Below are 288,358 nucleotides of genomic sequence, written 5' to 3' on the forward strand. Positions count from 1 at the left end.
CTTGACCTTCTGACTCAGGATATGCTAGCATGGGTGCCTGTGCTCAAGGTCTTTCTGTTGGGGCCCTCTTCCAAGATGAGGTGGTGGAGGGTGGGCCCCACCTTAGTCATCTTCAACTTGCTCCAGACACTTGAAATTGTTCTCTTGCAGGAGTTGTTTGAGCTCAGCCCCTCAGACCAGAATCCATTCCTGGTTAGGAGGGTCACTGGTGAGGTTATGCAGCCTCTGGGGTGGAATGTAGAGGGTCTGCTGGGGCTTGTGGGTTGGGCTGGGAGGACAGGTGTTGGTTATAGCTGGAACTGGGAACCCAAGCAGGACTAGACCCAGGCCAGAGCAGAAGAGACTGGTGTCCACGTCCATTCCTGGAAGTTTGGTTTCTTACCTTCTCTCTATCAGGCATTTGGAACCTGTCTCTAGGCAAAGGGCCATAGAGCGTCCTCACTGAAGTGGTCACCTTGAGGCAGTGTATTAAAGAGGGACAGGATCTCCTGGGCAGGAGGGGATGGAGAGGGCCAGCAGTATCTGAGAGGGAGGGGAAAGGCAGCTGTTCAAAGAGGCTGCAGTGGGCAGGGCTCCAGGCAGGCTCCTGTGGACAGAGCCCTGCTGAGGGGCTGAGCTCTGAGGAGGGTCTGTCAGGGCTGGTGAGCTCCTGAGAGGGGATCTCTGGCAAGCACACTAGCTGGGGCTTGTGGGGTGGGGTCTGGAAGCAGGTGGGTATCACTTCTCAGGGGAGGGGCAGAGAGGACCACTATGGAGGTGAGAGTCACACACAACCTCCAAGGAAACAGAAAAGGGGTGTGATGGGTCCAGGGAGCATCCTCATGTGTCCCTCAGCCCCATTCCCATCAGCTGCCCTGGCTCCCTGACCTCCACCACCCTTGCCCTGGGTGGCCTCTGGAGCTGGAACAAGGGCAGCACAGGGTTATCTGGACCTGCTTAAGCTCCACAGTCCCCACCTCATGGTTCTTCCCAGGTCCCCGGGGTCATAGGTATCTACTTGGATAATTTGCAAGTGTAGAATTATTGTAATCCTTTTTTTTAATGAGGCCTCTTTCAAATTGTTTAAGCCTTGATCCACCTCTGCCCAAGGGAGGTGGCAGTGATACTGTGGGGCTGTGGCCTCAGGCAGGATCCTGAGGTGCTGCTGCCCCCAGCATACTCTACCCACCCCAGGGAGGCTGGCCTTGGCTCTGAGCCCTCCCAACCTCTCTCAGGACTGGGAGAAGGCTTCAGCTTTGTATGGCACAGGCTGTGAAGGCTCATGGACTGGTAAACACTAATTAGGCTCCACCACACCCAGGGCTCTGAGGGATAAGGGAGTCAGTATGGGGAAGGCAGTCTCTGACTCCTGTTCTAGGCCTGGACCAAGGAGCAGGAAGGTGGAAGATCTTCTCATCTCAACACCTGGCCAGTGGGAGTCACATCCTTCAGCCCTCTGTCTCCAAGGAGACTTATTCCCCAACCACTCCTTAGCCCACTCCACTGGTTGGCCAGGACTCAATGCCCAGGGGTACTTCCTTAGCACAGTGGTGATGACATGGAGGAAACAGGTATTTACTGAGAGCTTGTGAAAAACCAGCCTCTACCTCAGAGCAAAGCCTGTCCAAGAAAGGGACATGACCTTTGTCCTTGGAAAAACCCACAGAGCACTCATAGGCACATTCCCACCCTGCTAAGTTGTTTATCTACAAATAACTCAGTCAGGCTAGGTGGGGACCCATAGCAACCCCCTAGCAGTCACCAATCAGCATGAGACAGGGAAATACCTGGGATGCTAGAAGACCCTCCCAGTAGTTTATGGTGGTTGATAACATTGGGAAACCATGTAGTTCAGCACGTACACCCCTCTTGGCTCAAACCAATCAGTTCAAACCAATACCCCTTTTGTTCTGACCAATCACCCCTACCCAACTTGTTCCCGCCAGTGAATGTGCTAATCATGTTTTAGAGTTGTTATTTGATTTTCCCGTGGTGTGTGATGATTTGCTATGATGTATGTGAAGTCCCTGCCCTTTCCAAAAAAATGTATAAAAATGCTGCAAACCCTGGGCTCGGGGCCTCTCAGCGTCACCAGTTGCTGTGTGTGTGAGCGTGGAGGACCGAGCTAGCTCGCAATAAACACCTCTTTGCTGCTTGCATCGATCTTGGGTCTCTGGTGGTCTTTGGGGGTCCTGAATTCGAGCATAACACTTGCATACTTTGTCCCACTGTTTATCAGTGCCACAGCCAGGAAGGCATAGTTGTTCCCATTTTATAGATGAGGAAACTGATGCTTGGGCTAGTGATTAAGGGAGGCAACATGTAGCATGTGGCTTGAGGCATCTCTATTCTGAGTAACCAAGGAGGAATCTGGCCCTGTTCCATGTGTGACGTGTAAAGGGCCAGTAAAGCTGCTTTCTGTGGAATTCTACCTAGGGCCAGAGAACCTCCTTGGACCTAGAAGATCTTCTGGCTGATCTCTCAGATCCTCCCCTACAGACTGAACTCCAAAATGAATTGAGGTCAGGATTCCTCCACATGCTGGCTGCCCCAGTACTGGGACACTCAGGAGCACAAGTGAATGATAATCAACTGACTGGAAATTCAGGGTGTCTACCTGGCTCAAGGCTGTGACCTCCTCTGTTTGGAGAGCCAAGGTCCTTAAGAATGGGAAGGGGGGTGGTGCCCACTACTTTTTTTTGTTTTTAATATTTTTTTACCTGTTGATGGTATGTGGTGCTGAGAATCATACTCAGTGCCTCACACATGCTAGGCTAGTGCTGTACCACTGAGCTACAAGCACAGCCCACCACCACTGCTGTGTGCTTGACCTCAGGGGATAACTGAGTCCCCATATCCCTAGAACCTCCAAAATCCTGTCTAGGCCACACTGGGAACTTTGATTAGCAGACGGGGAATCCTGGGCATTTTCACCAGGTGCATACCAGGGTCTGAGCTGGTAGGACGGTTGTCTCTGAGTACTGTCCTCCCCTAGAGCACCCAGGCCCCTGTCCCAACTGACTTCTCTTTCCCAGCTTCAGAACTGTTCCCTGTCCTTCTCCTGCACAGGGTTCCTAAGACATGGGTGGGGGCACTGTGGGGTGTCTCACTGTAAGAGGGGCAGTGCCCTGCACTGGCATGCCCCACCCAGCCTCTTCCTCTTGCTGCCATCTCCAGTGACTCATCTGCCCAGCTTCCTACAGGTCAGGTGAGGGTTTGGTGCTTAGTGAGACATCAGAGTCATCTATAAAAGCACACTGGTTTATTCCCCAGCATCCTGTCTGTCACTGTCTGCTGTTGCACGATGCTGGGAGGCCTGGGGAAGCTGGCGGCTGAGGGCCTGGCCCATCGCACAGAGAAGGCCACTGAGGGAGCTGGTAAGGACCTAGGTGTTCTTTCCCCCTGTGTGGGGTCAGGGCAGGCTTGACTGGGCCTGTCCCAAGCTGATCCCAGGAATAAGGCCAGGCCTTGAGGCATACTGAGGGCCCATTGGGAACCCTGGCCTATCACGCCCACCAGGAGAGATGGAGCTATGGGGTGCAGATGCTGGGAGGCCAGTTTAGGGTGGAGCCCCCAGAGCCTCACTGCCCCAAGCAGCCCTCTCTACTTGTGGAGCCTAATCTAGGATCCTTGGTAGAAGAGAGGACAGGCCAGATGAGGCTCCTGGGGACAGGTGAGGAACACAGGTGCTGGGTGAGCAGCTGGCAATTTGGATCCTTTCTTCTGAAAACTTGGGTGCCCTTCTGTGTCAAAACTGCCTGTTCTCACAGCCTGTGCTGAAAAAGGATGGTGGATTTTAATTTTCATCATAATTTTAAAGCTTCAAGAATTCCCAAGTTATGAAACAAATGAATCGGATTCAAAGTCCATGAGGACATTTTCCCATTTTTTCCAAGAATTCAGCAACTAGTTTTGTGGGCAAAGGTCTGCAGCTACTGGCGGAAGCTCATCCAGGTCCCACCTGTGAGACATGATGGTGAAAAGGTTGTGCTCAGGCCTGCTCTTTGTCACAGGTGCAGAGCTGTCTGCATTTCACTTTTAACTCCACAGCTGGTGTGGACCACCCACTTTAGTCTTTCCCTCAGACTTGTGAGTTGTGTATGATTTCCACTGGCTGATGATGAAAGGATATGGCAGAGGAAGCAGAGGAAGTTGGAGTTAGATTTTAGAATCAGTTTTGACTCCAAAATGTTTTGGTTCTAGGTTGTTACCACCCAAACTGCAAAACCCCCTAAGGTAAACAGGGAATGCCCTCTTCCTGAGGGCACTCCTTTGAGGGACGTGGTTTCCCCGGAGGAGGCTTAGGGATTCTGTCAAGGCAGGACAGCCAGATCAACCTGAGAGGTGTGGTGACTTGGCCAACAAGGTAGGCCTTGGCTTCTGGTCCCCAGCTGGCAAGAGGCCTGATCCCAGGACTTCATGCCCTACCAGACTGAGGAGCACGGAGGGCCCTGTGTCCTCATCGGGCTTCCTCAGCTCCCTTTCAGCAGCCAGGCCCTTCTGTGCCAGCCTGAATTAGCTGGGGGTGGCATCCTGGAGATCCACCCTGGGTGTCCAGAGGTGCTGGGAAGGGAAGCAGGCTTGCATGGTGAATTTGTCTTTGAAATTGTCTGAATTTGTCTCCTTTTTTTAGTTCATGCTGTGGAGGAAGTGGTGAAGGATGTGGTGGAGCATGCTAAGCAGGCTGGAGAGAAAGGTAATGAGGGCTGGGGTTGGAGTGAAGTGGGGCAGAGGCAAAGAGGGAAGGAGAGAAGGAAGAAATGGAAGGAAAGAGAAAAGGAGAGTGAAAAGGTGGAGAGGAGAGAAGGTTAGAAGAAAGGGCTGGGGAATGGAGCTCAGTGGTAGAGAGCTTGCCTTAGTATGCATGAGGTCTGGCATGCAATTTTCAGCATCAGCAAGGAACCAAAAAAAAAAGAACAAGTCCAGCATATAGTGGCATATGCCTACAATCCCAGCCACTGAGACCGAAGCAAGAAGATTGTCAATTTGAGGCTAGTATAGGCAACTTAGGGAGATGCTGTCTCAAAATAAACAGTAAAAAGGGTTGAAGATGTAGCTCAGCAGTAGAACACTCCGGGTTCAATTCCTATTTCAACAACAACAACAAACCAGAAGTTGAAGAGATGGAGGACAGGATGAAGAAAGGAAAGCTAGGTGGGGCCAACCCCTTCTTTACCCAACAAAGTCAAAGGTCAGCCCCCCTCACAGCCCCAGTGTTGCATCCTTTCCATTGGTATGCAATTGTCTGTGAATGCAATTATCAGTTCATACCAAACTTTGTGTTTAGGTTCCATCCAGGTAGTCCTCTCTGTGCAATATCAATGCAAGGTGTCAAAAGAGGATGTGGCAGACACTGGAACAAAACATTTAAAATATAAAATAATAAGCCAGTGGTGGTGGTGCTCATCTGTATTCCCAGCTACTTGGGAAGCTGAGGCAGCAGGATTGTAAATTCAAGGCCAGCCTGGGAAACTTAGTGAGACTGTGTCAAAATAAAATAAACAGGGCTGGAGTGTAGTTCAGTGGTAGGGTACTTGCCTAGCATGCAGTAATTCCTGGGTGCAACCATAGTACCACATACACACAAAAGACACAGGCTGAGGCAAAATATGTATAATAGAAATCATAATCTGATCTAACAACCCAATATAAAAAAGAGCAAAAGATATGAACATAAAAATGAAGAATAAGTAGCCAGTGAACCCATGAGCAGATACTCAGTCTCATTCAAACTGAAGAAAGGCAAGTTGTTGGGGATATAAAACCAAATTTTTTTTGCGGTACTGAGGACTGAATCCAGGGCCTTGTGCATGCTGAGTAAGCATTCTACCCCTGAGCTTCAACCCCAGCCCCATGAGAACCAGGTCTGAATTTATTCTGCCTCTGCCCCATGGGATGTGTCCAGGGTTGCTCCTGTCAGACTGCCACAGCCCCCTGCCTCTCCAGGTGACATGAAGAGCATAGGGAGGTGTTCACCCTGACATTTGCTGTTTTTCTTCCTGATAGCCCTTGCTGAAGCCTTAAAGAATGCCCAAGAGTCGGGAGAGAAAGTGGTGAAAGAAGTCACCGAGAGAGTGACCAACACTGTCACAGATGCTGTCACCCATGCGGCAGAGGGCTTGGGCAAACTGGGACAGTGAGCTGCTGGAGACTACAGCGGACCCTCTCTATATTGAATAAAAAACTGAGGAATGTGTACACTGAGTCCTTGACTTATTCCTCTTTCAAGGGAAACACTAGGCAAAGTTTTTGTTTGGGTGCTGGGGACTGAACTCAGGGCCTCACACTTGCTGAGCATGCACACTACCACTGAAGGGCACCTTCAGTCCCTGAGAAGGTATTTTTAGGCTCAGTTGTACCTCAACTGGAGAACACACCAGCATGGCAAGCACCTGCCAGTGGGTCAGGTCGTTTTCTATGATGAGTCAGATGATGCATCAGATGCTTCTGTGGTTTCTCCTGTCAGTAGGCAGCTTCCCTGCCCCTTAACCTGTTACTGGGGATTGAACCCAGTGAAGCTTTGCCACTGAGCCACATCCCAACCCTTTACATCTTTTATTTTGAGAAAGGTTCTTAATTGCCAGGTTGGACTTGGACTTTGGATCCCCCTCTTTGAGGAGCCTTAGGAGTAGGTGGAATGACAAACATGTGTCACCTCTGTGCCTGAGCAGCAAACTATTGCATTGTTATCTGCTGCTCTCTCCCTCCTTTCTTCTTACTGCATCCACCTCACTCTTGCTAATCTTGTGTTCTACCACGAGCTACCCTTCCATCCTGGGCTCTGTGAAAAGACTGTTTCCCCAGAAAATACGATTTTCAGACACCTTGATGCTTCAATGACACCTAGAGGGAGAACCCAAATTTTTCTTGCATGTTCTAAGGGTCTTCCCTGAAATGCTCTTGTAGGACTCAAGGAAGGTAACAGACCAATCCGATTAGAAGTTTGGCAGGGCAGGCTCCCACTAAACTGCTTCACGTTCTGCAAGAGGCTCTGACAACATTTCTGCAGTATAGTTGTGGAACTGGGTCAAAGAGGCCCTGAGTCCACTGCTGAGTGGCCCTAGAAGCTGCTGTTGAATCTCCATTGGGTCCTTGTGTCAGGTCCATTTGTTGATAGCAAGTCAGTACTGCACAGGTTACACATGTGTAAGCAGCATTGAGCTTAAAAGTTTTGGAATACAAAAGAGGAAATGATGTGTAACAATAGAGCTGGGAGCTGTTTTCTTAGGAATTAGAAGAAAGGTGCTATGATTAAAGAATGAATTAGTTGCTTACTATATTTGGGGGAAAACTTATGGGAAACTTATGTTTGTTTAAGAGAAAACCAATAACTTTTTTTTTTTTTTTTGATGATGCTGGAGATAAAATTCAGAGTTTAGCTCTATTACTGGGCTACATCCTAGCCTTTTTTTTCATTTTGCAATAGGGTGTTGTTAAATTTGGCCTCAAACTTGGGATCCTCCCATTTCAGCCTCCTGAGTAACTGGGATTACAGGAGTACATCACCACACCCAGATAATAGATTTTTTTTTTTCTCCCCAAAGATGTGGTTGTAGAGGACTGTATTACTTTATTCAGGATTGTTTTCTAAAGAAATGCTACTCAAAATTTGCTGTTTTGCAAACTCCATTACTACTTGGTAACAAGTAGCTGAGATTGGAAACTTACAGTAATTTGACCATTGCCTGGATCTTCAGGGATGATCAATGGACGATTCTTGCTGAACAGGATGTAGAACAGTTTGGGTTGTTGAACTTGCCTGGCAAGTTGCATATACACTAGTCACTGTGCAATAAGACCACATACCATCAGTTAAACAGATTGTTCATTCTCAGAGAGTTGGAGAAACACTGCTCACAATTCCCTAACTTTGTAGGTTGTTGTTCTAGAGTAAGCACTTCCACTCTCATTTTCTTTTTGCTGCCTGTGCTCTGCAATGAGGGGCATGAAATCAACTTCTATCAAACTATGCATGTTATAAATAGCAATATAAAAAGCGAGAGTTATGTCAGCAAAAATGGTGGAGTAAGGACCGCTATAATTTTTCTCCATTAGGAAAGCAATGAGAAAATTGCTCTGTATGCAGAGGTCAGCAGAAACCAATGTCCAGACCAGACTGGAGCCCAGGACCCCAACATTCCTGACTTCTTGAAGAGTCTGCCTAACTATAGCCTTCCATCTCTTTGAAAAACCTGAGAAAATCTTATACTCTTGCAGTTGACTCTCCAAACAAATTGAAAGGGGTGTGGGGAGGTGGGGATAAGGCTCAGTGCTAGAGCATTTTCCAGGCATGTGTGAGGCCCTGGGTTTGATCCCCAGTACAACAAAAATAAAATACCAACAAGGAAAAAAAACAACCCGCTGGCATTATGAGAATGGGAGGTGGTCACTTGATATGGTCACCTCTCCTTGCTCCTACTTTGGAAATTATGGATTGAACCCTTTGACCATCTGTCTATATTATAAACACCTGATATTCAAAGGTGGAAGTCTCATAAACACTGTAGCTACCTGTGGGTAAAGTTTTAGTATATTACCTTCCAGAGGCCTTCATCTTCCTATTTGTTATCATGGTTTGATATCATGTTCTCTATCAGAAAAATTTTAGAATTAATCAGTATTTATTGTTCTTATGATAATACAGCAAGGTGGGACTCTGAGCTAGTTTTCTGTCACCATACTCAAAACACCTGAGATAATGAACTTACATAAGGAGGGAAATGTTGCTCTGACTCATGATTTCAGTTCATGGTAACTTGCCCCAGTGCCTTTGGGCCTGTGGTGAGGCAGGACATCATGGTGAGAGCAGGCAGTGGGGGAACTGTCACTGCAATGCAGTCTGGAGGGAAAGAGCAAAGGGCTGGGGGCCAGTGCTCCCCAGTGACCTACCTTCCTTCCACTAGGCCCCATTGCCTAAATGTCCCACCACGTCCCAAGAGTGCCATAGGCTGTGGGCCAAGCCTTCACCCTATAGGCCTCTGGGGACATTCATCATCCTAAATATAGCACACTCTCAAGTTCAGATTCAGCTCAGTAGAGCTCTAAAGTGCTTACTTCATCTGTCCGTGAAGCTTTGTTAATGTTGTTTTATTGTGGTGGATTATATATTTCTCCAAGGCTCACTTCTGAACCTGTGAAAACTCAACAGAAAAAAAAAAATTAAGGGATGGGGATATAGCTCAGTTGGTAGAGTGCTTGCCTCACATGCACAAATCCCTGGGTTCAACCCCCAGCATGCTCCCCCTACCCCAGCCTGCCAAAAAAAAAAAAAAAGTTTGGGCTGGGGTTGTGGCTCAGAGGTAGAGTGCTGATCTAGTATGAAGCACTGGGTTTGATCCTCAGCAGCACATAAAATAAAATAAATGTATTGTGTCCACCTATAACTAAAAAGTAATTATTTTAAAAAAAGTTAGCCAAATAAAAAGAATTCCTGAGAACTGACCTTCTCTATGGGAAATAATTAATAGCCTTTCAGGCTGAAATATAAGGATAGTAGTTAATAACTCAAATCTACAGTGAAAAAGGGGGAACATCAGATATAATTGAACAGGTAAATATACGACAGTAAAAATGTACTTCTGAGTATTTATATTTTTTTTGGGGGGGAGGATACTGGGAATTTAGGCCAGAGGTGTTTAACCACTGAGCCATATCCCCAGTCCTTTTTATCTTTTGAGACAGGGTCTCTCAAGCTGCTTAGAGCCTTGCTAAGTTGCTGAGGTTGATCTTAAAACTTGAGCTCCTCCTTCTTCAGTCTCTCAAGCTGCTGGAATTACAGACATGTGCTATAATGCCTGGCTCAAATGTACCTTTTTCTCCTTTAATTTAAAAGATAACTGTATAAAGCAATAATTTAGATCTTTATTGATTGGCATGATATACAGATATAATTTATATGACAATAACAGCAGAAAGGGAGCAAAGGGAACAGAGCTATATGAGTAAAATTTTTGTATGCCTTTAAGTTATTATTATTTTTTTTTATGGAACTGGGGATTGAACCCAGGGCTTAATGATGCTAGGCAACAGTCTGCCACTGAGCAGCCCTTTGTATTTTTTTGAGATAGGGTTTTGCTAAGATGCCTGGACTGGCCTCAAACTTGCAATTTTCCATCTTTAGCATTCTAGTTAGCTGGAATTATAGGTGTGTGCCACCATCCCTAACATAGGTTGTTATTAATTATTAAGTTGTAAATCAAGATGTTATAATCCTAAGGGCAACCACTGAGAAAATAACTCAAAGGCTTAGACACTGAGCCACATGCTGCTCAAAGAGCGACTTTAGGATTCAGCATCATAGCAAGAGACACCAAGAACAAAATCAAGCCAGGCATGGTGGTGCATACCTGTAATGCTGCCAGACTGTGGAGGCTGAGGCAGGAGGATCACGAGTTCAAAGCCAGCCTCAGAAACTTAATGAGGTCCTAAGCAACTCAGTAAGATCCTGACTCACACATACACACACACATAAAGGGCTGGGCATGTAGCTCAGTGGTTAAGCGTCCCTGGGTTCAATTTCTAGAACCAAAAAAAAAAAAAAAAAAAAAAAAAAAGACACAAATCAAGAACTAAGAACTGTAAGACTGTCTCTTTTGATAGCTGGAATCAGATCAGAAACTGCTGTCAGATTATCTTAACTTCCATCTCTGTGAGAAGGCAATGACTGCAAATGGGAGTGATGTCTGTGTGTGTATGTGGTACTGGTACGAATGTGTGTAAGTCCCTCTGCTCTATATCCTGCATCTCAACTAAGGATGAACACGCGGCAGAAGGCATATTTCCTGGGAAGATTTAAACTGGTTCTACATGGCTCTCCTGTCCTTCTCCCAGGATGGTAAAGGAGGACTTGGGTACATGGTAGTTCCTACCTTGGGACCCTGGATCATTAAGTGATTAAAAACTCACTGGTAAAGTTAAAAAAAAAAGTGTACAGTAAAAAAAAAAAAGTTGTCAAGGGAATGAAAATGGTCATAATTATTATCTTGTGATAGACAAGTCTCCTCAATTATGAAATTTTTTTCTTTTGTAAAAATTGTGGGGAGATAGTATGAGACTAGCTGTCTCCCCACTGAACATTTTTTAGTATCAGTGGAAATTTTCTATTATTCCTTGCATGTTTAATTGGCATACCCCTCTATGGGTTAATTTCCTATTTTCTGCATTAATTCACTTATTTAGTAATGGTAGCATAGAGTCATAAATTTCTTTTGAATCAGGAGTTCTTTACTCAATAAATAATTATGAATAAATAAGGAAATTTCAGTTAGAGAGTTATTTCAGTTGAAGAATAACTGACCAGATTTTAACTCAAAACTTGAGGAATCAACTAGTGCTGGGTCATCTTTATAGACTCCATTTCTGAGACAATACAGTTTAATATCAACAATTAGTACCTTTTAACATTTTAATTTTTAAAAAAACTCCAATATCAGAGCCAGGTATGGTGGTGCACACCTATAATCCCAGAGACTGGAGAGGCTGAGGTAGGAGGATTGCAAATTCAAGGCCAGCCTCAGCAATTTAGTGAGGCCCTAAACAACTTTGTGAAATCAAAAACCCCTGTAATACCATCAGGGGTCAGGGGCTGTAGCTCAGTGGTACAGCACTTGCTTGGCTTACAGGCGGCCTTGGGCTCAATCTCTATAACTGCAAAAAACCAAACAAACTGAAGTCATCACTATTGGTATTTCTGATGTTTAGTCAAACGCCATGACTAAGATTTATCTTACTTTCACATGATCTGAATGTACTGACCTACCCAACATCATTCCAAACATTCTAGAATTTATTTTCACATCCTTCTCTCCATCCTGAGATACTTCAGTACTACACTTAGGTGCTGCAGAAGGGCTCACTGTGTCCTCATGCCACTGGGCTTGTCCATCTGATGATTTCATAATCAGAAGCAATGAGGCAGAGCCATGAAAGACAGATAAAGAGAGCAAATGAAACTTAGGCCCCAAATCTGGCAGCTAAGTAATTGGTGCAATCTGATCTAGAATCCAGTTCTGCTGATTGCAATTAGTATTGTTTTAAACAGCACTTACATTCTGTAGCTAAATTATTCCAAACAAAACCTCCCCTCATTTAAAAAGGCACTAAAAATCACTTTAGTTATCAGTTTTAATCATTAAATCTCCTCCCCAAGAACAGCTATTAGTATTACTTAATAAAATTAAAATGCAAAAGAATTCAGGAATAAAATTTGGGCAGCTCAGGACACAACAGAAGGAAATGATACATAGGCAGCTGTTACAAAATTCTTGAAATCCAGATGTAGTTTTATCCTACTAAGAGAGAGACTATTAAATATAAAAACACAGAAAAGAAACAAATTTTGGAAAATGTAGACTTTTAATAACTGCCTTTATCACCAGGTTAAGTCATGCAGTTACAAAGTAGTTAGAAATCTGTGAAAGGGCATTATTGTTAAAAAAAAAAAAAAAAAAAAAAGAAGAAAAAAAAAGCGCTCATTCTTACATAAATACCTAGAACTTCATTGGGACACTGCTCAAAAGGCCAAAAGGCCCTGGCCAAAAACCTCCATAAACACTAGAACCTATGTTGTTTTCAGCCTGCTGTTAATGAAGCTGGGTGCAGAATGCAAAGCCTCCAGAAGGGGAGGGCGCACAGGTTGAGTCAGTGCTCAGAGCCAGCTGGACTCCAAACAGGGAGCCCAGTGGTTTTTCTTGGGACACTCTACTTGAATTATGGTTTAGTCAACACAATAATCTTCAAAAGGGAAGAACAATTAATTAACATGATACGGAGATTACTACATTCTTTGGACTATGTGTCATAATGGCAGTTAGCAAATTCTGATAGTTTTAACAAAAATAGCCTCCAGTGTTTCCAGGTATGAAGACAGATCTCCATCAGGCTTTTTATTTCTGCTGGACAATATATGACTGATAAGCTATAAATGATATTACTTTATGTTATAAAAATACTAGCTTTTTTCATTTACTATGTTTATAGGCATTCACTGCTTGAGTCAAGGTTAGGCTTATTAAGTGATTCAAGGCAATTTTATTACAGCAGCATGTACTTATTTTATTCTATGAGAATAAAATGTATACGAGACAGCTTTTATTTTATTTTTTTTGCAACTTATAAAATTGAGTTATTATGCAGATGTAAAATACCAATAACTCATTTGAGGACCATGCCACCTTTCAAAAACCATATATCTAATTCTCACATGTATCAAAGTTACAGCATGTCCCAGACCTGCCAGAGCAAAACTGAGTAACTGTTCTTGACTGCTTTCCTTGGCAACAACCCTTTTTTTTTTTTTAAATTTTTGGGAAGAGCCCTGGAGCAAGGCAGCATAGTCAGGTGGAAGATACTTTTAATTTAAAAGCAAAATGCCTAAGTGGCTTTCTGGAATAGGTAATTTCTATTTTCACACTCACCAGATTGTATACGATCCCCTAAACTTAATTTCTTTCTTCTTAAGGGGCTGAATCAAATTGACTTGTTTAGAACAGTGTCCATTGTTTAATGAGTCATGAGAGAAAGATTTCTGCAGTTACATGTAAACTTGTGATAGGTCAGCAGAAGTTACAGAGGGTGGTGAGGAAGTTAACCATGATCCATTTATGTGAAGGTCACGCCAGCTTCATTGTATACTTTGAAGACTTTCTCAATGGCATTGACATAGGCAGCTGTTCTCAGGTCCAAGCCCAGGTTATATTTCATGGCTGTACGCATAATTTGCTGAAATGAAGGAGAAAAGGCAGTGAAAACCACCTGAGTCAAGCAGTTGGGCCATGAACACAAAAGACATGTGACAGCCCCACAGTGGGATCTGGGCAGCCAAAGACAAACTATGCCATCAATACAACAACCTCTAGGCAGGAAGGACTAATTCTCTGGAATTATTATCAATGATTACTTTTTATTACAGTAATAAAAAGCCATTCTCAGAATTGTAGATGTAAAAGCCTCTCTGCCCATAAGGCACTGTTAAGTTGTGTATATCATATACTTTTTAATTGTTTCAAAAAACCTAAATGAGGTGATGAAAATGTTTTAGAATTTCATAGTAGTAATGGCAACACAACTATGTGAATATCCTGCTGAACTATATACTTTAAACAGATGAATTTATAGCATTTTAGCTATATCACAACAAAAACAATTCCAAGAGCACCACCTTCTTTATCAGTATGTTTTTTTTTTTTTTGGGGGGGGGGAGGAGGGAACGGGGGTGGTGTGGTACCAGGGATTGAACTCAGGGGCATTTGGCCACTGAGCCCACATCCCCAGCCCTTTTTTATATTTTATTTAGAGACAGGGTCTCACTGAGTTGCTTAGCATCTCACTTTTGCTGAGTCTGGCTTTGAACTCTCAATCCTCCTGCCTCAGCCACCACACCTAGCTTCATCAGTATGTTTTTATGCTGTTTCAACTTGGAAATTCAAGTGAATAGAATCTGAGCTTAAGAAGAAATTAGGAAAACGGATTCAAACTGTGTTTAAGGCCTTGCTTGAAACAAGGATCAAGTAGTCAAAAAAACTCTTAAACCAAATTTTATAGAAAGGTAGCTTCCTACAGCTGAAATATAGTGAAACCTGAGCTGTATTCCAGTTTGGCCCCACTACTCAACATTTAGCTAATTACTGCCAATCACTCCCTCCTATCTCTCAGTATTATTATTTTCAGAGTTTGGTAAACACTGAAGATTGACAACACTACTCATTGTTTGAGAGGAAAAAAAAAAAGGCATTTTTTTTTTTTGCTGCACACAAATGAGGACAGACTCCTATTTTCTATCATTACATATATAATTTGGCCACTGAGATGATATGGTTGAGCTATGTATGATTCCTGTCACTAACAGAAAGTCAGATAGCATCAATTCACGTACCCTGGCTGAACGCTCCATGGTGTAGGCTAAGCCAGAATGCACAATGTCTTTCTCTGATGCACCCTGTAGGAAAAAAAGAACACAAATTTAACAAAATCACATGAAGAAGTATTTTGTGACTCCAGAAAAGTACAAAGGATTCTTAAGTTAATGTACAGACAGAACTGTTTTGTTTTTCAGCAAAGATACATGTAATTTCTGTACACTATCAAGGAACAGTATACTTTTGTTTTTCCTTTGGTTTGTGGTACTGGGGATGAAACCCAATGCCTGACACGTTAGGAAAGGATCTATCACTAAGTAACATCTGTAACCCAAGGTACAGTATCTTTTTTTGGAGTGGTGCTGGGGACTGAACTCAGGGGTGCTTTACCATTGATCTACATTCCAAACTTTTAATTTTGACAGGATCTTGCAATAAGTTGCCAAGGCTGGCCTGGAACTTGTGATCCTCCTGCCTTACTCTCCAAAATTGCTGTGATTATAGGTATGTGCCACCACACCTAGCAAAAGATAAAGTATCTTGATACTGAGGCAGTTGCATTTTAACCAGAAGAAAATCTGGTTAAAGCCAACAGCAGCTCTGGAGTAGAACCCTGCTTGTGTATTCAGTAATGCCATCAACTTTAAGGCTGGATGATCTTAGCAGCTCTTTAATTTTACTTAGGAGGAAATCCAGGACCAAAGGTTGGGCAAGGTTATCAATAGCTATTTTAAGACTGGGAATGACCCAGGGCTTCCCATTATCAAGTCAGCTTATCTCTGTCCTTTGTCAGTTATCTATCACTATTCTTCCTCATGTACCATATATAGTCATAGAATATACATTCATGACCTGTCAGAAAGAAAACAAAGTGCATTAATAAGAAAAGTTATCTTTGCCCGACACCATCCAATTCATACTGTATTCATTTAAGAAAGTATATTTCTAAAACATATGTATTAATAAGGAAAGATATGGCTGGGCACAGTGGTACACACCTGTAATCCCAGCAACTCAGGAGGCTGAGGCAGAACTGCAAGTTTAAAGCCAGTCACAGAAACTTAGTAAAGCCCTAAGACATTTAGTATCTCACTAAAATATAAAAAAAGCTGGAGAAGTGACTCTGTGTTTAAACACTGCTGGGTTCAATCCACACTATCAAAAACAAATGGACACAGTAGAGAACAAAACAATCAAAATTCTCTGTTCTCATGGAGTTTATATCTTAGTGGGGGTGGTGGTAAAATGCATGTGTGGACTTGAAATCATGAGGCCAAACAGGTGCCCACTGTTTTAAATTTAGGTTTAGAAGTGGTTCAGGGGCTGAGGGCATCTAGTATTAAAAGGGTGGAGAGAGGAAGAGTACCAGCAAAAAGCAATGAAAAGGAATGGCTAGTGAGGTAGAAAGAAAACAGTCTCAGGCAGCAGCCTTAACAGTGAGAAGAATGGCTGATAAGTCAAGATGAGGACTGAAAAGTGACCACTGGACTGGGCATTGCTATGTCACTGGTTCTCTTGAAAAGAACAGTTTTGGTAGAGTAGGTTCAAGTACAGAAGAACTGAAGATGCAGTATATATCTCTTTTAAGGAGGCTTTGTGTATGGGAAATAAAATTGGCAATAACTGAAGAAGTAGGATTAAGATGTACCTTTTTCAAGCAGTACTTGGTATACTGAGAATGACAGTAGAGGGAAAACTGATGATGCAGGAGAGAGGACAAGACTTGTTAAGTGTAGTATATCTAAGAGGCTGTGGGACAAGCCATGCAATATTCTGTACAAGAGCTGGGTGTAAATGGAAGCATACAGAGTTAATCTACCACCTTAGGGAAAATGGCACAGGAAAGGGTAGACACCAAAAGCTGACTGGGTGTGCAAGTTCTCTGACTGCTTCAACTTTCTTTGATTAGATACCAGCTTAAGAGTTGTAATGTAGGTAAGAAGAGGAGAAAATGATACACGATTCAGGGGAGGAAGAGAATGAATGAAATAGGGAAAAGTAATGAGACTGGTTAGTCAACAGAGTCTCCAGCTACATGGACACAAGCATGGAAAAAGGAGAGCTGGGATTTTATCAGGGGTTGTTTAATTGTTCACAAGAAATGAATATGATAAAGCAAAACAAGACCAAGGAGTACTACTGTAATGATGGATTGTGGGCCTTTCATTAGATAGAAGAGAAAATTAGGGGGTGTGGATGAGGGACAGTGAAAAGATGGCAGGGTTAATAGCTATTTTAAGCCTGGAAGGGCTAAAGGGCTGGGGAGGGGGAATACAATGGACAGAGTTGGGGAAAACCGGGTTTTCAACTGTACTTATTATAAGACTTCCTGGAACAACAAACTCAGCGAAGAGTGAGAAATAACAAAGTTAAACTTAGCAGCACTAAAACCATTTAAAAAGTACGAAGCCAGGTGTGGTGGTTGGTACTGCATGCCTATAATCCCAGTGATTTGGGAGCTGAGGCAGGAGGGCCACAAGTTCAAGGCCGGCCTTAGAAATTTAGAGACCTTGTCTCAAAATAAAAAATAAAAAAAGCTGGAGGTATGGTTAAGTAGCTCTAGGCTCAAGCCACAGTACCTGTCCCCCCTAAAAAAAAATCCCAAAAATTGTGTTAAAAAGGTCACTCACAACCAGATAATTGTTCTCTTTCTGTGCCCCTCCTGAGGCACAATCTGAGTGATCACCATGTGCCAGGCATGTATCAGACACATGCCAGGTAAGGGGATTAATTGGAGAAGTGAGCCCTTCAAGAGGCCCTCCAATGTGCTGCAAGTCACTCTGACAGAAAGAGTAACAAACAAAATGAGACGCTGTTTTTTTAATAGTGAGGTCAAACTTTTATTTAGGTGTACATGCAGGGATAATCTTTTTTGGGTCATTAATGAGTATTTGGTCAATTTTGGTGAGTCTCTTCTTACCAAGTTCCCAGACTGGACCAATAGGCAGTTTATGCTGTTTTTGTTAATAGTGAGGGTTAAACTTTTATTTAAGTGTACGTACAGGACTTTGTTGTATATTTGCTGTTATGTAGTGGTAAAGAAATTCTCTTTGCAGTATGTTACACTATTAAGTCAACATCTGGTTAATACAAAATACCTTTTTTAATCTGTTTTATCTCTTATGTCCACTTAGCTATTTCAAATTTTCATATAGCCCAGTCTAATGTTTATTTTTAAATTCTGTTTCTTTGAAGCTTAGAAAAATTAAAATAGATATCAATCATTCATGATTATGTTGAATCACTGTAAAGTCACTTCTACTGCAAAAAGTAACAAAAGCAGAAGCGCAATTCATTATTTAAGGTTGATATTAGTAACAAGGATTCTTCATTTTTATAATAGAATGAAAGAAGATACAAAACACACAAAAAGTGTACAATTACTATCATGTTGACCACCACCTGTCAACTCCAGTCAACTTGCTGTATGGAGATCAGGATAGGGAACATATATGCTACTTTGGTGCTACCACACTCACCGATATCCTGTCTTGGAACTCTGCGGTGGGTACAATAGGAATTGTTCCGCCATGCTTTCCAAATTTTCTTTCTAAGCTCTCTTGAACAGACACTATAAAAAAGCAAGAGATCAAAATAAAATATTGCTAGTAGGGCAGAAAAACAAACAACAACAAAACCCTCAAAACCTCCATAAATAGCCCCAAACTATATCTATAGTTCTTCAAAACAGTTTTAGAAATCGTCAATACTAAAGAGATATAAAAGAGTTAATCTCTAAAAACTCAGTCAAAAAGGAATAGAAATCTTTGCCAAATTCCTATGTAAATGTGAATTTGGGTCACTGCTCTGTTTCCATAACACCCATTACCAGGGTTTTTCGTTGGCTCTATTAAAAAGAAAATGCTGAGCAAAAAAGAAAAGGAAATAGAAGAACACTTCACCCAGATTCTCAGAGTGGTTGCTCAGTTGGAGGTCTTGGTCTCATTTCAGCCTGATGAGAAATTCTACTCTTAACTGTGTAGCTTACTCTCATCAGAACAAGTATTCTCATCAGAACACTCAAAAAAATTCTCGACACTAGATAGGCCTTTACTAAGAGCAACCAGAGACAGAAATGGATGAGTATCAAACAATGGAGCTCATATAATTTAAGATACTACTTTTTATAACATTGTTAACTTGTGGATTATGTTCTGGAAATATAAAATCATAGTATAAAAATTTGAGGGCTGGGGATGTGGCTCAAGTGGTAGCGCGCTCGCCTAGCATGCGTGAGACACTGGGTTCGAGTCTCAGCACCACATAAAAATAATGATATCGTGTCCACCTAAAAATTAAAAACTAAATATTAAAAAAATTTTAAATATAAATACATTTAAGAGTCAATTCATTGACTGCCCAAAGAAATCGGTATTTTGGTCTAATCCTTAAGAGAGAAATAAATAAGAGTTTTCTACTCTGAGATGGAAGTCTCTAAGATTACCAAAGGGAAAAGACCTCCTGAGTGTATGTGTGCTTTCTCCAGCCTTTTGGCTGGTCAAAAGGGTTAGTTTTTTGAAGAATGATATTATAGGGACTCACTGAGCAAGTGGTAGTTAGAATCCCTTTCATATTTGAAGGTTAATCGGCCATAGCTGACATGATTCAGATTCTTCAGCCACTCAAAGTAAGATACTGTCACTCCGCCAGCATTTAAGTAGAGATCCTATACATAAAATGTTACAGGAAGACACCAAAGAAATTAAAAGATGATGACTTTAGCAAAAGCTTAAAATGAACATAAGAACTCAATTTTAATACCAAGGTGGACTAAGGTTTAAACTTCCCAATTATATTTTCGATAGTATCGGCAATTTCATAATTTAACAAACTCCCCTTCACAATTCAACTAGGATTTTTTTCATTTAGGAAAATCTTTTTTGGGTCATTAATGAATATTTGGTCAATTTTGGTGAGACTAGACCAACAGGCAGTTTACCAGGAGATTAGCATTCCTACTACCTAAAAGCAGCCCATTTTAGTTAAATGTTTTCAGCAAAGAGGGCTCTTTAAAATATACCCCAAGACCTGAGCATATGTTCCTCATAAGAGCTTTCTAAATTAAGCAAGAAGGAACACTTGAAATGTATTAAGTTAGGAATTATATAGAAGATCTTAAGGGTTTAAATTGAAATAATATATCATATACAATATAAAATTAGTTATGCCGCTGCCTCCATTTTCTTAAAAGCAACATAAAGACAAAAAATTCATCAGCTGAGGAGACGAGTAAGTCTTCTCTTTTCCCCTAATTCTTAGCAAAAAGCAACTGTAATTCCTAGTATGCATAAATCTGGATGAACACAGATGACTTACTGGAATAACCATGATGTTCCTCTCCAGGAAAATCTTATCAGCTTCTGGAGTGGTTGGTCCATTGGCACCTTCAGCAATGATCTGCAAGAGAGTCAGGAACACATATATGGCTAGGGATCATAGATATGCACATACGGATAAGAGAACTGAATGGAAGATTATAATTTTTTTGGTACCTGCAACTGAACCCAGGGGAGCTTAACTATTGGACCATACACCCTCAGCCTGTTTTTTTTTTTTTTTTTTTTTTTTGTGTATTTTATTTAGAGACAGGGTCTCACTGAGTTGCTAAGTGCCTTGTCAAGTTGCTGAGGCTGGCTCTGAACTCACAATCCTCCTGCCTCAGCCTCCTGAGTACTGACTGGGATTACGGGATGAGCCACTGAGCATAGAAGATTATAATTTTAGTTAAATTATCAACTGGTATGTGCCGGAGGTACATGACTGTAATCCCAGTTACTCAAAGGCTAGGGCAGGAGGATCACAAGTTTGAGGCCAGCATTGGCAACCAAGTGAGACACTGTTTCAAAATAAAAATAAATAAAAAGATATTGTGTCCATCTACAACTAAAAAATATTAAACAAAACAAAACAAAAACAACAACAACAACAACAACAAAAAAACGGGCTGTGAAGTAGCTTAGTAATATAGTGCTTGCTTAGAATGGCATGAGGCCCTGGGTTCAATCCCTAATACTGTAAAAATAAATAAATGTATTCATTTATTTTATTTATTCAGGTTATTTTGCTGAATAAATTTATTCAGGTTATTTTGCTCTACAAAGTGCATCTTTGTAGAGCATGAGGAAGGTATCTTTCATTTCATCTTTTCTATCTCCATAGTTTTTTAAAACTACACTTGGGTGATGGTTACATAATTCTGTAAATATGCTAAAAAGATATTAAATTATATCCTTTAAATGTGAAATTTATGAGACATAAATTATATGCAATAAAGTTAAAGAGTGGGGGAAACCAATAATAATCTGACAAAATTTTTTATGACCTCGTTAATATCATCTCACATTTATAAAGCTAATTCTGATTTCTATAATGCTTTTACCTTGGCTTTCACTCTGGGTGCATTGGATTTGGTCAACTGCTTCTCACTAGCAGCAGGGATCAGTATGTCACAGTCAGCCTCCAAGATGCTTCCTTCATAGACCTTTGCTTTGGGGAAGCCCAGAATTGATCCATGTTGCTGTAATTGATTGAAAATCAGAATGAATAGCTGCATCATAGTTTAAATGTTTATATTGAGTGCCTCACAAACATGAAAATTTAAGGACTTTGAACTACATTAAAAAAAAATCAATATATTTAAATAATATTTATTTTAACTTTACAGGGTTCAAAGTAGTAAAACTGTTCAGATTACCAGTTTGAAATCTTCCAGTTCCTTTGGGTCAATACCATCTGGATTCCATATACTCCCATCAGATTCACCAACACCAACACATTTAGCACCAAAACGATGTAAATACCTCATAGAGTGCAGGCCCACGTTACCAAAACCCTATGGAGAACAATCACACACAACCCCAAAATTAAAGTCTTGGTACAGATAGGAGGAGTCTTAATCCATGTATATTTATATTCTCTCTGTGCTAGGTGAGCACACTACTGCTGAGCCATAACCCCCTAACCCACATATAGGAAAAGTTTCAAAATCCTTTTGCCAGAAAAACCAACATACTAAATGACTTCTCTTAAACAATAAATCTCCATGTTTAAGAATTTGGGTCAATATCATCTTATGGTGGAACCCAACCCTTTATTGTCGGTGAGAGTGAGTCCTGAAGAGGTTTAGTTAGGTGCAAGATTCTTGGCTTATAAAGAAATGGTAACAATGCCAACCACACCAGTGTGGCCAGACCTGAATGACCCAAGGTCCTATGGTCATATTAATGTATGTCATTAGTGTAGAGGAATATGAACTCTAAAGTAATGTTCAACATAATTTAGATTTACCTAGATAAAATACATGTTACTATATCATACAAGTTTGGGGCAATGTGCAAACATATTTAGAAAATTATGAGACATTTTCCTTTTTTGGATACAATTTAGGGTTCAAATAAGGTCCAAAAGAAGTTGATTATTGTCTTAGATATTAAATCAGTTCTAGTCACATGAATCAACATTTAAAAGAGGATGTATTACTTTTCTGAAAGCAACACTCTAAAACCCAACAGATTCAAAAATAAAAATTTAAAGTTGTAAATCTACAAACATTAAAAATGTATTGTAGGGCTGGGGCTGTGGCACTTGCTTATCATGTGAGAGGTACTGGGTTTGATCCTCAGCACCACACAAGAAGATAAAGATATTGTGTCCAAAAACAAAACAAAGCCAAACCCTCACCACATATTGTTCATCAGTTATAAAGAAAATTAATTTTTTTTAAAAACCTGAACCACAAATGTTTTATCTCCAAATCCTGGTGTCATTCCTAAAATGCTCATGTAAGAAGCTTCATTGATGAAGTTTTCAATTCCATGGAAAACACCACGGCCAGTAGCAGAAATGCGTCCATGGATGCCTCCTTGACTGATGGGTTTACCAGTAACACAGGCATGTGCATTAATATCCTGAAAAAGGAGACAAAATAATGAAACAATGTATCCTAATTTCTATGATGAATCAATATAATGAATATAAGTCAAAGCACATTCTCATCTAACTAAAAATATTCTCATTAGAAGTGTGTGTGCCGGGGCTGGGGATGTGGCTCAAGCAGTAGCGCGCTCGCCTGGCATGCGTGCGGCCCGGGTTCGATCCCCAGCACCACATACCAACAAAGATGTTGTGTCCGCTGAGAACTAAAAAATAAATATTAAAAATTCTCTCTCTCTCTCTCCTTTCTCACTCTCTCTTTAAAAAAAAAAAAAGAAAAAAAGAAGTGTGTGTGCCAAGCATGTGTGTATTGAGAGTGAATGTATTTAAGGTATACTGTGACCAATAGGAAAAAACCTCACTTTTACTTTCTGTTGCTAGAAAATGTAATAAATTATATTTCCCACTGGGAGAAACAGTTCAGAAATTTAGCATCAGTCTCTATATTTATGAGACTGTTCAGCTTAAAGCTATTATTCCTTTAAACCCTAAGTCAGAGTATGCATCCTGTCTACCACAATCTACCACAAGACTTGCATATGTCACCAAAACAGTCTGATACAGAAAGAGACACTATAATTTTCTTGCTGGGAAGACTCAATTTTTAAAATAGGAATATGGAGGCAAGATACAATGGTGCATGCCCAGAATACCCCACCCCTTTTTAAGTAGTACTGGGGATCCTAGGGGTGTTTTATCACTAGGCTACATCATCATTTTTATTTACTTATTTTGTACTGGGAATTGAACCCAAGGGTGTTTTACCACTGAGCCACATCCCCACCCAGTACTTTTTACTTTTATTATAACTTACTGAGCTAGAGTGAATTTGTAAACCTCCAGAGTTGCTGGGATTACAGATGTGTACCACAGTTCCTGGCTTGCAGAGCACCTTTGGTAGCAGTGCTAGCTCTTTAAGTATAGAGGGGATTAATGACTTTTATCACCCCACTTTCTTCCCTTCTTCTTCTTTTGGTACTGGGTATCTAACTAGGGGCACTTTACCACTGAGCTACATCCCCAGCCCTTTTTTTTGAGATAGGGTCTCACTAAATTGTTATGGCTGTCCTCAAACTTTCGATCCTCCTGTCTCAGTCTCCCGAGTCACTAGGATTATAGGTATATGCGACCATGCTTGGCTTTCTCCCCTCTTTGAATTGAGGATGTATATGTATTTTTGTTGAGAAACAAGCATAACTAGAAAAAAGGGGTTTGGAAGGGCTTCCCCCCAAGGTATCAGATATACTACTATGAAATGACAACCACAACACTGTGGAACAGATACACTGATCAGAGAAACAGGAGAAATGAGATGCACTCTGATTATATACAGGAAAGAAACAAAAAATGAAGGGAGAACTTTAAATCAAAGGCCAAAGCATGACTTGCTAAGGCAATTTGCCACCATGTGAACAAGATGAGATGCTTTAATTCATTTCATATTCCTATCCCCAATACTGTGTTGTAGCTGAGTTAAAAATTGATCTGTTTTTTATCCATATTGTTTAAATATTTTCACAGAGAGAACTCAGAATTCATTTCTTGTATAATTATCAACAACAAAAAGCAAGTTAAAAAAAAAGCAGTCTAATAAAGCACTACAGAATTAGTAGTTTTCCCACAGTTTTCTTTCATGAATAATTAACATTATGAAAACAGAACTGCAAATCTGGTGCCAAACAGCTTCTAAACAGTGAAAATGCAAATGCTGAAACTGAAGGAAATACTGTCTGAGGTCAGGCCTAGTGCCAACTGCCAGGCTCCCCAGCATACCTAATGGTCCTGCAGCCCAGCGCAAAGAATATGGGGAATGTTCTCCCCCAACATGGCACTGCCAGATGGGGCCAGACAGAAGATTCCCTGTTCACATCTGGAAACAAGTTAACAAAAACTATGGCTTCCTTACCTAGCCTGGGTTTTGGAACACAACATTTACCAGTATAGTCCAAGGCTTAGCTGGCAATGCCTCATAAAATTTGCTTTTGCTGCCACTTTCTATGGAAAGAGCTATGAATAATGGTATCCTGCTTACTAGTTTGTGCTATTCAGTGGAGTGTCCTGCTCAAAACAAGAGATCATACTCACAGCTTATTAACAGGTGACATAGGGAAAAGTGTCCCTTTTGGGAATGGCAGTCCAAACCAAAAGTATCTAATCTGCTTCTGTTTATTTTCAGAGATGTATATATAATTAATATGATGTAATACTTACTTTTATGCCCAGTAAGAGCTGAGGACTGTTCTAAGTACATTAACTCTACAGTCCTTTTCTCCAAGGCCTGTTTTACTTCTATGGTCCTTGAATGACACTCTCTCCGCTGCCTTTATTCCCTTGCTCTATCTATTATTATGGGTTTATTTTGCATGGTTTGTATCTTGCACCAATGAATGTCTATAACCAATGAACACAGACAACAACATAAACCCTTTTATTAGTCACTAGTCACTTTTCATGCTGTCTTCTCTAGTGCCATTTTTCTTAGGTGGAGGCCATATGTCATGCCCTACTTCCCTCTCTTCACAATCCCGTGGGATCTAGGCCCTTTCTATTAGTTTCCTGTCCTTAACTATCCCATCTCCTCTGCATATTGAGATAGGCTTCAGTGTACCCTCAGCTGTGCCATAAACTTGTTCATAATTAGATCTTCATTACTTCCCTGTTTTCAGGACAAAGACCAAAGTCCTTATAGTTTAATATTAGGCAGTAACCTGGCCCAATCTCCTCTATTGGCCTTTTGTATCCCCTTCTTCCCTTTCTCAACTCTGGTTACAACAGCTGCCCACAGCCTCTCAAGTTCCCTTCTCCACTTCATTCATATGCTGACTTCTGCCCCAAGCACTTGCCCCACCCCTTTCCCTAGATGCATAGGCAAGAAGGCTTCATCTCCAAGGATGCCTTTACTGACCTTACCTCCAAAGGCTTGGTCTGTCCCCTTTATTTCCACAGCTTTGAAAGGTGATAAACACACCTGACCTGCATTTAGCTGTGCTTGCAGGATAGAATGTTTTTTTGAAAATCTATTTTTCTTCCTGATCCTTATGTGTCAGTTTTTCAAGGTTCCAGGGCCCTCAGGGACAGGAGTTGTCCTTTCCTCTTCTTTCTATTCAGTGGCTCTCTTTCTTTCAGTCCCCACAGTTGTATCTCCTTGATATCAACTCAAACTCATCCCCTTCCCTGATCCCACATATACAGTCTAGGCTCACTGAGTCTTTCTCTGTGGTATCCATTATGTGCCTAGACCAATGGCTCCTAGACTATGATGACAGGTGCTGGTACCATGTAGGAAGTTATTCTTCCTTAAGAGGGTTACAGCAAAGTCTTACCACTGAATATTAAGTAAAACCAACAATGGACTTGGTATTTTTGTTGTAGTTCACTTACCTCTTTACTTGTATATTCTACTACCTTTGGCCTTATTTCAATTTCCCCAAATCTCCAGATGTTCACATTAAACACACTTTCAAGTCTGGTCCAGATATCTCTTCCAGAAAGCCTATTTTGAGAAATCATAATTCTTTTCCCTATATTACACTATTTCCATACTTTATCTGATTATGTGTCTTAGCTCCTCTTTAAATGAAAGCTCTTCAACACAGAATGCTTCTTTATGTACCTTCTAGTCTCAGCAAAATGTGCTGACCTGGTTGGAGAGGGTCCTGCCCACTGTGTAGTACAGTGCAGCATGTAAGTAAAAGCTCAATCCTCGTTCACTACATTTATAGTTCAAGAATAGAGAAAAAGAAGCAAAATAACATGCATATCAAGTTTATGGTTTAAAGAGAGTAGAAAACCCCCGTGAGTCTCAATTTCTCCTTATAATTAGCTGAATTGTTTCTTCTTGTGAAGAGCAAATACAGGAAGCCTTAGGGCTTCTGGGGAATACTCACATAGTGCCCTATGGTGCTGGCATAGGTGTCAGCGATCCAGGACATCTCTCGCTCACCCGTGCTCATGTCTGGGGCAGGCACATCAATACCAGGACCTGAGAGCACAGGGAAAGGGCAGTGCACCAGTTTTTAAGATAATTCTCTAAAGATAACAGCACCATCTTGCCTGACATAAAACAGAATTATTATGGTTAGGGAATAGATGTGTATGAAATACTTAGCAACATGCTACTTACTGGTTTAGGTCTTTTTATCAGGTAGAAAAAGATGGAAAAAAGTCATATGGCTGAAGCAACTGTGTTTAAGACTGTAGTACTTTTACTTATGGAAGAATGCTGCTTTTACCTGCTGTTCAATGCTTAGTGAACATAAAGTTTTAGGTTTTGACTTATTTTTGATATTGTTGTTGCAGTGCTGGGGACTGAATCCAGAGGTGCTCCACCAGAGCTACATTCCCAGCCTTTTACTTCTTGCAAGCATTAAGCTAAGTTGCTGAGGTTGGCCTCAAACTTGCAATCCTCTTTCCTTAGCCTCCCAAGCTGTTGAGATTATAGGTATGTGTGACTGCACCTGGCGAGGCCTTTACATTTATTTCCTCAGATCACAGCACATTAAAAGTTTGAGAATAACAAGATCTTGGCTCACAGGTAACACTGAAGGCTCTAACACTGATGGCCAGTGAGCTCACTGTAAAACTTCTTCAATGATGCTGGCTCCTATCTCTAAAGGTAGAAATATTCTTCTTAAAAACAGTAAAAATAGGGGTTGGGGTTGTGGCCCAGTTCTAGAGTGCTTACCTAGCATGTGAGAGGCACTGGGTTCAATCCTCAGCACCCCATTAAAAAAAAAAAAGTTCTCGGGCTGGGGATGTGGCTCAACTGGTAACGCGCTCGCCTGGAGTGCGTGCGGCCTGGGTTCGATCCTCAGCACCACATACCAACAAAGATGTTGTGTCCGCCGAGAACTAAAAAATAAATATTAAAAATAAAATTCTCTTCTTTCTCTCTCTCTCTCTCTCTAAAAAAAAAAAAAGTTCTTAAAAAAAACAAAATAGTAAAAATAAATACAGGACTGGCACAAGACAATTTGGAATATTCAAGGTGTGCTTTTCACATCCCCACCCTGTCACTCTATGTCCTAGTCCTCCTTCCTTTCCTTAGGTACTTTCTTATGAAGTCTAATTTCCCTAAACTACTCTCCCTCCACATAGCACCCCCACTTGAAGGATTAATGCCATGTTGTAGTTTCATATTCATGGATCAAAGGACATTAACTGCTTCTCTTCACTCACGTTCCATTTCTTGGGAGTGATATATATTAGCTACAGGTTAGTACAAAATTTGTTTAACCACATTCCTTTTCTAAGGTACAAATGACAAATTGCTATTGAATCCTTATAGACGTATTTACAAGTATTATACTTGTTTAGCAACATTAAGAATTAAATAATAATCTTTGTTGTCTTGAATAACAATTCCAACTGGCAAGTCTGAGGTAGTTTGTAAATCAGAAATGTGTATTGATAAACTACCTTAGTCTTGACGTGCTAAGATGAAACAGTTTCTCCCAACTAAAAACACAAGTACAAAGTACTGCGAGATTTATGAGTTTTCTACTTTATGGAAAAATCAACATATACGCATGTACAGATTGCAAGTAACATCTGAATTACATATAAATTCTCAAATATTTAAGGGAACAGGTCAGAAGTCTAGTCTTTTTTTTTTTTTTTTGGTACCAGGGATTGAACTCAGTCAGGGGCACTCAATCATTGAGCCACATCCCCAGTCCTATTTTGTGTTTTATTTATAGACAGGGTCTCAATGAGTTGTTGGTGCCTTGCTGTTGCTGAGGCTAGCTTTGAACTTGAGATCCTCCTGCATCAGCCTCCTGAGCTGCTGGGATTACAGGCATGTGCTACCATGCCTGGTGAAGCCTTGTCTTTTTGACAAAGCAATTGCTCTAACAGAACATGAGCAAAGAGTAAAAGCTAAGATAGTTAATTTTGGCATATGGAGATATATAGGGAGATGAGAAAGATGGAAATATCAGGGATCTTCTGGGGAATTAAATAGCTTACACAGGTGTTACCTGAACTCACAAAAAATTAATATTGACCTTTCACAAGCTTTTGCAAAAATTAGAAGGAGGGAACATTTCCTAACTCATTCTATGAGGTGGGTATAACCTTGATTATAAGTTTGAATAAAGACATCACAAGAAAATTACAGACCAATCTCTCTTACAATAGCATCAGAAGAAATAAAAAAGTTAAGAATCCTACATGGAAATCTATAATGTCATTGAAAGAAATTAGAGATGAAAACATGGAAAGACATTCCATGCTTATGGATTAGAGGACTTAATATAGTTAAGAAGGCAATGTTCCATGAATTGAGTTGCAGATGAAATAAAATCGCTATCAAAATTCCAGCTGCCTTTTTTGCAGAATTTGTCAAACAATTCTAAACTCACAAAATGTAACAGGGTCAGGATGCAGACTCAGTCTGAGTCACAATATGAAATGCGACAGAAAGGAAGACATAAAATAACAGATTTGGAGGTGTGCCCAGGAGTGAGGAAAAAAACAAAACAAAACTTCCTTTTGTCTATTTACAAACCTTTCTGGATCCAAATGTTAGTTTAGTTATATCATGGATTAATGAGATTTTTGCACAAAAGCAAAGAAACCAGATAACATGAGGTTTTTGCACAAAAGCAAAGAAATCAGATAACTAGTATTGTGGGGCTTTGCTTCCTTTCAGTGTCCCAGTAAACTTTTAGACCCATAAGATACTTGTCAAGATCCATAAAACTAGATTGAAAACACTAGATATAGGTAATGAATATGACTGAATAAAATATAAAACCATACAAGTTTATATTAAAATACATGTAAGATTTAGGCTAAGAAGTAATATGATATAAAAATGTGATGGCTATCATCGGGCTGAACATGATTTTATTTATACTTCACGTAAGTGTGAAAGAGGTAACTAACTTCTGTTAGCATGCTTCTATAAATAATGTACAAATTCATAGCAGTACTGGTATGAGGTATGTCAAAATCCCAATTGCCCTTAAAATTATGAAATTTGTGCCAAATCTTATAAAGTTCTAGCATTACCTATGTATTTTATTTCTATATTAGTTTCTTTATTTCATGTATTTTTCCCTAAAAATGGGATAATTAAAAAAATATTGATAGTTTAATTTCATAGAAACTTATCAGTGGTTAGGGGAACACAGGAAAAAAAAAACTCAAAGGAAGGAATGCAGAAAAAAAGTAGGATTCTCTCCGTTTTAGTCAGTCTTATTTTGTTTATGCTAACAGGGCAAAGATTCTTTTTAGCAATTTTGTTCATTTTATTCCAAAAAACTAGAAGCCTTTTAGACTAAAAGAAACATGAAGACTTAAATTGCTTAAAACATCGAAGAGTAAATGATAAATATTTATACGTTACAAACAAAAATATTTCACACAAAAGAACATAAGCACACGTAATAGTAAGATAAACAAACATCAAGCAAACAAAAATTAGTATCCTCAGAGATACTGATGGTGACTGGCTATTCCCACTGCTTTAAAGGGGACTGGTAGGCCTGTTTAAAAGCCCCAGCTCCAAAAGGCATTAATTAGATTTGTCATTGCTTTAGGAACAAAAGGATGACCATTTTAAAAACTGTTGTTTTTTATACTTAAAAATATTTCAATATTATTCAGTGTCTCAAAGTAGGGCCATTTTGAATGTCTCAATAGAGAAGATATAATATCACTATACTGAACTAACTCTTATTATGATATCTGGAAACATAAGAACTCTCTCCTTGTTGTCCATACTGCACACTGAGTACAAGAATGTTTCCATCAAAGATGTATCATAAACAGGCTGAGGTATGTCCAGGAGATCTACCATAAAACCTGGTTTCTAAAGGAAAGAGAATTATGATATACTATATTTAGCCATGTGTAAAGATAAGAAATGTCAGTTATTATGAATTCCATTTCATACAGAAACTTACATGGAAATACATACCAATAAAACCTTTTTTTGCGAGCTCCATAGTGAACCTTCTTGTGATCTTTTCCAATTCATTATCCTATAAAGAAAAAAAAAAGACAACCAACAAAATATAGTAATAAAAAGTATTTTTGACATAAAATCAGCTGGGATGCATATCATGTTTTGTATATGAGAGAAATTTTCATATATCTTCTCCTGTAATTGTCAGTATAATCCATAAAGTAGGCATTTCCATTTTAAAGAATGAAAATTAGGTTATAGTGGCTAGGGATGAAGCTCAGTGTTTGAGTATGTGCTTAGTATGCGCAATGCCCTGGATTCAATCCCTAGTGTGTGCACAAAACACACTCACATACATGCAGATAAAGATAATAGACTAGGGCTCCTCAAATCCCAGTTTCCTTTTTTATTAATTCCTCATTTCTTTTTTTTTTTTTTTTAAGAGAGAGTGAGAGAGGAGAGAGAGTGAGAGAGAGAGAGAATTTTTAATATTTATTTTTTAGTTCTCGGCAGACACAACATCTTTGTTGGTATGTGGTGCTGAGGATCGAACCCGGGCCGCACGCATGCCAGGTGAGTGCGCTACCGCTTGAGCCACATCCCCAGCCCCTCCTCATTTCTTTCTTTAAAAAATTTTTAGCTGTCGATGGACATAATACTTTTATTTACTTACGTGGTGCTAAGTATCGAACCCAGTGCCCCATGCATGTGAGGCAAGTGCTCTACCACTGAACCACAACCCTAGCTCCAAAATAACTAAATATTAATTAAGACTAATTGAAAAATGATATAATTGTATTAATATGAACCCTATAGGCCATGTCCTTGTATATTTTCATTTATATGGTGAACTTATAGGTGTGTGCCACCATGCCCAGCTTAAATGGTGAACTTCAAAGAGAACAGAATCATATGTATTTATTATGTTTGTATAGATATCATTAATTTAGTACTATGTAGGGCACTGTAACTAGTTTTAATTAACTTGATACTGATAGGAGGATTACTTAAGGTATTGTCACTAGAAAGAGATACCTACATTAAAGCTTGATAATAGTAATTTTTAAAAGTGAATGTAAGTGTCTAACAATATCAAGTATTAATTGCTTCTAAATCAACTAAGAAAATGAAAAGACATCGATGTTACACAGATGATCTTTAATATGGCAACATGCTCAATGAGGCAATTATTTACTTATTTCCCTATTTTTCTGAAAAGCAGCGAAGACCATTAATCTCATTAATGAGGGATATACAGAAGCCTAAAAATTTCAAGTGCTTTGGTAAATGCATTGTGCTTACAAATATCACTTTGATACTTACTGTATAGTTCTTGGGATTGATCTTAACACCTGCTTTAGCACCCCCAAATGGCACATCTGAAAGGAAAGACTGAGAGTTGTTACTTCATATAAAAATTTAAAAATAAACACACAGAAAGCACTATCCAAAAGAGGTTGGATATTTTTTACCTGAATACTTTTTTCATAAATATATATTTTTTAAAGGTAAAGCATTCTTTTTTTTTTTAAACTTTATTTTATTTATTTACTTTTATGTGGTGCTGAGGATCGAATCCAGTGCCTCACATGTGCTAGGCAAGTAGTGTACCACTGAGCCACAACTCCAGCCACTTAATTTTGTACAGTATTTTCAGTGTGTCTGCATTTTGACCTAGACCTGTCTCATGAGGTCAGGTATGGAATTTATTACTGATGGCTCCATGTTCATATTTAGAAAGTTTCAGATTTTGAAGGATTCCAGATGTCAGATTTTTTAATTGGGGATGTTCAACTTGCATTAAAAATGTATAATGCTTTACCATTTTAATTTTGGAACATTGTAGAAATAAAACCATGTTGATCGCTTCTAAAAAGATTATACTTTAAATAACACTTTATTAAACAGAAATTATAAGGCTAGCCAAGTTATAATGTAATCAGTATTCTCTACTATTGCTAAAAGAACACTGTATAGTTAATTTTGGAACATTGTAGAAATAAAACCATGTTGATCGCTTCTAAAAAGATTATACTTTAACACTTTATTAAACAAATTATAAGGCTAGCCAAGTTATATTCTCTACTATTGCTAAAAGAACACTGTATTTACTTTCCTTTTACTATGACTTGGTCTTATTTATAGACGGTGGACAGGTATTTAAAACAAAGATCTATATTTTGAGAAAGTCCAACTAGTTCCTATAAAAAAATCCCCACTTAAGCCTTAAGGAGTTTAACTTAAAAGAAAAAGTTCTGATAAGGTGTACTTCTATAGTATCTTAAAATTAACACTCTATGTAGACCTATTTCCTCAGTTATTAGGTAGCAACAGGGGTTATCACTTACCAACCACTGCACACTTATAAGTCATCAGAGAAGCCAATGCTTTTACTTCATCTACACTCACATCAGTGCTGTAACGGATACCTGGTGGTATTTAAAAAAATAAAAAAATAAATAAAATAAAAATAAAAGTGGGGGATGATGTATTTCAACAAATTTCTGGTAAGTTTCAAAATAAACAAACAAAAAGGGCTATAAATTAAAAACAATCACACTATTTACATTTTATGCTCAGGCTATTTCCAAGAATGTTTGAAGTGTCTATGTGTCAGAACACCATAAGAAGTGAAAAGAAAAAACTAAGAAAGAGCTATAGAATTAACCCTGAATTTGGTTTTAAATATACTGATAACAAAGAGAGGTGATGGTTCTGAAGCTCAGTTTTCACTTTCTGGTATGAGTAAGACAAAAAAGAGCAAGAGTTCTTGGGAATTTAAAGATGGGGAACACAGTCCCTGTTCTTAAGGAAGTTATAACCCAGTGGGAAAAATAACTGATCACATAAGGCAAAAAAATGCTCTCCAAAGCAATGTTTTTTACACTTTCCAGAAGGCCACTAAAATATTTGTCATACACATTAAACAATTTCCCATGAACATCCTTACTTATCATGGAAGAACTAAAACCATACTACAGAGTTAAAGAACAAGGTCCTAAAAAAATCCAAAATAAAATTTGTCAGTAATATTAGTATGAAATGTTTGTATCTTTAAAACAAAGCAATTTATCAAAACACAAAAGGGTCTAAAGTGACAGGGAACTGAATAAACAGCTTTATAAACTTTGATTTCATTACTTCAAGATAAATTCATAGCGGGTGGTAAAATAAATAAGTTTTTAATAATTAGTTTATTTCCTCTTACACACAGATTACTTTTTTCATTGCTCTTTAAAAGCCTATGGAAGTAGCCATACTAATTTATTTATTGATTGAATTATACACCTAGCCCTGCCAAAGCTGGCCTCAAAATTGCCATTCTTCTGCCTCAGCCTCTTAAGCAGCTGGGATTGCAGGTGCCCAAGATTGTGCTTGCCCTCACACAATTATTTGAATTTAAGTTTATGAAGAAAAAGTTACTTTCCTTTAACTAGAAACCTAAAAGTTTAAAAGGTACTTAAGAAGTACCTGTAGGGCTGGGGATGTGGCTCAAGCGGTAGCGCGCTCGCCTGGCATGCGTGCGGCCCGGGTTCGATCCTCAGCACCACATACCAACAAAGATGTTGTGTCCACTGAGAACTAAAAAATAAATATTAAAAATTCTCTCTCTCTCTCTCCTCTTTCTCTCACTCTCTCTTAAAAAAAAAAAAAGAAGTACCTGTAATGTAATGCAGTTATAGTGAAGAATTAAAAGCTGATTTAACTATAATCTTCATAAATCAAATAGCAGAAGCATCCAAAAGGCAAGTCTAATATTCCAGACAAAGATACTAATAAGAAACCAGAACCCTCCTTTTACCAAAGTGGAAAAGAATTGTCGTTTTTATTACAAAAGTCTGGAATGATGAGTCATAAACTCTATAACAAAACAGTTTCCCTGGATGGAACCCAGGAATTCATGTGTGAAATAAAATTTTCTTTCTCATCTATAGAATTTTCTGTCACACCACAGGCATATTTTCTGCAGGCTATGAATTAATGAGAATTTTTACTGTTATTGAGACAAGGGAGGAGCTATAAAGGAAGTAGCAGAAGCTTAGTGGAATAAGCCCTAAAGGATAAAGGTGGGGGAGCTGGGGCTGTAGCTCTCAGTGGCAGAGCGCTTGCCTAGCATGTGTGAGGCGCTGGGCTCAATCCTCAGTATCACATAAAAATAAACAAATAAAGGCATTCTGTCTATTTACAACTATAATAAATAAGTAAATAAAATGAAATTAAAAAAAAAAAGAGATAAAGGTGTGTCATGAAGGGGACAGAAGGTGATATTGCCTGGGCTAAAGAAATAGTTTCTTTAACATTCTAATTAATCAATAATACATTAATGTTTTCACTTCTAGAAATTAGCAGGTATATTAGTATAGGGTTACTTAAAGTGTCGATATGAAAAAAACAAAAATTCTCAAAGAGTACCCATAAATAAAATACTCTGTAGTAATACTTGAGATAAACTACAGTAAAACAAGGTATTTACAAAAAAGTTAGTTATGTTTCCCCTTCTGCAATTGGAAACCAAAGATAATTACTAAAAATATACTACTGCCTGAAAACTCTTTACCATATTTTTATGGACATTAAGAGATTTGAACAACAACCTGATAAAAAGAAGGTACTTTCTGTTTATAAATTTAGCAGATTGGGAGCAATTAGCACAATTGGGTTATGTGAAGGATAAAATGATGTGACATTAAAATTCTTAAAAAAGGAGAAATCCAGAATTTCTGAATGGCAACCATATCTCAAGAATTCTAATTTGAAAATAAATTTGTTCAAGAAGGTAAAAAATAGATAATATGCACATACATATTTTCAAAAACCCTGAAAACTTTAAACAAGCAAAAGGAAGAACATCCTTTTGATTTGATTAGAACTTTAAATAAACAAAAGGAAAAACATTTGCAGTTTGAACATTCTGACATGTAACATGCCTGTAATTCCAGCGGTTTGGGAGGCTGAGGCCCTAAGCAACTCAGTGAGACCCTGTCTCTAACTAAAATACAAAATAGGGCTGGGATGTGACTCAGTGGTTGAGTGCCCCTGAGTTCAATCCTGGTTGTGCCTCCCCCCACCCCCCAAAAAAAGTATGGACCACAGAATGGATGTCTTTAGAAATGAGATCTAAAATTAAGGACCACATTCTACTTAATGACAAAATAATCTGTGTCTCAGTCCACTAGTGAAAATTAGAGAAACACTGCCATGAAAATGATTCATCAATCTCAGTCAAGTTGGAGGAGGGGCAGGGGACAGAAAACCGAAGTACTTAACAGTGCAAACTTTGAAATCATCCTTTTTACTCTTAAGAGAAACTGATTAGTTATTTTGGGTTAATGCTATCTGGATGTTTCAAAAGAACACAAATGAATACAGACATCTGCAAACTACATGAAAGCACAAAGCACTGTCTGCCTTTTAACAGACATACCTTAATATGTTCAATAGTCTAATGATTGGTGCACACTAAGTTTCTCTAGGACAAATAACTAGCTGGAGTTGCCATAGTGATGGACAAAACAAACAGTTCATTACTTTAAAAAGATTCAGTGAAAACCACAACTGACTAGCTTGAAATTTTCCTTTTCCTAGATGACTCAAAACCAAATATACACATACAACCCCCTAGCTACCATTATTTTATGATGAATCATTAACTAAACATTTATGAAAATTCAAATGGTTTTTAAAGTTACTTGAACTGGATCTCTTAAAGGGTATGATTTATTCATCATAAATCCAATTTCTAACAGTACTCTAAATTATTTATTAAATAAACAAGAATTCTACATCAAACACAGAATTCCAAGAAAAGCAAAAAAGCTTTAGGATAACTCTCAAAATTAATGCATCAAGACTCTCTCCATGAATTCACCATAATCTATTTTCTCAGTTAATATTGATATACTTTCTAATTCACAATGGAATAGCAACAATATTAAAAATGAAGTGCAGGAGGGAAAGAGGCAGTAAAGAACTAATTGCCCATCAGCAAGTAACAAATACCTGGAATCCCAGAAGCATCAGATACAAACTCAAATATTCACTGGGAAGAAACATTTTGCATAGGAACAAAGAAAAACCATATATTTAAAAAAATTTTTTTTGAGGGGGTGGGTACTAGAGATTGAATCCAGGGGTGCTTAACCACTGAGCCATATCACATCCCAGGCCCTTTTTATTTTTTATTTTGGGATAGAGTCTCACTAAGTTGTTTAGGGCCTTGCTTAGTTGCTGAGACTGGCCTCAAATTTGTGATCATCCTGCCTCAGCCTTCTGAGCCACTGGGATTACAGATATGTATCACCATGCCTTGCAAAACTATATACTTTTGTTTCACCATAGCTAAGTACTGTAAGAAGTCAGGGAAACATGCACTTTGTCCTAATATCAAAGTCTTTTATTAGTTTAACCATTTTGAAGAGATAAAGTTTCCTGGGAAGCAAAAGTTTAGCTGCTAATGAAAATATATTTCTTTTTACTAAAAATTTTAAATTATATAATAATATGCTTATGTTTTCATTTAAATTTGAATCTCTCTTGACTACCACTCGTGCCTAAAGTCTTCTCCTTAGGAGTGACCATTCTTAGTGATATAAAATGTATATACTTTGAAATCATTTCCCTGCATATCTTAAACATATAGCTTTGTTTTATGTTTAACTTACTGCCTTGTTGTTGAAGATTAGGCATTAGGAGGCTCTTGCTAAATTTTTTATTTTTAATTTTGTACTGGCGATAGAACCTAGGCCTCTATTCATGCTAAACAAACACTATACTACTAAGCTAAGCCCTAATCCCCTGATTTTTTCTTTATATTACAGGTCCTTTATTCTGACAATAACAATTTAGCCACAGACCTTTATCCAAACAGGTTGGAAATGATGCTACACTACTGAGCATAAAGTTGGATAATGTTTAGCAAAAGATAATAGTAACCTGTAATAAAAAGGTTCAAAAAGGTAAAGACATGGAACTTCAGATATCATTTCATATAAATTATTTACAAGTCAAGGTGATATTTAAGATGGGTCTTCAGAGAGGAAGAATCATTGGCATAAGGGAGGCAAGGCATGGATGGGCACTGAAGGCATGCCTGTATTTCTTTTTTCTTTTTTAGTACGTGGGATTGAGCACAGGGCTTCGGGCATGCTAGCTAAGTACTCTACAACTGAGTCTCACTAATTGTCCAGGATGGCTTTGAACTTGAGGTCCTCCTCCTTTAGCCTCCTGCATAGCTGGGATTATAGGTGTGTACTACCATGCCTGATATACAGGCCTCTATTTCCAAAGATCATTTCGTATCAGATTTCCTTAATTTTCAAAATTCCTTCCTTTTTTCCTTAGTCCCTCTTATCTGCAAGAGATTCTTTCTAAGACTCTCAGTGGATGACTGAAGGTATGGATAATACTGCATCCTTTATATACTATGTTTTATTCCTATTCATCCCTATGATCAACTTTCACTTTTTACTTAAAGGAAGCACTTTATGGCTTCTCTTTGGCATATCTGAATTGCTAGCATCATTTTTTTGTGTGTGTGCTTTGAAGCCATTAATAAATAAAATAAGAATCACTTGACATAAGCACTACCATTACCAAGACAGCTACTGACTGACTAATGGGGCAGGTAGCAAACACAGCATGGATACGCTAGGCAAAGTGATGATTTGTGCCAGGGAAGGATGGTATGGGATTTCATCCCACCACTCAGAATAGTGCACAAATTAAAACCATTAATTATTTCTGGAATTTTCCATTTAATATTTTCAGACTGTGGCTGATTGTAGGTAATTGAAACCACAGAAAGTAAAAACAGAAAATGGGGGTAGGGGGAGGCAACTACAACCCTTTTCTATCCTTGGTACCATCATTTTTTATCAGTCTTTTGGAGTACAAGTTTTGTACTTATCTTTGACTCTTTCAAATCAATACCCATCCAACAAACTTAAAAGGAAAACTTTTCTACCCACACACTTCTGACACCAAACATGGGTTTTCTAAACTGCTGCAGACACCAACTTGATATTTTACAATTCTGACACTAACCACCCAGCATTAGTGCAGACCTATAGGTTAAGGACAATTTCCTCACTCCAGACACTAGTTGCACACTTCAGTCCAACTTGGCTATAAGTCAGGGATTCCCACGACCCCCTCCACAGGCTCAATAATTTGCTATCACACCTTACAGATCTCAGGGTACCGACTGCAGTTTCCATTCCCAAAGAACTAGAGGTACGCTACCCTCCTGAGAGCTGGGTGCATTTACCAAATTGGAAGCTCTCTGAACCTCCCATCATCATTTAGGATCTCCCGACCCTGAGATTCTATTACATAGGCATGATTGTTTATATCATTAGCTATGGGTGATTAGATTTAAAATACCAAGGGTTTTAAGGGCTCTATATCAGGCACCAAATATATTTATTATGCAATAAATTCTACTCCTTACTATTTAAAAACAGACAGTTCCACTTGGGTAAATAATGAAAAAAAAATTCAGCCTTGTATTTAAAAAAATTTCTTTCTTTCTTTCTTTTTTTTTTTTTTTTTTATACCAGGGATTAAACCTAGAGGTGTTCAACCCCTGAGCCACATCCTCAGCCCATTTTTAATTTATCTTGATACAGGGTCTCACTAAATTGCTTGGGTTGGTTGTGAACTGATTCATGAGTTCAAAGCAACTTAGTGCTCAGGAGGCTGAGACAGGAGAATCATGAGTTCAAAGCAACTTAGTGAGACCCTGTCTCAAAATAAAAAAATAAAAAGGCCTTGGGATGTACTTCAGCGGTTAGGTGCCCCTGGGTTCAATCATGGTAACAAAAACCAAACCAAACCCACAAAACTATAGATCCTTTTGTTGCAGCGCTCCCTAGCTTGAACCCAGGTAAGCAATGGATCACACATCTTAATGAATGGTCCTTATTCATTAAACCCCTAATATGGGTACCATCACCCTTGGTTATTCCTATACATACTTATGATAATATCAAACAACAACAATAACAAAAACAGGACTGGGCTGGGATTGAGTGGTAGAGCACTTGCCTCACACATGTGACATACTGCATTTGATCTTCAGCACCATATAAAAACAAAATAAAGGTATTGTGTCCATTTACAACAACAGCAACAAAAATATTAAAAAATAGGACTTTATAGGATATATTGCTGACTATGATAAATAACAAAAGGGACTACCAAAGCATTATACAGATTTAATGTAATTCCTATTAAAATCCCAATGACATTCTTCATAGAAACAGCAAAAGCAATCAGAAATTTATTTGGAAAAATAAGAGACCCAGAATAGCTAAAGCAAGCCTTAGCAAGAAAAGTGAAGCAGGAGGCATCACAATACCAGACCTTAAACTATACCACAGAGCTATAGTAACAAAAACAGCATGGTATTGGCACCAAAACTGACTTGTAGATCAATGGTAGAGAATAGAGGACACAGAGACAAACCCACATAAATACAGTTATCTCATACTAGACAAGGGTGCCAAAACACTCACTAGAGAAAAGATAGCCTATTCAACAAATGGTGCTGGCAAAGCTGGAAATCCACATGTACCAAAATACCTCTCTCTCTCACCCTAAACAAAAATCAACTCAGAGTGGATCAAAGACTTAGGCATCAGAACAGAGACCCTGCACCTAATAGAAGAAAAAATAGGCCCAAATCTTCACCATGTCTAGGATCTGACTCCCTTAACAAGACTCCTAAAATGCAAGAAGTAAAATCAAGAATCAATAAGTGAGATGGATTTAAATTAAAAAGCTTCTTCTCAGCAAAGGAAACAATAACTGAGGAGAGAGCCTACAGATTGGGCTAAGGTACTGAACAGACACTTCACAGAAAAAGAAATACAATTGATCAAATATATGAAAAAGTGTTCAACATCTCTAGCAATTAGTGAAATGCAAATTAAAACTACACAGAGATTTCATCTCACTGCAGTCAGAATAGTGATTATCAAGAACACAAATAACAATATGTGTTGGCAAGGATGTGTGGGGGGGGAAGGTACACTCATATATTGCTGGTGGGACTGCAAATTGGTGCAACCACTATGGAAAGCAGTATGGAGATTCCTTAGAAAATAGGGAATGGAACCACCATTTGACCCAGCTATCCCACTCCTTGGTTTATACCCAAAGGACTTAAAATCAGCAGACTATAGTGATGCAGCCACATCAATGTTTACAGCAACTCAATTCACAATAGCTAGACTATGGAACCAACCTAGTGTCCCTCAATAGATGAATGGATAAAGAAAATGTGGTATATATACTCAGTGGAATATTACTCAGCTTTAAAGAAGAGTAAAATTATGGCATTTGCCAGTTAATGGTTGGAGTTAGAGAATATCATGCTAAGAGAAACAAGCCAATCCCACAAAACCAAAGGCGGAATGTCTTCTCTAATATGTGGATGCTAATTCACAATAAAGTGGGGGGCTCTAGGGAAGAATAGCGTTACCTTAGATTAGGTAGAGGAAAGTGATGGGAGGGGTGGGGTGGGGATGTGGGTATAGGAAAGATAGTAGAATGGAACAAACATTATTACTGTATGTATATATGACTACATAACCAATATGATTCTGCAACATATACACTCAGAAAAATGAGAAATTATATCCCATCTATGTATATCGAAGTGCATAAATGCATTCTATCGTGTATAACTAATTAAAACATATAAAAAAATTTAAAAATGGTAAAAGGAACCACAGTACTGATAACCTTTACAATTTTCATTTGTATTGTCTTTCACATTTTCCTTTAACCCAGAAGCAATGCAGAAAAGTTTGGTTTGGAAAACTATGACTCATGATAAACAGAATTTTCTTAGTTTTTAATGAAGACATGTAAGAGAAACTCACTTTAAAATGATTCAAGTGAAATTCCTTAAAGATAAATAATAAATTAGTTGTTCTAATACAGTAATCTGTTAAATTGCAAAGATTTTTGAACCTCTTCCATGGAAAACTCTTTTTAAAAATGTTATTTCACTGCCTTAGCAATTAAAATACATGGATCACTAAAGATATAATTTTTGATGAGGTTCATGTGCAAACTTGAACATACATTATTTCCTAGGAAGAAGATTAGTATAACAGATATTAAATTTCAAAGGTAGGCATTATCTAAAGTTATTAGGAACCACTGTGTCATAGAATAATATAGTTCTCAATCAGTGCTTACCACAAGATACAATTTGTAACTTTTTACATGAACAAGTCCCAAATAATAATGATTAAGAAGGTGGGTAGCCTCCAACTTGTGATGCTCTAATTCTTACAAAATGTATTTTGCATCAGTGAGCAGTGTTTGTCTTCCTGCACATGGGATTTTTTCTGACCACAGCAAACTTGCTAAATGGATTCACACAAAGTCTGAGCTCTAATTCTACTATGTACTACCTGTGTCACCTTGCCAAAGGACAGACACATCACTCTTTAGTTTTAGCAGCATTTAGAAATCAGGATGACTGTTTATTTCATTAAGTATAAAAGCAACAATGCATGAAAAATTCTTAGCTTTCACTGTTAGCTATTATTATTATCCCCTGCTTTGCCAATTGGTCTCTGTGAAGACAGAATGCCTGTGGCTTCAAAATTACCCAGGTACAGTCTCTTTTTAATAAAATTACTCAAAAAGGTCTTAAGAGACCTTTTTAGTTTGTCTTTTTGCCCTTCACAAACGCTTTCCTCCTGCCTTTATCAGTAGTTTTTCCACATATGAATACTTCCATTTGGTTAGTGAGTACTTCAATTTGCATTAATTTCTGTTTCTGGAAGGGGGAAATATTGATTTATCTGACTGGTTAGATTAGGTTTAGAGAAGAGTTTTGGATTTAAGAGCCTTCAATGCTTATCTTGCAGGATACAGGAATTATGGGCCATTTATGAATTGATGTGATTTATTAGAGCAATACCAGAGAATTTTCTCCTCACCTGTATTATAAAAACCATTCTGCAAAATAAACAGAAAAGCAAAACAAGAAGATGCATGTCAAACTAGTGCCTAGATTTTTTTCAACACTAACATATTAGTGTTTTAGTCTTTATTGTTTCCAGGCAGAATCCTCAATATCTTTAACATTAGGGGATTAAAAACTAATTTTCCTAGCTGGGCACACCTAGTGGCATATTCCTATAATCCCAGCAACCCAGAGGCTGAGTAAGAGGATCACAAGTTTGAGGTCAGCCTTAGCAATTTAGCAAGATAAAAAAATAAAAAAGAGTTAGGAATGGCTCTGTGGTAGAGCGCCCCCAGGTTCAATCTCCCAGTGCCACAGAGAACTAAACCTGGTTTTCCTAAGCAATTTAAGTCATTACCAACTATAGTAAATCCAATTTCTTCCCACTATAAGTGAAAGAGCTCATTTTTTAATTTCTTGGACTCAAAAGTTAAATACTATCAGTTTTATTAGAGTTTAATAGTCCTGGTGCTTAGCTTCCAATTTGTGATGCCCCAATTCTTACAAAGTGTATTTTTGCATGAGTGAGCAGTGTTTGTCTTCTTGCACGTGAGATTTTTTTCCTGCTAGAGCAAACTTGTTAAATGGATTCACATTTACAAATGGTGGGAAGACTAAGTGACAATATTATGAACACATCTCCTCTGGAATCATAGGTCTTTATGCCTGAGAGGAAAAGTAGCATGTAACTTCCATGAAATAAAAAGGCTTTTATAATGGCAACACTTTAGTTTTTTGTACTAGAAAGTACTAAAAACCAACACAATCTCAGGGCTAAAATGTTTGATAGTTTAAATTCTATTATCTTGTGGCAGCAAGATATAAGCAGTCACACTTCCAAAATATTAGAAAGTGTGTCAAATACCCAAATTTCAATGGTTGTCAATTGAGCATAGGAAACAGGAGTCCAATGTTTTTCTCCCCAGTGAAGACAGGGTATCTCATTGTAAAACAGTATTAGTATGTAAATGCAGTCTTCCCCAAGGTACTGCCATTCAACACACAATGAGAGGAATTACAGCCTTACAAGGCCTCCAACCTTCCCTGGCATCCAAGGACTATCTATCTCCAACTGCTGCTTCTTGCATTTTGGTTTTTAACACAAGTCCCGGGGTTAACACAGAGCATACTTTTTAATTTATAATTAAATAAAAGATTTATTTTTATCAGAATTCCATTTATAGTCCATTAATTTTATTAAAATTGTTTTAGAAAGTTCTAAGACAGGAGGAATCATTATGGAAGAATTTTGACTTAGTAGTTTTAAAATCAAGACAATGAGGGGCAGGCTTAAAAACTGACTCCTACATCAATGGATTGCTATTATTAATTTGTACTCTTTTCCAAAGCTGACTTTTTTTGGGGGAGGGGCAGGGGTGCATTATCACTGAGCTCAGGCCCTTTTGACTTTTTATTTCAAGACAGGGTCTCACTAAATTGCTGAAGTCCTTGCTAGATGGCAGAGGCTAGCCTTGAAATTTGGTTATCCTCTTCCTGGCTTAGCCTCCAGCATTGCTGGGATTAAGTCACCCTGCCTGACCCAGAATAAATGATAAACTTTCCATTAAAAAGGTAGATTGGTCTCAGGTAGAACCATGGTAAATTAAATATAGAACTTACTCAGAGAAAGTGAATAGAAACAATTTTCAAACATCAGAAACTTTGAATGAGACTTCTTAAATCAATCTCTCATTCTCACAATACTGATCTTTGCTGAATTTTTTTTTTTTTTTTGGTACTGGGGATTACACTCTGGGCCTCATATATACTAGGCAAGTGCTATGAATCTGAGCTACATATCCAGCCCTTTTTGGTTTTGAGACAGGGTCTTGCTGTTAAGTTGCTCAGGCTGGCTTTGAATTTGTGATTCTCCTGTTTCAACCTGCTGAGTAGGAGTAGCCACCATTCTTGGTGCTCAAAGTATTTTTAAGGCCTTACGTAGAGCTTCCCTTCATAGCCAACAGCACATCTTTCTTCAAATCCTTAACAGAGACAAATCTAATGGCCTCGGTCCTCAGTTAAATATGGTATTTGGGAAGAGAACAAAAACAATGTACTATTAAATGTATACTTTGAATAAAGTATTCACTAGCTACTGGAAGGTATTCAAACCACCTCTTTGCTTTACAGATATAACAAGTTTGTTGTTTTGATTCAAGCTTTAAGGATTCTATTTTAGGAAACTCAGGTACAACTGCTATGGAAGAAAGATTAGATACAGAAAGTTTAGGGTTGGGAAAAGGATGATGACCAGATGAGGTTCTCCTTTTGCAAAGGCTACTGGAAGAGAAAGACAGCTAGTAGGGTGGGGGTTGTGGGGGTAGGGAGTGTGGCTAAAATGTTTAAGAGGGAAAGATTTACTGAAGTTCAGAGATTATCAAAGGCACTTATCTCAATCATCTAACATATTCTGTATTTTTAGGACCCTAATGGGACCAAGAAAATTAACAACTTTTTTTTTTTTTTTTAAATTTAAAGATAGGGTCATCTGTAGTCCTTTTTATATTTTATTTTGAGGCAGGGTATCTCTAACTTGCTGAGGCTGACCTTCAACTTGTGATCTCCTGCCTTAGTCTCCTCAGTTGCTGGGATTATTGCCTTTGTGCCCAGCTTGATGTCCATTTTAAAGCAATATTGCAATTTATTATTTGCTGTATGTTGCCTCTTCTTCCAATATCCTTGTTTGCTTTTATGGGTGTCTGAACTTGAGTTCCTGGTTTGGAGAAAAAGGGAGTGGTAGGAAGAGGGAAAGCAGTGTAGAATGACAGTATGCCCCTTTATATAATTTTGGAGCTGAAAGGGAAACTAGAGGTCAAAGTGACACCAACAGCTTTTAGCAGAGGAAACTACATGGTTAAAGGACAATTAGGCTTCAAAGGTAGAAGTAGGTGCGGTATATGCAAATTTAGTAAATCATTAAACCCTGGGTAGCAACCTTTGTTCTCCTGCTGAGAACAGGGTCACAGCTAAAGTTTTTCTGGTAGAGAAGGGATTTCTAAAAAATCACCCTCAGAATCAAGCTGCCAGTACAAGAGCAGAGGATAGGGTTGAGGCAGACAAAAGATCTAGCCCAACCTCCTTCATGCTTATTAGCCAATCCACCTCTAGCAAGACTTCGCCTCTCTGGATCCTTTATTTTACCTAATTTTTTTTTTTTTGGAACAACAACAAAAAAAGGTGGTTTTGTCCCTTTCATTTTAGGACACTTTAAAACACATACTGTGCAATGTATTGAAAGTGGGGGCGGGAAAGAAAGCTTTCATTTATTTGAAAAAAAAAAAAAAATCAACCTGACTACAGAAACCAAATCTACACACATCCAAAAATTGAAACTACAGAATACTTCGAGGATTACTAAACTGTAACGGACTCATCTCTCTTCTTCACCTAGTTATCTTTTCCTTCAGCTCAAATCTGGTACTAGCCAGGACCAGTACACACCCCTGGAGCTGTTTCATTCCATTGGCTGGCAGGCCTTCTGCAGTCTACACCCTTTAATGTCAGGACACCCAGTGTTTATTTGTCAGAGACATTATACGGACCTATTTTTTTGAGGGGCGGGCGGTACAAAACAAAGCGTAAAAATAACTTCACAAGCGCTTAGTAATATCCTTTGGTTAATAAAACTGTCTAGATTTCGAACCTTAAAGACTAGTCATTTTCTATTTTCCTTTTTCATCTGTCACTGCTGCAAAAAAAAAAAAAAATCAGAAAATAATTCTATAGTTTGCATTCCGGGGAAAAGTCAGAAGCCTACAAAAACTCTCACAGCACCATCGGATGGGCTAGGGGCCAGTCACTGCCTTCTCCAGAAGTGGAATTTGCAGCAATTGGACTAAAAGACCAGTGCAGTGTCTACTCTGATACAGCATTGGCATAGAGAGGCCAGCGGTGATGGCTCGCGGGGGAAGGACGCGGGCTGACTACACTGTGGTTTCAGGGCGGAAAAATCACTTATCTTCCAAAACTGCCACACCCGAGACCGGCTGGCCCGGGCGGAGAGCTTGGGAGGGGAACACCGCCCGCCCGAGCGCTGAGCAGTTGCTCCTCGCAGGAGGGCGGGTAAGACGGGGCTCAGCGAGCGCTCACCTCCCTTGCAGGGCGTGCGGTGCTGGCTGTGCTGGGCCCGGTAGCCCTCGATGACCTCCCAGGAACCGTCGTCGCGCCGAATGGGGAAGGAGAGGCTCAGCACATGGTTACAGGGCTTGATGATTCTCAGGATGCCTCGCACCCGGTTCCGCTTCTGTTCCTCACTCTCCCGGGTCTTCAGGTCCTCCACCAGCTTATCCTCCACGATGCTGGCACCACGGTCGAAGAAGCCCTCCACCATCTTGAAGAAGTTGGGGTCGTCTTCACGGTCGGCAGCCGCCTCGCTGTAGTGGCGCCGGGAGGGCGGCGTGAATCCCGGCTGCGGGGAGGCGGCGGGTTGTCCGCGGGCCCAGCCCAGCAGCGCAGCCGAGTCGGCGGCCGCAGAGGCCAGCGCAGCGGGTCCGGCGCGCGACAACTGCAGCGCTTCGCCCAGGCGGCAGTACATGGCGGAAAGTAGAGGCGAGAGGCGAGCGGCCCGCAGAAGAGGTGCCCTCGGAGGCCTGGGACTGAGGGAGGAAGAACTTGGCGCTGGCAGTCCTTTTAAGCCGCAGCTTCCTGCCTGCCTGGCTGTCCCCTCCCCTCGACCGCTCGTCGTCTAACGGGAGGAAGGACTTCGGGGGCCTCGCGCCGCCCAGGGCGCTCGGCCTCCGCCTCCGCTGCGGCCTCGCCCGGCCTCCCAGGCGGCGGCGCGTGCCGGCCTGGTGTCGGGGGCGCGCAGGCGCGGGCGGTTGGTGCGCATGCTCACCGGCGGGTGGAGGGGTGGGGCGGGCGCTCGGGCTGCAGGATCTCTTGGGAGGGCGCCCCTAGCCTTCTGGGGGCTCTCAGGTGTGTGCGCGCTGCTGGGGGAGGGGACCGAGTGAGGGAGAGGATCCTAGTCTCTCGGGGGCGCTGCGGGGCGTAGTTGCGGGGTCTGGGCGGGACCGAAGCCTGGAGGTCTGGCCGCGGGCCCGGGGCGTCTTAGTCATGTTTCCGTCCGCCTGCTAAGGGGCGCCCTGGGGCCGGAACCAGTGGTGCGGGGCTCAGGCGCTTGAGGCCGGAAAGCGATGCGGAGCAGAGGGTGTTGAGGTCTGGCTCAGGGCTGGGCCTCCACCCGGGGTGAGGAAAGTTTTCATCACTAGTGGAACTGAGAGGAACTATAAAGGAGAAGGTCGCGGGGCTGGGGAATCCCTGACCAACTGGCTTTTACTACCCACGTTTTTAATTTGTCCCGTTCTACTAGAAGACATCGAGATAAAAGTTACGCAAAGCACTGTTGTCTTCCTCGATTCGTTGACTGTACTTCCTATTTTCCAGAATTATGGTCATGAAATAGTCTAAAACAAGGCAATGTGGAAATGCGATTATGCTCAGGAATAAATAAATAAATAGGAAATGCTAAATCTAATGCACTTCTTTAAATAAGATGTTTGAAAGAGCCTAATGACTCAGTCATTAAGGAAAGCTACCAAATGCCATATGACCATCTGTAGTAGTCCCATAATACTTTGGCGGTTTTTAAATGTCATCTTTTTGTATTTCCTGAAATTCATCTATTAGATAACTTCATTCATCTATTAGAATATGAAAGAAAAATAAGTCTCACAAGATTCTGTAAAGTATATTCTTATGTTTTTCAGCAGAAAAGAGACCAGTATCCTGAATTTATTTTGATGGTCAAAAAGTTAAAGGTACCAAATTTTGTTTTCACCTGATAGTATTATTTTACCGTTTATTTTTTTTTTTTTGTCGTTGTTGTAGATGGACAGAATGCCTTTGTTTCTCTCTATGTGGTGCTAAGGATTGAACTCTTGCCTCACACATGCTAAGCAAGCGCTCTGCCACTGAGCTACAGCCCCAGCCCCTTATTTTACTATTTTACCTTGCAGAAAGCAAACACCCCAAAATCTGGAGTTTCAGAATAATAACACCCCCAAACCTGAAGTTTCAGCACTACCTATCAGCATTAGTAAGCTAATGGAAATGTTTTTCTTTTCAGGCTAATTCTCTGGTATGTTTTGAGGAAAGTGGTTTAAGAGATTAGTTTTATCTCTTTCTTGATAACTGCAACCTTCAGAAAATAAATGTTTAACTTTGCTTCTTCTGTGGCTTGTTCACCTGAATTCAAGAAGATGGAATTTAAGAAGCTTTGGAAGGAGTAAGGAATAGAGCTCTGGAAATTCTTTTTTATTGAGTATCTCCTGTGTAGAGTTGTCTTATAAAATGGCTATATGAGAAATCTATAAAAGGAAGTTTTTTTTAAAATTTTAAAAACATTCATTGTTTTAAAATTATATACAAATTGTAAAAAATTCAAATTTTACAGGTAAGTTTTTTTTTTTTAAAGAAAGTGTAATTATCCAACCCTGCCCTTCTTCCCCCATTTAGTGCATAGTTGGAGTTATTCCTTTTTCACCTTAAGTAAGGTATTATGATCACTTATTTAACAGAAGAGGGAACTGAGGCTCAGAGACAAAGTAAATTGTTGATGATCACCTGGATGATAAATAGGTTAAGATTCAAACCCATGTATCTGATCCCAAAGTTTCATTATTTCTGCTATTCCAAAAAGTATCTTAAGCATTTGTTCCATTTAGTTTAAAATTACTGTGACATAAAGTCTCTAAGTTTCAGCTTTAGATTTATGACTTCTTTTGTAAAATGTACAAATAGTTTGCAAATTAAAGTTTAATTATTTGTAGTAATTTCTGGTTCAAAGGGGATCAAAATTTAACTTGAAGGGAATTTTGGTCATTCACCAAAGACAAATTGGTTTTCTGCCTTTGAAATTTATGAGTTTTTCTTAGCTGTTTTAAAATTCCAGGTTCTCCTTGATCAGTAGTGTGCTTTTGTACTTTCAAATGCTTCAAAAAACATTTTAGAAGAAGACTGTCAGAATTTAGAAATGAAAAGCATGTAAATACATGAACAACAATCATTTGAAAAAATAATTTAGTTGGAAAAGGTATATATTCTGTCTCTCTAGATATGTATATGTTGTAAAAAAAAAAAAAAAGATCCAATTTTATTCTTTCCATACGGCAATCTATTTGTGTTAGCACTAATTTGTTTAAAAGACTATTTCTTTCCCATTGAATGGTATTCACATACTCTTTGGAAAATAAATGGGCCTACATGTGAGATATTTATACATATCTATTCCACTTATCCATGTGTTTATCCTAATGCCCGTACCACACATTTAATTTCTATAGCTTTTTAAAAAAAGTTATTTATTTTTTGTCTGTCAATGGGCCTTTTTTTATTTATTTATATGTGGTGCCGAGAATTGAACCCAGTGCCTCATACATGGTAGGCTAGTGCTCTGCCACTGAGCCACAACCCCAGCCTTAATTACTTTAGTTTCGTAGTAAATTTTGAAGCTGATAAGCACAGGTCTTCCAGTTTTGTTCTTTCAAGATCATTTGGTTATTCTATGTCACTTGGAATTTCCATATGAATTTTAGACCACGTGTCAATTTATGCAAAGAAGTCAGCTAGAATCTTTATAGGGTTTATGTTGACTCTATAGATCAGTTTGGGTATTAGTACCATTTTAACATTTAACATTTTAACAGTATTACATCTTTCAGTTGGTAAACATGGATGACTTTCCATTTATTTAATACTTTAGAAATTTCTCTCAGCAGTGTTTTGTTATTTTAAAATGGAGGTTAAATTTTATACTTCTTAAGATTACAGCAAACTGAGACATCATTTCCCAAGAATTGTATGAGAAAGTAACCCTTCAAATTTTGTAAAATAACAAAATTGTTGTGTGAGTGGTGAGCATATGCCAAGCCCAGAACAATTTAGAATCAAGGATAGAATTCAAGAGAATCAAGGCTGCAGCAGTAATATTTTAGATTTATAAACTGTATGTACATCTTAAGTGTTTTAGGAAAAATTAAGCTTTAAAATTTAAGGGATCAATCTGTGATCCTGAAATAAAATATGTAATAAACTAATAAAAAGTAAAATTTGTTTTTCTTTAGTCAAATTTATTATTATTCTTTTTTAAAAAATATTTATTTTTTAGTTGTAGTTGGACACAATAGCTTTATTCTCTGTATTTATTTATTTATTTTTTATGTGGTGCTGAGGATTGAACCCAGGGCCTCACAGGTCTGTTAGGTGAGCGTTCTCCCTGAGCCAGAACCCCAGCCCAGTATTTTATTCTTTTCATGCTATTATAAGTGGAATTGTTTTCTTCATTTTCAGATTGCTCATTGCAAGTGTGTAGAAATTCAATTGTTTATTGTATACTGACTTTTTTATACTTCAACCTTACTGAACTTTTTATTGTTAGTTTAGTGGATTCCTTAGGATTTTCTATATACAGGATTCTATCTTATGCAAATAGAGAGTTTTACTTCTTCCTTTTCAATCTGATGCTCCCCTTTTTAATTCTTTTTTTTTTCTTTCTTTGCTATTTTTCCCCCCCTCGTGGTACAGGGGCACCAAGGGTGCTTTGCCACTGAGCTACGTTTCCAGCCCTTTTATTTTTTATTTTGGGACAGGCCTCACTAAGTTGCCTAGGCTGGCCTGGAACTGGTGATACTACTGTCTTACTTTCTTGAGTCTCTGGAATTATAGGTGTGTACCAATATACTTGACATAGTAATTTTATTTTGTGCATACACAGGTAAGTATCAGTTTTAGATTTAAGGATTTCAGTTTTCTGTCACATGCCACAGTAAATACACTCTGCATGGATGCAGTTTTATTTTGTTTCTCAGCTGTTAAAAATGATGTTTAATAATAGGCACAGCTCAGCAAAAGAGGCAAACATTGCCTACAAATAATCATTCAACAAAATTATAAAAAACTTTAGAGCCTATTGGAGTGACTTTTCATGAGAAATGGTAATCATGATAATAATAGTATTAGTAATAGGTACACTCTATTGCACTTTACTATATTTTGGCAGTCTGATGACATTTTATTCCATTTTCTTGCTTAACATTACTCATTCTTCTTTGCTATTTCATACTATTTCATTGTCTGGATGCATCATAATTATTTTTCCCATCTCTCATTGAATGACATATACATTGCTTCCAATATCTTGAAGTTGTAACAATGCTATAATAAATAACCTATTACATATTACAGCAGTTCTTTTTTTCATCTCTTTACCTTCTTGTGTATGTTATGACTTAATCTTAGGAAGAATTTAATAAACATCTAAATTTTGTTTTCCTGTAAAGTTGCTTAGTTCATATTTGACCTTAATTATTATCCTATCTAGTATTTCAAAAGTGATGTCATAAAGCCAAATTATATCACAAATCAAATATTTAACCTTTTAAACATAGACTTTTAAAATAAGCAATTAAAATTTAATTTAAAAATTAATTAATTTAATTTAAAAATCTTAAAATTTTTATCAGGCCCCCTATTCCATATTTTTATGGATTTTAGTTCACATCAATCATTAATTTGCTAAAGAAAGTGGGAATAGGAGTGGAGCCTTTGCTAAAGAAGCAGCATTTTCAGAGTTTGCAGATAAATGAGATCATAGATTGCAAATTTAGGGTAGCATACATTTGGTTAAAAACAATTTGATCAATGCAGTAATTTGGCTTAAACAACAGTTGGGTTGAAAATGAATATTCTCTAGTTATGATTTTTTTAGGTATTGGTAATTGTGGTGTGAATCATGGTTGTTTTTCAAACTTTTGTGTTGAAACTTTCAGAAAACCTTTTTCTAGTTTGTCTTTGTATTTCTAATTGATTTTTCTAAAAGTTTTTAATTGTGACTTTTTTCCTTCTTAGTGAACAAGCTTTTGTAATAAGCCAAATAACAAGAAAAGGAGTTGTATCAAAGAAAAGGATCTGAAGTTTTCAAGGTTTGTAGTCTTTCCTCTAAAACCATATTTTTCTAATAAATCAAATGTTAGTTATGTCTGTTTGACTGGTTTAGTTTTCATGTTGCTGAATTTCTGAGTAACTTTGAACAAAAGTTTTATCAACTCCTGCTTAAGGAGCCTTTCTTTATTATAAGCAAACATGGAAATTCATAGTATGATCTGTGAAGTCTCTTTAAAAATTAACTGTGCTGAGGTTGAATTCTGATTTCACCTGCAGTTATTCACTTTGTCTTTTTCATTGTTTTTAAATTTGGGTTAAATTTTTTATTATGTAAAAAGGATAACAGACTCAGTTACTCATCATTTAGCTGTATTTATTAATGTTCATGGTGACTCTATAAAAGCAAAACCTTATCCTGTATTTAGCATTTTATTTTTAAAAATTTTAGATCAATTGTGATTTCAATATGTGACTGGACTTTGGATAGTAAGAGAGAAAATATAAGCTAAAAATTGGGGCACATTTGTAAAGCTGTTAAAAGCAGACATAACTGAAAAGTATATTAGAGAAGCAAAAAGTACCTTCCATTTCATCATCAGAGAAAAATTGTGGAAGAAAGACTTTATGTGAAATAGATGTGAATATAATTACATTAAGCTTGGTCCTTACAGCAATTAGAATTTTATTTATTTATTTTTTATTTTTTTATTTTTTTTTATTGGTTGTTCACAACATTACAAAGCTCTTGACATATCATATTTCATACATTAGATTGAAGTGGGTTATGAACCCCCAATTTTACCCCAAATGCAGATTGCAGAATCATGTCGGTTACACATCCAGAATTTTACATAATGCCCTATTAGTAATTGTTGTATTCTGCTACCTTTCCTATCCCCTAAGCAATTAGAATTTTAAAAAGGAAGAGAAGATACATGGCAGTGAAGCACTAGGGATCAAGGTAGAGAGGATTGTAGTGTTGAGTCCACTAAATAGCAGAGACCTAACTTCCTGATCTGAGAGTGTGAAGTGAACAGTTATTTGCTAGCTAGATTAGTTAGTGTGTTTTGGCTTTCAGGTACCAACAATATCCAAATAAAATGGCTTAAGCTTAAGCCATAAACTAAGATAATTGTTACCTATCAAGAAGGTAGAGGCAGGACTTTTCCACTGTTAGAATTAAGGGTCTGTGAAACTATAAGATGCTCAAGTACTATTCTCTGTGTTATATTAATCACATTAGTGATATTTGTCCTAATGGTTTTAAGATGGGTTTAGCAGCTGGTGGTGGTGGTAGGGGGAGGTTAGGTTCACATGGAGGTACAATCAAATGCTATAGAGAAAGAGCAGTTTCCTCCTGTGTATACCCCTTTATTGTTGAAGGTAACCTCCTCCAAAGACTTGCTATCCAGCTTCAGCTCTCTTAGGCCCCAGAGTTAGGATTGGGTTACATCCTACCTCTGACCTGATTGTAAGGGAGGTGAGAAGGAGGACTTTTTATAGAGGAGGCACTTTTAACCCCTGAAGTATAAGCAGGATCTGTGAGCAGGGAGGAAGGGTGGAAGGAGTGATTGTTAGATAGGCAATCAACAGTGTTTGCCATATTTGCCATAGAAAATCACTAAGCTGCACTTTGCTATCTTATTGTGATAATGTAATTCCTTAGAATACAAGTGAAATTTAAGGGTGGGGGGTAATTCTTAAATATGACACTAGGAATTATGATACAGTTTTCTTTTCTCTGCATTGGGAAGTCTGCAAACTCTAGTTCTTTTTTTGATCTTACATAATGATGATTATCTTTAGATTATGCCTCCTAAATTGAACATTGGCAGCTTATAAAGCAATAGTTTCACACTATGGTGTTTATTCTGTTGCTAGAATGAAGGACAGAACTGAAACCTATACTTAGCTTTTAGGGTTTATGATGAAATAGCAAGTGCTTAAATGATTCAGCAGACTTTTTGATGAAGTTTCCATGAGGGACTTGTTACTGTCATTGGTGTATGTAGGCAAGTGGCTTAAAATAATAAGGGCTCATCTGGCCTTTATGTTGAAATTAGAAATTCTTCTTGCCTTTCTTTGTCATAAGGGCAGAAATGATAGACTTAATTCTCTGTTATAATAATATAGTAATAGAAGCATAGCTTGGGATTAGACAACTTTGAAGATACATGAAGTAGATATTCACAGTGGCTTTTACATAGTTATTGTTTTTCACAGTCTTCCCATTAAATGTGGAATCTTTATGATTGCATTCTAAGAGAGCCATTGAAAACTACATCTTGATTCTAGAAATTGACATCTGTCAGCCATCCACAATGAAAGTTCAGACCACCTATTCAAAAAGAAAAAGCAGGAATGAGTATTCAGTGAAAACATATATCAGTGGGAAGGTACTGAAATAGAGAAATAACAGGATCCTCAAGAATAAGAGAAGTTTGTGATGAGAGGCTCAAGTTAAAGTGTATATCCCCTATCATTGTGTTTTTTTTTTTCTAAGTCAGGTATTAATAGTCTGTAGTCAAAAAAGAAATAATTTTGAATAATACTCTTTTTGGTATATTCTTATAAGTTGGCTCTAATGAATTGTAGACTTTGGCTAATCTTAATTTCATATTCTTTTTTTTTTTATGATGTATGACACACCAAAAAAATGTGAACCAATTCACATTAGAGGAAGAATCACAGTTGGCTTTAAATTAAGTAGAACGAACTAAAAAACCTAAGTGTTGAGAAATTTTATTTCCTTGCCTTCTATGGTTTTCATTTATTTTAATACTTTCTTGGGTAAAAGTTTAAAAGATATAAAAGTGAAAATAACAGAAAGGTTATCCCATAATCCACGATAACTGCATTTTCATCTACAGATTTTCTGCAGTGACACAACTCTAGATGTCTGAATTAAGAAGCAGAATAGATGGATCAGCAAGGAATACTTACTATTTTATTCCTAATCTATTTACGTAAATTCATAAAATTTCTAATCTATATCACTCTATTTTCATATTTTTTCACAGTCAACTGCTATGTTCTCATGGAACATTTAAGTTTTTCTTTTTTAAAAAAATATTTATATTTTAATTGTAGTTGGACACAACACCTTTATTTCACTTATTTATTTTTTTATGTGGTGCTGAGGCTCGAACCAGGGTCTCCCACGTGCAAGATGAGTGCGCTACTGCTGAGCCTCAACCCCAGCCCTACATTTAAGTTTTTCTAATTTTTCTTTGTGGTTATTACTCTAAAGTAATAGAAACTGGCAAAAAAATGAATTAGAATTTAAAAAGTAGGATAAAACTCAAAACATTCTGAAAAATGAAATAGAGATGCTTAAAAATTGCTTTAAAAATAATCAAAAGTTACTGTCTGATATAATTAAGTTACTAATAAGTGAAAAAATAATGACTGGGTGTATTCAGTTTTTCTACTTTCTGAAATTGATGTTTTGTTTTAGAGTAATTTTATTCATGATAAATTGTTTTGTAGTAATTGTTTTATTAGAATTAATTTTAGATTTATAAAAGAGTTACAAAGATACTACAGAGTTCCCATAAACTCTTCACCAAGCTTTCTCTAAGGATCTTTTAATTTTTAAATCTTTTTAATTTTTCCTAGTGGTACTAAGGATTGAACACAATGCCACTTTACCACTTCCTTTATATTTATTTTTGTATTTGGAGACAGGCTATTACAAAGTTGCCCAGGCTGGCCTGGAACTTGTCATCCTCCTGCCTTAGCCTCCACTTCTCTGGAATTACAGGCATGCACCACCACATCCAGCTTCTAATGATAACATCTTATATAGCCATGGTACCAAAACTAAGAAATTAATTTTAGTATAGGTATATTTATTTTTAGTTGTAGATGGACACAATACCATTATTTATGTTTATGTGGTACTGAGGATCAAACTTAGTGCCTCACGTGTGCTAGATGAGTACTGTACCACTGAGCCACGACCACAGCCCTGGTATATCCATTTTTGGTGGTTGTTTGAGCCAAAATTTCCTGTTGACCAACATGCCCTTTTAGGTGAACATGTTTAGTACCCTGTGATCTGATTTTTCCATTCTTAGGCTACAGGTGACTGATTGTCTTTTGGGCAGATATCCCACCTTGTTCAATCTGAATGCTGGCCAGAAATCTGTGATGTGACTTTATCAATAAAGTGGTTTTCCTGTTGTAATTTCATTTTTAATCTATATGTATCTTTATAATATCATTGTTTCCCTTTATAAAGGAATCCAAGTGTCTATTTTTTTTAACCCAAGCATAAATGGTACATATTAGGCAACAGCATCATAGTTCACTGTATGTGAACTATGAGTATGTGTATGTATGTTTTTGAGGAAGGGGAGGGGTCCTATGGGAGAAAAAATGGTGAGAGATCAAGAGGCATTTACCAGATTATGTCTCTACATAGGGCCAATTTATTGGCTTTCCAAATAACCCTCTATTGTATGCTTGTTCTTTGTGGTGTTTGAATCTGTTGATGAGGACCTTTCATGGGTTCTAGAATATTTTCATCTGCTACCCCCCTCAAATACTATCTGTACCCTCTTCTGTTCTCTTTATCTTCTGTGTCTCAGTCTACTCTTGTAAAATACTAAAAGTATTTTCCAACTTTTAATTTTTTTGTGATTTATTCTATAAGTACCTTTGGAGAGGTGGAGTGCCTCCTTAATCCAAGGTTTACAATTCCCTGAACCATGAAACTATGCAAACCTTTGTTATAAGACTGCAGGGACTGGCTTACTTTTAGATGACTGTTACTTTGAGAATGTTGCCCTTTGGCGCCTCAGGTCACTGTGGGGAAGTTACCTTTTTAAACTCATTTTTTTAGGGAGTTTTGTGCTTTAAATGATGTTCCTCTTAATCCATAAGACCCTCAAACAAAAATATTTTTCCTGATGACCAGACACCCTCAGGTCAAAAGCAGCTCCAATGTTAATTTTCCCTAGATTCCCTAGTTTTCCTTTATAGTTTTGGCTGAGTAACTCCTTACTCTTCACTTGTGACTTTTAAGAATTTGTTTTTCATACTTCACCCAGTATTTTTTGTTGTTTTAATGGGAAGAATTGATTGAAATCTATCTTACCATTTTGGAAAACTGGAACTTATTTATATGTTTCTGGTATTGATCATGATTAAATTAAAAAAAAAACCACATTCTACTTGATGTTGCCTTATATCTATAGACTCATAAGGGGAGCCTTGACATATTATTGTTTAAAAAGAGTGTGGAGCATCTTTTATTATATTCATTGTCTGTTTTCTTCAGTAAAGGTTTTAAGGACCGGATTTTATTCCTTTGCAGTTTGTATTCATATACTTTTTAAAATTAATTAATTGTTTTGTGACTTGGGGATTGAATCTAGGGCCTAATGTGTACTAAGCATGCACTCTACCATTGAGATATATCCCCAGTCCAAATTTTAATTTTAAAGAAACTTGTCTTGATGATTTGTTTTTATTTCATGTTTCCATTTTAAATGGCTTTAACATGAAGAAGGTACCCTATGATTTTAGGTATCATATTTATAGGCTTATAAATTGCATTCTTTAAAAAACAAAAATAGAAACTTATTTTTGGTCTTCTGTTTGACTTTAATATTCAAATTAAAAAATAGTGGTTGTCTGCTTTTAACTTGTATGTGTGTGCGGTGCTGGGGCTTGAATATAGGATCTAGTACATACTAGGCAAGTTCTGAGCTCTGCCCCAGTATCCACTAATTAATTTTAACTTTTTCGTGTTTGAATTTATGAGAAAATTTTGGGTTTATTTTATGTATCACACTTTTTTAAAATTCATTCATGTAGGAACCATTTGTTAAGACTTATTATCAACCAGACATTGGGGTATGTGGTAAACAAGACAGATATCTCTTCTAACGTGGAACTTTCATCCCAGTGTAGAGGCTACTGATTGCAAGAATGTTAGCTAGAAAATAATAGCGTATTGCATTACAGGATAATAGGTAATACTTAACATTATATAAGGTGCTCAGAGGCAGCCTCTTTATGAAAGAAGCATTTAAACAGAAACTACAGGGTTGAATTGGAACAACCTAAATAAAGAGCTATGGGAAAAGCATTCCAGGTAAAGGAAACAGCATGTGAAAAAATTGTGGTAAAGGAAAGACCTTGAATCTTTTAGGAATGGACAGAAACCCAAGTCTGAGTGGAGAATGGAATTTTTTTTTTTTTTTTTTTTTTTGAGCAGCAGATAAGGGTCAGATTATGAAGGTAAGAGCTTTATATTTTACTTTTTGTACAGCAGGAAATCTAATTGGAAGTATAGCAGGCATAAACTTTGTAGACTACAAATTTAAATGTAAAAAAGACAATACTGTCTTTATTTCTCTGTAATTAAAATTTTCTTAGCTATAGAGCTTCTTATTTCTACTGAGTAGAAGAAAATGATCCTCGGGGCTGGGGATGTGGCTCAAGCAGTAGCGCGCTCATCTGGCATGCGTGCGGCCCGGGTTCGATCCTCAGCACCACATACAAACAACAATGTTGTGTCCTCCGATAACTAAAAAATAAATATTAAAAATTCTCTCTCTCTCTCTCCCTCTATCACTCTCTCTTAAAAAAAAAAAAAAAAAAGAAAATGATCCTGCTGAATTATCTTGCCAATTTAGGATAAAGTCAGTAGCTTCGAGTTTAGCTAAGTTAATTCCAGATTAATTCAAATCCTTGGGTAAATACTTGGTCCTTTGGGTAAATGTTCAGTTTTTCCACATAGTTCCCTTGCCCCAACAGAAGATATTAGTAAAGAAGTCTGTTTCCTGGTAGTGAGCGGGAGGCATACCATCTTTGTGTCATCCTCTGTCCTTCTAGGACATTGCTAATGACTGGCTTGATCTTGAATGGTGCTCTCTGCCCCTGCCACATCTGAGGCTGATTTCATTGCTGCTTTCTTGGCATCTGGTCATTATATCTATACATGCTGGGTTCTCCTGAATCTCAGGCTGTTTTGAGCTCACTGGCTCAAAGGAAATTCCTTAGTGGTTTTCTGCATCATGCTGGTCTGTATAGGACTCTTGAGTGGCTTTTTAAGAATATGGTTTATACATGTCACTGGCTATTGCATTGCTGCCAACTGTGATCTAGTGTTAGATGCAAGGTTTTGCCAAATGTAGTTTCCTGTACCATAACATACATATAAAATTCTATTCTGGTCCTTCCCCACTGACATATTAGATATTTTTGTTACCCTTCCTCATAGTAATACTTACCTCCAGATGGGGCAGGAGGTAAAATCTGAACTTATATCTAATCTAACTTTGCTCTCTTGTTTCTCTCTGAACTCTTTTTTATGTTGTCTTGATCATTTTGGGGGAACTATAGTTGTTAATACCTGCCACTTCCTCTAGCTGTAGTTTACATTATGAACTATGTCATCAAAATGTTTCTGCTTTGGGGCTGGGGTTGTGGCTCAGTGGAAGAGCACTCGCCTAGCATGTGCCAGGCATGGGTTTGATCCTCAGTACCACATATAAATAAATAAATAAATAAAGGTATTGGGTCCAACTACAACTAAATTTTTTAAAAAATGTTCCTGCTTTGATTAGTGATATTTAAAGCCATATTTGTAGTATTTTAAAAAGCTCTCTTAAGTTTTTAGATCTTAAAATTGACATCCTTATTAGCTTTCAGTAATTACAATTAATGGATCAAAGACCTAAATATAAGAGCTAAGTGTAAGAAAAACTATAACTCTAAAAGAAAATGTAGGTGTTAATCTTTATGACTTTGGATTAGGCAACATCTTCTCAAATATGAAACCAAAAGTGCAAGCATCTGGACTAGAGATGTAGCTCAGTGGTAGAGTGCTTGACTAGTATATGTGAGGCCCAGGATTTGATCTCTAGCACTTTAAAGGAAAAAAGAAGAAGAAGAAGAAAAAAAAAGATAAATTGGACTTTTAAAAAATTAAACATTTGTGCTTCAAAGAAAAGCAAGCAAAAAGAAAATAAAAAGAAGCTGGGTGTGGAGGTATATACCTGTAGTCCCAGTAATTTGGGAGGATGAGACAAGAGGATTGCAAGTTTGAGGCCATCCTGGGCAACTTAGTGAGAGTGTCTCAAAATAAACAGGGCTGGGGATGTAGTTCAGTGGTAGAGCTCTCCTGGGTTTAATCCCCATCCCTTCAAAAAAATCTTTTGTTTTGAAATAATATTAGGCTTCTATAGAATAGCTTTAATAAGATTTTCAAGGTAAAGATAAATGTTAGATTGCTCATAGAGTAAGTGGGAATACTTAGTGAAAGAGAGCAGACAATTCTTTTAAAAATCCTTTGCAATGGCTAGATAGGGTAGTGCAGGCCTGTAATCCCAGTAGCTCAGGAGGCTGAAACAGGAGGATCACAAGTTCAAAGTCCACGTTGGCAACTTAGTAAGGCCCTATGCAACTTAGTGAGCCTCTGTCTCAAAATAAAGTAAAAAAAAAAAAAAAAATAATAATACTATGGGCTGGGACTATGTCTCAGTGGTTAAGCCCCTCTGGATTTAATACCTGGTACCAAGAAAATTAAATCAAAAATAAAAAAAAAATTTTGCTAGGAAAAATGGTAGGGATACAGGATAGTAGATAGAGGAGCATGTTGAATCTAGGTAAGACTCCAGCATATTTATATGGTATATGGAAAAGGTCATTAGAATTTGAAGATTAAGTAAAAAGGAAATGAGTGTTATTGGACATTGTCCTTAAGATTAGCAGGAATGGAGTGAAGATACTGGGTTCTAGGAAGAATGAGAATATAGTTTCTGCTGAAGTAGGAATAAGGAAGAAGGGATATTACAGATGGGGAAGTGTATGGATGGTAGGTGAGGAATTTGGGGAATCAACATTTGATGTATTTTTTTTTCAGTGAGGTAAGAAAAAAACCTGCTGAGATTGATTATAGGGGAGCAAGATGGTGATTTCAGGGGAGACATTGAGAAGAAAAGGAGTGTTTCGAGAAGGCTATTAAGGAAATAAGAAGGTGAACTGAATTAGAGTACTTAGAAGTACTTCATTGTTCTGGTATATATAGTTATGTGAAAGATTTTTTTCCCCTTTTCTCAGGATTTAGCAACCTAAGTGAGCAGACAAATTAAACAACTGGGTCAGTCTAGTTTGAATTTTATGGGCTAATCTGACACAATGGTTAAGGAGACAGGAGGTTAAATCATGAGAATGAAGTGATGGACCTTTGAGTCTAGGCTGAATCGGGAATAAATGAAATCAGAAGGTAGCCGCTGGCATATTAAGTGGTTGGTAGTAGAGATTGGATAGTGGAATTTAAAAACAGGAGGACCAGTTGCTAGTTATGACAGGATACAGATCTTACTATGGAGTGGGTTTTCAAAGTATAGACAAAGTGAAGATTATTGGATTGAGATAAGGGGACTCTAAAGCTAGATTGTTAGAGGAATTAGCAATACGGACAGTGAGTTGCTCAGAAAAGTAGCAGATCAAGGGGTGGGAAGGTTCTGAACCAAGTTGCAAAGTCATAGTGAACATAAGAGTGGCCAGGTCAGTAAATAACAGAAACAAGGAGAGAGAGGTTAAGAGATGACATAAACTGAGGAGTATTTGGGGAGTGGTAGTTCATGCCTGTAATTTCAGTGACTCCAGAGTCTGAGACAGGATGATCGTAAGTTTGAGGCCAACCTCAGCAACTTAGTGACACCATGTCTCAAAACAGAAGAAAACAAAAACCATAAACTGGGGATGTAGCTCATTGGTAAAGTGCCCCTAGGGTCAACACCCATTACAGAGAGTCAGAGTGGGGAGGGGGAGAACATAAGCCTCAGTAGAAATACTTTTATGTGAGGGTATCAAATTGTGATGATAAATAAATGACTTCTCAACTGTGATGGTAAACAAATAATGACTTCTACAGGTTGCATTTGTTGAGTGAAAGAGTAGTTGTCACTGAGGTTTTAGTTTAGATAAAAAGATTTCCAGAGTGTTGATGAAATTAATTCAGGATTTAGGGTATTTGTTTACAGTGGAACAGTTTAAAGGGCTATCAGTGACTATTGTTACTGGGGATATGTGAGGGTAGAGGAGAAGGAGAACAACACATACAGAGCAAGAATGAGATGAGAGTGCAATGAGAAAGGGGAATTACTTGTAAGGACTTAAATTTTGGGTGATTGCGGCAATGATGAAAAATATGGTGATCTTAGCTGATCTCAAAATTTTGATTAATTTTGTGGGAAACTGTGTTTATGCTAATGGATTGAGATGATGGATTATGTACAAAGCTAGATAGCTTCATTGTTTTTAGGTCTACTTAGTAAGATTTAGCATTTTGTAGCCTTTGCTCAGTGTACCATAAAATACCCTAGCAAAAAAACTGTTTTATTTTTTGACAAAGCTCAGTCCTGGATGAAAAGGAAGACCTGGATGGAAGCAATTGTTGCTTGTTGGATTTTTTTTTTTTAAAGAGGTGGGTGAGAGTACAGATAACCCTAACTTCAAATTACGGTGATAAATACTAGGTCTTAAAGCCTTTGCAAAGTTTGATGCCAGGTTAAGAGAGAATACAAAAAAGTTGTATAGTAATAATCCCAATAATAATAACAGCATGATTGACTAATGATCTGTTTTAAGACATGTAGAATTAATGATAAATTCTGAAGTATAACCTGAAATGCTACATATTAAACATGCATTTTTCAGAATTAGAAAATGTATCATTTCATAAAGTTTTAAAATTGTATTCTGAAAGTTTTGCCTTTCCTGAAATGCCTATCTTAAAATACTGCATTAATCTTTGGCATGTTTAAAATATGCTTTGGACTTACTCAGGTCCTGTAATACTTAAAATCTAGAAGCATGTCTTATTTCAGAGCACTAAGAAATATTGATGTGTATAATTCTGCTGTTTAAACCAAGAATAATTTTGCCAGCAGGAAATATGACTTCATTACATGTTTAACTGTCTCTGTGTTTCACAAAACATATGAATTGAAAATATTAGAAAGAAATAATATTTTACAATATTCACTGACATATGAGTAGAAAATATTAGAAAGAAATAATATTTCACAATTTTTCTATTTTTTCAACCAGTGGGCCAACTTGCCTCATGTTTGTTTGCTTCTTTTTTTTTTTTTTTTTTGGTACCAGGGAATGAACTTAGGGGCACTATTCAACCACTGAGCCATATCCCCACCCCTTTTTCATATTTCGTTTAGAGACTGGGTCTCTCTGAGTTGCTTAGTGCCTCCCTTTTGCTGAGGCTGGCTTTGTGATCCTCCTTCCTCAGCCTCCTGAGCTGCTAGGATTACAGGTGTGCGTCTCCGTGCTGGCTGCCTCATGTTTCTTTTGTCATTTGTTAGAACTTTATTTCAAAGACAGGAGGTAGCAGATAAGTTAAGGAAAATTTGGGAGGTAAAAATTCTGTCTACATTTTAAAAAGACATTTTAGCATTGGCATTGTATATTGTCTTCTTAGAGTTTCTTCGTTTCTTATTCTTTTTAAAGCAACCAGGTTTATTGAGGGCTGTTCTGTAAAGAAGTAGGTTCTATCATCAAATAATTTTGAGAAACTGAGCACCATGTCCCCTCCCTGCTTGGTGATTCACAGAGAATATCAATTTATATCACATTGATAAAGGCTCCAGGAAATGGTATTACTATTAATAATGTAACATTTATCAAGCACAGTCTAGGGCTCTCTTCTAAGACTTGCACATGCATTAATCTTTTTAATTTTTTTTTTTTTTTGTACCTTGAATTAAACTCAGGGCACTTAACCACTGAACCACATCCATATTCTTTTTTTTTTTTTTTTTAAGAGAGAGAGAATTTTCTTAATATTTATTTTTTAGTTTTCGGTGGACACAACATCTTTATTTTTATGTGGTGCTGAGGATTGAACCCATTGCCCCGCGCATGCCAGGCGAGCGCACTACTACTTGAGCCACATCCCCAGCCCCCATATTCTTTTTTATGTTTTAATTTTTAGATAGAGTCTTGCTAGATTGCTTAGGGCTTAACTAAGTTCCTGAGGCTGGCTTTGAACTTGTGATCCTCCTGCCTCAGCCTAACAAGTTTTGGGGATTACTGTCATGGGCCACTGCATCCAGCAATCTTTCTAATCTTTACAACAACTTTATCTACTATAAATCACATGGCTGAGCTGAAATGGAAGAGCTGGGATTCAAATCCAGGAAGACTCTAGAGCTGGGTTTATGGCTCAGTGGTAGAGTGCTTGCCTAGCCTAGCATATGTGAGGCACTGGGTTTGATCCTTAGCACCATATAAAAATAATAAATAAAGTAAAGATATTGTGTCCATTAAAAAAAAAAAAAAAAGAATGACTCCATAGGTCTCAAATCCAATATACTACTTGCAGCCAGTAAGGAAACAGGACTAATGTTAAATCCAGCATTTCTCAAACTTGTTTGACTCTAGAACCTCATGATTTTTCAATATTTATTCATGGATTAGTTGTTCATGGATTCGACCCTAGGTGACGTTGCCTGAGCTGGCTTACACTGGTGATTGCAGACTTTTTAAAACATATTTTTTAGTTACACATGGATGCAGTATCTTTATTTTGTTTATTTACTTTTATGTGGTGCTGAGGATCGAACCCAGTGCCTCACACATAGGAGGCAAGTCCTCTACTACTGAGCGATACCCCAGCTGCCTAATTGCAGACTTTTACATGGCATTGTTTTAAGATGGAACTAGTTTATTCTAACTAGGTTCTCTATAGATAATACTAAATGTTATATTTATATGTGAAGTTTTCTACCTGAAACTGTTTTGTATTCTGTTTCATAGTGACCTTCCCAGGAATTTTTAAAAAGAGCTATAATTTTTTTTAATCCAAGTTGTTGTTTGCACTCTGCTTTTCCTGCCCCAAGATTATATTCTCATAAAATTTTTAATGTTTAAGGATCTTAGAGATGATCCAGTTCATCTCCTTTATTACTTATTATTTTTTGCAGGTTAAGAAAGTGACAGCCATGTAGTGCTGTGCAACATTGTAATAATTTACATCTGAATTTGAACATGATGCTTTTTATTAGTTATGTGGCCTTAGAAAAGTTACTTTGATTCTTAAAAGTTCTGTCTCTTCAGGGAGGAAGAGCAGAAGGATAAGATTAACATAAATCAGAGACATGAGGTGGGAGGGAAAGGGAGAGAAAAGGGAAATCGCATGGAAATGGAAGGAGACCCTCATTGTTATACAAAATTACATATAAGAGGTTGTGAGGGGAATGGGAAAATAAACAAGGAGAGAAATGAATTACAGTAGATGGGGTAGACAGAGGAGATGGGAGGGGAGGGAAGGGGGGATAGTTGAGGATAGGAAAGATAGCAGAATACAACAGTCACTAATATGGCATTATGTAAAAATGTGGATGTGTAACCGATGTGATTCTGCAATCTGTATTTGGGGTAAAAATGGGAGTTCATAACCCACTTGAATCTAATGTATGAAATATGATATGTCAAGAGCTCTGTAATGTTTTGAACAACCAATAATAAAAAAAAAAAAACATAAAAAAGTTCTGTCTCTTCATCTGATAGACCATGATAATATCTTGCAAGATGGCTATGAGAATTAAATAAGAAAATTCATGTAGTATCTGGCATATAAAATGTTCTGTGTTAATTTTCCCCTTTTTTTTCCCTTAAGGAGATGGTCTATAAAGTCTGAACATGAATGAATTATGAAAGTGCTTGGAAAGGAAGAAACAGTTTTTTAATGTGAACTGTCCAGTTTTATGCTGGCATCAGCTTATTTGTGGTAAAGTGATGTTGTCATGATACAGGTTATATGGGAGTTAAAACCAGTTTCCTTCTGGTTTTCCAAATGACATAATAAGCAGTACCTGATGGGGTAAACATAGACCTGTTTATTAGCTCACTTATTATTAATGTTAAACTAGCTTTGTGCTGACTTCTTCTGTTCTTTTTGAAATTTTACTGTTGCCATTTAAAATCTCATACAACTTCAGCCTTCATAGAATGTTTAATGATTTAAATCATCCTCCAAAACATGTAAAGTGTCTTTTCTAATGTGGCATCATCTGGTAGTATTGTTAAAAATCTGCATGTAGGACAGAATTTACTACTGGATGCCTGTTTGGTTTTCATGGCACTCTATGTTTGGGGTTTATGGATATTACCAATGTGTATAACCTAAACATTTAAACAGTCATTTAAAAATAGAACTATTCAAAGAGATATCTATGGGGATTTTTCAGTTTTACAACTTCCTGAACAAAAAGAAAATGTGTTTGAGAGCCAGGTATTTAAAAAAAATTTTTTTTTTATTGGTTGTTCAAAACATTACATAGCTCTTGACATATCATATTTCATACATTAGATTCAAGTGGATTATGAACTCCCATTTTTACCCCATATACAGATTGCAGAATCACATCGGTTACACATCCACATTTTTACATAATGCCATTTTAGTAACTGTTGTATTCTGCTATCTTTCCTATCCTCTACTATAGCCCCTCCCCTCCCCTCCCATCTTCTCTCTCTACCCCATCTACTGAAATTCATTTCTCTCCTTGTTTATTTTTCCATTCCCCTCACAAACTCTTATATGTAATTTTGTATAACAATGAGGGTCTCCTTCCATTTCCATGCAATTTCCCTTTTCTCTCCCTTTCCCTCCCACCTCATGTCTCTGTTTATTGTTAATCTTTTCCTCCTGCTCTTCCTCCCTGCTCTGTTCTTAGTTGCTCTCATTATATCAAAGAAGACATTTGGCATTTGTTTTTTAGGGATTGGCTAGCTTCACTTAGCATAATCTGCTCTAATGCCATCCATTTCCCTGCAAATTCCATGATTTTGTCATTTTTTAGTGCTGCGTAATACTCCATTGTGTATAAATGCCACATTTTTTTTTTATCCGTTCATCTATTGAAGGGCATCTGGGTTGGTTCTACAGTCTAGCTATTGTGAATTGTGCTGCTATGAACATGTGAGAGCCAGGTATTTTGGCATGCACATGTAGTTTCAGCTAATAAGGAGTCTGAAGCAGGAGGATCACTTGAGCCCAGGAGTTTAGGCTACAGCCTGGGCCTTAAAAAAGAGGAAAGAAAGAAAGAAAGGAAAGGGGTTTTAGTTTGAGTTCTGTGATGGGGTATTTCTAATATTCTGTTTTAAATCTCTTTTACAGCCCTAGTACATAGTAGGCAATCAGTAAATATTTAACGATGAACTAAATTTAGTTTCCAATCCTGACTCCATCTCTTGCAACTTCTATGACTTTGACAGGTTTCTCTATACTTCAGTTTCCTCATATATAAAAATCCCTATGTTCCAGGGGTTTTGCAATAATTAAACATTTAGGCATATAAGAGCCCCACAGCATATGGCACATAGTAGGTACATAATATGTTGAATGTATCTCCCAGACATTTACCTGCTTTCTTCAGCAATGTTTTTTTTTTAAATTTTTTTTGGTTGTCAATTGACCTTTATAATTTACTTATATGCAATACTGAGAATGCTAGGCAAGTGCTCTACCACTGAGCTATAACGTTGCCCCAGCCCCACCAATGTTCTTTTTAAGCATATTTTTCTCTTCTCATTCCCTGATCATTTAGAAACTATGTTCAAGAGAGAATATGATTGACAATTAAACTGGAAATATGTTCCTTTGCAAACCATCCTTAGAATGTCTTAGTAGAAATGATTTTATGTCTGATAGACCTTGGTTTGAATCCTTGCTTTGTAATATACTGGTGTTGTGCCCTTATGTAAGCCTATTATATGTAAAGTTATTGTTAGACTAAAATAAGTAATAATATGCAAAAGGCATATAGTTCATTTTCTGGTTTGGATGGGACCCAAATAAAAGTTATTACTTTTTTAAAAAAATATTTTTTTAGTTGTAGATGGACACAATACCTTTATTTTATTTGTTTACTTTTATGTGGTGTGGGGAATCAACCCAGTACCTCACACATGCTAGGCAAGTGCTCTACCACTGAGACACAGCCCTGTCCCAAAAGTTATTACTTTTAATTGAAACTTTTTTTTTTTTTTGTACTGGGGATTTAGCCCAGGGGCACTCTACCACTAAGCTACACCCCCAGCCCTATTCTGTTTTTTTTTTTTTTTTGCAGGGGGCGGGCAGGGTCTCACTAAACTTCTGAGGCTGAACTTGAACTTGTGATCCTCCTGCATCAGCCTCCCAAACTGCTGGGATTATAGGAATGTGTCGCCTGTCTGATTTGAAACTATTATTAATCTGGTAGATTCCATGGTTAATTCATGGACATAGCCTCCTTTATTCAAATCACATTAAGAGCAGATAGAACACTATTAGTGACTAGTGGGCATATTTTTATATAAGTAGCTCAATTTGGCCTTGCCTAGAATTAGGTTTCACAAAAGTGGTATTTCTTGTTGTACTTGGGTAAAAAGAAATTGTTTGGCTCTGCATTTGGCATGACTTTAAAATGTTGCCTTTTTTGTTGAATATCAAACTATCAGAGAAGTTTATGAGTAGTACAGTATTAAATTGTTTGCTATTTAAAATGCTTTTCTTCTTTTGCTGATCTCATTTATTAGAAATAAACATGTTTCCCTCCTGTACTAACGTTTAACACAGTATTAGCAAGCCAAATTTAATAAAATATTATGTCCAATTTAAAATTCACTTGAATTGTTTAGACAAATATGAAATTGATTCCTACACTGGTAGACTAAGCATTGCAAAGTAGGAAATAATGAGAATTCCTAATAAATATAAAAGCTTAAGTAGGGATATTGTAGAAAAAAAGGTTTAATTTTGAAATTTTATAATATACTTATAAAATTAAGAACAGAGTTTTAAATGGGTACCAAAGCAATCAACATTTATTTCAGAAGTTGACTTTCTCTGATGAGAAGGCAGCATCAATTTTCTTTTATGTAGGGTTTCTTTTGTTAATTAAGATATGTAGTTATATGACATAGATGTATTAGTGGCATTAAGTACGTTCCAGTTGTTTTGCAGCCATCACCATTATCTAGTTCCAGAACTTTTCATCATCCCAAAAGGAAACTGCAATTCACTGGCTTTCCATTCCTGCCTTCTCCCAGCTCCTGACAGCCACTTATATGCTTTATGTCTCTGATTTGCTTACTCTGTTTCATATAAATGGAATCACACAACATGTTGCCTTCTGTGTCTGACTTCTTTCACTTAGCTTAATGATTTTAAGGTTTATTCTCATTGTAGCATATATCAGTACTTCATTCCTTTTTTATCTGAGTGATATTTTATTGTGTACCCATACCATATTAATTTTACCTGTTTGTCAGTTTATGGATGTTTGAGTTGTTTCTGTTTTGGGATATTATGAATAGTACTGTTATAAATGCTCATGTATAAAGTTCTGTTGGAACATGGTTTTTACTTCTCCTTAGTATGTATCTAGGATGGAATTACTGGGTCATATGCTAACACTATGTCTAACTTTTTGAAGAAGTACCAAAACTTTTTCAAAGCACCTGCATTCTTATTTTTTATTTTTGAAGTGCAGTGGATAGAACTTAGGGCTTTCTGTGTGCTAAGGAAGTATTCTACCATTGTGCTAGACCTCCAGACCTGTTATATTAATTTTAATGCTCTTATACTTTGGAAGAAATGAAGAAAAATGGCTAGTAAAATGTTGATTTGAGACTATTCATACTCAAGACAGCCAGCCCTTCTGCAAGCCAGATGGATTATAAGAATTAAGTCTCAATTTGCTTCATTTGCTTTATAGAATGAAAACTTTAAAATATAAGCATAACACTATAGAAATAGTGTCAAATTTTTGTGCTGCACTGTTACTCCACCCACCTACTTCTGGAAGTTTAGAGTATGCTTGGAATTGATGGTATTTACTTTCATATGAGGATAGTTATCTAAAAGTGACATATTAGATTTCCTGGCTTTCTTTTTCTTTTTTTTTTCTGGCTTTCTTTGTTTTCATTTTTTGTTGCATAGTTTACTAAAGCAGGAAATTTTCTACAGAAAAAAATATATTAAAAAAATTTTTTTTAGTTGTAGATGGACACATATCTTTATTTATTCAGTTATTTTTATGTGGTGCTGAGGATTGCTGAACTTCAGCCCTAGCCATATAGAAAATATTTTTGAATCAAAATTTAACTATAAATTTGTAGTTTATCAGGGGTGTAATCTTAAAATATGAATCTTGGATCTGAAAATGGACTTTTAAGCAAGCAAAAATTATTCTGTTGGTTATAATGTCTAAGATAATACTTGAAAATTTTTTATGAATAAAAAAATTGATGAAAAGTTGAAGAAACTGGGAGTAGACCTAATTAATTGTAATTAAATTTTCTTGAATGTAAAATAAAAATTTTCAATCATCGTATAAAGACATCACTTATCACTTAAATCTTTATGTGAGGGCAGGGAGTAAAGCTCAGTGGCTGATTGTGTTTATCATGTAAAATACACATACACACACAATCATGTTTCTGTGAAAGATATTGTGTTAATGTGTTAATGTCTTAGGTGATTAAGAGACATTTCTGTCTCCACTGATGCCGTTGTCTCTCTCTGTTGCTGTCCTTCACTGTCATTGTCATTTTCATTGTCTCTTTCATTTTTAATCAACAAATGCTTATACAGCTTTTACTAATTAGCATAAAATGAAGTCATTGTAGAGAGGTAAAATAAAATGGTTTCATTGGAAGTATAAGATATTAAAGCAGAGCCACAGGTGGTGGTGCATACCTGTAATCCCAGAGACTCAGGTGTCAGAGGTAAAAGGGTCTTAAGTTCAAGTTCAGCCTTAGCAACTCAGAGAGATCTTCAGGAACTTTGTGAGAACTTGTCTAAAATAATTAATAATAATAATAATAATAATAATAATAATAATAAGCAAAGGACTGGAGTTGTAGTTCAGTCGTAAAGTGCCCCTGGGTTCAATTACCAATATTCCCCACAGCACTCCCAAAAGGATTTTTAAAGCAGAAAATGCACTCTAGAGAAATAACTTTTATGGAGTAATTTTGAATGCTGGATTAGGTGGCTTTATGCCTTATCTTATTTCAGGTGTTAATCCATGTGAATTTTATATTTGGAAGAAAAAAATGTGATTATCATTCATTCCATAAAGTTTGAAGGGAACTTTGTGTATCTGGATAAATCATCCTATTCTTTTGCAGATATATTACAGATATCGAATTGTTTCCTTTCTTAGGTAAATTTTTTTCAGGTTTTAAAATATGAAGGTCAGTAATCACTTTGGACATTGAATAGGTTATCTACTAAATTCTGTAATTTTAACTTACAATCTTCAGTAATTTTTGCAATTATTTTGATGACTAAAATAATTTGTTATTGTCACTGAATAACTTTGTGTTGTATACCTTTGTCTACCTCATTTTGGGAATGTTGAAGTATAGATAGTTGCACTTGCATTATAGAAATATTGTGTTTACTCAGATTTTTATTTGGATATTGACTCTTGTAATTACTTTTTTTGTATTGTTTTTGGCCATTGTATTAAGTTTATGATAGATAACCTTCTTTACTAACTATAATTATAGTTAATATAGAAAGAGAAACTGCAAATAATTGATTCAGATAAAATATTGGTGGCTATTTTTATTTAAAATATTGGTAAGGAGAAAGAAGCTAGGGAAATTTTGGAGGGCAAGTTTTATATTATGAAATCCCAATTTAATTATTTATACATTTAGAAACAGTATGAGTGACCAAAATGTGATTTCCAGGAAATTTCTGGGAGTACCTGCATACACTCCATAATTCTTGGTGTTCAACTTTTATCTTGCTGCCAAGATTAAGGAAAATATTCATTTAGTTGGAAATCATAATGCATTTCCTTATAGAAGCAGGATGGTTGAATAGTAGTCTGAATTCTTATTCATTATTCATTAAATGAATATTTTAAAGACAGAAGGCAAGTACTTTATTATATACTCTTTGTGTTTACCAAGGTGTTGTGCAATTCCTATCTCAGAAAAATCCACCCCGACCCCGCAGCCTTTTGCTAGTTGTGGGGAGCACAAAGGAAAAGAAGTGGTTGAAAGTTACCTAGCAATTATGCTTATTCCTTTCCATTTCTGTGGTTCTTAGGTACTTTATGGGTTAAATTGACCTCTGTTTATTGTCCAGTATCTAAACTTAATTTCATAATTTTTTCTGTTTGGAAAAAATGTTTTTTAAGTTTTAATAACAAAACATAACAACATGGAGAACACACAATCAGTGTATAAGTTGGAGAACTTACCTCTTGTGAGTTTGAACAGTATTTACCTCAGCATTACTGAATTAGTTTGTACAAAGTTTTTCATTTTAATTGATAACTTGCTTAGAGTGAATGATTGACACAAAAGTGTAAGATAAAGTATGAGTAATTTTTAAGACACACTTCGTTCTTCAGTGTAACAAGAATTTTTTTTTTTTTTTTGTGGTGTTATGGGGATTGAACTCAGGGGCACTCTGCCACTGAATTATATCCCCAACCCTGTTTTTTTAGAGGCGGGATCTTGCTAAATTGCCAAAGCTGGCCAGGAATTTATGACGCTCCTGCCTCAGTCTCCCTGCCCCTGGGTAGCAAGTAACTGGGATTATAGGAATGTGCCACCATGCCTAGCTAGTTTCAGTGATATAAAAAATACATGTGGTGCATATACACAATGCAATATTACTCAGCCACAAAGAATTACGAATTTATGGCATTTTCCAGTAAATGGATGGAACTGGAGGCTATCATGCTAAGTGAAATAAGTCAGTCCCCCCAAATCAAAAGCCAAGTGTTGTCTTTGATGCTAACATACAATAAGAGAGAGGGGAGAATAGAAGTTCATTGGATTAGACAAAAGGGAATGAAGGGAATGGAGTGGGATGGGAATAAGAAAGACAACAGAATGAATCAGAGAACTTTCCTATGTTTATTTATACATGACCAGTGTAACTCTACATCATTTACAACTACAAGAATGGGAAATTATACTCCATGTATGTATGATAGGCAAAAATACATTCTACTGTCATATATAACTAAAAGGAACAAATAAAACAAAAAGATAAAAAGTGATAAAGTACTAACCATATTAATAATATTTATAGCCAACATTGCAAGCAATGAATAATGTTTGCTTTTCATTGAGAGATTTTGTAATTCTCTTATGCTATTATGAAGAGTATCTATAATAAGTACTTTATAAAGTACAATAATAATTTTATATTTAATTAGTTTCAAGGCAAGCTAAAATTATTTATAATTTATGAGCAATCATATTTTCTCCTGTGGATATACTGACAAATAAGAAAAACAAAATTCATGTCATTATGGAACCTAACTTCTAGTAGAGGAGACAACTAAAGAAGTGAGACAAGTGCATTTCAGAGAGATGAGGGCAAGGAAGAAAAGTAAAAGTAGGGTATGGGGATGAAAGGTGACTGGTATCTGTGAGACTTTTTAAATGGAGTCATGGAGTGTCTTTGAAAAGGTGATATTTGAGTACAGACACTTTAGTATACCAGGCGGGAACCATCCAAAATGGGGCAAGAAGTCTCCTTGCTTTTCAGATGTACAAAGTTGCATGATATTATCGTTCTTTCCCTGAAAACCCTTAGAAGCCAAATTAGAATTGAAAATTTTACAAACCTACCAGAGAATCAAGGATGCATGGAATCCTAAATGAACCAAACGAATGATTCGGAAAACAATTCAACCTTCATAATAAAGAAGAAACCCATGGCTGCTCTGAGATAAAACAGCCTAAGGAATAGGAATCTGCCTTAGATGGGATGAAAGGAATCAGCAAATTTTCTTTCTTTTTTCCTCCTCTTCTCTTTCTCTTTCTTTCTGTTTATCATCTTCTTCCTACTCCTTCTCCCTACCTTTTTTCCCTGGTTCTGGGTATTTAACCTAGAACCTAGAACATGCTGAGTAAGCACTCTACTACTAAGCTACATCTGCATGTGAACTGATGCAACAGGTTAGAATCCTGTGGAACATCAGCTGAGGAACATCAGCTCTTGTACCAAAGAACCTACCTCTTTTTTTTTTTTTTTAGGCTAAATAATTTATTCAAGTATAAACTCAGATTCTAGTCCTAGGGCATTAAGAGCCTCACATTAGTCATAAAGTGAAACTTGGAATTGGTACTAGAACTTTGTCGGTTTCTTGACTTTCAGTATATTTTCATTTTTTTAAATTTTTATTGTTGGTTGTTCAAAACATTACATAGTTCTTGATATATCATATTTCACACTTTGATTCAAGTGGGTTATGAACTCCCATTTTTACCCCATATACAGATTGCAGAATCACATCAGTTACACTTCCATTGATTTACATCTTGCCATACTAGTGTCTGTTGTATTCTGCTGCCTTTCCTATCCTCTACTATCCCCCCTCCCCTCCCCTCCCCTCCCCTCTTCTCTCTCTACCCCCTCTACTGTAATTCATTTCTCCCCCTTGTATTATTTTTCCCTTACCCCTCACTTCCTCTTGTAAGTAATTTTGTATAGCCCTGAGGGTCTCCTTCCATTTCCATGCAATTTCCCTCTCTCTCCCTTTCCCTCCCACCTCTCATCCCTGTTTAATGTTAATCTTCTTCTCATGCTCTTCGTCCCTACTTTGTTCTTAGTTACTCTCCTTATATCAAACAAGACATTTGGCATTTGTTTTTTAGGGATTGGCTAGCTTCACTTAGCATAATCTGCTCTAATGCCATCCATTTCCCTCCAAATTCTATGATTTTGTCATTTTTTAATGCAGAGTAATACTCCATTGTGTATAAATGCCACATTTTTTTTATCCATTCGTCTGTTGAAGGGCATCTAGGTTGGTTCCACAGTCTTGCTATTGTGAATTGTGCTGCTATGAACATCGATGTAGCAGTGTCCCTGTAGCATGCTCTTTTTAGGTCTTTAGGGAATAGACCAAGAAGGGGAATAGCTGGGTCAAATGGTGGTTCCATTCCCAGCTTTCCAAGAAATCTCCAAACTGCTTTCCAAATTGGCTGCACCAATTTGCAGTCAAGAACCTACCTCTTGCTCTTATCTTAATCATAGGTCTTCACTGAATGCTTCACAGAATGACAGAACTCCTATTTGAGTCATATGGAACCTCTCCTAAGGTTAAGGCAGCACTGAGAGAAACTAACACATGCTTTTCAGATTTTCAGTTCTAGAAGGCTGAAGACAGGCAAAGATCTGGGGTTGAGACCCCTACCTTGTACACTGGAACTCCCTGTATTCAACCAGTAATGACTGAGGAAAGGGCTGGAGAGGTGAGAGAAATTAAGATACCACCCAGTGTAGGAAAGCTGACCTCCAAAAGAAGGTGGGGACTGGGGATGTGGCTCAGTGGTAGAGCACTTGCTTGCCTGCCTGGTATGTGTGAGGCCCTGGGTTCCACCTCCAGCACTGCAAACAAACAAAAAAAGGAAGGACAATGAGAAGGAACAGGGCTGAAAGAGAGCACCTGAACTGCAGAAAACAAGGTCTAGTACCCAGAGATCTAAGAGAACACTCTAGCAAACCAAAAGCCTGGCAGTTGTGTTTTAAAAAGAAGAGTTTCCAGAGGGTGCATTGGCACATACCTATAATCCCAGCAACTAGGGAGGTTGAGGCAGAAGGATCGCAAGTTCAAAGCCAGGCTCAGCAATTTAGCAAGACCCTAGGAAACTTAGTGAGACCCTGTCTCAAAAAAAAAAAAAAAAAAAAAAAGGACTGGGGATGTGGTTCAGTGGTTAAGGGCCCCTAGGTTTAATCCCAGGCAGCAAAAAAATAAATAAAAAAGAGAGCTCCCAGCAGGGTGACACATGCTTGTAATCCCAGTTGCTGGGCAGCCTGAGACAGGAAGATAGAGAGTTTGGGGTTAGGTGTGGCAATTTAGCAAAACTCTGCAACAAAATTTTAAAAGGAGCTAGGCATGCCAGGCGTGGTGGCACATGCCTATAATCCCAGCAGTGGAGGTGGAGGCAGGGGGATTGAGAGTTTAAAGCTAGCCTCAGGAACAAGTTGCTAAGCAACTCAGTGAGACCCTATCTCTAAATAAAATACAAAATAGGGCTGGGGTTGTGGCTCAGTGGTTAAGTGCTCCTGGATTCAATCTCCAGTACCTGAAGAAAAAAGAGGGAAAAAAAAAAAAAAAAGGAGCTGGACATGGTGGTTCACACCTGTACACCTGTAATCCCAGTGGCTCAGGAGGCTGAGGCAGGAGGCTCTCAAGTTCAAAGCCAGCCTCAGGAACAGCAAGTTGCTAAGAAACTCAGTGAGACCCTGTCTCTAAATAAAATACAAAATAGGGCTGGGAATGTGGCTCAGTGGTTGAGGAACCCTGAGTTAAATTCCCAGTACCCTCCCCCCCCCAATTTTTTTTTAAAAAAGGACTAGGGGTGTAATTTAGAGAGAGCTTGCCTATCATGCATGAGGTCCTGGGTTCAACCCCAAGTGCCAAAACAAAACACCAGAAAATTCCCATAGTTTTTTTTTTAAAAATAATTTTATATTTATCAAAAAATTTCACAGATGCCTATCTGTCCTGTATCCTTTTCTCCCAATTATTAATTAACAGCTGACATTAGAAAGGTATGTTTGTTAAAATTAATGAGCTAGGTCTGGGGATGTAGCTCAGTGGTTGTGTGTTTGCCTTGCACGTATGAGACCCTGGGTTCAATCCTTAGTACAGCAAAAGAAAGAAAAAAAAACACGCTATAATTACTGAGGTAATGTTGATATGTTATTATCTAAGTCCTTTTTTAAATCTAATGTCCTTTTTCAGCTTCAGAATCCCATCCTATGTACCACATTATGTTTAGTTGTCATGTCTCCTTAAGCTTTTCTTAGCTATGACAATTTCTCTGACTTCTTGTTTGTAATGCCCATGATGTGCTGGGGATCAAACCCTAGACTTCATACATCCTTCATACATCCAGGACTTCATACAGTCAAGCTCTCTAACATTGAGCCACACCCATAGCCTGCTTTTGAAAGTTTTGAGTATTATTACTCAGGTAGTTGTAGAACATCTCCTTATTTTGGTATTTGTCTGGAGTTTTTCACATGATTAGAATGGTGTTTGTGGTTTGGGGTTTTGGGGAAGGCCTAGGTCTAAGTACCCTTTTCATTATACTGTATGAAACAAACATATTGTCAACATGACTTGTTTTTGTTTTTGATACTGAGGATTGAATCCAGGGGTACTTAATCACTGATCCATATTCCCATCTCTTTTTATTTTTTATTTCAAGACAGAGTCTGGCTGAATTGCTTAGGGTCTCACTAAGTTCCTTAGGGCCAAAGTGAGTTGCTCAAGATGGCTTTGAACTTGCAACCCTCCTTCCTTAGCCTCCCAAGCCTCTGTGATCACAGGCATGTGCCATTGTGCTCTGCTTAATATGACTTATTGATCATGTTGACCCTGATCATCTGGCTGAGGTAGTGTGTGTCAGTTTTCTGTACTGTAAAGTTACCCTATTTTCCCTCTTTTTGCATTTGTACTTTTGGAAAGTATTGATATAGGCATAGTCCTCACTTAAGGAGTGGGAATCTTTCTGTCTCTCTTTCTGCTTTTGTGATAGGAACCTCATGGATTTCTCTTGTGTTCTTTTCCACCATGTGAGATCACAAAGAAGTCTGTAACCAGGGTGTTAGCACCCTGTCTCAAACTTGTAGACTCTGGAATTGTGAGAAATAAATTTCCATTTTTGTAAGCCACCCAGTCCATGGTATTTTGTTATAGCAGCCCTAACTAATTAAGACAATAAGATTTTGGGTTGGGGGTGAGCTCAGTGGCAGAGCACTTGCCCAACATGTGCAAGGCCCTGAGTTTGATTGATGCCCAGCACCTCGCCCCACCACAGACAATAAGATTGATTATAATCTATGCAAGCTAGAAGACATTGGAACATACTTTTCAAAGTACCAAAAGACAAATAAATACTCTCCATCTAGACTTCCATAATCAGTGAAAAATATCTTTAAAAAATATATTTTTTCAGACTAACAAAGGTATGAGGATTTATTGCCAGCACATCTGAGTTATAAAAATGTTAAAAAACTTAGCAGAGCGCGATGGCACACACCTGTAATCCTAGTGGCTCCAGAGGCAGAGGCAGGAGGATTGAGAGTTCAAAGCCAGCCTCAGCAAAAGCAAGTCAATAAGCAACTCAGTGAGACCCTGTCTCTAAATAAAATACAAAATAGGGCTGGGGATGTGGCTCAGTGATTGAGGGCCCCTGAGTTCAATCTCCAGTCCCCTCCCCCACACAAAGTTTAAAACTTTTTAGACAGAAACAAAATGATACTGGAAAGGAAATTGAATGTATAGATAGAACCAGAAATGGTAATAATGTGGTTTTCTAATTCTTAATCTCTAAAGGATAATTGTTTATATAAAGGAAGAATAATTGGTACCATATTTGGGGGTTTATGATATTTCATGTATTTGTCATACACTGATGGTCCCTGACATATGATTTTTTGACTTCATGATGGTGGGAAAGCAATAAGCATTTAGTAGAACCCGTACTTTGAATTTTGAATAGGATCCTTTCCTAGGCTAGTGATATATAGTAGGATCCTCTGGTGATGCTGGGCAGCAACAGCTCCTAATCAGCCACGTGATCATGAAGACAAACAACTGATCTTCTACAGTGTACTGTGTTGCTAAGCTAGAATGTTCAGTAGGTTGTCTGATGAATTCATTTTTTTATATGTAACAAAATATTCCTTAGTGTTATCTAAGTCTATGTTAAATTTGTCCTGTTTCTCAAAAATACCTTTTTTACTGATTCAGATGTGTTCTAAACATGACATTTGGTTATCTCTTAGCTCTCCTTTAAAGCATCTTCCTGTTTTGGTTCTTTGCCACTTATTTATTGATGAAACCCTGCCATTTGTCTTATAGAAAGTCCCACATTCTCATTTTGCTTCTATGTGGTATTGTTCTTTTATTTCCCATATTTTCTGTAAACTGATTTGATGAGATTTGCTTTTATTTTAAAATAAACACATATCCCAAATCAGTGGTAGTTTTGGAGTTACCATATAAGTAAGAATGTGATTTAGGTTGCACCTTTTCTATTAGTTAATGGACAATTTCTTTTTGACTGTCATTGTTAGCTATTTTCTATTTTTAAAAGAGATTACAGTTAATTTTCTAAGCACACAGTAATTCTTCCTGAATATTCAGGGGTTATTTTTTGTGTAATAATCCTTTACTAATTGTAATCAAACTTGTATTTCAAGAGACTTGAAAGCAACCAATTTATAAGTTCCTTATCTCCCAAAGTCCTGAACATAAATAAATGCCCTGCAAAATAGTTTGCTCAGGCTGCTATAACAAAGTACCACAGAGCGAGTGGCTTCCAGAGATATATTGTTTCACAATTCTAGGGGCAAGAAATCTGAAATGACGGTGTTGGCAGGGTTGGTTTATTCTAAAGGTAGTGAGAAAAAGATCTATTCCAGTATAAGTCCTTTTTTGTTTTTTAGTACTAGGAATTGAATCCAGGGAACCACTGATTCACATCCCCAGCCCTTTTATGTTTTTTTTTTTAATTTTTTTTTAGTTGTAGATGAACCCGATGTATTTATTTTATTTATTTATTTTTTAATGTGGTGCTGAGGATCGAACCCAGTGCCTCACACATGTGAGACAAGTGCTCAACCACTGAGCTACAACTCCAGCCCCTATGTTTTTTTTTTTTTTAACCTTTTGAGATAGGGTCTTGATAAGTTGCTTAGGCCTCTTTAAGTTGCCAAGACTGGCTTTAAATCTGCAATCCTTCTGCCCTAGCCTCCCAAGTTATTGATATTACAGGCATGTGTCACTACATGTGGCTTAAATCCATTTTTAACATGATATTTTTAACTTAGGATCAGTTTATCAGGATATAACCTATCGTAAGTCAAGGACTATCTGTATCATAAGTATACCATGTACATAGCACATATAATACATTTTATATAAAATTTTATATTATATAAAATATTATGATAAAATAGCATAAAAAATCATAGGAAAAAAATGGATGAATGCAATTATAATATTCTTACACTAGGTTAAGTGGTATAGTGTTATTTGAAGATTTAATTGTTAAATTTGAAATTCTACAGTAGTGGCTAAAAACAGTACAATGTCAAAATGATAGAATTAATAATGTAGTAAAAGTATTGTTTAGAGGGAAACATTGTATATATTAGAAAAGAAGAAAGGTGATAAATCAATATAAAAATAAGGGATCAATGATCTTTGGTCTGTAGGCCAAATTCAGCACATAATCTGTTCTTAATGTGGCTAGTGACTTAAAGATACTTCTTACATATTAAAATGGTTCAACAAAAATCAAAGGAAACTTTATGACGTGTGAAAATAATAGGAAATTCAAATTTCAGTGGCTGTAAGTAAAGTATTATTGGAATATAACTATGCTTATTTGTTTAAATATTGTCTCTGTTTGCTGTCCCACTGTATCAGTAGCATAGAATAGTTGGAACATACTGTATTGACTTAAAAGCCTAAAATATTTACTATCTGACCCTTTACAGAAAATAGTTGTCAACCATAGGTAGGGACACTATTGTATTAAAATAATATGGTTATATTTTCTCTTTTACCACTTCTATTTGGCATTTAACTAGTGGACCTAGACAGTATAAGAGGCCAAAAGAAAGAAATAAAGTAAGGCATGAAAAACTAAAAGGAAGTAAAACTTATTTACATATGACATGATTGTATACATAGAAAACTCTTTGAAACTTACACAAACCAATTCTAGTAAGTGAATTTAGCAAAGTCAATCCATAGAAATCATTTGTAGTTCTCTGTAATAGCAATGAACAATTTGTAAACTGAAAAATTGTTTACAATGACATTAAAAAAAAACAAGTACCTATGAATAAATCTAAGAATATGCTCTCAACCTGGAAATGTGAAATACTGCTAAGTAAGTTAAACAATAGAGGGTTGGGGGAGAGGGAAAGAAATGGTGACATAGTCATGAACTGAAAGACTGCATTGTTAAAATGGAATTTTTTCCAAGTGATCTACAGATTTAAATACAGTTTTCATTAACATCTTGGTGGTCTTTGAAGAAATAAACAAGATGATTCAATAAATTTACCGAAATGCAAAAGACTAAAGATAGTCAGAATAATTTTGAAAAAATACAGAGCGCTTGCCTAGCATGCGTGAGGCACTGGGTTCCATCCTTAGCACCACATACATACAAATAAACAAGTAAAAAAATAAAGGCATTCATCCATCTACAAGTACAAAAAAAAAAAAAAAAGACAAAGTCAGAGGCCTTTTATTTCCTGATACCAGGATTTCCTTTGAAGCTACAGTAAACAAAGCAGTGTGATCTTGGTGTAATGATGTACATATCAATAGAACACAATGGAGAACTCAGAAATACAGACACTTATTCCCACCCAAGTGTCAAGTCAGTCCAGCAGGAAAAAAAAAATGTCATTCTACCTTCATATTTATATGGGAAACAATGAACTAGTATTCCTACTTACTCCATACACAGAAACTAATGGAATTGCATTTCATCATATACCTAAAATCTGAGTATAAAAACTATAAAAAAATTTCTGTATCATCTCTTTCTATATAACAAATTTCCCAATATTTAGTGGCTTAAAGCAACAGATATTTATTATTTTGCAGTTATTCTGTGTCGAAAACACAGGAGGACCTTAGCTAGGTAATTCTGGCTTAGGTCTCTTATAAGGTTTCAGTCAAGATGGTAACAAGTATAGTTATATCTGAAGGCTGGATTGGAGTTGGAGAATCGCTCACTCAAGTGCCCTTAGGACCTGGTAGCTGTCTTCCCTCAGAGTGAGTGATACAAGAGAGAGAGCAAGGAGGAAGCTGAGTGCCTTTTATGACAAGTCTTGAAAGTCACACACTGTCACTTTACTGTATTCTATTCATTACTCCAGCCTATATTCAAGGTTAGAGGAATTAAGCTTACATAATTTTTTTTTCTTTCCTTTTAGAAATGGGGTCTGTTTGTTGTCCAAGCTGGCCTGTAACTCCTGAGCTCAAGTGATCCTCTTGCCTTAGATTCTTGAGTATCTGGGACTACAGGTATGTGCCACTGCACTTGGCAATAGCACTCTAGCATGGTAACTCTTGAATCTTAACTGAAATTATGGATGTCATGCTACTCACTGCTGATCTGGAGACAAGTTAGTTAGAGGAAATGGGTTTATTTAGCTAGTCCTAGGAAAGAAAGAATAGACTTTTTTGCTTCTCAGATCTCCATCTTTGTGGGTTTCAGTATGCAAAGAGTTTTTATAGTAGAAAAGGGTGTACAGTGAAACAATAGGCAGGGAGTCCTTGTATTGGTCAAGGTCTTTGGCATCCAGATGTGTGTTTTCTCTTGAGTAACATCATTATGACCTGCAGCTAGTTAACTAAAGCCTTAGGAAGGACTTTTGTTCAGCCAAACTGATTTAGTGAGGGGTGGAAGACAAAGAGGAGAGGAGAGAGCAAGGGATAATATTAAATGAACCCCTGTTACAGGAGGAGTATCAAAGAATTTGTGGACTTTTTTTTTTTTTTTTTTGTAATGGGTATTGAACCTGGGCCCTTCACCACTGAGCTACATCCCCAGTTATTTTTTTTTCTTTTAAATTTTGATACAGGGTCTCCCTAAATTGCTCAGGCTGGCCTTAAACCTGAGGTCCTCTGCTTCAGCCTCTGAGTCTTTAGGCATTGTGCCTTACTTGTTAATATCTTTTTAAACTGCCATACCTTCTAGGAATTTCAAAAGGAAAATAACCTTATGACCCTGGAATATTTCTTGGATAACAAGCTAAGATAAAAAAGATTGGAATAAGAAAAAATATTGATTAATTAGAATTTACTTAAGTTAAAATTGCATTCTTTAAAATATGTCATTAAGAAAGTGGATGGGGGCTGGGACTGTAGCTCAGTGGTAAAGCGTTTACCTTGCATGTGTGAGGCACTGGGTTTGATCCTTGGCACCACATAAAAATAAATAAAGATACTATGTGTTCATCTATATATATATATGAAAGTGCATATATATATAAGAAAGTGCATAGGGCTAGGTATGAAGCTCGGTGGTAAAGTGCCCCTCTACCACTGTGTGTCAACCTATTTGTAAGGTGGGGAGCAAAAAGCTAGATTAAGGTTCACTTGCCGTTTAAATCCTTGGACTTTATTGGAAGAAGGCAAGTGCCCTGTAAAGGAAAGTGAGAGGGAGAAAGTCCCATTTGTATTGCAAGCAGGGATAAGAGGCTCACTTGCACTGTACTAACCTTAGGTGGTGATAAGAGGTGATGATAAAAATATGATTATAGATGTTTTATATGAATACCAAAGACAACTACAAAGGAAATCAGTACTTACGAAAGAAAATTTAAGAAATTAATTATCCAGGGGCTGAGGTTGTGGCTGGCTCATTGGTAGAGCATTCACCTAACACCTGTGAGGCACTGGATTTGATCCTCAGCACCACATAAATAAATAAAGTTACTATGTCCATCTACAACATTTTTTAAAAAAGAAATTGTCTGCTCAGGTTTGTTTTAGTAGCTTTTACTTCAGATACAGGAATGAGTAATAGCTTTAAACTTTAATTGCTTTTCTTTTTGAGATACAAATAACATGTATGGGTATCTTATAACCTTTCACAATTAATATATAATGTGGAAAATCTGATACTAGTGTCTAGTAACTATTAGTAATTCTTAAGAATAGAGTTCAGCATAAATGTATATAGTATATGAATTACTAGTATTCACAGTTATTTGTTAGTACAAATGAATTAAGACAACAAATTGGATTGGTTAAATGAGGTTAAATAATACAAAAACTCAGCTGGGCTAGTGGAGCACACCTGTAATCCCAGTGGTTTGGGAGGCTGAGACAGAAGGCATGTGAGTTCAAAGCCAGCCTCAGTAAAAGTGAGGTGCTAAGCAACTCAGTGAGACCCTGTCTCTAAATAAAATACAAAATAGGAGACTGGGGTTGTAGCTCAGCAGTAGAGCATTCTCCTAGCACATTCGAGGCCCTGGACTAGATCCTCGGCACCATATTAAAAAATAAACAAATAAAATAATAGTGTCCAACTACAACTAAAAAAAATAAATATTTAAAAAAAATACAAAATAGGGCTGGGGATGTGGCTCAGTGGTTGCGTGCCCCTGAGTTTAATCCCCAAAACAAAACAAAACAAAACAAAACTCTTTCTCTTTTTGTTTTTGTTTTTGGTACTAGGAATGGAAACCAGGGGCACTTTATCACTAAGCTACATCCTCTGCTCTTTAAAAAATTTTTATGTGCCACCATGTATGGCAAGAACTGTTTCTTTTTTTTCTTTTTTACCACCACTTATATCAGTCATCACAAAGAACACATAAGTATTTTAACCTCAGTGTAAATATTAGTAAAATGGACGTTGATATTTTTCAAATATATATGTAAAATGAAATTTTCTGTATCTAATTTTTTATAGTTTCCTTGTTTTACCTATCACTGTATTGAGAACAAATTTTTATATGACTATATTCTCCATTATTGTAAATGGTTGTATTGTCTGCTTTTGTTTGGATCTGCCATAATTTGTATAACCAGACCTCAACTGATGGATATATTCCTAACATTATAAAGAACAGTGCTACGAAAATCCTGTAGGTGAATTTGTGAGAATGTTTATAATGTATTTCTTTTTGTTAAATTCCTAGAAATATAATTGTGAGACCAAAGGGAGATAGAATTTTCAGACCTTTGACGTAGATTGCCATATTGCCCTCCAGAAATGTTTTACTAGTTTAAACTCCTACCGGTATAAACCATTGCCCTGTACCCTGTACTCTTTTAATGAATCTTTGCTAGTTTGATAGGTAGAAAATGTTTTCTCATTAATTTATAAAATTTTCTTGCACTTTATGAAGAGGATAGGTGTCATCCGTGTTTCAAACCATGTACATTTTTCCCCTGTGATATATGCTTCCTAACCTATTTTTTTTTTTGAGAGAGAGAGACAGAGAGAGAGAGAATTTTTAAAAATATTTATTTATTTTTTTTGGTTTTCGGCTGACACAACATCTTTATGTGGTGCTGAGGATCGAACCCAGCGCCCTGCGCTTGCCAGGCAAGCACCCTACTGCTTGAGCCACATCCCCAGCCCCCCTAACCTATTTTTGTTGCTTTGTGTATCTTTGTGTACACATGCTTGCATATTCCTCGTGTATTAAAAGTATTAATCCATGTATAATTTAAGATTCACTCTTTTTAATTTTGCAAATAACTAGAGAAATGCAAATAAAACAATAGTAAAGTACCTCAATATCCTTACTATCAAGATTACTTTTTTTTTTTTTTTTTTTTTTTGGTACTGGGAATTGAATCCAGGGGCACTTTACCTAGTCCTTTTTATGTTTTGAGACAGGGTCTTACCAAGTTGCTGAGGTATCAGTAAATTACTGAGGCTGGCCTTGAACTTGCAATCCTCCTGCCTCAGCTTGCTGAGTTGCTGGGATTACAGGTATGTGCCACCATGCCTGGCTACACAAAATTACTTTTTAAGATTCTAACAATATTGTGGTAAGACTGGTATCCTCAGGTATTGTTGGTGGCATTATAAGCCATCCAGTTCTTTAGCAAACAGCAATATAATAAATATTAATAGTCATAAAATGTACATAAAATGAATCTAGTAATCCCATACCTAGGAGTTTATCAAAATAAAATATTTGAAAAGTGATCTAAATGAGCTAAATAATTTATGGTAGCATTATTTTTCATAATGATAAATTGAAAACAAGTTAATATACATTACAGTGACTGAAGTTAATATATAGTTGAAAATTGCTAAGGGTAGATTTTAAGTTTCATACAAATACAAGATAAGTAGAAGATAAATAGTAAGGTAATCCATATGCTAATTTGCTTGATTTATGAATTTCACAATGTATGCATATATCAAAACATGATGTGTTCTACCATAAAGATATTCTATTTTTCCTTGTCAATTAAAATGCAAATTAAAAAAAGAAACAAGTTAATAAATTAGAAATAATGGTTAACTAAATGAGACTCATCTTTAAGATACCAAGCAAGTATTAAAGATTATTAAGAAGATTATAAGTTGACATAGAAGGGTAGGCATGTATTGGTTGAAGCAGAATACAAATTATTTCAATTTTATCATTACCACTGTGTAAAAATACACATTAAAGACAAACACATGAAAGAAATACAGGGGATTTTGTCAAGTATGTATGTATAGAGTTTCCTAGGTATAAGACTATAAAAAGCTAATTATTTATTGAGTAATTACTGTATACCATCTCATTATAGCACTCTATGGAAGTGACTGATGTTATTTTCAATTAACAAACTTATTCTCCTTTGACAGAAAAATTTGATCCATTATTATGGATTTGTGAAATATATATAGATCTATAAAGGACAGTATAATGAACTCCATGTAATGATCACCTGACTTCAGGGCTTTCTATTTTGCAGTTTTGGTAAGTTGGAAAGCAGGGATTTGAACTCACATCTGTTTTGTTTCCAAACCATGTTTTTAATTATGATCCCATGCTTCTGCTTCTTCATTTTGTTAGTTGATGCTATTGAATAATTTTATAGTTGTTGGTATTTTGGTGAAATAGACACAAAAAGTGTTCATAATAGTTATAACCCATTATAATAGTGTAGTTTTGGAGTTGGTTATAAGATAGAGAAAGTGCTCTCTTTTAATGCCATGTATTTAGTAATAAGCATTTTTTAGTTGCCCTATTCTGCAAAGACAAAACCTGCTGATACAGTCCATCCTGTTTTATAAATCTTTGACCCATTCATCAGACTCTGACCACTCTAAAGATAAAAGATTATGGTCATATTGGTCTTTCCGACTGAAGTGGCCTCCTGCAGATTGAGAAATTGTGTAATTATTAACTGTGGTAATGGATATGTACTTGCAAGTTTCATCTGGTATCTCACTGAGCTTTAACCCTCTGCATACACCCAAAATGAATTCTAGAATCTTTGAAACTCATTGGTTATCTGTTAACTTAACTCTTGTATTTAATTTTGCTATGATAAATATGTTGTTTCCCCTGCCCTCATAAATGTCTATCCCCTTACTTACACATTCATAACTCCTATTCATTCTGGTACTTAGTAGTAGCAGCCTTTGGTATGAATAGGTTTAAAAATTACTCATTTTTAAATGGGGCTTTCTAGTTAATTTTTGGAAGGGTGGGAATCCTACATTTATAGGGGTATTTATTCAGACAAATAAGTGAAGGTACACTGAAGTAATTGTTACATATAAATAACATGCTTTGTAGAATTTTTATTTACCTCAGACATCTCTTTCTTTGGGTGGTTCTTTGAACTCTCAAGACACTTTGGTTTTACCACTGTGCTTCACCATCTTTCTGAATCTAGAAGGCAAATAGAGATTTGAATCTTGCCCTTGATTCTTCTGTGATCCTGTCAAATGTGGTGATGCTAGAAATATAGGTCTGAAGAGGAGAGAGAGAGAAAGAGAAAGAAAAAAGATGGTTCAATGTAGATTTGTAAGACACAGTTGGATATGTGGTAGGATTGGATAAAATTCTCCAGAAAAGCCTGGCTCAGTGGCACACCCTGTACTCCCAGTTGCTCTGGAAGCTTAAGTCAGGAGGATTGTAAATTCAAAGCCAGCCTTAGCAAGAGCAAGACACCAAGTAACTCAGTGAGACCCTGTCTCTAACTAAAATACAAAATAGAGCTGGGGATGTGGCTCAGTGGTTGAGTACCCCTGAGTTCAATTCCCAGCATCAAAAACAACAACAAAAAAAACCAAAAACAACAACAACAACAAAAAACAAATTTCCAGAAATATGTGAGGTGATGGATAGATAACATTACCGTAAGTACATGTATGAAGACACGAATGGTGTGAATATACTTTATGCACAACCAGAGATATGAAAAATTGTACTCTATAGGTGTAATATAAATTATAATACATTCTGCTGTCATATATAACAAATTAGAATAAAAAATAAATTAAAAAAAAAAGAAATGAGTGAAATGAAGAGATGCACCAGGAAGAAGTAGAGAAAAATCAGAGCAGTGAAAGAACCAGTTAGGAAAGAGCAGTGATCTAGAAACTAAGGAAAGAAAGAGTTTTACAGCTGAAATGGTGAAGTGCTGGGTGTAGTTGGCAATTTGGACTTCACTATTGTCTTAATAGAGATAGGAAATGAAAGTTAGATTTTCAGGCATTTAGGAGATAGTGTTAATTGAGGACACAAAAGCAGTATCATATACTCTTTAAATGTCTTGGAGATTAGCAACTATAGGCCTATCTCTTTTTTTTTTTTTTTTTTTAAAGAGAGAAGGGAGGGGAGGGAGAGAGAGAGAGAGAGAGAGAGAGAGAGAGAGAGAGAGAGAGAGAGAGAGAGAGAGAGAATTTTTAATATTTATTTTTTAGTTCTCGGCGGACACAACATCTTTGTTGGTATGTGGTGCTGAGGATCGAACCCGGGCCGCTCGCATGCCAGGCAAGTGCGCTACCGCTTGAGCCACATCCCCAGCCCCTAGGCCTATCTCTTGGGTGATCCAATTTAGATAGCTTTCCTGGGCTGAAGAGTACAACTTTTTTCTGAAGATTTAATAATGTTGATAATGACTTTAACAAATTAAGTAACAATTTTGTGGTTAACCATAGTCAAAAAAGCCTATGAAAAATACAGATAATGGGCAGTTACATGTTGATTGTGTTGTCCCAGGCTTCTTTCTTCTGAGGACACCCTTGCTTTTAATTCTGTAGTAGCTCATATCATTGCTTTATAATTATCATTTTAAAGATCCTTTTTTTTGTTGTGCATTCTTAATACTTGGCCATAATGCCTGACAAATAGTGTTGAGTGTTGTGTGAATGATTGTCAGATAAATCACAAAATATTTCTAATTTGGTGGTCTTTTAGGATTAAAAATGTAGAATATTTGAGGAAAGAAGAACTGATAAACAGTTTCAAATGGCAGTAAGAAAAGGTTTGAAAACCGACCTTTATGTTTGACTATTAGAAAGTCATTGGTTTCTAAGTATTATAGCAAAATTGTTGGGATAGAAGTCAAATTAGAGCTTGAAAAATAAATGAGAAGGGAGAACAAAGAAACCAGATAGAAGTGTTTTTTTTTTTTAATTTTTTAATTTAAAAAATTTTGATACTAAAGGGAAGAAACCATTGGAGAGGAAACTAAAAATTTAAAAGAGTAGAGTTCTTTCTCATTGGCAGCTTTATGAACTTGTTTTGCATATATCTAAGTACTTCCTCCAGTTCATCAGGATAATATATTCCTCTCTTCTTGGTTTCAGTATATATCTTGAACTTGAAGGATTTTGCTGTGCTATTTGGAGCCTCCTAGTGGCAAATCTAATAATGGCATATAATCATAAAAACAAAAAAAATTAGATCTCATATATCTGTTACTCCTTATGCAGATTAATCTTTCTATGAGGATTAAATTAGGGTGGGATATGTGATAATTATAGTGATGCTTATTAGTTCTTTGATTTTCAGTGAGTCAAAACTTCACACCTAAAATTACTATATTTTTGTCTCAATAATAATTCATTATTACAAACTGAAAATTGTAGTATATTTATTTTATCTACTAGTTCCTTAACAGTGGCTATCATTGTTCTCAATTCATAATGAAATAGGACCATTGTTATGAAACTGTTGGAGCATTATATTCTGTTGAAAGACTGTGAAAGAAAAGCCTGAATTACCAAAAAAATTGATATTATGAAAACAATACACATTAATTATCCATGATAGTAAAACTTTTAAAATATAAAACTCTTTTAAAAATCATCCATAAACTTTCTTCTTAGTGTTTTTCTCTGTAGGATTCAAAAAAATATTAAAAATGTTTCTGAACAATATAATGATACTTATGTAAACATATATAGTTAAAAAATAAAATGTGATCAGTATAGTTGAAACCTTCTGTGTACCCTAGATCACATCCCTTTTATTCTACCCCAAAGGTAATCACAATCCTACATTGGTTGTTTTAAAAGTCATTATATACATATATATAAAAAAGAATAAAAACAAATATAAACATATATATGTGTGTGTGTATATATATATATATATATATGTGTGTGTGTGTGTGTGTGTGTGTGTGTATGTATGTGTACTTGGGGATTGAACTCAAGAACCCTCTAGCGCCCAGCTATATCCCCAGAACTTTTAATTTATTTTTATTATTTTTTACTATTGGAGAATTAACCCAGGGATGCTTTACCACTGAGCTACATTTCCAGCCCCTTTTAATTTTTATTTTGAGACAGGGTTTGGCTGAATTACTGAGGCTGGCCTCAAACTTGCAATCCTTCTGCTTTAGTGTCCCAAATAGCTGAGATTACAGGCATATGGTACTGCACCTAGCTATATATTGTATTCTTAGAATTACTTTTTATTTATTTACTTTTTTGGTACTATGGATTGAACTCATGGGTGTTAACTACTGAGCCACGTCCCCAGCCATTTTTTATTTTTTATTTTGAGACAGGGTCTCACTAATATGCTTAGAGCTTTGCTCAGTTGCTGAGGCTAGCTTTGAACTTGTGATCCTCCTGTCTCAGCCTCCTGAATTGTTGGGATTACAGGCATGCACCCACTGCATCTGGCTTAAAATTTCATTTTCATTTACAATTATATTTGTAAAATGGATCTGTGTTGACATGTAGCTCTTATTCATTTATTTTTGTTGTCATGTCGTAGTATCTCTGCATATTCCATGCTTTATCCAGTCTCTTCTTCATGGAGTTTAAGTTGTTTTTAATTTATTGTTTGTAGTCTCCCATGATCACTCTTGTACATGTTTTCTTATGTATACATGGGTAAGAATTTGCCAGGGTAGAAACTTGGAAGTACAGTTGTTCTCTTAAATGTTATGTGTGCCCTCAGTTTTACTGTATTTTTCCAAATTATACTTCAAAGCCGTTTGCCAATTTACTCTTCCAATATAAGAGTTTTCCAATCTTGGGTATTGTCAGACTATTCAAATTTTTTCTCAATCCTGTGGATGTGAAACAGTGGTTTCTTAAAAACAAACAGATTTGTATTGTAGGATATTTTAACATGTACAAAAATAGATTAGTGCAGTGAATTGTTTTGTGTTTCATCACCCTCATCTCACCAGTTATTGACACATGGCCAGTCTTGTTTTGTCTACACCCTTTGCCCCTCCTCTCTCATGTTACTATGAAGAAATCTGAGATAGAATACTATTCTATCTGAAAACACTTCATATCTTCAGCACATACTGCTTTTTAAATGTAGTCACAATAGCTTTATCTCACTATAAACTGACAGTAATTCTTTCATTTATCAAATGTTAGTCAACATTTCAGTTTTTCCAATTGTCTTATAATACTTTCACATTTGTTTGTCCAAGTCAGGATCTAAATAAGACCCATGCATTGTAATTGGTCTCAATCTGTAGGTTTCCTTCACTCTTTCTTACAGTCTCTATCTTTGTGAGGTTAGTAACCATTAAGGATCATTGCCTAAAAGATCCACTAATTCACAAATGTACAAGAAATTGAGGAGCTGAGACGCAGCTAGCAAAATGATGATAGTATATCATTCCTTCTTTGGTTACTAGCAGGATCTCTATAAAGATAGATATCTAGCTGGGCATGGAGGCTCAATCCTATTACAGCTTCTTGGGAGGTTGAGGCAGGGGGATTACAAGTTCAAGACTGTCCTGGGCAATTTGGTGAGAGACCTTGTCTTAAAATTTAAAAAGGACTGGGGATTTAGCTCATTGGTAGAGAGTTTGCCTAGCAAGCATGAGGTTGTGGGTTCGATCCTAAGTATCACAAAATTAAAAAAAAAAAAAAGATTTCTTTTTATCACATAGTTGGTTATCTTAGGATATTATTAAGATAGGATGAAATTCTTTTTAAAATCTCATTTATCAGCTTTAAAGAAGTCCCTATGACCATTGAGAGAATTTGCTTTAGTTTTCTCTATTTACTCATGGGGATTTAAGCATCTTTGATATGACCATTACACTGTTTGCCTTGTTTATGCTCATATGTTTATGGGAACTTCTTCAAGTTAATTCTGATTTCTTTTGATATAATCCTAATCATCTTTTATAATTGTTTTTAGGGGGCAGGGCTTCTGGTATGATATATTTTAGGTTCATCTGTAATTTCCTGCCCCAGACCTTGAATCAGCCATTTCTTTAAGGAGACTGAGTCAGATAGCCAGCCTCTGTCTAGCAGTACCAAAATGTCAAACTTCCAGAAAGAAAGCAAGTGTTCAGGATTGACTCTGTTGTTTTACATAAATACCATTCTTTCACAGATACCTGCCAGCCAAGGTCCACTTTATATGCAGATTTTTTAAAAGGATGTAGTCTCAGGCCTGCTACTTTACCTTTTATATGTATGGATACCTATTAGATATCTTGTGGTGGCAAGGAATAAGTAGAAAATTGGATAAGGAGTCAGGAATTCAAAGGAGAGGTTGTGGACTATTATCCTGTAGAAGCCATTTAAAGCCCTGAGACTGAATGTAGGTAGTGAGTTCAGAGATTCAAGTACTGGGACCTTGTACAAGAAATTGAAGAGCTGAGAAGCAGTTAGCAAAGGAGCAGCTTGCAAAAGCTAGAAAGAGCAATTGGTAAGAGTTTGAGATGGGTCAAGATTCAAGAGGATATGATATCCTTAAAGTCCAATGAAAAGAAGGAGTCAGTGGCTGGGCACAGTGGTACATGCCTGTAATCCCAGCGACTGGTGAGGCTGAGGCAGGAGGATCGGGAGTTCAAAGCCAGCCTCAACAAAAGCAAGGTGCTAAGCAGCTCAGCAAGTTCCTGTTTCTAAATAAAATGCAAAAATAGGGCTGGGGATATGGCTCAGTGGCTGATTGCCCCTGAGTTCAATCCCAGGTTCCCGCACCCCCCCCCCCCCAATGAGTCAATGTTGCTGATAGGCCAATTAAGCTAAAACTAGAGTTGATAAAGGGCAGTGTGGGGGTCATTGGAGACCTTAAGATAAGCTGTTGTTTCTTTATAGATTTGGACAAAAGCTTGGTGCAATGGGTTTAAGAATAAACAGGAGCAAAGGGAGTATAGATAATTCTTTCAAAGAATTTGGCTGTAGATAGAAATAGAAAACATGGTGTAGTAAGTGATGAATAATAGCATGGGGAAAAGTAACAGCATGTTCATGTGTTAATGGAAATGCTCCAGTACAGAGAAAAATCCCTGACCGAGGAGAGCCAGGGAAAATTATTAAAGCCTTAGTAGGAAAGTGGGACCATGTTGGTGTGTTAAGTGTGAAAGAGATGGTCTTGCATTGAAATATGATAGTTAGTCCATAGTAACAGGAAGGTAGGTAGCATGTATAAGACCCATAGAGCTGGGTTGGTGGATGTATTGTTGGGAATTTGTGAATTGAAATATGTAGCTATGAGTGGAGGTTTGGAATGAGATGCTGGAGATTATATAAAAATGTATAAAAGAATTATCTTTAAGAGTGAATGGATAGGGAAGGACAGTATTGCTAGATACTGCCTTTAGATTAGTGGTAATAAATTTAAAATGAGATCAGTTTTCAGATGATTGTGTATTTTTTTCTCTAATTACTTCTGGCCAGCGTAGGTGATGATGTAGCTGCATAAGTACCTTGGAGATCAAAGTAGTAGAGTTAGAAAAGCATGATAGGAAGTGATTATGGTAAACTCTAGAATTTAAGATGATTAAGGAGGGAAATGAAGAAAGAGGCTGTAAAATGTATGGTAAGATAAGTGCTTTAATTGTATATCCCATGTGGTCAAAGAACTGTTGAAGTTGTACATCTAGAGGGAAAAAAAATTGGAAGATAGAGTAGAAAGTTGAAAACAATATTGAAATTAGGAAAGGGTATGCAGTTATTGATAATGGTATTTTATATAATTATACAAGTAGATGACTGACTAATGGGGGAAAGAAAGTCAACAGAGAAGAGGAGGTCAAGGAACCATGAGATGAGCCAGGATATAGGAAGGATCATACACACTGATATTGAAATTATGAGCTATGATCAGATTAGGAAGAGGTGCCAATGAGCAAATCTTCAAGAAATATTAAGTGTGACAGGGGATTATAGCTGGCATTGCTTGGCTTAGACCTCATTTTGCATATACTTCCACATGGGCTTTTCATGATTTGATGTTTCCTATGTTTTTACAGTGGACCCTATACCCTAACCAAAGTCCTCAGTCCTTCATAAGACTTTCGTAATTTTGCCCTTTTATAGATCTTATTTCTTGTTTGAAATGCTTGTAGCTACCTTCTATAAGAGCACTCTTCCCTAGTAGATCATTATTTCCCATTTATAGGTTATAGTATTGCTTACATTATTTTGAAACTACAAACTTATGTTCACTATTGCCCCTCCAGTTGTTTTTAAACCAGGTCAACAATTCCCTCATGTTGAGAACCTTTTCTGTCTTTTGCCCATATATAACACTGTAAAAATGTTTTCAATGAATTCTAGGAATAGATCTGTTTAACAAGTATTTATTTAGTCAGTTATGAATAAACAAACATTGATATGATTCTTTTATGTTTATCTCAGTAAGAATGATGTTTTCTTAGATTTATTTATTTCAAGTTATCACAGTTAATGAAAAAAAGTTTAAATTATACTGAGTTTTTCTTTTATCTATATGTTACAAGATAATTATTATTAATCTGATTATGGAAAAGGTAAAAATATAGAAACAATTTCTTATTGATTGTGCTCTAACAGATTGAAGTGAAAATAGAAAATATAGTTACTTTTACATTTTGAAGAAAATCTTACTTTTTTATATTCTCTGCCTGCCAGTTTGTGCCTTCCATTTTGGTTTTGGGAATTGAGTTCACAGTTCAAAGAAGGAGGCTCAAAACTACTGAGATAATCTATGGAATAAAGAAAACAGGTAATGTAAAATGCTACCCCTCCCTTTTACTAACTTGTTATTTAAATGAGGCAAGTTTTACAAGACAAGAAATGAACATATTTACCTGTATGATGCTAGTTTTATTCTTAATTTTATTTATCTGAAAGAATCTTTAGGTAAAGATTTTTTTGTGACCAAGTTGATTTTTCTTATGATTTCTTGTGTATGTCTCAGTTTTATATTTAAATGGCATATGAAAATAAATTATTGTTATTAATTTTTCAGTTTATATTTTATTTTGATACATTATTAAGTTAATATTATATATAAAGTCTATCAAAAATTAATTTGGTGTTTTTCATTTTTATCAGAAATTATGAGTGGAGGATCTCAAGTCCACATTTTTTGGGGTGCTCCAGCTAGTCCACTGGAAATGACAGTATCACAGAGAACAACTTTAATGTCCACTGCAGACCCCTGGAAAAAAATTCAACTTTGGTACAATCAGCATTCTTTGCATCTGAAGGACAAAAACAATGAGCCAAATAATCTGAAAGACTATCGAGTCTCAGAAGCTATTACTGGCCCTCCAGATCTTTTAAGTGGTTGTTGTTTAGTGAATTCTGTGAGTAGATCTGTTCAAGTTAAAGATGATTTTACATACTTTACTTCAGAAACACAGAATATAAAATCCCAGAAGATTTACCTTTCAGGGCTGAGTGACGTAACTAATTCTAATGTGCAAATACACGGATTTAAGGGCACAGTTCAGCATTTACCTGAAGAAAAAAAGAATCAAAAGGTTCAATGTGAAAATAATAAAATTACAGATGAAGAGCCTAAAAATCAATCAAACTTATGTCAAAATTTTCAAACAAATTCCTTTCAGTTAGATCATAAATGTGCAGTTATATTGGATTTGGTTGGTAGTACTAAACAAACTAATACAGATCTTGAAGCTGTAGAAACAAAGTACAAGCCAACAGAACACCATGAAATGCAAAACCAGTGTCTGGACTTCTTTTCCTCTAATGCAGTGGATGAGCCAAGGTCTGATAGAGCAGTTAAGAATGTCTCAAACCTTAAAATATCTACTGACACTGAATTTCTGAGAATAATGATCTCCAGCCAGGTTGCTTTTTTAGCTCAAAGGGAGGATAGAGCTCTGAATTCTATAAATAAAGGGACCATAAGCATGGAAACTGAACCAAAGGCAAGTCATGGGGAAATAAGAATAACTGAAGATAGTTTTATTCAGCCTAATGATGATTTTGCAGAAGGACATGAAAGAGGACAAAATGAAGAAACATATTCCTTAGAACTTTTTAGTCCTATTTGTCCTGAAAAAAAAAGTAGCCACATTCACATAAACCCTGAAAAAGATGTTGAAGAAAATACAGAATCTCAAGAACTTTTCAGTTCTGAAGATAAACTGTCACCAAATGAGATCTGTATTGAGTTGTGTCGCTCAGGAACACAGTGTTCCCAACAAAATACCTTTCACAAAAGTGCTGTTAAAAGAAATTGGAGCTCTGAAGATAAATCAGGCAATTCGAAAGCTCTGTCTAAAGTCCTCCAAGTATCTAAGAAAATGAAGTTGGGTTCTAATGCAAGAGATTCTATCATAGCAATGAGCCAGAGGAATGTGTCTGAATTTAAGGGTATTAAAAAAATATCATTAATAAAAAATTGTGATTCTAAAAGTCAGAAGTATAATTGTTTAGCTATGGTGCTAACTCCAAGTCAGATGAAAGAAATAAACATAAAATCTGGACCCAATTCTGGATCTAAAGTGCCTTTAGCAACAATTATAGTAATTGATCAATCAGAAATTAAGAAGAAGGTTTTTCTGTGGAGAACTGCTGCATTTTGGGCACTTACAGTATTTCTGGGAGATATAATTTTACTCACAGGTGAGGTTATCAAAGTTTAGTGGTAGCTTATTTTATAAAGCCATGGTTTTGTGTGTGTTTGTTTTATCCTACTTTAGGTATTTGAGGATTCTTACTTTACCGTTTGCCTCCTGGGGGCCCAGCATGATTGCTCTCTCGTAGCATTGCTTTAGTCTGCTTATGTTGCCCAGTATCATTGCCATTTCTGGGCCTCTGTTCTAAGCTTAGTTCTGAACTGCCATTCTATACATCTTCTTTAAGAAGCTTTCCCTGTTTGCTGCCTCTTATTTATTCACCATGTAAATGTTTAGGTCATATCATTGGGCTCCTTTTCATTTTCTTATAATTTTGTGTACTTAGTAGCAGTAGTCTTAGAAATGATTTGTTTAGTTAATGTATCTGATGTTCTTCTAGAATTATCAGGGATAATCTAATAAAGAGGCAAAAGGAAAAAAAAAAAGAGGCAAAAGGAAGTTTGTAACAAACAAGCTTAGCATAGTCCCATATCACTATTTATATGTTGTTATTGTTGGAGAGTCCGTTTAACTCCTATTCTGTCTAACTCAGTGCTGAATACCTCTTGTGATCTGGCTTCCCAGCTATAGAACTGTTTACAAGGTGAGGGGATTGTAGTATTTTCTTTAGTTATTAATACTTCATTGTAAATGAAAAAAAGTTGTATTCTGATTTTCTTGACTCATTAACCTGTTTAATATGTGCTTATGTTACAGAGCTGATATCCACTTTTGGAATTTAGATGAAGTTAGCTTTCTGAGTCTCTGAAGAGAGGGCTAGAGTCTGGACGATAGTCATTTTACATAGTCATTTGCCATAGTCATTCACTTTGTGAAATTTCCCAGAGGCCTTTTCCTAGTAGATGGAAAGTTGACCTTACTATTTCTGTATTTCTCCCCCTAATGTTTTATACAATTGTTAACAACTAGGTTACATTCTATCAAGTGACTTTATTAGATTTTACTTAACTATTTTTCTATTATAGGACATTTAGGTTATATCTGAAGACCTTTTAAAAATATCAGTTTTTTATTCTACATTCTTAGGAAAAATATACCTAGTTTACTGTTTTCTGAATAAGTTTTATTTTGGGTGGAAAAGATAGAAACTTAGAAAAGAATCAGTCTTTTTCCATAGCCCTAATTAAACAGTGGATTATATTTGCATGGACATTTATGAATGCACCCATTTTAGTCAATAGCATCCAATTGTATATTATTATATCTTTGTCTTGGATAGCTCATACTGTCTATTGATATACATCCCCAAACTGAAACATTTTACATAACAGAGATGTCCCAGAACGTGTTCCTTTTAGTATACAGTAGATGTTTTTGATTGCAGTAGAACTAAGAGATGCTATAAATATGGCTTGTCTGTGGGAGACTGTTGACTAGAGTTAAAGAAAAGGAGCTAGGCTTAATCTGGGGAAATCACAGTTTTTAAGGAACAGACTGAAGAAGAGGAGTTAGGAACTAGGACATAGCATTGAATGGGCAAAATGGAAACCAGGAGGCAAAGGCTGGGCTACCACTCCCCATGTCCCACTATCACCACTAATCTAACATAGGTTTTACAACCTTAGTTTTCAGAAGTTTTCCAGGAGGAAAATTCCCAGAGAAATTTCTTATGGAATTTCTCATTTGCTACTTTTTTCTGAAGAGTCGGCAATCTGAGTGTCAAAACATGAAAAGTCTTTTTTTGTTGTTCTTGTTGTTTTGCAGTGGTGGGGATTGAACTCAGAGCCTCATATATGCTAGACAAATACTCTACTACTAAGCTACATGTGCAGTGCAATGAAAAGTCTTGAAAGCTTTGCTAACTCCTCCTGGTTAAGTATTGGGGATTCTCTGAGTGTTCCTTAAGCAAGTCACTTGATCCCATTAATGTTCTTAATAAATCACTTGTCAGCATTGTGGGGCATGGATTGAAAGGAGTACTGGGAACTATTAAGAGAGGAATGTATGATGTAAAGCAGCAGGAGGGTAAAGGCAGTAGCAGGTCCACTAGGCAGAGTCAGCTGGTGGGGGTTTGGGGACAAGGGTGTGAAGGAAGATGCAGGATAACCTCAGGTTTTGGTTTACCTGAAATGGGTAATATGGAAGGAAAGCAGATTTGGACAATGCTGAGTGTGGGGAGCAAGCAAAATCCAGTTGCTAAATCTATCTGGGAATATCCATTAGGCAGTTGTAGATTAAAGAACCTGAAACTAAGGACAGGGTTTAGAATATAAATTTGGAAGTAATCACTTTGAATTTATGCCTCCTTGTTTTTTCTTATTTACCAAATTCTTTTGCTATTGTTAATATTTTATGCTTCTAACACTTTGTCCATGGATTATATCCTACCTGGTAGTTATCCCTCTCCCTCCCTCCCTCCCTCCCTCCCTCCTTCCCTTCCTTCCTTCCTTCCTTCCTTCCTTCCTTCCTTCCTTCCTTCCTTCCTTCCTTCCTTCCTTCCTTCCTTCCTCTGTTCAGAACTTATTATTATAGTTTTTGATTTGTCTAGAACTATTTCTGTCTGTTGATATGTTTACTTCCACTAATTGATTCTTCTCTCTCTATCCTAGATCAGATAGCCCCTTTTTTCTCAATGAAAAATGTTCTCTACCTCTGAAGTATTTCACTTTTTATATTATAGAAGATAATTACCAAGCTATTCAGGGAAAAATAACTAAGTTCTTTAAAATCTGCCTTATATTCAAATATATACAAAGCAGAAGGGACCAGTGTACACTGAACATTATTATACTTCTAGATACTACTGCTTTGGAACAACTGCTTTGCTTCCAGATCCTAAAATATTTATTTTTCAATTTATAAGAAATATACATTACAACATTTGCCTTATTTAAATGAAAACCATTAAATATTTCTCTGCAGAGCAGTGAGTTTCTATATTGACATAATTTGAATATATAGAGGCAAGTGGTTCTTTTACTTATGTAAAGGCATACCTGCAAGATTTTGGATTTGTCATTTTATCATTTTCTGCCATTAGGCAAGTCATTTAATGTATCTGAACTTTAGTTGCCTGGCGTGTAGGAGTTTTGCATGATATTTTGCTATGATTAGTAAATTAACCAGAATGTGAAGGAATTTATGGCACAATCAGATTTTTTTCCCCTTTTCAGATGTTGTTATTCATGAGGATCAATGGATTGGTGAGATAATACTCCAATCAACATTCACAAGTCAGTTATTAAATCTTGGGAATTATTCATCTGTACAGCCAGAAGAATGTAAGACGTATTTTAAACATAGTAATTTCTTAGTATTTCAAGTGCAAACAGTCCCCAACTTATGATGCTTCACCTTACAATTTTTTTAAAACTTTATGATGGTACAAAAGTAATACACGTATACTTTGGATTTTGAATTTTGATCTTTTCCCTGGCTAGTGATGTGCACTATGATACTCTCTTGAGAAGCCTGGCAGTGCCAATGAGCTGCAGCTCCCAATCTACCCTATCTGATCAGGAGGGGAAACAACTGAGACTGTAGTGTGTGTTGTATTGATCAGCTGGAATATGTAGTAGGTTAACTGTTAATACATTTTCAACTTACAATATTTTCAACTTGAGGAACATTTCTGTATAAACATACTAGGAAAGATTAGAGTTAAAATGGTTGTTTTCTAAACAGTTATTTTTGTTAGTAAGAATAAAAATGGAATTTAAAAAATGAACTTGAAATTTTAAATCAAAATTATTTTAAAAATCATTGTGGTTCATGTTTCACCTTCTTTTCTTTTTTTTAAATATATTTTTAGTTGTAGATAGACACAATACCTTTATTTTATTGATTTATTTTTATGCAGTGCTGAGGATCGAACCCAGTGCCTCACACATATTAGGCAAGTTCTCTACCACTGAGCCACAACCACAGCCCTTACCTTCTTATTCTTACTATGGTGGTAGTTTTTCATCATCTAGGAAGTCATAGACCTCTTTGAGAAGCTGTGGGCCCTTTCTGTAGAAAAATGGACTTACATAAGTAGACCAAAAAATTGTTTATAAATCTTAAGCCACTCCATAGACTTCTGAAGTTCTTCTATGCAATTTCTGAGTGTTTGATTAAGAATGCTTGAGTCAGTCAGCTGTGGCTAGAATCCTTATTTTCAATCTACCATTGCTAGGAAAAACTATTTTCCTTCTCTGATAATTGTTTTCTCCTCTTTAAAATAAGTTGTTGAATAAAGAAAATTGCAGCTATCTTTTTCTCCAGGAAATAAGAAAAGAAAGTAGGGAAACAATATTTGGAATCTAAGAGGCCAGGATTTGAATCCTGACCCTAGTACTTCCAAAGTCTTTTCTTTATCCAAGATATTTAATCCCGCTATCCCTGTCTCCTCAGTTGTGAAGTAGAAATAATATACACATACCTAATAGGGTTTTTGTGAAGATTGAAAGAAAAAAATACAAGGTATCAAAACTGCATATAATAACAGTATAGTAAAATCAATGGGAGAAATAGTAAGTTAGCAAAATGTAGTAGATAGAATACTGTAATAGTGTAATAGAAAAATAGCTAGGAAAATCTGATTACACCAGAGTTTAACTAGAATAATAGGAAGTTATGGAGGGTAGAGCGTAGAATTCCAGCAATTAATTCAGCAATCAGAATACTGATACCACTGTGTTGAGAAAAGGTAAGGTTTCACTGTATTCTTGGGAGTTCTTCAGCAAAAAATTAATACTGACACATTTTCATAAAATAACTAAATCAGTTCTTTATGCAATATGTATGTATTATGTATTGATACTGTTTCAAGCACTATGCTTAACAGTACATGAAAGATACAGCAGTGCCTGCCCTCAGGTAGCTTACATTCTTCTGTGGAAGGTATACTAAAATAAACAAAAGAGAATTTATATATATATAAAGTATTTGCAAATAATAGAATGTTGTGGAGAAAACTGATAAAGGACTAAGATATAGAAGAATATCATGGTTGTAGTTGGGAAGTGTTGCTCATGGAGTGGAATTTCAGAGGGTTAGGGAATTACACAATACTTAGAGTGGAGATAAAGAGAAATTGATAGATTGGAGATAAATTTGTAAACAGAGTTAACCAGATGGTGTGGATTTGGGGATGAGGGAAGAAAAGCAATCTACTAATAAGAGACTTTTGGTTTAAGTCACTTGGTGGCTTGTATTGGCAAAGAATGAAATACAGGTATATGAGTACAATGGAAGGTTCTAATTCAGGCATTTAAAATGGAGATATCTTTGGAGCATCCAAGTAGAAGTATCACATAGGAACTGAATACAAAGTCCAAGACTCAGAGGTTTAAAATTAGGATACAAATTTAAATTATTGGCATATAGATATTCATTTATTTCATTTAAAAACTTTTAATCTTAAAATATTATTTGTGAAATTATGGACTCATAGGGGACTGCAGAAATAATAAAAATCCCATGAATGCTTCACCCAACTTCTCCCAATGGTGACATATAACTTTAGTATAATATGAACACCAGGAAATCAACAGTGTAGTACTGTTGAACTAGACTACAGACCTTATTAGTTTTGGCATACACTTGTGTGTGTGAGTGTAGTTCTTTGCAGTTTGAGTCTATGTATAAATTTGTGTTAAAACCACCATAATCCAAGTTACCAAATTGATTTATCACCACAAAGGAACTCCCTCATGCCATCTTTTATAGTTGCAACCACCCCCCTCTTTTTTTTTTTTTTTTTTTTTTTTTTTTTTTTTTTTTTTTTTTAGTAAAAGGAGAAAAGGTTTACTGCTTTGCTAGCAAGGGAGAAACACCGGGTCTCCTGTTCCAGAGGCTGTGATTTTTGCCCATTAGCAGGAACAAGGCTTTTAAAGAGGTGAATCAAAGGCTACATTCCACATGTTCTCTGTTGGAATTGTAATTCATTTGGTAATTTGGAAGACAGGCATTTCTGAGATCTTCTGGTACCATCCCCAAAGTTTGGATTATTTCCTTCCTATGGTAGGTGTGTACTCAAGGATAGATAAATCTGCCTAAAATGGAGAAGAACTGTAATCCTGTTTCTATTGAGATTAAGGAGGGAAAGAGATTAGGGAGGAGCAGGGAGAGAAGAAGAGAAAGAAACATGTTCATGCTAAAAATAAGTTGCACTGGCAGAACAACAAGGGCCATATTCAAAGCATAAAGTGGACCACTATTCCAATTCCTCACTGTCGATTTCTACATTCTATTCCTATGGAAAAATAACCCTCCCCCTTTTAACTCCATTCTCACCAATTTGTCTTCCATCTCAGTGGTTTTGTCATTTTTAGAATGTTGTATACATGGAATCATGTTGCATGTAATCTTTTGAGACTGGCATTTCTCACTAAATATAATGCCCTGAGATCTGTACCATGTTGTTGCATATATCTCTAGTTACTTCTTTTTTAAAAAAACATTTTCGGTTGTAGATGGGCACAATACCTTTATTTATTTATTTTTCATGTGCCTCATACATGCTAGGTAAGTGCTTCAGCACTGAGCTAAAACCCCAGCCCCTAATTACTTCTTTTTTAGTGTTGAATAGTTTTCCATTATGTGGATCTACCAGCATTTGCTTACTCTGCTGAAGAACATTTGAGTTGTTTCCCAATGTGGGATATTAAGAATAAGCAAATATGAAATCTGAGTACAGGTTTTTCCTGTGAATATAAATTTTACATCTCTGGCATAAATGTCAAAGGGTGTAGTTGCTGGGTTGTATTGCAAGTATATATTTAGTTTTATAAGAAACTACCAAACTCTTCCACTGTGAATGTTCCATTTAAAATTCTTATCATGGCCAGAGGATGTAGCTCAGTGGTAGAGCACTTGTCTAACATGTGCAAGGCCCTGCGTTCAACTTAAGTATTGCAAAAATAAATAAGTAAATGAATAAATAAGCCAGGTGTGATGGCATGTACCTATAGGCCCAGCTTCAGGAAATCAAGGCAGGAAAATTGCTAGTTGGAGGCTAGCCTCTGCAGTGTAATAAAATCCCATCTCAAAAATGAATTACATAAGCAAATAAAAATTTAAAAATAAAAATAAAATTTTTGCCAGTAATATATCTTCCAGTTTCTCTACATCCTAGTCAGTATTTGGTGTTATCCTATTTTTTATTTTAGCTATTCTGGTAGATGTGCAGTAATATCTCATCATAGGATTAGTTTGTATTTCCTTGGCATTATAAGACAGATCTAATGTATAAACTATAATTAAGGAGATAAAAAATCTAAACAACATAGTACAAAGATTAGATCATTTAGATATAAATCAAACTCTACACTAGTAATACATATTCTTTTGTATCCCCAATACATTCAGAAAAATTGATTCTATACTTTAGCTCACAAAGAAAATATTAGTGACTTCCATAAAGTATAACAAAAGTGTTAAAAGGAGTATAACAAAAATGCCTATCCAAGTGCTATAAAACTAGAGCTTATTAATAAAACAAGATTGTTTATTTGCAAGTTTTAAAACTTTTTAAACAAATTCTGGATGAAAGGGTAATACAAACTGATACAACATTTAAAAAATAACAATGAAAACATGATATATTAGAATCTATGAAATACATTTAAAGCAGATATAAGAGAAAAATTTGTTAGGTAAACACTTTTAAGTAAAAATGAAAGAATAAAAATAGTTAAATCCTAAGCTCAGAAAACTTGCCAAAGAACAACCAAGTCATTCAAAGAAACCATAGGAAATAAAATGGTGAGGATAAAAGCAGGAATTTATGAGAATGAGAATTGATAAACAATAAATGTAATTAATAAATTAGAATTCTACTTTAAAAATAGCAGATAAACTAACTAGCTTATGTGATTAAGAAAAGAGAGGGCTGGGACTCTAGCTCAGTTGGTAGAGTACTTGCCTTGCATACACAAGGCCCTGAGTTCAATCCCTAGCACCACAAAAAATTAAAAATAACGTGCTCTTTCGGGCTGGGGTTGTGGCTCAGTGGTAAAGCACTTGCCTAGCATGTGTGAGGCACTGGGTTTGATCCCTAGCACCACATAAAAATAAACAAATAAAATAAAGGTATTGTATTCATTATTGTATCCATCTACAACTAAAAAAATATTTTAAAAAGGTCTAGCTTTAAACTTGAGATCCTCCTGCCTCAGCCTCCCAAGATGCTGGGATTACAAGTGGGGGCCACCATGCCTGGCCTTGAAGAAGGCTTTAACAAAATTCAATACCCTTTTAAGAAAACACTCCAGGAAACAGGTATTAAAGGATACTTTCTCCTTCAGTATCAATAAGTATCAATGTAACATTTTAATACAATACCATATTAATAAATTAGATATACTGTTTCAAATTCCAGTGTCTTATTTAAAGAAAAAATGCTGGAGGGCTGGATGTGGTGGCACATGCCTGTAATCCCCAGATTTGGGAGGCTGAGGCAGTAGGAGTGCAAGTGCAAGCTCGAGTCCAGCCTCAACAATATAGTAAGCTCCTTAGCAATTTATTTAAATAAGTTGCACTGGCAACTTATTTAAATAATTGGGGATATATTACTCGGTGGTAAAGTGCCCCCACATTCAATCTTCAGTACCAGTAAACAAACAAACAGATAAATAAATACTAGAGGAATTTTTGCTAGCATTAGGAACTAGATAAAGTATTCACTATCTGTGCAACTGTGCATTTTATACTAAAGTTATTATTCAGAGCAGTTAGACAAGATGAGGCATATGAATGGGAGAAGAATAATGCATTGATAACCTAACTAGAAAACTCTAGGGAATAAAAGAAAAATTAATTCAAACAGTAAAAGAATTCAATGATACAGCAGGACACAAATTAATGTTGAAAAGATCAGTGTGTTTAAAACACTATTGGCAGAATGATAGGGAAAAACTCATTTACAATAGTAATCAAGAAGATATTTCAGAATAAATTTAACAAGTAATGTACCAAACCTATATGAGGAAGAATTTTAGACACTCCAAAAAGAAATGAATACATGGGTAAATGGAAAGATCTTCCTTTTCTTGGGTAGGATGATTCAACATCGTTATGTCATTTCTCCCTAAGTTAATGTATAAATTCAATGAGGTTCCAATATCAACAACTACTATTATGGCATATAAAAATTGATAATAAAATTCATATGGAAAAACAAATATGCAAATGTAGCTGGGAAAACACTGAAAAATGAAAACTGTGAGGGGAGACAGTATTACCAACATTGAAATATTAAAGCCTCTATGATTAAAACAGTGAGTTACTGGTATGTGAATAAAGTAGACTAGTAGAAAAGAATAGGAAGATCAGAATTAGACCCATATCCATGAAGCAATTTAGTATGTCAGAGGTCATATCTGAAATCATTGACATAAAGGGTAACTTTTTAATAAATAGTGTTGAGGCAACTGGGTAACCATTTGGCAAAAAATAAAATTAGGCACATGTCATAACAAACAGAATAACAAATACCAAACAGATTGAGAAGCTAAATGTAAAAAATAAAACCATCTACTAGAAGGAAACATGGTTGAATCTCTTAATCTTGGTATAGGGAAAGACTTTCTTAATATTACTCAAAATCCAGACGCAGTAAGGCAAGTCTGATGAATTAGACTACAGAGAAATAAACCTTTTCATGACCAAAAGCATTGCAAAGAAAGCCAAAACACAACTGGCAAACTTGAAGAAAATATTTGCAACATTACTCTAAACAAAAGGCTAATATCTCAATATATAAAGAACTTTAAAAAATTGAGTGACAAAGGAACTGAGGGGAAATGAGAAAACAGAGAAAAGAAATGAATGGCATTTTTCAAAAAATAATTTAGAAATGGCCCTCAAACATAATTCACTCAGTTTTAATTAAAGACATTCAAATTAAAACTTTAGGGAGATATAATTTCTCACTTATTAGTAAAATTAAAAATATGGCAACATATTTTTTTGATGAGGCTGTAGGTATACAGATATTCTCACACATTGGTGGTGGGATCAAAAATTGTTAAACCTTTCTGGAGAATATTTGGCAGTGCCTAATGAAATTACCTATGCACTTTGCTTTCAAAGGAGCAGTCCTACTTCTAGGAATCTTCCCTGGAGATATACTTCCAATAATATGAAAATTACATATCCACAAGTTTATTAATTGCAGTAGTTTATAATTGCAAAATATTGTTAAAAATCTAAATGCTTATACATAGGAAGATGATTATGTAATGTAGTAACACAGTGGAATGCTATGCAGCTGTAAAAAAGAATGAAAAAGATATGAGTCATTTCCAGGATATACTGTTACATGCAAAACACAGAGCCCCCAAAAGTATATGTACTTTTCTTCCCTAAAGGCCCAAAGAATTACAAGAGCTCATTATTGACAAAGTCAGAATTTTAACCCAGCTCTTCTGAGTCCAGATGTGCTGGAAATACTGTGGAAGAATTCAGTCTGGTTAATAAATTGGAGCTATGGAAGGAGATGTTTGAAGTTGGGTGGTGTTGTAATCTAATTGACTTCTTGCTATTGTTCCCCTCATTCATTTTTCATGCTGTCCTTTTTCTTACATATATTATCTTTGTAAGTGAGATCAGCATTATTTTATAGAATTCATTTGGGAATTGAGTAATCCTAGTTAGAGTATGTTTCTTTTTATCATATTCTAAAACCTTTTAAACATTTATTCTAATCCATCGACTCAGCTGGCTAGAAATCTTTTCTTTACTCTCCTCTTAAATTTAACATGTCATTCCATTGCAAATAAGACAATAATATGCATTGATATTAGCAGTATTAAATCACATATATTATCATGTTACAGTATAATTTTTTAAAAATATCTGGGTTCTTTTTAAACTTTATTTTGTTTATTTATTTTTATGTAGTGCTGAGGATTGAACCCAGTGCCTCACATGTGTGAGGCAAGTGCTCTGCCACTGAGTCACAACCCCAGCCCACTTACAGTACAATTATTGAAGATAACTTGAATATCATGTATACCATCATTACTTTAAAATTACAGTAGTAGATAATCTGCTGTATATTGTTATGCAGGAAGACTATTATAATAAATATTATTTAGATAGGACTTCTAATGCTTCATCAGACTATCAAAAGCATCTATAGATTTATAACTCTTTCTATTTATCTTGAAATGTAAAGCAACTCTTGACCTAAAAACTCTTAGACATTTTCCTAAAACCCTGCTCAAGTATCCCCTCATTAAAGCCTCTCCCAGCTTTCCCAGGGAGTTCTTTTTCTCTGTGCTCTTAGGAATGCTTACCTACATGTCTTACACCCTGTGGCCAGTGTTTGTTGTTGTCCATGTCTAGGTCAATGACTCCTTCAGTGTTGAGATTGTGACATGGTTTGTTTTTGTATTTTTAGTACCTGATATAGTGCTTGGCCCTTAGTAGATAATCTACTGAAGAGTGAGTGAATAATGACGGTTTAATCTAGCTGATGGAGAATACAAGGATGAGCAAATTAATAGAAGAAAAGAGGAATCATAAATCAGCTTATAAATTGTGCTTTCTAAAAAATAACAAGTACTTTTTTGCCAACATCTTATGGTTTGTCAGTAATTAAGCAAGCATTTTCCTTCAGGGAAATTAAAATTTAGACATCAAAATTCATCAATCTGTGAATCCCAATCTAGGTGGGATAAAGGGGAGGGAGGGGAAGGGAGGGGTCTGGGGGTAGGAAAGACGGTGGAATGAGTCATGAATGGTGTGACTTTATGTACAACCAGAGATATGAAAAATTGTGCTTTATATGTGTTATATGAATTATAATGCATTCTGTTAGCATATAGAACAAGTTAAAATTTAAAAAATTTATCAATCTGTATATTTCAAAATCATATGTTTTACTGTATATAAAGTATGCCTCAAAAATGAGAAAAAAATTGAGACAAGATAGTAATTTAAATATGACTGAAGAATTAAATAACCAGTCTTACAATTGAGCATTATTGCAATGTGGCACATGTTTAAATGCCAAATGAGAGTTAGAGAGAAAAAAATCTTAAATTCAGAGGAGGAAAAGTCCCTGTGAGCCTGACGTGGTTGTTAAAATATGTGGTATTTAGATGGTGAAAGAGCATGAAAGCATTGAAGTCTAATAAAAGTGAGAGCATTACAGCTGCTCATCATCAGCTGCATAAACATGGGAAAAGGAAGGGCATGTTCAGGGAGAGAGCCAGTTAGGTGTCTTGTAGATTATTTCCAATGGGAAGTGCTAAGGGGCTTGGAGAGGAATGGCAGTGGTCAGGATAGATGGGAAAGACAAGTCATGCTCAAGGGATTGGGAAACCAATGAATATTATCACACTGGTGTAGGAGTCAAAAAATGATGGGAGTTTTAAGCTTGGCTAATTAATAGAAAAATGGTATTTTTAACCAAATAGAGAAGAAGGGGAAAAGAGCAGATTTTTTTTTATATGGTAAATAATTCCGTTTCCATTGCTGAAAAATATCAACTGTTGTTTTTGCATTTAAGCTGATTTAAGAATATGTTTATGTACAAATGAAGTCAGGTTTTATGTCTTAATCACACTTTATAACATAAAATTTAGTTCTAAGGAAATATTATGTATTATCAAGAAAACATGATGTTGCCATTCTTTGTCCATTATTTGTACGTTTTTTTCCTTCCTTAGATTCCAATATAGTTAGTGATGTTGCACTTCAGGATTTACTGGCATATGTGTCTTCAAAACATTTCTATCTTGAAGATCTTCCACAGAGGCAGCCTCAGAAAGTGAACAGTATAGAGTTTGTAGAATTGGAGCAACTACAACCTGATAGATTAGTCCATGCAGTACTAAGAGTTGTGGATATCACTATACTGACAGGTAAACATGGAGTGCCTCTTTGATTTTAGATTATAAAAAGATTAAGATACAAGACCATCTTAGTTTATCACCTAGTTATCACTATTTATTTGTCATGAGATATAATAATGTCACCTGTGCTAAAACTAAGCCCAATCCACATTTTCTTCTTTTCCTTTTCCAGAGTCATTATACACTTACAGAGGACAGAAGCAAAGGAAAGTTATGTTAACAGTGGAACAGGCCCAAGGTCAACACTATGTGCTTGTATTATGGGGTCTTGGAGCAGCCTGGTACCCTCAACTTCAAAGGAAAAAAGGTAAATACACCAAAAAAGCATTTAACCTATTTATATTTTGGTAAATGATTAATGCTTATGAGCCTAAGATGAAGAGAATCTGTAGACATTAGTTAACATTTGAAATATAAATGATGATTGAATAATATTCTGAAAATTTCTTATAATTTTGTACCTCTTATCAATTAAGTAATTATTATCTATAATTATCTAATTATCTATATAAATAGTTAATATCTATAATTAATGCTGGCAAAATAAAGGCTTATATTTATCTCCAGGTATACTACTTTACCTTTCTTAGTGAAGATCTTATCCCCTTCAGATAATGGTCTCGAAAAATTTAATTCTGAAGAAGCTTCTGCAATTTTTTTTTTCTGCCAAAGTGCTCTGATGAATAAACTTCTCTTTGGTTAGAAGGCAGATGTTAGGGCAGTTATATTAACTCTTTCAAGTCACAGTTATTGTTCAATAAATTACCATATTTCAGGTTTTTATTCCAGTTCTTTTAAAACTGGAGTCATAATAGAATGATCATTTTAAAAAGATGACTTGATGTTACACTTTTCTAAAGCATAAATTGATAATTTATGGTGCATTGCACTAAATGGTATTGATGTATTAATAAAATAGTATAACTTCTTTTTGCTATTGGGAGATCTATTAGTTGTAGCAATTCTTTTGCTATTGTGAGATCCTTTAGTTGAGATAGTTTAATAATGGTTTATGAATTGTTTTGCCCTGCAAATTTAATAGAGATTGATTAAGCATACAAACCATTAGTTTTTACCCGAAGGAGTTAATGTCTCTTTCCAAACTTGAAGATAGGATCTGTCACATTGTGTCTTTTAATCATTAATAGCCTATAACTAGGATTTGAGATAAGTCTGACTTTTGACTTTTATGCTAGGATCAAACAGTGACAGATGTTTGTTCTGTTGAGAAATCTGACAAACATGTATTAGTATACTGAGTGTGATCATTGACCACCATGTCACAGCTTGGAACATGAGTCTAGTGCATGCTAAACAAAAATGTAGGTCAGGGTTATATTGGAGCTGTAGCAAAGCAGCTCATTGTGTGTAGCCATTTAATGTTAATAGTTATTTAGTAATGGAAGAGAAATTAAAGTTGTTTCTAGATTATCTATGGTATTTAGGTTAATATTGAAAATATGAATTGAAGAGTTAAGCTGTATTTGTTCTTTATTCATTTGTTAATTCAGCTTATGATTGTTTATACCATTGTTTTGAAGTTTTAACATCCATTTTAATACCTCAAGACATTTCTTTTGTAATAGAAAATACCAGTTTTGAAGGACATTTAAGTAAGTGGTTCTGCTTTCAGAAATTGTTAACATTCTATTTATTTATTTAATATTTCTTGAGACCTTCTCAGTATTTACCTCTGTATGAGGCACTGGTTTTACTTGGTCCTAAGGATAACAAACTGACATTTAGATGATATAATAAAAAATTATATAGTCATTATAGAAGATTACAGAGTTGATATTTTTAGAAAAAATAATAAGAAAATTTACAATCCTTTGCAATATGCATTGCTAGTAGAGATTGAACATGCTTCATCTGTAGCAAGCATTGGTTAAGGTCCTAATGAGGGTAAACTAGAGACATAAAGTATACTTCTTAAGAGGAAAATAAAATATCTATTCAGATATGTTTTTTCCATGCAATATTTTTCTGAAATTATTTAATAGAAGTCTTAATATTTCAAATATATAACAAATCATGAGGTACTCCCATGAAATAACTAAGCACAGAGCATATGCAGATAATCCCAACACGTAAGACTATATGTTCAAAAAAAGACTAGGGCTAGGGATGTGGCTCACTGGTAGAGTAATTGTCTAGCACATGCACAGGGACTTAGGTTCAATCCCCAGCATCACCAAAAAAACAAAACAACAACAACAACAAAAAACCCTTTATGTTATACCAAGTTACAGTTATGTCTGCATGGAGGTTTGAAATCCATTTACCTCCTTAGTTCATGATTCAAATATAGAAATATATCACAGTTTATCTCATACAACTCTCCTTCAGATTTTGCTAACTTAACTGGCACACAGTTCCTTTCTGTTACTTAAGGGTGCCAACCATCTCCTGTTTCAGGGTCTTAAATGTATCTTAGATTTGTTTTCAGGTACACAACTAGATGCTTCTCCCTAGAGTGCTTTTCTTCCAACTGTGCCACATGCATGGCTCCTTCATATCTGTGCTCCAATTTTATATCCTCGGAGAGGCCTCACACAGGAATGTACATAATTACTCTCTGGCAAATCACCCTTTGTATTCCATTCTAGCTTATTGTCTTCCTTATTGATTAATTTTCTTACTACAGTAGAAATTCTATGAATACAAGAACATTGACTAGCTTGTTCACCCACTGGGTATCTCCATCACATTGCACTGCTTACTCTAGTAGAATAAATTCTCTATCAATGAAGATTAAAATACAAGTCAGTCAGCCATTCAAATTTCTCACTGTCAAGAGTCAAGTTTGAGGAGGAAATAAAGTTGCTGGTTTTTAAATAGTAAGGAAAAAAATCACAAGGCTAAAAATAAAAATGTACACATTTGAAGATTTTGTAATCCTTGGGATGTGTCAAAAAGAATTATAGGTAGAGGTGATAGAGTTTATGTTAGCATGCACCAAATCCTGGGTTTAATTCCCAGGACTAAACAAACAAAAAACTAATTACTGAGCTTGGGTTCTAATGGCTTGTATGAGAACTAGAATTCCATCCTGGCTAACCTAAACAATTTAAAGTATGTGGGGTGTCACTTAGTAGCCAATGGCAAGAGTGCTGGTGGATTCCAGGGGCACTTAGAACCAGGAACCTAAACCCTACAGCAGTCCCCAGGAGCTTCTCTGTGTATCTGCTTTATCTGAAATTATTTAATAGAACTCAGAATTTCTCTGCTTTTCCATAATATAGAAAGCAGAGGATGGTTACTCCCTAGCTTCTGATTTTGCATGAGGCACTGAGTTCCATCCCTGGCACCACATAAATAAAATAAAATAAAAAGGTATTGTGTGCATCTACAACTTTAAAAAAAAGTTACTCTTAAAAAAAAAAAGAAGGGACTAATCCTACCAGGCATGGTGGCACTTGCCTGTGATCCTAGCAACTAAGGAGGCTGAAGCAGGAGCATCACAGTTTCAAAGCCAGCATCAGCAACTTAGCGAGGCACTGAGCAACTTAGTGAAGCCCTACGCATCATAGTGAGATCCTGTCTCAAAATAAATAAAAATGAAAAGGGCTAGTGCTATGATTCAGTGGTGAAGCACCTCTGGGTTCAATCCCCAGTACCAAAAAAAAAAAAAAAAAAAAAAAAAAAGAACAGGAGAGAGAGAGAGAGAGAAGCGGGGTTGGGGAGGAAACACCAGTCCCATTTCCAAATTCCCAGCAAAGAGAATCTGGTTGCCCAGACTAAATCTAATTCAATAAGCTCTGACCAGGAAGACAGGGTTACATAATATGTAATAGTCATAGGAGGGCTTAAACTTAATTTAGTGGCAGGAAATTGTTAAGGAAGTTGTTTATTGTCTGGGTGGACACATACAGTATTCACTATCCAAAATATATATATTTACCAGCTTAGAAAGATGTACATGATGTATTATTTAGTTTTTAAAAAGGACTTTATAAAACTTGGTGTATAAGAGGATCCCATTTTAATAAAAGTATATCTATAAGTATCTATGTACATTTAAAGATCTGAAAATATATATAACAAAATGCTATCTGTGGTTAATCTGTATAATAGTTTTATGTTTGATTTTCATTTTTTATTTATACCTTTAGTTTGAATTTTATCTGAATTTTTGTGTGCATCTGCATTGTTTTTTTAAACTTTTGTAAAAGCTTCAAGCATATACAAGATTAGTGACAATACGAAGTACAGATAAGGAACTTAAGTGTCCATTAGCCAGGTTATTAAAAATAGCCAATCTTATTTCACCTATTACCTCTCTTTTCTCTTGCTGTCTTAATGGTTTATAATAAATTTATTATTTAAAAATCAACCTAAAACATTTTTCTTTTGAATAAAAGAATATTTGACATTTGGAACATTTAACAATTTGAGGAAAAAATAGAATTAAATTCTGTTTCATGTCTGTGCCAAAATAATCCCAGATGCATTAGAAATTCAAACAAGAAACAAGAAGTAGAAGAAAATAGAAGTGAATTTACTTGGAATGCAAAGATTGGTAAATTAAATAAAATGTAGCAACAAAACCTATTAAACATAAAAGCCACCATATGCAAAATTAAAAGATGTGACAAGCCAGAAAAATTTTCATTGTGTCAGAAGATAATGAAAATAATTCAATAAGAAAAATCTTTAAAGATAAATTGAAAAGGATATAAATAGGCAAAGCATAACAGAGGAAATGTAAATGGCTAATAAATATATGAAAAATTACTCTGCAAATAATTAAAGACAAATAAAATAATAATGATGGTTGATTTTTTTTTGCAAGAAATTGATAGGAAAAAATTTGGGAAAATAGCCCATAAACAGTTGGAAATGAGGATAGTTGTAGATGCCTTATAAAATAATTTGGGGTATCTGACTCATTAATTACACCTTGAGTAGGACATTAATTACAACTGAGCAGGACTATCTGTAAAGATGTAGCTGAAAATGTTTCTATCATGGTATTGTTTTTAATAGTGAAAAATAAGAAGCAAAGAGTACCAAAATAGAAGATTGTTATAATAATTTTAAAGATTTTGGTGTGTCTGCAATGGCATATTACACAATTTAATAATTTGAGTAATATTTAATGACATGTAAAGTATGTATTTGACATATTAAGCAAAAAAAATTAAAAATCCAAAACAACTGTCGACAAAAGTATTAACTCTGTTTGTTTTAGAGTATTAAGATTATGAAGCTGCTATTTATTTACTTAGCTTATCTGTGATTTCAAAGCATGTATTTTTTATTTTTTAATTTTTTAAAATATTTATTTTTTAGTTTTCTGTGGACACAGCATCTTTATTTTATTTTTATGTGGTGCTGAGGATCAAACCCAGAGCCCTGCGCATGCCAGGCGAGTGCGCTACCACTTGAGCCATATCCCCAGCCCCAAAGCATGTATTTTTTAATAAGACATGAAGGCTATTTTAAAAGTAGCAATTGGTTTTTTGTTTGTTTTGTTTTGTGTTGCTGGGGATGCAGCTTAGAGCATGCTAGGCAAGTGCTGTACCACTGAGCTACATACCCAGCCTATAGCATCAGCTAGAAGTGATTGGTTTTAAGCAGTAACTTGTAATATTTACGCTTTAATTCTGTGTAATGAGTCTGTACAGATTTATTGACTCATTTAATTTTACACACACACACACACACACACACACACACACACACACAGTCTAATGAATAAACCTAAGGAGCTAAGTGGGTAGGAGTGAATTAGATTTATGGCCTAAAGTGGGAAACTAAACAGGCAGCTGTTAATATCTGAAAAGTTAGTGTTGAGAAATCTCCTTTTTTATTATCATTTTAAAGTTGAATTTACTAATATATAATGATTACTTGGCAAGAAGATCTTTGCTACTGTGTTTAAAAGTTAGCATTATTACTGAGATAATTAAATAGGTGCTACTATATCTAAATGCTTTTTTGTTATTATCATTCTGGAAAAGTCAGCTAAATATGATAACAAAGGTATTGAAATATCAGTGAAACATTGCTTATGGTAGACCTGTGTCCATTTCAATTTCCTTAAAAAATACCTCCTAAAAATATTTGCCTGTAGCTATCAAAATGAGAATTTGCTATTCTATAAAACAGTTTGTTGTGATAAATTATGACTTTAGGTGATCAAGAAATTTTTAGAAAATTCTTTACTGGAATTATCTCTAAGTTAGGCATTCCTGTAATCCCAGTGACTTGGGAGGCTGAGGCAGGAGAATGGCAAGTTCAAAGATAGACTCAGCAACTTAGTGAGACCCTCTCTCTAATTAAAAAAAAGTTTAAAACGGGCTGAGGATGTGCCCCAGTGGTTAAGGGCCTCTGGGTTTAATACCCATTACCAAAAACAAAACCAAACAAAATTATCTCTAACATTCTTATATTATTGCTTTTAAACAACATTTATATTTTGTCTCTTTATGCCCAAATTCTTAAGTCATAAAAGTTATATTTAAGTGATTCAATTAAGCTAACCTGTTTAATCTGATTCTGAACCTAGACTTTTTCCCTTTGGATAAACTTTTGTTTTTATTTGTTTTTGTTTAAGATTATATTTGGGAATTTAAATATCTTTTGGTTCAGCACAACTGCACACTGGAAACCCTAGAGTTGCATACAACGCCTTGGTCATCCTGTGAATGTCTGTTTGATGATGATATAAGGGCAGTTACATTTAAAACAAAATTTCAAAATAGTGTACCCACTTTTGTCAAGATGTCAGATTTAGCGGCACACTTAAAGGATAAGTATTCAGGTAAGATCTTTATACACATAAAACGTTGCTAGAGATAATATAAGCAAAGAAACTACCATTTGTGAGAAATGTATAATTGAATATAAAAGTAAAAGTCCTTGCAAATAACTGAAGCCCATATTGACAACTTCTTAGCTTTCTGTCTCTATTCCTTTGATGTTAATTTTTAATTAGGGATCACTGTAAAATATTTTTCATGCATAGTTACCAGCAGCTTATCATTTGATAAACTAGAAATAGAAAAATGACCTTCACCAGAGGCACTGTTGAGATAAACATCTTATGAAGTCACTCAGCTGTCATCTAGACATGATTGTTAAGATTTAAAATTGATAAAGGATCTTTGAAATTTATATATTGCTTTGTAAAATTCAATACTTCCTGTTGTGGTTTTGGATGTTTTTGTCCCCGGAAGGTTCATGTATTAGAGACTTGGTTCCCACTGTAGAAAGTGATAGACTTTTAAGAGGTGGAACCCACTGGGAAATCTTTGAGTTAATAGAGGTTTGCTCTCAAAAGGGATTATGGGACCTCAGTCGCTGGCTCCCTATTCAGCAGTGTGATCTCTCATATGCATTCCTGCTAGTCATCATGAGGTTCTCATCAGAGCCACACCAATGCCAGTGCCATGCTCTTGAATCTCCAAAACTGTATGCTAAATAAACATTTTTAAAATAAAACTAGCTTGCCTCAGGTATTTCATTATAATGAAATGCAGTCTGCTACCCTTCTAGTACTCAAATATGTGTGTGTCTAAAATTCATCCTCAGAAGCATACCACATAGATGAATTCCTTTGATTATGAATTATATACACATATTCATATTTCCTTTTAACTAAATATAATTAAAGTGATTTGTTTGGAGTGCAGAAGGAAAGGAATACATTTTAAATCCAAAAGGCCAAGGATTTTGGAATGAAGAGAGAGTACAGTACAGTAGTGATAATAAATATTTGTAATTTCAGTGGGAAATAGGTTTCACTAGATTGCATTGGCTTCCCACTTACAAAGGTAATGAATGATGCTAACTTCTAATTGAAGGATAGCAAATAGCATTTGAGCTATATTTAGGGTTGCTAAATTCCAGTAATTAATAAATGACAGTGATTATCAACTTTGGAAAGTAATGGAAAGCTTTCCATTGACTCTTGATAGTAAATGCATTTTGGAGAAGAAATAAGGATTGAAGATAATGGAATGTTTATATAGGTTTATTTTGTTCCATAGTTCAAGTGTTTTAATGAAAAAGAAAGAAGTTGGTCAAAAAATTTCTAAGAATTTTTATAAGATTACTATTTTTGATGCTTTTATAGGTTAAATTATTGAGAATAACTGAGGAACTTTGATACAGAATTTTGTCTTCATTTTTTCATTTGCATGAATAATCTTCCGAATTCATATATGATTTTAGATTTTACAAAATGCTACATGTAGCTTAAGTGAAACAATATGATTACTTTTGTAATTATTTTGATAAAAAGAGTCTGATCCAAAATGAAATAAATTACTACAACTCTGAAAGAGACCACTTGCTAAGAATCTCAAGTATTTTTTTGGAGCTTTTAAGCTGACATGGTATGTTTCCTTTTTGGTACTTTTACAGTAATTTGAAAGTTGTATCTCATTTTAGAGTTAGTGTCTTTCAAGTGTGGTTCAAAAACCAAGTGTTAGATTAAAAAACAAAACCTTAACAGAGTTTTTGGGTGTAGTTTTCATATAATAATCTTAACCTATTATGTGGATTTTTACATGAAACCATTACCACAGTTAAAATAGTGTTCCTTTTGCTTTTTTGTAGTCTCTTCCTCCCACTCATGCTACTTTTGACCTTTCTATTATTTTAAAAAATAAATGGAATATTATAGTATATACATTGTTTTATCAGTCGTCATTAAGGAGGCAAATTCTTTTGAGATGCATCTGTATTGTTATGTTTATCTGTTCATATCTTTTCATATGTTGATACACATTGGGGTTCTTTCCAGATCTTGATTATTACAAATAAAGCTTTTATAAATTTTCATGTATATGACTTTATGTGGACATAGTCTTTCTTTTCTTTTGAGTGAAATACCTATAAAATAGCTGACTTATGTGGTATATTTAACATTCTAAGAAACTGCCAAACTGTTTTCCACAGTGGTTGTACCATTTTATATTTTATATTCTCACCAGCAGTATATGAAAGTTGCAATTTCTGTACATTCTGGTCAACATTAGATAGGGACCTTCTGTTTAATTTTTGTCGTTCTAATAAATATGTAGTAAGAATTCATTACTGTTTTAGTTTGTATTTTCCTACTGGCTAATAATATTGAGCATCTTTTTCATGTACTTAGTTATTATCCATGTGCCTTTTACTGGTGGAATATCAATTGAAATCTTTTGCCCATTTTTTAAAAATCAGGTTGATTGTTTTATTATTGAATTTGAGAGTTCCTTATGTATTCTAGGTATAAATCCATTATCAGTTATATGCTTGGCAAATATATTCTCCCAATTTGTTGGCCATCTTTTTATTCTTTCACCTGGATCTTTTGAAGAGTACAAGTTTAAAAATTTAATGAATGCAGATTAACCATTTATTTTTATATGAATAGGGTTTTTGGTTTTGTGTTTTAGAAATATTTGCCTAACCCAGGGTCAAAAGATTTTCTAGTGTTTTCTTCAAGAGTTTTATGTTTTTTTTATTTAGATCTATGATTTATTTTGAGTTATATTTTTATTTAAATCTGTGGTTTATTTTGAGTTAATCATATTTGTATGTAGTATGAGGTATGGCTTGAATCTCTGTCTCTCTTTCCAGCTCTCTTTGTTGTATGAAATATCCATTCATGTAAACACCATTTGTTGAAAAAAATCATTATTTCCTCAGGGAATTGGCTTTGCACCTTTGTAAAATATCTGTTGTCCACATCTATGTAGTCTATTTTTTGACTTTCTTTTCTGTTATATTAATCTATTTGCCTATCTTATACCAATACCAACCTGTTTTGATTATTATAGTTTTACAAGTCCTAAAATTTGGCACTGTTAGCCTTCCAACTTTATTCTTTTTCAAAGTTTTTTTTTTTTTTTTTTGGCTATTCTAGAACACTTGCATTTTCATTTGGATTTTAGAAACAGTTTGTCAATTTCTACAAAAAAAAAAAAAAAGCCTGTTGGAATTTTGATTGGGACTGTGTTGAAGCTACAGATAAATTTCTAGGAGAACTGACACCTGAATACTTAGTTTCTAATTCATGATCAGGGTCTGTCTCTTCACTTAAGTCTTTCTTGCAGGCATGTTTTGTGTGTTTCGAGTATAAGACTTTCACATTTTGTCAGACATGTTTATTTTTCTACCTTTGTGCTATTGTAAATGGTATTTTTTTAAAAAATATGATTGCAGTGGTTGCTAAAATTTGGAAATTCAATTGATTTTTATATATTGATCTTGTAATCTTGCTAAATTTACCAAGCACAATAGTTACTCTTATGTAGATTTGGATTTTCTACAGAGACAATCATATTGTCTGTGAGTTAAGACATTTTACTACATCCTTTCTGTTTTTTATTTATTTTTCTTACCTCACTGTACTTGTTAGTTCCTTCAGTATAATATTGAAAAGACTTTGTGAGCGTTGATGTTTTTATTCATAATCTTCATTTTTAGTATGATGTTGACTATAAGTTTTTTATAGATTCCTTTTATCAGATTGATTGATGTTATCATATATCATTACTAAAAATTTTAATCAGAAATGGGTGTTATATTTTGACAAATGCTTTTTCTCCATTTTTGAGATGATCATATAGTTTTTCTTTTTAATCTGTAATTAATTACATTGATTGATTTTTTTATTGGTTGTTCACAACATTACAAAGCTCTTGACATATCATATTTCATACATTAGATTGAAGTGGGTTATGAACTCCCAATTTTACCCCAAATGCAGATTGCAGAATCACATCGGTTACACATCCACAATTTTACATAATGCCCTATTAGTAATTGTTGTATTCTGCTACCTTTCCTATCCCCTACTATTGATTGATTTTTTTAAATGTTAGACAACTTTGCATTTATAGGAAACCCAACTTGGTCACGAATATATATCTTGAGTTGCTGAGGCTGTTCTTGAACTTGTGATCCTCCTGCCTCAGCCTCTCAAGTCACTGGGATTACAAGCCTATGCCACTGTGCTTGGCTTTAGGTTTTTCTTAAAGATTTTCACTGCAAATTCAATTTCCTTAATAAATATAGAGGTATTTAGGTTATCTACTTCTTCTTGAGAGAGTTTTGGTAGTTTGTAATTTTCAAGAAATTTGTTCATTTCATCTAAGTTGTTTGTATAGCGACAAAAAATTTATTGACGTAAAAATTATATTATTCTCTGTGTGTGTGTGTGTGTGTGTGTGTGTGTGTGTGTGCGTGCGTGCGCGTGTGATATATATATACTGGGGATTGAACTCAGGCCTTGCACATACTAAGAAAGCACTCTACCACTGAGCAACACCCCCTTATTATGGAGAAGAGCGGAGAGTATGCTTAGATAAATTCATAGAATTTACTAATATACTGAAAGGAAAAAATAGGAAAAAAAATGTCTGGCAGACAGTAGATATTCAGTATTTGTTCAACAGGTGAATGATGAGCCATTAAGTAGTCATTGAGCATGTTTTAGGTTTACATTGAGTCACATGAGAAACCATTAGTAAATGAGGACAGTCAGTGCTCATGTGGCTATATAACCCAGGATGGATGGATGGGCAAGAAATTGGTAGGGGGAGGGGAAATAAAAAACAGGTGGACTATTGGTTTATTACTTTTGGATAGAGGAGAGAGTAGAATAACTAACCCACCTCCTGCTTGACTTTTGACTGAAATAAATTAAAAAGATGGTTGACACGACAGTGAAAGAGGGCATATTAGTTAGCTTCAAGTATTTGAAGGACTTTCTCCTAAAAGAAGGATTAAATTTATTTTGCATGATTCGAGAGGGTGGGGAGGAAGAAAATATCCACAACATGTTTAGTCATATTAGCCAAATAAATCTTTACTCACTTGCATGTAGAGATCCATTTAGATTCTAGAGTCAGTACTGAAGCTGTGAGACTCTCTAGGAAGAGTGAAGACAAAAAAAAAAAAAGATCAAAAACAAGAGCTTAATGTAATCTTTACTCTAAGTGACTAAATCAACCATATCATAAGCCATATTGATAATTAAAATTATAATTTGGGTCAATAATTTATAATATTTTTGTTTGTCTTTTATAGGAGTAGTTCTAATTAAAGCTCAAATTTTAGAGCTAGTATTTCCTGTTGCAGCAGCTCAGAAGATAACTCTAAATGCTCACAGTTCCCTGAAGAGTATCTTCTCCTCTCTCCCCCACATTATATATACTGGCTGTGCAAAATGTGGATTGGAACTAGAAACAGATGAAAACAAAATCTACAGACAGTGTCTTAGCTGCTTGCCATTTGCTAAGAAGAAAACACATTATAGGTAAGACAACTAAGCAAGCCAATGTAAAGGAAATTTTAAGACTGGAAGTGACTGAAAAATTACATGTATCATTACTTTCTAACAAAAATTAACTAGAGCTAATTGAAGAGAATAAAATACTCTCCTTGAGTGACAAATAGCTATTTATAAAAGCAAATATTGTCCAGAAATTATAACAGGAATTTTTTTTTGGCATTTCTTGGGATTGAACCCAGGGTGCTCTACCAAGCAGCACCCCCAGCCGTTTATTTTTCAATTTGAGACAGGCTTCCACTAAGTTGCTAAGACCACTCTCAAACTTGTGATGCACCACCACGCCCAACACTGTTTTTTCAAACAAATGTTCAAAGCCCACTCAATCACTAAAGTTTGCCAATTCTATTTTCCAAACACTCTTAAATCTGCCCACTTCTTTCCATTTCCACCACTGACACTGCAGTCAAGTCATCTCTCCCTTAGGTTTGATCCCTGGTACCACCAAAACAAAACAAAAACACAAACAAACAAAACTTATTTTCTTTTTTCTTACTAAATTTATAAGTTCCTTAAAGAAGGCATCAGATTTGTCTTGCTATTAGTGTATAGCCAATGTTTAGCACAGTCATGGTACATAATGAATACTCAGCTTGTCTTTGTTGACATAAAGAATGGAGGGAGAATGGAAGTACTGTAAACATTGATGTGGCTGGGTCACTGTAGTATGCTGATTTATAGCAGCTCAACTCATAATAGCTAAACTATGGAAGCAACCTAGGTGCCCTTCAACAGATGAGTGGATAAAGAAAATGTGATGATATTACCCAGACTTAAAAAAGAATGAAATGATGGCATTTGCCAGTAAATGGATGGAGCTAGAGAACATAATGCTAAGCCAAATAAGCCAATTCCAAAAAACCAAAGGCCTCATGTTTTCTCTGATATGCAGAGGCTAATTCACAATAAGCTGGGGGAGGCTAGGGAAGAGTAGAGTTACTTTAGGTGGAGGAGAGTGAAGGGAGGGGAAGGGAATATGGGAGTAGGAAAGACAGTAGAATGAATCAGATATTATTACTCTGTGTACATATATAACTGTACAGTTGGTGGGATTCTACATCATGTACAGCCAGAAGAATGAGAAATTATACTCCATCTATGTTTGATGTATCAAAGTGATTCTACTTTCATATATCTAATTAGAACGAATTTTTAAAAAGTTAAAAAAAAAAAAAAGGAATGGAGGGAGAGAGTGAGCCTGGAGAAAGAGTGTAGAGTGAGAAGAGGATGGGACCTAGAATCACCATATGGGTAAAGTGGGAAAATCCTTAGTCACATTTTGTCTCTGTTATACTAAATTTCCCTCTACTAATGATCTCTTTTAACTTCTATTTTCTATTTTTTTTTTTGTAGGCCAGCTTTAATGACTGTAGCTGATGGAACACATAACATTTGCATCCATGTAGGATCAGAGTTGATAGAGAAGATTCTTCTCAACATTTCTCCAGACTGCCTCAACAGAATTGTAGGTAATGTGTCAACACTCCATCAAGGAGATTTTCTTCATGAAACCATTCATTCAGGAGTATAGGTAGTATATTGGAACAGAAGGAATGCTATGTTGTAAATTAACTTTTTTTTCATCAGCATAAAAGCAGAAGGATAATTTACCTTGAGTAAAACATAAGTCTATGTAAGTTAAAAGGTGAGATTTGCTCTATACCTATCTGGGTACATGAATATGGGGAAGTACCTAACCTCTCTTTAAATTCCCCATTGGTCAGCAAAAGCCCCAGGGCCCAAGTTTTATAATAAATGAATGTGTAATTCCATGTATTTGAAGGTAGTCTACTCTCAGTAGAATGAATTTGCAAGTTCTTCAGCCAGAATGTCAGGGACAGTCAGTGGCTAAGGACAAAGCAAAGATACTGTACCTATCAGATAATCAAACTCCATACCTGTTCTCATTAGCCTCAGATTCTGTAAGCAGATGAACTAATTTGGCTCTTTTTATTGCTTTATTTCTTAATGGTGTATTGTTTTTCTTGCTTGTTGTGTGTGTAATAGTTTTTGTTTGAATGCTGAACATTGCATTTAGCATGCTTCTTCTTTTAGATCTTTGCAGGGGTATGGTTGACTTCAGGCATGGGCCTCAGATTCATGAGTATTTTGTTGTGAGAATGGTGAGCAGCACTTCCATCTACTCCTGCTCTGCTGCAAGCTTTAGTCCTTCACTTTGTACCTGGACTTTACAGAGCTTCTTTCCATACTTATACATATTTATAGAGTCCAGTGTGATATTTTGATATGTGTGTACAATGTATAATGATCAAATCAGGATAATTAGCATTTCCATAACTTCAAACTTTTATTGTTTCTTTGTGTTGAAAATATTCAAAATCCTCTGTTTAGCTACAGTTGTATTTGAGATATATTCTGAGAAACATGTTATTTGTAAGTGTCATAGAGTATGCTTATGCAAACCTGGAGAGTACAGGTCAGTCATTCCACATGGCTGCTTGATGCAATCAGGAGACCTGGTATGAGATATATGAGGCTGCTGCCAGTGTAACACAGTATACTCTTTTATAGTAAATGATTTTTTTTTGAATTTGCAAAGGTAATACTTTATTGCTGCATATATTTTCACAAGTAAATTTATTTTTTACAAAGCCAACATACAAAAATCAGTTTTTCTATAAGCAAATAGCCAGTTTACTAACATAATGGAAGAGATTAGCACTAGAACAATATTAAAAATATATATTTTTTAAAGTTACAAATTTTTTTTCTTTACATTTTTTTATTGGTTGTTCACAACATTACAAAGCTCTTGACATATCATATTTCATACATTAGATTGAAGTGGGTTATGAACTCCCAATTTTACCCCAAATGCAGATTGCAGAATCACGTCGGTTACACATCCACAATTTTACATAATGCCCTATTAGTAATTGTTGTATTCTGCTACGTTTCCTATCCCCTACTATCCACCCTCCCCTTCCCTCCCATCTTCTCTCTCTACCCCATCTACTGTAATTAATTTCTCTCCTTGTTTATTTTCCCATTCCCCTCACAACCTCTTATATGTAATTTTGTATAGCAATGAGGGTCTCCCTTCATTTCCATGCAATTTCCCTTTTCTCTCTCTTTCCCTCCCATCTCATGTCTCTGTTTAAAGTTAATCTTTTCTTCCTGCTCTTCCTCCCTACTCTGTTCATAGTTGCTCTCATTATATCAAAGAAGACATTTGGTATTTGTTTTTTAGGGATTGGCTAGCATCACTAAGCATAATCTGCTCTAGTGCCATCCATTTCCCTGCAAATTCCATGATTTTCTCATTTTTTAGTGCTGCATAATATTCCATGGTGTATAAACGCCACATTTTTTTTTTAATCCATTCGTCTATTGAAGGGCATCTGGGTTGGTTCCACAGTCTAGCTATTGTGAATTGTGCTGCTATGAACATCGATGTGGCAGTATCCCTGTAGCATGCTCTTTTAAGGTCTTCAGGGAATAGTCCGAGAAGGGCAATAGCAGGGTCAAATGGTGGTTCCATTCCCAGCTTTCCCAGGAATCTCCAAACTGCTTTCCAAATTGGCCGCACCAATTTGCAGTCCCACCAGCAATGTACAAGTGTACCCTTTTCTCCACATCCTCACCAGCACTTGTTGTTGTTTGACTTCATAGTGGCTGCCAATCTTACTGGAGTGAGATGGTATCTTAGGGTGGTTTTGATTTGCATTTCTCTGACTGCTAGCGATGCTGAGCATTTTTTCATGTGCTTGTTGATTGATTGTATATCCTCCTCTGAGAAGTGTCTGTTCAGGTCCTTGGCCCATTTGTTGATTGGGTTATTCATTATCTTATTGTCTAAGTTTTTGAGTTCTTTGTATACTCTGGATATTAGGGCTCTATCTGAAGTGTGAGGAGTAAAAATTTGTTCCCAGGATGTAGTCTCCCTATTTATCTCTCTTATTGTTTCTCTTGCCGCGAAAAAACTTTTTAGTTTAAGTAAGTCCCATTTGTTGATTCTTGTTATTAACTCTTGTGCTATGGGTGTCCTATTAAGGAATTTGGAGCCCGACCCCACAATATATAGATCAGAGCCAACTTTTTCTTCTATCAGACGCAGAGTCTCTGATTTGATATCAAGCTCCTTGATCCATTTTGAGTTAACTTTTGTGCATGGCGAGAGAAAGGGATTCAGTTTCATTTTGTTGCATATGGATTACCAGTTTTCCCAACCCATTTGTTGAAGATGCTATCCTTCCTCCATTGCATGCTTTTAGCCCCTTTATCAAATATAAGATAGTTGTAACTTTGTGGATTAGTCTCTGTGTCCTCTATTCTATACCATTGGTCCACCTGCCTGTTTTGGTACCAGTACCATGCTGTTTTTGTCACTATTGCTGTGTAATATAGTTTGAAATCTGGTATCACTATACCACCTGATTCACACTTCCTGCTTAGAATTGCTTTTGCTATTCTGGGTCTTTTATTTTTCCATATGAATTTCATGATTGCTTTATCTATTTCTACAAGAAATGCCATTGGGATTTTGATTGGCATTGCATTAAACCTATAGAGAACTTTTGGTAATATCGCCATTTTGATAATGTTAGTTCTGCCTATCCATGAACAGGGTATATTTTTCCATCTTCTAAGATCTTCTTCTACTTCTCTCTTTAGGGTTCTGTAGTTTTCATTGTATAAATCTTTCACCTCTTTTGTTAGGTTGATTCCCAAGTATTTTATTTTTTTTGAGGATATTGTGAATGGAGTGTTTTTCCTCTTTTCCGTTTCAGAAGTTTTGTCGCTGATATACAGAAATGCCTTTGATTTATGCATGTTGATTTTATATCCTGCCACTTTGCTGAATTCATTTATTAGTTCTAGTAGTTTCTTTGTAGATCCTTTTGGGTCTTCTAGGTATAGAATCATGTCGTCCGCAAATAGTGATAATTTAAGTTCTTCTTTTCCTATTTTTATGCCTTTAATTTCTTTTGTCTATCTAATTGCTCTGGCTAGTATTTCAAGGACTAAATTAAATAGAAGTGGTGAGAGAGGGCATCCCTGTCTTGTTCCAGATTTTAGAGGGAATGCCTTCAATTTTTCTCCATTCAGAATGATGCTAGCCTGAGGCTTAGCATAGATAGCTTTTACAGTGTCAAGGTAAGTTCCTGTTATCCCTAGTTTTTCTAATGTTTTGAACATAAAGGGATGCTGTACTTTGTCGAATGCTTTCTCTGCGTCTATCGAGATGATCATATGGTTCTTATCTTTAAGTCTGTTGATGTGGTGAATAACATTTATTGATTTCCGTATATTGAACCATCCTTGCATCCCAGGGATGAATCCTACTTGATCATGGTGCACAATTTTTTTGATGTGTTTTTGTATTCGATTCGCCAGAATTTTATTGAGGATTTTTGCATCTAGGTTCATTAGAGATATTGGTCTGTAGTTTTCTTTCTTTGAGGTGTCTTTGTCTGGTTTCGGAATCAGGGTGATGTTGACCTCATAGAATGAATTTGGAAGAGCTCCCTCTTTTTCTATTTCCTGAAATAACTTGAAAAGTATTGGTATTAATTCTTCTTTAAAGGTTTTGTAAAACTCCCCTGTATACCCATCTGGTTCTGGGCTTTTCTTGGTTGGTAGTCTTTTGATTGCTTCTTCAATTTCATCCATTGATATTGGTCTGTTCAAATTGTGTGTATCCTCCTGACTCAGTCTGGGCAAATCATATGACTTAAGAAATTTATCGATGTCTTCACTATCTTCTATTTTATTGGAATATAGGTTTTCAAAATAATTTCTAATTGTCTTCTGTATTTCTGTAGCATCTGTTGTGATATTGCCTTTTTCATCCCGTATGTTAGTAATTTGAGTTCTCTCTTCTCTTTGTTAGCATGGCTAAAGGTCTGTCGATCTTATTTATTTTTTCGAAGAACCAACTTTTAGTTTTGTTAATTTTTTCAATAATTTCTTTTGTTTCAATTTCATTGATTTCCGCTCTGATTTTAATTATTTCTTGCCTTCTGCTACATTTGCTGTTGTTTTGCTCTTCCTTTTCTAGGGCTTTGAGATGAAGTGTGAGCTCATTTATTTGTTGGTTTTTTCTTTTTTTGAGGAATGACCACCAGGCGATGAATTTCCCTCTTAAAACTGCTTTCATTGTGTCCCATAGATTCCGATATGTTGTGTCTGTATTTTCATTTATCTCTAAGAATTTTTTGATTTCCTCCTTTATGTCTTCTGTAACCCATTGATCATTCAGTAACATATTGTTCATTTTCCATGTGATGTAGGATTTTTCCTTCCTTCTTTTATCATTGATTTCCAGTTTCATTCCATTATGATCAGATAAAATGCATGGTATTATCTCCACCCCTTTATATTTACTGAGGGTTGCCCTATGGCATAATATATGGTCTATTTTTGAGAAGGATCCATGTGCTGCTGAGAAAAAAGTATATCCATTTGATGATGGTTGATATATTCTATATATGTCAGTTAAGTCTAGGTTATTGATTGTGGTATTGAGTTCTATAGTTTCTTTAGTCAACTTTTGTTTGGAGGATCTGTCCAATGGTGATAGAGGTGTGTTGAAGTCACCCATAATTATTGTGTTGTGGTCTATTTGATTCTTGAACTTGAGGAGAATTTGTTTTATGAATGTTGCAGCACCATTATTTGGTGCATAAATATTGATAATTGTTATGTCTTGTTGGTGAATGGTTCCTTTTAACAGTATATAATGTCCTTCCTTATCCCTTTTGATTAACTTAGTCTTGAAGTCGATTTTATTCGATATGAGGATGGCCACCCCTGCTTGCTTACGAGGACCGTGTGCGAGGTATATTTTTTCCCATCCTTTCACCTTCAGCCTGTGTATGTCTTTTCCAATCAGATGTGTCTCCTGGAGGCAGCATATTGTTGGATTTGTTTTTTTAATCCATGATACCAGCCTATGTCACTTTATTGGAGAGTTTAAGCCATTAACATTCAGAGTTACTATTGATATATGGTTTGTACTTCCAGCCATGTTTGATTATTTATCCTTTTTTAAAAAAAATTTAGTTTGTTTCTCCATGATTATCTTTCCCCTCGCCCTCTGTCTTTACCGAGGCACTTCCCACTGATGGTTTTGGTTATTGTTCTTCATTTCTTCCTCGTGTAGTGTTTTGCTCAAAATGCTTTGCAATGCTGGTTTTCTGGCTGCAAATTCTTTTAACTTTTGTTTATCATGAAAGATTTTTATTTCGTTGTCATACCTGAAGCTTAATTTTGCTGGATACAGAATTCTTGGTTGGCATCCATTGTCTTTCAGTGTTTGAAATACATTGTTCCATGACCTTCTTGCTTTCAGCGTCTGTGATGAAAAATCCGTTGTTAACCTTATTGGTTTACCCCTGAATGTAATCTGCCTCCTTTCTCTTGTAGCTTTTAATATTTTCTCTTTGTTCTGTATATTGGATATCTTCATAACAATGTGTCTTGGCGTTGGTCTACTGTGATTTTGTGTGCTCGATGTCCTGTATGCATCTTCAATTTGTATATCTGTTTCCTTTTTTATTTCTGGAAAGTTTTCTGTAATTATTTCATTCAGCAGGTTACTCATTCCCTTGGTTTGAATCTCTGTACCTTCTTCTATCCCGATGACTCGTAAGTTTGGTTTTTTTTTTTATGTTATCCCATAACTCTTGGATGTTTTTCTCGTGATTTTTTACCAGCCTTTCTGAGTTGGCTAGACTCTTTTCAAGATGATATATTTTGTCTTCATTATCTGACGTTCTGGCTTCTACTTGCTCCACTCTGTTAGTGATACTCTCAATTGAGTTTTTAATTTGGTTTATCGTTTCCTTCATTTCTAGAATTATTGTTTGATTATTTTTTATAATCTCTATCTCCTGATAGAGATGCTTAACTTCTTCTTTTATCCATTTATGTAATTCATTCTCAATGTGTTCTTTCGCTGCTTGAATTTGCTGTCTCGTATCCTCTTTAAGGTTCCATTCCATCTGTCTAAGGTGTTCCTTGAGTTCTTTATATGACCATTTTTCTGATGACTCTAGGTCCTCCTGAATATTTAGGCTGTCCTGCATTGTTTGTACCCCTTTTCTTCCTTGCTTTTTCAAGTTGCTCATGTTACTTCTTGTTCTGTTTGACTGCTGAGTTACTGTTTACTCCTATAAATTTATTTGATGCTTGGGAGGAAAGGTATTAGAAGGGAAGGGAAGATGTCACTAAAGAGAATGAGAGTAAGCAGTTAGAATTCAAGGAAGGGGCGGATAAGAAAATTGAAAATAAATGAAAAGATAAAAGAAGAAAAAAAAATAGGAACTAAAAAAAGAAAAAAAAATTTAAAAAAATAATAAAAATAAATAAATAAAATTAAAATTAGAAGAAAATTTTTTTAAAAAAATTGTAAAACAAAATTTAAAAAATAAGAAAGAAAAATGAAAATGAAAGAAAAAACCCAAATCAAAAAAAAAGAGAAAAAAAAACTAATAAATGTAGTCTTAGAGTTTGATTAACTTCTCTTCCAGTAGGTGGCGCTGTGCCCACCAGGCCAAGTTTCTCCTGTCAGTAAGCGGGAACCAGTCAGTGTGCAGCAGCTCCTCCTCCCAGACTGTGCGAGTCTCCAATCCTGAGTGCCTAGGGCCTCCTCTTGTGTCTAGTCACTTCCCCACTTTTCCTCTAGCTGGGCCCCTCTCGTGGGTGCCGCTCACCACAATACTGGCTACACACCAGGTCTGCTGCTCCTGGGAGCCCTGTTTTCATGAACGACTGGGCACACTCTCCCAGTTTGCCATTCCCTCAGACCCTAAGTTTGTAGAGCTTGGGGCTGAGAATCCTCAGCGAATTTTACTTGCCCTCCGGTAGCCACGCCCCCGGTAGCTGGTGCAAGAGACCTCAGTTGTCAGCACTGGTGGGAGTGGTAGCCGGGAGTTCCGCGCCGCGGGTCCCACACCACGTCTGATTCCCTCGGTCTGGCTATCGCACTCACGGGAGAGCTGGGAGGGGCCCTTAAGGTTTCCCTGATGTGTGGAGAGGGAAGGCTAGGGAATTACACACCTGTAGCCGCAGGTTTCAATGAAGTTATCTCCTCCGTCGCAGACTGGTGACGTCAGTTCTCTGCCATGGTGGTATCTCTTGCAAATGGCGACAGTTCGTTTCCCTTTGCCGGGTGACCAATGCAAAGGGTGGGTCCTTACTGTCTCTCCCAAGCCCCGTTTCAAACCTGTGGCTACTACCTATGAAGGCTCGGTTGGCATTTACCTCCATAGGAACAGAAGGGCTGACCAGTTGTTTCAGCCGGATGGATTAGTGCTGAGTCACAGCTGCTTGTCTGCGGGAAGCAGGCGAATGGGAGCTGAATTCAGCCGATCCGGGCTCAGTGTGTGTTCTGAGAGGCCCAGACTGTTTGCCCCAGATCCACGTCAGTTCAGCATTGCCTAGTGATCCTGAGCAAACAGAATTTAGATTGTTTACAACTCCCTATGCCCGCACAGCTGAAGAGGTCAGAGACTTGATCTCTCTGCGCCCGCCGCCTTGTTGGAATCCACTCTTAATAATAATATTATTTTTATATTGTCAATCTTATCTCTTATTATTATTATCTGTGATGCTGGGAATTGAACCCAGGGCCTCATGCATTCTAGGCAAGCACTCTACCATCAAGCCACATCCCAAGGTCTTATCTCTTCCATTTTATACACAGTGTAGTCTTTATTTCTCAGAGAAGAATCATTCTTATATCAGATATGCTTTGTGCTTATCCATTTTTGAGACAGTTATATTTCTTGGCATATGTTAGATTATCATCAGTTACAAAGAGGTTATCAGACCATCCATATAATCACTAGTGCAGATTTTTTTTGTGTATCAAAGTGAAAATACAATAATTTTAAATTCCCATACTTCTGCAAATATGTTATTTTAAATTACCATACTTCTGGAAATACAAAAATTTCAAATTACTTTATTTCTGGAAATATGACCTCCAGGACAATAATAGCCCAATCGAAGAAAGACTGTTGGTATTGGTCAAGGAACTAGTGCAATTTCAACACACACATACACACACACAAATATTCCTAAATCCACCCAAAATCTAAAATCCAGAACACTTCTTCAACCAGTATATGTGTAGGTAATTGTGATTAAAAACAATAGATCAGATAAGTATGAGAGTCTTTTTTTTTATATACAGATACTCTCTTTTTGTTTTATCCATAACTTAGGGAAACATTAGTCTCAGTTCTTTGCTACATTAAGATGCTGATAGCCGTGTGGCAATAGGAGCTGCTGTCAGTCTGAATAACTCATCTTCTGAGCTTGCTTTTCCTGTTAATGAGAATCACAGGCCATTGTACTAGACTGCTTTCAGTAACTTGAAACTAGAAAGAGAGGTATAAAATGAGAAATTTAACATGGGTATGAGACTTGAGGAACCAAATGAAACAATGAAACACTCAATGTGTGTCTAGTAATCTGGAAGGGATATTGAACGCTTCCTGTATGTCTTTGTTCTTCCTTAGTACCTTCTTCAGAGATCACCTATGGAATGGTTGCAGCAGACCTGCTTCTCTCCTTGTTGATGGATAGCACAGAGCCTTGTGTGTTGAAGATTCAAAGCCTTTTTGTCTTAGATGAAAATAGTTACCCATTGCAACAGGATTTCTCCCTCCTGGATTTCTGTCCTGGTCAATGTAAGGCATGGAGCCCTTCTCTGAGGCCACATGAGGAAGTTGTAGACATTCCAAAGAAGAAGTACTGAAATGATTTGTGTTTTAAATGAATGATAGGGGTTTTGCTTTGGGCTTGTTTTATATATATATAAAAAATTAAAAAAATTGTGCTAAACATATGAATTAAAATTATTTTTTCTAAGAAAATTCTGTGAAGTTTTATTATTTATTTTGTTTTTATTTGTTAGTCTCTTCCTTTCTTCTGGTGAAATTATCTAGCAATAAAGGCAATATGCAGTTCCCTAAGAATTAAATGTTACCTTTTAGTCCCTTCTGTGTTCAAGGCTCTATGCTAAATACTGGGCATCCACACATATAACATTTCCTCAGAAATTGCTTTTCTGCTATACTCACAAACTCTATATACTATGTCTTATTTCTACCTCAATAAACTATCAACATGAAAAATTTCCTTGATTATAAAGAACTATACATGATAATGCATTAATTTACATAAGCCTTTGTTCAGACAAGTTTAAGACAAGCATGTCTTTCTATAGAAAGCACTGAAAATGTGGGAAACAAGATCATGTTTCAACTCAAAGTGGAGAAGAGTCCTGCTGTTGCTTCATATCTAGAATGATGCCTTATTTAATTTAAAAACATTTAGCAACTTGTTCTCTCATGATAGTAGAAGAAGCTCTTATAAAATGATAGTCACTAATTTAGAATTATGGAGTGGCATTTAACCTATAAGTCTAGAACATGTTGAGTGTTAATAGATAAATAATATATATTAATAACATTGCCTGAAAATAACTATGTTCATGCTGAAACAAACAAGCTTATTTTAGTGTACGTTTGTTTTTAAAAAAAACTCTTTTGATTCATTTAAATTGTTTTCTCTAATTCAGGATTTTTAAACTTGACTTCCCTAAGAATGAACTTCAGGAATTTTTTGATTCTTTGAAACATAATATGCAGTAAGGTATATTGCATATTGTATATACACGTGGGAGTGCGCACACACACAAGTACATCATTCTTCTGAGGTGAAGGGTCTATAGCTTTCAACAATTCCTTAAAGGGATCTGTGTCAGAAAAGAAGAGCAAGAGCAAAGCCTTAACTGATGAGTTTCTTCCTGGGGAAGATAAGAGAATTAGAGCAAATTATTGCCAAGTTCTTGTTCAGTAGCTTATAAGGTGGATAGAGAAAGAATTGTCCTCATTTTGTATCTAGACAGACTGAATTCAAACAAAATAGTTGGCTCCCTAGATAAATCATCTACTGTGTGATGAAATGCAAGCCTGGAGTTGATGTCTTCCAACCTGTGTTCTTTTCTCCACACTAGGACCAAATTCAGAATTCTCCTATCCAAGTAATAACTAGGCCTGACCCTGCTTAGCTTCTGAGATCAGACAGGAGATCAGGCTCGTTCAGGGTGGTATGGCCATCGATTCAAATTCAGAATTCTGATGTAAAGTTTATTAAAATGGTATGATTACTATGCGGGGGGGGGATTGGGGCCTATTTTCACTTTATTTTTGATTAACATGCATTAATTATACATGTTAATGGGGTTCAGCATTATATTTCAACTGAACAAATAAATATATTGAGTACAATATACAGCATGTATTGACTAAACTCAGCTCCCATTATTATTATTATTATTTTACAGTGTTGGAGATCAAACCCAGGGCTTCACATATGCTAGGCAAGTGCTCTACCACTGAGCTACACTCTCAGCCCCTTTTATATTATTTTTATCTGATCAAATCATTTGAAAAATTTCCCTAAATTCTTAAGAGTAAAAATTCCATAAAGTCTGGGGACTTAGTTCAGTGGTAGAGTGCTTTTCTCACATGTGAAGTCCTGGCTTCAATCTCTAGCATCACAAAAACAACAACAAAAAAATCTTTTGATATATTAAACACTTCCCAAATATAGAAAAATATGGTATGGTTTTGAAAACAGAGACTAACACCACATAATATATACTGACACTTTGTGGGGTGGCAGCCAAGCATACACTGATACCCCTTCTTTGAACCATGTCTCTACTATTTGGTTTGATCATTTGGCAAAAACTGACTACTGAAGGAAAGCAAGACACCTGACTCCAGATGGGCCAATCAGATTCCTTATAATTAAAAAGAAATTGAGTTAAAATTTATGCACAGTAAATGTACAAGTTTTAAATGTACATCTTCTTGAGTTTTGCCCAATATATACATTTGTTATCAACAGATGCTCCAATCAAGATCTGGGACATTTCCATCACTGTAGAGATTCCCTTATCTCTTCCCATTACTCCCCAGTCATGACAGGCAACCATGGCCCTGATTTCTATCATCATAGGTTAGTTTGATCTGTTCTTGAACTTCATATAAAGGAAACCATACCATATATAGCCCTTTGTGAATGGCTTTTTTCCATCCATATTTTCATGGATGAAAATTCAGCAATATTTTCTTTTCTCTGAGAAATATACCTATATATGACAATATTATCCATTCTCCTGTTGAAGGCCATATGGGTTGTTTCTAATTTGGGGCTATTATGAATAAAGCTGTTAAAAATACTTTTTAAACAAGTCTTGTTGTGGAAATATGCTTTAATGGTGGGGAGGGAATACTTAGGATTGAGATTTCTAGGTTTATAAAATAGGTATATATTTAACTTCATAAGACAGTGCAAACAGTTCTTCAACGTTGTGTAATTTTACACTCTTGCTAGGGTGCCAGTTGCTCTACATCCTTGCCAACATTTGGAGTTCAGTCATGTTCGTTGTACCCATTCCAGTGGGTACAAAGTGATGTCTCGTGGTTTGGGTTTGCATTTCCCTGATGAGTAATGTTGAGCAACTTCACTTGCGAGTTCACTATCTGCTTATCTTCACCAATGAAGTTTCTGCTCAAGTCATTTATACATTTATTTTATTAGGCTGTTTGTCTATTCACTGAGTATATATAAATTCTAGGTAAAAGTCCATTATAAGTATTATTTATATTTTCAAAAATCTGTTCATCACCAGAAATGCTGGCCATGATTTGAGAAGAAAAAAGAATATGCAACAAAAGTCATAAGCTACAATATCACTATTTTTAATATTTAAAATCTATACCCAGAAAAATAATGTTGGGAAACCAACAAAAATACTAATAATATACTACTCTTTAAACTTATATTACACATAATATAAATTTACAAAGTTCTGCTATATTACTATGTTCCAGTAATATACAGTTCTAAACATAAAATAATAATGCTCACAGATAAAATAGAAACTCTAAAAACTATATATATTCAAAGGAAATGATTGAAGAGCCACAAGGGGAATAAAACGAGACAGAAATTAATAGAACACTCTATCATGTCCTTGCTGTTTGGAAAGATTTAATAAGCAAAGTTGATTCAATAATAACCAAAGTCCCTGAAGGATAGCATATAGAAACTAATTTTAAAAATTGAGAATATAAATAAATGAATAAAAAGCATTGAGAATAAATGGGAATACAATATTTTAAAATTATTGACTCATACTTTAAATGGGTGAATTGCATATTTGAATTACATATCAATAAAGCTGTTAAAGAATAATCAGGAAAAAATTTTTAAGTCAAAAGAAAAAATAAGGTAAAAAAACAGTGGAAAAAACATGGTTTTGGTGTTTACAGCATATTGAGTGAAAATTATTGTTAGGAAATATTATGAAAAATTTTCTGTTCTTTTTCGTTTTTGTTTTCCAGTGCTGGAGACTGAACGCAAGGCCTCATGCATGCTAGGCACATTCTCTACCACTGAGCCACATCCCCAGCTCCAGATATTTCATTTTTGTCAGATATTTTCATTTTCTATTAAAAGAAAAACTTTGGACAAATGAAATTTAACAGAGTTTAAATGAGCAAAGAAAGATTCATAAACTGGGCTGGTTCCTCTGGTTCCTCTAGTTCCTCAGAACCAGAGCGGATTTAGGGAGGATCTCCTTTGCAATGTCATCTGAAAGGTTTTATGGACAAAAAAATCGAAAAAATGACACAGAGAAATGAGTGAGGTATAGAGAAAGCTGAGTTGGGTCCAGGTTTTTATTTGAACATGATTTGTACAGTTGGCCACCTGTGAGTGACTATAACTGGGTGCTGTGATTGGCTAGAACCCAGCAATGTGCTACTAGGACAACTTGCTAAAATAGGTTTAAGTTTTTTTAAACAGTAATGTTTATTCTACGAAGCTAACAATTACAGTAAACATTTTATTTAACAATGAAATGTGGGAAGATTTCGAAGAACAGAAATAAGACAGCTCTATCATCCTTCTGTCAGCACTTATATCGAGTAGTTGTATGGTATTCCTAGCCAGAGGAATCAAGCAAAAAATTGAAATAAAAACCATAAGTATTAGATGTAAGATATATAATCATACTTGTGTTTATTGAAAACTTAGAATAATCTAGAGATAAATTATTAGAATTAGTGAGTTTAGCATGGTTGCTGAGATCAAAAATCTTAATTCCTGCATACCAGCAAGAATAAAAAGATAAAACATTTTAACAATATTATCTACAATAACATAAAAAAAATCAAATGTCTATGAAAACTTGATGAACTATGTACATGACCTCTATATATCATATTACAAACATTATTTAGGGAAGAGTTTAAAAAATGGAAGAATATATCATGTTGACCAATTAAAGGGCACGGAACATTAAAAGTGTTGATTATTCCTTGAATTTGACTTATGAGCTCAATAATGCCAATCAAAATCACAATACACTTTTTTGGGGGGCATTAGAAAACTGATTCTAAAATTTATATGAATATGCAGTGTCCAAATAACTAAGATATTCTTTTTTTTTTTTAATCTGGGGATCCAACCCAGAGCCTCATAATGCTCAGCAACTGAGCCACACCGCCAGCCCAAGACACTCCTGAAGAACAGACCCAGGACTTATTCAACAAAATATTGACTTCTTAAAATTAAGAAATGGTAGTATTAATATAAAGATTGTCAAATTGACCAAAGTAAAGAAGGACCTCAGAAACAGACCCAAACATATACAGACACTTAATTTATCCCTGAGGTGGTACAATGAACCAATGGGAAAAGGATAGTTTTTACAATAAATGGTGCTAGGATGATTGGATATCCTTATGGAAAAAAAAAAGAAAGAGGGGCTGGGGATGTGGTATCGCGCTTGCCTAGCATGCATGTGGCCCGGGTTCGATCCTCAGCACCACATACAAACAAAGATGTTGTGTTCGCCAATTCTCTAAAAAAAAAAAAAAAAAAGAAAGAAAGAAAGAAAGAAACTTGGACCCTATGTCATAACTTAAAAATCAATGTTGAGTGATTTCTAGATCTAAGTGTGGAAGGCAAAATAATAAAACTTGTAGAAAATAATAGAGTATCTTCATGATCTCAAGGCATGGAAAAACATTTAAAACAAGATACAAAAGCACTGATATAAAAGAAATCAAACCCACTTCATTTAATAACATCAAAATTAGAAACTTTGGTAGAGACAACCTGCACAATGCAAGAACACTAATCCAAAATAAGGATTAATTTCCAGAATGTATAAAGAACTCGACTTCATAGCAAAACAAAACATAAAACAATCACAAAACCAGTCTGATTAAAAATGAGCAAATGATCTGAATAGAACTTTCTCAGAAGTTAGACAAATGACCAACAAGTACATAATAAATGCTTAAAATAACTAATTATCAGGGAAACGCAAATCAAAACCAGCTGAAATGGCTACAATCAAAAATGGCCAAAAATAACAAATGAGGGCAAATATGAGGAGAAAGTGGGGCTTTCATACACTGTTGCTGAGAATGTAAATTGTATAGCTATTATGGTAGAGTACTGTGGTTCCTCAAAAAAAAAAAAAAACCAACTAGAAATAGAACTATTATATGATCCAGTTATCTCACTTCTGGGTATATATACAAAGGAAATGAAATTGGAATATCAGAGATATCTTCACTCCCATGTTCACTGCAGCACTGCTATAATAGCCAAGACAAAAAATCAATCTAGGTAATAGCCCCAATCAAGAAAAAACCTCAAAGTCCATAAGCAGTAGAATGGATAAATAGCAAAGCATCATGCAGTATTATACAGCATTGAACATGAAGGATGTATGCTTACATACATGAAGAATAAATCTCAAAACATAATATGCAATGAAGGAAGCCAGAGACAAAGACTATTTCCTTTCTGATTTCTTAGATTACATATATGTTGCATGGTTGGGTGGTAAAAGCAAAAGCAAAGAAATAATTGCCAAAGAAGTCAGGGAGAAAGAGGCACTGTTTTGGAAGGACCGCACGGGAAGATTCTGGCAGGGCTGGTATGCTAGGTACTAGTTTATGGCCTCGCAGCTCCAAATCCATCTTTCCCTAAATTATGCTCACCCTCAAATCCCCCAAACGGCTCTTTAACGTCGAGAAGGATGTTGAACAGTAGAGGGCGCTGGAGACACCCTTGCCAAAGGGCGATATTATTCTTGTGGTGCAGGCACACAGCCATTAGGGCGGTTCTCTGCCAAGACCCCGAGCCCAGCACGCGCGGTCCCGGTCCCTGCAACCTCGAGGCCCTGCCTGCCTTGTCAGTAGTGTCCCTCCTGCCCGGGACACCATGCACTCTAGGCCCCATTCCCGCAGTATCCTCACTCCCTCCACTCCATCTATCCCTGCCTGGAAGTTTGTCAATCAGCAAATTGGAAGCAGATGATCAAAAAACAAAGAGCCATCAGAGAGGCTGGTCATTTATCAGATTTAAACTCTTCATCAATGGAAATGAATAGATTATTTACACAGAAAGAAGGGTGGGAGGAAGCAAGGAGGAAGAAAGGGAAGAAAGAAGGTAATATTGAGTATGCATAGCCTAACCCGCAATTAAAAATGGACAAATAGAAGAGGCTTCATCAAAGAGGCACTAAAGACCCTTGAACAGATCCCACACCGGGTTGCAGTGATGTGAAAGCACAACAGGTTGTCTCCATTATTAATTTATTTAGAGCTCTCTATGACCATAACATTTTTTATTTATTTATTTATTTATTTATTTATTTTTTATTGGTTGTTCACAACATTACAAAGCTCTTGACATAACATACTTCATACATTGGACTGAAGTGGGTTGTGAACCCCCAATTTTACCCCAAATGCAGATTGCAGAGTCACATCGGTTACACTTCCACAATTTTACATAATGTCCTATTGGTATGACCATAACATTTTTGAACATCTGGAATCAGATTTGAATTCCAGCTCCTCTGTTTCCTAGCTTTGGGGCCCTGAGAAATGGCATACCCTTCCTGATCCTCACATCTACATGTGGGGAGGTTCCTCCTGGGCTGCCCAGTAGATTTAACAATCTGATGTATAGAGCTCTCTTGCAGTTGCCAAGGATTGGTTCCTTCCTCCTGGGTTTGACAGTCATTGCACTTTGAGAAATGTAATTAATTCCTCTTGAAATAAAGCTAAAGCAGGGAGGGGAAGTGATTTGAGTAAATTATTTCATATTAAATATTAGGAGGAAAACACAATAGATATATTATAATCTGTCTCCATAATAGCATACTAAATTCAATTAAGAAGTATATCCATTATGTTAAAAGAGCCAGGCTTATGGAATCTAATCAGCAAACCACTTCATTCTTTTTTGCTACTTAACCTATTCAGACCTGTTTAGCAGGTAGCTTCTCCCTGCCCCTTGAGTAAAATCTAGGGCAAGTCTTATGACTTTTTTTTTTTTTTTAAATCTCAAGACTGTTTTGATGACTATTAACTAACAAAAAATTTCTCCTGTAACTTCTTGCTCCAAAAAAATAGACTCTGTCCAGCACTTAGCATGTCCAATTTTATGTGGTTGTCTAAACATCCAACTTCAAGTTAAGCTTCCCCTTCATTCCTGCCCCCATGCTGGCATATGCCTGCATCTGACTGCAGCAGGTGATAAATTTGCAAGATTATTTCCTATTACTCTCTATTTTGTGCTTTCATCCCTCCTTCCCCAACTTGCTCATAGGGTGGATGATCATTCTGGAAGGCTCCAGGATGCTATAAGAGAAAGAGGTCACTCAGGGACAGGGAGGGCTCTAGATGAATAGTGCTGTCGTGAGCTGTAGTACTCTGTACTTCAAGAGCTCCTTTCACTGTGGATTGCTTCCCTATCTCTCTGTGACCTTGGTTTGCCCCAGAGCGTGTACTGGCACACAGCACCATTCCATCCCCTTTATAGGTTTTTATTACATTTTTCTGTAAATGGAAGTCTGGAAATTATATTTCCCAGACTCTGTAATGAACATAATTCCTGCTGACTCTCCCCAATGCAAGGTACTCAGGTGAGGTCAGAAAGCAGCAAGATGGTAAAAGTTGGCTTTTCTTCCTTTGACTCTGGTAATTGTAATAGTAGGATGCTCAATGCTCTTGCAATAATTTGAGGAGAGAATTCTAGAGTGAAAAATAAGGAAAAACATATTTGGCAAATGACTGTGCAAATTACAGTTCATCATCATTATGGGGTGCCAAATTGGCAGCAATGGCATTTAGGCTCCCACAGTGGCTTCATGGCAGGGGATTCCTCCTTGGTGACTACACCTGCATATGAGCACAAGTTCCTGAAGTTCTTGTCTCTAGGGAATGAATTATCCATGCTGATTTTCATCTCTCCTTGGAGCTGTGTCCATGGTTATGTGGCTTTGCAGTTACTCACAAAAGAAACATGGTTAACTTCCCTGCCCCTTGATTTTCAGCTAGGCTATGTGAACTTGCTTTGCCCAATGAGATATCAGGTGATGGAACATAAGAGAAGAGTGTAGAAATGTGTTTTCACATTGGAGCTTACCCTTTTAGCTTCTGCCTTCGCCATGGAAAGAGCTTTTCTTGGGTGGCTGCTGCCCCTTCAGCCTGTGCTCAGAGTTGTTTACTGTGGAGCAGGTCCATTGACTTCCATTAGGAGTCTAGCCCAGTGTTATGGTTTGGATCTGAAATGTCCCCAAAGTCTCATGTGATGAAGGCTTGTTCCCCAATGCAGTAATATCCAGAAGTGGGACTTTTGGAAAATGATAGGATCATGAAGGCTCTGACCTCATCAGGGGATTAATCCAGTTGATGGATTAATAATTTGAATAGACAGCTGGGAAGAGGAGGAAACTTTAGGCCGGTGGAATATGCTTGAAGGGAGTGGGTCCTTGGGGCCATGCCCTTTGGGACAATATCTTGCCTCTGGCCCCTTCCTCTTCCTCTGCTTTGTGCCTACCATGAGTTTTCCTCTGCTACATCTTTCTGCCATGACGCCCTTCTTCACTTCAGGCCCAGAGCAATGGAGCCAGCTGACTATGGACTGAAACCTCTGAAATCATGAGCCTTCAATAAACTTTCACTCCTTTAAGCTGTTTATGTCAGGTATTTTGGTCATACTGAAGAAAAGGTGAGTAATCTACCCAGCCAGATCCAGAGCTTGAAAGTGAGTTAGTGGCCTACTCTAGATCATTCCACACTCAGCTGACCCATTGAGGCAGGAGACATAACTGCTCATATTGCATTGGGAGGTCGTGATTGTTATATGGCATCTCTACAAGCAACTTTCCCCCCCTTTGGTTTCACCAGTCTTATAAGAATTATGTGATTATCTCCTGTCACATGAAGTCATTCTCTATTGACAATTCTTTTGATGTTTGAGGCAGACTGATGTTCACGCTGAGACCAAGTGGAAAACTGAATGAAATGCAGAAAATCTTTTCTAAACTTATTGGAGAACTGCCAAGTTGACAAGCAACTGAAGGGCCGTGAAGAAGAAGGAAAGCACAAGAAGGTTAGTTGACATTCTATGAACCACTTTCCTCTTCAGGTTATTTGTTGATTCTGGTGAAGAGGCTGAGCACTTGGGCAGAAGGTCACAACTAAGGGCAGCAAAGGCAGCAGAGTCTCTGCAGCTGGAGAGAGAATAAACTGGAGACTGAGGTTGCCAAGGCATTTAGGACTGGAGGGGCCAAGGTGTCAGAGAGAAGGGGGGGACACAGAAAAGTCACTCTGATGCTTGGGGGTTGTCCCCTGGACATATTTGCTGAATTATTAAGCTGAGCAGGAAGCCTATGAAAGTCAGCAGGTTTTGGCAATGTTATAATATTTAAGAAATACAAATCAAAGTTCAGTACCCACAGAAGAAGAGAAGGCACGTACGTACCAGAGTTTTTGACTAGGATCTTTGCAGGATTACATTCTAGAAATGGGGGCAAACCTGAGGTAGAGATAGAGCCTTACAAAAACTGTAACCCAGACTCTAGTCAGTTCAGTATCAGATTAGAGTAAAATGACCCCTACAGGATGTGGTAATCCATCTCTGGAGGAATATGTTATCTAGTTAATTTCACTGGAACCACTATAATTCCTCAGCATTCAACAATAAATGATCAAGCACTCTTGAAAACATGACTAAAGAGGAAAAAACGTAACCCAATAAAATTGATCCACTAATGATCCAGATATTAATGCTGTAAAACACACCTGATTGAGAACATGGAAACATTCATCAAAGAATGCTAACTGATTAGGAGGAATCAGATGAAAGTTTAGAAATGGAAGATGAAGAATAATTGAAGAACTTAGTATAGATTTAACCACAGTTAGACCTGGCAGAAGAAAGAATTATTGAACTATAATACAAGACAGTTTAAAAACTCTAAACAGAATCCCAGAGATAAAGAGAATATATAGTGAAGAACATGAGAGATTTGTGGGAAATGGTGAAAATATCTAACATATGTTTAACTGAAATTTCAGAAGAAGTGGAGAGAAGGAAATAAGAGCAATACCTATCATTAAAGAAAATTAATTAAGAGGATGATAAATAGAAAATCGGGCTGAGTACTTTCTGAAACTGATGAGGTTTTATGATCCCAAAGCAGGATAAATAAGAAAATTGCATCAAGGCACACAGTGTTGAAAACGGAAGACAGAAAAAGGACACTCAAAGTAGCCACTGGGTGAGGACGGAGGACATATCACTTTCACAGGAGAAGCAACAGCATGGACAACCACTTGTCGAAGCAATGATCCAAGTGAGCAGACACTGAGATACCATTTTTAACTGCTGAAAGAAAAAAAAATATCAACCTAGAATTCTACATCCACAAAAATATGCTTTAAAAATGAATTTGGAATAGAAAATTCTATTCAAAATCACAAAAAGATATGCTGCCAGCATATCTTTACTCTAGGAAATACTAAAGGGAGTTCTCAGGGTAGAAATAAGATAGAATTCCAGAAATGCAGAAAAGAATAAAAATCAGCAGAAAAAATAAATATGTGCTTGAATATCAATGAATAGTGGTTGAACACAGTAATGACAGTAATGTCTTACTGGGTGTAAAAATATAAAAATGAATATTACCAGATAAATGAACATAAACACAAAAAAGAAGAATAGAGGCAGAGATTGTTGTGACATTAGAGCATGTCTAACAAGTGATAAAAAGTAAAATGTATATTGGACTATAATAGATAATGTATACAAATTGTAATCTCTGTGGTAACCACTAAAGGAATAATTAAAGAATGTGTAAGTAGCAACTAATAGGTATGGGGAGATAGATTTTTTTTTTTAAAGTGAGTCAATCCATAAGAAGGTTAAAAAAAGAAGATGGGGAGGGGAGGAGGAGGAGAGAAACCATAAAAGAAGTAGGACAAGTGAAAACAAATAGTAAGGGGGTACATATGAAAGCAAAGGTATCAGCAATTACATTAAATGTAAATGCACCAAGTACACAAATGGTAGAGTTTCATGGACTTGATTTAAAGGCTATTTAAGAGAACATAACAATTATAAGAATGTATAACAAATTTGAAAAAATAGAGGGAAGTGGAAAAAAAATGCCAAATTGTAGAGGTAGTTTTTCACAATGATAAAGGGTTCAATCTGCCATAAAAATATAAATTTAAATGGGCATGAACCTAATAACACTGTCTCAAAATACATAAGAGAAAAATTGATGAAACTAAAAGGATATATAAATAAATTCACAATCATAGTGAAAGGCTATAACCTCTCTCAATAATAGTAAGCAAAACAGACAAAAAATATCCATAAGGATATAGATGATTTGATCGATATGATTAACAAACTTGGCCCAATGGAAATGCATAGAACACCTGTACACAATAACTTTAGAATACATGTTCAAGTACAAGGATCATTACAATACAAACATTATAGATAAGTCTCTCATGAACATAACTATTAAGTGTAAAAATCCCTCAAAATATAATTGCAGATAAATTCAATTTTAAAAACACCATGTAATTTGTGTGTGCCACTCACACACACATCACTTGTTTCTGTCATAAGAATGTAAATTTGGTTTGATATTCAAAAATCAATCACTATAATTCCTCACATTGAAATAACAAAGGAGAAAAATATGATTATCTTAAAGTTAGAGAAAATTATTAAATAAAATCTAACACCACTTGTGATTAAAAAGAATTTTAGACAAGTTGGGACTATATGGTCATGAGTATATTAAAGTCATATAACTAGGGCTGGGGATTTAGCTCAGGTGGTAGAGTGTTTGCTCCACATGTATAAGGCCCTGGGTTCAATCTGCAGCACCACCAAAACCAAAAAAGCAAACAAACAAAAAACCATCATGATGCTTAATGTTGAATATTTATTTATTTATGGTACTGGGGATGGTACTGAACACAGGCCCTTGCACATGCTAGGTACATGCTTTACCATTGAGCTATATCCTCACCCATTTAATGGTGAATTTTGATAGCTTTACCTCCTGAAATTGAAATTGAGACAAGAATGCTCACCATCACTACTTGTAGTCACTATTCTGCTAAAAATTTTTACTTTTTGTATATCGATCTTCTATCCTACCACCTTCCTGAACTTGTTCATTAGCTTCATAGTGTGTATGTGTATTTGTGTGTAAGTGTGTGCATGCATGTGCATTCTTTAGGATTTTCTATATACAAGAATATGTCATCTCCAAATATTATTTTATTTCTTTCTTTATGATCTAGGCACATTTTATTTCTTTTTCTTGTCCAATTGCCTAAACCCTGCAAGAGATATAAGGACTGGAAAAGGAAGAAATAAAACTGTTCTTCACAAAGGACATGAATACATACAAAGAATCTGCAAGCTGTTACAGCTTAAATAAATTTAGATAGGCCACTAACTAGATATAAAATCAACATACTTCTGTATCACTAGAATCTCTTTATATTAGTAACAGATAAATATAAAACCTAAGAATAAATCTACTGGAAGATGTGTAAGAACACTTTGCCCAAAAGTGTTATAAGAAAAATTTTAGAAATTTAAATTTAGGAATATACCATGTTAATAGAATGAAAGATTCAATATTTTTAAGTTATTAAATGACCACCAAATTGGTCTATGTGTTTACTAAAATCCCATTAAATTATATCACCATTTTTTGTGGAAATTAGCTAGTTTATTTTAAAGTGGTTTTATAGAAATGCAAAGGACTTCTTTCTGCTGGAGTTGCATGCCATCAGAATTTGAGACAATCCAGGCTATGGGAAGCACTGACCCATGGGAAGCACATATGTATTTTTTTTGCCCTGACCATGTCTGTATCCCAATGCAGCAATCCCTTCTTCCTTCCCATCTGAGCAGATAGCCTGATAGTCCCCTGCAATTTAGATTTCTTAGAGATGAATCAAAGAAATCAGTATACTCTGTCCTGCAAAGAGAACATTTATTAACTTTTCCAAGTGACCTTAGACATGCCATTACTGATCATAAGCCTATAGGGTTGGTTGGTACCTATAGTCTCAGGACCCCAGAAAAACAGAAACCGTTCCACTTTAGTCGTCTTGTCTACCAACATATAAAGGACTCCTATTATGACTCTACTATGGAACTGTTGGATAAAACTACTATGGTGTGGATTACATTGAAAATGTGCAAGGGAAATGAGTGAGACAAAGCAGACACAAGATAGTCTATTGATATGGACCAATGCCAGGCAATGCTTGTATTTGTGTATTGACAGAGATCAGAACTGAAGTCAAAGAGGCACAAATTCAGCACAACAGTCACCACCTTCTTTTAATGAAGTTGCTTCACTGCATAAGAAAGGAAAGACACAGGTTCAAAGTTCTGTTCAAGTTATCCAATAACAATGCATTGACTACAAGCTCTGCAATATTAGGTGCAAAAACTGTCAGAGTAGCAGTGACAAGCACAATGACTGCTCATTAACTTAAGTACAACTTCTGGGGAATTGGTGACAGCGATTGTGGGAACTGCCACCTTAATGAATTTTATACTTGTCATAGCACAATAATCATACTGGAATTGCTAGGCTTATAAGAGTTCTCTGACTATACTATGGCCCCATGTGTTTACCATTTCCTGCCCAAAGTGACAGACCCAGCAATTGATGATATTAACCAAGGTACCATAGAATCCAGCAGCAGATCATCTGCAAGATCAGAGGTATGAGGTTTTGGACCCTGGGGAGGGTGCGCCATAGGCAAGACTTGGGTCCTGGGAGGGGGCCTAACAAACAAGTGAAACCCTCCTCACCTAGCACAGTGAGCCTCTCTGACAGCTCATCTGCCATTTTGTCCATGGGTGGGCTGCTCACAGCATTCTCCCAGTTACATCATCCAGAAAAGTGTATGTTCTCTGCTAGGCAGAAGGCGGAGAAACCGCAGTTGAAATGTAATGCAGTGTAGCATCAACACACTAGATATAAAATCAACATACTTCTGTATCACTAGAATCTCTTTATATTAGCAATAGATAAATATAAAACAACTAAGAATAAATTTACTGAAAGATGTGTAAGAACACTTTGCCCAAAAGTGTGATAAGATAAATTTTAGAAACTTAAATTTAGGGATATACCATGTTAATAGAATGAAAGATTCGATATTCTAAAGTTATCAAATGACCACCATATTGGTCTATGTGCTTACTAAAATCCCATTAAATCATATCACCATTTTTTGGTAGAAATTAGCTAGTTTATTTTAAAATGGTTTTATGGACATGCAAAGGACTTCTTTCTACCAGAGTTGCATGCCATCAGAATTTGAGACATACCAGGCTATGGGAAGCCATCAAGATGATGGGACCTAAGTTCACCGTGTACTTCCAATCAGATACGCCATCACTAAATAGAATATTTCTTCTGAACACCTGACGCCTGATATCACATCATGACTGTGATGACCAGGAGTCTGGATTCCAGGCCCACACAGCCCCACAGCTAAAGAAGGGTGAAGTGAGTTGTGGGGGAAGAGGGCAGTGCTCCTGGTCCCAACTGCTGACTCGGGCAGAGCTTCCTTGTTCCCTCTTTTCTCCTGCCTATCAGCATTCAGGTACCCCTGGTTCACGCTGGCCCAGTGAGACACTGGATGAAATGTCCTTGCTTGTGGCTGCTGCATATGACTGTGCGGTCAGTGAGCTTCTGAAGCAGAACTGCAGTTCTGGTGCTGGGTCAGGGCTCAGTGGGGCCACAGAGTGCATGCCATTGCTTCACCAGCTCCTTGGGCTTGCTGAGCATCTCATCCCAGTGCTCCAGCTCTCTACCACGTGTGTACATGTAGGGTCCCACCACCACGCGGCCCACAGGGTGGCTCCCTGCAAGAAGAGAGAACTCCATTTGCTCTTGAGCACAGAAGTCACCAGGCCCCAACATCCCTAGTGACTTTTTCCCTCTATCTCTGTGTCTTACTCTCCCTTGAAAGAAGCAGTAAGCCCCCTGCTCTCCAAGCATGAGCTGTCAGCCCCTAAAAGGGCCCTTAATTTGCTCTGGGGCTGAAGAACTGCTTTTTTTCTCCCTTGGAAGTCCCAAGGTATGAGAAAATGCAGGCATATAACGCCCACCTTGCAGATCACTGGATTGGTGCTAGGCAGCCATGCAGCCTCCTGATCTCTCCAGTGATTTGCCCAGGAATAGGTAGTAGAGACCATCCATTAGCCTCTTTCTAGGGTACCACAGACAGTCCAACTGGGAACTCTGGAATCCCAGCACTCCTGATGACTAGCTATGTATCCTTGGGCAAGTATCTCAGTTTCTATGGGAGAATTTCTTTAACCAGAGAACAGAGGTTGGATAGCTCCTCCTGAGGTAAGGCATTCATTCTGACTTTGCCACATTGCCCCAGTAGCCTGAGGGGTGGGGAGGATATCCTTACTGTCCCCTTCAGTGCTCTGCAGCACTGTCAGGCTGAGGCTGGCGGTGTCCAGCTCGGTGGCATCGGCCTTGAAGCTGAAGGTCTCATTGTACACAGGGTTGACGGAACCCAGCACAGCTGAAGTCTTCTTGCACTTGACAAACTTGTTTTGGTTCATCAGGGACACTTTGACAAACACACCTGAGGGGCAGTGCACACCAGTAACTGGGAGACCAGCAGGAACCCAGCATGCACCCATGAAAGCCTGGTTAGGAGGGGAGGAGCCCAACCCAGGCGCCAGGTCCTCATCACTCACAGTGCTGCTGAGGCCAGAGAGTGTGACAAGAGGAAATGGGGTTGATTAATGTCAGGCCTCATGGCCAAGAAAATGCTTAGCTCCTTCCTTTTCCTCCCTCTTTGCTTAGGAGACATGTTTGAGCTGACCCTTGTTCATTGGAGCCTGGTAGCACATACCCATCCCTCTCCATCAGGGAGGGGGGCTATCTTCTGAGTGCTCAGGACCCTTGGGTCCCTTGAATACCTGTTTGATCAGAGGGCTACGATTTAGAAGGAGGAGCCCAGATGGCCTTTGAATCCACAAAGAGACACAAACTCCAACAGGCTGCAGACAACCTCTATTTTGCTAGGGGCACCCACAAGGGGCAGGACTTATCTGCTGCTTTTCAGCTCCTGGGTTTTGGAGGCTGGGGAAAGTGGGTTCACTATTAGCTGGGCATCAGTGCCCCAGGGAGTGCTCAAGCCTTTCCCCTGGTAGGAGGGAGGCAGAGTACTGGACCCATTCAGCTGAGGGACAGGTAGAGGCAGAGATAGGCAGGACAGTCAAGGAGCCAAGACACTGCCTTGGAAAACAGGAGGGGCAAGGTGTGGTCTTGGATCAGATTAGAGCCTTTGGGAGGGTGCAAGGGGATACAGCCTTGGGTTCTGGCACCAGAACTTTCCATGGATGGAGGGCATATCATGGGAGGCAGTGAGCACTCTGTGAATGGGTTATGTAGGCAGAAATTAGAATATAAGGGTGAGGGCAAGACTCCAGCCCAAGCCCCAGGTTCACCAGGTGGGACCTTCCCCAGGAGGATAAGGGAGGTGACTCACTGACAACACTTCTGTCTTCCTGGAGCTGGAGGCCTTTGGCACGAAGCACGACCACGGTCAGGCGTTTCAGGTAGTCATTGTAGCTGAGGCAGAACTGAAGGTCACCAAACTCCGAGGGAGGCTGGGGAGGCCAAGATGGAAGCACCCACCCATCACAGGTATAAGAGGGGCTATAGAGTCCTAGAATGCCTCCTGCCCTCTTGGCAGTCAAGGCTAGGGTGCAAGTGATACACCTCAATGGGTTCCTTTTTATAGATGGGGAAAGTGAGGTCTGGAGAGTTAAAGGGACTTGTGCAGTATGTTGATTTGACATTCTATTTCAAAACTCTGAAGTCTAACTATTCCAACATCCAGAACTTGTTGAATGCTAAGTGGAAAGTTTCATATCACGAAACTTTTTTTCATGAACGAAATTATTTAAAAACATTGTATTAATTTTTTGTTGGACTTGGGTTTTATTTGTATGTATTTATATGTACATACAAATATTCAAAAAATCCTAAATCTGACACTTCTGATCTGAAGCATTTTGGATAAGGGGTACTCAACCTGTAATATGGATCAGAGCCAAGAATTCACACCCAAGTCTATGGGGTTCCAAAGCCTATGTTGAGCCACGTGGATCCTTCCGGGGGGATGGGAGAATGATAGATAAATATTTCCCTGGGCTGGTCTATTTGTGCTGTCATTTTTCTTAGTGGTGGGAATCCAAATGTGCATTTTTTTGGATCCATCCAGATAATATGACAGCCAGTGTGGAAAGACCTTAGGTGACTCCTCGCAGCCCAGGAGGAAGTCCATCCCAACTCTTCTCAGGAGCTAGCTCATGGATTGGGCCTGCCTTCCTGACTCCCTCCTGTAGGGTGGTATGCAGTGTGCTGAGGACTGATGTTGGCCGGCAGGTGCTGGGTGGGCTTTGAGAATGCCTGCTGGCTGCCCACAGCAGTGCTGACTGTATGTCTGGTGACCTCCACCTTACCTCCAGGCTCTCAGCCTCTAGGTCTCTCCAGAAGACATGGTGGCAGTCACCTGCTAGGGTCTCATTCTTCAGGGGGAACAACACCTGTCCCAGGAGTTGGTGCTTCCTCTGTCTGTTCACATGGTACACTGAAAACTTCAGCACCCTCTGGGTCACACTCTTGCAGGATACCTGCGGGAGATGAGGATATAGGCCAGGGTCAGGCATGGGGATAGAGGATGAGATGCTGACGTGTTTGACACAGGCACTTTTACTGAGGGGTATCTAAACCAGGCATCTACATACCCTAGACCCAGACATCCTGTGGGGACCCTTCTCCACAGCAGGACCAAGCACACATGGGAAGTGCAAGTGCATGCTAGAGCCTTGTTGCACAATGTGCTCTGAGGACATGCAACATCAACAACTGCCTGAGCCTTGTTAGAAAGGCAGGATCTTGGGCCCCATCCTGGGCTCATGAATGAGAATCTGCTCCTGAACAAGACTGCTAAGTGCTTTGCCTGCCCATTAAATGTGCTAGGACATGACCTATCTACTAGAGTTGGGTACAATATTCTCCCCTCTCAGAGACTTGGCCTCCTCACCTGTAAAATGGGGACCATGGTTCTTCCTGTCTGAAATGTAAAGCCCCAGTCACAGTCTGAGCTATATAGATGGCCAATTAGTACTCATTTCCTTCTCTTGCTCCTTCTCCTACTTTTTCCCACTCAAAGCACAAAGAGGATAGGATCAAGGATGGATGGGGTTGGGTGGGGAAGGGGTGAGTAAAATGAATGAATGAATGGATAAGCATGGTGCATGACTGTGTACGTTAGCAAGGCTGCAAGGCACTCCTTGGATCCTGATGTCCTAAGATGGGGCAAATTCACCTGTGAATTCTTGCAGCTTCTGACCCAGCAGGATAGCCTGGAACAAAGCTGCCCCTCCTCCCAGTTCTCAGCATTGGAGGAAAGCATGAATCATAACTCTGGCCTCAGTAATCATGCTCTTTCTGGAAGTGGGATGGTCTTTCCTTACCTCTCAGGCCAGCATGCTGTACTGATCTTGAGAAAATGTTTGTCAAAGGCCTCTTGGCAAGTCTCAATTGCTGACTTCCCCTAAGGGCCCCTAGTCACCTGTTGAGGCTCCCAGGCCCTTTCCAGCCAGATGCCCTAATGGCCTCTCTACCTGTAAACCCAGAGGGGTTCAGTCCAAGGTGCAGCAAAAACACAGTACCTGCCCCAGCATGGCTCTTGGTCCCCGTGCCAGCCTCTAAAAGCAAGCATAGGACAGTTTCTGCCCCCACTCCAAAGGGCCTGAGATAACTCTAAGCAAAATGAATATTCACCTTCCTTGGGTAACCTTGCCAGAAACCCCTTATTGTTTCAGGTTTTTGGAATGCTTTCTCTGAGACTCGTGGGCTAGAGCCTAGAATTTAGTAGGTGCACCAAAATGTGCTTTCTTCATCTCCTCTAGGCAGCCAGGACAGGCTGGCCCCTTTCATCAGGGCCCACCTCTTATAGACCCTGACTTGGTCAGCTTGTTAAGCAGATCTGGAGGCACCAATGGTCCCAGGGGCTAAACAGAAGGCTGGACTGTCCTGCATAACGTTCTTTCCCATAAGGCTGGAAGACACAGGCCCTGTCTGCCCAGGGGCTATACCTGGAAGATGAAGTGTTCATCAAACTGTGGGCTGGAGGTTTTGCGTTTGGTCTTGGACTGGAGGAAGCGGCGCTCATCAGGCAGTAGGTGGAGCTTCACCAGGAGGCTGCAGGTCTCAGAGGGTGCTTGCAGCAACCGTGCCTTGATCAGGCCCACCAGCAGCCGCTCAGTCTCCTGCTGGTATTCCACAGAGAACCACAGCCGGCCCAGGCAGCCGTCAGGGAAATCAGTTTCACTTGTGTCCTCTGGAAACTTGTACAACTCTGGGTTGAAGGTCCCCAACACACCTGCATCTCCTACAACAGAATGGCTTGGAGGTCTGGCTGGCAAGAGGAAGACAGGCACATGGAAGATAGTAGCAAGATCTAGCCATATCACTACTGTGGCCCTTCTCCCTTCATCTGAGCCTCAACTAGTCTGACCACCTCTACCTCACTCTCTTCTCCAGACTATGAAGGTGACCTCCCTCTGGTGCATGTAAGCATTCCATTACCCATTCAATGCCTACTCCACACACCTGTGCCCTATGGTCAACTCCTATCCCTGGAGGTCAAGGCATGCTTTCCAGTACATTCTGTCCAGCACCTGGCCTGGTCCCTTTCCTCGGTGCCTAGAGAATGACCCAGTGATAACATGTTGCGTTTTTTTTCTTCCTCTTCAAATTGGAAGTACCAAGCTGATTACTGGGTGGTTCCTGAGAAGGTCTCTTGGGAGATTTTCAGAAGCAAAGAGGAGACTGGAAAGTTGTCTCTACCTCCTACACTTCTGCCTTCTCAGTTGGCCATCATCTCCTGGAGCAGGATGTTGTATAAGTTCTGCACCTGGTTACACCTACTTTTGAATCCCAGACCTGTTGCTTATTGCCTCTGACACCTTGGTAAGGCACTGCTGCTAAACTTCCAGAATGTAAAATGAGTTACTTCCTTCCCCACCAAGATGTTAAGGTCAACTCCAAAACAGCACAGTGGTCATATCTCAAGGGCATGAGGTGCAGTCAGTACTTGGTAAGTGAAAGTACCAGGAAAGAATGGTCTCTGGGTAACTCTGGCCTTCCTGGGCCAGAGGCTGTTTAGCAGCCTGACTCGGGAAAGCAGGTGGATCCACCACGCCCAGGCAGACCCTGACCTGCAGGAGTACTCACCAAGATTGCTGCTGGAGGTATGAGGCAGGAGCTCTAGGGCTAGATGGGGGTCCTGTGGGGCCCGGGACAGCTCTTTGTTATGCAGGGGTACCCAGTCTCGGCCTTGGAAGGAAGGGGGCACCATGAATGGTACACCTGATGGCCTGTTCAGAAGTAAAGAAACAAAATGTAGGTGGCAGGTGAAGGGTGGGGCCTCAGTGTGCTCAGCTAAGAGGGGTTGAGTGCCAGGGACTGGAGGGAGAAAAGTCACTGGGAGCCAGGAGGTAAACGCATCATTTTCTGGGTCCACACCAGGATGGACAGACACACACACACACACACACACACACACTCACAGCCAGTCAGTGCCTCTGTCTGCCCACAGCAATGGGGTGTTGGAGAAAGAACAATAGCCTCCAACGTCAGCCTACCCAGTTTCTAATTCCTGTTCTGTCTCTTACTGGTTTTGAAGCCTAGACCTGTTACTTATGTTCTCTGAGCCTCGGTTTACTCAGCTGGAAATGGGTTTCACAATGCCTGTCTCACAGCATGTGGTGAGGTTTCTGGGTTTCTTTGTGGTAGCTCCTGGCATGCCCAGGGCTTGCAGGAAGAGCTCTAAAAACAGAACTTTTCTTTTTCACCCAATCCGATGGCAACTCCATAGAGAGGACCCTAGAGAAAGAACCACTTGGCCCCCATCCTGCCTTACCTGCTCAGCTGGGTCCTGGAATGTAGCTGACAGCGCTTGTCCCCCTGTCCGCTGGAGGCAGCGCTGATGGCGGTGGCTGGTGTCTCTGGCAGCTCCTCATAGGTGAAGGTGGCACAAAACCTCCTCCACAGACAGCAACTCACACCGGTCAACAGCAGTAGAAGCAGGCCCCCAACGATGCCCCCAATCACTAGGGCCAGCTGCTCTGGGGACAGAGACCACCAGGCAGACAGTGATGCCTGCCTGGTAAAAGCCACTCCCCTACACAGCTCTGACCTGTGGGGGCAAGATTGGGGTAGCAACCCCACACCCTGGGTTATATTTCTGGAGTGATGCTGAAGCAAGCGGCTGTCTGGACTCTGCCAGGTCTCAGTGGGACAAGGCATTTCCATTGGGGCCCTAGTGTCTGTCCCCTGGAAAAAGCCTTAGTGTTTCTCTTGGAAAGCAGCAGGCCCTGGATTTGAGATTGTGACTGAAATGAAGTGTTTCTTGTTTTTTTTTTGATTGGAAATCAAACCTTCTCCTACCAGAGCCTTCAACTTCCCTGAGATCCTTTTGAGGTTTGAGGGTGGTCTTGTGGATAAGCACACACCGCAAGGAAAGCCCAAGGAGGAACCCATGCCCCTGATGTGCACCCAGGTTCCAGCAGGTTCTGGACGTTTCTGTGAGGCTGGACTCACCTTGGGTTTGGTAACCTTCTCTAACACCAGTTCCCTTCCCCAGCCCTCTATCAAGATGAGCCTGTACTTAGGGGAGATCTTGGGAGGCAGTGGAGAGGGGTGTGGGGCGGCAGTTGTGGGAAACAGAGACATATGGGCCTTTCCCTGTTGCACTCACACGCCTATATTTGTGGGTTCCTGGGAGGCTTTGCTAGGAGCCTGCTGAGGACGCTTTGGCCCCTTTCAACTGGTCATCACAGCAGGACAAAGGGGCACTTGAAGGGCGGGGGCTTCCCGGGCTCCAGGCTCTGGGTTATGGACCAGTTGGGGTGGTGAGAAGGCCAGACCCCGACACCTTCTAACTTGGCAATTGTTTTCCAAGAGCCGACCTCTCTACTCCATTCTCGCACTCCTCTAGGAGCCGGGCTGAGACCAGACTGGGCAGGGTCTGTGGCCCAGCGGGGTCTGCAGGGTGGAGGCAAGTGCTGGAACCTGTCGCCCAGAGTAGCCTCTCATGACGTAGAGCCCGGGGCAAAGAAGACAGGGCACTTACCCGTCATGAGGCTGCTCTGTCTGGTCCTGGGGCGCCAGATGGGGATCAATCTCTAAGGTCTCTGCATCTCCTGCTGGAGCCGCGGGGCAGGCACTTCAGGCGTGGCGCAGGGCCATCGGGAAGTCGCGGGGGCGATGGGTTGAGGCGTTGCTGCCCTGAGGTCCGCAACGGAGTGGCTGACGGGGGCAGGGATCCAGAGTCCCGAGGCCACAGCTCCGCCCCAGCCGGACCCTGGCAGAGGCCGGGAGGGGCGCGGAGCCCGCGGTGCGCTCTCGGAAACCGCCCGGCTCCGGGCGGGGCGGGTCTCAAGCGTCCTCAGGGCTCCCTGCAGCTACGGGCTGGGTGGGCTGCAAAACGGAGGGCAAAGCTAAAGCCTTCTCCACCAGGTTGTGACAGAGAGCTCCACATCTGGTCCCTCACACCTGTTGTCCTTGGCATATGTCGTACCAAGTTGACCTCATGGGTCATTGTCTCAGTGGACAAAATAACCAAGAGTTGAGGGAGATTCTGGAGCTCCATCTCCTAGGGTTCTTACTCCGGCTCCCCACCCGCCAGCTGTGAGAGTTGGCCCACTTCAGTTTAACCCTCTGTGCTCCCTCTCCTTGGTTGGGTGATAACAGCATTCCTGGGGGTTAATGTGTATAAGGGGTTCTCACAAGGATGATTGGCCCAACATTGACTTACAATGTATGTAAAGGGGATTTAAATTTTAAAAAAAAGTGGTGCAGTGTGTTCCAGCCACTGCTATGGAGACTATATGACTGAGGGAGTTGTCCCCTGGGTCACCTACTCACAGCCCTTAAGACTGTGGCAATTACTATCAGACCACCTGCTGGTGCACACAGCCTTGGTCAGGAGGCTCCTGGAAAGGCGCTGGGTCTTCTGAGCTTTGGCATCAAGTGGATGCAGTCCAAGGATACCGCACCCGACTCTCATCTGCACACATCCCCTTGGAGAGGACCTGAAGGGGAGAGCTTGAGACTTGGAGGTGTCTCTTTCATGAAGTAATGTCCAAAGATAGCCTGAATTGGCCTCTCCTAGTCATCAATGCCTAGGGAAGGCTGGGTAGGCAAGTGGGAGGGAGGGGACTCAACAGTCAGTGTGCATGAGGATCTGGTCCTGCTGGGTCACCCTAGGCGGAATAGGTGGTAAATTGGTGTATCCCTCATCTTGTGGCCACCTTCTGCGACTATGGGCAGAGGCACTGGTCAGTCTCCTTGTGGAGTATGGATTTAGGGAGGAGGTAATGATAAAGCAGGATCCCCACATTTGGCCAGCCACATTTCTACCCCATCCTTACACTTGCTAAGAACCAGGCAGAGGTCTGTTTCTCCTACTGTCGTCTCTCCTGGCACAAACTTGCCTTCAGGCTCCAGTCAGACTGGAGCGTCAGGAGGATCACAGGACCCTGACTTCTGCTTCCACATAGGCAACCAATGGAGGCCACAATGGGGGCAGTGTCTCCAAAAAGGGGCAATGCCAGGTGTCCCATCTTCATCTCATGTGTGTGTTAGATATCTGTACTTTTTAGTTTCCCATTGCACTGCCATAAATTAGAACAGATTTAGCACTTTAAGTTTAGTGTACAGAAACATTTACCCAAATCTGTCTGGCTACTTGTGTTTGTGGCAGAAACTGAACTGTTCCTGTACCACCCCCAGGTTTTAAGCCTCATTTACATTTGAAAAATGGACTTGCTCACTGCTGGGAGAAGAATGTTGAATTTTTACTTGTTAAAGTTGACTCATTATATATATATATATATATATATATATATATATATATATATATATATATATATATATATATTTGGCTGGGGGTACCAGGGATTGAGCTTTGGGCCACTCAATCACTGAACCAGATCCTCAGTCCTATTTTGTATTTTATTTAGAAACAGGGTTTCATTGAGTTGCTTAGGGCAACTCACTTTTGCTGAGACTGGCTTTGAACTTATGATCCTCCTGCTTCAGCCTCCCCAGAAGCTGGGATTACAGGTGTGCACCACCATGCCTGGTGACTCGTAATGTTTTTAAAGTTAAAAAAAATCTTAACATTCTAAGAGTCAGAAAGATGTCTTCCTTCTGGAGGCTCTAGCAGAGAAGCTATTTCTTTGCCTTTTCCAACTTCTAGAGGCTACCTACTAGAGGACCCCCTATCTTCAAAGACAGAAGCACAGCATTTTCTTATTTGACTCTGGGTCATTTTAATAACCGTTTCTGCCTACCTTTTATAAGGACCCTCAAGATTATATGGGCCCCACTATACAATCCAGAATAATCTCCACATATCAGTATCATTAAGTGATTCACATCTGCAGTATCCCTTTTGCTATGTAAGAGACTCATGGATTTTGCGTACTCATGGGTTCTGGAGTATGGACATCTTTGGGGCCATTATTGTATTGGCCAGAGAGATTCCATGCAGCACTTTGGAGTGGTAGAGGTGGTGGCTTACATTCTGCCTCCTGCTGCCTGGAGCTCTCAGTGTGTCCCATGGCTGGACTCGGGCAGCTAATTAAGTTCTCATGATCCCTTTGTGGTAATTCTTCAATAGCCTTGACTCCTCTCCCCAGATGTCCTGCACCCGAGCCTGACTATTCTGTGCTTCTGTACCAGCTGTCTCACACACACGTTCCTCCACACTGTGTTCCAAATAGCCCCAGACAGCTCCTTGTGCTCAACAAAAAGTATATCGAGCCAACAAAAATGATGTGGAGCCAACTCCACATAATGGATATGGTATCCCATCCACATGGGCTGTCTCCATGGTGGGGCCTACGCTGAGCAGGGTCTATTCTGAATGTGGGTTGGGATAGTGTGTGCTCTTTGAAAAGTGAACTCCTGTTGGCCAGTCAGGCCCCAGCTGCCATTCTTTCCCCCCAGACCCATGTTGTATCTTTTCAGGGTGCCTATTTCCTCCCTGGTCTCCTTCTCTGATTGCTAGCAGTCACCAAATCCTTCCAGCTCTTTCTCTGTTCATCCATCATTACCAAAATGCTTATCCTGGCCTCCATCAGCTCACACCTTCAGAACTGCATCAGCTTCCTCTGTACTCCCCAGATTCTATCCTGTACCTTTCCCCAGCTATGTCATCTGGGCTCTCTCCCATCCCTCTGTGATACTCAACGTCCAGTCTGGAACCTCTGCCAATTAACTGGCTCCTTCTCAGCACATCCGAAATACTGTGTCCCTCCTCTCCACCTTCCCTGTTGCTCATCTCAGGTCCTCCTCCATTAAAACTTTTGTCACCCACTCCTTGTCCTCAATGTTCCTACAGATACTATATTGACTATGGGATTATGGGCTGTGACCACCACTCCACTGTACTCTCCTGGTAGACCAGCACCTCCATGTAGGCAGGGGCCATGTTTTATTCAGCTGGACATTCCCAGTGTCCACCCCCAGGGTGAAGAATGTACTAAATGGTAAAGGGCTTGTGCCTTCAGGATGAGCTCCCTGGTTTCTGTTAGCTTTGTCCATGTAGCTGACACATTGTGGATTACACATTTGGGCCTGGCAGGAGTTCCCCGGCCTTGTCCTGGACACTACCTGCTGGGTTTGCTTATGTTGCTAGCTGTGTTGGCAAGTACCTTCTACAGCCAGTCCACCATGTTTTGGGTCTTCCTCCGCTGGAAGACAGAGCAGGTGGCAGCAGAAAACTCATCTTTCTTGTGAATCCTGATATTATGGGCATTGCGATGCAGGCTGGATCTTTTGTCACTGAACTTTATGTCAGCCTGCAGTGTCGGGATCATGCCCTTAGTTAAGGACATTAAAGAAGGTTCATGGTCAGCCCAGTAAGTGGTGGAGCTTGACCTGGCTACCTGACCCCCTTATTCTTTCCTCCTCACTGACTGGCCCATGCAAAACCCCAGGAAACCATTTCCTATGGAGATGCCCATGAACCTGGCCAAGAGCCTTAGGCACTGTGGCTAATCTCCCTTCCATCCACCGTCCCACAGGGCCTCTGAGATTGGTCTGGCCTGGAGCCAATTCCACATAATAGAAGCACTTCCCAGGGCTGGCTGCAGTCCTGGCCCTGCTTCCTGTTTTCAGATCTTGCTCCTTACCAGATCTCTGGAGCTGGGAACCTGGAAACAGGAGCAGACATGATTTCTCTCGCCTGTGGGCAAAAGGAAGTCATATTTCCATTGGCAAGAGCATTTCCCAGGAGAGTGGCAGGAAGTCCAAGAGTTTAAAGGCCTACAAATGCCTGCAGGTGATTAATAATTCAGTGCAGTGGATGATTCATGAGAAAGGCCACTTTTAATTAACCTTAAGAATCAGTCCCTGTCTAAGGAAGTGTCATCTCTCATCACTTAGGAACAGAGAGGCTGGGGCAGAATAAAGGCTATACCGAGAGATGTGTACAACACTGTGTTTCTCACATTAATGTAAATTCCATCCCGGTCACCCCAGGTCCCTCTTTATGAGAGGGGGAAAGGCTCCCCTCCACCAGCACTCTATCTTTTGTCTGCTAGGGTGGCCTCAGGCTCAATTTCCTACAGCTACCTGTTATGGTTTGGATCTTAAATGTCCCTAAAAGGCCAGAGTGATGAAGGCTTGGTAACCAGCCAAGAGTAGTACTGGGAGTTGGTGGAACTTTTTAGGAGGTAGGGTCTAGTGGAAGGAAATTAGGCCGTTGTGGGTGAGGCCCTGAAGGAGATAGTAGAACCTTCACTGCTTCCTCTCTCTCATTCTTTGCTTCCTGGATGCTCTATTATGTACTCCCTGCTCTGATGGTCTCTTCATCACAGGTCCCAAAACAATAGAGATAACTGTGGACTGAAACCTCTGAAGCTGTGAGCCAAACAAAAATTTCCTTCTTACAAGTTGTTTATCTATGGTGTTTTTTTTTTTTTTTGTTGTTGTTGTTGTTTGGTTGGTTGGTTTTAGTTGTAGATAGACACAATACCTTTATTTTATTTGTTTATGTGGCACTGAGGATTAAACCCAGTGCCCCACATATGCGAGACGCGCCCTCTACCACTGAGCCACAATCCCAGCCCTATCTCTGCTGTTTTGTCACAGTGATGGAAAGTTCACTAATATAAACCCTTTCTTTTGAGGAGCTGAGAGGTGTGATCTCTTTGTTGGGCCAGGAGTCTCCCCTGTCTCCTCCTCCACCATGCTGGCTCCAAATGTATCCCATCCTGTGGAGAAGCACCTAGAATGTGAAGATAGAGCCCAGGACCCACCCCTGGACTCACTGCTGCACCTCAAGAGTATTTTCTGCTCCCCTGCCCCGTTCTCCCTTCTGCTTCCTCATGCCTGGTAGCCCTCTCCTTTACTAGCACCACCATTCTGACTTCTCTTTCTAGGGGAATACTTCCCCAGCTCTCTTTCCTGCCAACATAATCTTTATGAAGCTGATCCCATCCTTTTTCCTACATCACTTCCTCACCTGTTTAGGGGTTGGCATATGACCAGGCCCAGCCATTCTACCTATTTTACTCCTTACACAGTGGTAGGTTTAGGGATAGAACTGTGACCCCCAACAGTCTGGTTGGGATCAACCCTAGAATTCTTGTGGGATTTATGGGCAAGAGACTCTAGTTTTGGGTGAGAGTTGTTGAGCTTGAAGAGATGTCTGGGGCTGTTTGGAGAACAGTGTGAAGGAACATGTGTGTGTGAGACAGTTGGTATAGAAGCACAGAACAGAAGTGGAGGCCCAGAGAGACCTGATGTGCTGTCTAAGCCCTGTGTCTTATTGTGCTCCAGTTTTCTATCCCTGGACTGTTCAAAAAGTTGTCTCTTGTGTTATCTTTAGCTAGAAAGATGTGATTTTTGCCTCTTGCAGCTTAAGAGTCTTATTACAATAGTCCCTTTTATACATAGTTTCACTTTCTGAGGTTTCAGTTACCTAAAGTTACAGGTGATCTGAAAATAATAAATGGAAAATTACAGAATAAGAAACATGAATTTTCACTTATGTGATGTTTTGAGTAATGTGATGAAATCTCATACCATTTATTCATTCCCACCTGGGATGTGAGTTATTCACTTGTTCAGTGTATCCATGCAGTATATGTTACCTTACAGTTAGTCATAGTAGCCCTTTATCAGACTGTTGTGATATTGCAGTGTTTGTGTTCAAGTAACCCTTACACAGTGGCCTAATACTACAGCCTAATGCTTATATCAGTCACCTCCCTTCATCTCATCACAAAGGCATTGCATCTTCTCACATCATCATAAGAAGAAAGGTGAGTAAAGTTAAAAAAAAAAAGGTATTTTGAGAGAGAACATTTACATAACTTTATTATAGCATACTGTTATAATTTGTTCTATTATTAGTTATTGTTGTTCATCTCTTACTGTGCTTAATTTATAAGTTAAAATTTATAATAGGCATGTATGTGTAGGAAAAAAACAACATATTTAGGGTTTGATATTATCTGTGGTTTTAGGTATCCAATGTGGGTCTTGGATAAGGGGGGCCTTGTATGAGGGTTAGCAAAGGCAGAGATGATGGGGATTGGGATGGAGGTGGCAAACTCTGTGATGCTCTTATCCCAATTTACTCAGGTGGAAAGTGAGAATGGCTGGGGTGAGGGGCTGCCTGATGCAGGACTGAGTGAGTTTGGCATCAGCTATGCCAGCTCCAGTCTATCGGCCACCAAAGCTGCCCCTTAGCATAGAGCAGAAGTTAGGGACTGTAGCAAGGCTTATCCTTCCTGAATCATCACCTTACATCTCACAGCTGTCTCAAGGACGTTGACCCCTGGGGGAGGTGTCTTATCAATCAGCGTTTTTTGTTTCTTAGGTGATTTATTTCTGTGTCCTCTACCAACCCTGCCTCTTCATGGCTGCTCTGTTGCTATCACCAGACCCAGATTTTTATAGGGGCAGCAATGTGCTTATCTTCCAGGGATAGGTCCAGATGGGCCAAGCATTAAGAGACTCATTGCCATCCCCTTTTACAGAGAGGATAACCTGGCCTATGAAACATGTGAATGAATCTTCCAGGGGGCTGTCCCTGGAAAATCTAGAGAGATGGGTGGGGCAGACAGTGGAGGCTGAGAAATAAATAACTCTGAGAAATAATAACTCTTTGGGACAGCTGTGTGACCAGGATTGATAATTCAGGAAAGACTTTTTTTTTGACATATTGAGATGTTAAATTGACATTTTGCCTGAGTCACTAAGAAATTAGCTTTATCGTACTTCAAAGAGTGATGAAAGACGGAGATATAGATTTTCAAAGGTGGCTGGGAGCCAGCTGGACAACTGGCCCATTGTGAGATAGGAAAGGCCAAGAGTTGGAGGAGGGAAAGGATTTGTCAGGTTCTTTTGGTGAGGGCTGGAGCTGTGATGTAGACTCCTTCCAGGGGGGCAGATGGAGTAGCTACACTCTTCCCTTTAGCTCAGAGAACACTGGCTTTAACTGAACTTCTCTGAGTACTTGCTTTCTATTTCCTGGAGTTTGGGAAGCAGGTAGACTGAACATAGGCAACTGTGGCTTCTGATGGGATGGTAGAGAGAGAACAGGGAGAGAGCAAGCTGGTGCTGCATAGAGAAGTACTGTACTTCCTTTAATAGAGGGTCAAAAGCCTGTGGATATTGGGAATCAGATAAACCATTTGGACTGGGAGTGCCACTGGCCTTCATCTGGGAGATTTGTCAGGATGTGCATATTCTTCATGACCAGATATGGGCCACATGAATGAAAGAACTGGTGTGTGATTGTCTTAGTCTGTTTCATGTTGCTATAACAAAATACCTGAGATTGGGAACTTTGTAAAGAAAAGAGACTTATTTGGCTTGCAATTCTGGTTGCTAGAAGGTCTAAACAGCATGACATCCATGTTCTGGCAAGAGCTCCCTAGCTATATCACATCATGGCAGGGAAAAGGAAAGGAAACCAACTGAGGGCAGAAGGGTCAAGCCATGGGATGATCTTGCTTATAACACCCTGTTCTCTTAAGAACTAACCTAGTTACAAGAGACCTGACCCAATACCAAAAGGCAACATGAATCCATTCATGAGGGTGGGGCTCCTATGCCTAATTATCTTCCACTAGGCTCCTCCTCTTAAAGGTCCCCCAACATCAATACTGCCTTACTGGGGACCAAGCTTCCAGTATGTGAACCTCAGCACTACAGAGCTCTTCCAAACCATAGAAGTGATCATCTCACATCCTAATCAAAACATCTGGTCAGACAGTGATGGGAAGGAAGTAGAAGGTGAACTCTCTAGGGGCTGAGGAGGGAACAAGTGGCTTCTGAGTCTTTCCATTAGCTCAAGGGAACTCCCTAAGGAAATTCTGATTCTTTCCATTAGATCAAGGGAACTCCCTAAATAAACTCTAAGGGAGTTTTTTCCCCCTCCCTTGCATGTGTGCAGTTTGGCTGGGCTCAGCTGGTTTGAAGAAGGTCTCTAAGAAATCTTTCAAAGTATCCCTAAGAAATTTAAACCTTTCCAAGATTTAGAGAGCATAAGGTCATCTTATGAGACCATCAGGAAAGAACTTTCTATATTCCCTTCCTTCCTCTGCTCAGGCTTTGAACTCAGAAGTCTGCTATAGACACGCTGAGGAGGAGAGAGGATGCTGATCATAGCACATGCTCGGAGGACAGGGGTTGTCTGTGGCTGGCCCTAGCTGTGGAAGGTGAGATTTCATTCAAGCTCAAGTACACAGATTTGATTGTTACCTGGGTCAGGCTTTCTGACAATTGCATTGAGACTGTGAGGGTAGAACATACAAGGGGAAAAAAAAAAACCTTTGATAAACACCTCTCCCTCTCATATTTTTCTTCGTTCTTCCAAAAAGATACCGAGTTTAGAGACAAGACCACTTTATTAGAATTTAGTGCTCAGACTGACTTTTTATTATAATGAGCAAATTGATTGAAAGTGATGAATCTATGGGGAAGGTTGTTATTTGGTTACTATCTGTGGCAGATTAAATTACTGGCCTCGAGTCCTCTCTTCATAGTACTGGTATTGTACATCCATACCCTGAAATTGGACATTGTGCTTGGTCATGTGACTTGTTGGGGCTAACAGAATGTTAGCAGAGATGACTGTGACAGAGAGTGGACATGCATTGTGCTTCACCTTGCTCTCTTGTACCTTGTTCATCATCATAAGAAAAGCATGGCTGAGGAAGTGGTTGTTCCAGGCTAATGGGAGATCTGTGGAGCAGGACCAAATCTAACCAGCAGCCTGGAGTCAATGAGTCTAGTCTATGCCAGCTGAGCCCAGCCAAACTACACACATGGGAGGGAGAAATAAACTCATATGGAAGAATCCTACAGAGAGTTTATAAGCAGTGAAAGACTGCTTATAAACACTATCACTCTCTCACTGATTGCCTTAGTGAACATGCAGCAGTGAGCTGAGCAGGGGCACAAACCCTGGTCCCCCCACTTCCAAGTTGTGGCCCAGGGTGGATGAGCCACTTCTCCTTACTGGCTGGCTTTGGTCTTCCCTGGACCAGCCTTCATGGTTGTGTGGGTGATATCATGCTGAGACCTGAGTACTAGTAGCGGCTCTAGGACAGAGAGAGAAGACTCAGAGAGGACATCTGGGGTTGTCCCACGGTGTCCTTTATCCTTCTGCTACAGAGGAATCTCATGTCTGGGAATGTCTCTTTCTCTTCCTCCTGGGTGTGGTTGACTCCATCCTCTGTTCCTTTCAGTCTTCAATTCCTCCATCGCTCTCCGTTTGCAGTGATTGGTTCAGGGAGATGTAGGCACAGGAATGGACCAGGGCCAATGAGCTGCAATGCCACTTTTCCTGACAGAGCTGGGTCAGAGGTACATACTCTTCCTGAAGGGCGTGGATCTAATGAGGGATTCTAGAATGGCGAGAAAAGAGCCAATCAGAGGAAAGGACCAGTTCAGAGTAAGGGAGTGTCCAGAAGGAGAGAGACACTGGCCTGGTGACAGCTGAATCATACCATACCTGAAACTGGGACACCACTTGACTGTTAGGTAAGCAAACAATTCCCATTTGTACTTAAAGTCAGTTTGAGTATGTATCTGCCTTTTGCACTCAAAAGTTCACATGATACAATATTGCCCTCTTTGAATCTCAATCTGCTTTGAACCTCAATAGTCCAGATTTATAACTTACTGTTCCTTCACCTGGCCTTATTTTCTGGATGTATAGTTCTCTTTGGCTCATATGTGTATGTGTTGTGTGTGTGTATATATTGTTTATTTTTGGACATGGTAGAAAAAAAATATATATAAAAGTATATATATACATATATATTATATACATATATATTATATATATAATATATGAACTCCATCTGTGACAAATGCTCCACTTAAATTATTATATCCATTAATTCTTTGCATTATTTACTTAAATTGTATCCATTCATTCTTTTAAAAAATTATTAAATTATTTTTAAATTATTGAAAATTATTTTTAAAAAGATTTGAGGTATTGGGAATTGAACTCAGAACCTTGAACCTGCTAGGCAAGTGCTCAACCACTGAGCTACAACTCTAGACTCTAAAACTTATTATTCATTCTTTATAACCCATAACAAGGGAGGGTGGGGAGAAGAAGACCTCTATAGTGATATTTTTATCAGTTAGGAATTCTTTTGGATGTAACTTACAGCAATTTTACTAAATGTGGCTTAAACCACAAGGAAAATTGTTACCATACTTCATTGGCTTTCAGATGCTGTTGATTATGAAATGTACCACTATTTTGTATCACCTTTTATTCTTGTTTTTGTTGTTGTTGTTGCTGGGGATTGAACCCATGGCCTTGTGCATGTGAGGCAGGCACTCTAACAATGAGCTAAATCCCCATCCCTGCATCACCTTTTTTACATAAGAAAATAATACTGTGTAAAGGAACTGAACAGGCACTTCACAGAAAAAGAAATACGATCAGTCAACAAATATATGAAAAAATATTCAACATCTTTATCAATTAAAGAAATGCAAATTAAAACTACACTGAGATTCTATCTCACTCCAGTTAGAATGGCAATTATCAAGAATACAAGGAACAATACATGTTGGTGAGGATGTAGGGGAAAAGGTACACTCATATGTTGCAGGTGGGACTGCAAATTGGTGCAACCACTCTGGAAAGCAGTATGGAGATTCCTTAGAAAATTTGGAATGGAACCACCATTTGACTCATTTATCCCACTCCTCGGTTTATACCCAAAGGACTTAAAATCAGCATACTACAATGACACAGCCACATCAGTGTTTATAGCAGTTCAATTCACAATAGCCAAGCTATGGAACCAACCTAGGTGCCCTTCAACAGATGAGTGGATAATAAAATGTGATGTATACACACACACACACACACACACACACTGGAATATTACTCAGCCAGAAAGAAGAATGAAATTATAGCATTTGCTGGTAAATAGACTAAACTGGAAATTATCATGCTAAGTGAAATAAGCCAGTTCCCAAAAAACCAAAGGCTAAATATTCTTTCTGATATGCAGATGCTAACCCACAACAAGGGAGGGTGGGGAGAGGATGACTAGCAGTCCCTTGTATTAGACAAAGAGTAATGAAGGGAAGGGAGTAGGATGGGAATAGGAAAGACAGTAGAATGAATCAGACATAACTTTCCTATCCTTATATATGAATATATAACCAGGGTAACTCCACATCATGTACAACCACAAGAATAGGATTCTAATTAGAATGTTAAACTCCATGTATGTATAACATGTCAAAATACACTCTACTGTCCTGTATATCTAAAAAGAACAAATAAAAATAATCCTATTAAAAATAAGCAATTTCCTAATCATTTTTCATTGAATGTACACTGCCCAAAGGAACTTATAAAGAAGAAATTGAAAAGTGATTGTATGCTGACAAACTCTAACATGCTGTGGATATTATATATAGTTGTAACAAGAAAAAAAAAAGAAGCTTCCAGTTGAATTTTGTTAGTGAAAAATCTACTTTAAGTACATAGAATAAATTCCATCACAAAAGAACACTAACTATGAAGCACTTTTTTTTACTATTAAATTAGTTTTGAGAGGTACTTGATCTCTCAGATGTCAAAATGTGAAAATGAATACATTTTTAGATTTGGGGGAAATGTAATGTTACTTAAAAAATCTATTATTGGCTGACTTCATATTTGGTTTGGAAGCTCAAGAGTATCATCCAAGACAGCCTCCTTGAAAAAGTTGAAAATATGAATCTATTCAGCTAGGCAATACTAGCTAAATAGTATATACAAACAGAGATATGAAAAATTGTGGTATATATATATGTGTAGCCTGGTCAAAACTGGGGTGTTGTTAGGAAGTAGTAAGGGGAGAGGCAAATTGAGAGAGGTTGTCATTAGTGTGCGTTTAGTCAGTACATTTGCTTTCTTCCTTTCAAGCAGTTGGTACGAAACACTCCATGGGGTTAGGCATGGACATGTGATTTATTTGGATATGGTGAAATGGGACCATGTATCACTTTCTGATAGAAAATTTAAGAGTCAGTGCATAATTCCCCACATTATTTTTCATCAATATGATGATCATAAAAGATGCCAAGAGGCCTCAAGGAAGAACAGAATCTTCTTTTCAACCTATGAGGGACATAAGGCAAAGAAGAGAGACTTTTATTTTGTTAATCTACGGATACCTTTCCAGTGTTTGCTATTGCAGTATAACCTTGCCTGTGCTGACATAGGTAGGCAGTTAGCAGTGTTTGCATCTGGGCTTCAAGAAAGATCATAACCAGACTAGTGAGGAAGCAAGACCTCGCCAAGACAGAATAGTCACGAACAGTGTCCAGTTCTCTCAGAGTGAAGAAAATGTCAGGAGAGGAAGCTGGGCTAGTGGCAATTCCTGGTTTCAAAGCAATGGGAATTCTGTGTCCGTAGAGGGCACTAGTTGGTTGAAAGGGCAGGTCAGAGCAAAGACAGGAGCGACCCTGTCCAGGAAGCTTCCATGGAGCCATGGATTATTTCTGAAGCTGATCTATCTTCACACATCCTACAACAAAGTCATTCTTCCCCCTACACAAGCTTCAGGTGGTCTCTGATATACCTTTCAAGACAGAACTCTGGCATCCCCTTTCCACCATGTTTAGGCAATTCCTCTCAGGGTCTTCTGATAACTGTGTTATTGAAGCCACTTCTGATAGAAATCTAACCCAAGCTAGTTTGAACCAAAAGGAAATGAAATTTATCATTATCCTGAATTGAAATAAGGGACAAGACTGGCCTTAGTCTTTACTGAATTCAAGTCTTCAGTGATGAACCCTGAACATTCACATTTTGTCATTCTCTGGGCCAACTGCAGTATTAGGCTTCATGTCAGATGGTGGCAGAAGCTTCAGTCCCCATGTCCACTTGAGGAAAAGAGTGCATGTCTTTCTCAGGACCACCAGAGCATTTCTTTGTTGTGGGTCATTCATTGGCTCTAAGTGGGACACATGCTTATCCAGATAAATCTCCATGGCCAGGGAAATGTGATGCAGTGATTGGCTCAGGCCTAGTCACACATCCCTACGCTGAGACCCACCCAAAGCACATGGGTGGAGAGGAGAGGGAAGGATGAGTAATCTTTAGAATATAAATTGACCCACTGGAAGAGAGACGTCAAATGCAATTGACTTAAACAAGATAGAAGTTTCTTTCTCTCTCATTTGTCTGCAGGTAAGTGGCCTGGGAGCCCAGGTTTTACCCTATTTTGTTACAGTTTCTAGGTATGGTTTTTCTGTGTGGTATAAGATGTTTCACCAACATCTCCACTGCCCAGCCAGTGGGAATGGAAAAGGGCAAAGAGGGAAGCTCACCACTTCTGGTTAAAGGCATCAGCTTTCCCTGCCTCAGCCCTGCTGGTTACTGACTTGGCCAAATGTAGCTTCTGAGAGATAAGAACATTTAGTTTTGTTTTTTTTATTTTTCGATTTGTTTTGATTTCCACATCCCTAGATGAAAAAGAAGGACTATAAACATAGGAGGAGATGAAGGCAATTCAGGGGCAATTAGCAATCTCAGTCCTATTCTGTCCTTTGGGCCAAACATTTGCGTCCTTTCTGAAGTACAGAATGTCCTCTTCTTGGAGAAGATAACCCCAAAGTTCAATCTAAGGCTTGCATCCTGCTTAATGCAAGGATATAGGATCTGGGGAGTGATAACTTTTACCATCAGGCCTGCATGTGGTTCTTCATGGTGAGCACCCTCAAACTTGCACACAGGTTATCTGCCTCATCACACCTATATAAAATTGTTAGTAAGAATAGGATAACCACATTCTTCTGGCTTGTGCAGGACTTTGTAGAGAGGGGCAAGAAGCATCCAGCAAAGACCACATTTTAAAATTTCCCTTCTTTTCCCTTAGAGCTAAAGCTGACTTTCCAATGTGTTGCAGGAATTTGTTTATCATCTATGGTAGCAAGGTATAACAGGGGTCTCCGGATTTCCAGCCTGCCATATGTATATAATAGAATCTATTTTTAGTATTGTTACCTATGGCAATTTTTATACCTCTTCCAGGTATATAATTCTGTATTAATTAGCATATAGGCTTTCCTTCTGTGAGAGAGCCCCTCACCCCAATTAGTGTCATAAATAGGGTAAAGGTTAATTTATCTTTTATGTAAAACGTGGTTGTAAATAGTCCAGGACTGATAGAGTCCCACACTGTGTTGGGACATAGGCTCCTTCTATCTCATGCTCTTAGGGTCCTGCCCTTGGCTGAATGGTACACACTGATTTAATATCATGACTTCATTCCAACCAGAGGAGAGGAATAGGAGCAAGGCACATTCCTTTTGAAGGCACAATCAAGAAACTGCATACATCACTCTTGCTAACCACTCACTGGTCAGAACCTAGCCCTATGGAACTGTGGCTGAGAAGTGTGGTCAGTATTCTGGACAGTCATGTTCTTAGCTAGAGAAGTTATAATACTATAGATGGGGAAGTATATATTGAGGAACAACTAGAAGTCTCCATTTGGGGGTGATCTCTAAAGGAAATGAGGGAATGGATTGTACAGAGCTGAAAAGCACTGAATGTCTACTATAAGGCCTGTCCTTTGTGTGCCCAGTCCTTTCCTTCTATTGCTGTGACCTAACTGTCCATTTACGTGTCTGTCATCATCTTTCCTGAATCCCCATCATGCTGGGATCAAGGCACCTCTGGTTCAGTCTGTTGCCAGCTCATAGTCTAGAACTGGAACTCATTAGAGACTCAGGAAATGTCTGTGGAATTGAACTGAGGTGGTAATAGGTATTCCTTGATAAACTACCATTAATTCATAATCAGATCCTCCATCCAGCATCTATTATGTGCCAGGGCCTGGGGAGTTAGTGTCTTTTCATCAGATAAAAAGGCATAGGCCTTTCATTCAGGGAACTCATGGCTAGAAGGATCTCCTGTGCTCCAGGGATATCTTTGTCCGAAAAACCAGTGCTGTTCAGCTCAGCCAAAACTCTCTTCCTTAGGCACTGACAACATACTGACACATTCTAGCTCTTAGTGCCTCTTCTAAGACTACCATAGATGCGGTCCCCTGCATTTGTGCTTTGGGCCAGCTCAGTGTCACTGTCCCTTAGTCTGGAAACAGCATGTTGCCATCCATTTGAGGAACATCCGTCTCCTACTCTCTATGACCCTATTGGGACTGTTGGTAACAGTGCAGTGCCTCTAACCTCCTGGAAAGAGGGGATGTGACAGGCTGGCCATTTGAAGAGCTCTCTCCCTCTGGGCCAGAATCTTCAAGGCAAGGCTAATAAGATTTAATTTGCAGAATTTTAGATCCCAAGAGGTAAAGTGCAGATTTAGATTAGGGCTGACAACAACTTTATTTACCAAAAGGGAGAAACTGTATTCCCTTGGTACTACTCCCATCATATCTTCTTGACCCCTATTAAAAAAAGAAGCCATCTGCCTCCCCTCCTATGTAACTCATTCTGGTGGACCTTAATGCCAGCTGTGATTCCATTCCTCTATTTCCATCTACTTCTCCTCATGAGTCTCTCTCCTCAGCTGTCAAATGTACTCAATATGGCACAATGCATAGTGGATATCTGTCTTTTTCTGGCCACCTAGCCATAAACAAAATCTCTATCCTGAGCTATAGAGGCTTTGTAGCTGCCTGCTTCTTGGGAAGGAGGAATAATTGAGTAAGGTCTTGGTGGGTCAGTAGGTGTTCCTAGAGAGGCATTTGGGCAAAGAACTGGAATCCTTCCTTCCGTGGTGGTGATGGGATGAGACTGTGGAGTCACTTGTTCCTGTCTTGCAGAGCTGAGACTGGCTTTCCAGCATCAGCTTCCATTCTGAATTCTCTGCAGTCTTCCAATACAGTACCTTTTGCTTAACTTATTCAAAGTTATTTTCTGCTGCTGGAAGCAAGGCAATATGCAGCTTCTTAAAAAGCAAACAAAGAGACAACAACAACAAAAACAACTAAAAACAAAATACCTCTCTTGACCCTGACCTCTTCCCAAATGACACTTTTTTTTTTCTTTTCCCCTTTATGGCCATACTTAGGAGTTGTCTAGGCATGCACCATCTCTGAGTCTTTTCTCCAATTCATCCCTCAACCCACTCCAGGGGCTTCTGCCTCCTTCAACTTACTGAAGCTGCATGTTCTAGGTGTCCTGGGTCACCACAATGCCTGGCTCATCACATTTTCCTCTGCCCTTTCTCACTGCTCTTTTTCAGTTCTTGCCACTTGGATTCTCACAGCTGAGTTTTAAACCGTCCTCTCACTCTATTCTTCCCCTTAAGATCTCATTTACACTTGGGACTGGGTACCCATGTGCCCATGATACCCAGACCTCCTGGGAAACTCCAGTCCTATGACTGCAATCTGCTTCTCCAAGTGGTGTCTCCAACATCCCAGTGTGCCCCCACTGAGCTCTTGAGTTCTGAGCGCAACCCATGTTTGCTTCTGTTCTGTCAAGGTCAGCAAATGGATCTTGGCCCATGTGATCCTCAAGCCAGGGCCATCTCTCTCTACTAAAGCAATCTACAAAGCCCCATCTCTCTCAACCCCCATTCCATAGTCCTAGCTTGTACCTCTAGAACCTGACAAGGAGGGGTTTGGTAAATATTTGATGAAATGTCTGATAGCAGTGAGCACACTCCACAGAACATTTCACAACCACCATTTTCACCCTGTGAGATAGGTGGGTAGGTATAATCACTATAGATGAAGAAACCAATGACCAGAGAGATGAACAATTATACTTGGGCGTGGGATAGCAAGGCCAGTAAATATATGGAGAAGTTAGCATTGAAATTCACATCTGAGTCTCCATCCTGAGCTCTCCCTGGGCTACTGCCTCAGCCAGGGGAGCTCTTTGCCAAGCCACAATGTAAGAAGGGGACCAGTGGGCCAAGGTCCAAGGCCAAGGCAATACCTGGAGACCCCAGTGGAACAGTTCAGCCAACATGTGTCTATGATTATCCAACTAGGCTTCTTGAAACATATTCAGTGAAGTTCTTGGAGGGCTCTGAGCTGTGAGTTCCACGTTTGAGATATGGGTCTGGCACCAACTTTCAATGTAGTTACACATACCCTATCTGTTCTTGGAGCTCAGTGGACTTCTTCAAAAAGGGAATATAACCATTACTTAGGAATGGAAAAAGGGGTCCCAAGATATGGAAAATGGGGGTCCTATTCCTAGGCAGGGGCAGAAGCAGGTAGTGATCCTGAAAACAAATCCCCCATTGGCCCCTTGGATAGGCTCCCCTAGGCAGGTTGTATGGGATAGGGACATGACAGCCTGGGGCTTCCACTTTGACACCCTATTGGTCAATATGCTCAAATCCCCAAGGTGGCTTTCTTCCAGAATCTGAAAGTGCTCTGAGACCCATTGGAAAGGGCTAAATGGTGCAGTCTGAGTTTGCCTGAATAGACTGAGTTTACCCTCACTGGGGGAAAGAAAAGCAGAGATGGTATGGGCCCCTATAACTTCATGGGGTGCAGACGCTCAGACAAGGGCTAGGCAAGCAAGAAGGGCTGGTGTCAACAAAGAAGACATGGTACTAGGACCTAGTTCTCTGAAACTGGGGCTCTGGGTTTAGGCCACGGGAACTTCTCAAGGATGGGAAGGACTCAGGCAGGCCTAGGGTGTATAGCTCTGCCTGGGGAATATCTAGGGAAAGGCATGAGGCTCCCAGGTCACCAAGGAGACCAGGAGATCTCAGGGACTGGATCAGTAAGATGGAGAGGGAGTAAAGGAGGGTGTTTAGTTCAATGAAGAGTTTGTGGGAAAAGAATGTGGAATTGTAGAGAATAGGATAGACAGCAGAATACATCAGACACTAGAATGGCAATATGTAAATCAATGGAAGTGTAACTGATGTGATACAGCAATCTGTATACGGGGGTAAAAATGGGAGTTCATAACCCACTTGAATCAAAATGTGAAATATGATATATTAAGAACTATGTAATGTTTTGAACGACCAACAATAAAAAAAAATAAAAAAAAAATAAAAAAGTGAATAGCACAAAAAAAATGTGGAATTGGGTGGGATCTGCTCTTTTTTCAGTCATTGTTGGGATCTGTGAGGCAGGCTGGGAGATTGAAGTCCTCAAATTGGGTTGGGCTGGTTTCAAAGGTAGGGAAAGGGATGTGGGTATGAAAATGGGTGATAGAATACTAGCCTCAAGGATGTGGCTGAGGACATAACCTTTCAGAAGGAGTCTATAAAGTTGGCGGGTCTATGAAGATGGGGGAGGGAGGCGGGGGATTACAGAGCTCCAATAACCAGGGTTAGATTTGGGGCCCACAAGGGCAAAGATCAGAGGATGGGACGTGGTATTTAGGGGTTGGTGAGACCCCAATCCGTGGGTGCAGGGGCAGGAGGGCAAGAGTTAGTGGCGATAGGGTCGGGTATGGGGTAGTGCAGACCCTAGAGGAAGGGGGTCTCAAGAGCGTGTTGGGACTAGAGAATTTTGAGAGGTGGGGTTGGGATGACAAGGATACGGGGGCGGGGCCATGAGAAAGGGGGTCGCCACCCGGGATGTGAACCTCGGTGCCTGCGGAGGCGCGAAGGGAACCAGAGGGGAGCATGCAGAGAAGGGCTGGAGGATTGTGGGGACGGTGGGGTCGGGTCAGGAAGGTGGGTGTCTTGGGGGTTTGAAGGGCAAGCCTGGAACGCAGGGGCTCGTCTTGGGGGCGGGGCTAAAAAGACAGCAGAGAGGGAACGGGGTGGTGAGCAGGGGTCGGGAGCGAGGACCCGGGCTCGCGGGGGCGGTGCCAAGGGCAGTGGGGGCGGTGCCGCGGCAGGGGGCGGGGCTGAGACGCCGACGCGGGCGGCGGAGCGCGGGGGCGGGTCCAGGTGAGCCGGGCCTCCGCCCCCTGCGCCCTCTCTGGGGTCCCTGGTGCGGGGTCGCCTGGGTGGGTCCCTTCCCAGCGCTGGCCCAGCTGTCGGCTGGACCAAGGCGGACGGTGTCTGGGCCCGGGCCGATTCTGGGTCTGGTCCTGGCTCCATCTTGGGCCGCTGCGCCGGGCACCTGTGGCAGTCGCAGGAGCAGCGCTTCCGCCGGCCTGCGGGGCCCCGGGCGGGCGAGAGGGTGAGAGGCCGGTTCATCGCGTGCCCATAGGGGTTAGTTGGGGAGGGGGCTCAGATAGGCGGCGCCTCTCACTTCCTGCGCCCCAGAACCCGCTCCTCACCTCTGCGTACACTCAGACCCTCAGCATCCTGGTCCCCCGCCTAATGCTCAGCGTCCCCCATAGCCGCAACCCTCCCCGCATCTCGCCCATCCCATTTCCTTTTCTTCGAAGTCTTCTCTTCTTTCCATTTTTCCTTACTCTGACCAGGACCTGGCTCCTATCGTTTCTTCCCTCATCCATTCCTTTTCTCGTCTATCCCCATCCCCCACCCTGCCCTTTTCCACTGCTAGCAGCCGTTCCCCCACCTTTCTTGCCCCTTCTCTTCTCCTGCCTTGCATCCCCGCCCGTTAGCCCACGGGCCCATTTTCCTTCAATCTCTGCCTTTGTTCTGGGAAGGTCTGTAGTCTAGTTTCGGTCTGTGTGAGGTCCTTTTCGTTAAGAACCTCTGTGAGGTTTGCTTGTGAGGGTCGGGAAAGGGAGCCCCTGCTGGGTGAGGTTGTGTGTGTGTGTGGTGTGTTCAGGCCTTTGGCCTCCAGCAGGGTAGGCTGGGCTTGGCGAGCAGAGTGCAGCAGTATGGATGCTATTTCCTGTAGGCTTGCACTGCAAATGGGCCTGTGCCTTAGTCTCTGGTGTGTCAACGGTGGGGTGTGTGCCCATGCTGGGTCACAAGTGCAGTTGAATGTGCAAGTAGGAACACGCTGGCTATGTGGCTGTTTCTAGGCTGGTGTGACTTGTCCATGAGGCTCATCCTCTCCACCCCAGTGCCTCCCCGAGGGTGGACAAATCCTCCACAGGGGAGGAAGCTCTAGGGCTACTGGGGTCCTGAATCTTTCTGGTGAGCAGTATGGCCCCCCTCTCTGTGATGGGCAGGTTTTGTTCCCTGCAAACACTCCTTTTCTGGAATGCTTGCTGCTGCCTTGCCCAGTTTTGGCCCAGTGTGTTCCTTCCTGTCAGACTCTTTTCCCTGGAGGAGGTTGCCACACACCCTCCCCCCAAACAATGAGGGATTTGTGGAGTGTGTATCCTTACCTGGTGTCTTAGGGTAAGTTCCATATTTTAACATGTTACCAGTTTTTTTCTTCTGACCTTGTGGGATTGTTTTTCCCATGTGGTCTTGCTGGACCCAGAAATCATCATCCAAATGCCTGCTATTTAACAAGAGGGGACTTTATAAGTATATTACATTATGGCCTTGGCAGTACTCCTGGGCAAACCCCAAAGGCTTGAACTCTTCTTCTGGGATGAGAATTGGAACCTTTGACCAAGTTGACCCATCAGTCTCTTTGGCTGGGCTACTCTGGAAGTTCCTGCAGAACTGGGGGCATTTACTGTAAATGATGTTGACTGTTGCCTGCATGCGAGACTGGTTGATCCTCTAGTTGCTGACAAGCAGAACCTGAGGCAGCAGCAAAGTCCATCATTGGCCACAGGACATGGGCAACAGCTATCACAACTTTGGCATCAAATGGAGCAGGAAGGAGAACATTAAGGTATTATTCAAAGAACACTAGTGTTCTTGGATACCTTTATGTGCCTGTCCTTTATCTTGTGTTAAAACATCTTCCTCTGTGGTCTCTTGGGTGAAATTAGAATTTTTTTCATAGTTTTAAAGGCAGGGTATTCATGCTATTCAGGGCATGTGGCTTGCAGACACCAGACGTGTGTGTGTGTGTGTGTGTGTGTGTGTGTGTGTGTGTGTATTCTCTATGATTAAGATTTGAAACAACCTTGGGAAATTTAGTATAGTGATGGAGACACTGGTGATGGCCAGATTCTAGAACAGAATGAAGGTATCAAGGATGAAGCAAGCCAAAGCTGACCTCTGGGATGTCTTGATGGCTTCCTTTCTGCCTCTCAGTACTAGTGCCTGCAATACCTTGAGCTCAAGCTGCTCATGATGGAGAATAAAGAAGATTATTATTATAGTCCATATGTTACTATATTTACTTTTCACAACAATCACACAGAATAGGAGTTTACTTCCATTTTGCAGATTTCAGAAACTGAGGCTCAAGGTTAAGTATCCACCTGAGGGCACATATGCAGGAGAGGAAAGTGTGTGGAAACAGAATCTTGCACCTTTTCCACCCTTGGCTCTCTGGTCCATTGGTCCAGCCCAAAGTGCCAGCATCAGAGAGCTTGGGAACCCTCCTCTCCTTGGGGGCAACCTGAAATAACTTCCTTGGAGCCTTCCCTCCCCCAAGGCTGAAAAGGCCAGGTTGTAGAAGGATATGCCTTGGCATTCTGAATTTGCCATTTTCATTTGTAGATTATTTGACATTTTTTAACTGTTCTATGGCTCAGTTTTGTTACCTGCTACTTGTAGGGTGGTGGGATAGGGAAGGGTACCAATAGATGTATATATCCCCCCGCACACACATATGGGGTCTCTGTGGTCACTGACCTCTCTGTGAGATGACTAGCCTGAGCACTGGACAGCTGTCTGGTAAGGCAGGTACAGTAAGATTCTTATTCCTGATGACTTCTCACTTGGTCTTGGAGCCTGAGGGTATCTCCAGTCTTGTCCCACCTGTTTCAGGGGCTCTGGCTCATTCTGGACCTATACCCTAGGAAAGTCCAAAGCAATGGGGCTCAGCTGAGGCTGTGAAGGCTGGCCTGATAGGGCCTCCTTGGGGTTCTTAAACCTGTTACTGGGTGGTTATCTTTGCCAGGGCTTTTGGTGACCACAGGCTTCTCAGATAGCAGGTATGCACCCCCCCCTCCCGTCCTCCTCACTCTGGGAAGCCTAAGAAGATGCTAAGAAGTGATGGGGTGGGTGGGGAGTCAGGCTTTTCTCCCACTCATTAACATTTTCCACTGGAATGTCACAAACACCACTGTGAGTGTCGGATGCTAAACTGTGTGCTGAGGCTCCAGATGATGACAGTGCAGGGTGATGGCAGGCAGGACAGAGGTCTGGGCAGTGCTCAGAGGGGCAGAGGACCTCTTGCACTCATGGGCTTAAGTCTGGCTCAACCACTCTCCAGCAGTGTGCCCTTGGGCAAATCACTGAACTTCTGTGTTGAATGAGGAAGATGACTTACCTCCTGAGGTTGCTTTGATAAATTAGACAGTGTTTATAAATGAGGTGGCACATGTCTGGTACATGACGGTGTTTGGGTAATGGGAGCTGTTACTATTTACTTGTTGTTGGCTTTATTGGTCTTGCACCTGTCCAATTTTAGAGCTCCTTGAGAGCAGCATCTGATGCAGACTTCTCTCTTGACTATTCATCCTTTTCCGGACCCTCCCAGGGACCAGTCTGGCTGGGATGGACACTCTTCACCGGGGTAGGCTATGTTCAGAGCTGCATGGTCCAGTATGTTTGCAAGTTAGCCACATGTGGCCATTTTATTATTATTATTATTATTATTATTATTATTATTATTATTGTGCTGGGGGCTGAACCCAGGGCCTTGTGCATTCGAGGCAAGCACTCTACCAACTGAGCTATATCCCAGCCCTCTGGGCAGTCAAATTTAAATTACTTAAGTTTCAATAAAACAAGAACTTGGTCATAGAAACTGCCTGTCAGGTGCTTAGGGGCTACATGTGACTAGCACCTACCCTACTGAACAGCATATGGAATTGTGCAGAACTGGACTGTAAGCACTATGGCTCCAGAACCATCCTTGCTGTTGCTTTTAATAGCCGCCAACTGTCTCTTGAGCATAGTTCAGCAGAATGGTTGCAATGACACAGAAACTAAGTTCTGGAGCCCTTCCTGCACTCCCTTTCAGGTAGTCTTGCTCACCTGGAGATGAGGGTGGCTGGTTTCCTAGCAGTCCTTATCAGTCCAGGGTTGGGAGGGTAGGGCCAGGATTGCCCAAACTGCAGCTATTGCCTTCTACCCTCCCTGTTTCTCCAGCCCATCCTGCCTGGTAAGGAGTCCTGGAGTGATCTTCCTCATTCATAACTATGGCCCAGGCTGGCTTGGTCCAGGCACCTTGACACTCTGGGCCCTGCCCAACTCTGAACCCACTGCTTTCCTCATAAACTCGGAATATAAGCCTCTCTCCTTCTGCTGTTCCTTCCATCTAGGCACCTCTCCCTTTCTCTGTGGCCCCCGCTTCCATAAGTCCTCCAGAAAGCCCTTTCTGATCATCTCCAGCTCACCTTGGCCTAGTCCTCTCTCAGGCCCTATCTGGGCACTCAGAGTTTTCCTCTGCAGCATGTCCTTGTATTTGCTTATCTCTTAGTCAAACATGCAGCAAACATCCTCTGAGTGCCAACTACATGTCAGGTCAGTGCAGGGTGCTGGTCAGATGGCAAGGAACAGGTTACAGGCTTGCTCTGCCAAGTCCTGGTTGTTGAGGAGGCTGACAGTCTGCCAGACTGTACCCTCGGACCTGATGATACTCATCCAGGAGTGGAGGCAGCCCAGCTGAGAGTATCAGGAAAGATTCAGAAAAGGAGACACTGAGGTGGCAGGGGGCTAGAGTGGACTCTAGGCTGCAGCTGGGTCAGTGAGCAGCTCCAGAGGGCTCTGTGTGGCTGGAGGAAGGAATGGCAGTGGTAGGAAGGGAGGGGTACAAGGAGGATAGAGGCACACGGGAAAGAGGGAGTTGAAATTTTATGGAAGACGTGTCTTATTTTTGGTGTTGGATACACAGCTTATCTCACTGCTGGACCAAGGTCCCCAGGGCACGCTAGAACTAAATGAATCCTGTGTTCTCCGGTTCAGATCCTGCCCAGCATGCAGCTGGGAGATGGCTTTGAAATGAATGAGCAAATACCAAGTGAGTCCCATGTGTACAGGGTTGTTAGGCAAGGCTTCTCCTTGCCCCTAGCAATAGAGGGGGAGACAGGGAATCATATCCCATTTACTACTGCCATGACTGAGTCTCAGAGACATGATGGCTCAGCCAAGCCAGAAAGGATGGGGATGGTGTGGGGGGTGCAAGGAGAACCCAGGGTAATTCCCAGTTTGGGTACTCTTCATTACTCTCTCATCCCACAAATCTCCTCTGAGCCCCACTCTACCAAGGAGGCCCCATACCACAGTGAGATAGATTCTGTCAGTTCCAGCAGCAGGCAGACTAGTATTTTAGTCCAGCTCTCCTGGCTGCTAAAATTCAGCCATAATTCTGTGCTGATTGACTAAGAGCTATTGTCCCAAATTCCCTGCGCCTAATGCCTTTGTCCCATACCAGGGTCCCCACAGACTTGGCCTCTTCCCTGTGTTCCTTCCACTTCCCTTTCCTCCATAATCTATGCAGTAAAAGCCACCAGATGGCAAAATAGGTGAGTGGTCTCCTGAGCCCTTCTCCAGAGGTACAGATTGTTATATATTTATAGTGTCATTCCTATGGGATGGACTTGATTTGAAGTGTCTGGTGTGATGTCACTGACTTGCTTATGATTCTGACCATTTAATCAGGCTGAGATTAAAGCTGTCTCCCCAGTGTGTGAGCTCAGAGCAGAGTCCAGCTAAGGTGCTGATACCCAGCTCAACTCCTTCCTTCCCCTTTTGTCTCCTGCAGGCAGCCATGAGTTCCAGCCACCCTGAGCCTGAATCCCAGGCACTTCGGAGTCCCCGCACACAGCCACTGTCCCAGAGCTCTTCCAGCCTGCTTTGTGAAGGCCGGGGGCAGAGACCAGAGCTCCGCAAGAGTGCTAGCAGTACTGTGTGGCAGGCCCAACCTGGCAAGGCCAGCACTAGTCCCCAGGCCTTGGTGGAAGAGAGGTGCCAGACTGAGAGCACAGAGCAGGCACAGACCTCAAGCCCCCATCTACGGTCTGGTGCTGTGGGGCACTGGCGAAGCAGTACTGTGGGAAATGTGTCTACAATGGACAGTGGTGACTTGTGTCGCCTGCGGGCCCCCAGTGTGGCTGCCGTGCAGAGGAGCCATTCTGATCTGGTCCATAGCACCCAGACCCGGGGTCACAGCAGTGCTCGGAAGGCTAGCCTCAGCTGCTCAGCCCTCGGTGGCTCACCTATCCGCAGGGCTCAGCTGCAGCCTGGCAGTATTTCTGACCAGGTTGGCCAGCCACCTACAGGCCTGGAAAGAGAACTGGCTCCAGCAGATGGAACTTCTAACTCAGCCTGGATGCTGGAGGAGAGTCAGGTGTGGGTACCACCACCAGCCCTGGGGGACACAGCTACCCACAGCAGTGGTCCCCAGGCTGGGCCCAAAGCCACAGGGCAGCCAGCTACCGCCTCCTGCCATGCTCTGCCCCCAGCAGCTCTAATCTGCAGCATGAGGGAGGCAGTGGCCAGTGGCTGCTGCCATGCCCTCCCTGCCACAGGGATCTTGGCTTTTCCCAAACTGGTGGCATCAGTGAGCGAGTCTGGGCTGCAGGCTCAGCACGGGATGAAGTTCCACTGTAAGTTGCCTGGGGGGATTCACAGGCACTCCCACTGTTGTGCCCACCTTTGGGGTCCCACAGGGTTACCCACAGAGCCTGGCTCTAGGACCAAAGATGTATGTACCATGACTTCAGCTAGTGACTTGGGCCCCATGTTGGTATCAGCCCAGGATGCTGGTGTGCAGGCAGCCCCAGCGGCAGCATGCAAGGCTGTGGCTACCAGCCCATCCCTGGAAGCCCCTGTGGCTCTGCACATGTTCCCAGAGGTAACTCTGGGGCCCAACCTGGAAGGGACATCGTCCCCTGTGCGGGATGTGCGGTGGGATGCTGAAGGCATGACATGGGAGGTATACGGAGCATCAGTAGACCCTGAAGTGCTTGGTGTGGCCATCCAGAAGCACCTGGAGATGCAGTTTGAACAGTTGCACCCAGTGCCAGCCAGTGAGGACAGCTTGTCCATTGAGGGCCGGAGGGGCCCGCTGAGGGCCGTCATGCAGTCCCTACGGCGCCCCAGCTGCTGTGGCTGCTCTGGTGCAGCCCCCGAGTGAGGAACTTCGTCTCTCGGGCTGGCCTGGCTCATGGACTCAGCCCTATGCCAGGGCCAGGGACAGTGTGGGCCCTGTGCCCCCTGAACCCACTGCAGGTGGGCACATCTTTCATCTGATAAATATTGACTACCTACAGATCACAGAATGCAGCCGGGGCTTCTGGCTTCATGAAGCTGGGCTCTTTTTTAAGGGCTTGATCTCCAAGAGCCACATGTCTGCACATTCCAGGCTCTGAACTTTGGGCCGGGGTTTCTGCACTGTGTAAAAACTAGCTCCTAATTTTTCTGTAAAAATATTCAACCTTCAGTCTGCCCTCGAAAACTTTGTCATGTTTCTCTTAGGACTGTTGCTTTACTTTAAAGCATTGCTGAGAAATATTGAATTCTTACATTAATTGGTGGGCACAGGGGTTGTCCCAAGTGACAGGGACTTCCTGGGTCTTTAGAGAAGGGAACTTTAGGGAGGGGAAGCAAAGGCCTCCTGTGTGCCATTTACTGTGCTTGGCATCTTACCTTGTTGAGCCTTCATGTCTTTATGCCATTCTACAGGGGAAACAACAAGATGTTTGGCAAGGCTCTAGTTGATGTGCCCCAAGTTGGACAGCTGGGAGTGGTGAGCTAGGATTCAAAGCCAGGATTGGCTGAGCCTGGGTGTTTCACTATAGCCTGGTCCAGTTCAGTGCAATTGGATACAGGAAGGATTTATTGAGCCCACATTCTGGGTCAAGTTCTGTGGATTTGTGTGAGGAATGATAGGACTCCCCTGCCATGGTATGTGGGGGCTCTGAACATTACAGAAGGGTTGATGAGGCTTTCAAGACAGCCCCCTTGCAGGTCATCGTGTCAGGGACTGACCCTATGATATGGAGAAGAGGTGACCACATGCCCTTAAATATGTTGTAGAGCCTGAAATTGCACTATTATCATCTTGTTCCTTTGTCTTAGATTTCTTCCCAGCTGGTGCAGTTCTTCAAGGAGGGAGGGCAGGAATAGATAGGGGCAGGGAGGGAGACTGGCTGTGGGCCCTGTGCTGGGGCCTCCCACCTGGTAAGAAAATGCTGGAGGTGGTGGGGCCTGGGGACACCCTTTGAGCCTGTTTGTCTAGTCTTGCCCATGTGACCTGACTCAGGCCAGGGGAATTGGGTCTGGGGAGGGAACACTAGGGCCTTTCACAGCTGTCTTCATCAACCCAAGGACTTCTTGAGGCTTGTGGAGGATGGAATGGATTGTGTCTATCCTGGTACTTGGTGTTGAAGATCCTAAAATAGAACCCTCAGGCCACCCTCTGTGGGAGCCAAAGGGTTGGGTGGTGTCAGGGTCACTGACCTGGCCCTGTTCCTGGGCTTCTTATATATTTAGGAACATAGGACTCAAAAGCTGGTTTACTTTCCTTTCCCTTAGTACCCAATACTCACTGAAGTGAGAAAAACTCCTGCAATGATGGCTCAGGTTTTTAAACAGGGTTGGCATTCCAACAGGCCAAAGAAACAGGTGAGTAAGGTGTGCTTTAGGTCAGAATGCCTTCTGAAGCCTCATGAAGTGGCATTCATAACTTGAAATGTGCCCTTCCCATGTAAGCATGTACCTTTTCAGGTAACTCATGTTCTGGACTGTGGCATATGGGTACCATGCCTCCTTTGTTCCTGGTCCTGCACAGGGGTTCCAGTACCCCCCACCCAGGGGAGAGGGGAAATGGTTGTAGGGATATGAGGGAGCAGCACAGGGCCACAGTTGAGCATGGTCTTGACACAAAAGGGCTGGGAAGGTGAGTGGAGTTGGGGCAGCAAGAGGCTTGGAGGTAACTGCCCTGCATGTCCATGGTGCATGAATTATAGAGGCTCAATTGGGGTGTTCATTGGGTTAGGAGGCTGGCTAGGGCGTCCTCATTTTGAAGTTCTTGGTATGACTGAGGAAAGGGACTTTAGGGCAATAGAGAATAGGTGGGGCCACCTGTCCCCTAATATGTTGCAGTGCCTGAAATTGTACCATTATCATCTCATTCCTTTGGCTTAAGCAATGAGTGAAAGGGGTGGGTGGGGAGACCAGATTCCAATTTAGAAATATCCCTTTGGCTACCTGTAGAGGAGAGATTTGGCATCTGAGTGGCAGAACATAGGAGCCCAGAGGGTGGGGACACTTAGGAGGGGCCTGTTAAGGGGGAGGAATGGGTAGGTGGGGACTATTCACACATGTGTGCAGTTGATCTGGGGAGGAGGAGGAGGAGTTCTGGAAGGCTGAGGTTCTTCCAGATTGGGAAAGAGAAGGGTGAGGCTGCTCTCTGGGACAAAGACAGACTCAGGAGGGGCAGGGGAAGGGCCCCACACTACAGAGTTTTGCTGAGAGCAGTGAAACCCGCTTCATGAAGAGACCTTCACTTCATCATATGCAAATTACATGAATTCACCATTGAGCAGAGGTGTGCCAATTTACAGCAAGCACCTCCGCACTACAAGATGGCAGGCCAGGCTGGGCCCTGCATGGGACAGGCCAGATAAAGCACCCACTTACCTCACTGAGACTGAGATAAAGGTTTGCAGGGTGGTGCTGGAATCCAGCCCCACCTGTATTCTGAATAGGGCCCCCAAAATGCTCTTCTAGTTAAACCACATCCTTGGTCTCACCAGCTGAGCTTTGACATTAGGTGGAGCAATTTCTGAACTTAATTAATTTATGAACTGGGCCCAGAGACCTATCCTGGCCCTTAAATTAGCCCCCTCCTGGCCAGGCCTTACGCCTATAGTGGTTCAGGGCTACAGAGCCTGACCACTGATTTCATTTACAGATCTCCACTTCCCAGTTTCTAGTTCCCTTTCAGGTCTGGCTCTGGGAAGTGCTGGATTTCATTGTCCATGAGTTTGTTTTGTTTTAAATTCAAAATAAATATAAGTTGGAAGAAGAGAGGTTTGCCAGGCCTGGCGGGATAGGGGAATTGGTATTGACTGGTTGTACTTGGTCCTTTGAAGCAAACCCCAGAGTTCTAAAGCTCCCTGCCCTGGCAGGAATCTACCTTTTGTCTTCTCCAGGGACTTCTTCCTTCTTTCCACTGGCTTTCCTTCTATGGCAGCCTGGGCCTCTGACACTGAAGCCTGGCCTCCTTGGGCTTCTCACCTCTGGGTCTGCCAGGACACAGAGATGTATCTCTCATCTGACCTCAGGCTGTAATTGTCCTTATAAGGAACTGATCCAATAGGGGAGGATCTGTTCCTGTTGGGATGCAGGCTTCTGCTGGCTGATATGGAAAAGGGATATGGTCCTTTTCCACTGTGATGTCACCTCTGTGTCAGCTGGTTTAGGTCTCTGAACCCTGGATATACTAGATTATTATTTGACAGGGTTTGAAAGGGCCTTGTCCATGAAGATCCTAACATTTTAGACTTGGAGCAGGTCACTATAGCTTTGTTGTCTAAAGCTGGAGTTTGAGCCCTGGATCCACACTGATAGCCATGAGTTTTGGGGCAAGTTTTGGAGTCCCTAAACTTCCTCAGCTGTAAAACCGGGATGATAATAGTGCCTTCTTCATAGGCTTGTGAGGATTTTAAGTGGGATAACCTATGTACAACACCTGGCTCTGAGTGAGCGATCTACATGTGTACCAATGGTGTTGCATGGTGTGCCACGGCCCTAGGGAGTCTAGCTCTTCCCCTACCAGCTTGGTTCTGATCACAGTCCACATTCCATTTATTTAAAACCTATTTATTCAAAGGCACTTCTGAATAAGGTTCTTCATCTTCAGCTTTTCACCCTGCTTGGGGCACATACCTTCTGGCTGGAGGTCTCTGAAAATGTGGTATCCTAAGTTGTATCAAGGAGGACCACTCTCTCCCTAACTGCTAGTCTGGGGATAAGATCCCAGAAGCTCATGCCAAGATGAGGATTATGAGGAGTGGGGAGAGCATGATAGGGAAGGACAGAAGTCAAATGAAAATGTGACTTCAGGCCAAGCCAAGTCCCACATGGGAGTCCCGGGGTGCAAACTCTGTGTTAGGGCCACTCAGGGGTAGGGGGTAGCCTCTAGTCACTTCTGGCCCTTTGGCATGCAGGCTGGCAGGTTGCAGGAGTTCCAGGGTAGGTCTCTGGGTGAAGCTGGGGGGCCTATTCCAGAGGAAGTGTACACAGGAACTATCAAAGGGAGTCACAGGTATCTGGGGTGCACCCACTGACAGGTACCTTTATATTGCAAGCAGCTTATCACCCAACACATATATGGGGCTTGTGGCCCACAAAATGCCCAGACCTTTACCTCTGTGAGTTGCTCAGAAACAATTCTCATTTGTGTTTGTGCCAGGTGATGTTGGTTAGTTAAATGCAGAGCTTGGAATTTGCCCATGTTCAGTTCCTTCTCATTTGTCATTTTGGCCTGGCCCAGATTTGTTATCGAAATCTATGACTAGTCTTATGCCAGTTTTCATCTAACTTGTCAGGCAGGGAAGGGCCTGTATGAGCCTGGAATACGTCACTGTGTTATCCTGTAGGTCCCTGGGGCCTCCAAATCCACAAGGTCATTGTGGACAAATTTGTTCAAGGCAAATATGTTAAAATCCAGATCTTCAACATCAGTAGGCCTTCTCACCTAAAGCACAGTCCAGGGACCCTCGCCATCAAACAAGGAAGGAGGAGGGTGTGGCCTGACTTGGTCCTTAGTCTCAGCAACACTGATTGGTGATTGCTGCTTCCCTCCCCCTGATTTGACCTCCTGTTTAGCTGTTCTAGAAGTTTGAGACCAAAAACAAGCTAAGATTTGCAGACTCTACCTATTTGTCCTTTAGGGGTTGGGAGTGGCCCCACCCTCACTCTTGGCTTCCCCAAAAGCCCCATCAAAGGCTGTTTCTAGCACATGGGGGCTTACCTGCCAGCTTCCAGGGAGGTGACCCTTAGGGTCAGAAGATTTAGGCTCCTTGCAGTTGTTCTTTAGTAACCTTCACTTTTCTCACCCTTTTTGTTGGGGTCTTTCCAAAGCTGAGTGTGTGTGTGTGTGTGTGTGTGTGTGTGTGTGTGTGTGTGTTTGGGGGGGGTCTCCCTTCAGACTGGGAGGATATGGGGATGGTTCTGTTGCTGTGGTTACAGAGAAATAATAAACCAGGAAAAGCATCTGGAGAAAGTTGATGTTTGTTAAAAAGCCAAGCCAAACCAGAGTGGCATGAGCTGATGGGAGTGTGGGTGAACGGGTGGGGTCTGACTTTCTTGTCCCCACATGCCACCTTCGCTAATTTGAATAGTGACTCTGCAGGACTCATGCCAAATCTCTCCCCCTCTAAGCCTGTGACAATTCAGCAAAGAGGCAAATCTGGGCTTCTAAACATGAAGTCTACAAATGGATACTCTAAAATTCATTTTTCCCTGCTTCATCAGGAGGGAATGTGAAATTTGGGGGAACACTGTAGTTAAGACCTACAGTTTGGGCCAGGGAAGAGTGTTTGATTTTAGGGAACCTTTGAATTCCTTGTCCAGTCTGTTCTGGCCTGAGGCTTTTCATTGCCCAGAATATTATCTGAAAAAGACGTAGGGTGTTTTCTCTGCATCCCATCAACATGGACCTTGTGATGCTGTGTCTCTATGTGTTCAGCCAGAGACAAGTGGGGAGGCTCTGCAGGCCCTGCCCTGCTCCCCTAAGATGTTCTTTCTCCCTCCAGTCCCCAGGCCCCAGTAGTCTCTTTTCCTTTTGTCTCATGTCCATCTCTACCCCCCTTCTCTCTCCACCCATCCCATTGTCCTTGCTCTTGTCTTCTCCCCCTTTATGACAAAGGTCTACCTTGCCTTAGCCTGTGCTCCAAACCTCAGTCTCTTCCCGTAGTCTGGGACATTTCCCTCCAGCCATGTTGGGTTTGGGTCTCCTCATTTCTGATTTTCAGGGCCAAGGCTCCCTGAGAGGCTTCCCTTGGTTTGCTCTGCTAGATTTCCCTTGCTTCTGACCAGAAAGATAAATCAGTTGTCAGTGGTCCTGCTGAATGAATGGGAGAATTTTGTTCAGGCTGAAGAGCCACCCTAAGTTTTGGTGGTCCTTTTTGGGGGGCTGATTGGCTAGGTTGCTGGAGGGATGCCCTGAGTGTGTGGTACCCATCTTCCAGTTTTAGGCAGGCCATCTCCTCTTTCATGTGTTCAGAATCTTGCTTGGCTTATAATTGGGTTGGGTTGTGGTCTGAACCATGAGGTTGAGAGAATAATTCTATAAAAATGAATCCACTGTACTAACTCCACACGTTTTTTTTTTTTTTTTTTTTTTTTTTTTTTTTTTTTTTTTTTTTTTTTTTGCCAAAAAGCAATCTGCCTGCAGCTCACCTGGCCTGTGAGGACAGGAAATATCACATTCCTCAACAAACTGAGGCAGGGGGTGAAAGGCCTAGCGATCAGTGTAGATAATGAATGATGGGGTTTGAGAAGATGAAACCTGGTTTTCAAAGAAAAGGCAATGGGTTGCTAACATAACCTCCAATCACACTTTCCAGCTCAATGGGTTGCTAACACCTCTGGGGAATCACACTTCCCAACACAAGCTATTACCCCTGAGCTGCTCCTTCCTGCCCTTAGGCACAAACTCTGAGAAGAAAGAGAAGGTGGGGTGGGTGGTATTAAAGAGCAAGACACACACTCTCTATAGGGGAACCCAGCTCTGGGTCCCACTTCTTTCCAGAGAAGTCTGTCTCTGTCCTTTCTTAAACTTGCTTTCTATGCTTGCCTCTACACTGGGGAAAAGAGGACCTGTCCCTGATCTCCAAGACCAATATCAGCTTGAGCAGAGTCCAAGCAGGAAGCCTGTGTTGGGACTGGAATTTTCTACCTGCTGATCAAGGAACTAAACTGGAGTCCTGAAGCCCAGCTGAGGGGGATAGAATAGTCTCCTGCTCCATACCTCTTCCATTTTTCCTGCCCCCTTGGTTGTCACCTGCAGCCTTTGCCTGTTATCTTTGTTCACTTCTCATTTTTAGCAGTCAAGGGTCTGGAAAGACCATGACCAAGGGTGTGATTTTGTATGTAAGTTTCACGGCATTTGCAAGCCCTGCTGTGTCTCTTAGAAGATTCTGTTTTCTTCCCTTAGATTAGGGGAATTCAGGGAGGGGGAAAGGTCTTCTAAAGGGCTATAGATTCCAACACATGAATTCGGAAGACCCTGACCTTTGTGCTCTGCATGGCCCAAGCAACCTGTTGGGGCGAAGCCCCCTGGGTCGGGCAGAAACCAGCAAGGTGCGTGGTCACAGGCAGGCTGGAGGGAACACTGCGGGAACCTTGCTGAAGGACAGCCAGGCAGGAAGCAGGATTCTGCTTTATTGAATTTTGTCATTTATCTTTTCATTAACTCTGCTTTAAAAATGTTGCATGAAGATATTATTTAATTACTAAGTCTTTTAACATGCCTTTAAATGTTGCTCCTAGCCACTCCCTGATCTCCTCTCCCAGGGCTTTGGGTCCCCTTGGTCCCCTGCGGCTATGGAATTGTGGCTGATAGCAGAAACTCCCTTTCCCACTGCCACTTCCACCCCATTTACCGGTGACAAGCGGCGATGGAGGGGAGGTTTCCGGGGACTGCCCAGCGTGGGCTGCGCAGGCCCCGAGACCCTCACCGGGGTAGGTCCCTGCCAGCGCGCCCTGCAGTGTGACCTGACGCCCTCTAGCGGGCAGTTGGACGCAGCCTGGAAGCCACCCACCCGGTGGGTGAGGGTTTGTGGGAGTGGCCACCCGACGCCAGGTGGGAGGGCCTCTAAGGCCTGGAGATGAGCCAATGCTGTGGTCATATCATGTCCATTCCCTGCGTATTCCCCTTCCACCTCCCCTCCTGTGGACGCGCTGGGCCAACCGGGCCAGCAGGCAGACGATTCTAGAGAAGAGGATAGAGAAGGAGAAGGTGGGATCTGTGAAGGCCACTCGGAGAGTTTGGAAGGGAAAACACACTCATTTTACTTACATCTTCGACTCCAGACACGCTGAGGGGGCTGGAGGGGGCCCCCTGCCTCATCCCACCCTAACCATGTTTGTGAAATGTAACCCTTCATTGGCTTGCCTCCATCCTTCTAGTTACCCAGTCTCAATTCATGCTTGGTGGTCCTGCCCAATAGAGTCTTCTTCCTGGGTTATGGGGAGAGGGTGTGGACAGTCAGGACCCTTTCCCCTCTCCTGGAAATGTCTGGCAGAAGAGACCACAGGGAGGGGCATAGGACAGTAGGTTGAGCAGCAGGGGGTTCTGGGCTGTACTGGCCCTAAAGTTCACTGTGTTGGGACTGAGACCCAGGGGCGATGCCTTGCTAGGAGCATCTCCATCTGGTGCCCAGGCCATCTGAGAGCTGGAGGGGTGATGTAGCAAAGAGAGAAGCTGGAGAGAGAGCTTGCTCCTCACAGTCGTCAGTGACAGGACGACAGAGGAATATCTAACAATAGAAGTGGCACTGAGGGGTGTGCATAGGACTGAAATAGAATAGAACTTGCAAGAAGGGAGGTTTCTCACCTTTAGTGGGGGGGGGGCCAGAGAGTGTGTGTCCAGATAAGCACTCCTGTCTCATTTCATGCTTCATGCTGCTCAGTAGTGCTGTCTCCCTAAGAACTCCTTCAGTGGCAAGTAACTGAATTGTGAATTTTACCTTCCACCTTAAGAATTCAGGTCACTGGTTGCAGGGTTGGTGCTGTGGTTCAATGTGGACATCAAGTAGTCAAGTTCTGTCTATGCTTCTGCTTTGCCATCTTCAGGGTATTAGTGAAGACTCTTCTCATGGTCACACAATGACTGCTGCATCTCCCGACTTAGCATTCTTATAGGGAAAAAAAACACCCCACAGTCTGCCACAAAAGGTTTTGGTGCACACATTAACAGATTGAAAACACCGGCTTTCACAGCTTGGCAATGAATAAAGACAACATTAATAATGACTGCCATATTCTGCCTCTAAACTGATGGGAGTAGTGTTTTGCATGCATTATTTTCTTTACTTCTCACAATCTGCACCATTTCACAATGACAACCGAGGTTCAGAGTGGTCAAGTAACTCATTTTACTTTATAGTCAGGAAATGAAGGAGCTGGAATTCAAACTCCAGTCTGTGTGACTCCAGGTCTGGCTTTTTGTTTGTCTTCTCAAAAATCAAAGTGTGCATATTTGCGATAAGAGTTTAAAATAGTACTGACCTTGGCTTTTTGTTTTTAAACATTGTGCATGTTCAAGATAAGAATTTCAAGTAGCATGAAGTTTAAAGTGAAGATCTGGCCATCTCTCTCCTTTAAAATTCCCACAGGCCTCCTCTGGCAGATAATTTCTATAGGTCCTTCAGCAAACTCCATTTGTAACCTGCTCAGACCACAAATATTTTTATGTAACCGAGATTCCACTTACTTACTGTGCTGCACTTATGTTTTAAATTAATATACCTTGCAGATAATGTTATATGTAGATTCTATCTCTTTCTTTCTAATGGGTAGTCCTCTTCTGCTGGACTCTATATATTTTCAAAATTAATACTTTGAAAAACAGATGTAGATTAATGAAATATTGAGCAGATAGTACAGAGAATACTCATATACTTTCTCATTCTCACCCTGATTTTTTTATTAATAATCTTGGTATATGTGGAACATTTGCTGCAATCAATGAGCCAATATTGTTTTGATAAATCCATCATGTCTTCTATGTATTATGGTATAATACAGAATAGTTTCACCACACTAAAAATTCCCTGCGTTCCATCTCTTCATCCCTCCTGTCTTCTCCTAACTTCTTGGCAGCCTCTGATCTTTTTTTTTTTTTTTTCACTCACTCAATAGTTCTGCTTTTCCCCAGAAAGTCATATAGTTGGAATCATGGAGCATGAAGCCTTTTCAGACTGGTTTCTTTCATCTTGCAATATGGATTTAAGCTCCTTCTGTGTCTTTTCCTGTCTTGATAGCTCCTTTCTTTTTATTGAATACTATTCGATTGTATGGATGCACCAGAGTTTATCTGTTAAGCCACTGAAGAGCATCTTGGTTCCTTCTGGATTTGGGATATTACGAATAAAGCTGCTATGAACATTTGTGTGTAGGTTTTCATATGGACTTAAGTTTAGCTCAGTTGGGTAAATCTAGGAGTACAATGCTAGATTGTATGGTAAGACTAGGTTTAAGCTTGTAAGAGACTGTCAAAACTCAAAGCTGTCTCTTAAAGTAGCTGCACAATTTTACATTTCCACTAGCAATGAATGAAAGTTTCTATTTAACACATTTTGGGGCTATTAAAAAAACCATGGAAAAAGAAATATATGTATGTATATTTTTATGTATATGCATGGGGAATACTAAAAAAAAGTAGGATACTTTTTTTTTTCAGGTGATATGTGCAAAATGTCTATGATATTAGCAAATTACTTCCAAAGATGATTGTGCCAACAATAAATGAAAGTATTTATCTTCTTACATCCACACAAACATTTGAATATTAGAAAATTTAAATATTTTGGCTATTTTGATAAATAAAATAATGATATCTTCTTGGCTATTTTTATTTCCAATGCCTTCACTCTGAGTTATATGGTGTAGAATTTCTGGTTAAGAATCCCTCCTCTGGTTACTCTCAAACTATGCAGTATGGTTTGGATCTTGAATGCTCTTCAAATGCTCAAGTGTTGAAGGCTTGTATATAGGTTTATGGAATTATTGGGAGGAAGAGGTGGACCCTATGGGAGGAAGTTAGGTCATGGGGGCATGTATTTAAAGGGGATTATTAGAAAACTGGTCTCTCATTTTTACCTCTTTTCTTCTAAGCTGCCATGAGTTGAACAGGCTTCCTCTGTCATATGCTTCTACCACCATGTGCTACATTGCCAAAGGCCTGAAGTTATGGGATCAGGTGACTACGAACTGAAACTATGAGCCAAAATAAACCTTTCTTACATTTAAGTTGATTATCTTAAGTTATTTGGTCACAGTAACTGAAAGCTAACTAAAAATGTAGTACATGGTGGCAGAAGCATATGACAAAGGAAGCCTGTTCAACAACAGCAAAAGACACTATATTAGTCCATTTTTTAGAATATCACAGACAGGTTTCCTCAAAAGACTAGGCATGGAACCAAAGAACCATATGACCCAGGTGTACCACTACTTGGTATTTATCCTGAAGAATTAAAGTCATCATACTATAGTGCTATGTGCATACTCATATTTATAACAGCACAATTCACAATAGCCAAACTATGGAACTGGTCTAGGTGTCCATTAACAGATGAATGGATAAAGAAAATGTGGTTTATATACACAATGGAATTTTATTTATCCATAAAAAAAATGAAATTATGCCATTTGCAAGAAAATGGATGGAACTAGAGACCATTATTTTAAGTGAAATAAGCCAAACTCAGAAGGTCAAGGGTTGCACGTTTTCTTTCATGTGTGGAAGCTAGAGAGGAAAATAGAAAAGAAAGATGTGTATGTGGGGAGTTCTCATGAAAACTGAAGAGAGATCAGTAGAGTAGAATAAAGGGAATAGGAGGAGGGAGGAGGAGAAGGAAAGGGAAAATACAGGGAATGATATTGGGCCACATTGTATTTTTATATTGTGTGCAAGTATGAATATGTAACAACAAATCCCACCATTATGTGCAACTATAATATACCAATGAAAATATAAACAATAATATATGCATGCATTATTCATCTTTGTCAAATCATGTATTTCACATAAACACACACATACCTATGACTACCACCAAAAATAAAACCTAAATCTACTTCAGAGGAAATAACAAAACATTTTTCTATATAGTCCTGGATTAGAGAGGAATTTAGAATAATGACAATATATATTTTTCTACAAATAACATTTTACAGTAAATATAAATATGTACTGAGAGAAAATATGTTGAGGGCCACAGCAGAGTCGGGATGACGCATGGCATTTTTGCCAGAAGTAATGGTTGAGAGGCGAGCCATTAAGATGATGCTGGATTGATTCAACTGTATATTAGACCTTTACTGTCCGCCTTGGCCCGCTGCTTTGGAGTTCTCGTGCTACTTTCAAGTTCTCGCGGTGATTCCTGGAGAGTTCGCATTGGTTGGGGAAGTGCCGGAGGAGGGATTTCCGGTTAGTGGTTCCTGGAGGAGCCAAGTGGCATTTGGGAAAGTTCCCGGGGAGTGTGCTGGTGGAGTTCAGAAATAAAGTTTGTTTCTCTTGAGTGGCTCGTGATTTGTGCCCAGCCAGACTGCGGCAAAAATATATAGTCATGTATTTATTTTTAAAAAACTCAAAATGAGTAATATGTTTACTAATTAACAATGAATCAGGACAAGTACGTCAAAAATAAAGTAAAAGGGGCTGGGGTTGTAGCTCAGTGGTAGAGCATTGGCCTAGCAAGTATGAGGCACTGGGTTTGATTCTCAGCACTGCATATAAATAAATAACAAGTCAATTGACAACTAAAAAAAACATTTAATAAAATAAAAGAAAGGACAAATAATTTAAAAGACAACTAAAATATATGGAACACTAAAAATTATAAACAGGATAAATAAAATCAAACTTGAACATGCTAAACCAAAATACGTAAGCTTGATGAAAACTAAAAATAAAAATATAAATCAGGATAAAAAAGGAGTAAAGAACATAGTGCAAAAGATTTAAGAATTATGAAATTATACTAGATATTTTTACTACAGTATGTTTGGAGTTCAGAGAAATTACAAAAATTCTGAGTAAAAAGATTTCGAACTGATAACAGGTTTAGTAGTGTACTTACTAAAAATGGAAATACAGGTTCATATTAGAAAATTAGAAGACTAAAAAGCACCAGTATAATGTATTATGACATAAAATTAACATAGAGGACATATGAATTTATGCATGAAAGTTGGGAGGCATTTACAAAATATTTGAACCCTTTGGAGTTTGGAAATCCAAGAACAATATGTAGCAGTAGAAACTATCTATCATAAAAATTAACACTAACTTCATTATACAAGCTAAATATCAAAGCATTTGCCATTATAATGGCAAGGGCAATATATGAACATCAACCATCATCTCTTTTTTAAATGGTTCAATTAGCATATATTGCTAGACATAATAGTGGGCTTCATTTTGACATCATATGCATGGAACTAAATTTCAATTCAGTCTCTAGTATTTTCTCCCCCTACCCGACTCTGTTTCCTTTACTCTACTGGTTTTCCTTCTATTTATTTATTTAAATTTGTGCTTTATAGATGTGGTCTATTCATACATAGCTTAATTTGGTCAATTTAATTCCACTCTTCTCTCTTTTCTCGTTCTTCTGCCTCCTCCTCTAATCCCCTTCCTCTACTACACTGATCTCCCTTTTATTTTCAAGGGATCCAAACCTATTTTTTCCTCCTTATTTTGCTCTAGTTTCTGTATATGAGAGAAAACATTCAACAAGGCCTTAACTTTTTGAGTCCTTCATTGAGGATGATGTTCTCCAGTTCTATCCATTTACCAGCAAACGCCATAATTTCATTCTTCTTGATAGCCAAGTAAAACTCCATCGCCCCTATAAACCACATTTTCCTTATCCATTTGTCTACTGACAGGTACCTGAGCTCATTCCATAACTTGGCAATTGTGAATTGTGCCACTATAAACACTGATGTTGCTGTATAACCATAGTATGATGATTTTGGTTCTTTAGGATAAATACCAGAGTGGGATAGCTGGATACTGTGGTGGTTCCATTCCTAGGATTTTGAGGAATCTCCATACTGCCTTCCAGAGTGGTTGTATTAATTTGCTATCCCACCAATGATGTACTGAGTGTATCCTTTCTCCACATCCATGCCAGTATTTATTATTATGTGTATTCTTTTTTTCCCACATTTTATTGGCACTTTATAATTCTGGGATTCGTTATATATTCATACATGCACACAATATAACAATTTGGCTAACATCACTCTTATTATTTGTATTCTTGAAGATTGCCATTATAACTGGAGTGAGAAGAAATCTCAATGTAGTTTGATTTGCATTTTTCTGATTGCTAGGCATGTTAAACATTTTTTCTTATATTTATTGTCCATTGTATTTCTTCTTTTGAGAAATGTCTATTTAGTTCTTTTGCCTATTTGTTGATTGGGTTAGTGTGTGTGTGTGTGTGTGTGTGTGTGTGTGTGTGTGTGTGAAGTTTCTGAAATTTTATATCTTCTGGATATTAATGTTGGGGAGTAGGTGACAAAGATTCTCTCCCATTCTGTAAGGTCTCACTTTCACAGTCTTTTTTTTTTTTTTTGAGACAGAGTTTTTTTAATATTTATTTTTTAGTTTTCGGCGGACACAACATCTTTGTTTGTATGTGGTGCCGAGGATCGAACCCAGGCTGCACGCATACCAGGCGAGCACGCTACCGCTTGAGCCACATTCCCAGCCTACTTTCACAGTCTTAATTGAGGATAAAAATCCAACACCCATTTATGTTAAAAACACTGAAGAAACTAGGGAGAGTGGGAACTTACCTCAATATTAAAAACACAATATATGACAAACTCAAAGCCAGCATCATACTGAATGGAGAAAAACTGAAAGCATTTCCTCTAAAATCAGGAACAAAGAATAGTATGTCCACTCTCAACATTTCTATTCAATATAGTTCTTGAAACCCTAGCCAAGGAAATCAGTCAAGAGAAGGAAATAAAGGGAATACAAATAAGAAAAGAAGTCAAATTATCTCTGTTTGCTGGTGACATATACTGTATCCAGAAGACCAAACCAAAACAAAACAAATAAAAATGAAAATAAACCTCACTAGAAGACTTCTAAAGCTGGTCAACAAATTCAGCAAAGTAGCAGGATCCAAGACCAATATTCATAAATCAATAGTTTTCTATACTTGAATAATAATTCGGTTGAGAAAGAATCCAGGAAAACTATCTCATTCACAATAACATCAAAATATTTAAATACTTGGGAAAAAATCTAATCAAGGAGGTGAAAAACTTCTACAATGAAAACTATATAATATTAAAGAAAGAAATCAAGAAGACCTTAGAAATGGAAAGACCTCCTTCTTGGATAGGCAGAATGAATATTGTCCAAATGGCTATACAACCAAAAGCATTATGCAGAGTCATTTCAATCCCCATCAAAATACCATTTATATTCTTCACAGAAGTAGAAAAAACAGTCCTAAAATTCATTTGGAAGAATGAAATATATAGAATAGCCAAAGCAATTCTTAGCAAAAAGAGAGATACTGGAAGCATCACAATAGCTGATCTCAAATTATACTACAGAGCTAACATAACAAAAAAAGCATAGTATTGGCATCAAATCAGGCATGAAGACCAATGGCTATTCCAATGAAGACAGAGATAAACCCACATACTTACAGTCATCTAATACTTGACAAAGTTGCCAAAAATACATGTTGGAGAAAAGATAGCTTTTTAAACAAATGGTGCTGAGAAAACTGAATATCCATATGTAGAAGAATTACACTAGATCCCTATCTCTTACTCTGCACAAAAGTAAACTCAAAGTCGATCAAATACCTAAGAATTAGACCAGAAACTTTGCAATTACTGTAAGAAAATACAGAGTCAACACTCTAACCTATTGATACAGTTACCAACTTCTTTAACAAGACTCCCCCAGTTCAAGAAATAAGATCAACAATCAATAAATGGCACAGCAGCAAATTAAAAAGGTTCTGCACATTACAATTGCAAATATTTTATGAATATTAATCATATCTATATGATACAAACATTTTCCTTCAATAAAGTATTCATATCATGCATTTAATGGGAAACAGTTATGTCAACATTTCAATAAGAAAAATATTATCTTTCAGATCATATATTTTTTCTTTAAAATCTCTGCATATTCTTGTTGTGCTTCTAAAAGTAGATCTTGGCTTGACTTATTAGATTTTGGTGTAGAAGATCTAGCAGATCCAGGTTCAAATTCTGTAGTAACTAGAAAAAAAATCAATTATGGTCTTAATCTCAAAGATTTCATAGTTAATAAGCATGAGTCAGTAAAGAGAAAGTTGAGAACTTTATCAGTGTTTATGATAATGAGAAATATGTTTGTATGACTATAATAAACATTACAACGTAACATAATTTGCCCGTAGTTGTACACCAAATTAACTATTATGGCTGAGTGTCAGAACTTCATCTTTCCCCATTCTTCATTAGTTCAGCATCCATGTGTTCAGGTACTATAACAGGCACTGCAATGACAAGATGAAGATGAAGAAAAGCTACTCCTCATCAATCATATAACATAATTTGAAAAAAACAGATGAACAGGCAATTTCCATTCAGAATCCTAGATGATGTGATAGATTAAAACAGGGCACACCTGGAACACAGAGAGGGGACTTTTATCCCAGTCTTATTTATGTTAATATTGGTTCCTTTGGTGCAGGTGGCATATAAGTCGACACCTGAGGGATAAGGAGAAAATATTCCAGGAAGAGGGAAGAAGGGCATGCAAATAGCAAGAGGTGAAGAAACACCTGTGGAATTATGAGAGGTCCTGTGTGACCAGATGCTAGAGCAAAGCTGAAGTTGAGAAAATTCTTCCTTAAAAGAACTATTCATTTTTTCCAAAAAACACTTGGTTTACCAACCTCAGTTGACAAAAGAATTATCCATGTTGTGCGTTATTTGAAGAGTAGGGTGAGTGACAAGCAACAAGGCTGAGAAATGGGACAAGAACCCACTGATGGACACCTCCGATAGAGCCCTAATATCCAGAATGTACAAAGAACTCAAAAAATTAAACAATAAGATAACAAATAACCCAATTAACAAATGGGCCAAGGACCTCAACAGACACTTCTCAGAGGAGGACATACAATCAATCAACAAGTACATGAAAAAATGCTCACCATCTCTAGCAATCAGAGAAATGCAAATCAAAACCACCCTAAGATACCATCTCACTCCAGTAAGATTGGCAGCCATTATGAAGTCAAACAACAACAAGTGTTGGCGGGGATGTGGGGAAAAGGGTACACTTGTACACTGCTGGTGGGACTGCAAAATGGTGAGGCCAATTTGGAAAGCAGTATGGAGATTCCTGGGAAAGCTGGGAATGGAACCACCATTTGACCCAGCTATCGCACTTCTCGGACTATTCCCTGAGGACCTTAAAAGAGCGCACTATAGGGATACGGCTGCATCAATGATTATAGCGGCACAATTCACAATAGCTAGACTGTGGAACCAACCTAGATGCCCTTCAATTGATGAATGGATAAAAAAAATGTGGCATCTATACACAATGGAGTATTATGCAGCACTAAGAAATGACAAAATCATAGAATTTGCGGGGAAATGGATGGCATTAGAGCAGATTATGCTAAGCGAAGCTAGCCAAGCCCTAAAAAACAAATGCCAAATGTCTGCTTTGATATAAAGAGAAAAACTAAGAACAGAACAGGAAGAAAGAGCATGAGGAAAAGACTACGGTAAACAAAGACGAATGGGGGGAGAGAAACGGAGAGAGAAGGGAAAGCATATGGAAATGGTAGGAGACCTTCAAGGATACATAAAATTATAAGAGGTTATGAGGGGCAAGGGGGAGGGAAAAAAAAAAAGGGAGAGAATTGAACAACAGCAGGGGAGGTAGAGAGGGAAGATGGGAGGGGAGGGGAGGGGAGGGGGGATAGTAGGGGATAGGAAAGGTAGCAGAATACAACAGTCACTAATATGGCATTATGTAAAAATGCGAATATGTAACAGATGTGATTCTGCAATCTGCATTTGGGGTGAAAATGGGAGTTCAAAGCACAATTTGAGTCTAATGTATGAAAGATGATATATCATGAACTATGTAATGCGATAAATAATCAATAAAAAAAAATAATAAAATTCAAATCCTGGAAATCTTTCTTTATTGTCCATTAATACAGCAAATTAAATTAATTTTTCATTATATAAATATAATAAACAAGCCATTTTAATTTGTGTGATGATATTATTAAATAAAAGTTATAGCTTACAATTTTTTAATCTTTTTAACCTTTCCAGGAGTTTAAATCATTTGAAGGAAAGATTTAATTTTACTTTTAGGTTCATATATGTATTCTGTTCATATTTGGTACATAAGAAATTAAATGGAAAGATATTTTTACACACACACAAAAAAAAAAAAAAAAAGAACCCACTGATGCAAATAAATTTAATTCCTTGATGAGGAATTCAGAACTTTTCCCGAGGGCAAAAGGTAAATCAATGACAGTCAATGACAAGAGATTTAAAATGCTTGACCAAGTATTACTAGATGATGGAGGTTTTGGACCATAAACCTGAAAAGACAACGATGCTGATCTTTTCCAAGAATAGTTCTGTGTGCAGGCTGACAGTATCATAGTGGTGGCAGAGTGAAGAAAGGGTCAAGCCAGAAGGAAAGAGCTACACAGACCTTTAGAGACTTTTAAAAGCTATGGAACATGAATGAATAAAGAATATGTATATTCTTCATCAGGGATTTTTTTCACATTTTTTATTTGATGTGTGTAAAAAGAAATATTTAATGTTATTAAGTATTAACCAAACTAAAGAAGGGGATGCCATTTGCTATTTATAATTTATTTCAGAAATCAATTAATCTAAACTTAGTTTATGAGTGTTGGCAACATACCTTCTTCTAGTGCTGTAGTTAAGCCTTTGTCCACTGCCTGCTCCATCTGAAAGAAGGAATATTACTTACATTACTTAGCTTAAACAACAAATGTTATCAGCAGAATGATATATTACTTAGAAAATGTGGTCTTCTCAGATAAGATGTACAGCTTTTCTATTTATCTTTAGCTGTGGGTTTTGTTTTAGCTCATGAAGGAAACTTGGAGCTCAGCCTTACCAAGAGGAGCACATTTGTAACTTTTATCTATACTTTTCCATTTTCAAAACAGAAGAAGGGGAGTGAATTAAACACAATAGAGCAATGTACCATGACTGTTAGCTTATCCAAAGAATTCTTTCATAGCTGGTCATTTGTAAACTGTGTTCACAGAACTCAAAGGATCCACAGAGCCCACTGCAGGTTGAAGGCATAAGGAAGTCACACCTTCAGAGTGTGACTCTGAAGAACCTTTATTTGCATCATCCCTCTGTAGTCACAGAACTCTGCTTCTTTCCATTTTATATATTACAGTTGCATGAAAAAGAAAGCTTTTTAAAAAAGTTCGGTTCTTTAAAAATAATTTTAAAAGACACAAAAGTCACAAAGTCCCTAATTTCTCAGAGAGATTATAGCTGGGCTGGGTCACACAGCCAGTTGGCTTCACGCCTGGAAAGGCTTTAGGTCTTCCTGAACCTGGGATTCTATGGCAGATTCTCTCATATTTAGGAACCATACACAGATTTTTAAATACAGTTCAGAGAAAATGCATATGTCCAAATTTGTCTTAGAGCTCAGTAATGTCGAAGCCTAAAAGAACTCTCTAATAGATTATTTCTAAAGCTATGACTAAAAATGAAGAAAAAATTAATATCATAACTTGTGTTGGTAGCAGTTAAGTATATGCAACTTATAAACCACATGGTTTTTACAACAAACTTGAAGGAGAAATCTTTAGCTGAACCAAGCAAGCTGAAGTTGAGAAAATTCTTCCTTAAAAAAATTATTCATTTTTTCCAACCTCAATTGACAAAAGAATTATCCATGTTATGGGTTATTTGTAGCAAAATTGAAAACACAGAGGTTTCTTTTTACCATCAGCATATTTCTGGCCAAATTCTCTTCATTAATTAGGTGATAAAAGGCAGGCTTAATTTGAATGATCATTTAAAACTGTCAGAAATGAGAGGAGAACCTTCATTTGCTTGGCCTCAAGTTTCCACGTGAGTAATTGTACCCTCTCTATCTTCATCAAAAGAAGGAGAGGTGATTGACCTCATGGGTGAGATTAGATAGATGAAGTGCACTGAATGCACTGGCTTGGCTCTGCCTGACTCATGCAAAAAAAAATGTGCTTGCTCACAGTAACATGAATTCAGGTCTGCTGTTGTCTCTGCAGTGAGTGGCCTGCTTTGGGACATAAGAGAAAACATTGGCTTCTTTCACTGAGAACTGTGTGCCTGAGTCTTTTCTGTGATTAGGTATTCAGAAACCTGCTGAGCCTGCATGTCTAAAGCCACATCCTCCCATTAATTGTTATGGGTTACTAATGAAGCTAGAGTGTTGTCTCCATCCACCTGACTCCTGTTCTGAACTTAGAGGGGAAAGAGGAGAGTCATTTGCTGCTTATTCAGCAGAGCCCCAACAAGAAAGATGACTATATAACACTAACCGAAGTGTTTTCTTCTTCCTTGACTTTAACATCTTTCTGTATATTCTATGAAACATCCCCTACTTTAAAGATGGGAAGTGTTGAAAGGAAGATTTTAGAATCAGAAGTACAGGGAAATCAATAACAGCAAAACACAATAAATACAAATATATGTTTGCTCATTCAACAATATTATTGACAGTTTACTGTTAAATGGTACTTGAGATTATAGATTGTAAAATAACGTATTCTTTCTTAAAGATCAATTTGACATATGCGTGTATATATATCTTCCACAGTTAATATATTTTTAGAAACTACTAATATTTTAAAATTCAAATTTGTTATCACTCTCCATTTTAAAGAACACTCAAACATTATAAGTATGCACACAAATATAACAAAAACAATTAACTTTGCCCTTTAAGCCACTACAATTCAATATAAAATTCTAATAGGTTAATGTATGGAGGAAGCTACATTTGTAAGTTTGTAAATATTATATACATGTATTTTGTCCTAAAGAACTGAGAAACAGCTGGTTGCTTGAGAGGCTGAAGATTTAAGTACAGAACCAGACATATATTTAAAGGCCTTGTGAAAAAATGAATGAAAGAAAAGAAATTGAAATATTACCTGGATTTTTCAAAGAATAAAGTGCCTAGTGGGAATTTGGTTTAGTAGATAAAATGGAATAGAGACAAGAGGAATTACAGAGCATATAACTAATATAAAAACATGTTTAACTCTGCGCCTTTGGCAAAATAAGCATAATGATTAAAAGTGATTCAAGTTCTGAGTTGCATCACTCCCTTGATGATGCAATCTATGTTTAGTTAAGAGGTGTGACTTCTGTTGAGATACATTTTTTTTTTCATGTAAAAAGTTTCAGGAATATTGTTATGGCTTTGATGTATTTGAACAACCACATTTATAATAAGAATAGAATATTTGCTTAAATAGAATAGAATTTTTTCCTAGTGTCAGTAATATACCCAAACCAAAGAAGGTAAAAATTAGTCTTGGGCTGGGAGTATGGGTAGAAATGCTTGCCTAGCATGTGTAAACCTGTGGGTTTGATCCCTACACTCATGTCCCACCCCACAAATATACATAAAGCAACAGGTTTATTTAATTCATATAAAGTATTTACTTGCCATGTCCTTACACTCTCAACAACCATATGTGGTAAAGTGATGACTGTCAATATGAATTATGATTAGGGGTGGAAGACTTGGGATGGTGCAGGGAATTTTTTAAGAGTACAATGAAGCGCAGCCAAAGGAAGACCACACAGATGTGAAGTCAAGGCCTCTTAAAGTGTATCTTTAGTCACAGGCAGTAACATTCATTTTGGAAACCTATTTAAATGAAGCATTTAAGGAAAAAAAAAAAAAAAGACCCAGTTCAGTTTCAAATGAGTATCTCTTGAAAATAAGAACTTCAGGGACTTTTAAAAAAAACAGTCAAGTTTCTCTCTTCTTTCTTAACACAGATTTTTGTGACTTTCACTTAACACGCATAAGTCAGATAAACGACTCAGTATTTTACCAAAGTCAAAATGAGAGTTATATCAGAAATCTGAAACCCAAAGCATAAACATAACTAACCTCAGCCAGGTAGTCCTCCATGCTCTTCCTTGCAGGCTGTGGGTGTGGGGTAGGAACCACCGCATTTTCTCTTTGACTAAGACTTCTTCTGAGTCTCTGCCTGCTATCATGATTTCTAACACAAGAGAGCTCTGGGACAGGCCTTGTATAAAGAGGGCAGCGTAAAGGCTGGATCTGGTGTTTCTCCTCCAGAAGTCTGATATTAAGCTCCTCTAACCTCTTATTTCTCCTGTGAAGACTGCAAAAGGCAAACACATACTTAGTATCCAATTTTCCCCTAAATGACTTGTATTTTTTAAATAAATAAGAGTAATGGAATTTCTCATTAAATGGAGTCTTGAAAAGACTCATTGAAAACTCATCAGAGCATATATGGTGTATACAATTGTAGTTTTAAAATTGTTCTAAAGGAGTGTACCTATTTCTAGGGGGTTCCCGACTAAAAAAAAAATCGTAGGTGGCTGAGCAATAGTGATTAGCCAGCTTCCGCTTAACACTGCTGCCTTTACAAGATTCCTGAGGCAGCCAATAGAAATGCTTGTATTTAAAGGGCACCTATGTGGGAAGATGGGTACCTTGAGTTACTGGACCACAATAGCCATTTCACTATCTTGAAGTGAATTACAACATCATGTACTCCTTAAACAGATATAACTAGAAAATAAAAGTAAAGAAAAACTAAAGATAAGTTATATTCAGTAAACTAGCTTAGGGATTTAAAAAACAGCCCTTAAAGGTATTTATAAGAATCTGTTGTCACCTTCTGTGCATTCTACCCTTTACCAGGAAAAATTAAGCATCAGACACTGAGAAATAATTCAGAGCAACAATCACTAGGGCAGAACAAGTTAACTGAGTTGGTGATCAAAAAGAATTAAAACAGATCCCACGACAATGAGTTCATTGTTACCAAGGCCTCAGAAGAGGCACCTGCCCTTTTTGTTTTTCACACTCACCCTAGCGCTGACCATGGAATTATTTTTAGCCACATTGGAAATCATACTTCCCTTTATCCCCGTGATCATCTTTCCTTGTATCTATCACAAGTATGCTTTAATGTAGAGAGGAAAAACTGTAGAGGACACTGTGTCTCCAGGCACTATCCAGGGATAGTACCAAAAACAACAACCAAAACCAGTTGATTTACCCAGTCCCAGAAAGTGTCTAGAGAATTAGTACTAATGATACTTGACCCTTAGGACTTAAGCTGTAATCTTTTTAAAATAAGTTAAACTTGTTAATATTTCTACTTAAAGGAATACTTACAATTTCATAACAATGTAAATGTTTGATTGGAAAGTTCCAAAACCACTTAGCTGAAAGACTAATAGACCAGGTTAAGAATATGAGAAAATTAAGCAGTGGGGAAAGCCATATAAATGCAAGAAAAGGGGAGAATATAAACTTCCTGGACAAGTTATTTACTAACATTACTTTCCAAAATTATACTGTCTGATTAGTCTTTGCATCCTACAAATCTCACAAACCTGTCTCACTGAAACTTATGCATAAGAGACAAATTAAGGAGCGTAAGTTATTTCCTCAAGTTTCGACTTACTTCTTTACTTCAGCCGACAGTGATTCTATAATTGTGGGTTCTCCTAGATAGAATTCTTCATATTCCTCTTCCACTATTTCACTATAATTTTGACTTTTCATTTTAGACAGTTCAGATTCCAGATCTTGAATTCTGAGTTCCATCTGATTTAATGTCGCATAATTATTCTGTTGTAACTGCTCTGAATTTTCTTGAGCCGGTGCTTGTGTCTAAAGAACAATTAAAGCATATACTTTAAAAATAATTATAACCCAATTAATTATACTATGTTTATCTCCTTAATTTTGAGTCAATGATTCAGAGAAAACTTTGAAATATATGGAAAAAAGATGTGGTGTCTATAAGGTTAGGCAAGAGCTGTACCACTGAACTACATCCTCAGCCTTGAATCATTGTTATGTTATTCTGATCATTCAAAGCAATACAATCAATTCAGATTTTTTTCAAAAAATTAAATAACATAATTTAATTCAAGAATATGGTATAAGTCTATACCTCTTATTTTCTTTTCCTCCTCCTACTTTTTTATACAAACTATTCTTAAATATTAAATTATTCTCTGATGAAAATCAATATTCTGATAGGTAAATTTAGTTATAATTATGATGGAAATTGAAATATTTAAAGGGTGAATCAGATGTCATCTTCTTTTAGAAATCTACATCCCTTAAGGGATGTATAGGACACACAATGTAGTATTCAAAATATAGTTTTCAGTGAAATGAATTCCAAAGCACAGTCCAGGCAAAATAAATTAACCAAAAAAATAAAATTACTTGTTTCTGTTTTTCTTCCAAATCCTGTTTTACTCGGTTTTTGATGTCCCCTGCATGCCACGCTCCTTGTCCTTGTTCTACTCTACTGTTTTCTATAAGACTTGAGATTTCTACTATATATTGTTCCCACTTGTTTTGATTTCTTTCTAGCTTTTCACATATATTTTGTAGACTTTGCAAAGATAATAACTGCTGTTGGAAACACTGATATTGTTCATCCAGATGTAGATACTTTGAAGATGCAGCTTCATCTTTAATCTGCATGGAAAAAAATGGTAGGATTTAGTAATGAAGGAAATATGCTGAGAATATCTGAATACAAAGCCAATTAACAAATTATGACAAATTAATACAAAACCAATTAACAAATTATGACATCAATACAGTTGCAATAAAATATAATCGGGTTCTGAGAATGTTCCCTTGAATGACTCAGAAAGTTAGAATTATTAGGAATCACAAAACATAGTCTTTACATTCACCATCTTTGTCACAAAGTATTTACACTTGATCTTAGCTTTTTGCCTTTCTATTGATTGTTTCATAACTTTACTTCTGAAAATGACTCTGAGTCACCTCTTTTAGTAGCAAGTCTTTTACTCCTCTTCTCATCTTCATGCCCTATAATTTCAAAAAATGTTTTAGGGTCATCACAGTGAGGTGTTTAAGCCTGTACCCATAAATTGCTCCTAAGAGAAGACTTTAAAAAGACTTTAATCGATGAATTTATAAATATACAGTGTAATGTTACAAGCCTTTTTCCAAACTGCAAATGTTTTATGTTATTTTGAATTGCATTCTAATAAATAAAGATTCTTGGTAAGGAGCAATGACATCTCCTAATATAAATGTTTAAGTGACATCATCTATATTTTTTGTAATATAAAGGACTTAATTCAATAGCATTTTCTTGTAATGTTATGATTTTCCCCATAACGCTAGGGAACATACTAAACAACAACAACAACGACAAAGGTTTGTTGGATTTTTGTAGTACTGACTTGGAAAGAATGCTTACTTTTAAGTATACTAATTATTTAGAGTGATGGTTTTAAAATATGTCAATATTCTTTGAAATTTCTCCCATGAAATTTCCTCTCCTGAATGTAAGCTGGCTTTTGTAACTGGATTCTAATGAATAGAATGTGGTAGAATGGCTATGTGACCTCTTAAGCTAGGTTATAAAATGTGATACAGCTTCTACCTGACACTAGGGAAGCTTTCCCTTAGTATTCAGCCACCATATTGTGAGGAAGCCCAAGGCCCATGGTGAATCCTCATGTAGGTGGTCCATTTGACTGCCCCTGCTAAAGGCCCAGTCAAAAGCCAGCTTCAACTTCCAGACAAGTGAGTGAACAAGTCTTTCTAATCCCCAGTTTCAAGTCACCCCAGCTGATACCAATGAAGAAGAGATGAATCAGCTTTGACTGAACCGAGCTTTGACTAAACTGCAGACTGAGACAATAACATTGCTTTGAGACATCGACTTTTGTGGCAGTTTTATTGTACATCAGTAATTGGCACAGATAGCAATACTAAATAGGATTTTATGTAATTAAAAATAATATAGGATGTTTTTGAACCAGGGGTTAAGTGTAAGCAAAAAAGACCTAGCAAAGAAGAAAAGAAAGCCAAAAGTCTTCAAAGGGACTCTTAGTGGAAGCCTGGTGGCCCTTAATGAGACTGACAAGAAGGGCTCAGGTGCTAGTGAAGAAAATGGTATGGAAATCAGGAGGAAAGGGAGCTCTTACTATATAGCAGCTGAAAGTAAAACTGACATGAGAGATAAGCTAAAGAAAGACCATTTAATATGAAGACCCAAGAATTACCAGGTGCAAATGTTTGCTTCCCATTGGTAGTCTCTTCACATGTCAAATTGCCAAAGAATGCTAAAATAAATGGCTTCTGGATAAGAAGAAATCCACAATTCTGCTAGGAATCATGGTCCAAAGATGAAGCCAAGATCATGACTGAAAAAACCTCTCTTAAGACTTCAGAAAGAAGTGAGGTAGTATTTCAAATTCCCTTCAGAATGCGAAGAGTACAGATATCTGAAAAACATTGTCCTAGTATAGCTTCATAGGAAGCCCATGTTGGAGAGTTTATCTTAAAACTGTGAAACTGGCTTTTCTAATGGCACGAACCCCAATAAATTCCACAGGGACACTCAGAGTTGTAAGAGAAATGTACCAGAACCAGAAATGTACCAGATCCACCGTTTGCTATCTTGGATTAAAGGAGGGCAAGAGAATAAAAATGGAAAGAAGCTTGTGATCTTGGGAGTTCTACAGGGAGAAAGAAGGCTGAGAAAACCTCTTAGCTGCAAATACAGGCTATTTCTTATGCAAAGAATGGAGCAAAGAACACAGAGGGGGTAAGAGCCAAGGAGAATCATTCTCTTGATTAGGACTGATTCCTGATCACAGAAGTGGCAGCGTGCACCAAAGCCTCCTTGTGTGCCTCTCAGATTCCCTTGATGAATGGAAAGGGTTTAGCAGTTCAACAGAATGTGGAGTGTGTGGCTGTTGAGAGGAGTTGTATTCAAGAAACTCAACTCTAGTAACCTGGGTACCTCATCCCCATCTGGACCTGATAAAGATGATAAGATCTTGCACTTTTAAGTCTGAGCCTGACGCCATAACTAAGACTTGTGGCAGGTATTGAGTGGCAATGAGTGTGTCTTTCAAATGGGAGATTAGCCAACCCATTACTTTCTTCCAATGAACAGAGTGTGAGTAAAGTGATGGCGGTGACTTTTAACACCAGGTTTGAGAAGCAGAGCTTGGACTGTCTCAGACTGCTTGCCCTGGGAACCCAGCTACCATGTGGTGAGGACACTTAGGCCAAGAGGATAGCTCAGGTGGTCCAGTGTTGCTGCTCCACCTGCCTGCCCATCACAGCAACCTGACATTAGTGAACAGACCTTCAGATGATCGCAGTCTCTCAGCCTCCATCTGAGGGAGCGGAGGCAGACTGTTCTCACCAAGCTTTTCCCAAACCACAGATCTGGAAAGGTAATAAATGTTATAAGCCACTAAAGTTTGGGTATTTAATTAGGGAACAATAAACAAGAAAGTAGATTTAAAAAGAGAGACAGAGGGAAACAACTTACATAATAGAAATTAGTCTCCTTTAAAGTAGGATCTAGAAATTACTAAGGATAATTAATAAATTACAAACAATGCTAATAAAGAGCTCCTACTAGTAGATGCTAGAGTTATTGGAGAAGTTCTCTTCAAGTGCTCATTCTTACTAAGAGGGAAGTGTACCTCTTTAGAATGCTTCCTCAAGTTGGGTATTTGGAAGAATGGGAAGCAAGGAGACATATATTCTTTGAATTTTGGTAGTTGAAAGACAGCTAGAAATATTTGGTTTATCAAAATAAGATATTTTTCCTGATTTCAACTAAGTGATTTTAAAAGAGGGAGTTTTGAGTATTTATTAATAACCTAGCATTAATCCTTATTTCCTTTCCTCAATGAAGAACAGCAGACAACCTGATGGAATCATTTAAATCTCCTCAGTAGTAAAATAAAAGCAGGGTCCTTTCAATGACTAGAAATCAAATACACGTTCTCCTTTACCTTACTTTAACCTTGTTTTTATGGAGATGACCGTCTCTTCTTCCTGTTGCACTATAAACTTCACCATATCATACAAAGTAGCTTTAAATTTTGAAATTCACATGAATATGTTGGCTATTGATAAATTGCCTGAACAGTATCTCATTTGTACTCCTGAAAACTTTTTCTTTGGAAGATTTGGGCTATTTACTCCATAAATTCTGTACTAAGCCATAAAGTATAGCTATGCTTTGATTAAGCAAAAGGAGATGAATGCAGTGTCTAAGAATGAAGGGTCTGTGCCGAGAAGAGGATCAGCGCCAGTGTTCCACACAGACACCAGGTGAAAACAAGATGTACTTATAAACTGAAAGACAGTGATGAGCTCAATTTTCAATGAGGAAAACTGCCAGCACAGACTTAACCCCTCCCCACTTGATAAAAATCTATAGATGATTCCAGAATTATAATTCACTGTTAAACATAATGCAATAAATAGTTGACTGGGCCAGCAGATCCTGTGACCAAGATTTGAGGGAAATGGAAGTGAAAAGAGATGCTTTTGTGCTGGACCTGCAGAGTTAACTGAATTGTAGCAACAGGGATCCCATGGTCTACATAGCCTAAAATACTACTAGGTGGCCCTTGCAGAAAAGTTTATTGAGCACTGTTCTAGATCTTGAGTATGTCATTGTCATTTTAAAGTGATATCAAATATTCAAATGACAGAATTGGCGAAATGGGGAAAAGATAAATTTCCTTATGGTAACATCGATATTTTTCATTCTAAACACCAGCTTATTAACTATAATTTGAAAAAAAAAACATGTATATAAATGATGACAGCTATTCCAGTGATGACAAAACAAACTGGTCCTTTAGATACCAATTGGAAGTTTCATGGAATAGTTCCCAAGGCAGTATTTATGCAGAATGCCTGGGTCTCTGAATCCCAGCTCTCTACCAGTTACTAGCTGTGTGACCTTGTGTAAGTGACCTTTTGGTATCTCTAGTTTCTTCATGTGTAAAATGCAGATAGTGTGATAGAGGGCCTAGGATCCCGCCAGCCAAGCCCGCACTGATCCCCGGGCTGAGTTCGGGATTTCAGATGGGGAAGGAAGCGGTACAGTCCCATCCCCCACAAGGGACACTCCACTAAGGCAATCAGCGGCCACCATCTTGGAGAGCTGAAGTATCCACCGCCACTCTCCGACAGATTGCAACAACAAAACAGGTGTGTGTCACGCAGCTCAGCCCCCACACATAGGGGGGATTTCGCATAAAATCTCTCCTAGACTTTCCTGGAGAGGGAGTTTCAGAGTGAGCCTGCATAAAGACTAAGGGGAAACTAGAGGCACCTGACCTTCAACCCCCCCTCCCATCAGCAGCCAAAACAAAACCTGTCTAGCCAGTGCTGGGGGAGGGGCAAGCAGAAAAAATCAAAACCATAGAGTGCCAGGGATCCCAATAGCCAATTGTGCGACCCCGGAGATCCGGGCTGACTGATTCGCCCGGCCTTCCCCGTGGCTACAGAAGGCAGGGCACCGCAGAGAAGCAATTAATTAGCAAGCAGGGAGAAAAGTGGCTGCAATTCTGTGGAATCCTGCCGGATGAGCCCACACTGACCCCCGGGCTGAGTACCGGATTTCAGAGGGGGAAGGAAGCGGTACAGTTCTATCCCCCACAAAGGAAACAAAACAATAGAGTGCCGGGGTTCCCAATAGACACCCTCCACACCCAACAAACGGCAGGCCCAGAGTACAGTTTGAACTGCCGAGAGCCATCACTCAGGGGAAATCTGGTCTAGCAGGAGAAACCAAGACTAGCAGGAGAAACCAGGGGACTAGAGGCAAGGCCCTCGCGACTGGGCGGCTGTAAACTGCAGGCCCGCCGGTGACAGTTCACCCACTGCCCGCGTAACTGGGCGGTAGGAGAATGCCTGCCCACTGGCGACTGATCACCTGCCCGCGGCCTGTGATACTGGGCAGCTGGAGACCGCCCGCCTGCCGTGACCGGGAGATGAAACCAAACAGAGACAGTCCAGTCACACCCCCCATTAGGACACCCCGGCAAGGAGACGGAGGCCCGTCATAGCAGAGTAGTGTCGTCACTGGAGCTCGGACGTCGGTATTCCTTCCCAGCGGAATCCACGTTAGCAGGCATAGTTTAACAACACAATGGAGAGACATCAGAGTAATACAGAAACAAAACAAATCTATAGAAGAGAGCAGAAACACGACAATCAAATAGAGCTGGAAAGTAACGTGGACACACCAGAACATGAGAAAACAAGGGAAAAAAGGATTACAAACAATGCAAGACAACTCAGTTCTACAGGAGGACATAGAAACATCAGAAACAGGGATAGGGAAAGAACTCAAGGCATACCTAACTCGAATGGAAAGGAATATTAGAGAAGACATGAGACAGCAAGTCCAAGAAATAAAAGTATATTTTGAAAATGAATTAAACAAACAAATTCAAATGGCAAAGAACGAGCTCTACCAGGAGATAGAGATCTTAAAAAAAAATCAAACGATAATCCTAGAATTGCAGGAAACTATAAACCAAATTAAAAACTCAAACGAGAATATTACAAATAGACTTGATCAAGTAGAAGTCAGAACATCAGATAATGAAGACAAGGTTTATCAACTTGAAAAGAATATAGTCAACACAGAAAAGATGCTTAAATCCCACGAGCAATCTATTCAAGAGATATGGGATGTCATAAAAAAACCAAATTTGAGGGTCATCGGGATAGAAGAAGGCACAGAGATTCAAACCAAAGGAATGGACAGCATATTAAATGAAATAATTCTAGAAGACTTCCCAGAGATGAAAGATGGAATGGATTGCCAAATCCTGGAAGCCTACAGGACCCCAAACATTCAAAACCATAATAGACCAACTCCAAGACATATAATTATGAAGATAGCCAATGTACAGAACAAGGAGAGAATATTAAAAGCTATGAGAGAAAAGAGGCAGATTACATTCAGGGGTAAACCAATTAGGTTAACGACTGATTTCTCATCACAGACTTTGAAAGCGAGAAGATCCTGGAACAATGTATTTCAAACGCTGAAAAATAATGGATTCCAACCAAGAATACTGTATCCAGCAAAACTGAGCTTCAAATTTGACAATGAAATTAAAATCTTTCATGATAAACAAAAGCTAAAAGAATTCGCAGCAAGAAAACCAGCTCTGCAAAGCATTTTGAGCAAAACACTACAAGAAGAGGAATTGAAAAATAGTGCCCAAAACTAACAGCAGGAGGTATTTCAGTAAAGGGGGAGGAAAGTAACCAAAAAGTAAAACTAGCCAAACTAAAATAAATAAATAAAGAAGCATGACTGGAAGTACAAATCATATCTCAATAGTAACCTTAAATGTTAATGGCCTAAACTCACCAAACAAGAGACATAGGCTAGTAACCTGGATCAAAAAAACAAATCCAACAATATGCTGCCTTCAGGAGACTCATATGATAGGAAAAGACATACACAGGCTGAACGTAAAAGGTTGGGAAAAATCATACCACTCACATGGCCCTCGGAAGCAAGCAGGAGTGGCCATACTCATATCGAATAAAATCAACTTCAAACCTAAGTTAATCAAGAAGGATAAAGAAGGACACTATATACTGTTAAAAGGAACCATCCACCAACAAGACATAACAATTATCAATTTGTATGCACCAAACAATGGAGCTGCAACGTTCATAAAACAAACTCTCCTCAAGTTCAAGAGTCAAATAGACCACAACACAATAATTATGGGTGACTTCAACACACCGCTCTCACCATTAGACAGATCCTCTAGACAAAAACTGAATAAAGAAACTATAGAACTCAACAGCACAATCAATAACCTAGACTTAACCGACATATATAGAATATATCAACCATCATCAAGTGGATACACGTTCTTCTCAGCAGCACATGGATCCTACTAAAAGATAGACCATATATTATGCCATAAGGCAACTCTTAGTAAATATAAAGGCGTGGAGATAATACCATGCACCATATCTGATCATAATGGAATGAAATTGGAAATCAATGATAAAAGAAGGAAGGAAAAATCCTACATCACATGGAAAATGAACAATATGTTATTGAACAATCAATGGGTTATAGAAGACATAAAGGAGGAGATGAAAAAATTCTTAGAGTCAAATGATAATACAGACACAACATACCGGAATCTATGGGACACAATGAAAGCAGTTTTAAGAGGGAAATTCATTTCTTGGAGTTCTTACCTCAAAAAAAGAAAAAACCAATAAATAAATGAACTCACACAACACCTCAAAAACCTAGAAAAGAGCAAAACAACAGCAAATGTAGAAGACAAGAAATAATTAAAATTAGAGCAGAAATCAACGAAATTGAAACAAAAGAAACCATTGAAAAAATTGATAAAACTAAAAGTTGGTTCTTTGAAAAAATAAATAAGATAGACAAGCCCTTAGCCATGCTAACGAAAAGAGGAAGAGAGAGAACTCAAATTACTAACATACGGGATGAAAAAGGCAATATCACAACAGACACTACAGAAATACAGAAGATAATTAGAAAGTATTTTGAAACCCTATATTCCAATAAAATAGAAGATAGTGAAGATATCGATAAATTTCTTAAAGCATATGATTTGCCCAGATTGAGACAGGAAGACACACACAATTTAAACAGACCAATAACAAAGGAAGAAATAGAAGAAGCCATCAAAAGACTACCAACCAAGAAAAGCCCTGGACCGGATGGGTATACAGCGGAGTTCTACAAAACCTTCAAAGAAGAATTAATACCAATACTTTTCAAGCTATTTCAAGAAATAGAAAAAGAAGGAGCTCTTCCAAATTCATTCTATGAGGCCAACATCACTTTGATCCCAAAACCAGACAAAGATACTTCAAAGAAAGAAAACTACAGACCAATATCTCTAATGAACTTGGATGCAAAAATTCTCAATAAAATTCTGGCGAATCGAATACAAAAACATATCAGAAAACTTGTGCACCATGATCAAGTAGGATTCATTCCTGGGATGCAAGGCTGGTTCAATATACGGAAATCAATAAATGCTATTCACCACATCAATAGACTTAAAGACAAGAACCATATGATCATCTCGATGGATGCAGAAAAAGCATTTGACAAAGTACAGCTTCCCTTTATGTTCAAAACACTAGAAAAACTAGGGATAACAGGAACTTACCTCAACATTGTAAAAGCTATATATGCTAAACCTCAGGCTAGCATCATCCTAAATGGAGAAAAACTGAAGGCATTCCCTCTAAAATCTGGAACAAGACAGGGATGCCCTCTATCACCACTTCAATATAGTTCTCGAAGTACTAGCCAGAGCAATTAGACAGACAAAAGAAATTAAAGGCATAAAAATAGGAAAAGAAGAAATTAAATTATCACTATTTGCGGATGACATGATAATGTACTTAACAGACCCAAAAGAGTCTACAAAGAAGCTGCTAGAGTTAATAAATGAATTCAGCAAAGTGGCAGGTTATAAAATCAACACGCATAAATCAAAGGCATTCCTGTATATCAGCAACAAAACCTCTGAAATGGAAATAAGGAAAACCACTCCATTCACAATATCCTCAAAGAAAATAAGATACTTGGGAATCAACCTAACAAAAGAGGTGAAAGATTTATACAATGAAAACTACAGAACCCTAAGGAGAGAGATAGAAGAAGATCTCAGAAGATGAAAAAAAGTACCCTGTTCATGATAGGCAGAACTAACATCATCAAAATGGCGATATTACCCAAAGTTCTCTACAGGTTTAATGCGATGCCATTCAAAATCCCAACGGCATTTCTTGTAGAAATAGACAAAGCAATCATGAAATTCATATGGAAAAATAAAAGACCCAGAATAGCAAAAACAATTCTAAGCAGGAAGTGTGAATCAGGCGGTATAGCGATACCAGATTTCAAACTACATTACAGAGCAATAGTAACAAAAACAGCATGGTACTGGTACCAAAACAGGCGGGTGGACCAATGGTACAGAATAGAGGACACAGAGACTAATCCACAAAGCTACAACTATCTTATATTTGATAAAGGAGCTAAAAGCATGCAATGGAGGAAGGATAGCATCTTCAACAAATGGTGCTGGGAAAATTGGAAATCCATATGCAACAAAATGAAACTGAATCCCTTTCTCTCGCCATGCACAAAAGTTAACTCAAAATGGATCAAGGAGCTAGATATCAAATCAGAGACAGTGCGTCTGATAGAAGAAAAAGTTGGCTCCGATCTACATATAGTGGGGTCAGGCTCCAAATTCCTTAATAGGACGCCCATAGCCCAAGAGTTAATAACAAGAATAAACAAATGGGACTTACTTAAACTAAAAAGTTTTTTCTCAGCAAGAGAAACAATAAAAGAGGTAAATAGAGAGCCTACATCATGGGAACAAATTTTTACCCCTCACACCTTAGATAGAGCCCTAATATCCAGAATGTACAAAGAACTCAAAAAATTAAACAATAAGATAACAAACAACCCAATCAACAAATGGGCCAAGGACCTGAACAGACACTTCTCAGAGGAGGACATACAATCAATCAACAAGTACATGAAAAAATGCTCACCATCTCTAGCAATCAGAGAAATGCAAATCAAAACCACCCTAAGATACCATCTCACTCCAGTAAGATTGGCAGCCATTATGAAATCAAACAACAATAAGTGTTGGCGAGGATGTGGGGAAAAGGGTACACTTGTACACTGCTGGTGGGGCTGCAAAATGGTGAGGCCAATTTGGAAAGCAGTATGGAGATTCCTGGGAAAGCTGGGAATGGATCCACCATTTGACCCAGCTATCGCCCTTCTCGGACTATTCCCTGAGGACCTTAAAAGAGCGCACTATAGGGATACGGCTGCATCAATGATTATAGCGGCACAATTCACAATAGCTAGACTGTGGAACCAACCTAGATGCCCCTCAATGGATGAATGGATAAAAAAAATGTGGCATCTATACACAATGGAGTATTATGCAGCACTAAGAAATGACAAAATCATAGAATTTTCAGGGAAATGGATGGCATTAGAGCAGATTATGCTAAGTGAAGCTAGCCAAGCCCTAAAAAACAAAATGCCAAATGTCTGCTTTGATATAAAGAGAGCAACTAAGAACAGAACAGGAAGGAAGAGCATGAGGAAAAGACTACAGTAAACAAAGACGAATGGCGGGAGAGAAACGGAGAGAGAAGGGAAAGCATATGGAAATGGTAGGAGACCTTCAATGATACATAAAATTATAAGAGGTCATGAGGGGCAAGGGGGAGGGAAAAAAAGGGAGAGAATTGAACAACAGCAGGGGAGGTAGAGAGGGAAGATGGGAGGGGAGGGGAGGGGAGGGGGGATAGTAGGGGATAGGAAAGGTAGCAGAATACAACAGTCACTAATATGACATTATGTAAAAATGTGAATATGTAACAGATGTGATTCAGCAATCTGTATTTGGGGTGAAAATGGGAGTTCAAAACACAATTTGAGTCAAATGTATGAAAGATGATATATCATGAGCTATGTAATGCTTTAAATAATCAATAAAAAATAAAAATAAAAAAAATTTAAAAAAATGCAGATAGTGAAAGTTCTACATCACTGGATCACTGGGAAGAGATTAAGGGAATATATATATATATGGAATATTTTATATATATATATATATATATATATTAAGGGAATATTTTATTAAAACATAATCGCAGTGATAATAGTAAACATTATACATAGCTCACTATGTGCCACCTAATTTAAGTTATATATATATCTCAATAGCCAAAGTATTCATGTGAATTTCAAAAATTTAAAGCCACTTTGTATGATATGGTGAAGTTTATAGTGCAACAGGAAGAAGAGACAGTCATCTCCATAAAAACAAGGTTAAAGTAAGGTAAAGGAGAAAGAGTATATATATATATATATATATATAAAACTTAAATTAGGTGGCACATAGTGAGCTATGTATAATGTTTGCTATTATCACTGCTATTATGTTTTAATAAAATTTGATATTGCAAGCAGGTGGCATGCCAGTGGAAGAAATCTCCTATACAAGTTGCACTGAACGAATCATCACAATACTGAAATTTGGTAGCAAATGAAGAATAAGAGGTCCAGAATACATCTCATCTTCATAAAACTTTCACCAATCCCAGTAGCCAATATTACTTTTTCCCACTTGTAATAACTGATAGCTTTTTTTTTTTTCCAATAGTGCTCACTAGGCAGTGATAAAGTAGTATAATGTAAATAGCCCCTCCTGGATTAGGTAGTTTGTGATTGACATGACCATCAGAAGTGGGCTAAAGCCACTGACCTGAAATGATCGGATTTTATTGCTAAATCAAAGTTTCCAACTCAATATATTCCTAGCAATGGTAGGTACTGGACTACTTTAGCAATCACACTGACGAGTAAGTAGAACAATGTTATGGGGTACAGCAAGTGAAAGGGCTATAAATCTGTAAATCCTTGCTCTGGCTACATAATGAGCAATGGGAAATGTAGATTTTATTCCATAGTGAGAAAAACATGAGCATTCGACGACCAATTCTCTATTAGAATAAGTGTTTTCAATTTTATAATTAAAGACTAAAAATATAAAATATATTTAGACTAAAACCTGAAATATGTCAATATCTCAAAGAAAAAATATAGACATGGTGTAAAGTACCTAATTTTATCCTAATAATTGTTATTATTCTCTTCTTCTTAAGTGAATTTATACTCAGACAAGATAATTAAGATAATATCCCATACCAAAAAAAAAAAAAAAAAAGGAGCAATGTAAAATGAAGGGCTAAATGGTTCTGCAGAGGGAAGTGCTAAGAAAAAATAATGCCAGGGAGAGTCAGAAAAGTTAGAGAAAGCTTCATAAAAAAGAGCAAATTCTGTTTTTTTGTATTTTTTTTTTTTTTTTTTTTAGTACCGGAGATTGAACTCAGGGGCACTCGACCACTGAGCCACATCCCCAGCCCTATTTTGTATTTTATTAGAGACAGGGTCTCACTGAGTTGCTTAGTACCTCGCTTTTGCCAAGGCTGAACTTGCAATCCTCCTGTCTCAGCCTCCTGAGCCGTTGGGATTACAGGTAGTGCCACTACACCCCGCTAAAAAAGAGCCAATTCTTTTAAAGCCAGTTTTGAATACATGAGGCCAAATGTATAAAAATTGAAGAGACAGGACAGCAAGAATAAGGCACAGAGATAGTGAAATCAGCACAATTAGTGGAGAGGACAAAAATCCAGTGGCAGTGAATAAAACATATATGCAAAATATTTCATAAATGTCTGTTCACAGCAGCATTACTCCAAGAGCCCCCAAGTGGAAGCATCCTAAGGCCCAACACCTGGGGACAAGATAAGCGATACAGCTACACAACAAAGTGTTATGGTACGACAGAAAGAAACAAGGTACTGATACTTGCTACAACACAGATGAATACTGAAAACATTATGCTAAGTGAAAGAAGCAGTCAGAAAGGACTAGATATTGTGTGAGTGGGCTTATATGAAATGTCCATTGCAGAGAAATTATAGAGATGAAAAATGGATTGTTGGTTTCCTAGGACTTTGAGGAACAAGAAGGGTGACCACTCAGGGAATCAATGTTTTTTTTTTTCAAGGTTATGAAAATGTTCTAAAATTGACTGTGATGATGTTTATATAACTCAATTAATATTCTGCGATACCGTTACACTTTAAATTAGTGAGCTGTATGGTATGTCCATTATATCTCACTAAAGTTGCTTTTTAAAAGATCTAATGCAAGAATCTAACTTTCTTCATTCTTCTTTTCTTAGGATGTAAGTAGTAGACATGACCTTAATATTTCTGTTCTTTTATAATATGTCTAAAATAAAAGCATAATGAAGGGAATTCTTAACTTTTCCAATAATTTCAGTATTAACCTAAAGTATTTGTATATTTGGAGAAATGGTCTTTCTGTCCAAGTTATCTTGAAAACCATGAAATAATCATACACAGATTCTGTATCCATTCACAAAAATGAAGATAAGAAATAATACAATTCCATGGAACATTCCATTAAATGAATTCCTCTGATTTAATCTGTCTTGCCTCCCCATGGCAATAGACATAGGCACTAAAAAGTACTGTTTTAACAGAAATTGAGTCTCTCAACTTGTGTAAGGAGTGATGTATAGTTCTCAACTTTCCTAAGGTTAAACAGTTTAAGGAAAGATGTATGACATTATAATGCAAGAATGAAAGTCAGAGTTTAAGATTTCTTAAAAAAGTGCGCAAGTGGGCTGGGAATGTACCTCAGTGGTAGAGTACAGACCTTGCTCATACAAGGCCCTGCATTCAATCACCAGTACTGTAAAAGCAAAAACAAAGAAGTAAGTGCACTAGTAAATAATTAAATTATAACAAAATTGATGCTGTGCACTGAAATCAGTATCCTAAAACACTTTATATTATTTAAACAGCTATAGATTGACTGTTGATATGTTCAAATTCATTCGTACTTGACTTATATTCTGATTTAGTTCCTTCTTTAAATTCTGTGTCTCCTCTTCTAAACTAAGGCGATAACCTGATGAAACTTCTAGTGAAGACTCTGACATAGATCCTCCTTTCAGGGTATCAGCTTGCTCTTTTTGAAGTTGTCTCACTGCTACCTGATAAGATATTTCTGTTAATGATTTTATAAGTCACTTCATTATTTCTGTATGTTAATAATATTTAACTCTTACATATACTGTGAAAAAAATCGTCACATATATCAATTGATCTTCTGAATAGATATTTTTCTTTATTTCTAAATTCTGTTAAAGACACAGGAGTTGTCTTCCTGTCTAATCACTATTACATTCACAGACAATAGATTCAGTCCCTTATCCACTCCTCCCCTGATTAAAATGCAGTGCTTGACAACCATCCTACTGAATTTTTAAACAGAAATGGGTATGCAGGTGGGATTAGTGCTGGTGAATTCTACAGAGGGGAACATTATCCCTCATTCTTCTTAGGGGCTCAAATTAACACCTGAGTTCCTCGTGTATTAAATCCTCTGCTCAAATCTTTCCAATAGATTACTGTCTCAGAATAAAAGCAAGGCCCTAGATAATCTGGCCTCCTCCTTCTTCCTTGACCTTAGTTCCTCCCTCCTCACTCCATTCCTGTGGCACATGAATCCTGCTGCACCTCATTAGTCTCAAAATGGGGATTCAATACCCAATTAATGAACCATGGAGAGCTACGATTATCCTTGTACTAGACAAAGTGATTTCCTTTACATGATAGCAATTGAGCCTTCAAAGGAAAAGGATGAGCAAATTATCTGTGAACATATTCAGTTAATGACAGATACAGTGGGAAGATTAAATCAACTATAGTTTTGCTATGATTCATCACATTCATCCCATTCCCATATTATGATTTGATGAAATGTAGATGCTTCTAAAAAGTTGAGGCATCATGAGAATAAAAGAATTTGAGATGGTAATTTTGAGGTTCAAGTCAAATTGTCATGAATAAAAATAAAATTAGAAAGATAAAATGCTAGTGAAGGACAGCCATTAAAAAACACAATATCTGCACTTCAGCTTAGCTGGGAAATCTGGAATAAACTCTCCAACTAGCCCACTTAATTGAATCCCGGTAGGCACATTTCCATTTATCTGCTTTATCATGTTCTGAAAGCATGGCATCACGAAGACATTACAATTCTTGTTCTGGGCAGGTCTCTCAGTGGGGAGAGCACATGCCAAGTCTATGCAAGGCCTTGAGTTCCATTCCCAACAGTGTAAGAGAGGGTGACAAAGGAAACATGGTAAGATCTCAACATGTGAAGGGTGTGTGGGAATTCTTGGTTGAAAACTTTTGATTCTAGACTCACAGCATAGACATACTGTGTCTATGTCCACTCTCAGCAGAGCAATTTCATCCTCCAACCTGTTGTATATATGCAGTAGATCTTTTTACTGTTGGCAAAAAAGGAAGACCCCTACATTATATTTGGTTGGTGTTGTCTTTAAGTGTCTTATGATCTATTAGCAGTTCACGTTTTTTAAAATGTCACTTATTTGTTAATGAAACGGGATCATTTGCTTTACTTTTTGAAAATGATGATTGTATCCTCCTCATAGGACACATTCCTAAATTGCCCGTTTTCCCTGCAAACTGGTAGATCTAGAAGCTTCATTAAACTGGATTCAAATAAAAAGAGTACATTATTAATATTAGTCTACTAAGAATTTGAAATGTAATCTCTTAAAACTTCATAGAAGACACAATGCCTTTACTCAAATAAAGCTTCTCTCAGGTTCAACCTTCTCTATGTGACTCTGAGTTCCTCTTTTTTTTTTGTTTTTTAATTAGTACATACTTGTACTTGTTTATGAGGTGCAGTGTAATATTTCAAAACATATGCAACATATAGTGATCAGAACAGGGGAATTGGTGGACTCATCACGTCAAACATGGATTATTTCTTTGTGCTGGGAATCAGGTCTAAGTCAAATTTAATGGAAGCGAGGTTAAGTTTTGGAGCTGATATAGTTAATGCATTTATAATATATGTATTTTTATATACAGCTAGATTCAACATTAGCCATAATCAAATATCACTTTGAATTTTCTCTGAAAGACAATTCATATGTTTATCTTGCTTGATCCTTACCTCCCTTTCTGCTTTCTCCTTTCCATATCTTTTTTGCAGTCTTTCTTCAAAATGGTTACAACTGTTAATTAGTCCCTTAATTCTGTTTTCCAGCATGAGACTGTATTTTTTACTCTCATCTTGAAGTACTTTTATAATGTCATGAAATCTGTGTAGGACATTAATTACTGTCTCTTCTTTATTGTCAGTGTTGTTGTGAAGGTCATGCAATTGCTGTTGAGGCAATGTATTTTCGTTTTGTAGCTGAGATAATCGATCCTCTGTGGACTCCTGCTTCTCAGTGTATTTATTCACTTTACTTTGTTCGTTTTGATACATGTGTTCAATTTTCTTCACTTGGCACTTTGTTTCACTTAGGTCTCTTTGTACATTTTCCAAAACCAAAGTCATTTCTTTAAGAGCATCAGTTGTATGACAGAGCTCATTTTCTAGGCTACAGAGTTTTGTCTTGTTCTTAGAAAGCTGTTGGGAAACCATCACACTATTAATTTTGAGGTTACATATATCAAAATCCATCTTGGCATGTGCACTAAAGTACTCATTTCTTATTTCCTGGATAGTGAATTCTAGGTCTCTTCTTGGTATCTGACTTTCATAATGATGGGATGGAACAAGATCCAATCTGGTACAGTAGGGTTCAAGTTCTGTTTCCAGTCTTGCTTTGTTTTGTTTTAGATTCTCCAGTTCAAGAGTTAGCATTGCAATCTCAGCTTTCAGATTATTTAACTGTTCATTACGCTGGAGTGTTATTTCTCTCTCTGTTTCCTCATTCACTTCAATTGCCCTTTGAAGGTCATCACTCTTTACTTTTACAATTTCAATATTTTCAAGATATTTCCTTTCCATATCCTGGCTCTGACATCTTACTGTGTCTATGTCCACTCTCAGCAGAGCGATTTCGTCCTCCAACCTGTTGTATAAATGCAGTAGATCTTTTCTTGTACAATCACTAGTAGGAACCTAAGTAAAACCAAAGAGACATTTAGCCATGGACTCAATGACATATCCCATTTTCCTTTGAAATCAAAGAATAACCTTTACATATGTACAAGGAAAGCATTGCAATAGATGGATATCCAGCTGGAGAAAAATTAGATCTAAACTTCAGAGAATGTTAAAAGCAAAAGTTCCCCCAAATTTAAAAATTTCATTGTAGAAAATAAATCTATGAGAGTAAGCAAAAAAAAATCATAATTTTTAAGAATCTTGGAATTAAAGACTTTCCATGAATTCTAACAGAACCAAGGCATAGAGTTAGTGATTAATAAATTTGATCACATTAAAAAATTTAAGACTTTTTTTTTATACCTAATGTATACAGCCAACTCAAAATAAGAACCTTAACTTTACACATAGACATTTGGATATATGAAATTTCCACAGGTTATTTTAGTTCCTCTGTCCTGAAAATATTCTACACATATTCTGCTTTTCTTACCTTTTTTTAGTCAGTTATTAAAATGACATCTATTGATAACCAATAAATCTAGGAGTCATACTAAGCATTTCTACATATATCAATGATTTTTAAATCACAATTCTGAAAAGGAGGGCACAATTAAAAAGTCTAAGCAAATATCAGAATTTTCCCCAAGTCTTCTGACTCTGCTTTTAACACTCTTCCACCAAACCAGGTATTCCTGAACTATAAACACGTAAATAAAAAAGAAGGCTTATGGTTTAAAACTCTAAAGGTAAATAAGGTAAAAAAATTTAAGGCATTTCTCAAACTCCTGACATTGTTTGCTATTCAGTAACATTTGTGTTTTCTTTGCCATGTTGAGTTTTGCAGATGTAAAAGTGAAAGATTATTTTGCTTGGTTTAATTCTCAGATATCTGTCTGTCCAAGAGGATGCTTTTAAAAATAACTTTACCCTTAGGTAATCAAAGGGCATGGACAAAGAAAATTTAGAAATAATTCAAATTTAATTGGTAAACCTCTTAACATATGCTCAGGGACTCACAAATCCATGGACCAGAACTAAGAAAAATAAGTAGTACTTGTAGCAAATTAGAAAGTAGAAAACAACTTTTCCAGATTGTATCTATTAAACTTAACTCATTATGTGTTAAATTTACCACAAATGAATTAAATGATTTTTGGTGGCTCCCAGACATTCTCCCAAAACCTCAAGTACCCAGAGGTGATGCATAGGGAGCTTGGTCTGAATTTCTTTTTTTTTTCCTTTTTTTTGGGGGGGGGACACAATATCTTTATTTTATTAATTTACTTCTTTTTTGATGTGGTGCTGAGGATCAAACACAGGGCCTCGCATATACCAGGCGAGTGCTCTACCGCTGAGTTAAATGATTTTTAACATTAGAAATGCTTCCTCATGCTGGGCGCGGTGGTGCTTGTCAGTAATCCTAGTGGCTCAGGAGGCTGAGATAGGAGGATCAAGAGTTCAAAGCCAGCCTCAGCAATTTAGTGAGGCCCTAAGCAACTCAGTAAGAGTTGCTTACAAGAAAGGGCTGGAAATGTGGCTCAGTAATTAAGTAATTAAGGCCCTGGGTTCAATTCCTGGAACTCACGCGCATGCACACACACACACACACACACACACACACACACACATACAATTGCTTCCACACATAAAAGATATCACCCATTTCTTAAATAGAGAGCCCTTACAGTGCATTTAAGTTTTTTTTTCTGAAGAAATCGGAGACAAGGCACACTTTTAATTACTAAGAGCTAAAATCTATGTATGCCAATCAGAAAGAAATATATTTCAAAGTTTTATTGAAATCTTATATGGTTATACATATGCATTGAATTTCTGCAGTCCAGTTCTAATGTATTCTAATGTCCACTGAAAACAGTGAATTATGTTGACAGTATTTACCCATCTCCTTCATTGAAAGGAAATAAGTTGAAAAGTTTTCATTTACACCCTAACACCACAGATTCCATTCTGAAAGGCTGGATTCTCCTTACAGGCAGTTTGTTCTATTATACCCCTATACTAGTGGATGGAAATATGAAACTAAAACTTTTGAGTTACTGTTAACAATCTCCTTTAACACATATGCAATTCAGTGGTCATTTCTGTCATAACTGTTCATAATTTCAAGTACTTATAAGACTCAAATTTGATCTTACTTTCTTCATCATTTAAGGAGGTGACACAAATGGAAACACAAACAGTATCTGGGAAAAAAATTGCCTCATTCCCAAAGATAAAGATTAGTAATAAGTCACCATGGATAAAAAACATATTTTAAGAGTCATAACCAGTTAAAATGTTTTAAAAATTAAGTATTAAACTATGATCTAAGGATTCTTAAAGGCTATTCTGAAAGGTAATTTAATTTGGCCTGTTCTAAAGGGCTTACCTTAATTTGGCCTACTTTAATGATCCACATTATTAAAGCAAGGAAAACAAGTTGAAACCGGAAACTCCAATGTGTACATGCTTACATACCTCTGGCTGGCTGTCTTCAGTGTCATCAAGGCTCGTTTCCTCTTCCTCTGATGTTCCTTCTGAGCTTGGTGCTGCTGACAAATGTATATATTTACTTAAACAACTTAAAACAGAAAAATGCAATGATCAAAACAGAAATAAAAAGCACATACTACTAATAATGGAAATTTACTTATTTATTTATATTTTATGATATAAGCTTATTTTTATTTATTTACATTTAATGATTTAAGCTTATTCTTTAGCTGAAATTTTATTTTACTTAATACATTTTATGATTTCATTTTATTATTGTGTGTATATGTGGAGTTAACATGGGGCCTTGTGCAGGCTCTCAACCAGTGAGATCATCCCCAGGCTTCTTTATTTTTATTTTGAGACACTCGCTTTCTCTTAAGTGCCCATCCTGGCCTGAAACCTGCCATCCTCCTGCCTCAGCCTCCCCAGTAACTGAGATTACAGGTGTGCTCCATTGTACCCAGAAAACATTTACTTCTTTAAGAAATCATTATATTTATCCCAAATTTCAACAAACCAGTTAGGAAGACTCTAGATGTCACCAAGTCCATGCATACAAACATCTCAAAGATTCATTTACAAATGCAAGCACTCAATATAAATGAATGAATTCTCAGAAACAAAATTTAAAAGTACCACAGGAGCCTGAAAATTCACACTGTATGCTATCCTCTATCTCACAATAGGAACTTCTGAACAATGGCTGTTCATTACTACTGGTTTCCAAAATGACTGGTACTTACTTACATGATCTATAAACACTGCTCCTTATATCTGAGATGTTTTTTGTCCACCATTGTTGACAAATTCCTTTCCTGATTTAATAAACTCAGTCTACTATGTGACATCTTCCTTGATTATGGCTATCATTCTTGTTCCTGAGGTTAAACCGGTATTTCTTTCTTTGGGGCTACCTTGCCTTTTTGTCAGGTTTTCTACTTTTTTATCACTTGCACAGTAAGTCACTTCTTTACATGTCAATCCCTTTTGCACCTGAACTGGAAGGGACGATATCTTAAGTCACTTTGTGTAAACAGTCCTTATTTATTTGACTCCCTAATTGTTTATTGAGTTCCTAGTAAGTACTAGTGTAAACATGAGGTGTGGGGCTGATGGTTTCTCTAGAGGTCACCCCTGAGCTGAGACAAACAAGTGAGCTCAGCCAGCCAGAGGACAGGAAAAAGTGAAAGCATGAGGCAGCAGCAAGAGAGGAAGACAACTATTAAATAGGGTATGTGTTTGTCTAAAAATATAAGGATTGGTGAGGAATGGGCTAGAGGAAAAGGGCTAAATCTGCATTATATTATGAAAGCTTTATAGGTAAGCTAAAGATGCTTGGATATTAATGTTTAAAAGAGTGGTTCATGGTCATATTTATACTGGATATAGATCAATGCTGTGGGCAGGATGAATATTCATGAGGCACATGTAGATAATGTAAGAAATGTAAGAAAATGAATACTTAGAAGGCAAGCAGTACAAAATAAAGATGCAGGAATGAACCAAAAAAATTTAGGATAGAACTATTTCATTGATAAAGATTTTTTTTTAAATGAATAAATGTACAAACGTTGGGTCCCTAGCAAACAAGTCTCTGCTCATGACTATATAAAAGTATCAAATGAGACGGGAGATGAACTAGTGGCCTGGCTCTGTAGCTTTTTGTTTCATATCGTCCTAAGTTGAGGGCATTCATTTAGGTGTTTTATTTGGAGTGTCCTGATTCTTGGATCTACCAGCTCATCAAGGGTAAGAGAAGGCTGGTGGTGAAGCTCAGTGGTAGAGCATCTGCTTAGCATGCAAAAGGCCCTGGCTCCAATCCTCTCCACCAAAAAGGAAAGGAAAAGAAAAAGAGCAAACAATTCAGTGGTATAGGTAAGGAACTTTAGATTTACAACTCTTAGTTACTACCCAGGGAAAAAATTTATTTTCTTCTACCAAACATAATATTAAATTCTACATGTAAGGGAAAAATAAAATGTATATGTTATTATAATGTATGATTTCTTACTATGGAACTGAGCCCATGAGAGATTAGGACAATGAATTAACTGGTACATAAAGCAGAATACATGCTTGATAAAATTAGTCACATAGACTGGGTGTCATAGTAGAAGTAAAATTGATAATTATAAGAGATAAGCTCTCTTTAGGTTTCCCAGACTGGCTTCAAACACTTGGGCTCAAGAAAAACTTTGGCCTCAGTTTCCTGAGAAGCTGGGACTACAGGCATTTATCAGATTCCCAATAAGCATTTTTAAAATTGTAAAAATCTTAAGTGTCTTGTAATTCACCTCTATTAATTCCTAATATGTATAGAGATTCCAATGAGGGGGACTTTAAAAGTCAAAATATTACCTTTTGAGATAAAGGTAATATTTTTATGTCTGTAAAAATTATGCACCAATGTGTCAAAACCAACTACATATTCATGCAGAGTTAAAATACAGAGGATCCTCATGCTTAGCTTTGACCAATTACTTTAACTTTGGACTTTATCTTCCTGGTGGGAACAGTAACATGGCATAAAAATGCTAAAGAAAAAAAACCCCAAGAATATAGGTTTAATAAAACATTCAGTTAAGATTCCAAAAGTGAGATTATGCTTCTAATGATCATAAGTAAGAAAGTATGTATATATCAATGTAAACATGCTGACTAAGGGAGAGAAAAGTGACCTCTATCAGAGGAGTAAATTATGATCAAGAGGATAAATTATCAAAGCTAATGGTAGAATGTAACAGCACACATCTTCAATGTGACATGCCAGAATCATTTATGACATTACTTTACAAGAATGATTCCTATTCTTCAACTTGTATAACTTAATAAGCATAAAGTTGTGATGATACATTTCCCATTAAAGAAAGTTTTCTGAACCGATGAGCTTAGACATATACTTTTAGAATAACAATTCATAAAATTTTCTTATTTTCCATACCTTCGTTGGATACTTCATTGTCTATATTTATTTCATCTTGTGGTTCATCCATGTTCAAGTGTCTTGATCCATTCATGTGAGAAGACATAGGAACCTCATCTAAGAAATAATGTGCAGTAAGCTTAAAATGTTGGGAAAAGGTAATTAAAATGGAAAAAGTAAACTGAAATATAAAATTTAGATATCAGTAACACTTTATATTTCAAAATCAGCGTAACATGTATTAATAACAATTTTGGTATTCCAGCAATGAACTCTATAATGTGTCTTGTTTTCAGTATGGGCCTCATGTGCTATGCTTTTTAATCTTTATCAAAATGTTAGCTATCTAAGACTGAGGGTGTAGCTGAGTGGTAGAGTGCATTCCTACCATGCCCAAGGCCTTGGGTTCCATCCTTAGCAACACTGGTGAGGGGAAGAAAAACAGTGGTGGTGGTATTTTCTACCTTAAAAAAACAGGCAATGCTTTTTTTCTTTTTTTAAAAAAATTGCTCTTTTTAGGTATACATAACAGTAGAGTATACTTTTGACATATTATACATACATGAAGTATAACTTATTCTAATTAAGATCCCATTCTTGTGGTTTTACATGATGTGGAGTTTCACTGGTCATGTATTCATATATGAAGATAGAAAAGTGATGTCTGATTCATTCCATTGTCTTTCCCATCCCATCTCCCTTCCCTTCATTCCCCTTTGTTTAATCCAATGAACTTCTATACCCCTGTCCCTTATTGTGTGCTAGCATCTACACAAGTCCTTTTTCTTTTTCTTTTTCTGTTAGTATGCGCAGATTCTCTGGTCTAATGCTTAGGTCCTTGATGCACTTAAACAGCATGAGAGATAGGGGTTCAATTTCATTTTACTACATTTGGATTTACAGTTGTCACTGCATACATTAAGATAGAAGAGGCTATCTTAATGTATGTTTTTGGTGCCTCTGTCTAGTATGAGATAACTATTTATGTGGGTTTGTCTTTGTGTCTTCTATTCTGTTTCACTGGTCTTGTGTCAATACCATCTGTTTTTGTTACTATAGTTCTGTAGTATAATTTAAGATCTGGTATTGTGAGTCCCCCGTGTCACTTTTCTTACTGAGTATTGCTTTGGCTATTCTGGGTCTCTATTTTTCCAAATAAATTTCATGACTATTTTTTCTCTTCCTATGAGGAATATCATTGGAATTTTAATAGGAATTGCATTAAATCTGTATAGTGCTTTTGGTAATATCTAAGAACATGGGAATTCTTTCCATCTTCTAAGGTCTTCTTCAATTTCCTTCTTTAGTTTTCTGTAGTCTTCAATGTAGAGGCTTTTCACCTCTTTTGTTAAGATTTATTTTCAATTATTTTACTTCTTTTTGAGGCTATAGTGAATGGGATAGTTTTTCTGATTTCTATTTCAGCTGATTAATCATGGTGTATAGGAACAAAATTTATTTACTACATTGGTGTCAATTTTATATACCAACTTTGCTTAATTCATTTATGAGTTCTGGAAGCTTTCTGGTAGAGTTTTTTTGGGGGGGGGTCTTCTAAATACAGAATCATGTCTTGGGCTAATACAGATAGTTTGAGCTCTTCTTTTCCTATTTGAGTCCTTTCTTTATCTTTGTCTAATTGCTCTGGCTAGGGTGTCAAGGACTATGTTAAATAGAAGTGGTAAAAGAGGGCATCCTTGTCTTGTTCCAGTTTTTAGGGGGAATGTTTTCAATTTTTCTCCATTTAGTATGATGTTGGCCTTGGATTTAACATATATAGCTTTTACAATGTTCCTACTAACCCTAGTTTTTGTAGTGTTTTGAGCATAAATGGATGCTGAACTTTGTCAAATGCTTTTTCTACACCTATTGAGATGATAGTGTGATTCTTCTATTTAAGTCTATTGATGTGATGAATTACATTTATTGATTTCCATATGTTGAATCAACCTGGAATCCATGGGTGAACACCACTTGATCATGGTGCACTATCTTTTTATTATGGTTTTGTATGTGGTTTGCCAGTATTTTATGAAGAATTTTTGCACATATGTTCATCAGGGATGTTGGTCTGAAGTTTTCTTTCCTTGATGTGTCTTTGTCTGGTTTTGGTGTCAGGGTAACACTAGCTTCATAAAATGAGTTTGGAAGGGTTCCCTCCTTTTCTATTCCATGGAATAATTTGAGGAATATTGGTGTAAGTTCTTCTTTGAAGGTCTGGTAGAAAGACCTTCGAAGGTCTGGTCCTGGGCTTTTCTTTGTTGGTAGGCTTTTGATGGCATCTTCAATTTCATTGCTTGAAATTGATCGTTTAAATTTTCTGTGTCCTCCTGATTCAATTTGGATAGGTCATGCTCTGGAATTTGCCAATGTCTTCATGATTTTCTATTTTATTGGAGTAGTTTCTACTTTCAAAGTAGTTTCTGATTATCATCTATAGTTCAGTAGTGTCTTTGTTGATATTTCCTTTTTCATCATGAATTTTAGTAATTTGAATTTTCTCTTCCTTTTTCTTTGTTAGTTGGCTAAGAGTTCATCAATTTTATTTATTTTTTCAAAGAACCAACTTTTTTTTTTTTTTGGTTGCAAGAAGCTCTTTATTCATTCACCTTTTTTTTTTTTTTGGTTTTGTTTAATTAGTTACACATGACAGTACAATGATCTTGACATATCATACATTTGAATCAGATGGGATATAATTTCTCATTTTTCTGAGTATACAGGCTGCAGAATTACATTGGTCATGCGGTCACGTATATACCCACAGCAATAATAATGTCTATTTTATTCTACTGTCCTAGAAGCCCAGTGTGATTCTACTGAAGTGTGGCAGTTTGAACTCAGTGCCACGGTTGCATATTGTAGAAACCCCGATGCCTGCAGCTCCTCAGAGGAGAGCAGAACTCCCAGGTCTGAATACCCCATCATGATCAGAGGCACTCAGAGGATACGTTGTCACCTCCACCACAGAAGTGGTTCCAGAATCCCTGTGGATTTACAAAGAGCAATGAGAGGGAGCCACCTTAAGAAAGCCTGCTTTTTGAGGGCTATTTCTGTAGATCAGAAGCTCCTGCATGCTTTATATCCCAAGACATAGCAGCCACCTCTCCTTACTGAGTGGTTGGACATCTACCCTGCAGGACATCTACCCTGAGCCCAGGAGAAAGACTGTGACACAGATTTGTAAAAATACTTGTCAGCAGGAGGAGGTATAGTATTCAGGTTGACCAGTCTGTAGGCTGGAGGGAAGTGGGGGAACTGCCCACTTAAAATTGATGGTATGAAATTAGTGACAGGGAGTGTGACCATCTTTGTGTGGTTTCTTAAGGGAGAAGTGTCTGGGAGCACTGGGACAAGGTCTGGTGGAAAGCTTGGTGCCTGCTATTCCCCCTCCCAAGGAAAGCTCCTTCAGGCAGGCAATCTCTGCCATCCATGCTCAGAGGCTCTGGGAGAATTTACTTGGGGACTTGAAATTTTACGTACCACTGAGCTCAATGACAGAGTCTTTAGAATTGGTGTTTGCAGTGATCCAGCCATAGGTTGCATAGTCCAGAGAGTTTGATTGGCAGCTCTTACTATAGTCATTATCAAATTTCCAGGTACAAAGAAATAAGTATTGAATTTTAATTTACCTCTGTAGATGAAAATATTCCTTAGCACTCCCTGGAGGGCAAGGAGGAGAGGACTCAGCCTATAGTCTCTACACCCAGGGTTGCCCTAATTGGGCTAGAGATGAGAAGGAACAAACAGCACTGTGGTAGTTCCCCCAGAAAATCCCAACACTTGTGAATTCTAGAACTAGAATTAGCAGAAAAAAGTGCTTACAGATTAATGACATCAGCAAGGATATCTTAACCTTTTGTTGTTGGTCTTACTTTTCTAAAAGTTGTTCTGTGTGATTTTCCTGATGATTTGTTTTTTCCTCTTTCTATCTTACTTGATATTGTCTTTTCATTATTTTATTTTTTTCCATCTTTTCTTCTTCCTCATTTTTATTGCCATCCTTTCTTCTTTGTTTTCATTTCTTCTTGTCTTTCTCCTTCCCACCCCTTTTTCATTCATTTTCTTTTTCTTGGTTATTTTTTATTGATTTTGTAGTTACTAGTGCTTAATTTTTCTGTCCATGTTACATTATTACTCACCACTTCTTCTCATTGGTTAGTGGAGTTACAGAGATCATTTTCAATAAGTTGTTTGCTATACAAAGTCAACATTTGGTACACTACTAGTAAAGTTGTTACTTTTAAAGTGGTGTGGGACATATACATATATGACTCCATTCCATACTGGAATAATAATTTCCAGGAGGGGAGGATATATATATGAATGATGGTGTTTATATACACCATGTGTCCTCCAGGATGTGAGGACAAAAATGATAGATGTCACCCACTGTTCTCTGTTCAGAAAGTCCTCCTCTTAAACATTCCTTTGGCTGGCTCCTTCCCTTCCTTGTTAGCTTAAATGTCACACTAAGGAAGATCTTTATTAACTCCAGAATTTCCCTTCTATTCCGATTCCATCTGATCTACAAATTCCTTAAAATTAAAAAAAAAAGTGATGACTATATTTTTTTGGTTTTTCATTAAAATCAACTTTAAGTATTTCAGAAGTATCTAGTTTATATCATATTTAATAATAGAGTTTCTGCTCTTAACTACACTATTTCTGTTGTGTATTTATAACATCTTTTATATTTTTAACTTACTAGTTGTTCCTTCCCCAAACAATATTTCATATGAATTTTAACAACAAGAAATGTACAAAATGTTACCTTTTACTACTTCTGTTTTTAATATATATCAGGCACTTCAGAACATTAAGACTAGATGTTTCAAAAAAGTACTTAGCATTGTCAACTACATATATAGTAATGAGGAATAAAATGCACACATAAAACAATGGTTATAATGAGAGAAACATCTTCTACAGTATGGCCCAGAACCATCTCTCTTCCTTCTCATAGTCTTCTGCTCCATGTCCTCTAGCCTACTAGACAAACATGGAGGAGTGTCGCTTCTAGAGGTGGTTTAACAACTTCAATCTAATGTATGAAATATGATATGTCAAGAGCTTTGTAATGTTGTGAACAACCAATAAAAAATAAAATTAAAAAAAGCCACTTCTAGAAGACATTGCTGAATTTTTTTAAACAAATGGGCATTTACAAGACATGCTATTTTCTAGCTCTACTTTGTAATACCTTGGCAGCCTCTTTACATCTAAAATGTCCAGATGCAGCAAAAAGTTTTCTTCTAAAAAGCTGGGGGTAAAACTGAGACTAGATTTTTCATATTATACACACATCTTCCACAAATGACCCGTAACTCTTCCCAAAGGGTGGTGGGCACTTACAATTGGCCAAATGCGGTGTGCTCCTCTACCGTTTCTCCTTGGTAGAACCCAAACCTACCGCCCGTTGACAGCTAACCGTTCCACCGTGCTTGTCCAGGGCTTTGCTACCTTCCAGGACCGTTATGACTTTGTCGTCATGGTGAGGACTAAGTGAGGTCTAATCAAACCGCCACCTGCACGGAGCTGTCACCCAGGTCCCGGATCTGCGAGGCTTCATGTCTAACTCGTGGCCGAGCTTTCTATTGTCCATCCGCAGTTTTGGGCCCTCGAAACCCCTAACGGCCACCGCAGGGTATGGAGGCCACTATTCTCACCACGCAAAGGCGCCATATCCTTCCTCAGAGGTGGCTTCACCTGGGCCTAACAGGGTTGGGCTGGGAGACCTAGTAGCCTGCAATGAACAGGCTGGGACAGGTCGCTGAAGCCATTGGGTCATCCAAATGATGGACAGGGAGATGTTCACCTGTCTATCAATGCCTGGGCCCGGCCAGTGGACAGCGGCTGCAGTGGCTCCAGATGTCTGTAGAAATACAACCCGACAGGCCCTCCCTCTTCAGAATCCCATAGGACATCTGTACCTTTAGTATAATAATGGCCACTTCATACTATTTAGGGGCTCTTATGAGAATCTCTAGTCACAATCAAAAGATTGGGAACTTGAGTGAAAGCCAGGTCTTCCTGACTGTTCCCAGCAACTAGCCAAGGCTCCTGCCTTGGGGCAGGAGGTACCAGCTCTGATCTCTAGGCTCTCTTCAAGCGCTTCCCACTCTTCCCAGGTTCAACTACAGCTCTTGGGGTCCTTACCTGCAGTGAGCATGCCAACCAACAGCGTAAACGCCCCAGGATGGGGACTGACTGTGCCACAAACCCCTGACTCTTCCCCACCTCGGACTCCCACCATCCCAACCCCCGCTCAGGCGCAGGCCAAGCTACTTATTCAATGGAGCCCTCCCCCAGGCGTTCCCCAGCAAAACTTCCCTTATTCTCAATCCCCCGGGGCTTTTCGTTACCTGGTCTCTGGATGGAAGTGACCCACGTGTTCAAAGACGCTTCTGCGGAAAGACGAAAGCGGTTTGAGAATAACTCTTCGGGGGCGCTGGGGGCGGGTCCTGGCAGAGGACACACCCGGTGGCCAATGAGAATTCGAGGTGGGGTCAGCGTGGCAGTCACTTCTCCTCGGGTGGCTAACTCGCTCTTCTAGGAGGTGGAGAGGCCCTTTCTCTTGGCGAATTGCTCCATAGCATGCTCAGAATCTGGATTCTCTTGCCTCTAGGGATCCCTCAGGGTGGGGCTGAGAGGGATGAAGAGGACCAGGACGCGCGCTGTGGGGCAGGAGCGGGACGCCCTCGCCGGCTGGGCAGCCTGCAGAGGACCAGCGCGGGGGAATTGGGGAGCGGCCTGCCAGCTGCGGTGGGCATTGGACAGACTGGCTCCCGGGGGCTGCTAGGACTTTCCCTCCAGCCAGGGTGCTCAGGAAACCCGGGAACTCGCTTTTCGTGGGGCTTGTTAGAAAGTGCAGATCCAGGGCAGGCGGGCAGCCCCAGTGATTTTGGAGGATAACTGTGCGCGATGAAGAAGTGGGCGTGGGGAGCCGCCAGCAATCGAGATAGGGTCCTGGGAGGCTTCCCGGTCGCTGGAGGAGGACCCGGAAAGGGCGAGGAGGGCATCTTCTGGACCTGCCAAACTAATGCTCGGCTTTGGGTGGATCGGGGTGTGTGCACTGCGAGGCTGATATTTTTTGTGAAAATCATCTTCAACCGAATGCGCCCCTGGAGGTTTGTTTATCTCCTCTTATCCAACACAGAGGAAAAAACTATGTTGCTTCCTTCCGAAAATTCGTCTCCTTAAGACTGTGAGTAAAATAAAAGAGAATAAAATCATGGCATTTGCAGGTAAATGGATAGCGATGGAGAAGATAATGCTAAGTGAAGTTATCCAATCCCCCCAAAATAAATGCCGAATGTTTTGTCTGATATAAGGAGGCTGACTCATAGTGGGGTAGGAAGGGGAAGCATGGGAGGAATACATGAATTCTAGATAGTGCAGAGGGGTGGGAGGGAAAGGGAGGGGGCAGGGGATTAGCAAGGATGGTGGAATGTGATAGACATCATTATCCAAAGTACATGTATGAAGATACGAATTTGTGTGAACATGCTTTATATACAACCAGAGATATGAAAAATTGTGCTGTATGTGTGTAATAAGAATTGTAATGTATTCCGATGTCATTTATTTTTAAAAAAATCAATTAAAAAAAAAAAAGACTAAGTGACTGCCTTAGTGGGTTTTTGGCTTTGTTTTTCTGCTTTCGTTTTCTTCTCTTACCCTATCTTAGCTTGCACTCTCACCATAGTTCCTGAATGCCCAGGCAGGAGGAAGCCTTGGTCTCTGGTGGAGCTCTATTGGGTGGTATCTGCTTCCACCCCTCACCAACCCAGGGGATAATACTTACCCAGAAGCATGGGCAACTTCTTTTGGAGGGTCCCTTGCTCAGAAATACCAACTTGATGATTGTTAATCAAAGTGGCTTGGTCCCAAGAGATTCATTTGAGTTCTGAGAATCAATGGATTATTTTATTGGGCCCCCAATGAAGTCCTGGGCACAATGATAGGAATGTTTACAAATAGGATCCCAAGTCAGACCTTAACAGCAGTCCTATAGTGAGGAAGAAAGACAGCGTCATCTCTGCTTACAGAAGGTGAAATGGGAGTCAGAGAGCTTGAGAAATCCAACCTAGATCACACAGCAGGGCTGGGCTTGAACTCATATCTAATTCCAAGGATTGGGCAATTTGTTGATTGCAACTCATTTCCTAGAATACATAAACAGTATAAAGGGAAAGTTTGTGATGTCTAGAACAACTTCATCATCAGAAAAAAAAAAAATCCTGGTCCTTTCAGAAATAACGTGTAATATTTGGGCTCTTTTAGAAATTTCCTTCGAGAAAATTTAAGATCGAAATCGAGAAACTGTTTATACAACCTCAAAGCACATTCTTACTAAGCACTTCCTTGTGCAGTGTGGGCTGCTTCCACAATCTCCCAGTTCTTAGCAGTATTAGCAAAGTGTAACAAAACTGTCAAGGCCTGGGAGCTATGCTTGTTTAACTTATGTGCAATTGTATCTATACCAGAGAATGCATGTCCAAAGCACCAAGAAAAGGGCTTTTCCAAAAGAATGTGCACACAAGCCTATAGCGGTGATGCATGTCTGTAATCCCAGTGGCTCAGGAGGCCAGAGGATGGTGAGTTCAAAGCTAACCTCAGCAAAAGCAAGGCACTAAGCAGCTCAGTGAGACCCTGTCTCTAAATAAAAGACAAAATAGGGCTGGAGATGTGGCTCAGTACTGAGGTTGAGAGCCCCTGAGTTCAATCCTGGATCACTCCCCTCAAAAAAAAAAAAGTGCACACACATGCATATGCATGCATACAATCATCTCTTTACATATACATATTGTAATATCTGTAATATTAAAATCAAACATGGCTTATGTTTATTTATGATATACTTATTTAATTTAGGACATTAAGGTTTGTTGAATAATGTTATAAAGGCAGATGAGTAGAGTTTAAAAATCAGACAACCCTATCACCTAAATCATTGTTTACATTTTTTTTTTTAAAGAAACACACTGAGTCTGGTGAGAACATTGTACACATGATGGGAAAGGGCAAGTGCCAGGTGACCCAGTGAGTGGTCTAAACTCAGACCAGTCCTCTTTGTTCTGAATCCAGCAGCATGGGGGGGGGGAAGGGGAGAGAGAGAGAGAGAGAGAGAGAGAGAGAGAGAGAGAGAGAGAATATTTTTTAATATTTATTTTTTAGGTTTTTTTTGGCGGACACAACATCTTTGTTGGTATGTGGTGCTGAGGATCGAACCTGGGCCGCATGCATGCCAGGCCAGCACGCTACCGCTTGAGCCACATCCCGAGCCCCCTTTGTTTACATTTTGTCATACAGCTTTCATTTTCCCCCTTTCTAACAGGACTTTTAAATTTACTTACACAGAACATAACCTTGTGCCCACTGCTTGCCCAACATCACACATGTGTTCTTCAAGTGGTTTCTGCATTGTTGTGTCTCCTTGTATTTCTACAGAAAACTCTTGCCTTCCGCCTTGGTAGTGCTTCCTTAGTAGCAACAATGAAGTGGGGGCAGAGTGCTAATAACATAGAGCACAGAAGCAAATTTGATTTAATTGTTAATAACCTGGGAGAAGATATGGGGATGTGGGTGGGCTGTTTTAGTTTCTCCTTTCCTCTCTGCTCCTCCCTCTCCCTGCTCTCTTTGAGTTGGTTTTTCTCTTCTATGGTTTCTGAGTGTTTTTCTCCTTGATAGATTATAATAAATAAGTTTGAAATTACAGCACATACACTAATTTCTGGAGGAGACACTGTCAAACTTACTAAAATTTTTTTTTTTTTTGTCTTTTGAGACATATTGCAGATATTCTTTTGGTTTATTTGCTCGGTTGTGTGTGTATTAATGGTGCATGATCCAAAGGGTTTTGAGGAAAATAAAGAACAACTTGTTAATTTATTATTTAATCATTTTCCTTAAACCAACACAAGAAACATGGAATGGGATGAAATACCTCTATTTTAATTTTTGAATGGGTATTACTTTTTATTCTAAAGGGCTTGGAAAGATTTATAAATTCAAGAAAAACGATAGAATGTAAATCAAAATGCTAACATTAATTAGGATGGAAAAACACAAGTTTCTAAATGATGGCATGACTGGAAGGCAAAAATTGATATTTAGAAACCATCAGAGGCCCCATTAGTAAGTAGTTAGTTAGACAAATGAAAAGTCTTCTATTGTCCAAGACTGAGAAACAATCATGACCCTTAGAGGCAAATAAGAACTTAATCTGGAAAAGAAATTATTTCTTGCACTGAGTTTGGATGGGAGGAGAGGAGGTGAGACAGAAGCAAAGAGAAACCACGGATTGGATATTGTATCTGAGTGAGTCTCTTTGGGATAGTGGTCAAGTAATTTACTTCTAAATGGTTTTAGAGTGGAAGTGTCAATTTTTCAAAAGAATCTCTCTGAAGGGTATAGGAATCTTCAGGGAAAAGCCAATTACTCTAGCACAATTGTCAGTTGGAGAGAATTACCATTTTCTGATAAGCAGAAACCTTAATAAGGAACTCTACCCCTCCCCCAAAAGCCCCCATTTAACTAGTGCTTTTGGTGAATTATCTTGGGTTCCAAAAGTTCCTTACTGAGCATGTATTTTATAATAGGTACTAAGAATTATAGCATCTTGAATTTTAGGATAGCGAATCCATTTCTTCCTTCTTTTGAAGTAGGTAAATATAGAAAAATGACCAGATGAAATGAAACAAAAAGTAAATATTACACAAATACAGTCACTCATCACCCTCGATAGAAGCATTTTTTATTTATTAATAAATAAAAGCTTTTTCTACACATACACACACACAAATATAATTACATGTTCAATCAATACTATAGTCTGTCTTGTCACTTCACGTGTAAACAAACTTTTATGTTTCTATGTAAGTTTTCATATAATTTTTATTTGATATGTTATAGAGAGTTCATTTATTAAATGAGCAGACTGCCATTGGACATTCTAGCCTGGTCTGGAGAGACTAAACTGCTCCTACAAAAGTGGCAGCTGCATGGCATATCGAAAGCCCATGTCTACTATTGAGGGTGATAAGGTAGATTCTTACTTTGTCCCCACACTGCAGAATGTTCTGAAACTCCCGTTGTGTTCTTTGGCCACAAATGGCAGCTTATACCTAGCAAAGGGAAAATCATCATTAGGTTTTAGGAATTGCTCTTCTTTTTCTCTGCAGGTTCTCAGACAAACCCCTCTGCCTACTGATACTTTATTTTCACAAACATCTGAGAAAGTTTGTATTAAATGTGAATTTTAATTTGTATTGATGTAGATGTACAGTGAACTGAAAATGGTATTAAACTGAAGCAGGTACGTAGAGCTACCTAAAGAGCTTCCATTGACAAAGGATCCTTTCCCATTTTTGTTTGGAAATGTACAATGTATTTTAAAACATTTAATTAAAGTAATGTTTTCTGTATTTTTTAGTTATCTTTTTTGCTGGAGGTTTGCCTTTGGTTTTATTTTCCTTTTCTGCAACTACTGCTGAATGTAACCTGTTTATGAATCTTCAAAGCATTCTTTTATCATTTTGGAGGTACTTCCTTTTTAAAGCCTTTTTAGTAGTTAAATAATTTTTCCATAGGTTGTTACTGCCAAGAATAACTTTTTCAAATATCACATGATTATTTGTTAGACAAGGTCTCATTCAGACACCAAAAAGTGTGGATAGGAAATTACAAATATCAAGAGGTAGATTTTATTGATAAGAAAGTTAATATTTCATTCTAGCTATTTGGTGACTGGATTCTCTCTGTCTCCCATATCTCTCTCTGTTTCTCTCGCCCCTTCCTCTGAAACACTTAAAATATATTCTTCTGTTTTTCATATTGGCAAAAACATGACTGGAACACAGCAGTCTCATAGCAAAATAGTTTTTAAGGTAACCCCCAATTTAGCTTAAACTATATAATGATGTCAAGTATAGTAAGTATAATAGTAATGATATTTAAGAAAAGAATGACTTTAATTCAGTAGTTACCATCTCAAATAATTAAAGTTGGCTTCAGGGATCTGACACAGGTGGAAGATGTGCTTTCTTCCCTCCCTCCTTCAAGTCTACATAGTAAAGAATAGTTTTCCTCTCCTAGCATTGACTTCTCTTCCATCTCTTTAAAAATAATTAATAATATATTTAATTTAACTCACTATTCCCAAAGTATTAACATTTCAATATGTGATCAGTATAAAAACTATTAGTGAGATAGTTTACATTCTTCCCCCCCCCACTATACTAAGTCTTCAAAAATCTAATTTGTGTTTTATGTATACTTAAAGCACATCTCAACTTGGACCACCCACACTTCACAGGTCCAATAGCCACATGTGGCTAATGGCTACCATATTTAAGAGCTCTAGTTTATATATATTTTAGAGCAGTTCTAGAATAGCCTTACTCTATAACTAGTTTAGCCCTAAAGGTCTGGCACTTCCTGGGTCTGTTTCATGGGGTGTTTTCATTCTGTTGGAACTTTAACACCTCCCATTCCTGTGTTAGCTCTTGGGAATTGTTCTGCTTATAGCCCTCAGTAGTTTTTCCCCCTGTAACTGTTTTCTTCCAGGGTCTTAAGAGTCTTACTGCCTCATGTCCACATAGTATTTAGTAAGAGTCTCCAGAGAACTCATGTATAGATCTGGAGCGATTTTTCTTTCTTTTTTACTAGTATGTTTTATTTGTTTTTATATTTTTAAAATTTTATTTTTATCAATACATTATAGTTACATATAATAATGGGATTTGTTATGCCATATTCATACATTAGTGCATTTTAACCATACAGAAAAATGGGTTTCATTGTGGCATATTTATACAGGCAAATAACATTACCTTGATCATACCTCCCATTTCCCTCTTATTCTCCCCTCCCTCTTCTCCCCCACCCCCTTACTTACCTCTAATCATCTCCCTGCTACTTTCATCTTTTTCTCCTCCCTCCATTCCACATTTCAGAGAAAACATGAGAAACTTTCCCCTCTGAGTCTGGCTTTTTTCATTTAGCATAATAATCTCCAGTTTTATTTTCTTACAAATGACATGATTTCATTCTTTACGGCTGAATAATACCTGGAGCTGTTTTCTGCATAGTGCCCTTCCTTCTAGTACTCTGCATTGCAAAGTCCAGCAGCTACAATCTCCTCTGCTCTCATCTCTGTCCTTCATCTTAGCAAGACGACTGTGCTTTGCTTAGGGCTCCACCTGGACTACCATCTAAAAAGTGCCTTCAGATACAAAGTCTGAGTGATCATAGGACTCTCCTCATTCATTTCTCTTCTCTAGGGATCAAAGTTGGTGCTGTCTTGTCCAGCTTTCTATCTGTAGATAGCAGGAGGGCAAGATAGTACTGGTTATTCTTCACAGCTATTAGATGAACTCCCATTTGCAAGGCAAAATTGACTTTAAGAACATCTCGTACCCACTCTAATGAGTTCCAACCAAGAACTTTGGGTTCTTTTAGGAGGAGGAGGAAGTTTGAGTTCAGTGGTGTGACTCTTCTCTTGGCTCCACCCAGGAGTCCCAAGCATGATAGCTTCCATATCAATAATCACATCTGTGTTCCTGAATTGAAGTGGCTCCTTGGTTCAAGTCACCCCTATTCTGGTGAACCTGGTCTAATTTGTGGTGGGCATCCTGGGTATGAGCCGCAGAAAAAAGGGTATTTGCAGAAGGAGGTCATAGCTCACATTATGGCCTTGCATACTCAAACATATTGATCTTCTTCATTGGCATGCCCATAGAATCTGCCCATCTCTGATTTGATCAGACATTTTGTAGGTTTTGAATTGTCGGTTTCTGCAAAATGTCTAGATAATACACAAGATGAAGGTAATTTTTTCCTCAGCACTACAAAAAAAAAAAAAAAGAATTTGTTTCCATGTTAATTCCTAGATGATAATTTGTCTGGATTTAAAGTTTTACACTAGGCTTCTAGAAATGTAGCTTGGTAGAAGAGCACTTGCTTAGCATGCTCCAACCAAGACCCTGGGTTCAATTTCCAGACAAAAAAAGAAAAATAGAAAAGAAATAATGGTGGAGTTTTTCTCTTTCTTTCTTCTGTCTTTTCTTTTTCTTTTTCTTTTCTTTCTTTCTTTTTTTTTTTTTTTTTTTGAGATAGAGTCTCACTAAATTGCAGAGACTGGTCTCAAGTTCAGGATCCTCCTGCCTGAGCCTCCTGAGTAGCTGGGATTTCATGTGTATACCACCAAGCCTGGCTTGAAGTTCTTTTAAGAATTTCTTTGCTTGCTTAATTGTAGCTGCAGTGATTGCATGGCTTTCCTTATGTGACTTCTTTCATTTACTTTTAACTTGGTTTGTAGATTGAATTGAATGACAGATTGTTTTTCTCTTTCTCTGCACTGGTTTTTCTCCCTGGCTAGTAGTTTTGTGAGTTCTTATACTAGATCTTCTAGAGTCTTCAGCTCTGAACCAGGATTAATGGATCTTGGGGCTCATGCCCCTTAGTGATATCAGGGCTATAGCAGATTCACTCCTGCATTTGGGGGCAGTTTGGCTCAATTACTTACCATGGGGTTGAACCTCGGTCTTCTGAGCTCCTCAGGACACACTTTATAGATGTCATAGTTCCATCCAGCATTTTGTAGTAGCTTTGTTTTAGCTGACTTTTTTTGGGGGGGGTAAGAGGGGTGGAACCCAGGGATCCACCTCTGCTAAGTAGTGTTTTCACTGAGCTACACCCAGCACAGGTCCAGATATTGAGAAGGAAGCCTAGTTTCTGTTTTCGGCCTCAGGTGGGGCACATCTGTTTTCCACTAAACTTAAGATCAGGCTCGCTTTGCTCTCAGGTATTGACCCAGTGAGACTATGGCTTGTGCCCAAGTCATCACCTCTCCCATCCTTATAGTGAGAAAGGATTTATCCCATTAAAAAAAAAATAAAAGGCTACTTGTCAAAATGATAGTGACAAAGGACCTGCAATCATTCCTGACCTGACTGTACATCACAACATCCAGAAGAGGTAACTTCACTTTTAGCCGTTCTTATTGAACTGTCTGGGTAATCAGCAGACTTGAATCAATGGTTATGGTGGAGGGAAAGCCTAGGGTAGGATCATTTTTCCTTGAGGTCTTAAGATGTAGGAGGGAGGAAAACTTTGTTAAGAGGGTGAAAGGCAGTTCTGGGTGGGAACACGAGGATGTTTTTGGGTACCCAACCCAACCTCGCTTAAACAATAGAAAATTGTATTACATCATATGACGGGCTGACCAAAGATCTGGCTCACTGATATGTCGATGCCTGCTGTGCCAGCTCACAAGAGCCAATTGTTAAATACTTGGGAATTCTGAAAGCCAGTTGTTAAACTGTTGGTAGCTGGACATTGCCAGTGTAGCTGGATATTGCCAGGGTGGGTGTATTTATACTACAGAAATTGGCAAAGACTACAAATGAGGCATTCTAGCTTCTTCAGCCACTCCCCCCCTGAATGCCAGTTACTGGAACATCATTAAACAGCAGACAAGGTTAATTATTTCAGTGACTCAATGCTATTAGGAACACAAGATCTTTTCCTGGCTCTTCAATCGGTAGCCACACCACTGGTTTTAGACCAGGCCTTGTTTCCTGCAAGGTCACAGAATGGCAACAAGGTTTCCTTATTCATATTTCATAGCAAAGAAAAAAATATTTCATATGTAGACTGAAACATTTTAGTATGATTGATCCAGCTTTCATCGTTTGCTTACCCGTGTTGCCTGCCATATGCTGATTGGCCTAGGCAAATTAGGATCCACCTCTGGATCAGGGGACAGGATTAATATCTAAGTTTTTATGAGTTATGAGAAAAGGCAGATCAAATTTGAAATTCTTTTAGGAAAATAAAAGGATATGATGAATGCTGGATAATGTCCCTGTAGAAGGAAACCAACAATATCCTCTATGCAGATTGTCCATGTTCCACAGCAAGTGGAGCATGTGTTTTTTATAGAAAACCATGGATCCTAGAACAGTAAGAATTTAGTTGTTATTGGTCCTACCACCTCTGCCTATCCTTCTACCCCCAGCTTTGGTAGCCTGAGGACAGACACCTGTAGGCAGAGATGTGGGAGGCCATGTGCCACATTTGTTAGCAGGTGATCACCAGATGATCTAAAGATACCAATAGTGTCTACTACAGAGAGCAGGATGCTGAGATGCCCAGATTAGAAGGACTAAGCTGTCTCATGGGAGAACTCACGCTGTGTTTAAAGGTCCTGGGCGGTTGGGTTTGATTTAGTAAGAACATCTTGATTGGGGAACAGGAGAATGCATTTTGAATACAGATTAACATCTATTGCTTGAATCTCTTGCCAGCTCCAGCCTTGGATGAATATCTGGACCCTAGGCAAAGAGAAGATAATAAGGTTAAAAGAGCCATTTGACTAAGCTCTGTAAAACTCTGGTCCATCCTGGTGTATGAAGGCAGGTTTATCTGACCCACCCCTCCTTTTCTCTCCTTCCTTTTTCTACCTTCCATAACACACACACACTGACTGCCCAAACTACCATCATGCTCAGACGCAGTGAAGCCTCCATTCTAGTCAGAGGTCAAGCCTTGTGGGGCCTGGTGAAGCAGTGGGGAAGGACCTTCACCCCTGGTAGAGCAAAGGAGGAATCTTCCGGAGCCACTGGAAGTCCCCCAAAGACACACACACACACACACACACACACACACACACACACACACATACCAGGGCACGCTTCAATCAGGAAATGTTTACCATCAGTAAAATGATGACCAATCTCTGTCTTTCTTCCCCTTTTTATTCTTCTCTTTTCCTCCATCCCATGCTTTTGCCTGGTCCTTTGCCTTCTATCTGTCACATTTTCCTGTGAAGGAAGCCTTGGTGGCAAGAGTGTGAATATCCCTACCTTTCACATCCCAACTGTCACCAGGTCCTGTGGATTCGACTTCCATGGTACTCTTGACTCCATCTTCCTTTTTCAGCACACTCCCTGCCCCCACCTTCTTCCTGGCTATCCTATCTTGGATTATTGTTAAGATTTAGCTTCTTAACTGGGTTTCCTGCATTCACTCTCACTCTCCAATTCATACTGCAAACAATAGACACGGTAATTTTGCCAAAATGGCAAAACTGGTTGTATTATTTGCCTGCTTGAAATCCTCCCCTGGCTTCCTACCGCCTTAGAACAGAGGCTACCCCTGGTGCACAAGGCCTGGTGAGACCCAGTGTCCATAGCTCTCTCTTTAGCATCCTTTGCCAACACCAACCTTCTTCCAGACCAGTGCCCCCTGCTAGATCAAACCTCTCTGTTCTTTGAAGCTGTTCTTCCTTGTCTGTGACCTTTGGCTTTCCTGCCCTTTCCCACCACCTCCCGTTTTGCCTGGCTACGTCCAATTTATCCCTCTGGTCTCAGCTTAAATGTCACTTCCTGTGGAATTCCTACCCTGTGCCATCTAAGCCAGGCACTGATATTTGTTCACACATTTTTGTAGATAGTTGTTTATCTTCCCCTTGCCAGTCCACAAGCCACCTGTAGGCAGAAATCATGATTAGAGTAGGCATTCAATTGATATTTCTTGGATGAATCAGTTTATGAGGAAATACGTGCAAGCAGCAGTCATTTCTGTTGCATTGTGACTGGATTTGGTAGGGAAGTTATAGAGAGTGTTAGTGAGGCTGATCTTTTTCTTAAAGAACGAAGTAAGTTATCCATTTAGTGCAATATAGGTATTATATTAATTTAATACATTTAATTATCATGAAGGATCACATGTAGCCAAGATTGCTTAAGATTCCCTGCTACACACACTGTGTTCTCCAAGCTGGATTTCCCACTGTTTCCTTGAGGTGCCATCTGTCTTGTTTTTCACACCATTACTTACAGTTCAAAACTTTGTTCTGCATAATCTGCTCTCTGTGCTCTCCTGCTCTAAAAAAAAAAAAAAAAAAAAAAAAAAAAAAAAGCCAAATTCCACCCCTCCTCAAAGGCCCAGCAAAAGCACTGGATTGCCAGGAGGCTGCCACCAACTCTGAAGTTATCTGTGCCTGTCCTTGCATCCTCCCTGGCATTCATGCAGGCACTCCTGTGTTATCTGACTGGTGGCATATATGCAGATATTTTGTCCCCCCCTCCATGTACACTGGAAGGTTCTACAGGGTGGAAAAGGAGCCATAAAATAAATGGTTAGAAGGGCCAGCTCTGAAGACAGTGCATTTGCATCTCTGCCATTCCTAGATCTTGCCATCTTGTTTCAAGTCACTTAGCCTCTCTGGGACTGTTCCTTCACCTCTAGAAGAGAGATAGTAACATAGTTCTTATCATGTAGTGCTTCTCTGAGGATTTTTTTTTTTTGTTAGTAAGCAGTTTTAATTGTTTTTGATATAGAAATACTTTGTCTTGAAGATAAAATTTCAGTATACTTTGCTTTAATACAGAAGATAACATTTTATTTATTTATTTATTTTTTATTGGTTGTTCACAACTTTACAAAGCTCTTGACATATCATACTTCATACATTAGATTGAAGTGGGTTATGAACCCCCAATTTTACCCCAAATGCAGATTGCAGAATCACGTCGGTTACACATCCATAATTTTACATACTGCCCTATTAGTAATTGTTGTATTCTGCTACCTTTCCTATCCCCTACTATCCCCCCTCCCCTCCCCTCCCTTCTTCTCTCTCTACCCCATCTACTGTAATTCATTTCTCTCCTTGTTTATTTTCCCATTCCCCTCCCAACCTCTTATATGTAATTTTGTATAGCAATGAGGGTCTCCCTTCATTTCCATGCAATTTTCCTCATCTCTCCCTTTCCCTCCCATCTCATGTCACTGATTAATGTTACTCTTTTCTTCCTACTCTTCCTCCCTGCTCTGTTCATATTTGCTCTCATTATATCAAAGAAGACATTTGGCATTTGTTTTTTAGGGATTGGCTAGCTTCACTGAGCATAATCTGCTCTAGTGCCATCCATTTCCCTGCAAATTCTATGATTTTGTCATTTTTTATTGCTGCATAGTACTCCATTGTGTATAGATGCCACATTTTTTTTTATCCATTCATCTACTGAGGGGCATCTGGGTTGGTTCCACAGTCTAGCAATTGTGAATTGTGCTGCTATGAACATCAATGTGGCAGTATCCCTGTAGCATGCTCTTTTAAGGTCTTCAGGGAATAGTCCGAGAAGGGCAATAGCAGGGTCAAATGGTGGTTCCATTCCCAGCTTTCCCAGGAATCTCCAAACTGCTTTCCAAATTGGCCGCACCAATTTGCAGTCCCACCAGCAATGTACAAGTGTACCCTTTTCTCCACATCCTCGCCAGCACTTGTTGTTGTTTGACTTCATAGTGGCTGCCAAACTTACTGGAGTGAAATGGTATCTTAGCGTGGTTTTGATTTGCATTTCTCTGACTGCTAGAGATGGTGAGCATTTTTTCATGTACTTGTTGATTGATTGTATATCCTCCTCTGAGAAGTGTCTGTTCAGGTCCTTGGCCCATTTGTTGATTGGGTTATTTGTTATCTTATTGTCTATTTTTTTGAGTTCTTTGTATACTCTGGATATTAGGGCTCTATCTGAAGTGTGAGGAGTAAAAATTTGTTCCCAGGATGTAGGCTCCCTATTTACCTCTCTTATTGTTTCTCTTGCTGAGAAAAAACTTTTAAGTTTAATTAAGTCCCATTTGTTGATTCTTGTTGTTAAATCTTGTGCTATGGGTGTCCTATTAAGGAATTTGGAGCCCGACCCCACAATTTGTAGATCGGAGCCAACTTTTTCTTCTATCAGACGCAGAGTCTCTGGTTTGATATCAAGCTCCTTGATCCATTTTGAGTTAACTTTTGTGCATGGCGAGAGAAAGGGATTCAGTTTCATTTTGTTGCATATGGATTTCCAGTTTTCCCAACACCATTTGTTGAAGATGCTATCCTTCCTCCATTGCATGCTTTTAGCCCCTTTATCAAATATAAGATAGTTGTAACTTTGTGGATTAGTCTCTATGTCCTCTATTCTAAACCATTGGTCCACCCGCCTGTTTTGGTACCAGTACCATGCTGTTTTTGTCACTATTGCTCTGTAATATAGTTTGAAATCTGGTATCGCTATACCACCTGATTCACACTTCCTGTTTAGAATTGTTTTGCTATTCTGGGTCTTTTATTTTTCCATATGAATTTCATGATTGCTTTGTCAATTTCTACAAGATATGTCGTTGGGATTTTGATTGGCATTGCATTAAACCTATAGAGAACTTTTGGTAATATCGCCATTTTGATGATGTTAGTTCTGCCTATCCATGAACAGGGTATGTTTTTCCATCTTCTAAGATCTTCATCAACTTCTCTCTTTAGGGTTCTGTAGTTTTCATTATATAAATCTTTCACCTCTTTTGTTAGGTTAATTCCCAAGTATTTTATTTTTTTTTTGAGGATATTGTGAATGGAGTGTTTTTCCTCATTTCCGTTTCAGAAGTTTTGTCACTGATATACAGAAATGCCTTTGATTTATGCGTGTTGATTTTATATCCTGCCACTTTGCTGAATTCATTTATTAGTTCTAGTAGTTTCTTTGTAGACCCTTTTGGGTCTTCTAGGTATAGAATCATGTCATCTGCAAATAGTGATAATTTAAGTTCTTCTTTTCCAATTTTTATGCCTTTAATTTCTTTCGTCTGTCTAATTGCTCTGGCCAGTGTTTCGAGAACTATATTGAATAGAAGTGGAGATAGAGGGTATCCCTGCCTTGTTCCGGATTTTAGAGGGAATGCCTTCAACTTTTGTCCATTCAGAATGATGCTAGCCTAAGGCTTAGCATAGATAGCTTTTACAATGTCAAGGTAAGTTCCTGTTATCCCTAGTTTTTCTAATGTTTTGAACATAAAGGGATGCTGTACTTTGTCGAATGCTTTCTCTGCATCTATCGAGATGATCATATGGTTCTTATCTTTAAGTCTATTGATGTGGTGAATAACATTTATTGATTTCCGTATGTTGAACCATCCTTGCATCCCAGGGATGAATCCTACTTGGTCATGGTGCACAATTTTTTTGATGTGTTTTTGTATTCGATTCGCCAGACTTTTATTGAGGATTTTTGCATCTAGGTTCATTAGAGATATTGGTCTGTAGTTTTCTTTCTTTGAGGTGTCTTTGGTTTCGGAATCAGGGTGATGTTGGCCTCATAGAATGAATTTGGAAGAGCTCCCTCTTTTTCTATTTCCTGAAATAACTTGAAAAGTATTGGTATTAATTCTTCTTTAAAGGTTTTGTAAAACTCCGCTGTATACCCATTTGGTCCTGGGCTTTTCCTGGTTGATAGTCTTTTGATGGCTTCTTCAATTTCATCCATTGATATTGGTCTGTTCAAATTGTGTGTATCCTCCTGACTCAGTCTGGGCAAATCATATGACTTAAGAAATTTATCGATGTCTTCACTATCTTCTATTTTGTTGGAATATAGGTTTTCAAAATAATTTCTAATTGTCTTCTGTATTTCTGTAGCATCTGTTGTGATATTGCCTTTTTCATCCCGTATGTTAGTAATTTGAGTTCTCTCTCTTCTTCTCTTCGTTAGCATGGCTAAAGGTCTGTCGATCTTATTTATTTTTTTGAAGAACCAACTTTTAGTTTTGTTAATTTTTTCAATAGTTTCTTTTGTTTCAATTTCATTGATTTCCGCTCTGATTTTAATTATTTCTAGCCTTCTGCTACCTTTGCTGTTGTTTTGCTCTTCCTTTTCCAGGGCTTTGAGATGAAGTGTGAGCTCATTTATTTGTTGTTTTTTTTTTTTTTTGAGGAATGACCACCAGGCGATGAATTTTCCTCTTAAAACTGCTTTCATTGTGTCCCATAGATTCCGATATGTTGTGTCTGTATTTTCATTTATCTCTAAGAATTTTTTGATTTCCTCCTTTATGTCTTCTGTAACCCATTGATCATTCAGTAACATATTGTTCATTTTCCATGTGATGTAGGATTTTTCCTTCCTTCTTTTATCATTGATTTCCAGTTTCATTCCATTATGATCAGATAAAATGCATGGTATTATCTCCACCCCTTTATATTTACTGAGGGTTGCCCTATGGCATAATATATGGTCTATTTTTGAGAAGGATCCATGTGCTGCTGAGAAAAAAGTATATCCATTTGATGATGGTTGATATATTCTATATATGTCAGTTAAGTCTAGGTTATTGATTGTGATATTGAGTTCTATAGTTTCTTTATTCAATTTTTGTTTGGAGGATCTGTCCAATGGTGAGAGAGGTGTGTTGAAGTCACCCATAATTATTGTGTTGTGGTCTATTTGATTCTTGAACTTGAGGAGAATTTGTTTTATGAATGTCGCAGCATCATTGTTTGGTGCATAAATATTGATAATAGTTATGTCTTGTTGGTGAATGGTTCCTTTTAACAGTATATAATGACCTTCTTTATCCCTTTTGATTAACTTAGTCTTGAAGTCGATTTTATTCGATATGAGGATGGCCACTCCTGCCTGCTTACGAGAACTGTGTGCGTGGTATATTTTTTCCCATCCTTTCACCTTTAGCCTGTGTATGTCTTTTCCAATCAGATGTGTCTCCTGGAGGCAGCATATTGTTGGATTTGTTTTTTTAATCCATGATACCAGCCTATGTCGCTTTATTGGAGAGTTTAGGCCATTAACATTCAGAGTTACTATTGATATATGGTTTGAACTTCCATCCATGTTTGATTGTTTATCCTTTTTTTTTTTTTTAAATTAGTTTGTTTCTCCGTGATTATCTTTCCCCTCGCCCTCTGTCTTTATTGAGGCACTTCCCACTGATGGTTTTGGTTATTGTTTTTCATTTCTTCCTCGTGTAGTGTTTTGCTCAAAATGCTTTGCAATGCAGGTTTTCTGGCTGCAAATTCTTTTAACTTTTGTTTATCATGAAAGATCTTTATTTCGTTGTCATACCTGAAGCTTAATTTTGCTGGATACAGAATTCTTGGTTGGCATCCATTGTCTTTCAGTGTTTGAAATACATTGTTCCATGACCTTCTTTCTTTCAGTGTCTGTGTTGAAAAATCCGTTGTTGGGCTGGGGATGTGGCTCAAGTGGTAGCGCGCTCGCCTGGCATGCGTGCGGCCAGGGTTCGATCCTCAGCACCACATACCAACAAAGATGTTGTGTCCGCCGAGAACTAAAAAATAAATATTAAAAATTCTTTCTCTCTCTCTCTCTTTCTCTCTCTCTCTCCTCTCTCACTCTCTCTTTAAAAAAAAAAAAAAAAAAAGAAAAATCCGTTGTTAATCGTATTGGTTTACCCCTAAATGTAATCTGTCTCCTTTCTCTTGTAGCTTTTAATATTTTCTCTTTGTTCTGTATATTGGATATCTTCATAACAATGTGTCTTGGCGTTGGTCTACTGTGATTTTGTGTGCTCGGTGTCCTGTATGCATCTTCAATTTGTATATCGGTTTCCTTTTTTATTTCTGGAAAGTTTTCTGTAATTATTTCATTCAGCAGGTTTCTCATTCCCTTGGTTTGAATCTCTGTACCTTCTTCTATCCCGATGACTCGTAAGTTTGGTTTCTTCATGTTATCCCATAACTCTTGGATGTTTTTCTCGTGATTTTTTACCAGCCTTTCTGAGTTGGCTAGACTCTTTTCAAGATGGTATATTTTGTCTTCATTATCTGACGTTCTGGTTTCTACTTGCTCCACTCTGTTAGTGATACTCTCAATTGAGTTTTTAATTTGGTTTATCGTTTCCTTCATTTCTAGAATTATTGTTTGATTATTTTTTATAATCTCTATCTCCTGATAAAGATACTTAACTTCTTCTTTTAGCTGTTTATGTAATTCCTTCTCAATGTGTTCTTTCGCTGCTTGAATTTGCTGTCTTGTATCCTCTTTAAGGTTCCATTCCATCTGTCTAAGGTGTTCCTTGAGGTCTTTATATGACCATTTTTCTGATGACTCTAGGTCCTCCTGAATATTTAGGCTGTCCTGCATTGTTTGTACTCCTTTTCTTCCTTGTTTCTTGAAGCTGCTCATGTTGCTTCTTGTTCTGTTTGACTGCTGAGTTACTGCTTATTCCTATAAATTTATTTGATGCTTGGGAGGAAAGGTATTAGAAGGGAAGGGAAGAAGTCACTAAGGAGAATGAGAGTAGGCAGGTAGAATTCAAGGAAGGGGGGATAAGAAAAATGAAAAGACAAAAGAAGAAAGAAATAGGAACTAAAAAAGAAAAAAAAATTTAAAAAACAAATAATAATAATAATTTAAAAAATTAAAATTAAAATTAGAAGAGAAAGAAGAAGAAAAAAAAAGAAAAAGTAAAAAAAAAAAGATATAAAAATGAAGATGAAAGAAAAACCCAAATCAAAAAAAAAAAAAAACTAATAAATGCCGTCTTAGAGTTTGATTGACTTCTTTTCCAGTAGGTGGCGCTGTGCCCACCAGGCCAAGTCTCTCCTGTCAGTACGCGGGAACCAATCAGTGTGCAGCAGCTCCTCCCAGACTGGGCGAGTCTCCAATCCTGAGTGCCTAGGGCCTCCTCTTGTGTCCAATCACTTCCCACTTTTCCTCTAGCCAGGCCCCTCTCACCACAATACTGGCTACACGCCAGGTCTGCTGCTCTCGGGAGCCCTGTTTTCGTGAACAACTGGGCTCACTCCTCCAGATTGCCATTCCCTCAGACCCTAAGTTTGTAGAGCTTGGGGCTGAGAATCCTCAGCGAATTTTACTTGCCCTCCGGTAGCCACTCCCCCGTAGCTGGTGCAAGAGGCCTCAGCAGTCAGCCCTGGCGGGAGCGGCAGTCCCGCGCCTCTGACTCCCTCGGGCTGGCTGTAGCACTCACGGGAGAGCTGGGAGGGGCCCTTAAGGTTTCCCCGATGCGATGCGTGGAGAGGGAAAGCCAGGGGTCCACACACCTGTAGCAGCAGGCTTCAATGAAGTTATCTCCACCGCCGCAGTCCTGCGACACCAGCCCTCCGCCACAGTGGTGTCCCCCGCAAACGGCGACAGTTCGCCTCCCCCTGCCGGGCGACCAACGCAACGGGCAGGTCCCCACTGTCTCTCCCAAGCCCCGCCTGGACCCTGCGGCCACTACCCACGAAGGCCCGGCAGGCATCCACCTCCTTAGGATTGGAAGGGCTGACCAGCCGCCTCAGCCGGATGGACTAATGCCGAGTCGCAGCTGTCTGTCTCAGCGGGGCGCGGATCACAGAGAGGCTTACTCACTTCCCGCCGCCATCTTCCTCTTCTCGCTATTTCAGGATGATGGCGGGGCACTAGCTCGCTCCCTCCGTGTGTCTCAGCCTCGGGCTCCCACACCTTTCTCCCCCGCGGCCTCCACAGCCAGCGCTGCCCCAGTCGCTCTCTCCAACCCCGGCGTTCCCGGCTTCTAGCCGCACCGCGGCCCGGTCCGTGTCTTTCTGGCTCGCGGCTCCAGCGGCGCCCGGGGCCGGGGCAAAGATAACATTTTGACTTAGTACACTACCTTAAAAATGGTCTGTTTCTTGGGTTGTTTTAAGGAGTAACATTTATTTGTTGAATAAATTGTTACGGTAACCAACAAAATTATGATATGTCCTCATTATGTACAGGCATTGATTTTAGAGTCCCTCTTTAGTCTTAGTTAATACTTTTTGGCTCTGAATTTCACCTTTTTGGATATTAGGATTCTTCTGTAATCCCTGTAGCTCAGGAAGCTGAGGTTGAAAGATCTCAAATTCAAAGCCAGCCTCAGCAACTTAGTGAGATCCTTCAAATCCTTGTGCTCATCCAGAAAGTTTTGAACATACGATAGAGACAATCAAGAAGAATATATGTGGTGGATTCTTCAATTTCCAGGGGTGTTAAGATTGGCCAAGGAGACTCCTCAGGTGGACACCAGAAATGCCGACGAGAAGAGAAGCCACCAATGCTTAAGCCAGTAGATAACTGATTATCTCATCGTCCCCGGCGGCGGTGGCGGCGGCGCGGGTGGGAGCCCAGGGCGCGGTGGCCGGCGGCCGGTCACGCCGGGCCACAGGGCCGTATCTGTGGTCCCAGAGGGCGGCAATTGGTCCAGGAGTTTCAGATGCTCTGGCTTGGGCTCAGCTGAGAGTGAGTCGGCGTGAATGGGAGCAGGCAAGCAGAGCTGTGCGTGCGCGCGTGTAAGAGGCGGGCGGGCTCCCACACACTGGTGGCAGCGGCCGCCGTGAGGTCCTGGGCGGGGGACTCTTCTCCGAGGATTAAATGAGACATTTTACCTAGAGCATGTGGAGTGGTATCCGGCAAGTGCTAAACATAGATCTGTAGTTACAGTAATGTCCAGGGTTCTTCAGGCTCAGCCTGGCACAGCACTGGGGCAATACTGACATTGATGCGTGAAGTTGGTTGGTGGAGGAGACCCCACAAAGGGCAAATAGTGTTTGAATACACAGCACATTGCGTACAGAGCCTTGAACCTGACTTCATCAGCTACATAACTCCTCTGCTTTCCTGCTCTAGAAGTACAAACAAGTCTGTAGTAAAAGGCAGGGAGGAAAGGGGATGATGGCGGCCAAGGGAGTACAGCACACCAGTACGCTGCGCCACTGTGTGGGAGAAACACGAGGTGAAATGGCTGAAGGCTACCTTGGTGGGAATCCCCAGTGAAATTGAAGTGCTCCAGAATCTAGAGGTCAAAATTCCAGCGCGCGGGATTCGGCTGCAGGGGCTTGGTAGCGGGCGATTTTTCCACACGGAGCGAAGCAGTACTTGGTCGGCGGACCGCCCCGTGGATGGAGTCTGGGACGCGCCCGAGTTAATTAGCCGCGAGTTACCAGAGAGGGATTACAGCGAAGCGGATTCTGCAGGCTCCTGCCAGTGGCACACTAGCCGCGCTGAGTGCTGAATTCCAGCTTTGAAATACAGGAGAGAATCGGTCCAGTTCGTTTCCCGACACCGGTCGGAACACGCAGGAGAACTGCAGCCGCCATCATGGAGAGCTGATGCAATCATCCCTGTTTTCTACTGATCTCAGCTCATTCAACTACAGAACAGGTGATTCCAGGCTGGTATTTGCCTGCGTCGCGCAGACAGATCGCTCAGGCTCGGGATTGGAAACTCTGAGGAGAATACTCTTCAGGCCTCACCCCTGGCAAGGCGGGCGCCGGGCTTTGAGCGGCCAGATTCTAGTTCCCCGGGTTGCTTTGGCCCAGGGCGGGAGATCCTTCTTGGCCCGGGGCTACGGAACCCGCGGCGACTGTGTCTTTGACCCTGCCCCTGTCTGAGCATACACTGAGCTGGGAGAGGTTGGAGCTGCCAGGTCCGGGCGGGGGCCGCCTGGGCCTGAGGTTGGGGTACCTCTGTGGACCCTGCTCCGAGCAGAGTGTGGCAGGGATCGGAGAGGCTGGGTTCTGGCTCCCGTGGCTGCTTGAGCCCAGGGCCGCGGAGCCTGTGGGGACCGCGAGCTGAGGCCACCCACAAGTGAAACTTGCGACGAGGGGCACCGGGACTCTGTCTCCTGGAACAGTTTTGACCCGGAGCTGGAGAGCCCGCGGGAAGTGCGTCTTAGACTCTGCTCCAAGGGGAGCGTACACCGAGCAGGGAGAGTTTGGTGCGGCCAGGCTTGGGCACCTAGCAGGGAGAGTCTGGTGCGGCCAGGCTTGGGCTCCCGGGGCGGCTCTGGCCTGGGTTTGGGGAACCCGCGGCGGTTGCCCTGAGGAGCCTGCTCCTAGCAGAAAGTGGCGGGGATCGGAGAGACCGGCTCCTGGCTCCCGAAGCGGCTCTGGCTCAGGGTTGGGGATCCTACAGGGACTGCTTCTTGGTCCGGGTCCTGCTGGGTACTGCGGGGGCCTGGAGGGCAGAGTGGAGCTGCCTCCTGTGCCCAGAGCAGGCTAAGGGTCCCGCCGGTGTGGTATCGCGACACCCCAACTGCAGCTGGAGCCGAGGAGAGTAGCCGCCCACGCCTGGAACAGGACCAGCGACCCGACGGCAGGGTAGCCAAGTCAACCCACTTGGAGTAGAGGCCGTGAAGAGCTGCCGTCTGACCCTGCAAGGTAGGCAGTCCTGCGTCCCACTGGCAGGACAGGCTCGGCAGCCGGCCAGTGTAGTGGACGAGTAGCATCGAGGCAGTCACGTCACACTGGTTGGAGTGGGGGTTGAACAGAGCCGCCGCCAGCATCCGGAAGGAGCCCAGAGACCCGTTGGAGAGGCAGTTAGGTACCCCCACTGGGAGTGGGGGTTGAGCAGAACTGCAGCCCAGGCCCGCAGGGTGGGCAGATCTGAGACCCACCGGCGGAACAGGCTTGGAGGCCGACCAGCGTGGTAGACACGTCACATCAATTGGAGTAGGGGTGGAGAAGAGCTGCTGCCCACGTCCGGATCAGGACCAACGATCCGAGGACGTGGCAGGAACGTCACCGCAATTGGAGTGGGGGCAGAGTAGAGCAGCCACCCGTGCCCGCGGGGCGGGCAGACCTACGACCAACCAGCGTAGTATATAGATCACCCTGATTAGAGGAGGATCACAGCCACTACCCGCCCTACAAGAGAGATATCCTAAATATACAAGAGCAACAAAAATAAACAGGGGGAAAAATTTCAAAAACACAACAGTTTCACGAAGCAGAAAGAAACGCAAGCAACATGAAAAGACAAGGAAAGAAAGGACCACAAGCAATGCAGGTCAACTCAACCCTAGAAGAGGTAATAGCTGCAACAGATGGAATGTCAGATAAAGAGTTCAGGATATACATGCTTCAGATGATCTGGACTCTCAAGGAAGACATGAGACAGCAAAATCAGACAATGAAAGATCACATTGACAAGGAACTACAGAAACAAATCCAGGAAGTAAAAGATCAATTTCACAGGGAGCTAGAAGTAATAAAGAACAAACAAATAGAAATCCTAGAAATGCAGGAAGCAATAAACCAACTTAAAACCTCAATTGACAATACTACCAGCAGAATAGATCACTTAGAAGATAGAACATCAGACAATGAAGACAAAGTATTTCAACTTGAGAAGAACATAGACAGTTCAGCAAGACTGCTAAGAAACCATGAGCAGAACATCCAAGAGATATGGGATAACATTAAAAGGCCAAACTTAAGAGTCATTGGGATACAGGAGGGCACAGAGCTCCAAACCAGAGGAATGAACAATCTATTCAATGAAATAATACGAGAAAACTTCCCAGACTTGAAGAATGAAACAGAATCCCATATCCTAGAAGCCTACAGGACGCCAAAAGTGCAAAATCATAAGAGATCCACACCTAGACACATTATAATGAAGATGCCCAACATACAGAATAAGGAGAGAATTTTAAAAGCTACAAGAGAAAGAAAGCAGATTACATTTAGGGGCAAACCAATCAGAATAACAGCTGATCTCTCAACACAGACTCTGAAAGCTAGAAGATCCTGGAATAACATATTTCAAACACTGAAAGAAAATGGGCTCCAACCAAGAATCGTGTATCCGGCGAAATTAAGCTTCAGGATGGAAGATGAAATTAAAACCTTTCACGATAAACAAAAGTTAAAAGAATTCGCAGCTAGAAAACCATCTCTTCAAAAAATCCTTGGCAAAACATTACAGGAAGAGGAAACTGAAAATAACATTGAAAATCATCAGTGGGAGATAGGACAGTAAAGGGGGGAAAGTAACCAAAGAGGAAAACTAATCAGGTTTAGTAACATAAATAAACAAATATGACTGGAGGAACAAACCTAATCTCAATAATAACCCTAAATGTTAATGGCTTAAACTCACCAATTAAGAGACACAGGCTAGTCGAATGGATCACAAAACAAGATCCAACAATATGTTGCCTACAGGAGACACATTTGATAGGAAAAGACATACATAGACTGAAGGTGAAAGGCTGGGAAAAATCATTCCACTCATATGGACTGCGGAAACAAGCAGGAGTGTCCATACTCATATCAAACAAAATAGATTTCAAGCCAAAATTAATCAAAAAGGATAAAGAGGGACACTGCATACTGCTCAAGGGAACCATACACCAACAAGACATAACAATCATAAATATATATGCCCCAAACAATGGTGCACCTACGTTCATCAAGCAAACTCTTCTCAAGTACAAGAGTCTAATAGACCACCATACAATAATCATGGGAGACTTCAACACACCTCTCTCACCACTGGACAGATCTTCCAAACAAAAGTTAAATAAGGAAACTATAGAACTCAACAACACAATTAACAACCTAGACTTAATTGACATATATAGAATATACCACCCAACATCAAGTAGTTACACATTTTTCTCAGCAGCACATGGATCCTTCACAAAAATAGATCATATATTATGTCACAGGGCAACTCTTAGACAATATAAAGGAGTAGAAATAATACCATGCATCCTATCTGATCATAATGGAATGAAACTGAAAATCAACGATAAAAGAAGGAAGGAAAAATCATGCACCACGTGGAGAATGAACAATAGGTTACTGAATGACCAATGGGTCATAGAAGACATCAAGGAGGAAATTAAAAAATTCTTAGAGATAAATGAAAACACTGACACAACATATCGGAATCTATGGGACACATTGAAAGCAGTTTTAAGAGGAAAATTCATTGCTTGGAGTTCATTCCTTAAAAAAAGAAAAAACCAACAAATAAATGATCTCATACTTCATCTCAAAATCCTAGAAAAAGAAGAGCAAAATAACAGCAAAAGAAGTAGAAGGCAAGAAATAATTAAAATCAGAGCTGAAATTAATGAAATTGAAACAAAAGAAACAATTGAAAAAATTGACAAAACCAAAAGTTGGTTCTTTGAAAAAATAAATAAAATTGACAGACCCTTAGCCATGCTAACGAAGAGAAGAAGAGAGAGAACCCAAATTACTAGCATACGGGATGAAAAAGGCAATATCACAACAGACACTTCAGAAATACAGAAGATAATCAGAAATTACTTTGAATCCTTATACTCCAATAAAATAGAAGATAGTGAAGGCATCGATAAATTTCTTAAGTCATATGATCTGCCCAGATTGAGTCAGGAAGATATAGACAACCTAAACAGACCAATAACAATAGAGGAAATAGAAGAAACCATCAAAAGACTACCAACTAAGAAAAGCCCAGGACCGGATGGGTATACAGCAGAATTTTACAAAACCTTTAAAGAGGAACTAACACCAATACTTTTCAAGTTATTTCAGGAAATAGAAAAAGAGGGAGAACTTCCAAATACATTCTACGAGGCCAACATCACCCTGATTCCTAAACCAGACAAAGACACTTCAAAGAAAGAAAACTACAGACCAATATCTCTAATGAACCTAGATGCAAAAATCCTCAATAAAATTCTGGCGAATCGGATTCAAAAACATATCAAAAAAATTATACACCGTGATCAAGTAGGATTCATCCCTGGGATGCAAGGCTGGTTCAATATACGGAAATCAATAAATGTTATTCACCACATCAATAGACTTAAAAATAAGAACCATATGATCATCTCGATAGATGCAGAAAAGGCATTCGACAAAGTACAGCATCCCTTTATGTTCAAAACTCTAGAAAAATTAGGGATAACAGGATCATTCCTCAACATTGTTAAAGCAATCTATGATAAGCCACAGGCCAGCATCATCCTAAATGGAGAAAAATTGAAGGCATTCCCTCTAAGATCTGGTACAAGACAGGGATGCCCTCTCTCACCACTTCTGTTCAACATAGTCCTCGAAACACTGGCCAGAGCAATTAGACAGACGAAAGAAATTAAAGGCATAAAAATAGGAAAAGAAGAACTTAAATTATCACTATTTGCAGACGATATGATTCTATACCTAACAGACCCAAAAGGGTCTACAAAGAAACTATTAGAGTTAATAAATGAATTCAGCAAAGTGGCGGGATATAAAATCAACATGCATAAATCAAATGCATTCCTGTATATCAGTGACAAATCCTCTGAAACAGAAATGAGGACAACTACTCCATTCACAATATCCCCCCAAAAAATAAAATACCTGGGAATCAATCTAACAAAAGAGGTGAAAGACCTATACAATGAAAACTACAGAACCCTAAAAAGAGACATAGAAGAAGACCTCAGAAGATGGAAAAATATACCCTGCTCATGGATAGGCAGAACTAACATCATCAAAATGGCGATATTACCAAAAGTTCTCTATAAGTTCAATGCTATCCCAATCAAAATCCCAACAGCATTTCTTGTAGAAATAGATAAAACAATCAGGAAATTCATATGGAATAATAAAAGACCCAGAATAGCAAAAACAATGCTAAGCAGGAAGTGTGAATCAGGCGGTATAGCGATACCAGACTTCAAACTATACTACAGAGCAATAGTAACAAAAACAGCATGGTACTGGTACCAAAACAGGCGAGCGGACCAATGGTACAGAATAGAAGACACAGTAACCAATCCGCAAAACTATAACTATCTTATATTTGATAAAGGGGCTAAAAGCATGCAATGGAGGAAGGATAGCATCTTCAACAAATGGTGCTGGGAAAACTGGAAATCCATTTGCATCAAAATGAAACTGAATCCCTTTCTCTCGCCATGCACAAAAGTTAACTCAAAATGGATCAAGGAGCTCGATATTAAATCAGAGACACGGCGTCTGATAGAAGAAAAAGTCGGCTATGATCTACATACTGTGGGGTCAGGCCCCAAATTCCTCAATAGGACACCCATAGCGCAAGAGTTAACAACCAGAATCAACAAATGGGACTTACTCAAACTAAGAAGTTTTCTCTCAACAAAAGAAACAATAAGAGAGATAAACAGGGAGCCTACATCCTGGGAACAAATCTTTACCCCACACACTTCAGATAGAGCCCTAATATCCAGAGTATACAAAGAACTCAAAAAATTAGATAATAAGATAACAAATAACCCCATCAACAAATGGGCCAAGGACCTGAACAGACACTTCTCAGAGGAGGACATACAATCAATCAACAAGTACATGAAAAAATGCTCAACATCGCTAGCAGTTAGAGAAATGCAAATCAAAACCACCCTAAGATACCATCTCACTCCAGTAAGATTGGCAGCCATTAAAAAATCCAACAACAACAAGTGCTGGTGAGGATGTGGGGAAATGGGTACACTTGTTCATTGTTGGTGGGACTGCAAAATGGTGCAGCCAATTTGGAAAGCAGTATGGAGATTTCTTGGAAAGTTGGGAATGGAACCACCATTTGACCCAGCTATTCCCCTCCTCGGTCTATTCCCTAAAGACCTAACAAGAGCATGCTACAGGGACACTGCTATATCGATGTTCATAGCAGCACAATTCACGATAGCAAGACTGTGGAACCAACCTAGAAGCCCTTCAATAGATGAATGGATTAAAAAATGTGGCATTTATACACAATGGAGTATTACTCTGCAATAAGAAATGACAAAATCATAGAATTTGGAGGGAAATGGATGGCATTAGAGCAGATTATGCTAAGTGAAGCTAGCCAATCCTTAAAAAACAAATGTCAAATGTCTTCTTTGATATAAGGGGAGTAACCAAGGACAGGGTAGAGACGAAGATCTTGAGGAAGATTAACATTAAACAGGGATGATAGGCGGGAGGGAAAGTGAGAGTTAAGGGAAATTGCATGGAACTGGAAGGTGAGCCTCAGGGTTATACACAATTACATATAAGAGGAAAGGAGGAGTAGGAGGAAAATTATATAAGTGGAAGAAACGATTTATAGTAGAGGGGATGGAGAGAGAGTAGGGGAGGGGAGGGGAGGGGAGGGGTGAGGGGACAGTGGAGAATGGGATAGACAGCAGAATACATCAGTCACTAGAAAGGCAATTTGTAAAGCAATGGAAATGTAACTGATGTGACACAGCAATCTGTATACGGGGTAAAAATGGGAGTTCATAACCCACTTGAATCAATCTGTGAAATATGGTATGTTAAGAACTATGTAATGTTATGAACAACCAACAATAAAATAATTAAAAAAAAAATAAAAGGCAGGGAAATGGCCACATGGGGGCAATTGGAGATCATAAAAAATGAAATTGTCACATGGAGAGGCTACAACTCCCCTCCTTTCCATATTTTCTTTCACTTTCTTCTTGATTATGGTGATGATGGTGGAGATGATGATGGTGGTGGTAATGATGGTGATGGAGTAGAGATGGAACAGAAGGGTCACCACTGCAGGAAATGTGTTCTAGCTGTCCAGAAAAATGACACTGAAGAGAGAGCAGCAAGAAAGCATTTCTTGTCCTACTTGGCACCATCCCACCATCCATTGCTACTCTGTCAGAACTGTATGGTGCAAACTTTGGATTTATTTTCCTAAATCTGGAACCTGAAGCTCCCTTCTCCTCCATCTATCTCCAATGAAATTTATTTCATTTGAAAGCCTCTCCCCAAAGTCTAACAAAATAAACAGCCCAGGAACTTGACCTTAATAAGAATTCTTCTCCTCTGCACCTGTGTGGAGAGCCCTGTTGACCTGGAATTCCCTTCTCTCCATCCATGAAGGTCAAATATCATCCCTCTTTCAAGGCTTAGTTGAAGGCTACACCTTTGGGAGGACATCCCTGGTGTCTCAGGCTTAAGATACCTTTCTTACTTTAGCATTCTTGAAACTCAGGCCCAATTTATTTTCTTGGGCAAATAATGTTTCCTTCATTTTTTTACAGTATGGGTTAAAGATGATTGTGCAAAGCACCTAGCCATATCTGGCTCACTTAAAATGTAGATATAATTGTAATTACCACTTTTATCATAATTAACTACATACAGAGATCATCACCCTAAAAGCAAAAGGACAGGATTTAAGTCTGATTAATCTTGCATGTTTAGGCATTCAAGAAAAATCTGCTGCACAAATGACCACACATAAGGAGCCAATCAATCCCTAATTTATTCCTGAAACAATACAAGGGGCAAATGATTTATTGTTTGTGCATGTTTGGTGATGATGAATTTGCAGTATAACCCAGGGGATACATGATTGTTTTCCTTCTGAGTGTTAAACAATTCATCATCATCTAGAAAAATTAAGAGAGAGGTAGGGAGAGAGAGTTGAAGAAAGAAGATCATATTACACATGTTTATAATCTTTTTTTAAAAATATATATTTTATTTATATGTGGTGCTGAGACTCAAACCCAGGGCCTCACATATGCTAGGCAAGTGCTCTACCAGTGAGTCACAACCACAGCCCCTATAACCTGTTTTTTACTGAGTGATGAGTCACAGATGATTTATATATATATATATCCTTTAAAACACAATATTCATTTTTTTGGTACTAGGGATTCAATCCAAGGGTGCTCTAAACTAAGCCACATTTCCAGCCCTTTTATTTTTTTTATTTTGAGACAGGATCTTGCTACGTTGCTTAAGACCTTGCTAAATTGCTGAGGGTGGCCTTGAACTCGGGATCCTCTTGCCTCAGCCTCCCGTCCTGCTGGGATTGTAGGTATGCACCACTGTGCCAGGCTCTCAATATCCTTCTTGTGTGCATAATATTTTGCTGGTTTAAGATATTATAATTTATTAAACTACAAATGTTATCAAAATTTTGCTAACATGTAAACACCATACAGAAATGTGAAGACATTTAACCACTATGGACCATTAACACTTTAGTTTCTACTTGACTCTTTCACCTTAAGCTAAAGACTTTGCCTGAAATTGGGCATAAGTCGGCTAGGTCTGTAGGCTCAGGTGATCACAGCATGCAGGTAACCCAGAAAACGCAGACTGTGGGCAAAGAATGAAGAACTGGTTGATGCTGGAAAAGGATATAGGTAGCTATACATGAATCAGTTCTGTTTGGGGCTTTGGGTTTCTCTAACTCTCAACCCTCAGGACAGCCTAAGTCATGTTCCAGGGTGCAGGTTCTGGAGTTGCCTCTAGCAGAATAAGTTTGTCTTCATGTTGCTCAGTGCTAGCCAAACAGCCAACTGAGAAATTATGGGGTTGAATAAAATACAGGGAAAATAGTGAAAGAAGGGGGAAATTAATCTTATTGAGTTCTTAGTATGTATCATTCTATACACTCATACAGAAAAGTATTTGACAAAATTCAGTACCTATTCATATAAAAATTTTCACAGAACTAAGAACAGAATGGAATTTCCTCAACCTGGTGAAGGACATCTAGGAAAAAGCTATGACTAACAACTACTCATTGTCTTCTTCCGATGGGCCTGTTATCTCCACTCTCCAGATGAAGGAGGTGAGGGAGGAAAAGGTCAATTTACTCTCACCTAAAGTTACACAACCGGAAAGAGTCAGAAAATTCTAAAAACTCCGCAGGATGTTATCAAGAAAAACTCTAATCTCTCAAGGTCTTGCTAGGACTCTAAAATCATGTCTAATTTCTCCCTATCCTGAGGGCTGGGTTTGATTAATAGGGCTTAAGCAGCAACTTGGAGATGCCTGACACAAAATGATGTCAGATTCACTTTGGAGACGAAGCCGGCTGTCCATCAGACATGGTTTGGGAGATGTGATTTAAAGGGAGTAATGAGGTGATTGCATTAGTATTAGCCTCATTTATATGTTCACTCAGTCACTCCCTCATTCCCTCAATGCTCACTGCACAGTACAGTGAGCAGGTACTGTGCTAGGTCTGGCCTATTTACACGGCCACCTCCAGTTAAGAGGTGGACATTAATGGAATGAGGACATGGCCAAATGCCCCTAGAAGAGAAGGCGAAGGGGAGCCCACCCAGAGGATTCCACCTCATGTGTGAAGTCAGGAAAGCCTCCAGTGATCTGAGATCTCAAGCAAGGAAAAGTGTGCAGCAGGAGCAAGCGAGAGGGGAGACTGAAGGAAGCGCAGTGGGGCCACCAAGAACCTGGAACCCAGCAGGGAGTGGTCCTCACTGGCTGTACTGTGTGGCAGCAGATGAAGTGCGATGATCATTTGCAGAACTCAAGGCTCAGCAGTCATTAACAATTTGCACAGATGCCTAGGATATCTGAGTAGCTTTTGTTATTTGTTATTTGATTGATTGTTTCCTGCCTGCCTGGCCACACAGCACTGGCTGTGTTTGGGACTCTCTGGGTATGTCTGTGGTCTCCAGTGAAGAGTCTGCCAGTGTGAACCACTTTGATGTTTTCTTTTCTTTTCTTTTTTTTTTTTTTTTTTACACTTTGATGTTTTCCCAGCGAATCTGCAGGGGTAAGTTTGCTGGAGTCCAAGGAGAGGATGAGTTTTCTCATCTCTGAACTCCAGGAGTTTGACAACAGGCTGTGCTTTGCTTGCAGATTGCCACAAGATGGCAATGTCTCTCCAGTACCTGGTTAGCGCCTGCTTGTGTTAGACATACCTGTGAAAATACACGCAAGTCATTTCATATTTTGAGCCATGATTTTTTTTTCCAGTGGAGAAGCAGCTTAGTAGATCAAGGATTGAATCTGGAATAAATTAAGTCCACGTTCAAATTTTAATTCTTTCATGAATTAATCTTATAACCTTGGGTTTAACATCTCTAATTCCCCACTGCCTCCTTTAATCTTTAGAATGAAGATACACCTCATCAGCCCTTCATAAAATTATGAGGCAAAAATAGAAACTATGTGTGCAAGTATAATAAATTATAATGCACCATGACATTTGTCCTTAAGCTTTAATAGACATAAGAATCACTTGAGCACATTTCTGAAATTAATACTCCTGGGCTGAACTCCCAGACATGCTTCAGTAATCTCCTGCTCTGATTGAGAATCTGTATATTGGTTCATATTAGTCTATAGTTATCAAGATGTGGAAGGCCCATGGACCACAATTTGGAAAACCACATTACACAAATACCAACGATAGAAATTGTCCTTAGTTTCCCTTATAATGGCATTCAAAATTTTCTATTACAAAATCCCTACTATTAGATTAACTAAAGGAAGGCAGAAACCTACATTTTACTCATCTTCTTATATTCATAGAAAGTACTTGGAAATGTTTCTTGGATGATGAACAGCTGGCAATCTGTTGAGCATCCCCAGCAGTGCCAGACCATTTATGGGAATATTCAGGAAACAGGACCTAACTGATTCAATAGAATTGTCCTGGATTTTGCCTTTAAACCCCCATAGGCTTATCTTTGCTTCTAAATGAAGGACCCAGTGTCTTCTGGTAATGGCTGGAGCACAGGTTTCACTCTGCTTAAACAACCTGCCCTGAGGGAGTTTAGCAATGAAATTCCACAAATTTCCTGAAGTTTTTTGCCGGACCAGCACTAGCAGGGTTTTCATGGTCTCCAAGAAAAGACTAAGCCCCTTATTTCTTCTAGATGCTTCCTGTGGCACTGTGTGCCTTGGAGAGAAGGATGGTTCCAGGGTAAGTATTAGCAGGAGAGACCTGCATGCCCTCTGGCCCTTGGCCCCATGGCCAGGGTGTAATTGCTTGGATGCCATATCCCTAGCACCTGGATGTGGGTGTTCAACTCCCATCTTAGGTAACAGCAGACAGAGGCTTTTAGCAAAGCTTTCACTTTCATAAGCGGCTGCAGAAACTTGCTTCTCTTGGACTGTATTCAAACTACACTGATGGAGAAAGGAAGGTATTTATATTGAACTACAGGATTTTTAATCTTTCTGAAAATATTTATTGAACAACTATCATCATCATCATCATCATCATCATCATCATCATCATTTTTGAGCCAGACACCATGCTAGGACCTTGGCTAAAATGTTAATAAAATATCTAAAGAGTTTGTTATCATGGAGCTGAACGTCTAGCATCAGGAGGCAGATAAACAATAACCATAACGATGCATAAAATATTTTATATTAGAAGGTGACGAGTGCTGGTAAGTAGAACAGGAGGAGGCAAAGCAGTGAGAGGGAAAAGCAAGACGTGTTATTAACAGAGTGGTCTGGAGAGGCCTCAGTGGGACTGAGCAGAGACTTGAAAAACAGTGATCCAAATGGGAGGGAGAACTAGATAGAGCCCCCTGGGGCCAGAGCAAGCCTCACACCTGTGAAGGGCAGCAAAGAGGTCAGTGTGGCTGCAGCAAGTCAGAGGAGGGGAGTGAGAGGTGATGAAGTCAGGGAGGGAAGAGGATCCAGACCATATAGATCCACTTCTGCCAGGGACAGAGACCTGTCAAAGGCATCTTTGTATTCTCAGTGATTAATACAACATTCACATGTGCCAGATGCTCAAATCATGTGCTTTCATTTTTGGGCAAAACCTTGGGGCAGACTGAGTGGAAAACAAAACAAAACAAAACATTGGAGGGGTAACCTTCAGAAAATGGACAGTCCTTTGGGAAAAGAGGGTTTATGAGAAATAGGTACTGATGTGGGTGCAGTTTGATTGCAGTTTGGAAGGCCTGCAAAGACTATTAACTGAATTAGTGGTACCCTGAATTAGTAAACAAGGGGGGTCCCTCTGCAGCACTTTCTACACTGCAACCCCCTAAGACCTTGTACAGAGCATACTCTGCCTGAGGGCTTTTCCCATTGGTCCCTGGCCCCCGGCACTCGACTGACCTATGTATCACACCTTACTCATCCTTTCACTGAGAAAGGACTTTCTTAAGAACTTGGAATTTGGAAAGTCCCTTTCTTTTCATCCCCAGCCCCCATTTGTTTTTAATTGAGATGAAATTCACATAACATAAAAATTAACCATTTAAAAGCATCCAATCCAGTGGCCTTCAGTGCTTCACAACATTGTGCAATTGCCACTTCTGTTAAGTTCCAGAACATTTTTTTGTACCCATTAAGCAGTCCCTCTCTACTCTCCCCTTCTACCAGCTTCTGGAACTACTGATCAGATCTGATTTCTGTATTTATCGTTTTAACTACTTTTGGATATTTCACATAAATAGACTGTTATTCTGTGTAGCCTTGTGTGCCTGGCTTCTTTCTTAGAAGTGCGTTTTTCAGAACTAAAAGCAATCACATGAAGGTGCAGAATTTAATTACTGGGCAGTCAGAAGAGGAGGACAATGACAATTAGTTCTTGTCTGAAAGCTGTAATCAAAGGCTTCTCAGGTTTCTTCAGCTTCAGAAGGTGGTGTGAGGAAATAAAACGCACATAATGCTTGTCCGACTTCTATGACTTGTTTGCTTTGGATAAAGACCCAGGAAATGGATGACATCAGTCATAGCGGAGCTATGTCATATCATAGGCTGCCTCACTTTCTGTCTTTCCTGTGAATAAGAGCATGTGTTAGGATACAGAAGCTTACTGTGCCGGTTTCCTGTGGGAGGTGAGGGTAAAGAGAGGTCTGAGGTCGTCTTATTCTTCAGTTTATGCTGATTATCCTCTCAGGACATGCATGGATCTTTTTCAATCTTATTTATTTTTAGTTTTTAGTTTTGGGGGGTACTGGGGATTGAACTCAGGGGCACTGAACCACTGAGCCACATTCTCATCTGTATTTGTATTTTATTTAGAGACAGGTCTCACTGAATGGCCTCACTCTTGTTAAGGCTGGCTTTGAACTTGCGATCCTCCTACCTCAGCTTCCAGAGCCGCTTGGATTACAGGCATGCACCACCATGCCCAGCTCAATTTTAATTTTACTAGTGCTTCTTATTCCCATATTCTACTTTCATTACGTTCTGTAATAAGTATCAATTCTTTTTTTTATTAGTTGCGCATGACAATACAATGGTCTTGACATATCATACATTTGAATCTAATAAGTAGCCATTCCAATGTACAGCTCTGCATCCTTGTAAGGGTGGGGATATATCCTGACACATGCTTGGTTCATCCTTGTGTGAATACCCTGGAGTGCACTGGAGAGGGAACATTTAGCAAAATTTGTTTGTTCAGATTCCTCCTGGCATCTTGGTCTCCAAGACAAGGATTTTTTTTTTCTCTGCGTATAGGGAATGTAAAGGAAGGGTACCTCTCAAATGAGGGTGCCTTTTCACCTTCAGAGATAAGGGCAAGGGAACGTCAGAGAGTAACCTTTCCATAATCTGCTTCAGGGTAAGAGGACAGAGGAAGGTGAGAGGGACTTTCCTGTTTCTGCTTTTTGGTCATATTTTGGGGTAGTGTGTCCTGAAGCCCATCAATGGCTACAAGAATTATTTTTAAAAGTCTTTTACTATGTGGATTAGGTACCTAGATATTTCTTTCATATTTCCGATAGAAATAATGTGTGACCTAATTTAATTTTTTACACAAATGGAGCACAACTTTTCATTTCTTTGGTTGTACATGAGGTAGAGTCACACCATTCATGCAATCATTCCTGTACATAGGGTAATAATATCTGTCTCATTCCACCATCCCCCCTATCGTCCCCACCCTCCCCTCTGCTCAATCCAAAGTTTTTCCATTCTTCCCTTGTGCTTCCTCCCCCATTATGGATCAGCATTCACCTGTCAGAGAAAACATTTGGCCTTTTTTTTTAAAAAAAAAAATTTGTGATCATTTAATTAAAGACAGATTATTTAATTTTAATTATTTTTGATACAAAAATCCATTCACCTTCATGCACAGAAATTACAGTATGTCATGATGTGGTAAAGTGAACAAATAACAAATGATAAGAGTCATCACCTCCTGTCATGGGTCCTTATAGTCTTAGCACAGGATGCTGCATGCCAGATGAGGTGGCATTCTCCTTCACATGACCCATATAATGAATGGGCCCATTTACAATCTATACAGTAGCCTAAATAAAATGTATTTTCTTTATTTTTAGCCTACCATTATAAATAGAATGTCTAATAATTTCTTCCTGCATCTCGGTAGGTTGCTTTGCACCCTGTGAAGACTGTTGGCCTTGATAATAAAATTCAAATTCTCAGTGCAATGGGTGTGATTAGACTACCTAGAGTTATAGGAACCCTCTTCACTGCAACAAGATTCCCTCACATCCTCAACCACAAATCTTTATTCAGAGTGCTTTGATTTGCCCAATAGTAATAATGCAATGAAACTTTTTAAATTTTTGTCACAGGGTCTGAAGTCATTCTATTGATTTCAGAGATAGTAAAACCACATTAAATAATGTTCTTCTTTTAATATTTATTTTTTAGCTGTAGGTGGACACAATATCTTCATTTTATTTTTATGTGGTGCTGAGGATCGAACCCAGTACCTCATGCATACTAGGTGAGTGCTCTACCTCTGAGCCACCACCTCAGCCCCTAAAATAATGTTCTTAATTCAAGCATTAGTCATACATTTCTTTGCATATTATCATATTACAGGGTAGAGAAGACATGCTCAATAGAGCAAGTAATTGAGAATTCAGTAATCTACCTATTCATTACTCTTTAATAAATCTATAAACTCTTCTCAAAGTTATAAAGTTATGGAGGTTTATGGGTTTCTTCCTCCCATATACCAATTGCTTATGTATTTTCTCTCATATTTCCTATAGAAATAATGTGTGATCTACAGGAAAACAACTGTAGATATAAGATCCAGCTTTGTACCCCCACCAAAGACATGCTCACCAATCTTCTGCCAAATATGTTTTCAATTTTCTGATAAATGGGTGTGAAGAGAGCAAATTCTGATACAAAGACAAATTCTTGCAATCTTCCTTTGGAAAGAAACTAAGTTAAGAAAAGGATTGTTAATAACTCTTTGGGGTGCCCATGATTTTGGCTTTGAATGCTGTGGTTGAAGAAGGAAATCTCACACTCCTAACTGAAGTGATCTACTTTTGAACAGTCAGAAGGATAAAGCCTTCACTCAGTTCTACCAGGCATTGGCCAGGAATTCTTATCTGGTTTCCTGACAACCACCCAAGCCACACCTGATGCTTAGATTCCTAAACCAGACACTTAGGTATAGTCTGCTAAGTGTTCTTGTAGTGTCGAACACGCACCTGCTAGCTGTCTTTTTATTGCGTGTTTCTTTCTCTGACTGAAAAATCACTTTTTGTCTCTGTCTCCACTCCATCTCCCCACCACCTCCCCTTCCTTTTCTCTTCTTCTCCCTCCCTCCATTCCTTCCTTCTCTCCTTCCTCCTTCAAACCTCCCTTACTTCTTCCTCTTCCTCTTTCCTCTTTTCCTTCCTTCTTTCTCTCTTCTTCTCCTTCCCCTTCTCTTTCTTCATTTAAAAACGCATTTATAGATAGACACACACACCTCCCCACATGGAGAACACATCAGTGGTTGTGTTTGGCTTCTCCCTAATCTCAGCTACAAACCCTGTTGATGACTTCCAAACACTGGTGACTTGCAATGAGTACCTCATTCCTTAAATAAATGGCCTGTGATTTAGACCAAACACAAGTGGGCTTTATGGTCTTAAGGATACTGTCCTACTTCTCTAGCTAGGATGCAATGGGGATCACAAATCTGTACTGAGTGCCACATGCTAAACCCCACTTAGGTACTGGAGCTATCAAGAAAGAGCTGGCATTGTCTTTGCCTTTTGAACTCTCAAGGATGGGGACACAAACTCATAAATTGATGAGTTTTAGTGCCACCTTTTCCTGGGACAGGATTCATGGGATCTGTTTTGGTTTCTTTTTAGGTTTATTATCACTAGGGGTATTTTGTATTTTGTTCATAAATCATTTTCTGGACTTTTTCATATCTATCTTTATTTCTTTAATTTCTTTAAGATGTGGCTTTATAGTCTTTTGTAGATCTACTATGGGTCTCTTTCAGGGACACTTTCTTTTGGTTTATTTTGTTTTTCTTTAAATGTGTCATACTTTTCTGTTTCTTTGTATGGAAATTTGAATTTAATTATATGGCAACTCTGGAAATCAGATTCTTCCCCTTGCCTAGGTTTTGATCCTGGTTTTTTTTTGTTGTTGTTGTTTGTTTGTTTGCTTGCTTTATTGTTGCCAACTGTATCTGTGGGAAGGATTAGCCTGAGGTGTGAACTTCTCGGTCTCTTCCAGCTGAGTCAGTACCTTCTCCTGTGCATGCACAGCGACTTTTTACTTTCCCTTGTATATATGGTTACTTTTGAATGATGCAGTCTTCAGCACTTGGCTACCAAAACGGGGGAAAGAGAAAGATACAGGAATGTGGGGGGATAAAAGGCATTACTTATCCCACCCACCAGACATAGCCACTTAAAAGTGAAGTGTGGAACCCTAAACTTAAATTTTTTTTCTATTGCTGCTTCAACAAATGATCACAAACTAAGTGGCTTAAACGGCAAAAATGTAATATTTTGCAGTTTGGATGTCTGACACAGTTCTAACTGGGCTAAACTCTATCAGCAGGACTTCTCATAAATTCCAGATAAACATCCTTTTCTCAGCTGTTTTCAGCTTATAGTGGTTCCCTACATTCCTTGGCTGGTGGTCTCATTCTTCCATCATTAAGGCCAGCCACACTGCATCTCTTTGATCTATTTTTCATGATTGTTTTTTTTTGGGGGGGGGGGAGGATTGCCTTACTATGCTTAGCATGGTATTCTCCAACTCTGTTCATTTACCTGTAAATTCTTCTTTAAGGCTAAGTAATATTCCATTTCATATATATAAAATCCATTCATCTATTGAAGGGCATCTAGGTTGTTTCCTCAATATAACTATTATGAATTGAACTGCTATAAACATTGAAGTGGCTGCATTACTGTACTATGCTGATTTTAAGTCTTTTGGGATAGCTGGGTCAAATGGTGATTCCATTCCAAGTTTTCTAGGGAATCTCCATACTGCTTTCCAGAGTGGTTGTATCAGCAATGAATCAGTATACATTTCCCCCACATCCTTGCTAACACTTATTGTTGCTTGAATTCTTGATAATTGCCATTCAGACTGGAATGATATTTGCATTTCTCTAATTGCTAGAGATGTTGAACATTTTTTCATATATTGGTTGATCGATTGTTTATCTTCTTCTGTGAAGTGTCTGTTCAGTTCCTTAGTCCATTTATTGATAGGGTTATTTGTTTTTTTGGTGTCAAGTTTTTTGAGTTCTTTATATATTCCAGAGATTAGTGCTCTATCTGATGTGCATGTGGTAAAGATGTTCTCCCATTCTCTTGGCTCTCTCTTCATGTTATTGATTATTTCTTTTGCTAAGAAGAAGCTTTTTAGTTTGAATCCATCCCATTTATTGATTCTTGATTTTATTTCTTGCACTTTAGGAGTTTTGTTGAGCAAGTCAGATCCTAAGCCGATATGATGAAGATTTGGGCCTGATTTTTCTTCAATTGGGTGCAGAGTCTCTGGTCTAATTCCTAGGTCCTTGATTCACTTTGAATTAAGTTTTGTGCAGGGTGAAAGATAGATGGAGGTTTAATTTCATTTTGCTGCAAGTGGATTTCCAGTTTTCCCAGCACCATTTATTGAAGATACTATGTTTTCTCCAATGTATGTTTTGGCTCCTCTGTCTAGTATGAGATATTGGTATTTATGTGGGCTTGTCACTGTGTCCTCTATTCTGTACCATTGGTCTACATGTCTATTTTGGTGTCAATATCAAGCCATTTTTGTTATTATAGCTCTGTAGTATAGTTTAAGGTCTGGTATTGTGATATCACCTGCTTCACTCTTCTTGCTAAGGATTGCTTTGGCTATTCTGGGTCTCTTATTTTTCCAAATGAATTTAATGATTGCTTTTTCTATTTCTATGAGGATTATCATTGGGATTTTGATTGGAATTACATTAAATTTATATAATTCTTTTGATAGTATGGTCAATTTGACAATATTAATTCTGCCTATCCAAGAACAAAGGAGATCTTTTCATTTTCTAAGATCTTTTTAAATTTTTTTTCTTTAATATTCTGTAATCTTCATTATAGAGGTCTTTCACCTCTTTTGTTAGGTTGATTCCCAAGTATTTTTTTGAGGCTATTATAAATGGGGTAGTTTTTCTAATTTCTCTTTCAGAGGCTTCATCATTGATGTACAGAAATGCATTTTATTTATGTGTATTGATTTTATATCTTGATACTTTGCGGAATCCATTTATTAGTTCTAGAAGTTTTCTGGTGGAATGTTTTGGATCTTCTAAGTATAGAATCATATCATCAGCAAATAATGATAGTTTGAATTCTTCTTTTCCTGTCCATCCATATCTCTTTAATTTCTTTTGTCTCTCTAATTGCTCTGACTAGAGTTTCAAGAATTATGTTAAATAGAAGTGTTGAAAGAGGGCATCCCTGTCTTGTTCCAGTTTTTAGAGGGAATGCTTTCAATTTTTCTCCATTTAGAATGATGTTGGCCTTGTGCTTAGCATAGATAGCTTTTACAATGTTGAGATATGTTCCTGTTAACCCTAGTTTTTGTAGTGTTTTGAACATGAAGGGGTGCTGTATTTTGTCAAATATTTTTCTGTATCTATTGAGATGATCATATGATTCTTATCTTTTACTCTATCAATGTGATGAATTACATTTATTGATTTCTGTATGTTGAATGAAACTTGCATCTCTGGGATGAACCCCACTTGATGATGGTGCACTATCTTTTAAATATGTTTTTGTATTGAATTTGCCAGAATTTTATTGAGAATTGTTGCATCTATGTCCATTAGAGATATTGGTCTGAAGTTTTCTTTCCTTGACGGGTCTTTGTCTGGTTTTGGTATCAAGGTGACTGGCTTCATAGAATGAGTTTGGAAGTGTTCCCTCTTTTTCATAGAATAATTTGAGGAGTATAGGTATTAGTTCTACTTTGAAGGTCTTGTTGAACTTGGCTGTGAATCTATCTGGTCCAGGGATTTTTTTGGTTGGCAGACTTTTGATGGCATCTTCTATTTCGTTACTTGAAATTGATCTGTTTAACCTGTGTATATCATCTGATTCAGTTTGGGTAGATCATATGACCAAGAAATTTGTTGATTTATTCAAAATTTTCTATTTTATTTGAGTATAAATTTTCAAAACTTTCTAATTATCTTCTGTATTTCTATAGTGTCCATGTTGATATTTCTTTTTTCATCATGAATTTTAGTAATTTGAGTTTTCTCTCTCCTTCACTTCCTTAGCACAGCTAAGGGTTCATCAATTCTATCTATTTTTTTTCAAAGAACAGATTTTTGTTGTCAATTTTTTCAATTGTTTCTTTTTTGTCTTTGATTTCATCTCTGATTTTAATTATCTCCTGTCTCCAGCTGCTTTTGGTGTTTATTTGTTCTGCTTTTTCTAGGGCTTTGAGATGGAATGTTAGGTCATTTTATTTGTTGACCTTTTCTTCTTTTAAGTAATAAACTCAATGCAATGAACTTTCCTCTTAGCACTGCCTTCATAGTGTCCCAGAGATTTTGATGATGTATGAGTGTTCTCATTTACCTGTAAGAATTTTTTAATCTCCTTTTAGATGTCTTGTGTAATCCATTGTTCATTCCATAGCATATTATTTATTTAGTCTCCAGATATTGGAGAAGCTTCTATTTTTTTATTTTATCATTGATTTCTAATTTCTTTCCATTATGATCTGATAGAATGCAGGATAGTATCTCTACTTATCTGTATTTGCTAAGAGTTGCTTTGTACCATAACACTTGGTCTATTTTAGAGAAGGATCCATGTGCTGCTGAGAAGAAAATGAATTCACTTATTGATGGATGAAGTATTCTACATATGTCTGTTAAGTCCAAATTATTAATTGTATTATTGAGTTCTATAGTTTCTTTGTTTATTTTTTGTTTGGAAGATCTATCCAGTGTTGAGAGAGGTGTGTTAAAGTCACCAGTATTTTTGTGTTGTGGTCTATTTGATTCTTGAAATTGAGAAGGATTTATTTGATGTACGGAGATGCTCCATTGTTTGGGGCATATATATTTACATTTGTTATGTCTTGCTGATGTATGTTTTCCTTAAGCAGTATGAAATGTCCTTCTTTACCCTTTCTGTCTAATTTTGGCTTGAAGTTTACTTTATTTGATATGAGGATGGAAGCCCCTGCTTGCTTCCGCAGTCCTTGTGAGTGGTATGTATTTTCTAACCTTTCACCTTCAGTCTGTGAATGTCTTTTCCTATGAGATGAGTCTCTTGAAGGCAGCATATTGTTGGTTCTTTTTTAAAAATCCAGTCTGCCAGTCTATGTATTTTGATTGGTGAGTTTAGGCCATTAACATTCAGGGTTATTATTGAGACATGGCTTGTATTCCCAGTCACTTTGCTTTATTTTTGATTTTTAACTTGACTTGGTTTCTCCTATGATTGGCTTTTCCTTTAGTGTAGTTCGTCATTTTGCTGATTTTCATTATTGTTTTTAATTTCCTCCTGTGGAATATTTTGTTGAGAGTGTTCTATAGTGCAGGCTTTCTTACGGTAAATTCTTTTAACTTTTGTTTATCATGGAAGGTTTTTATTTCATCATCAAATCTTAATCTTAATCTTAATTTTGCTAAACATATGATTCTTGGTTGGCATCCATTTTCCTTCAGTGCTTGGTATATATTGTTCCAGGATCTTCTAGCTTTCAGGGTCTGGGTTGAAAAATCTGTAGAGATCCTGATTGGTTTTCTCTTATATGTAATCTGACTCCTTTCTCTTGTGGCCTTTAAAAATTCTCTCCTTATTCTGTATGTTAGGCATTTTCATTATAACGTGACTTGGTATAGTTCTGTTGTGATTTTGTACATTTGCTGTTCTGTAAGCCTCTTGTATTTGATTTTCAAATTCATTCTTCATGTTTGGGAAATTTTCTGATTTTTATTTCATTGAGTAGATTGTTCATTCCTTTAGTTTGTATCTCTATGCCTACCTCTATTACAATAGTTTCCTTTATTTCAAGATTTCTGTTTTTTTATTTCAGAATCTCTATCTCTTTCTTGAAGTAATCTTTTGCTTCCTGTATTTGCTTATACAGCTCTTTATCAAAGTGATCTTTTGTTGGCTGTAATTTACTCTCTTATACTATTTTTTACTTCACAGAATATTTTAATTATGTAATCTCCTGAACTCCTTCTCTGACATTTCTTCTGCTGTGCTGGCCATGGATTTTAATAATGTAGTATCTTGTTTGTTATTTCATGTTGTTCATGTGTCTTCCCTTCTAACTGTGCAGAACTGAGGTATTATAGTTTCTGCCCTATAGACTTCCAGTGTCCCTGCAAATTTCCAAGACCTGTCCTGTAAGTGAAAAATCAATATTAACAAATCCCAATGCAAACATTATGCAGCCTTGAACCAAGTAGCTCCTATTAAGACATTTACAGTTTTGTCACAATAGACAGAAATGATGTGTTCAATTATTATCTACAATATGAACAGTAGGTTTGTGAAAGGGTCTCTAGTTTCTAATGGTGAACAAAGAGGACTGAGGGGTGTAGGATGAGAAGTTAAGGATGAAGGAAGTGAGAATATAGCCACGCTGTGGTACCCCAACATGGGGCTCCCAAAGCTGCATCCATCTTGGGACACTGCAACCACTACAACCACTACCATAGTCCTCTCCACAAGGTAGCCTGCACCTAGGCACACTAGACTGGCTCTGGAGACAGTCGCCCTGCATCTGGGTTTGGAGATAGTTGCCCACCACAGCACCACATGCCATAGCACTGAATCCCCAAATATGCCGCACAACACCACCGCACAGCCCTCCCTGGCTGCCCCATCTCTGAAAGCGGTCGCCTCCATTTTGGAACACTTTCATTGCCATCTTGGGTTACCTCTGCTGCCACCATTGGGGCAACTCCCATCTTTAAACACTGGCTGGGGCCTAGAAGCAATATCAAGGTCCCTAGTGTCCCCTTCTCCTCCAACCACCAATCCAGCACAGTGCTTGTAGCTACATGGCCAGCCTGTAGCTCTTGATGCCTGGTCCTGATCTTCCCAATATAGATCAGCTCTCAGGCCCCAGAGCTCAGCCCACAGGACCTCTGGAGAGAGAGGTTCCTCACCAGGATGTAGAAAGGGAAGGAGCAAGACAAATACAGTTTAGAGACTAAATTAGAAACCAGGAATTGTGGGGTCTACAGATAATGTAATGGGCTAAGACCAGGCACCCACATCACACAAATGGGCCCAAAAGAGATCCTTGGGATGCAGTCTTCCAGTGGGGACCAGCAAGTGCTATAACCTAGCTCCAGGAGTTCTGCCTCCAAGACCAACCCTCCCACACTAATAACCTTCACCAGCCTGAGGGTGGAAATACCAGCAAACAACAGACAACCACACCTATCGGATGAGAAGGGAAGCAGAGAAGATACTGAACTCTAACAGAAACAATCATTCAATTTTCCTTCACATTTTTTTTTCTTTATTTCCTCTCTCTTTTCCCACCCTCATATCCCCAATATTTGTGAAACCAAGCACTTTTCATGCATTAGGCTACTGAGGACTGGGATGTCTGAATAGTATATTACAGTTTTGTTGTATATTCTTTTATCTTTTGTTGTTATGATTTTCATTTTCTTATTAATTTATTTTGTTTGTTCTCTCGCTCTCTCTCTTTATTTCCCACTTATCTGTCTCCCCAGAATCTCTTTCTCTCTTTTCTTCTGCTATCAAAACATTTATTGAAAGTTAAACTAAAGCACAATCAAATAAAATTTGTAGCTGGATTATAGTTGGCTGATTTTGTATATTTGACTTTGTAAGTTTGATTCAACAAGGAACTATCTGATATTCATTAAGGGACTTGGGAAATGTCAAATATTAATTTTCCTGAGCCTCTATTCAATCATTTGTAAAACAGAGACATCATACTCAGTTTGCCAGGTTTTGCTGGAATGAAATGTGTAAAGTGAGCACTTGATTTTTCATACATGCATGGCAATATTTACCTCCAAGGAGGGAATTTTGAACCTATTTTCAATATGTATTCTTCACACAGGTTGTTTCATCCTCACAAAATCCTTTGAACTAAGTATTGAAGTCTATTTTAGAGATGATAGAACTTAGGCTTAGAGAAGTTAAATATTCTTTACCCCCCCCTCTTCCTTCCCAGTTACATAACTCATAAGGTAAATCCAGAATTTGAACTCCACATTTTTCTTCTACTATTTTACTTTGTATGTATGTGTGTGTACAGGTTAATTTTTAAAACAACTTTATTGTTATACTGTTTGCATACATAAAATTCATACGTTCAGAGTGTACAAATCAGCTGGACATGGTGGTACATGTCTGTAACCCTAGAGGCTCAGGAGGCTGAGGCAAAAGGATTGCAAGATTGAGGCCAGCCTCAGCAACATAGTGAGACTGTGTCTCAAAATGAAAAATAAAAAAAGCACTGAGGATGTAGTTCACTGGTAAAAGCTCTCCTTTGTTCAATCCTCAGTAAGAGAAAGAAAGAGAGAGGGGTGGGAGGGAGAAGGAGAGAGAAAGCATATCATACAGTGGTTGTTAGCCATAGAATTGTACAGCCAACAGTACAGTCTAAGTTTAGGACATTTTCATCACCTTATCCCCCAGACCCTTACCAATGACTCCCTTTTCCTCAGCCCCAGATCTAGACAACACCTCATTGACAATCTCTTTGTACTTTGAACATTTCATATAAGTGGACATGAAATTGTATTGCCCTGTTGTGATTGATTTTTCTCTTTGTGTTTTTAAGATTTAATAACATCACAGTGTATTTCATTACTTCATTCCTTTCTATGGGCAAACAACGTTACCTAGGTTGGGATGAAGGAAGAGGGGTCACTGGTGGGTAAAGGCTTGGGAGGGAGGTGATGAGAGTCTTCTGAACATAGACTGCAGTGTTGGCTATGAATATACTAAACACCACTCAACTGTACACTGCCAGTGGATGAATTCTAAGTATGTGAGTGGTATCATCTCTTTGATGGTATAAATCAAGTGGAGATTTTCCTTTAAGACTGCCAATTTAGTGGTTACAACCTATAAATACCTTCCAGATCCTTCTGCCTTCCTTTTGCACCTACCAGGACCACCACAGAAACTAGTTTAAGAAAGAAATTCCCCTGCCTTCTGATATTACTTCTTTGTTGGCCCAAGAATAGCAATGGACTTAAACCTTATTTGTTTTTATATCCCCTACCCCAAGTACAAATTTAGGATAAAGAAATCTGCAATTGGGTGAGTCATGAGCATGTGCTTCCCCCCTGTTGTCTGCTCTGTTTCATTTCTGTTCACAACCAGATTTAAATAAATGGAGAATTAGAAAATAAAACCGGATTTAAAAAAATCACTTTTAGTTGTAACTATTTTTCTCAAATGTTTAGTTGCATCTGTATTTCCGCCAACTTTCTCACTCAACCCATATTATTACAGTCTCTATGTGAATTTTCTGTTCAAATACAGTGATCAATAACAGTAGAATCTCCCAGTGAAGCACAACACTTTATACTCATGCCTGCATTGAGTACCCGTGGACAAAGGCAAAGGGATTCTTTATCGGGAATATTTCCACGAGAATTGGCCTAACTACAGAAAATACTGTGTACCTCTTGTGATCTGGTAGGTCAAATGCAAGTTTTTCTTAAAATGCTTATATTAACTTTTCATTTAGTTTCATAATTGCTTCCATGTTCCTTTTATTATAAAAATAATTTTTTAGTCACTTAACTCCCTCATAGTAATTCCATCCTCAGGCAAAATCAGTGATTCAGGAAAATACATTATGACTTTGTTGATTTGTGTAATCTGTAGTGGCCATAATTTCTTTTTCAGTGAAGATGAGATCTACAGAAGTGACACTTCTATCCTGTCTTCCCACCCTTCCCTATACTTTCCTCTCTATATCTTCATTCTGTAGTACAAAGTGACTCATGTTTGGAGAGAAGTTAAAAGTGTTATGACATTGCCAGAAGTCATAAACTGAGGGAAAGGGAAATCTTACTTCATATATAGTGTGCCTGTGCCTACACCTGCATGTGTGGGATCAAAGAGCTGGGAAGAAAACATCACCTCACAGGAATATGGATCTGCATAAAATATTGGGTCAAACATTTCTTTAAATTTTGGGGCTTGCACAAGGTGCAATAAGGAGCAGATTAGTTTATAATTAAAAATGTTTCTCCACCAGCAATAATTCAATGACTTGTGGTGTTCAAGTATGGATACAGAAAAGAAGATTGTCAGGTAGGTGTTAGGCCACTTATGAACCATCCCACTAAGTTTAAAAGCTAGACTTAACTGACCCTCTTCCGAGCTTAAAAAAAAAAGTTTTAAGAACAGGGTAGAAATAGCAAAGTATGTGAAGCTAAATAATATAATTAACTGAAAATATATTTCAAAAACTAAGTCTTACTCAGGTCACCCATCACTCAACAAATATAGATTACAAACTACTGTGTGTGCAAGCTGCTTAAAATGGAATAACATCTCCATCATTATTTGCATTGCCAACACCTAGCATGGATGTAGTTGTTCATTGCTGTGATCAGGTTGCACACTCATCTGAAAGCCCAAGTGTGTGTGTGTGTGTGTGTGTGTGTGTGTGTGTGTGTGTTTGTGATACACCTTCAAGCTAAAATAATTGTTGGCAAACTTCAGTTCCACTATGACTGGTTGAAAATTTCAAGTCCTTTCCACATGGGCATCTCCATAGACTTCCTGAATATCTGCACAGCATGGCAGCCAGCTTTCCCCAGCATGAATGTTCTGAGGGAGAGAGACAAAGAGGGACAGATATTCCCCAAGACAAAATCCATAATCTTTGAAAACCTTATCTTGAAGGTGACAAGTCATCACTGTGCTGTGTACAATTGGTCACACAGATGTGTGAGGGAATCCATGAGGGTGTGAATACCGGGAGGAAGTGATCACTGGGGGTCTTTTTGAAAGCTGCCTATTCCAATGAACTCAGTCATATATTAAAATCCTCAATATTATGGGACAAATGGATAGATGAATGAATGAGAATTCTATGCTGTTTGCCACATAGCACTCTCCCACAGCAATGACTTTAGAGATATTATTTGACATTATATGACCATAAGCCCGAAATGTGCATCTGTGAGGAAATTTCTCAGAGTAGGGCATGGAAATCACAATATCATAAAGTTAACTACAATAAAAACCAAAATATAATTTAGAAAGTTAGTCAGTATACAGCAAACAAATTAAAACAGTCTGCATTCCACAATCAAGATCAGAAGTGAAATAAAGCATTTAAGAAGCTTAATATCATATTTTTCTACATGCTATGATACATATGTTTTGGGATACCATTTTGTTTTTTAATTCCTTAGTAATTATAGCAGCTAAGAATTACTGCATGTGCATAGTAAATCTTTTATTCATACAATGTGGATACCTACTACAGGACATATGAGGACAGCAGAAACCATTAAGTTTACTGAAACATTAAATTTTAACATAGGAAGCATATTCTAATGTAGCCTATAAGAAGATGAAAATAGAAAGATGTGTTTCACAGACAACTTTCAGATTTCTATTAGATCAGTGTAAACTAAGGGAAATCTCAGGTCTTGGAGCTGCCATGTTTAAACGTGGTTTGTTCCCAGAAAACTCATGTTGAGGCTTGGTCTCCAATGTGGTGGTGATGAAATTTAGTGTCTTTGAAGAGGTGATTAGGTGGTTGCTTTCTCCCGGGAGTGAGTTCCTGCTCTCCAGGGACTGGAAGGTTACTGTGAGAGTGGGTTGCTAAAATGCAACTTCAGCTCCCAGGGCTATGTCTTTCTTGCTTGAGCTCTCTTGCACATGTGCTATTTGCTCATGGCCCTGATTGTTCACATGCTGTGATGCCACCAGGGGCTGTCACCAGACACTGGCAGGATGCTATTTGGACTCCAGAGCCACTAGAATCATGAGGTAAATATACTCCTTTTCCTTTTGAAGTACCCAATATCAGGAATCCCATGATACCAATACAAAATGAACCAAGAGAGGACCCAAGCAAACCTGGATTTAAATCCTGGCTTCAATGCTTACTAGCCATTATCAGACACACATTTAAATGGAGGCCTGGTCTACTTCCATTTGCCATGACTTCTGGCTGCATATTTTTTTAATGCAGATTTTGGCTTAGAAATTGCTCAGGCCTATGACACAAACTTTGATAAACTAATGTAACATCATGTAACATCTCTGAGTCATTTCCTTGGATGTTAAATGTATATAAGTTTGTTGCAAATCAAGCAGTGAATGTGATGCCAACAGCAGTGAAGGGTGGGTTATGCACAGATCTTACACACTACTTCAGATTCCTCTAACTCCACCTGTCTCCACACTATAGGTTCATCTGTCACTATTGTACCCTAAACTCAATTTGGCCTTATTGTTCTGGCCACCCAGTAATTTGCTCCAGATGTACTGGGTTTTCTATCCTGGCTAATCACCGGCACACTTAGAATTTGTCATTCTGAGCATCATTTCTGGGTCTAGACAGAAGACTACACAGCAAGTTTTGGGAACTAGTGTCTCAAGAGGTCTCAGGAAGGACTGTATGACATACCCTAGAAGTTCAGGGGCCTTATCTCCTTGTAGAGAAAAAAAATGTGATCATTGAGAAACTACAGATAAGAGGAAACTGGGCAGATTAATGGTCTCTCCTTCCTCTTTCCTTAAATGATATTTTCTCTCGCCACCAAATGGGAACTGCCCAAGTAGAAATGGCAGCTGACCAACCCTGTGCTTCCTTGACTTCTCATGGAGCCATGCATCATTTCAATCACATCCTTCCTCACCAGGAATTCTCAGACACACATTTCAACAGAGTCCTGGTTTACTTCCTATTGCCATCACTTCTGGTTGCAGATTTTTTTTAATGAAGATTTTGAGTAAGAAATTGCTCAGTCGTATGACACAAACTTCGATAAACTAATAAAACACTCATATCTTGAACATACGCCAATGTCCATGGGAGCTACTGTTGCAGAAAATCAGCCTTTCTGGAAAGTTGGAAATAGTGACATGAGAGAAGAAACATCCCAGCTATTTGTTCTGACTTCAGGAGGAATCATTTAAGCTAGAAATTCCAAACATCCTCACTTGTTTTCTCTTTTTCACCCTCTGCATCCTATCACCCTTGCTTAGTCAATGTAACCTTTCTAACCACTTTCCTGCCTTTTGTCCTTTATCAGCATAGTTTTGACTCATCAGTCTTCTGGACAAGAGCGTCAGAGCCTCTGTCCCACCAGCTCCAATTTCATCCTCCTGAACCCATTCTCCAAGTTGCTATCAGATTAGTCTTTCTAGAATATAAGGCAGCTTGCTTGGCTTCTCTACTCATGAATCAGTAATCCCTCATAGCTTTTAGAGCGTGCCTTCAATTAAAGCTTTCAGATTAAACTCATTGTGGGACCTTCCCCTACCCTCTATCCACCTCCCCTGCCAATATGAATAATTACAACACTGTATGATAAATACTTAAAAAGGACAAGCTAAGTGCTGTAAGAAGGGAGAGACAGTATCATACTCTAGCTGGGTCAGTGGATGGCAGTTTAAAAGAGGTATTGGTGTTTGAGCAATATATTTTCTAAAATTAGTTTTAGGAAGTGTCCAACACATTTACCCTTTTATTGTTTTTTTTTTCTCCTTATATACAAATGTTGATGCTGGTCTATGATTGTATTGTTTAAAGAATTATCTGCTTCTCCCTGTGGGAGAATCCTGTGTGTTCTACTGTGGTTTGTCATGTAACTTGCTACCCTCATTGACCCACTGAATTGATGCCAGCCTTGGCCACATGGCTTCTCTGTCTAGTGAGATGCGGGTGGAAATGATGTGTGCCTCTTCTGAGTAGAAGCTTTAAGAGCTCTGGTGTGGTTCTTCCACTTTCTTTTTTCTCCTCATCATGAGATCACCATGTCACTGCTCTTTCAGTCTGGGTCCAAAACAAAGACTATTTGGAGCAGAATTGCAGCTGACCTGCAATGGACAAGCAATATATGAGAGGAATAAACATTCACTGTTATAAGTCTCTGAGATTTTGGGGTTGAGATTTGATGGCGAGAGAAAATATCATGTAGTGTAGCCTAATCTAGGCTGATCCATACATTTACTTACATAGTATTTAATGTACTGCTGCTTAATACTTACCCCCAAATTAGTGGCTTAAAACAGACATGACAGATGATTGTTTAGTTTACTCCCAAATCTGCAATTCAAGCAGGGCTTAGGGATGAGGGGAGCTGCAGATAACTCTTCCCTGTTCCATACTTACACAGTTCAGTGGTTGGGAGCTGCAACCATAGGAGGTCTTACTCATGTGTCTGGTGGTTGAGGCTGACTGTCAGCTGGGATCTCTGCTGAACTGTGGCCAGAGCACCCACATGCAGCTTTTCTTTCTTTTCTGTTTCTTTTTCTTTTTTTCTTTGATGGTGCTGGGCCATGTGCATGTTAAAGCCCCAGCCCACTGTAGCCTTTCTCAGTTGGCTACTCTCTTTCCTCACAGAATGGGCTTGGGTCTCCTCGGTGAATACACCAAAAGAAGCAAGTAGAAGTGCCATGTCCTTTCATGAACCAGACGTCCATGTCATGGAGAACCACATCTCATATACAAAATGAACAAATAAACAAGAGAAACTAAAAAATTGATATTAGGGTTCTCCATGGAAACAGAACCCATAAGATGTGGTGTGTGTGTGTGTGTGTGTGTGTGTGTGTGTGTGTGTAAGAGAGAGAGAGAGAGAGAGAGAGAGAGAGAGATTTCAAGGAATTGGCTCATGCAGTTGTGGGAGTTAGCATGTTCAAAATCTGTGGACAGACTGGCAGGAGTATATGTCAGCCTTGAGTCTGAAGGTGGCCTGGAGGCAGAATTTCTTCAGAATTAGGTCACATATCATGAATTCCCTGGGAGAAACACAGTTCTAACCTTACAAGAGGGAATATAGGGTTTTGTGTGTGTGTAGTGTGTGTAAGAGAGAGATATTCAACTTTTAAAAAATCCATTCATGGACACTAATGAAAAGTGGCTATTTTATAAAAAAAATTCAGAGGGCAGGTAGGGCAGGGAAAGTTTATAATGCACATTCAACTTAAACTACCTGAATTACAATGAAAAATATCAAATCAACCTAATCAGAAAATAAATTCTCTCACAGGTAAAAAGAAAAGGAAAAATAAATTGAGAAAGTTCAAAGGGGAAAAATGACAAATATTTGTCATTAAAATGATCTTAGAGTTGTAGTTAATACACTTAATCTAGTAAATTAATAAAACAACTAAAGTAGGTACTATAAAATATTATCTAACCATATGTGACACATTTGAAGGAAGTTAGAAAGACATGAGGATGTATTTGAACCTAGAGTTTAGGGTATTAAAAATAAATCTTCCATTATCTCCACCATTATACAAAAAGAATGGGCAGGAAGGTTTAGTATTTCGGTCAGTGGGATTATTACGTTGGAATGACATTATCCCCAATCCTTCATTCTGATCCCATATTTCTGATGGATAGTAACTGCATAAAACTTATCAATTGTCATCTAGAAACTGCAACTTGCTTGGGTTCAAAGGAGAATTCAAATGATAATTGCTATCGACAGAATTTTTTCTATCCCCTCCAAAATTCATATGTGGAAATCTTAACCTCTAGTCTGGTGGCTTTTGTGGGTGCAACTTTTGGGAGGTGATTAGGTCAGAAGTGTGGAGTCCTCACAAATGAGACTCGTGTCCTAAAAAAAAGAACCCAGTGAGCTCTTCTCACCTCTTCTGCCATGTGAGATCACAATGAGATGACCATCCATGACCCAGGAAGAGGGCCCTCACTAGACACTAAACCTGATTTTGCCTTTACCTCAGACATCCCAGCATCTAGACTGTAAGAAATGAATTTCTGTTGTTCATAAACCACACATTTTATATTTCATTGTAGCAGCCATATCACACTAAGATAGTAATTTCAATTCACCCTAAAAGCAGTTCATTAGACAATGTCATCTAAACTGGACGACTCAGGTATTCTTAAAGCAAATGATTTTTCAATCCTGGAAAATTAATAAAGAATGTAAATCAAACGTGTAGACTTAACATTTGTGTACTGTGTTTAAAAATAAGAATTTCATCAGTAGGATAGTCTCCCAACACTTGAATATAAAGTACTTTCAGTGTTTAAGAGATTCTGAGATGGAAGTCTAGAGGTTCTTAATAAATTATGTAATTGATTTTAGAGTTTTGGGTCTGAGTTGAATATTAGAGAATAGTTTTCTAAAATATATACACTGTATTGAGAGGCTTAAGTCAATTTTAGATTAACTATATTTATAAGTTAATTTATTAGGTGGATGATAGTTTCAGTATTTGGAAAAAGTTTGCTAGGCCTGCAAATTTTGAAGTATTTAATACTAGTTATAATTGCATTAAAATATTTGTTTATTTTTTGCATTAAAATATTTAAATAACTTAATATACTAAGTTTGTAAATAGGTTAATATGTTTTGAATTGAGGTAGTCAAAATCTTTTCCAGAAGTAACAGTTTTAATTTAATTTA

At 38.7% G+C, this 288,358-nt stretch overlaps 5 protein-coding genes across 10 annotated transcripts; 3 read left to right on the forward strand and 2 right to left on the reverse strand.

Annotated features, from left to right (window-relative positions):
- The first annotated feature begins 3,281 nt into the window (after positions 1-3,281).
- LOC308634531 (uncharacterized protein) lies at positions 3,282-6,156 on the forward strand. The gene is made up of 3 exons (XM_081268385.1): positions 3,282-3,356; positions 4,613-4,675; positions 5,986-6,156. Exons 1-3 carry the CDS (start codon positions 3,284-3,286, stop codon positions 6,117-6,119), a joined length of 270 nt encoding a protein of 89 aa, XP_081124511.1. The 5' UTR covers positions 3,282-3,283; the 3' UTR covers positions 6,120-6,156.
- A 6,259-nt stretch (positions 6,157-12,415) lies between these two features.
- Positions 12,416-47,455, reverse strand: GLUD1 (glutamate dehydrogenase 1). Its single transcript, XM_081267363.1, has 13 exons — positions 46,754-47,455; positions 33,027-33,107; positions 32,002-32,057; positions 30,691-30,754; positions 26,654-26,748; positions 22,562-22,741; positions 21,529-21,666; positions 21,214-21,351; positions 20,151-20,231; positions 19,377-19,500; positions 18,314-18,405; positions 14,852-14,914; positions 12,416-13,698 (listed from the first exon to the last, which is right to left on the reverse strand). The coding sequence occupies exons 1-13, from the start codon at positions 47,196-47,198 to the stop codon at positions 13,579-13,581; spliced, it is 1,677 nt and encodes a 558-aa protein (XP_081123489.1). The 5' UTR covers positions 47,199-47,455; the 3' UTR covers positions 12,416-13,578.
- Positions 47,456-47,491: 36 nt separating this feature from the next.
- SHLD2 (shieldin complex subunit 2) lies at positions 47,492-133,298 on the forward strand. Its single transcript, XM_081267357.1, is given in 15 exon segments — positions 47,492-47,578; positions 48,373-48,420; positions 52,508-52,581; positions 82,530-82,620; positions 86,924-87,038; positions 95,408-95,501; positions 95,834-97,375; positions 100,503-100,610; positions 109,992-110,186; positions 110,350-110,484; positions 116,740-116,946; positions 122,208-122,436; positions 123,823-123,938; positions 132,960-133,117; positions 133,119-133,298. Coding segments are annotated over 9 exon segments (2,721 nt in total). The 5' UTR covers positions 47,492-47,578; positions 48,373-48,420; positions 52,508-52,581; positions 82,530-82,620; positions 86,924-87,038; positions 95,408-95,501; positions 95,834-95,838; the 3' UTR covers positions 133,155-133,298.
- Positions 133,299-148,143: 14,845 nt separating this feature from the next.
- LOC308634220 (synaptotagmin-15-like) lies at positions 148,144-156,376 on the reverse strand. 3 transcript variants are annotated; one of them, XM_081267932.1, is made up of 8 exons: positions 156,072-156,376; positions 154,860-155,059; positions 154,172-154,314; positions 153,031-153,353; positions 151,390-151,560; positions 150,411-150,531; positions 149,319-149,498; positions 148,144-148,761 (listed from the first exon to the last, which is right to left on the reverse strand). In XM_081267932.1, the coding sequence occupies exons 3-8, from the start codon at positions 154,293-154,295 to the stop codon at positions 148,619-148,621; spliced, it is 1,062 nt and encodes a 353-aa protein (XP_081124058.1). In that variant the 5' UTR covers positions 154,296-154,314; positions 154,860-155,059; positions 156,072-156,376; the 3' UTR covers positions 148,144-148,618. The 3 variants fall into 3 exon arrangements, with proteins under 3 accessions (XP_081124058.1, XP_081124057.1, XP_081124056.1); XM_081267931.1 differs by having other exon boundaries at positions 153,031-153,326; positions 154,860-155,064; positions 156,072-156,375; XM_081267930.1 differs by having other exon boundaries at positions 154,860-155,064; positions 156,072-156,375.
- An 18,923-nt stretch (positions 156,377-175,299) lies between these two features.
- GPRIN2 (G protein regulated inducer of neurite outgrowth 2) lies at positions 175,300-182,641 on the forward strand. Of its 4 annotated transcripts, XM_081268089.1 has the most exons (3): positions 175,345-175,569; positions 178,795-178,899; positions 181,093-182,641. In XM_081268089.1, exon 3 carries the CDS (start codon positions 181,099-181,101, stop codon positions 182,464-182,466), a length of 1,368 nt encoding a protein of 455 aa, XP_081124215.1. In that variant the 5' UTR covers positions 175,345-175,569; positions 178,795-178,899; positions 181,093-181,098; the 3' UTR covers positions 182,467-182,641. The 4 variants fall into 4 exon arrangements, with proteins under 4 accessions (XP_081124213.1, XP_081124212.1, XP_081124215.1 ...); XM_081268087.1 differs by lacking the exons at positions 175,345-175,569; positions 178,795-178,899 and adding an exon at positions 175,300-175,334; XM_081268086.1 differs by lacking the exon at positions 178,795-178,899 and having other exon boundaries at positions 175,314-175,569.
- The last annotated feature ends 105,717 nt before the right edge of the window (positions 182,642-288,358 follow it).

This window comes from Spermophilus citellus, assembly GCF_964194105.1.
Source record: "Spermophilus citellus genome assembly, chromosome: 15".
Classification (NCBI taxonomy): Eukaryota; Metazoa; Chordata; class Mammalia; order Rodentia; family Sciuridae; genus Spermophilus; species Spermophilus citellus.

Excerpts from the sequence above, each read along its gene's own strand:
- LOC308634220 (XM_081267930.1), bottom strand. Across the intron at positions 151,561-153,030 it reads ATGAACACTTCATCTTCCAG|GTATCCTGCAAGAGTGTGAC; the intron begins GTATAGCCCCTG and ends CATCTCCCGCAG. Across the intron at positions 148,762-149,318 it reads GCAGAGCACTGAAGGGGACA|GGAGCCACCCTGTGGGCCGC; the intron begins GTAAGGATATCC and ends CTCTTCTTGCAG.
- GPRIN2 (XM_081268087.1), top strand. The coding sequence starts at position 181,099 with ATGAGTTCCAGCCACCCTGAGCCTGAATCCCAGGCACTTCGGAGTCCC.
- LOC308634531 (XM_081268385.1), top strand. The coding sequence starts at position 3,284 with ATGCTGGGAGGCCTGGGGAAGCTGGCGGCTGAGGGCCTGGCCCATCGC. Across the intron at positions 3,357-4,612 it reads GAAGGCCACTGAGGGAGCTG|TTCATGCTGTGGAGGAAGTG; the intron begins GTAAGGACCTAG and ends TCCTTTTTTTAG. Across the intron at positions 4,676-5,985 it reads TAAGCAGGCTGGAGAGAAAG|CCCTTGCTGAAGCCTTAAAG; the intron begins GTAATGAGGGCT and ends TCTTCCTGATAG.
- GLUD1 (XM_081267363.1), bottom strand. The coding sequence starts at position 47,198 with ATGTACTGCCGCCTGGGCGAAGCGCTGCAGTTGTCGCGCGCCGGACCC. Across the intron at positions 32,058-33,026 it reads TTATAAGTGTGCAGTGGTTG|ATGTGCCATTTGGGGGTGCT; the intron begins GTAAGTGATAAC and ends CTTTCCTTTCAG. Across the intron at positions 21,667-22,561 it reads ATAAAACATTTGTGGTTCAG|GGTTTTGGTAACGTGGGCCT; the intron begins GTTTTTAAAAAA and ends TGTTCTCCATAG.